Source organism: Amblyomma mixtum, chromosome 3 (assembly GCF_055824585.1).
Source record: "Amblyomma mixtum isolate Tamu chromosome 3, ASM5582458v1, whole genome shotgun sequence".
NCBI classification, from domain to species: domain Eukaryota; kingdom Metazoa; phylum Arthropoda; class Arachnida; order Ixodida; family Ixodidae; genus Amblyomma; species Amblyomma mixtum.
The window spans coordinates 327,367,676-327,627,635 of NC_143014.1; the positions used below are offsets into that span (position 1 = coordinate 327,367,676).

General features: G+C 48.1%; 1 protein-coding gene, 1 long non-coding RNA gene and 1 pseudogene across 10 annotated transcripts; 1 reads left to right on the top strand and 2 right to left on the bottom strand.

The window, feature by feature from the left end:
• Positions 1 to 19,695: 19,695 nt before the first annotated feature.
• Positions 19,696 to 201,937, top strand: Ctl2 (Choline transporter-like 2). Of its 7 annotated transcripts, none has more exons than XM_089584030.1 (23): positions 19,696 to 19,882; positions 113,941 to 113,989; positions 127,517 to 127,590; positions 131,739 to 131,817; positions 133,128 to 133,227; positions 134,684 to 134,797; positions 135,318 to 135,390; positions 136,503 to 136,538; positions 144,296 to 144,416; positions 148,574 to 148,588; positions 155,453 to 155,536; positions 156,447 to 156,559; positions 165,306 to 165,455; positions 166,847 to 166,946; positions 167,818 to 167,910; positions 168,860 to 168,950; positions 175,972 to 176,231; positions 179,520 to 179,648; positions 180,895 to 180,964; positions 182,804 to 182,948; positions 186,862 to 186,950; positions 188,983 to 189,067; positions 196,466 to 201,937. In XM_089584030.1, the coding sequence occupies exons 1-23, from the start codon at positions 19,798 to 19,800 to the stop codon at positions 196,573 to 196,575; spliced, it is 2,265 nt and encodes a 754-aa protein (XP_089440156.1). In that variant the 5' UTR covers positions 19,696 to 19,797; the 3' UTR covers positions 196,576 to 201,937. The 7 variants fall into 7 exon arrangements, with proteins under 7 accessions (XP_089440156.1, XP_089440158.1, XP_089440152.1 ...); XM_089584026.1 differs by lacking the exon at positions 19,696 to 19,882 and adding an exon at positions 65,948 to 66,260; XM_089584031.1 differs by lacking the exon at positions 19,696 to 19,882 and adding an exon at positions 78,330 to 78,573.
• A 31,426-nt stretch (positions 201,938 to 233,363) lies between these two features.
• On the bottom strand, positions 233,364 to 241,009 carry LOC149355875 (uncharacterized). 3 transcript variants are annotated; one of them, XR_016291583.1, is made up of 4 exons: positions 240,045 to 241,009; positions 236,877 to 236,937; positions 234,570 to 234,665; positions 233,364 to 234,338 (listed from the first exon to the last, which is right to left on the bottom strand). It is a non-coding gene; the product is annotated as an uncharacterized LOC149355875 (long non-coding RNA). The 3 variants fall into 3 exon arrangements; XR_016291582.1 differs by having other exon boundaries at positions 233,364 to 234,665; XR_016291581.1 differs by having other exon boundaries at positions 233,364 to 236,937.
• Positions 241,010 to 255,305: 14,296 nt separating this feature from the next.
• Positions 255,306 to 257,303, bottom strand: LOC149355876 (TNF receptor-associated factor 6-like; annotated as a pseudogene).
• Between the last annotated feature and the right edge of the window lie 2,657 nt (positions 257,304 to 259,960).

Here is a 259,960-nt window from a genome sequence, read left to right on the forward strand (position 1 = left end):
ACACGGAGGGGGGGGGGGGGGGGGGGGGGACGACATTGTCAAAATGCGCGGCTGTGGGCTGCCCCTACAAAGCATGCAAGCTTCCGCTGTGTGTGCGCTAGGCGCGGTTGTGATTCGTAGCGCTCAATCTCAGTACTCGGTGAGTGAAATGGGTGAGGGAAATGCGTTTTTGTCTCATCTTTTCATTTTGAATTTTCAATTCGGAATACCTTTTTGTAGAGGATGCTCCGATTTCAGTGATTCTTTCTGCACTGTTCTTTGGAACGCATGATGAATCTATTTAGTGATATTAATCTGTACTGAGAAAAACATCGCGGAGCACCTTTAATACGATGAGTTTACTACAAAACGTCCCTCTGGAGTAAGCGCAAGATGTCCACTAATTTCCATGCGGCGTCTTCTTAGACCGCAGGGAAACCAAGTTCCATGTGAGGCTCATTTCAGGGTAGAAACCGGTTTACCCTGATGTACAGAAATCATCGCGAGTAAAGCAGGTTTCACGCGAAAATGAAAGGCACTACGTATATAGGGTGTTTCACCTATAGGAGGTATTCACATGACGTCATCCGCAAGGGGCGCTAGCGGCCGGCGCGGCATTCGCCATGTTGGTGGTCGCGCGCGCGGCCGCCGTAGCCAGCCGCAGCGTTTGAATAGCTGGTGATGGGTGAAATGTGCGTGTATTTCGCGTCTCGCCGCACGTAATTTCTGTCCGACCCGTGCCGCCGCGTGACTGAGTGAATATTCCGTGAACTGTGCGAAGCAGAAAAGAGCGAGCACGCTCAGAAGGTTCTACTTTGTGAAAAGGTCGACCCCCCCGTAGGAATGCGGAGGCACCGGCATGGTGTGCGACGTATACAAGACTGCTGCCGCGCGTTGAATTCACCGGTATCGAGGCCCACCTTGTGCACGGCTTAAGTTTGCTGGCATGCCAAGGAATTAAAGGATATAAACCTATGAGAGGGTGCAATTACTTGACAAGCGGGTGAGTCCAAGAGTCGTGCTGTGGGTGCCGACGTCCGCGGTGCCGTTTTTGAAGAGGTGAGTAATTCGAAGGGTCTGTTCACTTAGCTGTAGCTTAACTTGTCATCTCTACCTGCTGAAAGTGACGTGTTACAACTGAATCTAGCGGAATGGCTGCACACTGCGTTGCTGCGAAAACGGTCTTGTGCATACGAAGCAGCGCTACGTAGCTACAATCAAAACTGCAAAACATTCTCGTTGTGTCTGCCGTTCGTGCTGCGAGCGCATGGCAACTAGTATTGGCCGTTCTGTTGGGTAAATAAGGCAGCTATGACGCTTTGCCTTTCTGCTGAAAGACCGTACGTCTCAGAAGCGTCAGCAGTTCGCGGACTACAGCTAGGCTCTTGAATTATCAATTTCTGCGGTGGCAGTTCTGGAATTTCGGTAATTAATCGTGCTGTTTATCCACGATGTGCCCTGCATGACTAGCTGACAGTTATCAACTGATATTAAAAGCTGCAAGTCGTGTACGTTCTTGCGTGCAGCGCAGCCAGCCAGTTTTGCTGCCGAGTTGAGGCAGCTCGGTTATATCACGGCGCAGAAGAATTCTGCTGCAAACTTCATGCACAATACGCGCTCCACAAAGATAAGTGGTCGCTGACGTTTTCAACAACGTACAAATATGTTACGGATAACTAACAGTTCAGGCCGGGTACCTCACGGCGCACCGTGACACTGCGCGAGCTGGCCTGAAACGACCGCAAACATGGCGCGCCTGCCGCGACGACGCTCGCGCCGTCTGGTAGCGCGGCCTCAGTGAATACCTCCTATAGGCTTTTTGAGCTAGAAGACCAGTTTTTCCGGCATAGCATTGCCAGTGGTGTAGTACATCAGAATACAGCTGAGACGTGGTAATTAGCAGGCTGGTTAACAATACTGAATAGTTAATTTTTTTAACTATCACTGTTAGTCTCCTCAATTATTGAGAGGCGTGTAGCCCACTGTTAGTAATATTCATATAAGTTTTTAGAAGTTCGAAAACGCGGTTAACCTCGACGCTCTGGCCCAACAAAGTTTGGCTATTTCGAGGAGTTATGTGCTCTGGAGAGAATCCTTCGCCTATAAGCTTCTCGAAGGCGCATATGTATTTTGGCTCGATGTAGCCAAACTTTGTTGGGCCACAGAGTCAGGCCACACCGTGGCCAAGGATAACCACTTTTTCGAAATTCTAGAAATTGACAGGGATATTACTTACGGTGGGCTACACGCCTCTGAATAATTGAGGAGCTTAACAGTAAGGCATGATGCTGGGCAAGTTGAAAGGGCATTCTTTTTAAACACAGCGGTGGCAGACAACGGACAAGAAGACACACAGAACAGCGCATTGTGTGTGTTCTGTGTGTCTTCTTTCTCGTTCGTTGTCTGCCAGCGCTGTGTTTAAAAAGAATGCCGAACAGTAATAGTTAAAAAGTCAGCTATTCAATATTGGTGAGCCAGTTTACTCCTTACTAACGCACATCTTAACTGTACTCTGATGCATTACACCGCTGGCAATGCTATGCCGAAAAAATCACACTTCTGACTCAAAAAGTCTATTTTTAAAAATTGCAGAGAATTTTAGGCGAAACACTCTGTATAGTAGGGATGATGATACTTGCCTCAATACTTAAATGGCACGCGACGCCATCAAAGCCTGGCGCGTCCTTTTGCGCAGTTGCATGACCCAACATCAGACAGCGGGAGGGTATAATCGTCCCGTGATATATGTACTGAGACGTAGTGAAATATTTATTCTTGTTGGACGCTCTTTAAGGCCTGCGGTTGCGCATTTTACCAGACTGTGCGTTTTGCGTCGCCTGTCATATGACCTGCATAAATCAGTCACGAGCGCCAGCAACAGCCGTGTGTCTGATGCTTTCTGAGCTAATATCGTATTGATAACGTCATTCATTATCATGCTGACCTGGAAATGCATTAGTCCAGGCGAAATCCGGGATGTCCGGCGCTTCATCAACGGCCCTGTAACAGAACTTCGGGAGTGCCTTGACGTGAATCCAGAGCGTCTCAAATACGGCGAGCACCCATCGTGGGGCAGAAGCTTTATTTGTGTGCGAAGATAAAAAAATTGGTAAATTGGTAAATTGGTTTTTGAGGAAAGGAAATGGCGCAGTATATGACTCACATATCTTGGAGGGCACCTGAACCGCGCCGTAAGGGAAGGGAGGAAGGTGGGAGTGAAAGAAGAAAGAGAGAAAGAGGTGCCGTGCCGAAATTTTCGAATAGTTGATCGCATATTCTCCTATTCCATTCGATAATTGAATAAAATAAGGCATGTTTAAAACCATTCGGTATGAGCCTAATCCATCGTCATGTTTTCGAATAGTTTTCGAATAACTGGCACGAAGTTCGAGCGAGGCACGGTGTAGTTTTTTTTTAGTAGACTATATAAAACAGGGCCCCCTCCGACGCCGCACAGCATGCTGCTTCGATCAGTCTTTGCCGTATGGATGGATGGAAGATATGAGCGACCCCTTTGAAACGGGTTGGGGAAAGCTGCCACCATGCTGGGCTTTTTTTCTTTATGTTTCTTCAACGGTGGTAGCGGCGTAATATACCGGTCTATAAATTTCGCCATTTCCTTTATATACAATTTTTTTCCTGCACTTCTGTCACCTCTCTGCTTTTGAGTCACCAATCTCGCAATCTTCCAGCAGCCGAAGCACTGCTTCGTTGCTGCGACGGGGTTTTCGTGTGGCAGCGTTCGTTATCATATGCATAGGACCTTCAAGATTGGACGACGTCACAAGGTTCAGCCAGGCTTAGCAAACCCTGCATTCATGCCCGATATCGATGGTCATGGCTCAAACACTCGTTGCTTTCATCAGTGCATATCTGGCCCTAGTTTGTTCACTGTCGTCGTCTGTAGTAAAAAGTAATTTCCCTATGCGTATGACATATACTGGCTTCATGTTCCGCCTGTGCCTATGACTGGTTTGCGCGCGGGTAAATAATGTCTTGAAATGAATCGCATGGCGATCCTGCCCACTTGAGAAAAGCGAGTAGAACACATCTCTCCGCGTTGTAATCTAGTGCAGATCAGGGTCGCGTTTTTTCACTGCATCAGCTCCATGGTAAGCTTAACTGCACGACTGCTTCGCATGATTATACATTCTGTAGGAATGTTCGCACAACTAGCGACCAATCACGCAAATATACGATTCGTAATTGATTACGTATTTTTTAACTATTTGATTCGTGTTCGATTTGGTTTTTTACTACACTATTCGTGTTCGATTCTGTAGTGAAGCTACGTACACTATTCGTATTCGATTCGGTGTCGAAAAAGTGCTATTCACACACCCTTAGTTTGAGCATAATAGTGAGGAATTACTTGAATAACCCAAGGTAAAAAAAAAAAAGGCAACCGCGTCCTCGCTCAATACGTGAAAAACATAGCCGGTGAACTTCTCCGACCAGCGGCTTGGACGTACAGTCCACCTGGAAGTGAACAACGCAGACGAAGGGACATGGACAGGAGACAAGCGCTGACTTTCAACAATGTATGTTTGGAGAAAACACAGACTCCTTAACACTATCTGTCCCAAGGCAAAAAACAACACGTGTCACAGCCACGTCACAAACAAGTGAAGTGACACAAGAAGTTTTTTTTTTTTATTACCAAGAAGGTGAAACAACTTTTAAAAGCTCACATTCTTTCTTCGTTAACAACACGGATGACGCGCTATAGAACCGATCGCGCAGCCGGTTATCTCGCAGGCCAACTGCCCAGCGGATATCAAATAACATGATGCATGCTAATCGTTAGCAAGAAGGCAAACCTGGGAAAAGCAAAGAAAGAAGAACTGTGGCAGTACCGCATGTGCGGAACGTTTCACGTCGCCAAGATTGCTCGAAAACCACGCGCCCATAACAAATTAAACCGTCTCTTCTGACGGGTGAATGATGACCCGCCAGGAAAGAAACGGGAACACGCAATAAAGCGCCGAAAGACCTTCGTGTAATGCGCGGAAGCCGTGGTATATTCCGTGCCACTGACATGTGGAAAAGAATATATAGGTCACACGGGTAGATGCACTAATGAGGGATTGCTGGAACACAAAGCTAACGTTGGCCCCGCCGCGGTGGCGCAGTGGTTACGGCGCTCGGCTGCTGTCCCGAAAGACGCGGGTTCGATCCCGGCCGCGGCGGCTGGAATTTCTTTGGAGGAGAAATTCTAGAGGCCCGTGTACTGTGCGATGTCAGTGCACGTTAGAGAACCCCAGGTGGTCGAAATTTCCGGAGCCCTCCACTACGGCGTCCCTCATAGACTGAGTTGCTTTGGGGCGTTAAACCCCCATAAACAAACAAAGCTAACGTTGTGCAGACTTGCAGAAATCTGGGATCGTACTGTAGGGATTGCCCCTCAAAAACCTTTGTAATTAACCCGATGCAAAGTACCGGGTCAAAACAAGCAGAACAGTTGGTCTGCGATTTCATCGAGGCAACCGAGATGGCTAGGCTACGTGCAAAGTGTGTGGAAACAGAAGTTTATTTTTTTAGAAAGCAGCAAAAATACAAAACAAAACGGTTGAACTCAAAGGTCTGATCATTCAAGCACATGCGCAGTGCCGCTGCAAAGTGTGTCAGCACGCCGCCCGTATTGTTAACGGAGAAACAATGTGATCTGTTAAAAGTTGTTCCCCCTATTGTACAAAACTTCTTGTGTCGCTTCACTTATTTGGAGTGACGTGGCTGTGACACGGGTTGCTTTTTGCTTCGGGGCAGATACTATAAGAAGCATGTGCTTTTTTGTCAGTAAACATTGTCGAAAGTAAGCGCTTATCTCCTGTCTACATCCTTTCGTTCTGCGCTTTCCACTTCCAAACGATGAATTTTCATATTTATTTCCCTGACATTTAGGGGAGAAACAATCGCGACTATTCTTTTCACACCACATCACTTTATTACGTTAAAGACTCCCCGGTTGGGGGTATTACTTAAGGGGTTGGTATAGGTATAAACTAACTTGTATACCAATATATCATTTAAGTTTTACAATTATACAGTTCGAAAATGTGGATGGGCAGGTGGTCGCAGTGACGTCTTGTGGAAGGCCGTTCCAGTCCATGGCTGAGCGAGGAAAGAATGATGCAGCCAACGTTTTGGTATGAGTATACGTGGGCGGGGAACTTGCAAAGGATGACCAGTGCGGAGTTAAATGCGTGCCGGAGGGCTGATGTTGTGCGGAATACGAAGTGAGCTGAAAAAAAAAAACTTATGAAACAAACACATACTGGCGATTTGACGACGACAAGCAAGATTTGTGATATGCTGACGTTGTATGAATAGCATGAGGTAATGAATCTAGCAGCTCGATTCTATAGTGATTCTAGTGAAGTTATCACATAAATTTTTTAGCGGTGGTGGCGCTGCAAGCAGCCGTCTCGAACAGACGCACGCTCGCATCGCTCCGACTTTTTGAAGCTTTTTGGCCCGGACGTTTTTGGGCTAGGCTCCCAAAAATGAATGGGACACCCCCATCGTGTTCCTCGCCACCTGTGGACGACGGTTTCAACGCTTCCGCGTCAACGACTACCCCAGGAAACCATCCGGATGCATCGGATACGCCTACCGCCGAAGCCGCCAACATGGCTTCGCAGCAGCCTCGGCAAGGCGCCGCGGTAACATCGCTTTGCAGCGGCACAGATAAAGCGGCCCAACCTGACGCCGTGCTCGGCGCCGACGAAAGCATGACGGATGACGAAGCCATTCAAGTGGTTGCGACGATACCTGTCTCCAACCCATTCTCTGTTCTTTCCACGGAAAACAAGCCGGGAAGCGCCCCTTCCGAGGTAGGATCTTGCACTTTTCCGTTTTCGAAATTTGCCAAGCAACCTAGGATGGGGTCAGGCACATCGCGGATGGCTCAAGAAAGCACTCGCTTTGAGAACAAACGACACGGCGTAAAACATGCCCACTCGCAGATAGCTATAAATGCTCGCTTCACGGATGCGCATTATCGATCGCTAGGCTGTGCCTCAGCGTCCATAGTCACCCCAATGGGCAGAATCGATCACTTGGCTGATAATGAACATACTGAAGAAGATGAATGGCAGCCTGTTAGGCGAAAGAACAAGGCCACAGCCGCCGATCCAGTCAGTGTTAAATACACTGTGATAATTAAGCTAACCGCACCTGGACAACTAGGGACACTCCCCGCACACTGGCTGCACGAAGCTGTTGCTAATGGGCTTCGAAAAATTCATTTTCACTCTGGCTTTCAATTACGGCCTCTTGAACGAAGCAATCAGTTTGCTGTCGACATATCGCATATGCATGCCAGAGACCATCTGATTGGACTGCAGTCTCTCCTAATTTCTGGAAAGGAGACACCTATCCAAGCTTATGAAACCATACGCCCCGGCCAGATCCGTGGGGTCATTTATCGTGCCAACGGGTTAACAAGCGAACAGCTCATGGCAAACCTCACGTGCTACTCGTGCAGGATAATAAACGCCAGGCCTATGGGCAAGAACGGAGCAGCTCTAATCACGTTTGAGGGCTCCAGACTTCCCCGAAAAATTCATCTGTACAGCATACTCGTTCCGGTGACGCCTTATCACCCGAAGTCTATCGTATGTGAGACCTGTCACGAAATCGGACACAGGGCAATTTCGTGTCCATTAGTCGACCAACGTCGATGCTCGTACTGCGGTCGCCTTGAACATGGAAACCTCGAGGTTTGTCCGACGGAACCACTATGCCGCAATTGCAGAGGTCCCCACGTAGCCACGGACCCACAGTGCCCTGCTCGGCGGCAGGCCACAAAAACCTTGAGGAATGGCATTTTCCGTCGTATCCGAGTATCGCGACGAAAAGAACGCAAACAACAAGCCGAGATTCTACGTCGACGACGGCGCACAAGGGCCCTGTCAGTACACAGCAATCAGCCTCGAATCCAATTGTGCTTGTTAATCAGGACTTCCCTCCACTACAAAGTCAGCCGTTGCCGAAGACACGAGACAGCGAAAATAAAACTAAACGGCAAGGCGCGCACAAGCCCTCCACACAATCAGAGAGCAATAGTCAAAGGAATGCCACCTCATCTCTAACCGCAGTTTTTGAGCATACCGCGGCGGCACCAAAGCAAGCGCGCATTCATCGGGTTTACGCTGAAACACTCCGTGATACGCAACGAGGCGCGCAAACGAATCTTGCAAAAGATAGTTCGCGTACGCTACACTTAGATGAAAACCAGCTCACGCGCATTATCGAACTCGTCACTGCCGAGGTGATCAAGCGTATGCTCCCACTCTTGGGAATGTCACAGGTTTCTCCGAATCAAGAGCCCGAAATTGGGCACACATCATCTTCACTTCCGCGTACCTTTCAGTTTATTAATGGCAGTTTTTAGCGCGAAACCACATGACATTTTTGCTTCGGACTCTCCTATATGGTTCTTGCAATGGAACTGCCGGGGAATCCGTCGCAAACAAGCGGAACTTCAGAGGAGACTGTCCATCACGCCAACGCCTCCTCTAGCTGTCCTGCTTCAGGAGACTGGCATTAATAAGCCCAATCTAATAGGGTACAAACCTTACTGCACCCCTTCCATAGAGCACCGGCGTCCCGGGCCAGGATCGCGATCTGCGCCTCCAATGGCCAATGGGCAGGCATGCGTTCTTGTTCTGTCGCGCACGGCCCACACTGAACTAGATACTTCCGCGTGGTGCACGCAGACGCAGGAGGTAGCGGGAGTACGCCTTAGCTTAGATGGCGACCAACAAGCCTTAGTTTTTTCAATCTATGCGCGATCATTCGGTACTACGACATATCGAGTAGATATGTCTTTCGTAGAACACTTCTTAAGGATATATCCCCAGGATCGCGTTGTAGTTGGGGGTGATTTTAACGCCATGCACAGCAGCTGGGGATATCATCACTCAGATGCTAGGGGAAGGCACCTTTGGCAGCAAATTGTCAGAGCGAATCTGACCATAGCCAACGACCTCGCGCTACCTACTCGCCTTGGCCAGCACAAAGGTCAACAAGACACTTCCCCAGACTTGACACTAGTGTCTCATCCCAGTGAGATCATATGGTCAAGGGCTGATGATGTCATGGGCAGTGATCATTATCCCGTGGTGGTCTCATGGGCTCATCGAGGGCGAAAGTCATTACAGCGGCAACAACGCCGTCGAATAGAGGAGCACGTCTCATGGGACCATTTTCGTAGAATGCTCGGTACGGTGAACGCTCCCACAGGGTTAGACGAGCTCATTACTCAGATCAGCGATGCCAAGAAGAAAGCTACAACGAAGCTTTCAGTCAAGTTTGATGCCCCAAAGCCGGACTCCCACCTTTTGAATCTGTGGAATCGTAGGCTTCGGGCTCTCAAGGCGTATCGCCGATCAGGCCGGACACCCCATCGGAGGCGTGCTCTCACTCGCATCAGTCAAGAAGTTGAGAAGTATACTCTGCAGCTCGCTCTCCAAGACTGGCAGCTGCTGTGCCACTCACTCAATGGAGCAGCTAACTTATCGAAGGCCTGGCACATATTTCGAGCTATCCTTGGACGCAAGAAGCCAATTTCCCCTGCCCAATGCATGGCCTTGAAACTGAATGTCTCCCCGGCGAAGTTAGCTATACAAGCAGGGAAGGTATTTTTTCCCCAACCTGAAAATGCAGATGCCTTGCCTGCGGACCCCGTATCAGGTACATCAAACGATTACGACGTTCCCTTCACATTAGACGAACTGGAGGCAGCTCTGTATGACTCCAATCACAATAGCGCCCCAGGGCTGGATGATATACGCTACTCAACACTTCTGAACCTTCCCAAGTCACATAAAGTTGCCCTCTTGAAAGAGATGAACAAGTACTGGGCCAACGGTGATCTTCCTCTTGCCTGGAAGAAGTCAGTGGTAATACCAATTCCAAAACCTGGCAAGCCAAGTCGAACATTACAAGACCTCAGGCCAATATCGCTGACGTCCAACCTTTGTAAGGTCATGGAACGTATGGCTCTAAGAAGACTTGAATGGTACTTAGACAAGTACAACGTCCTGTCTCCTATGCAAGTAGGTTTTCGTCGAGGGCTCTGTGCCCAAGACATTCTCAAAAGGCTTTATAACGACGTTCTCGCATACCCTAGCAGCGCACAGCTCCGAGTGGTTGTTGGGGTAGACGTCAAAAAGGCGTTTGATTCCGTGCCCCTCTCGACCATACTTCGCAGGCTACAGGAAGTGGGGATAGGCGGCAACCTCTACCGCTTCGTGAAAGCCTTTCTTGCAGAAAGAACTTTCTCAGTAATGGTTGGAAATACTCAGGGTGAATGGCAGCATAACCAAACAGGTGTCCCCCAAGGCGCTGTCATATCACCGGCTCTTTTTGACATTGCTATGTCAGGTCTCCCGCCAATGCTGTCGTCAATACCCGGTCTTAATTTTACCGTGTATGCGGACGATATAACGTTGTGGACTAATTCAGGGTCCCCTGCAGAGCAAGAACTAGCCCTACAAACAGGCCTTAATGCCGTCCATGAATACATTAAGAAGTGTGGAATGGAAACCTCTCCCGAAAAAACCGAGTATGTGGCTGTCTTAAATGGTTCGCGGGTACGAGCCGAGGCCGAACGCAAACTTATCTCTCTTCATTTAGGGCACTCAGTTATCTGCCGGAAACAAACAATCCGTATACTCGGCATGCTTATTGACGAGGATGGAGGAGCCAAAAGCTGGCTTCATAACACGATGCATAGCTGTCATCAGGCTTTACACCTTATGCGCCGCGTCTCTGCGCGTGGATGGGGAATCAAGGAGGTGGGGCTCCGTCAGATTACCCTGGCACTCATAACATCAAAAATCCTGTACGCATATTCGTACATGCGGCTTAACGCAACCCAACGCCTTCAGCTTGAGCGAATCAATCGCAAGGCGATGCGCCTGGTTACTGGCCTGCCGCAGTACTGCCCAGTAGCGAACCTACACGCATGCAGCAAAATCAATGCCCTACAGGATCTGGCAGAGCAGCAATCGCTAGCCCAGCGAGTCCGTCTCTCCACAACGGCGGCTGGCCGACAGATCCTGCGGGCATTAGGCTACAACGTTGACAACTTAGAGCCGCTTTCGTCCGCTGCCCCGCCATGGGAATTGATCGAATTAGTAGATGGTATGCCATTACCAAAGAATATGAGTTCGGCTAATCCTTCAAGGCGCAAAGCTGCCGCCAAACGGCACGAGAAGACATCATACAAGTTAGCCCAGGAAGGAGCCATCCAACTATACACAGACGCCGCTCAGTTTCAACATTGCGCCGCTATAGCTTGCCACGATTCTGTGTCAGATACCTCTGTAGTTCAACGGCTTTCCGAGGAACACACCGTCACCAATCTCGAACTCATTGCCATACGACTTGCCATTACTCGAATAGTAGAAAGACAAGATCCGGCTCCTTGCACCTACCATGTTTACACAGATTCACAAGCAGCGTACAGCGCCTGCCGCGCAGAGGGAGCTGACTATGCCGTTCTCAACACTATTCGAACAGAAGCCCGTCGCCTGCGAGAGGAGGGCTACACTGTCATTATCAAATGGATTCCTGCACACGAAGGAATCACTGGAAACGAAAAGGCACACCAGGCAGCGCGCGCAGCAGCTCTTTCCGCACCTTTGCCTGGATCCACATTCGTTTCCGCTTCTTGGCACCCTGATGACGTTGCGCACCCGTCGTCACCCCATATGGATAGGGCGGAGACATGGCATCGCGCACAACGCTATCGTCGCAGCATACTCCAGCACTTCGCCAACCCTGATCAACTATATCGCCGTCCACATAGCGCACTCCGGAGAGTGGAGGCAGTGCTCCTTCGCCGAGCCCAGACCGGCCAGCTTCTATCACCAGCGAAGTTGCACCTCATAAACCCGCGCTCATACCCAACTCCTCAGTGCCCGAAGTGCCCTGCCAGAGGCACGGCCGAACATCTGTGGAGCTGCCCTACCTTTGACGCAGTACGGGAGAGAGCACTCAAGTCCCTGGGCGGGCTTCGACCTGGAACCCTGCAGGAATAGGTCGATCCGCCATCGCACATCGGGCCATCAGACGCACTCCGGCTCTGGCGAACTTTTCTTTCCTACTTCAAGGAAGATGAAGGGCCAGACCATCACTTCACGGAGCCGACCTCGGGACGACACTACATCAAGGAAGAAGCGGACACCGGTCCCCCACCCGCACTCCGACCTTCACCCCCACCCCCCTCCTCACCCCCACCCTTAACCACTCCCCCACCCCAACCTCCATGAAGCACCTTAGTTCTGCCGCAAGGTATCGGCCTACTAAATGCAGAAATAAAGACGTTTAAAAAAAATTTTTAGCGGTAGGGCTCCAAATGGGGATGCATATTTCTATAGTTTTGTTCGAACCATGGTCTTGAAGGTGCACTGAAGAGGAATCTGAACTCGTCTTTTTGCCGCGGGAACTCGATCTACACATTCCGAGAATTCTTAGAAACTTCGAGTTATTGCCCTGCGCGGCCGATTGCCCTTATTTAAACCGGATTAACGCTCGGCTCCCGCCATTTTTTTTTAATTCTCCGCAGACGGTGGGGGGAGTCGACCAACGCATGGAGTGTCTTTCAGGCAGTCGCGTGGCGGCTTTGCTTTCACTTTTATTTTCTTTTTTAGGTTTCCGTGAATAAGTATCTAATCAGAGACTACATAGCTGCAGATTAGGCCCACGCAAATAAAAATTCGCGCGGACTCTTTGCTTCCGCCCATCACTACGTATCACTCTGCCGATGGCATAGCGGCAAGCCGCCACGGGACTGAAAGGTTTGTTGACTCCTCCTCCTACTGTCTGCGGAGAATTAAAAAAAAAGGCGGGAGTCGGAACGTTTAATCGGATTTAAATTAGGGAAATCGGCAGCACAGGGCAATAATTCAAAGTTTCTAAGAACGCTCGGAACGTGCAGATCGAGTTCCTGCGGCAAAAATACGAATTCAGATTCCTCTTCGGTGCATCTTTAACTGTACGTGAGAAATTTCGCGTCTGGCGGTGCGTGGCCTAAATGACGTTTTAAGAAACCAGGGGTTCTGTTAGCTGATGACAGGATATCAGAGACATCCGCATTCCAGGTTAAATCTTGGCACAGGGTTACGCCTAATTATTTACAAAAATCGGTTAATTCTACTACGACGCTTCAGATTATATACGGGAATTAAAGGGTGTTGCGCTTGCGGTGAAATGACACTCGTTTGCATTTAGTGCTCTGGAGTTCCGTGGTACACCAGTCTAGTCCTGTACACGTGCAGGTTAGGTCGCTTCAAAGAGCTATCTGATCGGATAGGTTAGTAACTGTGCGGTAGACAACGCAGTCATCGGCAAACATGTGGATGTTAGAGGAAGCATACGTGGGTAATTCACTGATATACCAGGTGTTTCAGGGAAGAATGAGTAATTTTCAAAAATATGGCTTTTGCGGCATAGTATTACCAGTGCTGGCGGACACCATAAAACTGTTGAATCGTTTCACGTATTTAAGCTGGTTAACTAATTTTTAATAATTAACTTTTTAACTATTAGAGCTATGCGCCTAGTTGCATTAGAGATTTGTAGCCGGTAGTTAGTAATAGCGATATCAGTTTTTGGAATTTCGAAAACGCGATTACCCTCGGCGCTGTGGCTCGACGAAATTTCGCTACATCGCGCCAAAATGCATGCGCATTCAAAAAGCATGCAGACAAAGCAACCTTTCCAGTGCACGCAACTATAGTCAAAAAAGCCAATTTTTGTCCAGCCACAGTGCCAAGGGTATTCACTTTTTGTAAACTCTAAAAACTGATATGGCTATTACTAACGACCGGCTACAAATCTCTAAGTGCAGCTAGGCGCATAACTCTAATAGTTCAAAAGTTATTTTATTAAATATAAGTTAACCAGAACGATTCACAGGTTTTCTGGTGCCCGCCAGCACTGGCAATACTATGGTGAAAAAGCCATATTTTTTACCTCAAAAAACCTATTTTAGAGAATTCCTTTATGCTTCCCTGAAACACCTGGTATATAAAAAACAGAGGGGGACCAAGCACTGAGGAACGCTTGATGTTACTGGGAGGGATATGGAGGATTGGGTATTCACGTAGACGAACTGGGAGTGGTGTGCAGAACAACTTTTTTGGTAACGCAGTCGAAGCTAGGCAGTACATTAGGGTGCAAATTTATAGTACATGTAATTAATAGTACATTAGGGTGTCAATTTGGCGGGGAAAGTTCTAGTACTAAACATTTCTGAGGCATTTTGTCGAAAGCTTCAACGAAGTCCAGAAATACTGCGTTTGTTTTAACGTTGGAATCAAGATTAATATGCATGTCACGAACATAAATGGTTAATTCAAATTCGCAGGACAAGCCTTTACATAGTCCATTCTGAGAGCGGTGAAAAAAAATGGCTCGAGCTAAGAAAATTCATTATGTAAGAAAAATGACATGCTCCATGAACTTGCATGATACACTATAGTCGAGGAAACGTCTAAAGAAGGAAGAATGAAGAACGGCTAAAACAATTTTTTGCAGGTCGCTCCCAGTTTATCTATGTTAATAACCAAGCCTCTAATTTACTCCCAGTAACAGCAGGCGTTCCTCAAGGTTCAGTGATTGGTCCCCTTCTCTTTCTTATATGTGTCAACGATTTACCCGCGCATGCTGCCTCTAACATCCGCATGTTTGCCGATGACTGCGTTGTCTACCGCACAATTAATAACACGTCCGATCAGCTAGCACTCCAAAACGACCTAACCTGCATAGAAGTCTGGTGCAGCCAGTGGCTCATGGAGCTTAATCCCAGTAAGTGCAAACACCTGTCATTTCACCGCAAACGCAAGCCCCCTTTTATTCCCTTACGTACTCTCTGGCGTCGAAGTAGCATGAACCATTCCTTCACTAACATTCTATCATCAGCTAACAAAGCCCATGGTTTCTTGAAACGTCATTTGCGCCACGCAACGCCAGATGTTAAGCTTCTTGCCTATAAGTCCCTGGTTAGAACAAAACTAGAATATGCATCCCCTACTTGGAGCCCTAACCAAATCTATGTGTTAAAATCACGAGAATCGCTACAGAAACGACCCACTAGATTCATTCATTCGTGGTAATCATATGATATCAGCGTAACATTTTAAAGCAGAGTTGAGCCTAACAAATCTTGCTTGTAGTCGTCGTATCGCCAGTATGTGCTTATTTCACAAGGTTTTTTGTTTTTTCTACAGCTCACATCGTATTCCACCCTACATTTGCCCTCCAGCACGCATTTCACTCCGCACAGGTCATCCCCTGCAAGTTTCCCGTCCGCAGGCTCATACCACGTTTGCTGCGTCATTCTCTCCTCGCTCAGCCAAAGACTTGAACGGCCTTCCACACGACGTCACTGCAAACACCTGTCCATCGTCGTTTTAGAATTTTATAACTGGCATATTTAACGAATAACATCTTTGTACATATAGTTTGATTCTATCTGTACCCACTAGGGATGCAAAACTATCGGGAAATTGACTATCGATAGTATCGATAGTTTTTTTGAAACTATTGATAGCGTAAATAACTATCGATAGTACTATTATCGATAGACTATCGATAATTTTTTTCGACAGTACTATTGATAGTAAAATCGATAGCACTATCGATAATAAAATCGATGGCATTACTATCGATAGTATTGCTATGAATAGTATTGCTATCGATAGTATTGCTATCGATAGTATTGCTATCGATAGTATTACTACCGATAGTATCGCTATCGATAGCAAGACTATCGATATTGAGACTGTCGATAGTAAGACTATCGATAGTAGCACTGTTGATATTATGCATTTGTTGGCCAGCGATATAGCCAAAACATTTGCGATACCTGATTGGTTTCACGGTCTTGTGAGAATTAACGTCCCAAAAAGACTCAAGCTATGAGGGGTGCCGTAGTGGAGGTCTCCGGATAAATTTCGACCAGCTCTGGTTCTTTAACATGCACTGGCATCACACAGTACACGGGCCTGTCGCCTCCATCTAAATAGAGCCGCCGTGGCCCGGGACCGAACCAGCGTATATCTAGTCAGCAACCGAGCACCATAACCCCCCGTGCCAACACGGCGGCATTTCAGATAGCTGACTACCAGCAATACTCAATTCATGCATTTATGAAATATCTTGTGGACGAATGAAAAATTTAACTCAGCAGTAAATGACCCAGAGTATGTTCATCGATACAGTCATACTCAAAAGTAAAGCTTTTCTCAAGTTGCGCGACTTTGAGCTGTCCGATATCCTTTGTTTACTCAGCTGTCGCATCCTCTTTGCAACACGGTAGTCTATAACGCGCGCGGTCATATCTACCTTGTGTTCAGTGCAATGAAATGTAATGCGACGCCTATCAGACATTCGGTCTATGGAGAGGTTGTAAGTGTGGCAGTGGTTTATCGCTGAAACCACGGAAGTATTTCCATTAGAATATTAGATGATTACATCTTGACACACGAGCTAGATAAAAGCTAAATGTGAACACAAAATCACACATTACACGAAGCAGTTCTACATAAATATATCTATTTATGCATCTCATCGTAACGAAGGCATTCGACAGTATGATCGCCGGAACAAGAAGAACGAACGTTAATTGCTGTGCATTTCATTATTTGACGGCTTGTCATGGCACATGCACTGCGCATGTTAGGTGACTTTTCCTTCTATACGCCGACCTGTATGCAGGTTAGCCAATTTTAAAGATAAGATAAGAGACGGGGTTGTGAGAACATACTAGAGTTAAAATAAGATGGCTACCACTTTGAACTGAGACGCAAAAGCGGGACAGTTCAGTTTAAAAGGTAGCTGGGACAGTTTAAAAATATGTCTGGATCCTCCTCCGATGAAAGAACAAACAGCACAACTTGTGGTGGCTAACACGACACCAACGCGCACTGCAGACGTCTTCTTGCTTACGTAACTGCTGCAGAAATATTTTTCCACACGTGCTTCGCAACTTGGACATTCGCGACACTAACACTTTAACCAGTAACTTTACGTAGGGAACGTCTGCAGAGATCGGTGACGCGTAGGCCGCGAAAACCGGCGAATCCTGTCAGTTACTCATACCATCACCTCCATACCACACACTATGGGAAACCAAGTTTAGGATGCAGTGGGTACGCGTGGTTGATTTTATAGAATGGATAGTACTATGTATAGCAAGTAGTATCGGTACTGCTATCAATAGTACTGTCGAAAGTACTATCGATAGTATTCTTGATACTAATATCGAAAGTACTAACTATCGATAGTACTAATTATCGATATCACTATTTATAGCGCGCTATCGATAGTACTATCGATAGTTTTTTTTTACCATCAATACGAGGTCTGTTAGAAAAGTATCCGACCTTTGGCCGAAGAAAAAAAACTGGCATAACTGGAGCGTTGTAAACTTAACCACCTTCAAAGTAGTCCCCTTGGGACTCCACACACTTCTCCCAGCGGTGTTGCCATTGTTGGAAGTATTTCGAAAAGGCCCCTTTCGGAATGGAGTTTAGCTCAGCTGTCGTTGCAGCCATAATGTCCTCTCTTGTCTGAAATCGCGCTCCTTTCAATGGCGTCTTGATTTTGAGAAACAGCCAGGACTCGCAGGGGGCCATATCAGGAGAGTAAGGAGTCTGTTGAACTACAGGAGCCTGGTTTTTCGCCAAAAAAGTCTGAATCAAGTGCGAGGAATGTGCAGGAGCATTGTCGTGATGGGTGCGCCAATTTCCTGTTGACCTCAACTCCGGTCTCTTGCGCCGCACAGCACCGCGTAGGCGACGGAGGACATCCCTGTAGTACTCTTTGGTCATTTTTTTACCCTGTGGGGTGCGTACTCGTGGTGTGCCACACAGAGGGAGTCAAAGAAAGCTGCCAGCATCACTTTGACATTGCTGCGAACTTGGCGGGCCTTCTTTGGTCTTGGTGACGTGGAATGCTTCCACTGTGACTACTGGGATTTGGTTTGCGGGTCGTACCCGTACACCCAAGACTCGTCACCAGCGATTATGGTGTTGATGAAGTCGGGATCACTGTTTGTGGAATCCAGCATATCCTGTGAGACTTGAACACGAAGCTGCTTTTGCTCCACCGGGAGCAGCTTCAGCACGAATTTCGCCGCAACTCTCTCCATGGCCAAATCTTCGGTGATAATGGAAGGTGCAGAAATATTGCTGATGTCCACCTCTTCCGCAATTTCTCGGATAGTCACACGACGGTCCCGCATCACCACAGCGCCCACTTCGGCAGTGACCTGGTCATTTCGGCATGTGGATGGCCGACCGGAGCGTGGCTCTCTCTCCACCGATGTGCGGCCGTCTTTAAACCAATTGTACCACCGCTTAATCTGTGTGCTGCTCATAGCATCGTCACCGAAAGCAGTCTGAATATTCCGAATGGTTTCCACTTGGCTGTCGCCCATTTTCTGGCAAAATTTGATGCAGCAGAGCTGCTCCTATAACTCCGCCATTTTCCTTGCAATAAAAAACCGACGAGAGCACTGCGCACTACCTCACTCAAACGCTGCATCCCAGCGACTGACGCTATCGGCAGGTGGGAAAAAATTCGTGCATGTGCACGAAGGTTAAAGGTCGGCTGATGCAAGCGCGCTTGTTTCATATCCATTAGGTGTTCACAAAAAAAAAAATAACGTCGGATACTTTTCTAACAGACCTCGTAAAGAGACAAGGGATGCAAACATTGCTAGAGGATGTGAAAACGCGTGTATCGGTATGCGCGTAATTGTAATGCTAGCGAATTGCGCGAAAAGAAGCGGCAAATGTGTTTTCATCGCCACCTGTAGCATTTCTTGACAAAAAACTTCTTGCAGCGCAAGTATCACGTTCACATTAAGAAGAGACACGCTCACACTGCAAAGGTTAGGCGTCAATATTCGAACCAATGCGCCCAAAATCACAGCGCAGAGCGTGGCCGCCGCGATCACACCGTCTCCGCGTCGCTGCAGCTGTACCCCTTGTCAGCGCTTCGCACGATGTTGTTCGCATCCCCGCATCCCCGCATGCGAGCGCAGGAACGTTCAATGCGCCAAGTGGGCTGCCGCAGACGGCGTCGATGCGCAGTTAGCTTTGCGAGATCATAACGTAGCGATTCACGCAAATGAATAATAATAAAATTGACAGAAGATTACGATAGTCGGTAATGCGAAATGCGACGCGGAACTTCGACGCGGAATCGACGAACGGGCGTCTAAAAGCTGCGCTCTAAACAAAAAATAAACGCTATTCCGCCTTGCTTCTGCAGGGATCGCTTTTTATTTGAAGCCCTTAACACACGGGAAAGAGCATGCTAATAGATGTTTCACAGATGTTACAGTCTAACTCGGCATATAAGCTTCATGCGAACAAGGAACCGGCAAGGGTTCTGGAACGCCATTTCCATATCACACGGGGTCAGTGACTGCAGTATTGACCTCTTGCTGACACATATGCTGACCAGACGAAATCACGTATAACTCTTGACAACGTGGTTTTCAAATGCTTATGGTGTAGCGAGGACGTGGGGAAGAGCCGAGCGCAAAACTGGCTTACAGACAAGCTGCGCGCGCGTGAAGCAGTGAAGCGGAGCGCGCGCGCCGAAAAGCGAAACCGAAACCGCAGCCTTTCCTGTTGTGTCCTTGAGGTGGCGCCACGTGTTACCAAAATTTCTCGCGCGTCCCGCTCGGCGTCCCCACGCTTGCTGTGCTGTGTCCGTCGGCGCTTTGTTGTGAAAGCTGGTGCGGAATGGTGGTCTGAATTCGTGCGCGCGGCACGCTTTGACTTTTGCGGAATGAGTGCAGGGTATCCGCAAGCAGCGCTCCTGGAGATGTCGAAGGTCGGGGAGACGCCGACACCTCAAGACGTTACCGACTACGGTGAGCAACGGAGACGCCCATCTCTGCTTGCTTCTTCGCGTGCTACACGTGAGAGCGGTGACGCGGCGCGGTGTCTCCAAGGGCGCGTCCTTTGTGTTGCACGCAGCGCACGAATGTGTCGAGCAGGCTGGAACGACGGCTACGTCCTTCGAGACTGCTCGGTTGGCACCCTGACCGCGGCGATGCGTTCCGCCTAGCAATTTCTGAATGAAGGTCGTCCGCTTTGTTTCTGTTCGCAGCCGTCCTGCTCGCGTGTGACACTTGCATCCCTTTTCTCTATATTTTGTTTTAAAATGCAGCGGCGCTCGTCGCTTAGTTTCCGGGCGCTGAGTCACGTGGGTGCGCGACTTGTCGCAGCGCGTTTTTCTAATGACAGCGGGAGCAGCCGTGTGCTTATCTGTGGCTGATTGCGCTGTTTGGAGGCATCGTTGCAGCTCGCCACAGCGGCCAGTGTGCGTCTGACGAGAGTGTTCGTCAGAAGCCGCTGTGGACGGTTTCGTGAGCGCAAGTGGATGGACCACTCCTTATACTGGAACCGTTTTGCGGCGCGATTGCTTCGTGACGTTTTTCGCTCCATTTTAGGGTGTGTAAGGAGGCCGTGATCGAGTTTCACGTGTTGCTCCGACTCTCGCCTTACTCCAGCTATCGTGCACATCCACTGAATTTTCGTAACGGCGCCAGTGGTGCACATTGTTATTGAGCAGTCTTGGCGCAGTGAACTGAGTGGCAAGATTTTGCTTTGATCCCTCGACGTGCTTGCTGTCCACTGTTTTTTTTTTTTTCTGCTGGTCAGCGTTTTTTCGGCGCTATTTTCATCTCGATTCCGCGCTAGGAAGGCCGCGTAAAAATAAATCCGCAATTGTTCTCCGTGTAGCTTTTGTGCGCACGCTCGCTCAGTCAAACTGGGAGGGGGAAAGGTGATTCGAAGCCAGAGACGTCGGAGGAGAATATCGGCAGAGGCAGGAAACTTGCTCGCTGCTCGCAAATGGGCACGGAGCATTAACCGCACTTGGCATTATCGGGAGACCTATTTATTGACAGCATCAAGTAAATTGTCTTTGCGAGATTTATCAAGGTACAGGATTTCATCACAGGCAGGCATTTTCATAAAACAAAAAAATTTACAAGTTGGCCCACTTACCGAGTGGTCCCAATTTGTCACTGTTATATTGTATCTATAGACTGTTGCAATGCTAAATGCGCACCGTAAAATGCTTCTCTAGGTTGTACCACTCACTTATTTGAACTGGAATTTGATTCAGAGATAGCGTACTACAGTCTTGCTTTTTCAATACCCAGTTTGGATGTTGTACTTTCCTGATTTGATCAGAATTCATTACAAATCTGCATCATCTGCAGCATTGGTGACCCACATAACAAGCAGCTTTCGCAAAGTGCGTGTTTAGCATTGCAACAGTCAGTATTTTATTAATGCGGGAGCACTATGATTAATGTGCAAGCCAAAGATTTGGCCCAAGCAGGAGACTTTACAAAATGAAAAGGAAATGGGAACAAACAGATTGATGTGGACAGCAAAAGTCCATCAAGTTTCAAAGGCTCAAGTGCAGGAGTATTGTTCTGGTTCTGCAGCAAAATTAATTTTCAACAAAAACCTCTTCCGCAATAAAATACACATTAGTAAGCAAAGGCCCTACTGGAGAAATAATGTTTCAGTCCTGGAACAAAATTGCTTTGCAAAACACTTGATATGGCGCATGATTTCAGTCCTGTGTGGTTTGGCGAAAAAAAAAAAACTTCTTCAAGCTACTCATTTTCACAGAAATTAGGGCAAGAGAGTGAGTGTGATAGTTGCTCTCTTTAGAGGAGCTTTTCACGTTCCTGAAGGTATAATTTACTTTCATGTTGTACTGTATTATGGGGAAAAATTACCTGTCTTTCTATAGGTTTTGTAAATCCGAATATAATTCAACTGCAACAACTGGGGGGGGGGGGGGGGGGGGCATAGAATCTGTTTCTACTTGACAAAAATTAATCTGGCTGCTTTTATATAAAGTCTCTTTGTATGTGGGTCCAAAACCATAGAGAAAAAAGCTGTGGCCTTCCCTTTATACTTATCACTCAATATGATAGTCTGCTGCCCCGGCCTGGTTCCCTTCAGTATTCACTGGCTGTCAGTTAGGTGTGTTCTTCGTTCTGAAAAAGATGCGATGTCATCTTAATTATGTCGTCAAGTTCATTCTCCATTCTACTGCTCTTTTGACATTGTCTGAGTAATTTTGCTCATTGTGCTGTCCTTAGTCTAGTTTCTTTAGTCTGAATTCCGGCACTATATGTGGGTACTGGAAGTATAGATTGCCTCCAGCGACATCAGTGATCACATGTTTGATGCTAGGAGCTCGGCTAAATCTGCGCATTATTTAATCAGCTTATCACCACCTGCCCTAACTATCAGTGTGGAAGCTATATCTGGTGCGCTGTCAAGGCAACCATGATGTCACATCTTGTAATAAAACAGCGCAAAGACACAGGACGAGAACGGAGAGAAGACACACATGGCGCTGTGTGTGTCTTCTCTCAGTTCTCGACCTGTGTCCTTGCGCTGTTTTATTACAAGATGCTTAACCAACTCGCCCAAACTGCCATTTTACTACATGATGTCACATACCACCTATGTACAGTAGCCTTTGTCAAAAGTTTAGAGACCGTGGTGTTTGCTTCTGAGCTGCATCGTGTGGCTTATAATTTCTGGCCCTGTCTCCTCCAGTGGGTAGGACTTCCACGAATGCTGCAGAAGCTTCACTAGAAGCAAACCTCCTGGGCTCTAAACTTGTGACAAAGGCTGTACGTACATGTTGCAGCAAAAGCTAGGTCTGGGCCAGTTGGTTCATCATTAACGTAAAGTGAGCGCAATAAAGACATGGATGGAGACACAGAGGTAGGTGGGACGGGCGCCAGCTTTCAACTATTTTGGAAGTAGTCACTTATTGCTTATCTTCATTATTCCTTGCATTTAGTGTGCTTGCTCAGCAGCTGATTGTCGGTCGCTCGTAACATGGTGATGTCTTTTGAAATAAAGTTAGTGCCAGTCCCATGTGCTTTGGGTCTTCGTTCATTTCTTTATTCAATATTGTGTTTTGTTAGATTAATATGTATATCTTAGTTATATACCTTTAAAGATATGAGTTGGCTGCTGCTAATGATTCAGCCTTTAATGCTAAGGGCACTTTGTCTTAGGCACCTGTTTGGAGCTGTTATGTGAGGGGGGGAGTGCTTAACCATCAAATAAAACAAATAAAAAATTAAACATTTCCTTGAGATGGGAGGTGGGAGGAGATTTTTTCTGGGAATGCTGATGTGCAGCTGGCAGCTTTGATTTGTTGCAGAAGATTGCCCTACTCGGTTGCACCTTGGATAGAAAAAGACTTGGAAGAAGCAGTATTGTGGGCATGTTGGTACAAAATTTTGCATTTCAACCTTTTGTTATTCTTGTGTTAATTTCACTCACGAGTTGCATCTTTGATGGATTCTTGGCAGAGATAATTACTTGTCAGTACTTCCAGTAGCTCGTTACCTGTTGTGAACTGTTGCTCCCGCATTACACTGTTGAGCGTTGCTTTACTTTTGAAGCGTTTACAGTTCAGGACAGCAACCATTTGCTGTAGTACATCCTCTGAGTTGCTTACAGGACAACAACGGTGAATTGAGGATGCTGAGGTGTTCCCTGTTCACTTCCGTGGCTAATTCTTTCCTATCTAATGCTCTAATAATTTTTGTAGCTGCATGGATAACAGCAGGCAGTTGTCACCCTGCCGGATGCCCATTCCAACTGGTAGTAAGTTCGTCTGTTGTTGCTCTTCTGTGAGCAGTCATCGTAATATTCAGTAAGCTATCAGTTGGGGGGGCGTCATGACTTTAATGTTATGTCACCTCCTTTCTGTGTCAATGACACCCTTAAGGTTGTTGCTTTCTGTCTTTTCACCGCTTGTGTTATGAAGAATAGCTCTCGGCAAGAAATTCTTCTGCTATCAGTTTTAACCTAGAGGGGACCCAAGAGGAACTGGAATAGTTACCTAGTGGGCCAGCCCTTTCTCTTGCATGCTACTGCTACTAGATGCCTTTGTAAGGACCGTTCAGCACCATTCTACCAACTGGCATTGTCAAGTGGCATTGCCACACAGTAAGTTTTGTCTGAAGAAGGTTTCATTTGTTCATTCATTTTTGTGTTACTTGCAGCCAGGAGCAGTGTGCAGCTGTGAAACTGTTTTCTATGAAAAAAAAAAAATGCCTAGGGTAGCCAAAGTAGAGCTCGAAACAGCCTGCAAGGAAATTTGGGGCTATCCTGCCAACCATTACCATTGTACTGATGCAGGCTAGTCAATTCATATCTGCTCCTACAACCCCAAGCATAGATGACACGAAACTGACATTGTATGACACAACAGTAACATTAAAGTCTGAAGTCGGCGTTTGTGTTGCGTGTGTTACTTTTACATTGTCCATGATTGGTGCTGTAGGAAGAGATATCCTTACTCTGCCTCATTATTAAAATTTCGGACAAGTACGCATCACAAGCGCTCTGTCAGTCCTATGTTTCTGGGCTCAGCTTTTTAATAATGTCACCAACAAGCTCAAGATTCTGCAGTTCTACCCTGCCTCCTATTTGGGTGTTGTTGGCGTCCATTGCTTCTACACTGGGCTTTTTTCCACGGCTGAAGCAGAAAAGGTTGATCTGCTGCACATTTCTGCTAACTTTTTTCTGCTTCTTGAAATCTATTCCTCTTTTTATACCGGTTAATCCTGTGGTCACTGCTCCAATGCTAGAAGTATTTAGGGTGGTATGGCGATACCTGTGGAGCAAAGGTTCACACCTCTATATTCTCCCCATTCTCCTTGAAAAGAGGCTAGAGTGTTTGCTCCCTTTGTTGGGACTTGTTCCACATGGTCTCCTGTGTGTGATGACATGAACTCTGATGCGGTGGTGGAGCATTACATTTGTTAAGCCCATGATGTTACTGCTCCATGATGTTCGTAATATCTTTGAACATCTTATTTTGCTTGAGAAGCTACTAAAGGGGAGACAAACTTGGCCAGGGGGCATTGCACGGTCCATGTGCATTGAGGTTTGAGGACAGTGGAGGAAAATAGTGTTTATGCGAATAGAAATAACCAAACAAACGTTATCTGGTTGGTGGCTAAATTTAAGGCAATAGTGAAATTTGTGGGTTTCTAAGTGGACACAGGCCACCACCCACCGCGGGTTCGAGCTTCGCGCGAGCCAAGGGCCCCGATCAGCCGTCACCACACACCACTGGGACACCGATGCGGCGCACTCAACCTCCGCTGGGAGGAGAGCGATTCGCCGCAAAGAAATAGGCCTCCAAGTTCACAAAGGAGACGTTTATTCACGTCGTCCTTCAGCAGTACACACACACTCAATAGTCACCCCGTCCCGGGGGCGCGCGAGGAGCAAGGCTCCGCTGCGCGCACGAAGCGACTCGAGCAATGCGCGCCGCTAGCATGCCGCTGCAGGAGAATGTCCCCGCGGCAGTGCTGTGATATCTCTCTCGTGTCGACCGTTGGGCCGGTTGCGAGAGAGAGTGGGCAATCAACGCAAGGAACGCCTGTCTGAGGTCGCTGGACCCCGCTGGACAGGCTCGAGCCGCTGCAGGTCAGAGGACACGTGCGGGCGAGCTCGAGTAAGCACTGGTCCAAGCGGCAAAGGCCGGCAGGGACAAACAGTAACGTACGCACCTTTCGCTGTCTCGGAGGGATCCCTCTCTCTGGGCCCCGCTCGGACGGTCGCGCGGCGCGCGGCCGCCCAAAGCGGGGTCCCGAATTCCCGCCAAAAGGCGCCAATGGCAAAGGCCCTTGGGGAGCCGGGGCGGAGCTGTGGCTAAATGACAGTGATTAGTCACCCAGCCGCCTCTCCACCGCCTGAGGCGGGAGCAAGGGAAAGAGGAGAAACAACGCAGGAAGCCGGCCCAGCCGCGCAAAGGCAACGGCGGAAAGCCAGGATTCCCACAAATTTCATCTGCATTCTGCAGGATGTCGTGAAATGGCTCGCTCTAAAGGCAAAGAGCAGTGTTCTCCGTCTCCAGTTTAAGTACAAAATATATTACATGTCACGGCTAGGTGGCGTTAGCCGTTGCCCGATTCAAAGGGTTCAGCCAGCACCCTCCGGGAAGATGATCTGCAAAGTTGCTGCGCTATGCTAAGTCATCGCGTGGTTTGACTAGCAGTGTTTGTGGAGCCGCAGTGTGCGTTGGTGTCCCTTTTTGTCCCAGTTCTCGACTCGAGTAATTGGTCAGGGGCAGCAGCAGTTTGATCCGTTGACCTTGGCGGGGCCGCCGTCGCTTCCTCTGTTGCTGGTTATCTACTCTGGCGATCAGCCATGCGCAGCCACTATTAGACAATAGATAGGTTTAGCATAACGGAGGCGTAGTAGCGTAGTCCAATACCTGTTTACCGGGCGCCTCCTGCGCACGCGCAGTGCCAAAGGTGGTGCCACTGCGCATGTGCAACCAGCGGCCGGCAATCCGGACGCTGGTTGGTATAGGGGACCGCAGCTTCGCAGGAGGGCGCTGCGGACGCCAGTGAAATGCGCCCTCTCCGGCCGGCTCCGCATTTTTGTCCGGGCAAACCGGTCACCCCTCCCATTGAGTAGCTGCGCGAGCAGCGCGCTTTCTCCCGAAAAAAAGCGAGTTCTGCACGTACTTTGCACGTGTTGGCTAGCCTGCAAATCTCTTTGTGCAGTCGCGAGCTTTTTTGGCTTTTCCCCCTCTGCTTGAACGCTGACGAGCTTCAGAGGATTAGAAAAATGTACAGGGGCGCTAGAAAGAAATGCGAAGAGCACGGCGCCCACGCGCTGCGTAGTCGGAATTTATCTTTAATGCATTTTTATCTCGGTAGTAACAAAAAGACGCTAGAGGGGTACATTATTGTATCACGGATGTCTCTAGCGTATTTGTGTTGCGAGCCAAATATAAGAGTGACGAAAAAAATTCCAACAGCGAAGCGCCTAGGCACCGCGCTGTTCGCATTTCTTTCTGTCGCAGCAGTACGCTCTGAGATGTAGGTTAAAAGAAATAGTGGAGAGTGATTTTTTTTTCGCTGCGCAAACTTGAAAAAAAAACTGCTAGTGGATCAGACCCACTCCGTGAAGCAGATGGTTGACGAAAAAGCCGGTACCGTAACGGCGAAATGTGTATCGCAAGTAAATGACGAGATCATTTAAGACATGGAATTCGAGGTAAATACCATTTTTTTTTGGCGCAGCCATCTTCGCAAGATACTTAATATCGTTGGGTGGCTGAGCAGTTCGGTGCATGCAGGTTTGTTGGCCAAATAATAAGGATTTTTTTACGTGTTTCGCTGAATAATAATGGAAATAATTTTTATTTTAACTTAAAATAAAGTGGCCTTAAGGAGACATGCGAGGCTGAAGAGAAAAACGAAAACACGCACGAAAAGCTCCTACCAGCTGCTTGCTATATACGGCTAAGAGAAAAAATGCTCTAGTTTGGTCAAACGCTACAACGGAGATAAGCGGTTGGTATATTTATTTTAGTGCCAATTACAGCGCACGCGCATCCCCAAAACAATTAATTTGCAGAGCCATCGCTCATATGCAAACGCTCATTCATATGCAAGCAAACAGTTTGATTATTTTTATGTTCAGAATTTTTTTACATGTAAAGCAGCGTCGAAAATTGAGCCAGGCGTCACAAGTCTGAACATTGAGGCGATCACTGACCTTACCTCACATGCGTCTGCATAACGCCGCTAGCTGTTGTTTTCAGCCTCCAAAATAAAAAAAAATGGCAAAAAAATTAGTTTTGTTAGCGCGAGCTTTACTAAACACTGCATGCTTAGTGAATTAGAGCAAAAACTGCTCAGAATATTACGCGTCCAACATACCAAACGTGTTTAGCAACAGAAAAAATCTTACTTCACCCTGCCCACAGCAGTTATCGAGGCCTGCCGTTTCTCGTTCTCATCCATTTCATACAATTCCGGACAAACACTTTTGAATAGAAAAGAGTGTATGAACGCATTGTTTTTTTTTTCATATACTGGAAGATTTCAGTATAGCAATCTCCCATTGATAGGCTTGCATTTTTTTTCGTATAAGAGCAATGAAAAATTTTTAAGACCATTATCTTCAATATTTCTATTACTGTACGTTACAATTTTTCAATATTAATTTTTTTCCCCCAAGAATTAAGGACATGTCCAGGAAATCTATAGAATTCCACGGGCAGTCCTTGGCCGTTGATGTTCAGAGAACTACTGTGACAGCCGCTGGCACAACAAGTTTCTCCACTCTTAGAACGTCGCGGAATCCCAACCATGACTCACAGCGAGCGACAACACCTCTTTTGTGCGCCCGCGAGCAGGACGGCGCGTGCTCACAATGAAAGAGAGGGTGCCAGCCGCGCGAGCAGCGCGCGCATACCAGTCGACAGGCTGCTGGCTCAACGCGCTCCGCCGGTAGTACACTATACCGCCGGCGACGTGCCCGGACGGAAACGCCAAAATGACCGGCAGGGGAGAAGTGGCGCTGGTGCAGTGGGAGCAAACTTCAGGTGCGCTTCCCTATACGGACGCTGGTACGCGTCTCCGCTACGCTAAATCTGTAATAGAGAGATTTAGCATACCGGAGACGTATACCGTTTTTGCGTACATGCGCACTGACAAGCGCACGGCCGGGTAGGACCACTGCGCGTGCGGAACAGGCGTATCTAAAATCGGTGTAAGTCTCTGCTAGTACGTCTCTGGTGTGGTAAACAGCTGAGACGTTTACCGGGCGCCTCCTGCGCGTGCGCAGACGGTGTCCGGTAAACCGGCATGCGTCTACACTAGTACGTCTCCTCCATGTTGAGTATCCACCCCGCGTATTATTCCCTTCCCGTGAGCAGTAGGAACAGGTCCGCTGCCTAGGAATGGCAGGAGCTCTATTGTCTCATATTTCTAAATTTTCTAGTTTGCCTGTTTCATTTTTTGTTGTCGCTGTACATGTCTAGGCAAGCTCTTGCAAAAAAGTGCATGTACATTAGAAAAAAAGCAAAGAACGTTTCCGACGAGGGGCCCGCACACCGCGCTAACTCTGTTCGAGTCTCATGCGCGCGGTTCCCGGCTCGTTTTTCGGGACCTGATCCAGCGCGCGTCGCTTATCGACGCTAGATTAATAATAAATTTCTCGCTTTCTAGAGCACAGGTCTAAACAAAGGTTTACAGCTACATTGCTTAGAAGGCAACTAAAACCAGTTTTTCGGTGGAAATAATCGTTTTTTCCCCCGTGCTGCCTTCAACCGCGCACGTGTTGCCGTCACGCTCTCGTAGGGCCGCGCCTCTCCGCTAGGGGAGGAACCGGCGTGGGGGGCAACTCCAGCTTGGTTTCCTTAGGCTTGGTGTAGCGCATTGCAAATAGCCTGTACCATTTCAGTAAGTTTTTTTTTTTTTTTACATTTGTTCTATGTCTACTCCTTGTGTGCAAGACGCGGGGAGTGAAGCGCCGTTCACAAGCATCCCACCCCTAAAAAACGGCGGCTAGGACACGCTGGGCCGCACCTCGTCACTTGTGTGAGCAGCAAAGGAAGCTTGCAAACCGGACGCACTCTTGAACGACACGGCGGTGGCACTGAGAAAGTTTAAAACTACACGAGAGAGGTTCAGTGATAGCGAGCAGAGCGACGGGAGTGAACGCATACTGGGGAAGGCTCCTCTTGAAATATCTCGAAAATGTGCGGAATGAGAGAGAAGGCACGGGTGAGAACGCGAAACGCGGGACAAGCTCTGATCGACAGCTAGCGTTTTATTTCGGGCTCGGTAAAGCGTGAATGGGAAGGGGGAAATTCTACAAATATACACCGCGTGCGGGGGACCAGGACCCCCCCCCCCCAAAAAAAAAAAAAACAAACAAAACAAACAAAAACATACCAAGAAACACGTAATCAAAGGGACGCTTCAGGGCAGCGCATGCAAGCCCCGTGAACAGCCTAAATTGAAACAACGCCCGTGTGAACTTCTAAAAGAAACCCCGAGTACTGTCGGCGATGAGAGCGGCAAACAGGTGCGGAGCTGGCAGGGATGGCAAACAGAGCGTCGGATTTGACGGATGGAAGGAAGCTGCGAGGGAGGCGACTTTTGCGCACTTTCTTTTTGTTCAATTTCCCGAATTCGCTCTTGTGTTTCGCATTGTGCAAAGTAAACGTCACTTGTTAGTCGGCGCTTCTGTGTGAAGTGGTTTTTTTTTTTTTTAGAAAGAATACAAAACGGCAGGAGAAGGTGTCGCCGCTCGCGGCAGTCGCTACTGCGGCCGGCGGAAACGAAAGGGACGGGGAGAGGATAGCGAGGCGAAGTAGAGAGGGGAGCGATAGCGAGGAAAAGGAGAGAAGCGCGAAGTACAGGGGTGAGCAAGCTTGTCTGGAGCATTCGAGCGGCCAGCTGCGATGCAAAAAAATCTAAAATTTTGAAGCAGGTAGTGGGTTTTAGAGAATGCTTGCACACTCAAGCAAAGCTGCATGGTAACCATGCGAGTAATAGAATCGCGAGAACCGTGTCCGTAAGAGAGCAGCTGCGCTACTATTTCACTTTTATTTGTTCCATGGCACAGCGCTCTAGACAAGCCTGCTCACGTCTGCAAACGGTTCACGAAATTCAAAAAAAAAAAAAACAAGTTTGCGCCGCTCGCGCAAACTTGATTGCGTTCGTCGTTCTCGTCCTTTGTTTCTCCCGTGCTGTGCACGTCAAGGCACACACTCATTAAACAAGGCGGGCGGTGAGGGGGAAATGGGGAAGGGAAATGGCGTGGCCGAGAACCTCTTGCGGAACAGAAACAGCGGCAGTGCAGAACAGAGGGGAAATATAAGTGAACAAATAAAAACGAGGGGAAAAAAAGGTGTGTTGCATCGAAGCAGGCAGAAGATGGCATTCCGAACAGTCATGGTTGCTGAAAAGCTGATAAAAGAGTTAAAGCATGAATGCGTCAACGAATGAACGCCGAATATGTTGCCCAAAAATTTTGAGTCGCTACAGCTTCTGGCAGTTTCAACTTTTCCCATCCTCTGTGGAGGACTGTGTGACGCGTGAACGGGGTCATTGTTTTCCGGGCCCTATAAACTGTACAAACATAGTAATAGCCTGAACATGCCTGGCTAAAAGGCGAGCAAGGTGTCAGTTTTGTTCAAGCGCAGTGTCTCTTGTAATCGGCTACAACTCAAGAACGAATCGGCAGATGCCCTTCAAAGGACCCCCCCCCCCCCCCCCCCTCCAACCAATGGCGTCGACCGATTCTCATGGCGTACTAAGTTGCATCCGTCTACAGTTTCACATCGAGCAGGGGGGCCGGCGTGTAAACCCGCATCCCGCGAAGTTTTGTCCCGGACTGCACGGCAGAGCGATCTCGGAAACCGTTTCTCTACCCGCCATTAACTTTTGCATCATTATCTGGCTTGCTGAAGCTGTTTTCCGTGAAAGTGTCGTATTTGTTTCGGTGTGCTGTAATCCTCCAGTGAAGCTGGAGCGCCTCATCCAGACTCGGCGCTATGCTGAAAGTGGCAGCCTACTGTGTGTGGTACACGTTCGTTGCGGCGTAGACGTCTAAATAAGCTGCCCCCCGAGCTTGTGTGCGTTTCACCGTGGTCGTTCGATTGCGCCGTTTTTGCCCATATGAGAGAGGTGCCATGCGCGGGGGTCTTCGCTTTGCTTCACAGCTTTCGTAGCTCGTCATTAGAGAGATTACCGGAGGCGTACTAGTGGATACGTATACCGGTTTTACGTATGCCCAGCAGTCTTATACCCGTGCCACACGGCCAGATTTAATGCCATTAAGTGCTTACTGCCTTAAGTTTTAATGGCATTCGTGCGGTGCCACACGCATAAATTTAATGGCATTAGCCTTGCTGCCATTCGCGACCTACTGAGTTCGCCACAACTCATTCGCCCGTGCAATGCGTACTCTCGTTCCCATTCCACACGCAGAAAAGCATGCAGCTTTGTTAGTAACAACTTCCTAACCAGCGGGAAATGGTTAATTCTAAACTTTCAGCGAGATGAGACATCTATACCGCATTTTCGGTGCGGAGAGCGCCATTTTAACCAGCCTTATTGACAGGCACTCTCGACTTGTGTGCCGACATGCGAGTTTATGGCCACTTTTTCGACTTGTAAAGCAGGAACAGCCGTATTTCCTGGGAAATCGTTATTACATTACATTTGAACACCATTCCCGATATATTGTGCTTATTAGCACTGTTTATATTCAGATGAAACTTTTGACTGCCTTGCAAGCGTTATCGTCATCGTCACTTTCGATAATGGCATTAAATGTGGACGTGTAGCACCAACTCCGCAAATAATGGCATTAGCAGACTTGAAGCCTTCAGCATTTACTGCCATTTGCTGTGCGCGTGCGGCACGAGTATTACTCGGCCAGGCGTAATATTCGTAAAACTCCCTTCCGTGAAACCGGTGTTCGTCTCCGCTAGTGCGTCTCCGGTATGCCTGCATGCCCATTTCGCGACCGCGGTTGACGTTAGTAGCGGACTGGGCCGACGGCGCTGGAAAGCCGCGGGTGCCCTTTGACGTACGGCGCGGCCAGAGGACACAATGCCCGCTCTCGCAGCTAGCCGAAGATGGGGCGAAAGAGAGAGAGAGAAAAAATGCCCGACAGCATTGTAAGTTGACGTAGACAAGGCGAGAGCTGACGTCAGCGGATCTGGGAACGCTTGCCGTGCGCTCTCTGCCAGTGGCGCAGCCAGATGTTTTTTTTTTTTTTAGGGGGGGGGGGGGGGGGATGTTATACACCGCCGGTAAAAAAAAAATTAGAGAGCCTACGCCCAAAGAACATCTTAGTCATTTTTATGCTGTAATAAAACCGAAGGGTTAATTCTTTCCTTCACTGTAATATCTACATAATACGAGTGCACACAGGACTCCGAAGACTTGGTTCGTAAAGACCGGTTATTGTCACAAAAAAAAAAAAACATTCGTGCGAAAAACCGCTGCTATTTACTATATTTTCCTCATAGTATAAAACAACACGAAAGCTTCTGCTCTATAGCAAAGTCAGCAACTGCGAACGAATGGCATCTGTCAAAACTTCTACCCCATGCATGTGAACCTGCGCCCGGACGCAGATGCGCTGTAAAAAAAAAATGCACTTTTTATTTTCGCGGTAGTTCGCGATCATTTGAGCACAGTGGAAATGATGACAAAGCAGCCTGACGTGAAAAGGTATGTTTAATTGGGTGAATTGGGCCTACAAATAAGAAGTGCAAATAAGGAGTGCCATACGTCGTGCGATGGCGAAGAAGAGTGACTATTTTCTACAACTTCCGCTTCCTATTAGAACACGAACTATTTTTGTCAACAAACCGACGCCCTTCTTATTTTCATTTCTACATTACATTATATCGATGCAGTGTGAATAGCACAGGCGAAAAAAAAAGGCCGAAAGTAAGGGGGGAAAGGGAAATGCAGCTTTCAGAACATTCGGGGGGGGGGGGGGGGCTGTGACACCGAAACCCCTCCCTGGCTATTCCTCTGCTCTCAGCAACAGCGTACGCCAAAAGTGCTCCTGCCGGGCATGTGCGCGGAGTCGTCCATTCCGGTGCCTTGCCGTGTCTGATGGAAGGGAGGGCAGCGGTAGGGTGCTATCCCCCAGTGAGAGTGCAGACCTCAACCGACCGTCATCATTCAGGCGCATCCCCGGGCAAGGCCTCCCACACCACTAGGGTGAGGGTTTTTTTTTGTTTTGGGAAGCGGGCATTTCCCTGTCAAGGGGCTCATGCAATCAGGCTCGTCTCCGCTGGGTGGAGTGCGCAGTGCCAGTGCACTAGAGTTACTGTATATGCTACCGAAGGTAGCAGAGTTGCGCGTATTCCGCCATCTTGCCTGTCAAGCAACCGAAGTTATGCGGCGAAGCCGCACTCCGTTTCTGCAGGCGACATGCCTAGCGCATCACCGATCGACCGTGGGCGCTTTTCCGAGGTTTGTAAACCACTTTTTCGCTTGACCGCAAACAAAGAGCATCGGAACAGCTGACTGCGTAACCCAGTCAAAATATAGTCAAGAAAAAGCGCTGCTTTGTCTAGCGCGCGCGCCGTGAGTTGCGGCAGCAGCCGATTCCCACAGTCGCCTTCCCCGAACTGTTTACCTGGTAACTTAAGGGCAGAGCCAGTATTATAAATACGCCGTAGAAATGCAGCAATCATTCATCTTTGCGGCAGCATTTAATCGCCGGACCTGCGTTAAAAAACCTGTTCATAGTCCACTTTATTGAATCCAAAGCTCCTGCAAAAAGTTATGAGCCGGAACTAAAGGACAACATCATAACTTCAATAGGCAGGTCGATGAGGTGTTAAAGATTTTCGACGCAAGCGGGCACGGAGTAACTTTCACCTTTGAAAGACAGTATAAAGTCTAGAATACAAGTTTACTCGAAACTGGATGAACGTTAGCATCTGAAGTAAACAATCAGATGCCTAAACATGTTTTCCCTCGCTTAAAAATTGCTTGCCATTAAGGTTTTATGCCAGTGGGGATAAATACGCAACGCAGAGCTCTATTTTAGCGTTTAAACAGCGTACACGAACAAGCGAAGAGCCGCAAGTTCAGCCTGTTTTCGGTAAAAAAAACTCAACGCAACTTTTAGCAAAAAAAAACAAAAAAAAAACGCGAGAGCTGCGCACGTGAGCAGCAGCGAACGTAAACAGCGGTTGGATAGTGGATACGCTTCGAACTTGGACGACTGTCAATCCAGTTCGCTGCAGCGGCGGCTTCGGGAATTCCAAAAAGTGTCCCGAGCGTCGTCTTCTCCGCAGTACACGGTTGCTTGGACACCACGTGATGGCGCTCTACCAATGGAGTCGCGAGCGGCGAGAGAAAACAGACTCGCAACTCTGCTGCCTTTGGTAGCATATGCAGTAACTCTATAGTGCACCACGCTCGCACCGTCCCGCGGATCGAAGCCCGACGCGAGCAGGTCTTCTAGTACTTCACTTATAGTTTTCCAGCACATTCTACGAAAACAATCATTGGGCGGACCCATTCTTCGAAAAACTTCCGTCCAAGATGGTGGCGCTCTCTTTCGAGGTGAAACCACAGCTCCTTGCGAATCTTGTTTTTCACCTCTAGGAGGCTAGGTGTACGGGCAGTGTAAGCCGCGTGGCAGCGCGCAATCCACACCTGGTAATTAATTTCAGCCATCGCCAGGACGAATTGCTTCTGGCCTTCACTTGGCAGTGGGTTCAGGTGTCGCACAGTGCAGTAGGGGATGCCCGGGAGGTGGAAGATGTCCCGTAGTCTTTCAAGCAGCGATACCGGCAGGATACACTCGAAGAAGGTGTGTTCCGGCGTCTTCCGTACTCCACAGAAGGGGCAAGTATCAATTAGTCCAGATAGTGATGACACGAAGGTGCGGCAGCGGATGGGGAGAAGCTGCGGGCATAGCGCCACATGAAAGACGCTCTGAGTGCATCCAGGAAGTGCTCAGTAATGTACTGCCACGTCGGTCTCTCTGCTGTCTTCAGCTCCCTTTGCAGGTGGTCTGGGAGGGGTGGGGTGAGGATGCCGACTAAAATATTCAAATCGGAACCCATCGGGTCGTCTGTCAGTTTGCTTCGGAGTAGCTGCGTGTCTGCAGCGGCCTTGCCATAAAAGGCAAGCGGAGCTCCCGCCCGGGGTGTGGTATGCGACAGCGGCTGCCTTGTGAAAGCCGTCAGCCGTGTGGATAGGAAGAAAGTGGCCAACATCCTTGTCAGGGGCATGTCGCACTCCACCGCGCGAGCGGTCCACCTGACATGTAGCGCTCTGGCCAGGGCAGTCAGGTCTGGGATACCCAGGCCACCCTTCTGTCTGGGCTGACGGACTATGGCACGCTTTACTTTGTCAGGGGCGCCCTGCCACACAAAGCGAAATATGACCTTGTTCATGCGCCTCTGAGTGGCGACGGGCACTTCCAGAATGCTCGCTCTGAAGCTCAGGAGAGTGATGAGTAGAGTACGAGCAATCGTGGCTTGAGCCGTGAGTGGGCAGCGCAGCTTTGTTATGTCAGAGACTTTTCTAGCCACCTTCTCCTCGGCCGCTTCCCAGTTCCTCGTTGAGGGTCCATCGACATCGAAAAAGATTCCCAGAAGCCTCGTCTCTCGAACCGTTGGCACTCCAGGGAAAGCTGGGGCGTTGGCACGGCTGAGGGGCATTGCCGAGCTTTTGCTCCTGTTCAGGCGCGCCCCACTTGCAGCGCAGTAATCGCCCGTGAGCTGCAGCACCGTCGGGGCCGAGTGGACGTCAGGAACTACGATAGTAATGTCACCAGTGTACCCGAAGACAGGCACGGCAGGGGCTCCCACGGGGAGAATGGTTCTCGAGATGCGCGGGTCAGTGATCTGGCGCTGCAGGAGTGGCTCAATTGATATTATATAGAGCAACGGGGATAATAGGCACCCCTGTCGGACACCTCTCATGACCGATAAGCTCTTGGAGGCGCGCCCCTGAACTATCACAGCCGCGCGTGGTGCCGTGCATAGCGCTCGCGTCAGTGATGAAGCCTGCGTCCAGTCTCGCGTTTTGCAGCTGCCTGAATAGGTATGGGTGGCTCAGTCTATCGAAGGCCTCCTGGTCTAGGGAGAGCAGGACTCCTTCGAGGTTGCGTGACTTGAGCCACGTTGTCAAGTCCTTCAGGGCTATTCCATGCAACTCCACTGAACGGCCGGGCACGCAGCATGCCTGATGAGGTCCAACGATGGAGGAGAGCACCGGTGTTAGGCGTAGTGACAGGTATTTGGCGAGGATTTTGTAGTCACTGTTTAGCAGTGTGATGGGACGCCATGCTTTTGAATCCACCGCCCTGCTTGGGTCCTGCAAAGCAGAGTGATCAGGCCTTCGTTCATGGTGGCAGTCAGCCTGCCCTCCTCTAGGAGCGTGTTGAGGAGAGTGGCGAAGTCTTCTCAACATTGGCCAGAAGGTCCTATAGAAGCAGGCGGGAGGCCGTCAGTGCCAGGGCTTCTGTTTGGTCTCATCAGCTGGAGGGCTGCGTACAGTTCTTCTTCAGTTATAAAGGTCCCATCGATGACTCGTTCATCTTGTGGGCTGCGGAGTGGGAAGACCTCCAGGTTGCAAGATGCCGCTGTGTACAGGTGTTGGTAAAAGCTTTGTGTTTTATCGCGTACTTCGTCTGGGGCTGTAGTGACTGCTCCGGAGGAGGGATCTTGTACTGCTGTCAGGGTGGGGCTCTTTGTGGTGAGCCGGCGCCGCGCAAGTGCCTCCAGTAGCAAGCCTCGCACTCCCATATCTCAGCGCGCGCGGTAGCACGTAGCTTGTCCCAGCGCTTGTTTAATAGCCGGTGCAGCTCATTTCGCTGTGCCACCAGCGTTGAAGCGATGCTGGGCCCCTGCGACAGCTGGCTGGAGAGCGCGACTATGGCATCCGAGACAATGCGGATCTCCAGTCGTTCCTCGCGTGCCAGTCTCTCACTGCCGCCTTCATTTGGTCCCATGTGTCCCCGGTCATGTTGGGCGACACGTGTTGCCCAAGGACGGGCAGTGCATCCTGCAGGACTCTTTCCTCCTCGAGGAGGCGCGTGTTAAGCCACCAGCAGCCCTTCGCGCGTGGAGCCAGGTCAGCTGCGCACAGCCTCACCACTGCCAGCCTGTGGTCGCTCAGCGCTGTGGGGAAAACCCACATGGACTGCAGGTCGTCCACGAGCGTGGCAGAGATATATACACGGTCCAGTCTACTTTCGAGACCCCTACCCTACCCTACCTCCAGGTCATGCCCGCACGCCCAGGTTGCAGTGCGCGCCAGCAGTCGGTGAGACCAAGTGCGTCCACAAGGGTGCCTAGCGCCTGTGCTCCCCTGTAGTCGCGAGCGTCGTTCTTGAGCGTAGCGCGCGCAGTTGAAGACCCCCATTAGGATGATCCTGGAGGGGCCAACCATCTTGGTCTCCTCTTTCTCGAAAAATTCGCGTTGCCCATAGCGGCAAGGTGCATAAACGTTTATAAGTCTCACGCCATTGTTCAGGTCGATCGCGATAACGCGGCCCTCGGTGTCTCGGTCGTGGCGTAGCACCGTGAGGCCAACGTCTCGAAGGAAGAGAAGCGCAGCACATGACTAAAAAAAATATTCGACAGGTGCAGTTGCTATGACGATAAACGTACACAATGTTAGTTAGGCTTTAAAGGTCAAAAATTGCCTCACTATCTGAAAAACAAGGGGCATTTGTCCCTAATATTTTGGCGTGTGGGTGAGAGTAGACAAAATGAAAGCTAACAGCACAGTTTAGAGCGAGCCATCGCGTTTAAGAAAGCAGCGGCGAAGTGAAATCGGTCCGAAGCGGGCGAGATGGTCGGCGCCATGTTCTCTACGCAGCACGTAGCGTCCCGCGTTGCGTACGCTACGCTATGCTTTACAGCGGGCGGGCGTCCGCAACGCGCGGCTAGATACGTTGCGTTCTGCGCATGCGCATTCGTTACCCGCGGTGTCGTTGCGTGCGCAAGCTCACTGCGTACGTCCATCTAAACGTATATGCTTGGGCTTGTTGGTTCATAACTGCAAGGTGAAAAACGTAGCGCAAAGAGACGAGGACACAGAAAGACGAACAACACACGGCGCCGTGTGTTGTTCGTCTTTCTGTGTCCTCGTCTCTTTGCGCTACGTTTTTCACCTTGCATCTAAACGTGTTTGTTTCCCTCCGTGCTGGGCTTTGAGTCCTCTTTTCATCAGGATTGGGAGTGTGTGCAAGGGTAGCTACTTTCGAAAGTAAAGCAGGAATAGGTGCTTGTTTAATCCTGCTTCGAACGGCTCTCATTTTACGGTTGATATCGAAATTTGTTTTTACAATTTCTCGGTGTCAACAGTGTGAATTCCTGCACTGTGAGGTTGGCAATGCGCTGGTCTACATTTCTTTTTCTTTTTAAGTTTTTATCGACAGTTTTTATCAGTGCGCCGTCATATTCAAGCTTGAGGTTAGAAGCAGTTTTTTATACTACAGTCGCTAGCCATACAGATCCAATGAACAAACTTCTCGGCCTGTACGTCTCAACGTACAGAGATTCTTATACTTTTTCGACTGTGCATTAATTTTTTTATCGACTGGTCCGTGAGCTGCGTCTATTGTTAAATTCAATTGCCATATTTCCCTTATTTGGTGAGAGCGGCCTCATTGAATTCCGTAGTCTATCGATACAGGCCAGCTTCTGTCTGTCCTCATTTTTCCCCTTAAAGGGCCCATGCCCACCCGCGGCCAGCAGACACTCTCTACCTCACTTTGAGCGAGCCTCCTCTCCTTCCTTCCCTCCTCGAAATTTTTCTCTCCCGCTCCTCGTCGAGTAGGCTCGGCAAGGCAAAATCACCCCTTCGTTCTCCGGTGTAAGCCGGAGGCGTGGTGTCTGTGGAGTGCGTCACAGGGCGACGTCATGGCCCCGCCTTCAATAGAATTCTTTTCTTGGTTTTTGCATTTTCTCCGCACACTGAACGATCGAGAGGCGCGATCGGCTCGACCACCCAGACTTGTTAGCGAGCGCATCCTTTCATACATCTGTTTGCCATTCCCAGTTAACGAGCCACCTTTTCATTTTCTTTTAGGCCTCCCCACCGTTTCACGAGCGGAGGGGCGGAAGTCGGTTGTGTTCGAAACACACGGCGAAGCGCGGACCCGGCAACCGCCCGTTTGCTTTTCTCCATGCGTGTTTGTGTTCTGTGTGTTTGTGTCTTTTCTCCGCTCCAAAGCATATGTCATTCATTGGAGTCAAGGCGTACGCAAGATGCACGAAAGATAAGCGGTGTGTGTGCGGAGCGGTTAAGTGGGCGAGCGAGGGAAAGGCTCTGCTGCACTAGTAATTAAAACCTTGTTTTGGGGGGCTTGCATAGAAGAAAAAAATCTGAGAAGGGAGCGCGTACGCAGAGCGTCTCGTGAGGTGATCACGGCGGGGGGAGGGGGGCGAACCAACTCCCTCAGTTTTACTATTTTTTACTTTTTATGGCAAGGGTTCAATGCTGTCGCCGCACGCTCCCTCCGCAGTTTTTTTTTTTGTTCCTTCATGCGGGTTTGTAGGCGTGAGCCAGAACAGAAGGCGCTGCGGAAAGCCTTGTGCAGACGACGCGACTCCAAGGCTACGCCCAACCTTCTCCCGTCAGTCAGAACGATGCACCAATGGAGTGCCTTTAGCGAAAGTAGCCCCCCTTGACGTCAGCGGGGTGCAGAGTAGTGGGCCGGGCCCGTTTTTGAAGGAAGGAAAGAACGAACGGGCTTTGATTTGAATTTTCGCAGCTTTTCGGGGCGCGCATGGCTCTAGTATTTTGCAGAGGTTATCTTCGATGCCTCATCTATGCAGTGGGCTTGTTTTTCAAAAATGTCCGGACCCTGGGCAGTGGCCCTTTAAGAGGATGAAATCATCATGGGCATGAAGGCTGCAGTATTAAAGGGACACTGAGGAGAGCACTATTAATATTTTTTTTATAGTAAAATCCGATAGTTCGGCATGTCATGGCTTTGTTGCCACTTGGCCGGCAGCGAAAGATGCATTTATTTCTAAGAAATTTGGATTCGAAGTTGAAAAAGTTTTTCCCGCCGCTCTGATTCAAACTTGGGATTCGTCTATGACGACAGAGGACTAAGAGACGTGAAACATGACGTGCACATGACGTAACGCAGACTCCGTGATTTCTGGCTGCCAGCAGTGCGGCCTAGCAGCAGCCGAAAAGAAAGCTACCGCCGGCCGCACGTTGAAGGCATCTATCGAGGAAGTCCACCCGCGTCAGAGCGGTGCAGACGTGCGTCGCATGCGCTCCCGCCAAGCAGCTGTTTTTCGGCGTTCAACTTGGGCCTGCGGGCCGGAAACTACCGCGAACAGATCCGGATTCTCCCTCCGTGCAAGGGGACACTGGATTTCGGGCAGACGGTGGACTATTTCACATTTCATGGGACTTTTCACCTCTCGGACGCGTGAGAGCTAGCTAGGCCTAACGCCCAGACCTAGCGTAGCTACCCGTGCATCGACGGGAGCCGGCCCCTGGGGCGGCCCCGTGACCACCACGATGATCAACGCCGTCGACGGAGATGAACTGGCACCCTCGGAATTTGAGAACGGTGAGTGGGAGACCGTTCTCAGCATGCACGACCGCATGAAGAAAAAAGGCGGGAAGCCTGGAAACGCCAGCGGAAACGCTGGCACGAACGCCGCCGCGAATTTCGGCGGGAACGCTGGCGATCACGGCGCCGGGGTGAAGAAATCGACTGCCACTCAGAAAAAGAGGCAAGACCCGAACATCCGAAAAAGGGCACCAATGCCGAAGCTCCCGGAGAGCGACTATAAAATAATCTTCAGGCCCAGAGGCTGGAACTTGAACGATTACGTGCCACGTCACCTACTGCAGGCCACCTGCGCGGCCGCGCAACTACCATACGGAGATGTCCTGGACGAAGACACTTCAAGAATCAACTCCGTGAACAACACGTACACGATCAGCACACCGAATCGTCAACGCGCGAGCACCTACGCGAGGATAAAGACGATAGTTCTCGGGGAGAAGACCCTCGCCATGGCACCCTACGTCGCGGCTCCCGACGACGCAATTAAGGGCGTGGTATACAACGCCTATGATATCGGAACACCGGAAGAAGTCCGTCAAGGATTCATCAAACGCAACCCGGACATCGAAGTACTCAACGCCAGAAGAATTGGCAAGTCCAGATCTATTCTCATCACCTTTGGAGAGAAAAAGCTTCCCAGACAAGTCTTCTACTGGGGATCAGTGTTCATCGTCTACCCGTACCGAGAGCGGGTAGAGACCTGCTACAACTGCAGGAAGACGGGACACAGGACGGATGTGTGCTATAAGCCATGGGTAAAGCGTTGCCGCAGATGCGGCGAAGACCATCCAGACCCACCGGAGGGAGAACTGCCGACATGCAAGCCCGAATGCATCGTATGCGGGGGGCCACACAACACCGGCAGCCGGAATTGCAAGTATCGGCTGGCAAAGAAAGCACCTTTTAAAGCCAAGAACGACCTGGGGCAACTTGACTCCGGACACCAACCGAGACCGAAGACCAGGGACCACAGCGGCACCCGCCAAGGCCATCGGGGGAGAAGCAGATCGAGCTCCTTCCCACCATTACCGGGGACCGGAGGCGCCAGCTCGGGTCCTGACAGAGAGAGCAGCTCGAGCAGAGGAAGAGGCTCAAGCAAGGACAGAGACGCGGGCAAAAAGGTGAGCTGGCCAGATAAGGCCTCTTCTTGGGAAACCGCTCGAGAGAAGGAACTGGTAGAGCAGCTCGCTAAGAGGGACAGAGAGCTAGACACCTTAAAGAAGGAAATGGCGGAGCTGAGGAAACTCATTCACGCTAACACAAAACAGCCGAAGGTGGTCGAAAAACCTCCTTTGCAACAATCACAAAACGCGAGTCAGGCGCCCCCGCGTGACACATATGAAGGGGGAGACATTCAAAACGCAATGGATACAGACACCAGAGTCCCCTTGAAAAGACCTCTACCCAGAGAGGAAAACACAGACGACAGTACTCCCAAAAAGGCGGCAGAAAGTCCTAACGAGGACGCATCGGCTAAAACCCACATGAACGTTAGGCCGGACATGAACACACTATTGAAGCGGGTTGACGCTCAAGACGCTAGAATTGATGCCCTTACCGCTAGGGTAGACAAAATAGCCGAACGTGCTGACAATCTGACGGCGGAATTCGTCACGTTCAGGGAACGAACCATGGGTTGCTTCCAGCAAATTCTGGAACAACTAGCAAACATAGAAGCCAGGCTTCCCCCTGTTGCCGGCAACACCCTCCCCTCGCTGCAACCGCAGCAGCAGCCTCTATAGGACATCATGGCCCCTAGCCAACAAATTAGAATCTGGCAGTGGAACTGCAGAGGCTTCCAGTCCAAAAGATGGAACCTGCAGGCACACATTCAAAAAAACATAACCACACCCGACGTAATCACGCTGCAGGAGGCAAGCGGCATGGTCAAATTAAATGGCTACGCCGCGTACACCCCGCTAGAAGTGCAAAAAGAGCACAAACCCAAGTCGTTCACGGCCACGCTAGTGCATAGAAATCTAACGGCAACACAACACGCACTCGAAAACACAAGCGAGGACTACGTGATGTTAGAAATAATCCCAAACAGAAAGGGGGACAACAGTCTCTTTATTCTGAATATATACAACTCACCGAAAAACCGGGGCACAGGGCTGGCGGACCTATTACGTAAAGCCATTAGACTATCTTATAAGAAGGGATTAGTAATCACGGGGGACTTCAACGCCCCGCATCCGGCATGGGGATATCGAACGGCCTCCCCTAAGGGAAACAAACTATGGACAGAAATCCAAAACTTAAGGCTCACGCTACTAAACAACCCGCAAGACCCCACGAGGATAGGCAATAGCGTCAGCGTAGACACGTCCCCAGACTTGACGCTAGGCAAAGACCTCGAGGGTGAACGATGGTCAAACACAGGCCACACCTTGGGTAGCGATCACTACATCATAGAGATTGAAACACAAACCAGGCCGATGAAGGGGAAGCTGCGCGAAACGAAGCTGACAGACTGGGACACCCTCCGAAAAGTCCGGGACAGAACCGCTCCGAGGGAGATATCGGATCTAAATCAATGGGTTGAGACACTCAAAAAAGACGTAAACAGTCACACTAGACAGACCCCAACCACCGAACATGACATCACAGACTCGAGGCTAGCCCACATGTGGGAAGCCCACGAGAGCCTCTTGAAGAGGTGGAAAAAACAGAAACACAATAGAAGGCTAAAGAAGAGAATATCGACACTCGAAAAACAGATAGAAGACTACACAAACGAGCTTCAGCGTCAACACTGGGGACAAATTTGCGATGAAATGAATGGAAAGCTAGGGTGCAAGAACACGTGGCATCTTCTTCGCCACTTACTAGACCCAGGACAAACAAAGTCGGCGGCACAAGGGCAGCTTAAACGATTGATTCACAAATACCAGGGAACAGCCGCGGACCTAATAGAGGAACTGAAGAGCAGGTACCTTAACACAGACAAAGGGGGTTCATCTCCAGCTTACCAAGGAGCAGAGAACACACAGCTAGATGAGGACATCTCGATAGCGGAGGTATGGAGAGCAATGAGTCAACTAAGAACCACGTCGGCAGCGGGGGCAGATGGGGTAACCAACAAAATGCTAAGGAACCTAGATCTAGTCTCGGTCACGGCAGTCACAGATTACCTAAATGAGATATGGAAACGAGGTAGTCTACCTTCACAATGGAAACATGCCAAAGTAATCTTTATTCCAAAACCCGGGAAGAAACTTGAAGTGGGCAACCTCAGGCCGATATCGCTAACGTCCTGCCTGGGGAAGCTGATGGAACATGTCATATTAAACAGACTCCAGGAATACGCAGAGGAAAGGGAGGTATTTCCTGAAACGATGCTAGGCTTCAGGAGCAAGTTGTCCACGCAGGACGTCATGCTCCAGCTCAAAGCAGACATCATAGACCCGCCCAACAAAGGGGGCGCCAAAACTATACTGGGCCTAGACCTACATAAAGCCTTCGATAACGTCAAACACGAGGTCATACTAACTAATCTGGCGGAGATTACACCTGGAAAGCGGACCTACGATTACGTAAGGGACTTTCTAACCGGCAGAACCGCAGAAATAAATCTAGGAGATATCCAGTCAGAAACTATTAAGCTGGGAGATAGGGGAACTCCGCAGGGCTCAGTGCTCTCTCCTTTCTTATTCAACCTGGCGTTGAAGAACCTACCGCCGCTATTGAAGACTGTCGAAGGTATAAACCATACGCTATATGCGGATGACATAACAATATGGACGCATACAGGAAACGATGGGGAAATAGAACAAAATCTCCAACACGCGATCGATATTGTCCAGGAATACGCAGAATGGGCAGGACTAAAATGCTCGCCAAGCAAATCCGAACTTCTGGTGATCCGGGGGGCTAGCAAACGCGATACCAACGCAGGAGACATTCACGTACTGGTAAATGAGACTCCGGTAGCCAGAGTTGACAAAATCAGGGTCCTAGGACTTATAATACAGGACAATAGAAAGAACACAGAGACAATAAACAGGCTTAAGTCCACAATTAACATGACAACCAGGCTCATAAGGCGAATAGCTAACAAAAGACGGGGAGTCAAAGAGAAAGATCTCTGCCGAATGGTTCAGGCTTTCGTGATAAGCAGAATAGTTTACGCCGTTCCCTACCTCAAGCTAGGGCTGGCGGAACAGAACAAAATAGATGGGATCATAAGGCAGGCATATAAAGCAGCATTGGGGCTGCCCCACTGCACTCCTACGGAAAGACTTCTTAAACTGGGGATCTACAACACCACCACGGAACTATGCGAGGCACATATATTTGCGCAATTAAGGAGGCTTGCGACCTCACCCCCGGGGAGAAAGATCCTGAGCAACCTAGGATTACATGATAAAATTCCGGAAAGAAACGCGCAGGCAAAATTACAGACCAAAGTTAGAAAATTACTCACTATTAAACCACTTCCAAAAAACATGCACCCTGCTTTTCACGAAGGCAGGAGGAGAGCCAGAGCAAAGGCCCTTGAAGCCAAGCTCGAAGGCTCGGAACACACAACCTATGTAGACGCGGCGGAATACGAAGGAGGCGACTCCTTTGTGGTCGTGGCCGTGAACGACTCGGGTGAAACATTAACGGCCGGTTCGGTCAAAACAAAAAACTCAGGGACAGCGGAGGAGGCGGCTATCGCCATGGCAATGGCCAGCACCAAAGCAGTCACCATAATTAGCGACTCCAAGGTGGCTATCAACAATTTTGCGCGGGGTATGATCTCCCAGGAGGCAGAACGAATATTAAGACATAAAGACTGGGACCAAAGAGAGGTGGAACTAATATGGGTGCCGGCACACTCGGGGAACAGGGGAAACGAGTTGGCTCACAGTATAGCTCGAGGTTATGTCAGCCGAGCAGTGAGCCGGGTCGAGTCCCCAAATTTCACGAGAGATGCATTCATATCATTTCACGAATACACCAATCAGTTTAAACTGGAAAGGAGGATCTATCCGCCACCAGACAAAAAGCTCGACAAAAGCCAGGAGGTAACGTGGCGTCGGCTCCAGACGCGAGCCTTCTTTAGCCCGTCGAGACTAGCACACATGTATCCAACACAATACAACGCTACTTGCAAACAATGCGGCGAGATAGCCGGATATGACCACATTTTATGGAGCTGCAAAAAGGCGCCGCCACCGGCGGACCTACTACCAGTCCCTTCTCTAGAGCGGTGGGAGGCTATACTGGCCAGCTCAGACCCGTTGACGCAAGTCCGGGCCACTGAGTGGGCTCACAAGGTCGCCAAGAGCCATGGGCTCGAAGCCACCTAGTATAATACCCACTAGGGCTCAGTGCTGACAATAAACGTTTTCCAATCCAATGAAGACATCTATCGGCTATTGCGGCCGTCGCTACAGTCGCTTCGATTACGTTTGCACTGGCGTTTTGCCAGCGTTACGATGGATCTCGTTCTCGAAGTCGTCAACGAAGTTCTCGCAAATAGACACCTTTAGCATACCGTGTACCTTGTTACCGCTAGCGGAATACCGGGAGCCCGCCTACCGCCGGAAAACAGGCGCTGATTTGTCCCGATGCTTCAGGAGCGCGCGTAGCAGCCGGGCACGTGGCGCCATCTGGCGACGTCAAGGAGATTTGCGCATGCATTGGCTGCGCCTCAGTGATGCATGGTTTCTCGGTTCCTGGTGTTGCTAGAACCATTCGTTCTAGCAACACTGTTTTGTTCTATGATCTCATCACGCTTGTACTTGCGAGTTTGGCCTGTGGCGGCGATACCTGTATTTTGGTTCTTGCTCTTTTCTACGTTACAAGAGCTTTGTTGTCAGTATGAGTGGCGTTTTTGTAATCGGGAGCTTGTATTCTGTCGATACAAGCCAACTTCAATTTCTCCTCAGTGTCCCTTTAAACGCCAGTTGGAGGCTGACGCGTCTTGTCGACCAGGCAGCAGGACTTGTGCACCCGTCAGAGACGAATCATGCCATAGGCTGAAGGGTGTTGGTGATGAAGTGGTTGTTTATATACAACGTATTTGCATCATCGGATGGTGCTGAAGATTTAAAGGGAAAGTGTAGGAGGGATCTAACTGGTAGAGACACCCACTCTAGGCATAACCGATGGTGGTGGCCCCCGCGGACTCTCGCGCAGTCCGATGACTATGTTTCGGAACCTTGGGTCTCCACTCTCGTACCCGTCAGTCTCTGACCGCGCGTTACGAGGGTGGACCAGACGGGTCTTCACTTCAGCCGTTGGCAGCTGTCGCCCCGTACTGCGGGTCCCTAAAAACGAAAGGCATGGAACGCCTCGTTTTCTGCGGTTCGCCGGAAACGCTGGCGGTGCTGCCTTTGCACTCTTTACCGCATTGCCCCCAGGGGCGGATTTACGGGCGACTCCGCAGTGGACTTTCTTGATGGGGAAAAAAAAGTAATCAAGTTTTTCATTGTTTTCCCGCTGCAAAATTCTCGCTGAGAGGTGGGCGACCGTGCCCATTCCTCGCCTAAATCCGTCCTTGATGGCCCAATATGCGAAACACTGCAATTATACACGTTGTACGTTTGCGCCGTTTGTGTCGAAGTTATTGCGTTAACATCTCGGTACGGGTGCTGCTTTGTATTGGAGCTAGGACCGCCGAGCGGCCCAAGAGCGTTCTGTTGGCCATCTTAACTTAAGAGAACTTGTTGTGGAGTGCTGCCCTCGGCACTCCGCAACGAGTTTCCCGCTTCTCAGGGGGGTGTTGGCATTTCCTTTTCACTCTCGCAGTAGTAGCGATGGTAACTCCACCGGGCGTGTTCCAGTGGAACTTTCGGCATTAACGGGATCAGAAACCGCGACCTGTTGGCGGCCACTCGGCTCGCAGCGGCGGGTCCATCATGTAGGCTTAAAATTAGTGCGACCGATTCTGTGGAGCGAAACCTTCTGTCGAGGTTCTGTTCGATCGCGCTATGCTAAATCTCCCTCGCCGCAGCTCTGTTGGTAGCCCACCGGACGCAAATTCTGAGGTCTTGGGCTCGGGTCCCATCGGCGGCATGTGATTGTTTTTATTCAGCTTTCTAATCAGTTATCTTTAAGTGATAAAAGAAATACGCTACTACTCTCCCATTGTTAAACACCTCAAATTAAAAAAAAAAAAACATCCCCTGTGCGCCTTGGTTTCGGTGACTCTTGGCTTCTGTCATGCACTAAGAGAGGTTTAACATGGCGCGGTCAGCGTTCCGCTACCGCCACCGTGATTCACTTACCTGGGTACGCAGCTGCGCGGTGGCAGATGGGCGCCCGTCGGTGACAGTTACTGCGCGTGTGCAGATAGCTGCTGGCGGAAGAGGATCGCGGCAGCAGAACGGGGATCGCGCTCTGCTAAAACTGTTCCATCAGCGAGTTGCAGGTACAGCCAAAATGTAGTATAATCTTCGTTTCGTCGCTTCGTCGTTTGAAAATTTCTCACGCGTTTCGTAGAGGAGATATTTCTTCAATTTATACGCGAGATCACCAGGAGCATATATGTTAACATGTGTATGGAGTAGCTCTAATTTTCGCTAGGTAACGCATGAGGGGAATTCGACCGCCGAAGTGTGCTCGTATTATTATGCCCGGGGCTGTACGCCAGGAAATGCGACGCGCTACCGTAGCATTAGTGATTTATAGCGTAGTGCCGTTCACTACCGCGACCCGCCTCCGCGAGGCGCCACTGCTCATGCGCAGATTACCCCGAAGGCGCTAGATGGCTCCAGGTGCCTCGTCGGGACCAATCAGCGTGTGCATACTGGCCGTGCGCGGTAGTGGATTGCGCTACGCTATAACTTTCTATTCCTGTAAACGCGGCTTCGCACTTTTGGAAATCATGAAAGGAATTTGTTTTGTGTGTGTTAAAGTGGACAGATATTTGCGCTTAATTGAGAATCTCATAGAACCGAGGCGTGTTCGACTGCGATATAGTAACACACTATAAACGGAAAGTTGATACTCCTCGTGGCATGTTTTGCGTCTTAATCCAGTAATGCCTAGGTGCTGAAACATTCAAACGAAGCACTTCTTCCCTGGCGTCGGAGAAAGGAAAACATGGACGGGTTCGGGCATCAGGTTAACTTCTGAGTGTCTAAAACGTTAAAACTGCGCCCACATAATTAAGTATACATGCAAGAACGAAAATCGGAATCATATGGGATGACGTACTGATGTAGCTGTGCGCGGTTTGAAGCATATCCTGTATCGTTGGTGAGGCTAGCTTTTGAAGTAAGTGATCCTGCAGCATTTCTTGTCCGTCTGTGGCGAACGTCGCTTTGACTTGGATAGCTGTGTTGGGGAATCGTGTTTATGTAACACCTATATATCTGCGGCCTGGTAGGAAAGCTATACGCATTTATGTTGTTTACATCGTATGTAAACAACAGGATAAAAGACGTAGATTCCTTTGAGATACGTGCACCAGAATGCGTTGAGGCCAAGATGTGCGGTGTTCTGCGCGCATTGCGTGCGTAGTTTTTACAGCGAAAGTTGCAATAGCTTTGTACAACCCATTTAATAGAAGCAGTTTAGGGTTACAATGGCAGCCGTGTAGCGCGTTATGTGGACACCACCGCCACGTACCTCAAAGCGCGATGGTGTCCACGGACCCAGTGAGCCAGTTATGCGCTTTTCCTTTTCTGAAAACCAAAGGAGGGTTTATACCGCGAATAAGACAACGCTGGGAACTAGACCACGTGTTTCTTGCAAGCGGGCCCTGGGATCCGTGAAGTGTGCCGGGAACGCGATCGAACCGAACACGGCAAGCTGAGTATGCACGGGCCTGTGAAGCGCAACTGGGTAGTCGACTAGCGTCAAAATGGGCCTGCCACTCTGCAGCCTACTCGGCCGCTAATGCCAGTCAGCTTTCGCTGATCAAAGCGCTGACCAGTAACCTGAGATCTAATCATTTTTTCTTGCACGGCGTTCGAGCTGCCTTGGCGCAAATCTCGGCGGCAACGCGCTGCCCCGTCGTCCCGTTGCGCGCCGGAAGCGGGGCGTGCATGGCAACCGCCGCGCCAGCGTTGGCCGGGCCGTTATTGACGGGCCCTTCGATTGGGGTCTCCTGTTGCGCCCACCCTGTTGCCCAGCGAGTTCTTGGCCGCTCCGCCGCGGCGACTGACCCGCGTTCCTTTGGGGCGCTCGGCGCCGGTGGACTGCTTGAACTGATTTTGGGCCCCTTGGGGGTTTTGACCGCGCGGCGGTGTTAGTTTGGCTCGTAGTTCGCTGCGCCTGCACCGGCTCTGTTGTAGCTTCGCGTGCGTTACTTCGCCATGGGTGGTGTCAACGGTGGTCCGACATCTGGGAAGCTTCCTTGGCCCCACAGCGTCTTCTTGCCGCGCGTCGCTGCCTTCCCGTCTAGACCTGGCTCCTTCCAGCCCGTGGCGTCGACCGGTGCTGCATGATCTCCCTGTGGACGGTGGCCCCCGAACACAGTGAGCGGCATCTCCGGCACTCCGCTCCGCACACGTGCGCACCCCGCTTGGGCACCGTGGCTTTTCGGATGCTTGGTCCGAGCGCTGCGGCCTTCGGGGCTCTCGAGCACAGCGAGAGAGCGCGCTCTGAACGGGACGGCTCGGTCGTCGTTGTGGCTTCCGCGCGGGGTTTGAAACGCAGCCCTGTACCGCGCCCAAAACAAGATGTTTGCTTCAACCTTAACGCGTACTGATTGTTCGAAACCGAGGAAGAACAGTTGCCTACTTCGTCTTTGCTTTGTATTAACGTGAGGAATGGGACCAGTTGAGTGTTGTTGTTGTGAGTGGGTATTTATTGGTAAGAAGAATAAAAATAAATATGGGAGGAAAAGATGTTGCTAGCCGCGGCATCTGCCATCGAAGCCTGAAGCACCTGAGCTTCGGCGAGCGAGAATGAAAGAACAGGGAGAGGGAAAGAAAAGGGGGAGCAATAGTAAAGAAGGGTAGAGGCAGGGCAGCAGTACTATGTACAAATACAGGATATTAAAGTAGAAATGCATGTGGGGTGCTGCGCCGCGCAAGGTTGTCGAGAGTACTGGGTGTGCGGGCGTGCAAATCGCGTGGTGGAGTGGGAACGGCCGATTGCGGCCCACGCGATGACTTTCACGCCGGCACGGATGCGTTGCCCTGGGCCAGTCAGATCATCGCGCGGGGCTACTGTTCGGGCGGGGGCATCGACGCACCCGCAAGACTAGTTGAGGTGTTCACGTCGAAGAGCGCCAAGAGGACGATGACGACGGGCGAGATAAGACGCGCGCGCTGTTCGTCGCTTTTCGTCCAGCGTCGTCGTTTTTTTTTTTCGCGCTGTTTAACATGAATTATTTGTTTTACCTGCACATAGGGTCGTTACCCTGCCATGTCATATCTGAAGGTTTTCGCAGTATGATGCGAATTTCGTGTCATCGCTCGCACTTTCCCGGTAATAAGGGCAACACTCCGATGGGTAGTATATAGTATGCATAAAATGTGGACACTCCCTTACGTGGTCCAGTTTCGCACGTTAAAGTTCGTCATTTGACCGTGAGCGCCCCTGGCAACAGTGACTGAACCGCTCCGAATGTCGCTGTGATCTCTGAGATGACCTTTAGGGGCTATTAATGGGCGTGTGGCCGTGTGGGTGGTCGGCACTGCTAATTTCGGTTTCACGTCTTCGATTTTTTGTAGCCCGTCGTGTCAGCGCTTTGCCTCCGAATGAACTGTCCGCAGTGTTTTGCGTTCTGTGTATTCCTTGGTATAAGTGGTGTTGTGTGTGGATGAGGTTCACAATCTCCGAAAGATTAAAAGGCGCCTAAATGCCCTTTGTTAGATAGTTGAAGCTCTGTATTTCACTGCTGTGTAAACAAAAGTATTAAAAAAAGTTGGAGGCATGGGCTTAATTTAGCACGGCGGAACAGTAGCATGGTCATTATACGGCAGCGCGTTGCCGTTGGTGTACCGTTGCGATGCTTGCCTAGCCGCATTGGCCGTACGGTCATAGTTCGCGTATTTACCGTACGACGGGCCTAAAACGCTTTCTTAAAGGGACCCTGAAAAGCTCTTTGCCAAGGTTAGCAAAAGCCCACGAGAGATCGGTATTTCATCACTTGTCGCCGCACCGCAAAAATTGTTAAGCGAACTCCATCAACACCGAAGATATCGCCGATTAAAAATGATGTTCCTCCTCTCCCCCACATACCACCCTCAACTCATACACGCGGGGCTCGCTCCGAAAAAAAAAAGACGGGCCGATGCTCCGCCCATGCATACGTCAAGCAAAGGCGCTCTGCTTGTTTACTTCCGGTGGTCGTAGACATGTGCGAAAGTGAGTGCGATTCACTGCGGTGCGCTGTTGCGAACGGCGTCGCAACGTCCGATCGCAGCTCGTCGCCTGCGTGCAATTTGCTAGATGTCAACGACGAGCCGCGCGCGGCAGACGCAACGACGGGAAGCGGGAGCCAAAGCGAGCACGGAGAGCGGCAGCGTCGTGATGACGTACAGCGCGCTCCTCAGGGCGCTCGGGGCCGAGCCACGCCGGGCCGGCCTGCCAGCCTTGATACCGGCCGCCGGCGAGTGAAAAAAGCGCTAGTATTGTTTGTTCACGTTTATAGCAAGCCCTGCGATAGATGCATGTCAAAAATGCATCACTTCTGACGGTCGTTGGCCACTACCGAGCTGATCGTAAAAGTGATGAATGCGATACCATAGAGGAGGTCGTGTGCGATACTAGCAAATTTCATCCCATAGCCGCTTTGGCGCTGCTGCGGCGCTTCGCCTGCCGCCTGCTAGCTCCTTTGCTGAAGGCGTCGTGGAAATCGAATATATATTCTATTATGGGACGAGTTCGCAGTAAAGCGATGTGAAGAGTAGGCCTTTTGATATAGCGCAAGCGACTTCCGAAGCGCCGTCAGCGATGCGAAACCATTAGGCCCAGCGACGACTAGGGCAGCCTGGGACCAGCGCGCAGTTCGTCGCCCGGCGTTGCCGCAGTCGGTGTCGTTGCCGAAAGATCCATTTTTGAACAGACATGTTGTCGTTGCTCGAATCTAGGAAGCATCATGTCTGGTAGAATGGCTGTTTTGTATTTCCTTGTGTGAACGTCAAGTACGCCGAGCATGCCGGCCGGCCGACCGGCCTGGATCAGGTCTGCCGGCGTCATAAAAAATGAGCTAAAGAGTGTTCTTGACGTAAATAATAAACCCTAGGCCAAGAAATGTGAAAAATGTGTCATTTTTGAGGATCGCTGACCAATACTGAGCTGCTGGTAAAGGTAACAACTGTGATACGAGCAAATTTCTGGCCACAACCGCCTTGCAGCTGCCGCTGGCCTGACGTTGGGGTCCGGCTCGCCTGGCGCCCGCTCGCTTCGCGGCTGAAGGCGTCGCGGAAAGTGACCATACTATTACTTTATTGTGAGATGATGCTGTTGACTGTAAAGAGATCCTTTTATTATAGCTCAGGCGACTTCCGAAGCGCCGGCCGCTGCGGCTTCGACGCCAAACGAGCTATAGGCCTAGCGACGGCCAGGCAGCAGCAGAGCTCGTCGCTCGGAGAGCCCGCGAGCGGTGCCGTTGCCGAAAGCTCCCAACATAAGCAGGCATGCTTTGTCGCTGCTCGAGTATAGCTGGCAGTCTTTCTGATGACGATCGGTGCGGCGCGCCGTCCAAGTTTTCGCACATCTGTCTCCTGATTGCTGCTCGAACAGCATGGATCCGGAGCTCGAAGCGCGGCTGCGTGCAGCCACCGCTGAGATGGGCTTCGAGCCTTTTGGTACACGCCATTCCGAGACCCACAGGGTGACGACAGCAGCGATATATATAATTCCAGTACACTATAGCAGCGACTCGTCGGCGCAGCTAGGAAACTCGCAAAGGCGGTCGCCAAGATTTGACGAGAACACATGCTTTTGTGAGCAGACGGATTTCCTTCTTTACCGGAAGTACCACATTAATTTCAAGAAATGCGCTGGATCCTTACCTCTGTATACGTATGTTTTAAAAATAATAAGCAATCAATAAAATAGTATTTCAATGAGCATCGGTGCTCAGTTTCAAATGAAATATTGCAAAAATTGCGCGTGACGTCATATGGCAGAGCCAATGAGAAGGGTCGCCCAGTCCATGGCCAAGGCTGCCCAGTTTACGTCATGTGGTAGGGGCGGGTAAAAACGCGCGGTGAGGTGTCGCCCCAATCGGCTGTGAGCGGCAAGTTTGAAAAATTGTTTGTAAATTATTGGTTCTACGCGCAGCTTTCTGAATCAGACTAGAATACTCGCAGAGACCACCTCTACAGAGTTGTTGCAATAAAATATGATTGAAGAAACCATTTCAGGGTCCCTTTAAAGGTCCGAAAGCGTACCAGCACAGTCTCTACAACCACATCGCTATATTGTAGGCACTATAATGCCGCGTAACATCTGGATTTTTTTTTTTTTTGCATTCAGTGGCTGTAGCTGGCGGAGCACCACGTCACGCCCTAAACGCTTAGCTAACCCCTCCAGCGAGCTTAGCCCGGAAAAACGAATATCGTGGGACATCCCTGTGCGAAGACAGTTCTCTCCGCTCATTTTTCTTGTGCCAGCTTTGTTGGTTTGGGCAAAAACAACGCTGAAACAGACATACGGGAGTGCAGGACAAGCAGAGGAACCGGAGAAACAGTTCACGACCATACTGCGCCAGACGTCCTTTCGTGCGCAGTGCTGCGAGTCTGCAAAATGCTGCGTCGTCGCGCCGAGTTGCTATGCGGTGAAGTGGACGTACGGAACCGTCGACAACGTAGCGTATTCTTTACATTACGCGCAAGTTTCACCGTGGCACCAGTTTCGCCGTGGCCGCACCGTGACCTTGAGCCTACCCTCCCGCACCCCCCTCACGACTGCGGCCGCCGTGCGATCGACTCACGAGCCACGGTGGAACTGTTTCCATGCGTACCGTGGCGCTAGATCGGGGGATCGCGTGAGCTTTTGGCAGGGGTTGTCAGAGGTCGGTGCCCGACGGTGCGTTTTTTTTCGAGCACAGCGCCATTAACGCTGTTACTGTGCGCTGTTTGCTATCACCCCCTCCAGCTGAATGCACGTTGTTTCACGTTCCGCGTTTTGTTCTTTGTAATCATTTCATGTGCCTTTGCCTGATGTACCAACGTTGAGGTTTTGGGGCTCTAGTTGCTTGGTTTTGCTCATTCGTATGAGCGTTGTCTTTAGTAGCTCGTGGGCGCTGTCAATTGCCGTTAGATACGGGGGCAGCCGCCCCGTCAAGCTGGCCATTGAAGCATCTTTCTTACGGCTGCTGCTTTCTCTGTACTTAATGAAAAAACAAAAAAAAAAACTATTTGCTGCACACGGGAGTTGAAGTGGCCTGATCAGGGCAGTGTCAAGGGTGCCCTTCTGATCGGGTCCAGCAATAGCCGACTCGGAACTCGAGGTGACTGAAGGTCTTTCCCCATTTTCCGCCGCAGTGGCCTCGTGCCGTTTGTTTATTTGCTTTTTTCCCTTTGTTCATGGGGTTTATAACGTCCCAGAGCGACTCAGGCTATGAGGGACGCCGCAGTGAAGGCCTTCGGAAATTTCGACCACCTGGGGTTCTCTAACGTACACTGACATCGCACAGTACACGGGCCTCTAGAATTTCTCCTCCATCGAAACGCGACCACCGCGGCAGGGATCGAACCCGCGTCCCTCGGGTCAGCAGCCAAGTACCATAACGACTGAGCCAAAGCGGCGGCTTGTTGTTATTATTGATGATGTCAATGAATTTTTATGGCACAAGGGCATCTGGGGCCAAAGAGCGCCATGGCACAAGGTATTTTTCGTTTGCTCAAGGTGGGGTCAAAGACTCGTTCCCCAGGCATTTCACTTTAAATAAGCCGACCACCAGGCAGGGGAAAGCTTACACCCAATGTATGTATCATTGGTGGGTACCCGGCGGCACTGGGGATCGAACCCCGCTCCTCCCGCTTGTGAGGCGGATGGTCAACCACTTGGGCACTGCTGCTGTGAATTATTATTATTATTATGATTATGATTATTATTATTATTATTATTATTATTATTATTATTAGCAGTAGTTGTAGTGTTACTATTATCTACCCCTACACCTGTGCCTAAGATGAGAAAACTGGACGAGTTGGAAGTAATTCAGTTGTAGCAGCGCGGAAAACCAGGACAACCAAGAAAATTACATAACACAGGCGCTGATTGTCTGAAGATTTCTTATTCACAGAAAAGGAAGGTATATAGCTGTCAGATAGAGCGGAAATAGAAGAAAATTAAGCCTTGTGCGCAAACGCAGACATTCCATTTTACAAGGCACAAAAAAAAAACTAATTCAAGGCGTCCCCCCGTACTATCCCCTCAGTGGTAAGTAGGTGCCAAGAAACGATACCTCATTATCTAGCTGGCTGGCAGAAGGTTTCGCGACTCACTGCGATGCCACTGATGAATCGAGCTGTTAAGCGTAGATGTATACCACTTAAATTCGCAGCATACCTTTTAGAGTCTGTCGCTGACCGAGCGCGCAAAGTCTAACTAACTGATCGGCGTTTAATTGACGCCCGACTTCCACCGTGGCGGTTCTTCCGTGTGGCGCGTTCGGAGGCTGTAGCTTCGCAGGCGCGCACACTTCCTGATCCTGGCTCCGTTGTCGTCTTCTGGGCGTCGACGATTCGCGCGTCGGGACCGTCCCGCCGTTGACGCTTTCGCCCCGCTTTGCGGGCGCGCAGCTTCGCACTTTCCCGTAGCAGTCGTCGCTTGCGTTCTTCCGGGTGTTACCTCGGGCGATCCGTCTTTGCAGCGGTAGAGAGCGATTGATGACGGCACGGGCAGTGGAGTCACCAGGGTGCGGTGGCTATCGCTTCACACCCGTTTCTCCCTACCCTTCCAGTGCACTGCTCTCTTGAGGGAAGATACAGGAGCGCATTGTAAGGACACGGGCAAAGTGAGGGCTTACTTCGTCCATATCTGTACTCTGTGCTCCTTTATCATTCCTGAATATACCCGCCGCGGTGGCTCAGTGGTTACGCCGCCCAGCTGCTGGCCCGAAAGACGCGGGTTCGATCCCGGCCACGGCGGCCGAATTTCGATGGAGGCGAAATTCTAGAGGCCCGTGTACTGTGCGATGTCAGTGCACGTTAAACAACCCCAGGTGGTCGAAATTTCCGGAGCCCTTCACTACGGCGTCCCTCATAGACTGTGAGTCCCTTCGGGACGTTAAACCCCAATAAACCAAACCAAACCTTTCCTGAATATGCACCAACAAACTCAGCTTCAAGTACTACTACTACTACTACTATACCGGGTGTTTCAGCGAACACTTTCAAAAATTTTCAGAAATGGGCTTTCTGGGGTACAAATATGGCTTTTGAAGCATGGTATTACCAGTGTTGGCTCACACCAGAAAACCGGTGAATCGTCTTAGGTAGTAAGGTGGTTAATTTTTAATAATTAACTTTTTAACTAGTAGAGTTAGGCGCCTAGCTGTAATTAGAAATTTGTAGCCGGTCGTTAAGAATAGCCATATCAGTTTGTAGAATTTCAAAAACGCAATTTCCCTCGCCGCTGTGGCACGACAAAGTTTGGCTGCATCGTGCGAAAATACATACGCTTTTGAAAGCATGCAGGAAAAGCAACCCCTCCAGTGCACGTAACTACTCGAAAAAGCCGAATTTTGTCTAGCCACAGCGCCAAGGGCAATCGCTTTTGAAATTCTAAAAACTGATATGGCTATTACCAAAGGACTATGCTATTACTAACGACCGGCTACATGTAATTGCAACCAGCCGCCTAACTCTACTATTTAAATAGTTAGTTATTAGAAATTAGTTAACCAGCTCACTAGTTGAGATGATTCACCAGTTTTCTGGTGTCCGCCTGGCCTGGCAATACCCTGCTGCAAAAGCCATAATTTTACCCTAAAAAGCATATTTTGAATATTTTTGAAAGTGTTCGCTGAAATACCCGGTGTATTGCCTGCTGTGCGTTAGTGTGGAGGAGGCTACGTAGCACACAGCTAGTAATTCAGTAAAAGCGTGTTGGTTTTTCAATGACAGGCAGGGGACATATTGTGACTTCGATCGCTTTATCTGAGGGCCTGCTCGCATGACGCCGGCCGAAAGCGGCACTGTTAACCAGGGAAGGCGCATGCCGCGGCACCAGGCTTCCCCACCCTTTTCGGCAATAGGCGGCATCTCGCGAGCGGAGACGTTGAGTCCAGTTCACTGCGCTTTGGGTGCACTGCTCAGTATTCTAGTTCACTTGACTCTGATTGGTTGACCGGGCAGCTGCCATTGCTGGGCGGGATGTCTTACTGATGCGGAAAAAAGGGCGCTGCTGTGCTGTGGGCGGCTATCGGTTGCCTGTGCCGGCTTGGAACTCTCCGAGCCGCACAGAAGAGCCTACGTGCGCAGAAGCGCACAAGTGGTGCTGCACGGCCTTTCGAAAGAAGCGCAAGAATTTCTGTTAAAACAATTTAGGCGTGTGTTGTCTCCTATTCGCAGTGCAGGTGTTCCATCGCGCGCTGATGGGCTGGCGTCGCAATTTCGCTCGGCGTCCGTCCGCTGGCGGGGAAGCTTTTCTCGCTTCTGCGGTGCCCTGGCAGCTGCCGCGGTCAGGAGCCGCAGCTGTGCGACACTGTTGCACAGCTGTGGGCGGGGACGACCCATTGTCTGCCGCATGTCTGTGGGACGCCGCCTCGCGACCTGCAGAGAGAGGTCTCTTGTGTGCCCCGAAACGTGGGGGCAGCCCGGGGGAATCGCGGGCATTGCCTCTGCCCGTTTCACACGCTGCGACTAGAACGAAAATATTCGGCGCAGTCGGTGATGTCGCAGTGCGATTCTCGGTCGGTGCTTCCACGTGCGACGCGTACCTAGCGAATTTGGTCGAAGCGACGCGTAGGGTTGCTTGATCGTTACATAGACAGCTGCAACGCGGAATGTGTTGATGTTGTTGTAATCAGCGGGATTTTAACGCGAGCGAATATTTCGCGCGTTTTGGTTAGAATAAACAGTTTTGCTTCGGCCGCGGCAACTCCTCCCACGTGACCCCACGCCTCCTCGGCGCTCCCCATTGGTCAGTCGCAGAGAGGAGCACGCCGACGCTGCGACTGAATTCCAGCCGGACGGAGCCTTGTGCGGATAGACCGACGCTTTCTCCTGTCGCAGACCGACGATAATCGCTGCGTCGGGAGGCGGAAATCGCAGCATATGAAAAGGGCCGTAACAGAGCGCGTAAAGTCTTTCCCAAATGTGACCAGGCTGCTTCTCATTTGCTTAGTGGAGTCTCTATGGCTTCCCTTAAAGGTGAGGAGGAGGGTTATTCTTACCTTACAGAGGTTTAGAGCTTCGTGAGTGGCGGGAGTGCTGCACTGAGAAGCAAACCACGCAGACTGATTGCTTTTGGCAAATGCGGTACGTGGTAGGAAGCGCGCATTTGAGCTGTTTTCGTATGAATGAAAAGGCACGAGATGGGAATTTCAGTTGCGGCTGTATGTTGAGCGGTGAGCCGTATAGCGCAGCCAGATTTTTCAGCCGTGCTCCGGAGCTGCGATCTCTGCGAATGACTCTGAAGACAGACGAGGCTTCGTCGACTCCCGCGTGTGACCCCGTCTGTGCGCAATCGGTGTGACGTCGATGGGTGTGGCCGGGTGGGCAGAACCGCGGTTTGTTCTGAGGAGGAAGTCGTGGAGAAAGCAGAGGCACGGTAACTGTCTCGCTTTGGGCCGACGGCCTAACCACGCCCTGAGGAGAGATGCCGCGCAGAGAACGTTGTTTCCTTTTTCAATTAGAGCAGCCTCTCCCTGTCAGCAGCTGAGCGTTCTTCCCGACCAAGCCCACCGGCGGCGGTGACGCTGAGCGGAGAAAGAGGTCGTGTTCGCCGTGTCCACTTGGTCGTGCTGATCTCGGCAGTGGTCAGTGCCGTTAGCCTCGTGGGGCGGCTTCGATCCCCGTAAACACCGCGTGAAGCTCGCCAAGTGTCGCACACGTCGCGGACGTCTGCGACACTTGCACACGGCAAATGCGATCATCCGCTGATGCAAGCACTTTCCTTTGTGTGTAGCAAGTGCGGCGAGCGTGCGTAAAAAGCTGCGGCCGGCGTCTAGGGACTCCGAACTCTCGTTCGTCGAAGGATCGCTTTTGCTAGCCTCTCAGCAGTGGGGCTTGGAGGGAGCGAAGTATATCCCTCAGCGTTATTGTATTAACGTTCGTCTCAGGAATGCAGAAGAAAGGCGTGCCGCACGTGTTTTGCTAAAACTACAATTTCGCATTGCCTTAAGGACAGTTATACTCGCGAACCGGTGGAGGCATGCGTTATCAGGAAAAGAAGCAGCGGATATGGCAGCCAACCATATGTAGTGTGCGATTCGTGGACGCTACGTGATCTGTAACGGCGTGGTTACTTTAATGTTGTCCGCTGCTCATGTATTTTTTTTTCATTAGGTTCATTGTACGTATCCTGTGATATTCATAATATTTAGTCTATGCATGTGTCTACTTCCCTCTCTTCGTTCCGCGTCTGTTAGCGAACAGTGTTGTTTCTGCAATTGCAGCTCTACTGCTTCACAAGCTCAACTAGCAGCTCACGCTGACGCAGCGAAGCGTGCAGTCCAAGACGGCGGCCTTTGCCCGCCGGCACTGGCACCGAATACCATGAAAACGAAAGCAAGGGAAGCTCTGCCTTGCCGTCGGCTTCCCGCGCAAATCTAAAACGAGTGGCGCCCTCTAGCGAACGCAAAAGAAAGCTCGGGCGGTCGTCGATTGGCTGCTGTCTTCACCTCGTCCTCCCAGAATGTTCACCCTACCCACGCCTACCACGACCTCGTCAAAATGACGTGGCGGCAAAGCAGACTGGTTCCATAGCGAACTGTTTGTTGGCTTCGGCCCCTGAGCCCGTATTCTAAAAGGATCCACTATTCATTTTCCATTTCAGCCGCCGTGGTGGCTCGGTGGTTACAGCACCCGGCTGCTGATCCCTGCCGCGGCGGTTTAATTTCGATGGCGGCGAAATTCTAGAGACCCATGTACTGTGCGATGTCAGTGCACCTTAAAGAACCCCAGGTGGTCGAAATTTCCGGAGCCCTTCACTGCGGCGTCCCTCATAGACTGAGTCGATTTGGGGCGTTACACCCCATAAAACATTTCGGATGCATTTGGTCCCCTTGCACTGGCCACCGCTGTTTGGCAACGTTGCAGCGGCTTTCAAGCGTCAGTGGGAAAGCGACCGAACCATTTGCTCCTTGGCGACCGGTCGCCAATGAGCCAGTGGTGAGGTCGCTTGCCAAGGTAGCCCAGGTAGACCAGTGCTTGTTTTAAAAATCCACCATGAACTCGCGCCTGTTTGTCAGTGTTTACGGCATCTAGTGTCCGAAGGAAGCGGCGAAGAAGAAATCTTCGTCTGGCTTTGGCTCAGTAGACGGCTGCTTTGAAGGAGATCTAAAATTAATAACATCAATCACGAAGGCGAGGTCTCGTACAGTGGGTGAATGACAAAACTGGACTGTCAATTTTCCGCATTCAGCACTACATGTAACCTAGACCCAGCGATTGTCATGCTGCCCGCGCAGTGACAAGCGAGCTAGAAAAGTTGTCTGTCACTTCAGTTTAAACTGATAAAAGCTGCGCGCTGTTGCATTTTCTCATGCTTTTAAGTTTCGTTAATCTTTTGCTGCTTGATGTTAATACGCATTTCTAATCGTGCTCTCACATATGGAAAATGGGAACATTGAGGTCACCTTTTTCCGCATACTATCCTCTCGGGGCGATTAACCGCGCCTTGGGCACTCAGGCTGCTCTAAGCAGTACATGGATGGAAGGCACGTACTGATTGTAAGGCCACGATGATACAATTCATTTCGTCCGATTGCACTCGATTATTGCCATCTGCCCACTAGCTGTCTTATTCCTGCGACGGCGTAGGACAATCTAAGCCGCAGCGATGGGTCAGTGGTTATAGTGTTCGGCTGTTGACGCGAAAGATGCGGGTTCGATCCCGGCCGCGTCGGTCTCATTTCGATGGAGGCGAAATTCTAGAGGCCCGTGTGCTGTGCGATGTCAGTGCACGCTAAAGAACCCCAGGTGTCCCTCATAGCCTGAGTCGTTTTGGTACGTTAAACCCCAATAAACCAAACCATTACCGTTGATTGATGGGGTATCGGGACATTACGCCACTCTTGCCGCACCATTTCCGATTGCGCTCTCTGCTCGTGTCGTGTCAACGCATATCGATTTCGCTTGGGCAGGATTTTTCTCGTGCGCCGTGGTCAATATTGGCCAGATTACGGGCTGCTTCTGCCACCTTCGTTCTGACGCGCGGTTTGCGGCGCTTCATAGAGTCGTTCCATTGCCACCCAGAGTCTCTCGTAGTCGGTGGGCTTCGCCTCCGGAAGGCGCAGTCGTCCGCAGGAGCTTTATGCAGTTCTATTTTAAGACTGGACGCTACCGAGAAGCCGTACTCTGTGAGGTAGTGACTCAATTCTGGACTGGTTTTTCTGCGAGGTTTCCATCCCGTGCGGGCGTGCCCTGAGGACGTTCATGCCGGAGGCGTTCTCTTCGGTCGAGTGGCGGCATGGGCGCGTTGCCAGCAAGCCTGTCGCAATCGTCTAGGGAGAAAAAGAAAAGCTCTTTACGTTTTTCGGAGGATAATTTGTTACTCCTTCCACCGCTAACAAGCAGCGTCGTTGTTGCTCTTCCGATCCTCCTAATACGTGGCGACCCCGTACGACGCGGTTCATCCAGCTGCTCGAAGCCGTTCTGAGAAATTACCCATTTTCAGGGATTTTTAGGAACAGAAATTCTTACTAGATTGACGCAGTTATCAAGGTTCTTCAGGGGAAAAGGTACTGAAATAGAAAATTTCGGTTCGGATTGAGGGAATACTCCGTTGCGGCATGGAGCTTGAAGCTGTTGGAAACATGGCACGGCAGGCTGCTGGTCGACACTTCAGAAGTGGTCCCACCAGACGGGAGGCAACGCCCATGCACCGCTTGCCTGTTCTCGCTTCGTCGTCCTCTGCGTCAGGTGATGTCTTGGCAAACCTTGTTCCAACTTGTTCTTGAAGTTTTCGAAGGACAGCTTGCTTCTTTCTGTGCGTTGCGCTCCTTGGGGATCGGCCTGTGGACGGAGCTCCCGCGTTCTGTCGGATGCAAGTCCCTAGGCTGCAGGTCCATTTCGGTCAGCGCTTATCGTGTGGTAGGCAGCTGCAGCGGGCGGCACCGAGCGAGTTCAAGAGACGCGGCCAAAGCAGACGAAACTCGAAAGCGCGCGAACAACATCATTCCTACGAGTTTTCGCTTCAAACGAAAATCTGACGAGAAGGCGACCCGCTGGTCGCGCTTACAAGTGTGAACAATGGGGTTGTCGAGCTGTTGCCTGGTCGCATGTCCTTTCGACTCGCAAGTGAGTGGATCACCCTGTGCATGGCATGCAACAGCCGACAACTACGATCACCGATTGCCTCGCCTTATTTCGCAGAGCTTATAGTACTTCGCATATTTCGAGCATATAATTATGCAGTGGACATACCTCTAGTTACATGTCACACAGTACGACGTTATTACTAACTCGAGAAATGCATTTTACCGTCAAATGGGCCTCCTCGTCGTCGATCGTCTGCTCCACACAGTATGCGCGACTAATCAGCTTCTCCCCTTTAATGAAGTATGGATTCCCGAACTGCGCGTCAGCCTGAACGATCTTCCTGGAGCCGCAATGCACCCGATTCATCGTGACAGCGCGGGCGCGTGCAAGGAAGCGTGGGGAAAGCAGCGCCAGCAGCGCGATCAACGTCCCAGTTTTTACTTTTCTTCCATAGATGGCGCTGCACATCAGGCGCAGCTAGAGTCACTGGAAAATTTGAGTACAGCAAAGGTGCTAGTTCTGTGGGCAACAACAGCCCGCAGGCGCGCCATTTTCCTTCCAGGCCGCCGGACCGGCGCCGTCGGAATAGCAAGTGGCCGCCGCCGCCGGCTTGGAACTAGTTTTTCGTTCAGCTAAATTGGAAGATTTCGCAATTTTTGTTCAGAACAGTACCAGCTGTTATCGTGTGGTGAGCGGAAAGTGAGAAAAGTGTGTTGGTGAAGCAGCGAAAATTGCAAGGCGTCTACACTCGCACATCCTCGTTTCGATCGCCTCGTCTTCTACCTGGAATGGTTTTTACAGGTGACTGGCTGTGAAAAGCAAAAAAGGCCCTGTGGCCTGCCGGTAAACAGTAAGGGCGAGGGTGAGGTGCCTTCCGTGGAGTCTTTGGTTTTCGAAGTGCAAAGATGCTTGGAACAACTGCACTCGATTTCAGTTTCTTTTTAACATCGGCCTTGGGCTTCTCAAAATCACTCGCCACGAAATGTTTCTGCTTTCATGAACAAAAATAAGTATAAAGCATTAATGCAAAAGGCATCGCTAATACTTGGTGTCCATAATTTTTAAAGAAAGTGATGTTTGCAAAGGATGCATAGTCGCGAACACAAAACAAATCTAGTTGGCCAGTTATTCTAGTCAAAAACGGCGTCGCCCACTCTTTAACAAGTCAGCTAGGAACTGCTGGAACAGTTAACCCGTTCCGCCGAGGCCTGCCCTGCTGCAGGCATGGGCAGTGGCGATGGGGCGTCTTGAGCCACGCTCGAGGACCTCTTTGCTACATCTCGGTTATGCGGATGCCCCGATTTAAGGTCCAGCGCCATACAAAAAAAAAATGTAAATGTCGCTCCTGCGCCTGGCGGCGTTGTCCCATGAACGTTCCCTCTGTTGCAAAAGTTTACAGCCCACCGCGCCGTTTATATCAATGATGCGGTGGGCTGTAAACTTTTGCAACAGACGGTACGAGATAAGGCCCATGATCGCACATTTCTCGCTGCTTTGACGCAGATTTGTCATTTGTCAAGAAAGAACGTTACGTCGGCTGTTCAGTATACCTCGAAGGCAGGGGGTCCGACTTTATTGCTGAGCGGAACGGCTTATTTACCTGGGCTTTCGGAAACCCGAGCTATTGTGCCGACGCATATATTTTTTTTTTTGCAGGACACTTCGCAAGTAACTCTTAGGCGACTGCATTTTAGGTGGGAACTGCGAGTAGCGGGTTCTGCAGGCCGTCATTCTAAGACAGTCTAAGACAGGCGATCTCGAGTTGCCCGCAGCGCAGCAGACGTCACCCGTTTAGAGCCTTTGATTAAGACGCCACCGCGGTGGCTCAGTGGCTATGGTGCTCGGCTGCTGACCCAAAAGACGCGGGTTCGATCCCGGCCGCGGCGGCTAGAATTTCTTTGGAGGAGAAATTCTAGAGGCCCGTGTACTGTGCGATGTCAGTGCACGTTAAAGAACCCCAGGTGGTCGAAATTTCCGGAGCCCTCCACTACGGCGTCTCTCATAGCCTTAGTCGCTTTGGGACGTTAAACCCCACAAAACCAAACCAAACCTTTGATTAAGGACTTCAAGGTGCCATCCGTCGCCAAGGAATCGACGCCCTGCTGTGGCTGTTGCCACTGCGAAGTGGCGGTCGCCCTTCTGCTGGCCTGTTTCTCCTTCATTCCTCATCAGCTTTCGTGGCGTCCTCTGGGCCGTCCGAGTTGCGTGGGGGCGATGGCTGTTGGACGGTAGAAGCAGTTTGACATTTACAGCCAGAAGTTGAAAAAAAAAAAATCTCAAGGATATTTCGTAACCTCTGTGACGAGACATCAGCTCAGCTTTGCAGCAGTGGCTTGGACCAGGTCGACGTTTTATACAGGACTCTCGACTCTCCACACTAGCTTTCTATCTGCTCATTTACATCTGTTGGGTTTTAGTCAATAGCGGGTAGTTACTGCTGAACAGGCCGCATACGCCTAGCTGTGCTGGGCTGCTAGGTCGCGGCGTATTCTCTACCCGGCCGCGGTGCTCGAAACTGGTTCTAGCGGGAGCCACGGGGATGTGGTTGTTTCCTGTCCGCCGCCGCAGCTGAGCTCCGGATCTGTCGGTCTTGGCGCTGCGCGCCTTCCGACCGGAAGTCGACAGACGAGGCTGCGACTCGGTGCCAGACGCAGGAGAGGATACCAGCCCAACGGCGGTGCCACGATGATGGGCTTCGCTCGGAGTCCTTTCGGGACAGTGTGGCCACCAGTTCGCGTCGCACGGTTGCGCGCGAAGGCGTGGCGGCGAAGCCTCGCCGCTCCTTCCGTGTTCCGGTATCGCGCGCGCCGTGCGTCCCGATGCGCGGACTACCTTGGCCGAGTGTCGGCGCTACGTGAGCAGCACCCTGCGCCCTCTCCCCGATTCAAGGCGAGCCGCTCTCTTCGCTGGAGACCGCGCCCAGCAGGAAGCACGTGTTCGCGCGCGATGGTCGTCAACGGTTCGGCGGTGAACGGGCTCTACGCGCCCCTTGCCCAGGCCGAGGAGTTCCAGCTCGAGCCCGTGGAAGCCCCGGCCCCCCCCGGGAAGTACGGTGGGTGCCCTCTCTTGGCCGCGGCTCGCGCGGGGGCGGCACCGCCGATAAGCGCTTATCGGTTGTGGCTCCCTGTGTGCGTGTCGCGCGTGCGTTTCTCATGGGCACCGAGAGCGAAGCCCCGAAAGACGATCTGTGGGGCGGGCTTCTGTGGCGGCCGAGTGCTTCCCGTGTTTGGGACCGCGCCGGCACCGCCAAATGCCCCTCTCTCGCTCGCCCTGGCTTTGATGTGCCCTCTTGAACTGTTCTGCGGGAAGTCGGTGCCCAGGGACCGATGTGTTCACTCTACGTCGCCGCGTTTGCTCGAGCTGTTTGTCAACCCGAATGCATAACTACGAGTGAGCGGTATTTTTATGCGTTCCACCCCGGCGGGTTGGCATTGAGTGGCCAAGAGTTACGGAACACGAAGGTCACCAGCCCTTCCGCGAGTCGGAATTTTTGTTTTTTATCGGCCCTCATCGGCTTTTCAGACCTCATGCTCGTCCCAAACTAATAGTCAGGGGATCATGTACCATTTATTGGAGTGACAACTCTGCTGCAGACCTTCATGAGTATATGTTACAAAATTTTAATTGTGTAGCATTAAGATGGCCTTGAAGGCGAGAACTGTCCAGCGACGTCGGCGCCTGTGTGAAGCCTCCACCTATGTGATATTTAGGGGGATTTCTCTCCACCTGTTGCCCCCCCCCCCCCCTCCTCTTCACTTGTATGGGAGAGGGGAGAGCGAGAGAGAGGCGCCGGACGAAGCATGATTCGGCAAAAATGAAAATGAGTGACAGCAGCAGGCCTGTGTGCAAACTATGCAGCCCCCGAAGAACTATCTGTGCAAAAGTGAAGCTTGCTTGAGTTACTCCTCACATTGTCCGGGAACAGCAGCCTGGGTTTCGCTATCCCGAGCGGTGGCTGTGTTTCAAACAGCTACGTGCCAGTGCACTGGCGCATTGCTTAACTGCTGTGCCACTGTGCCGGTAGTGGCGTCAGGACTCGCCGCCGTCTAACATTGTGACACATTCTGCGTAGTTGCACAGTCGGAATTGGAATGGCATCGTAACTGGAATAGATAGGAGAGTGAACGAAGCGTGCTGTCACATTTCCTTCTCATTAGTCCATTTGATTACCCATAATTTTTATTTTTTTTTTCACAGGCTGCTGTGTGCGTAAAGCTGGCTGTGGTAGTGTCTCTTCTGGAACTTATCCCAACAAGGTTTATGGCTTAACTTGGGTATTTTGAAAGCAGTTTACAAATCTTGCTTTTGAGTAAATGCTTGTAGTGAAACCAAAAATCCGTAACGAATGGCTTGCACCTCTCCTGGTTGTCCATAGTAAGAAAAATATGCTCTGTCAGAACTCAGAAGTTCATGGAATGAATTCGGACAGATGGAATTGAGGGCTGCATATTTTTCAAAACTTACCTTGATAATCTGAACAGGATATTGAAGAGCTGGCAACGAATCCATTAGTGCATTTGCTTCGACTCTTATAGCCAAACATGAAAGAAGAAACATAAGAAAGGCATCGTAAAAACAGATTTTAGAAGGTCATACATGCAAGACTACGAATCGGACACACACACTTAACCCACTGAACACACATTTACTCATGAGAGCAGAGCCACCTGAATGCGAGCACTTCAGTGGCTTGCTTTTAATCATTCACATCATTTTAACCTGCCTGTTAAGTGATGAATCTGTAGTATCATTTGACAAAGTTGTGGAAATTTTAGATACCGCTAGAACTATAAAGTTTTTGCAGTCTTTTTTTTCTCATGTGATTACATCTAAAGGGCACCCTGTCACAGACAAGGAGGCGCCGTAGCCATGCACGGTGGGAGGCAACTCTTTGCCTTCTTGCTCTTGGCAGTGCCCTGCGTTCATCCTCCACTTCAATGTATTCTAAGTTATATTGAATCTCTTGATTTTATCCAGCCATTTACACTGGATTTTTAGTCTTCATAATTGCATCATTTTCACTGTTAAACTAGATTTAGATTAACATTGCTTCGGCGCTCGGATAAACTCCCAACTGACCAAAGCCTTTCAAGACACGCGTTACTGCACCTGGCAGACAGTGTCGTCGGCATTCCATAAATCCCGTATTATTTTTTCGCCTTTTGGGTGGTTGCGTTCTTTCCTTAGAAAGTTTGTGGGGTGGGGAGTGTTCCAAGGAGCATGGAGGCACTCATCGCGCTTCGCTCCTGCAAGAAACGGGGTTTCTCGACTCCGGGGCGGAGTGCACAGCGCCTCATCGTTCGCTGCTACCGAGTTGTGCGGCCACACTTGTTCGTTGCACCTGAGATGTAATGCCATTGCCCTGATACATATTTAGACGGTGACACCGCCCTCGTTTGCAATAAGCGAGCGTTCGTTATATAACTGCGGCCGTTATCTGGACTGTATTTGTCCACAACCTAAAGCAGCGCTTTATATGGTGCAGTCTAAATATGTGCTGGGATGGCCATATCACCTGCATGTCTTCTGATTACCGTAAAATAGCTCTGATGTTCAGCTTGATTGCGTAATGTTTATCTATCACCTTGTATCCGTGTTGCCTCGGTTGCTGCAGTTAATATGGTGGCACCAGTGCGAGAAAGTAATCTTGACGCTATAGTGACGCCGACAGTGGTTCTGAGGAATTGGGCACCCCGCCGGTAACGGAAGCAGAAGGCCTTGCGAGCATTGCAGAGGGGAAACATGTGAGGATCAAGTGACCGCAGAGCTGTTGAAGGACGATGGGGAGATTGTGCAAAAAAACTTGCTACCGTATACGCAACACTTGGTGAACCTCGAGCGCACCAAAATATTGGAAGAACGCTGACATAATCTTAATCCACAAGGAAGGGGTTGGAAAGCTACAAGCCAGTTAGCTTGCCGTCTGTTGCTTACAAGGTTTGATTTGCTAAGCTAATCGCTAACAGAATTAGACCAGTCTTAGTCTTCAGTCAGCCAATGCACCAGGCTGGCTACCGGGGAAGGCTGCGTTACGATGTATCGTATCGCAGCGTCAATCAGGTGCTAGTGAAATGCGCAGAATACTACTAACCGGTACGCATAGCCTTCGTAGGTTATGATAGAGCGTTTGTCTCAGGCGAAGCTTGAGACATTGAGATTAAGGCATTGCCTAACCGGTCGAAAAATACGACAGAGCCGGTTCCAAAATACGACAGAAAAATTTGTATTTTTGTCGTTACAAATTTTTCTCTAGTGTCGGAAAAAATCTGTAGCGATTGTGTAGCCACGATATTCCTCCACAAAGCCGCCGCGGTGGCTCTGTGGCTATGGTGCTCGATCGGCTGCTGGCCCGAAAGACGCGGGTTCGACCCCGGCTGCGGTGGTCGCATTTCTGTCGAAAATGCTGGAGGCCCGTGTGTACCGCGCGATGTCAGTGCACGTTAAAGAACTCCTGGTGGTCGAAAATATCCCGGAGCCCTCGAATAGGGCGTCCCTCATATCCTTAGTCCATCATATCCTTAGTCCATCATATCATTAGTCCATCATATCCTTAGTCCATCATATCCTTAGTCCCTCATACCCTGAGTCCCTCATACCCTGAGTCCCTTTGGGGTGTTAAATCCCATACAACCGTAAAACCTAAATTCCTCCACCGGGAAAGGGGTGACACTGAAATCAGGAAGGGTGTCAGGCTGGGAGTCGCGATCTCATTATCAATGCTCATAGTGAGGTATTCACATAATTGTATTGGGGATACAAATTTAATGGAGAGTACTTTAGTAATCTCGGACTTGTGGGTGACATCGTCGTGCAGCGCAACTCAGGGGACGAGCTAAAGAGCATGATTGGGGACCTAAACAGGCAAAGCGAAACGGTGGTTGTAAAAATTTATGCGAAGAAATCTAAAGCAATGACTCAGTAGTCTCTGAAAGGGCACAACAGTTTACGATACGCAGCGAACCACTTAGAAGTGGTAAGGGAATGCATCGATGCGTTGGGCGAGTGGTAATCGCAGAGTCCGGTCCACTGGAGTGAAATAACTGGCGGAACAAGAATGAAGTCGAGTTGGTATGGCAGGCCCTCTCAGATCATGAAATGGCAGCTTACCCGTATCCCTCAAGAAGTGTACAACAGCTGTGTCTTGCCGGTACCCCCCTTGGGGCATATATCTCGGCACCGTGAGAGGTGGCTCAACCGCACTCTCTCATTTCTACTCACACTGACAGCCGCTCGCTCACACTCTCGCTCATGACCACGTGCACTTCGGCAGAAAGTTGGAGGCAAACGGAACGGGTTGAACTTAAATATAGGGACAACGCAGCGAGGTGTGATGAACGTGACGTTGAAGGCCAAATGCAACGAACTTTTATGTAGGCTAGAATGCTTCATAATATGATGGGTGTGTCATAAAACTGTGACAGAGTTCCAAGCTTCCTTGGTAACAGGTACACTTCTTGCAAGCGTTTAAAAACCTCGCAGCCGACGCGTGCACGTGGCGCTGTGTCGCGCAGTTCGGCACCTTAGCGGATACGGTGTAGATAGCCGAAAGCCATCCTCTCAGGCCAGGCTCATTGGCAGCGGATGGATGACGGGCGGCGTGAAGGGGAAGGCAGGATGGCAGTCCTGTGGTTAGTACTGTGGTAGTGAAGTTTAAAATATCCCTCAAGAGAAAAGTATACAACAGCTGTATCTTACCGGTACTCACCTCTGGGGCAGAGACGTGGAGGCGGGTTCAGCTTAAGAACAACGCAGCGAGCTATGGAAAGGAAACCGATAGGTGTAACGTTAAGAGATCGGAAGAGGGCGGAGTGGGCGAGGGAACAAACGCGGGTTAATGACATCCTAGTTGAAATCAAGAGGAAGAAATGGGCTTGGGCAGGGCATGCAATGCGAAGGCAAGATATCCGCTGGTCCTTAAGGGTAACAGAGTGGATCCCAAGAGAAGGCAAGCGTAGCAGGGGGCGGCAGAAAATTAGGTGGGCGGATGAGACTAAGAAGTTTGCGGGGATACAGTGGCCGCAACTGGCAAAGGACAGGGTTAATTGGAGAGACATGGGAGAGGCCTTTGCCCTGCAGTGGGCGTAATCAAGCTGATGATGATGAGTAAAGTTTTTCGAAATTTCAAGCGCGATTAACATACCGAAATGCTGTCAGGGTCACGAACGCACATGCCCCACGCGTTTCCGAAGGACGGCAAACTAGGAGCGATGTGTGGTTTGGCAAGGACGAATCGAAATTCCGCATCGTCTCTAGCGATTCCAGCCGAAAAACAAGAGTTTTCGCAAAAGCTGGGCTAGCCAGAAGCACGAAAGCAGACGCCGAGCAACTAAAAAGTGGCCCCTCTTTGCGGGCGTTTGTCCGCAGTGCTGTAAATTCATTCGATGGGCGTTCTCGTCGTTCACAGTCCACTCTTCTTGTAATGCGTTCCCGTTCGCCGCGGTTTATACGAGCAGCTGGCGATCCGCCGACAAGCCCCAACTACGGGGCCGAGTGGTTCGGAGTGTTCCCGTCTGTACATCATTTCAGGCACTTGGTAATGCCCCCCCCCCCCCCCCCCCCCCCCCCCCTTTCTAGTTTCGGTTTTATAAAGATCGTTTTTTGGTTTGGTTTGGTTTATGGGGTTTAACCTCCCAAAGCGACTTCGGTTACGAAGGACGCCGTAGTGAAGGCCTCCGGAAATTTCGACCACCTGGGGTTCCTTAACGTGCACGGACATCGCACAGCACACGAGTCTCAAGTATTTCGCCTCCGTCAAAATGAGAGCGCCGCAGCCGCGGTCGAACCCGCGTCTTTCGGGTCAGCAGCCGAGCGCCGTAAGTACTGAGCCACCGCGGCGACTAAACGGACCTTTTTTTTTTGCGAGCGATTGCTCACGAACTCATTTTTATCGCAGTTACAATCTCTTGTGTTTGGGGCTCTCTCTTCATATGTACTATAATAAAAAAAAATATTTAAAAAACCCTTTCCGGCGGCATTTATAATTTCCATTTGAAACAGTTTTCCGTGTGGATAGTGTACTCGGGCCTCAGGAAGGCCAAATTTGTTAGTTTTCCTTCGGAAAAGTGGAGAATTGACGAACTGAGGAAGCGGGAGCCGCGTGCGCGCACCTGCCACTGCGCATGCGCAGTTGGTGCCTCGCAGAACCGGATCTCGCCAACGACGTTCACATGCATGTTTTCAGCCAGCTTTCTTCGTAGCAGACGAATTTTCGCGCACTTCCCAGTGGGTGCCACATGTTGTGAAAAGAGCGAATTTAATTTCTTCGGTTTTCATGCTGCTTAGGTCACCTGAGGCATGAAAAAAAAAAAGTGCAACATAATCGCCGCTTCTTCAGTCGTTTTCATTCCAGCTCTTGAGGCAGGCTGGCAACTTCAGCTTTGTGGCGAATTAAAAGGACGAAGCAGCGATTATGTGGAAGTTTTTTCGTGCCTCCCGTGACTTGTACTCACCTTTTACGTCGCAGCCATCGCTCCACTGTTGAAACCTAAACTGAAACAGCGTGAGAAGAAATTCAACTATAAATTATTTACTTAGCGGTCGTAGGCGAACAGCGCGAGGTGATCCGTCTACAGTAATGTGTTGCGCATCGCTGCAACGAAGACATGCAATGAAAATCTGGCGTCTGTGTACCCCCTTTAGAGAACTACCAGACGGGCTGGATGGTTCGTATTTCTAGGAAGTATTACATGCATTCGCAAGACACCCAAATGACAAGAGTCACCCGGGACGAGAGCGATTGTCCCGTGGCCTTCGCATTTGTGCCTGTCTTGCGAACGCACCCCTTCAAGCGACGGGCGAAGAGCAGAGTGGGTCAGGGAACAAGTGCGAGTATAATGGTGGCTGATATGCAGTAATGGACATGGGAAGTGCATGTAATGCGAAGGGAAGATAACTGGTGGTCGCTTAGGGTAACAGAGTGGGTTCCAAGAAGGGACAAGCAGAAGAGCGGGCCACAGAGAGTCTGCGGCGAGGTGAGCTTTTGGAGTTTGCAGTGTAGCGCAGGGCAGGCTTCATTGGTAGGGTGCCTTGATGTCCGCGTGCGGCGCTGGCCATCCAGGAACCCTATTCACGGGATGTTAGTGGGGGGTGCCTTTGTCGGGCAGTGGACGTATAGTTATGTTGATGATGAATGACCTTTTTGTTTCTTAGGCCAACGTTTACTGTTAATTTTGCTTAATTACGTCCTTGTGAATAACGGCAACGATGAGAAGACTAGCGAGACCACTTGTCTTTTTTTGGTGTATGTTAAAGGAAATGCTACTAGTCTGTCTGAGAAAAAACTGGAGGCCCGCATTCGTCTGGCGTCATGCCGCCGGGCTTTACGAAAATTGCTGATTGGTGGGCTGCAGTGGCAAGGTCGCGTGCAATATGTAATTGTGTCTGCTGCGTGTTTTCCCCTTATTTGCCTTTTCTCGCGCATTTGGTTAAAACTCCTTATTTTTAACACATTAGACACCATATGGGTTAAACAGCTTTCTTTATGAATGCTTACTGTGAAGGCGTTATTCGCTTCTCTGCTCAGCAGAACGAGCGCGGCATGGCAGTCATTTTGACGCTACAGACCGTAGTTTATTAGTCAGTGGGTGTTCCACCTAAGGCTGTCGGCAGTTTTCAAAAAATAGAGTTTTGAGTTCGAAGAGGTTTTTTTTTTTTCGCCGTTGCGTTGTCAGCAGTGTAGTGCATCAGAATACAGCTTAGACGTGCTACTATCAGGCTGGTTAACCGATACTGAATAGTTTGAAAGTAAACCCTGCTTTCATGCCTGATGTCAAAGGTCAGAGCTCAAAGATGGCTGTCTCCCCTCTCATCTCCTTAGATGTGGCACTAGTCTAGTCGCTGTCGACGTCAGTAGCAAAAGGTCATTTTCCTAGTAGTATAACATGACGCTTGTAGAGTTGATGTACAGACTGTGTGCACCCTATAGTGCAGATCACTGTTGCGTCTTCGGCAGCCGCAAGTTGTAGCGCCGTACCGGAGCGTCGCTGTTAGCGCTTCGTTGTTTCGTGGTATTTGTGTTGTACGAATATTCGCAGAAATAGCGAATATTTGTGAAGACATTCGATTCATATTCGATTCGGTTCTATCTGTGTTCGTTTCCGATTCGGCATCGAAACTACAGTATCCATATTAGGTTGAGTTTTGAAGAACGTACTATTCGCACTACCCGCTACTCACTACCATTTTAAAGGACAGGTCAAACGAATAATACCTCTGTCAAGCACGCAAGTTAAGAGCACTTACCGGCAGTGCGCTTCGGCATACCCAGTGACACTTTAGGCTATGCGGTGCTAACCTGGAAAGCAAAGTGCGCTTGGCGATAGCAACAAAACGTGCTAGCGCATCGCGCCCCTGAAAGTAGAGCTGCTCCTTACGGCACTCGCGCTATCACTTTTCGCGCGTGGAGGCTGGTCGGTTGTGCGGCCTTGGAAGCCAGATGACAACGCTAGCCACTTGGACGACGCTACAAAACTTCGTAACAAGGGAAACATGGAGGGTTTGGTCGGGGGTAGCCTTCGGTCTCGCGTACCCATTTCCCACCTGACACCGCTGTCGTGCGGGGAAGCCGGCATTTGTTTCGCTGTTTGTCTTGCCGTGAAACCAACCTGGGTGCGGCAAGGTTAGCGGCGGCTCTGGCCTGGCCTGCTACGCTCGCTTCGCTGCCGAAGGCGCTGCGGAAACGAGCTGCACCGTAATTTTAATGTGATATTACCCTGTTGATAGCGTCTTCGTAGCAGGATTAGTCATTTCGTGGAAGCGCCGTCGTCAGCGGTTTCTCTGTGCCATGGCCAGCGGAGGCGAGCGGACATCCAGGCACCCTAGAAGCGGGCTATGCCTGGCGACACCTGGGAGCTACGCACTTCCAGTACGCCGGCGGGCGGCATTCCGCGAACGAAGAGTGCCTCTAGCCTGGCGCACCGGCATTATGGCTTCTAAGTAACACGCAAGTTTATTTGTTGTCTTGATGCTTTATGGGTCGCATTATAGATATATGGCATTTGGTACACATAAACCAATAAACAAAAGTGTCGTTTTTTACCCATGAGGCTAGTTACGATGCACCTCCGTGCGTGGACGTCACCGTTCTCGGATTCAATAATGGCTTTTCGGCGCATTCCTCGGGCGGCTTCCGGCGGCTTGCTCGAGAATCTTCGCTCCGCTCCGCGATTTCCAGCGAGTGCAAGGAAGTGACGCACGAGCCGTGGTCACGAGCAGCGGCTGCGGCGACTTCCGGGAAATCAAGCGTGTCCGTACGCGCGCTTCCCTCGAAACGCCGCGGGAAGTGGCACACGGCCCATTCGCTGCGGCGCTGTCTCCGTCCGACTGCGCTTCCGCTCTTCTCTCACTCATGCTCAGGGAGTGCACCAGGGAAGGGGACTCCTGTGGCCGGAGCAAGAGCTGTATACGTGCTATAGTTTCGGGACTATGCTCAGTGCGTTTCGCGAAGCTTCGTGAAGCGCAATCATTTGCATCGATCGCGGCCTTTTCGGGGCTTGCGTGGATGGCGTCGACACTAATGTTTAACTACGAAGTTTCTGTGGAAGCTGCATAGCTTTTGTTTGCAGCTGTATGGCTGCGCTTGGGTGGATGCCAGTGAGTAATTACTCCCTTATTACAAGGTGAAAGGTGAAACAGGTCCCTAATTTTGAGACATTAAAACATAGTGTGGCCACAAAGCGGGTACAATACCCTCTGGACTTAAACCCGGGATGAAGGTCGGAAAACAAGCCGTGTTCAGTGCACTAGAAATGTAGTCGTAGGAGCTGGGCGATGCCCCTAGGCACTTGTGACCTTTTTTTTTTGTCATCGGCTTCAGCTTGAGGCTGCGTGCTTAAGATGTGCGTTCGGACATATTCGTGCTGGCTCAAATCGTTCTGTTGCATCTGCTGAGAACAGCAGCCCGAACACATCGCTTTAACTCGTCATCCGTTTGGCTTTGTACTGCACGATGCCATCTTTACTCGGGCGAAACGCCAGACCCACACAGGTGGCGGCAGCAAATCTTGGCCGCATAATCGGGGCATGCAGAAAATAGCAGCCATAATACTGCGAGCATTTCGAGCTAGCGCAAAAAGAGTAAGCCGGCTGCTAGCTGAAAAAAAAAAAAAAATGCTTGTCGGCGGACAATGACTGTTTTTGGGGGCTGGTTTCTAGAGGCCTTCATCCGACCGTCCCAACTGAAATCCATTTATCTGACATCATCCTGGGGCTCACTGTCACTGCTAGCATGAAAAAAAGAGTGCAAAAAAATAGCGAAACCGCGGCCGTTTGCTCTCAAGAAGGCCCGCCCGGCTATCAGGGAAGCTTGCCATGCTCGCTAAACAGCGCGCTATTCAGACCCGCACCACAGTTCAGCGGTTCGTAGCAAAGTTACCGTTTACTTCAATACTGAAAAAAGCGGCGTTTGAACCCGACAGGGCTGCATCGAGTCGAGTTGTCCGGTGGAAAACCGGTTGCGGAATTCATGTAAACGCCGCCGAGTCGGGGAGTCGACTGGACTCGACCCCTCCACTTCGCCGCAAGGGGTGGGTGGACTCGCAGTCCCCTGCGTAAATCCTCTTTCAAGCTTCGGGAAAGCATTTTGCACGGGAGAACTCAAGTGGCACCCGGTTTACTACAACGTTTATTGATATCTGTAAACGTTGGTTTACTACTCCTGTGGTCGCGCCCCGCAGTACGCGCGACACGGGAGTTTTTACGACAGCAGACTGTCGTCCAGTTGGGCTTATACACGGTCGGAGTGGAGAAGCCCGTGAGTCCGGCCGTGGCTGACCTTGCACAGCGCGATCCCCTGACTGACACGCCGCTCTCGGGCTCATGTAAACAAGGCTTATTTGATGACGCGACAAGCGCATTGGTAGCTGGCGGAGCCAACACGTTTACAGAGATTCCACCCCTCTCTCCCTCGAGCAACTCGAGAAGGACCCCGCGAAAAGCGGCGGTCCGGGCACGGCGCCCGGAGCTTCGGTTTCCTTGTGCATTTATCCTTGCTGTCCTGTCCCTGTCCGTGTATTTCCGCCGGCCGAAGCTCGGTGCTGGCAACAGCTTTTTTCCTTCCTCTTTGTATGTCTGTAATTATGAACCACCACTACTTCATTGTGGGAGGGGAGAAGAGAGAAGCAATCCTTGTTTACTGGCCAGACACGGCACGAGCCAAAGGCCTGCATTCTCCCTTTTTCTGCCCAGCCTTAGCTGCGGCTGACTGCAAGAGGGGGGTTCTATCAATCACCGATTGTAAATTGACCTCTCCTTGGCGCATTTCCGAAATACATTGGACGTCTTCGGATATTATAGTCCTCCGAGATCATTGTTTTATAGTTTTTTTTTTGATCCACGAAATACGCTACATGCCGACATTTGCACTGAAGTACTGTGTGCCCTGGCCACAGGCGCTCGACGCTCGGGTAATAGTGTATTATAAGCTGCGTGTAATTCTGTGTTCGTGTATATTACGTTTGTACTTTTCCGTAATAGTTTAAACAGGTCAGAGCACTCTTACACCGTGCCTCGGAGGTAAGGGCCGGCCTCCGGAAACATTACTTTTGAAGCGCTGTTTCTGTCCTCGTATTTTATGCAACCTGCGTTGATACGAGGGCCATCTGCGTCAGTACCTGCGCCTGAGGGTGCGATAATAACCCGGGGATATTCATCTCGGTGCGGCGCTCTTTCGTATTGTTCTTGCCTGCATCGCGATTACACTAGCGTAACATCTCCGGTAAAGCATTCGGACGTTTCAAGCCCGGAATAAGGCGTCGCCCAAGACACTGGACGCGACGTCCCGCGCTTCGATCTCAGCTGGTTGGGACAAAAGAGGCGGCACGTCTTCCGCTCTCGCGAGTGTTTGGGCCGTCGTCACGCTTAACGGGACGCGAGACGCATCCGCGCGTGCCTCGGTTCCGAAGTCGCGCGGAGAGCTGACGAGCGGGGTGACAGCGCCCGTCACGCGTTCCAGCGGGGCGAGAAGTGGTTGTTGGTAAACCTCTCTCGTGCTCTCTTCCCTCGTGGGGCTCCCCCCGGAGGGTGACGCAGCGGCGCCGCGTCGTTTTGGCCGCCCCGCAGCATTCTTTCCCTCGCAGAGAGGAGAGTGACCCCCCCCCCCCCCATACCTGAGCGGTGTCGCCGGCGGAGAAGCGCTTTCGCTCCCGCCCCGGTCGTGGCGCGCGAATCGTCGACGCGTGCCTGGCGCACCTGCGGCGGCGGCGCGCGTCTCCCGGGCGATAGGCCTGCTCCTTATCGCGGGGCCCCCCGAGCTGTGCGAGCCGATTCGAGCCCGAGCGGCCGCCACTGCCGCTGAGATCGCGCTCCGACCATGGCCAAGAAGGCGTCCCGGGACCAGGAGCTGAGGAGCGTCGCCAGCCCCGCCACCAGTGAGTGCCACCGCTTGCGAGCCGCTGTGGGTCGGGGTGCCGGCGTAGAGCACCTTGTGCTGTGAGCATTTCGTGCAGGGCGCATATATGGTGACCTGTTGCTCATCTGAGTTCGCGCAGAGCGGGGCCTGACCGCGAGGGAAGCTTCTGTCGGCACACGCGCGCAGTCTGGGAGCACATTCAATGGCACCGCGAGGTAGAAAAAGGACACTGAGAATACCTTTCCTGTACTTCTTACTCCTCGAGGCGCAGGTTCGCTTAGTAGCTGCTAGAAGACCGCCAAGTTCGCCAAAAGAAGTGCTTAACAGGACTGGTCCAATGGTGCCCTGAAGTTTGAATAACAGCGCAAAATGCGCGATGCGTAAAAAGGAAACAATTGACGACATCGCAAGCAGCGAAATGCTACGAGGAAAGTAGCGACCCGTGCCAAGACTGGTCGTCTGCTACATCGCTTGAAGTACAGGTGTTCTGCGTTTTTCCTTCTCCATTTTAGTTTTGTCGTTGTCGACGAGCTCACGTGTCGCTGCGGGGAAATAAACATTTGGCTGGTAGCGTCGTCGTCTGTATGCAACTAGACGCCCCGTCTTTTCCGGTTTTATTCGAGGTTCCCCTTTGCGTGCTGGCCGTCTCTAATGTGAACGCTGTCCCCTGCGACGGAGCAGGCATACGAGGATTTTGGCGACACGACGACACACCGAAAATCACCGGCGATATTATGCTGTAGAGTCTCTGCACATTTGTTCGCAGTTATTTACAGGGACGGTACGGCGAAACGCAATACGAACTCACTGGTAGTTAGCTCGAATGATCAGTGAGGTCTTCGCACAGGCCAGCGTCGCTACGAAATGAATGAGCCAGATTCCGCGCCATCTCTGTTCGGCTTGCAGCGACCCATCTGACGAGCCCGCACTCCGGAGTTGCCCGTGACCGCGGCCGCTGTCGCCCAGGCCCGGCCGGCAGCGGCCCTGCTCGCGCGCAGGTGCCGAGAGTCACGCGTCTGACGACAATGTGGGCGTCGCGCTGGCGGCCGCTCAAGACGCGCGGACGGCCCTCGGCGGCGCTACTAACCTCTACTAACCCACCGCGAGGATTCCTGGTTCATTTACAATGTGTCTTAACGTGAGCAGCTTGCACATCTGCTGCTGCGAACAAAAGGGTGGATGATCAATACCTAAGCAAGCACGCGAAGCATGGTAGAGCGTCTCTCATAGCCTGAGTTGCTGTGGGACGTTAAACCCCACAAACCAACCAACCAAGAGTGGTAGAGAGTCGATCAGTGTTGTTTGGGTGCTATTGAGGGTGCACTTGATTCCATCCGGGTGTTGCATGAAGTGTTTTCGTTATTCTTGAGGAGCTTCCGGCACCGCCACTCGTGTGTGTCAGCGCCCTGGCATCCGTTCGCTCTTCGCCTTTATTGCACTGACGACTTGCGGGCACGGTCGCCCGAGTTTCCGATAACTCCGCAAGCTGTCCCGTAGAATCCCCGCCGTGCGGTCTTCGCGGCCTGGAGTCTCTTGAGCATGCGCCTTCCATTTCCAATATGTCCCGATGTCTAACAGTGGTGGTTACTTGGCGGTTGGCTGCAGTCTTCATCAATCTCACTATACATCCACTGATATAAGTAAAGCAATGCAAATGAAGGTGCCCAAGGGCGAAACGAAGAAGGGACTTTCCCTTCTTCGTTTCGCCTTCGGGCACCTTCATTCGCGCTGCTTTTATACTCATATCAGAACGGGCCAACTGGCCCCGCAAAGAGTTCTACTTGTGTACATGAACTGGGGGACAAAGGCTCTCCGCTCAGCCCTGTCCTGCGCTCACCTTATCCCCTCAGACTTCTGGATCTTATCCGCCCACTCGACTCCTTTGTCTGTCGGCTCCAGCCACGTTTACGTTCTCAAGGAATCCACTCCGTTTATATACTTAAAGGGCAACTCCGGAGAATTTTCGAACATTTTGAGTTCATTGTCGCATTATTTTAGGGTAACTCCTAGCCTTAGTACAGATAAACGGCTTTTTAAAATAATGAGAACCTCTTCTGTGCGCGTTGATTGGCTAAGCTGGCAACTGTAACTGACACCTGCGATCAGTATTCGTCTGAAAAGACCAAAACCAGAGTGGAAGTTTGGGCCAGTTGGTGAGGCATGATTTAAAGGCGGGCTTAGCGCTGTAGAAACCTGTGTCATGACCTTGTTTCTCTCGCGCTAAGCCCCCTTCTAAGTCAGATCAAAAGCAAGCTCGAATCGTTTTTTTTTTCTTCAATCGAACGCGCAGCGAATACCGACAGCCGTGCAGATAGCGACGTCAGGCACGCAAGGTTGCCTGTAGAAATGGCCCCGAGTGAGACCGCGAGGCTGGAAATCTTCAAATTCATTTGCGCCGAGTCAAAAACGCCGCCCTGGCTGCCAAATTTGGCACAAAGGATTAGGAGACTTTGGAAAACCTACCGTGGTGATGGCGCCCGGCTCGCACCCCGTTCTTCTTCTTGGTCTCAACTAGGATGCTCTAAACGCGAATGCGCCTATTGGGAGTAAGCTGCCGCCAGCGCGCTTCCTTTTTCCAAAGGGAGTGAGCTAAAGAACAGCTTCCTTCTTTTATACACATTTCTGTTTAACTCGCTCTACAGTGACACCATTATCGTCCGGGCCAGTTCCGGTCGTAGCGCGCCGCGTAAGCAAGGGGCGCTTCGCTGCGACGTTTGGAAGATAAGTGCCACGAAAGTAGTACTGGCGCCATTCCATCAGCGGCTGGGTGGTCCTCACCGAGCGCCGTGCTCTAGTTCTAGCGGGCCTTTCACCAGTGTCATTGCCCCTTTTAACGGCGTCCGTCCGTAAAAGGGATGACACAAAATTCTTGAGGCAAAGTTAGTTAACAAGCGTTAGTGGGCCTTACCAGGCGACTGCGCGAGCTTTCAGCTGAGTCGGCGAACGTTGCAGTTTGTGTGGTGTGCTCAAGCGGTCATGCAATTGCGTCAGTTCTGGGACTCGTATCTTTGTCCTCATTTATATAAGTGTTATTGTTCTCGATCTTGTCTGCAAAGTTTGGCTGACGATTGTGTGGTTTATCATGTCATTCAAAGTTCTTGCGATGCATTTAACCTCGGTGCTCTAAATGGCACTAGTGGCACCAACGATGGTGCTCTGAATGGCAGATGACCTTCAAGTTTAAAAGCGTACCGGTATGTCTGCCTGATGTTCATTAATTAGCGTTCGTATGTAAAAAAAAAAATATCGTAATAGAAGTATCTTGTCGTTTCGTTTTCATCCAGCCGTACGTGGACGAGGCAGGTCGAGCAAAATATATCTTTGAGAGCTGAATGCTCAAGTTTTGCTTTAATTTGAATGCCTAATGTAAACTAATCAACTTCCTAAAGCCTATTTTCAGTAGTGCGCCATTTAATGTGAAAGCATTAATTTCACTCATCACAGACCTGTTCTAATATGCGCCTGTGTAGTATGGGACCGCTACACAGGTGCATGGGTATGGGTCTGGGCATTGCAACTTCTAGAGGACACGAACAGATAAGACATGTGCACGGAATCATTTTGTTTCTCTCTGTCTGTCCGTGTCTTCCAGCACTTGAAAGCTGGCGAAACCTTTTCTCGTATCCCATATCTGAGCGCAGACAGCACTCCAGGTTAGGAGTGCAAAAAGTTGGGCATGTTGATATAGATTCGTAATGAATACTAAAGCGCGAAAAAGACGAGCGCTCGGAGTAAATGCTCTTTCGCAGTTATTTTCTCTAGGTGAACATTAACAAAGACCTTTGTTCCTGCGTGATCTTTTACGCAGACGGTTGGATCGCCAGAGGATTTGAGCGCATTAAAGTGATACAAATATGTTCAAATCAAATCCTTATTCAAAGAACACGGTACACTTCCCTATGGGGTTGGCCAGACATGCCTGACAAGTGTCTGCCTGACAATCCCATCTTTCTGTTTGGAATAGCACTCGGTATATCAACGTCCAGTAAAAAGAGAAAGCAAAACCTATGTACTGGAGTTAATACACAACAAAGAGAAACACTCCTTATTTTCCTCGCGACCACTGGTCGGAACATATTTGCCGCTGGGGAGCCGCCGCGGTGGCTCATTGGTTATGGTGCTCGGCTGTTGACCTGAAACACCTGGGTTCGATCCCGACCGCGGCGGTCGAATTTCGATGGAGGCGAAATTCTAGAGTCCCGTGGTCTGTGCGACGTCAGTGCACGTTAAAGAACCCCAGGTGGTCGAAATTTCCGGAGCCCTCCACTATACGGCGCCATTCATAGCCTGACGTTAAACCCCCATAAAACCAAACCTTATTACCCGCTGGCATTGCTGAATGTTCCACTGAGGATAGCTTCCGTGCCTTCGGCGAGCAATTGACCTGTTCACTGTGTTTTGTTTTTCGTCCTGTCATTCCCCCCTGCAATAACTGCCTGCGGGCTCAGGCAAATTAAGCATGAAAGGTTGCTTATCCCCTCGGCTTGAAAGTGAACCTGCTGTAGGCTGCACTTCTGTGACGCGTTGTGCTGTTCGGGGCTTCCTTTGTCACTCCTGGTCTCTCACACCTCATGGTTGCTGTCTTTTGGGCAATGTTTCGCTGTGGAGGATTTAGCGATGGTGCTCGAGAAGTTATCTGGCTAAGCATTCTGCTATCTGACAGCAGCGCGCTAATGCGGTATTTTGGGCCGATAAAAAAGGTTTATTGGTGTTTAACGTCCCAAAGCAACTCAGGATATATGAGGGACGCCGTAGTGAAGGGCTTCGGAATTTTCGACCACCTGGGGTTCCTTAACGCGCACTGTCGTCGCACAGCACACGGGCCTCTAAATTTCGCCTCCGTCGAAATTCGACCACCGCGGCCGGGATCGAACCCGCGTCTTTCGGGTCAGCAGCCAGGCGCCATAACCGCTGTGCCACCGCGGCGGCTGGGCCGCTAAAAATGGCGAGTGCGTTTGTCTGGCCTCACAGTGCACTGCTGCCAGATTGTGAGGGGCCCTGCAATTCCAGGCAGGCTGCGGACGGGGACGCATAAGCTTATCTGCTCCTGCGCACGATGAAGTAGGTACAGTAGGCAACAGCGTCAAAGGGAACACGCAAGCCCATGGGGGTCGATCGGGCGCCTCTGGCTGTTACGAACACTGGAGGCGCGCCCCGTCGTGCTGCGAGGTGTATGCCGCAGAAAGCGGCTTGGCTACTGTGCTCGTTGAATCGCTGGGCCGGCGCGTACGGTGACTTTTAAAATTGGAAGGACTGGCGCTGTCGCAAGCGTGACGGGGTATGCCTCTAATTCTGAGGATGTCCACAGCAGCGTGATTGGCCCGCATTGGCGTGGAACACCATTCCGTTGCGTTTCCATGCATGCTGCCACGCCGGCCGGTGTAGACAGCCTTCGGCGTGTCCTGCACACTGTGTAAGAGAGATACATCGATTTCATGGCGCACCGCCTTATCGCGAGTCAGCCTATATTTGCGCTCTGATGGCGCCCCATCGTGTGATTCTTTCTCGGTTCCTCTCTTTGTCTGGGAATAACGGGGAAGGCGCGTTGCAGCTGGTAACGTCATCTGTGTACGTTCGGGCGCGTGATTCGCGGCGTGAGAAAATGTGCGCGTATCTTGGCATATCCTGCGCATATCTCCGCATTGTCGTTGGCTGATCGGGGCATTTGTGTTTGCTCCGCGTCGTTCGCACCCAAGGTCTGCTAATGGACTTCCAGAATAGGGTGACCCTTTCGGTTAGGGGCATGGAGAAACAGCAAGGCCGCCAGTGCGCAGACGCAGGAAGGGACTTTATTGACATGCCCCTGCGCACTGGTACCCGCCCCGCTATTCCTTACAGGACAACGAAGTCTCCTCCTCGTGCTACCATCGTTGTCACCAGAATAGGTGGTATCCGGACTGCGGACACATACCACAGTTTACGCAGTGTTCGTTGACCGTAGCGCCACCTGGCGGTGGGAGAGAGAACCGCCAGTAACAAGACACTGCGGGTGACTGGGCAGTAACGCAAGCGTGTTTCTCGCTTGGTCAGCGGCGTCAGTGCTCATCCTTCTAGCTTCCTAAAGACGTGTAAACGAAATGCAAAATCAGACGAATGCGTCGGTGCTTTAGTGTATGTACCGAGCTGTCGACAATCAGAAATTTGTTCACTCTTGGCAAAGAGGTACTCAGGAAAAGAAGGAATGGATGGTGAAACTGGGTTGATGTGCTTTTCGTCGTCAGTGAAAGTTTACCGCCGGGGACTTTTCTCGAGTACCGCGGCTAATCGGAGCGCAGCTACGTGGCTTGGTCGGGCAAAATGCGGATCATTTTGCTACGAGTAGTGTGCCTTGCAAAAGCGTTAGCCCCGTAATAAATGTGGTTCAGTAGTGCGGCTTCGTGGGCTTCTGGGCTCAGTCTTGGAAAACACTGTAGCGCAGCAGAAGAGGAAAACACAAAGAGCAAAAACGAACACCACGGGCGCTAAGTTCCGACAACTTTTGTTCTTCGCGAGCAGCATGTTTATATGCCAGAAAAAAGACATGTAATCATCATACATGTAAACAGTGTCGATTACATAGAAATGCAAGTTATTTATCGCAGAGGAAAAGGGAAGGCCCACACGTGCGACCTGAACTATTTATCTTTTCAGCTTCGGTGATCTCACGCGTTATCCTTTCTCTGCTTTTCCCTATAACACATTTTTTTTTTTTTTTTCAAAAAGTAGTAGCAATGCTCTTACTCACACGAGAGAACGTCATCAACTAATGTTCCTCCTCGTCCGTTTCTGACGCTGCGAGCATGTTCCATGAGGCGCTCGTTTAAGCATCTTCCCGTCTGGCCGATATACTGGTTCCCGCATGACAAGGGAAACTGGTAGATGACACTTTCCTCACACATGACGTACGCATTCTTATGCTTAGTTGTGCATCCACGCGCTTTGCTGTTGTCAGTTTTTCAGAATTTGCGTAAGGTAGCAAGCTTCTTTGGGGCAGAGGACACGCCGGTTGTATTCGCCCGTTGTACAATTTTCTTTACATTCTGGGAAATGTTGCGTACACCAAAGGCTTCCGTTCACCAGGGAAGTCGTGTGGATGACACTGTTTTTCCGGTTGCTGGTTTTCCCGATGACATTGTTTTTAGCGCCCGTGGTGTTCGTTTCTCCTCTGTGGTTTCGTCCTCTGCTGTGCTGCAGTGTTTTTTTTTTTTCAGTGTTTTTCAAACCGTTTAAAAAATCCGGCTGTACCATTGAAATCTGGGGTTCCTTTCGAGCACTGTTACTTTGAGGCCCGGTGGTTTATAAGCCAATGAGTGTGTTTGCTGTACTACAGCAGTCTGGACAGGATCGCATAATATGATCTCGTATGGTGTAATATTTACCTTGCCTTCGGTGACCCTGTATTGTCGGGGGGTGAGGAATTAAGCTAGTAACCTTCTCATTTAGCTGTTACATGCTACCTTCATCACTTTCAGGCTGTATAAAACCGTATAATCAGAATATAACTCGGCTCACCCTCGCGCGTCCAAACGCGTTTTTATGCGAGCAGAAAGTTGGGCTAGTTGGTTAATATGCATACTGAAATAATTTTGCGCACAAACACGAGGACTAAGCCGAGGAGTGGCTATTGTGGAGAAGCGTGCCGACACGAGCATGAAGAGTCCCGGCCGCGTGAACTGCACACACCCGACAGCAGCACCCACCGCGGTGGCTCAGTGGCTGTGGCGTTCGGCTGCTGATCCCAGGATCGCGGGTTCGATCCCGGCTGCGGCGGCCGTATTTTGATAGAGGCGGAATGCAACAACGCTTGTGTGCTGTCCAAAGTCGGTGCACATTAAAGAACCCCAGCTGGTCTAAATTATTCCGGAGCCCTCCACTGACGGCGTCCCTCGTAGTCATAGCCCATATCCCTCTAAAAGTCCATAATTTGCCAACCCGACTGCACGCGGGGCGTTTGAATTTCCTGGACCGGGCTATAAATAGCTGCGCTGTCAGAGCACCGGCGGCAGAGGGTCGAGTGGCGTTGAAGCCTCGGAAGAGAATGAGGAGGAAGTAACGGTGAAGCGCAAGAGAGCAATGCCTGGGGGAGTAACTCGCATTGGGACAGATGGTGCCGTACTGGTGTCCTTCGTTCGCGGATGTTGTTAGTTCCGGCATGGTGCGCCGTGCTTGCAATCGGTGGCCAAAGGCAGCGGGCCGCACCTGTTGACGATGCCCTCTGCTGCGCTGTCCGTTCGCATTACCGAGCATGTTATCCTGTCACCTTTTGTATGCATTGTGAAAAATTATGGAGGGCATTTGAAGACTACTTGCATGATTTGAAAGCGAAATAACTTTCTTTGTTTCATTTTATTTTTTTTTCTTCCTTTCTAATGCCACGCCTACTATACTGGGTTCACCTTTCCTCGCCTAGAAGCGACGCGATTTCGTTGCTTGTGGGTTTCGTGGTCGCCTCGGAATCTGAAAGTCGTGGGTTAAATTCCGACCACCTTCCGAGGAAATTTTATTTTTCTTTGATACCACGGTGACGTCGTCAGCATTTTTTTCGGACCACCTTTGCGGCCAACGACGAAAACGTCGGGTTTCGTTGCTGCACTTCGTGACGCTGTGCTCGCTGGTGTGGCGGAGGCAGTGCTAGCTGCACTGTTTAAGGGGGCTTTGTTTTGGAGTGGCACCGTTGCGGGGTCTTCGAGGAAGCGAAACTTTCGCCGTAGGAATGAAGAAATGGGATATGAGAGCAACTCGCCATTAACCGGGGCTCAGCTGCCGCAGTGACCGCTTCGCTTCGATGCCTCAAAACTGGAAGCTAGCGTTATGAATTTGCCGTTTTCGTCAGCGTAGAGCTGCAGGACTTGGTTCTTCTCTGGCGTCGAACCGCAGATCGTCCGTGTGACGCGAGGATGCCAACACGCGGATATCTGTTGAAATCCACTGCTATTCGAGGCTCCTTGTCTTCGGAGAGACGCGGCTTATCGGCCCGCGGCTCTTATCTGCGCGAATGCTTTAGTCAGTGTGCCAGTGCACTCCCCTTTCTTTGAAATGGCCTCCCAGCGACGATAACGGAGTTCTTTATAAGGTCACAGCTCGTGGTCTTGTTCCTTGTCGCTGTTTTCGCGTTTCTGTTTGACTGCAGTTCCTCCATGCCAAGGTCTGTGTCAGCTGGTATGACGTGTGCTATAGGCGCGCCATGGCGTGCATCCCCCTCGACCGGGAAAAAGGACGGTCGCGGCAGTTTTCCTTACAAGGCACCACTCTTGATTTACTACGATCCGAGCCAGAGTCTGTTCCGCCGCTTTGGCTCATTGGCCGTGGCGGTCGGCTGCTGCTCCCAAGGTCGCAGGGTCGAATCCATGCCACGACGGTTTCATTCTTATGTAGGCGAAATGCAAATACGCCCGTGTAAGAACCGCAGGTCGAAATTAATCCGGAGTCATCCTCCGCGGTGCCCCTCGTGGTCAGAGGTGCAGTTTCGGCTCGTACAAATTCACTGTTGCAAGAAAAAAAAAAAAAAAAACTTTCGCCGCCTCGTTTCAGTAAGGGGGCTCAACTGCCGCGCATTGTTTCGCGTTCGCGTTGGGGCGTGACCCGCGCGGATGTCTGCGTGCATCCCGGACGGGGAACGGGTGTCTGCTGCGCGGCTGTCGTCCTGGCGATTCGCATTGCAGGCGTCTTGCGGGCTCACGTTGACACGCCGGCATCCATTGTCCTCGGTGCGATAGGGGAAGCTCTGTGCGCCCCGTTATCGCGCTCCGCATTGACATTTGTTCTTATCATCCGGGCTGCGGGCTGGCCATTTCGCGCACAGGTCTTGAGCACGTCAAAGCAGCTGTGAATAACAGCCGCGGTTTTCCTTAGCCGTGTAGCCTTTTTATTTTATTCTTTAGCGAGACGCGTGTTCCCGCAGGCTCGTCCGTAGGCTGCAGACGTATATCATGCGTTGGGACCGCAATTAATTTCGGTTCACATGCCCATTTTTCCCCCTCTTGCGCATGTGCACAGAACGTAGAAAACAGACCTAGAAGTGAAGTCATATTTCGTGTGGTGCTGTTAGGCCTTTCCAAGGTGTCGTGCCGCTGAGCGGTGCTGGCGTGCGCGCAGCGGCTGCAGCCTTCCGATGCGGGCCTGTCCACGCGGAGTACGCAAGGACGGCCAGGTGTCAGGCAAGGGAGGAGGACCCCGGGGCGAGCGACCTGGGAGGAACTGTTGCTGTGACCAAAGCTACCGCGTGTAGCTGTAAATTGATTCTGCAGGGACCGAGGAGTATAGGTATGCGTCAGTGGTAAAGGCGGGCACAAAATGAAAGCAAAAGGGACCAAGTCACTCTACCGAGAAGTCAACAAAATTCGGGGCCAAAACGGTCGGGCAAGCAACGTAGTCAAGTGGGGCAAGTGCTGTGGATGAGGGTAAGGCGTTTTCAGAGCAGCCGGGTTTTTAGGGCAGGAAAAGTAGCGCTGGTGTATCGTTGGAAGACTGTTTCGAGACTCTCACTTCTGGCGCTCCGAGGCTCGGAACCGGCCATGTTTTGGTGGAGGGATTTGGGGGCACGTCTAACCCCAGAGGGACGTCATTAATTCGGAGCTCTCCGCTAAGGCGTCCCCTCGCAGTGTTGCTTAAAAATCCGTCAGTAGCGGAGGCTGCAATTTTTGTGGGTAAAAGGCGTTCGGCAGCTGGTTTCCAGCTTCTATGACATTACCACACCCCAAGTTTCATTGCAATCGCGCATCGTACGACCGTTCCGCGCGTCTCGGGCTTCCCTCGGCGGTGCCCGTTCGCGTTGCGCTTTGTCTTCTCAGCTTGGAATGTGCGGGGCCTCGAAGCCGGGCTTATCGATCCCCCCTCCTTTTCCAAAGCCCACTTCGGGGCCTTTGTTGGGGGCCGCTTTCTGGCAGGACGCCCGTCTTCCGAGGAAGGCGTGTACGGGTTGCCGTTGGCGCCCGGCGGTCGCGCCGAGGCTCGGGTCGATTGGCGCGCGCCTAGTCGTCCCAGCGGACTTCCTGGCCCCGTCTCTTTTGTGCCTCGTTTCGTGCCCGGAATGCGCCAGATAGTCCGGCAGCGAGTTCGCTCGGCTTGTGCTGAGGGATCCGCCATCGCTGTTTGATGCTTCTAGGCACTGTACCCGCTCTGACTTGCCTCGTCAGTGAGCGAGCTGCGTCAGCGGTTCATTTCCTGCCCGCCTGGCCGTTTTCAGGTTCAGTCCAACGTGAATTTGTCTAACCAGGCGAAAACTGGAACACTTTGAGCCGTTCTCTACACAACGCGGCTAACTCTCCAGAGTGGACGGGTCGTATGGAAGCAAACGCGTACACAGTGATCTCAAGTGTGGTAAATATACGGCATGGTTCTAGCTTGGTAATAGAAAGAAAGGTGACACGAAATGCGCTAGAAATTACTGGTTAGCCGCTGTCTAGTTTAGAATCGGCGCAACATTGCGCTTGGGTCAACCTAGAAAATGTTTTCTGAATCAAGCGGTATACTGCGCAGTCGGTTACGTTCGTGTTATTCAAATTCTGGCGAAGTCCGCTTGAACATGAGGTGTGTATGGAAAGTATGTGGGTTCTGCACCAGGCACATTCTCGATTGCAAAACTTTCATGCGTAGCATGTAAATGGTCCTCTGGGTGCATACCTTTCTTCTCCGTCACTCCCAGTGCACTGCGTCCGCTGCGTGTCTGGAACGGACACTACCTTCACTCACATGTGGACGTCACCTTTGGTATGCTCCATCTCAATACTTAATCGCAGCATTGTGGAAACTGCAGACCTCCGTAGTCAATCAGGACAGAGTGCCTCGGGTATAGAGATGAAACAGCGGTGTCTTGACCCTCGAGGAAGCATTCACATGTCAGCGTTGCGTGCCTTCCTGAGACGGAAAGAAGCGAGGTGGATCACTGACGTATGCCAGCTGCCCTATGAAACGAGTCCGGTGTGATTCTGCAGTCTGCGATTCTGCGGTTGCGTTTCTTTTTTAGAAAGGTGATATGAGTACCAAAGCGGTAATCAAATTACACTAACAATGACTTTGTGAAAGTTGTGAACCATGCAGATGAAATGAAATATGCGGTGAATAATGACACGTAAGGTGCGGTATAGTAAAACAAAAATACAATAGAGCAAATTAAATGATATAAAGTTGAAGCGCACAACCAGACGAGGACGGTGAAAGAGACGAGCGACAAACGAGCGCAAACTTTCAACAGTTTATTATGAACTGCGAACCAACATATATAGGCTAATCGTGGTCGGTCATGCCATATGCTTGACCGGCCACGATTAGCCTTTATATGTTGGTTCGCAGTTCATAATAAACTGTTGAAAGTTTGCGCTCGTTTTTCGCTCGTCTCTTTCACCGTCCTCGTCTGGTTGTGCGCTTCAACTTTATATCGTGTCTCACCAACGAGCCCAAACAACCACTTTGTTGAGCAAATTAAACAACCACGAAAAAAAAAAAGGAAATGCGCAAGCGAACGGTAGCTGAGCTCGTCGGTGCGCAGCAAAAAAAAAAAAAAAATCTCTCATCCAAAACAGCCTCGTTGAGCCCCTTCCCTTGGTGGCGGCGTTTTTTTTTTGTTGTTGTTAACGTCCACATTCTCTGCGCGAACCAAACCGCCCATTTTGAAGTCGTCCGCGTCACCAGTCGTGCTCCTTTTGAAGATGCGCGGAGACTGTTCCCGTCTCTGCCCTGGTCCGCGTCTCGTGCAAAACGCTCTCCGGCAGCAGCGGCGGCGAGGCCTGCGTCGTGTCTCACGCGCGGCCTGTTTCCCAGCGCGCGCAGCTGCGTCTCGTGCAGCGGTCTCTCGCCCCGGGGGCCCAGGCGCCCGGTGTCGCGCTTGTTCCGCCAGAGGCACGGGGGTGTCGCGCAGCGTCACCGCCATTGTCAGTGGGGGACCGTGCGAAACAGATTTGTCAGCGCGAGAATAACCCAGTGTGTAAGCGGGCGTTGCCAGATTACACATGGCGGGGGCTGAGCGGGGAAACGCGAGCGAATAACGTACCGATGTTTCGGGTTCTAGTGGAGCACCAGCTGGAATTCGAGTGCTAAGAGCTATTACAACCACGCACAAACCGGTGCTGAACGGAACTGCGTCGCATTAAACCTCCTCAGTCCCGAGACAGCGGCAAAAGAAGAGCACGCACGAGGGCTGCGTCGCAGCTAGTTTTTTTTTTTTTTTAATCGAAAAACAAAAAGAAAGACACGGTCTTGGTACGCTTCTAATGGCCGCCTGTTTTCTGTGGACTAAACCAGGAAATTATTTGCGGTTAGAAGTGACCGCTGGTCGTTGACGGACACGAAGAGAGCAGAGTGGGTCAGGAAACATGGGACATCTTGTTGAGACCAAGTAGAAGAAATGGGCATGGGCAGCGCATGTAATGCGGTGAGCAGACAATCGCTTGTTGCTGAGAGTAACTGAGTGTGGATTCCAACGGAGGTCAAGCGTATACCAGAGCGGGGCGGAGTCAGAATGGGAAACCGAGGTCATGAAGTTTGTGAAGACGGGGTGATGGCGCGGCACAGGTTTGATTGAAGGTCAGTGGCAGATGCTGTGGACGTTGTGTGAGTGATGGTTACGAGGCCAGAAAAGAAAAAAATGATGGGAGGGGACATGGGCGAGGCGCAATGATGACGCGTCGTTTAGTACGCCTGTTCTCGAAGTAGGAGGTTTTGTTTTCGCTTAGCGCAATCACTTCCACGCCAAGAAACGCTTTTAAAAACTTCTCTGATTTCGCGCTTTAGCGCGATTCCTCTCTCTGGCCGGCATCAGTCTAAAAAAGTTGCGAACGCGCCCACACTGCCCTAAAATATGAACGGATCGAGCAGATGAACATGTTCATGAAGCCTCAGAGTTTTTAATCGTTTTCCACTTTGGCCAGCGTCAAGGGCGTCCGCAGAATTTTTTGCAGGGGGGGGCCCCGTTGGTGCCCCGGGGGGGGGGGGGGGGGGGTATGTTCGTAGCAGAAAGGCGCTATTTGCGGAGTAAATTTATTTATTTATATATAAATAAAAATTAAACAAAATGCACACATGAAAGAAAAATTACAAACAGCAAATTAAAGCGCGGCTAGGAGAGGTACATTGGAGTTTATCAACGAAGAAACAACTAAAATTAATAAAAATGCAAAAAGATGCTATATCACTTCGTGGAGAAGAGTGCTCAGTCTTGCTGCATACGGGTTCTCGACTCACCCGGATTGATGACCAGCACACAGCACAATATGTTCACAAACACGCAACTACAGTCACTCAGTCAGTCTTCCTTGAACAGCAACTGTAGGCGCCTCGGATTTTTCTGGGCGAATTGCGTAATTACACGTGTGATAAATTCACTTCTGTGCTTCATTACACGCTCTCGGTGCACACTCATCATACACATTGATTGGAAAAACTGTTGAACGCGTACGTTGAAAACAAAAGATGACTATATATACAACGAAAACTTATTTACAAGATAAATGCACGCTCGCAGCTTCATACACCTCGCTCCATCTTGCTTGCGCATCCGCACAGTCGAGCAACCGCACACACACTGCTCTCCGCTCGTCGTTTTCTCGTCCGCTGTCTTGGTTGTTCTCAGCTTCGCTGACAACCGGCCACTAAAAACACCCAAGCACAAACACAGAGGCGCGCACACGTGCAAGGGCTTACTTGCCGCAGTATCCCCGAATGCGCACTTTGGGGGTGAAAGGAACGCCGCGCAACTTCCGAGGGGAAGGGACACTCGCCACTCCAGTCGGAAAATTTGTTTTTGTGTTTTTATGGGGTTCAGAGCCCCAAAACGACTCAGGCTATGAGGGATGGAGTAGTACAGAGTTCCGGGTAATGTCGACCACCTGGGTCTCTTTACCATGCACTGACACGCACAGTACATGGGCGCTGTTGTGATTTGAGGCCCAGCCAGAGGTGACAGGCGAGCCAGGCAGGCGCCATCGGGCTGCGTTGACCAAAGGCGCTGGTTTTCGCAGAAGACGCAAAGAACGCTGGTGTGGGGGCGCCTCGGGAGACTGCGTCGCCGTGAACAAAAGCAGCTAATCCCCTTTGCCGGAGATTCTGAAAGCGGCGCTTCTACCGAACTGCGCTACCCGTGGATCGGAGGAGACAGCGAGCGGCGGCGGCGCCAACTCATCGCCCGCTTGCCCCTGAGCAGCCCGACAAAGCGGGGGTGGACACGGCTGATTTTACCTTCCCTCCTTAAGAATTCATCGGTGACCGGCGTAACGATAGGCGAAAACAAGATGCCCCGTGCACTGTCTGCCTCCGTGTCGCTATCTCTCTAGAGATCAAAGAAACAGACACCCATCTCAAGGCGGCTCGAAACACATGCTCGCCGGTGCCGCTGTATGTCTGGAACAGGTCGCCCTTCAGTAGAGCTAACGATGGCGTGGTTTGAAAACGGCGGAACGACGCACGCCCGGACGCGGCATTTCGCAGATGTGACCATGCGGGGCTGCTTTTACCCTTTTGACTGAGCGCACCACCGCCCCTGGCGTGCGGCCATCACTCACGGTTCGAGTGAGTGATTTTCCAGGGGGGTGCAGCCGCCCCCCCTTGCCCCCCCCTCCGGACGCCCATGGCCAGCGTACCTCTTTCCACTTTTCGGAGGAATCTCGCAGACGACGAAACCCTGCAAACCCCGTAATTTGACGCGTAGTTCACGCCTCATCGGTTTTTTGCACAGACCGCAGAATGCTCGCATTCTTCACTGAGGAGCAGGCCTTGCGAAGTTTCTGCGGTGTGGAGGAAACTGCATTCAGCCAGTATCGTGCTCCCATATCCTTCGGGCAACAAAACGGGAAAGCCGTGCGCGTATGCAGCGACTGCGAGGTCGCTGCCCTTGTTTTGTTCGTTGTCCCGTGACTACAGCGTGACGAACGGGACAGTGAAGAAGGAAGCACGCAGGGGCACGTACAACACAGCGCTGACTCACAACTGAAATTTTTGTTGGCTGACCAGCCGGAACTGGGGGCCAGAAATGAAAAGTAATGCACACAAGTCACGCAGCGGAAACAAAGTACCCAAACAATGTCATAGTAAAGCAAACACGTGTGGACATTCGTATTTGAGGTAACATTTTTCTTTTTCTGACAGTGGTATAGAGGGTGCGCCAATACATTCTTCCTGGAACCCTTTTATGTGTGCTTCTGTAATTTCCCTTTCCAGTGAGCCGCGGTTCGTTTACCTATGACTATGCACCAGTTGTACAATGGCTCGCTGGCATTGATGTCATCTTCATCACTTTTAAAGTTTCTGCAGTGTTTCGCTACGTGACCTGTAGCACGCGTGACACGATAATCGTGCTCTGTTATCATTCGTTGATAGTTTGGCCGTTGTTTGACTTCCCACATGATAGCGGCGAAGAGAAGATTTCTCACTCACGGCAGGGGACAGATTGTTTTGCATGCCTTTTCAGCTTACTTGCTCCGGTACTTATTCCGTCTAGTGAGCCAATAAAGATTTCAGTTGTGAGTCAGCGCTGTGTTGTGCCCCGTTCGTCGCACTGTAGTCATGGAGCAGCGTCACCGACTCGCCCAACAACTTACGTTTTGTCGCCCCTGTCGAAAGCAGGTGTGAAGCCTGCCTTGGACGAAGGCGGGGAACGCCAATCGAGGCGCACTCCCTACGCACGCGGTAGCCCCTCGGCGGCAAAGGTGCTCTTGGCAGTACTCGGTCCGTCGCTCACGTTCATGGTAAAGGTGATTTTGCTTGCGGTATCGCAACGAGAACGGATTTCTGGAGGCTGCCGAATTCAGTTGCCCCATCTGCTTCTGCGCGAATTCCAAGGGCCCGTCCTGGGCGTACGCGCCCAGCGTTGTTGGCGTACGCCGGAACCGCTCTGCGCATGCGCATGCACTGCAGGAGACGCCAGCGAACCTCGGCGAGGCGCCGATGTCTGTCCGTGCTAGATATCGGCGCCGGCGCACTGGCGCTGGCGCACGCGTCGGAAGCGGGGTCCGGGTTTACAACAATCGGAGGACCGCGGGGCTCTCGGGGACTCTTCATGGCTTGAAGCTCTTTCACGTCCCCCCCCTTTTTTCTTCGCGGTTTAATTTGCCCTCTCAGCGCCCCCCAACCCCTGTTCTTCACGGCTTGAAATTCTTTCCCTCGGCTCGAGAAGGGGAGCAAGCCAGCACCAGGAACATGGAGATGCACTCCCACTTTCGACGTCCGTTCCGGCGTACGCCGAGAGCGCCGACGCTGGGCGCGCACGCCGAGGAAGGGCCCTTGGAGTTGGCCCAGTCTGTCTCTTTGGCTGCCTTTTCGGCTTCGGTGTGCCGCTGCGCAAAAGCTGCTCTTGTCCATCTGTGGAACGCTCGTGTGCTGCGGCATCAAACCCGCATAGCGTTCCGTACAGTCTTTGTCAAAAGTAACCAGGCTGCATGGTTTGCTTCTAGCTCGTACAGTGGAGCCCTTACAGCTTCCCTGAAGCTGAAATGATCGTTAAAGGTAAGGATTGGGGGTCTTCTTACCTTCCAACAGCTTTCGATCTTTAGCAAAGCCGCAAAAGAGAGAGAGAGAGATAAAGAGAGGGGGAAAGGCAGGGATGTTAACCAGAAAGGTTTCCGGTTGGCTACCCTGCACTGGGGAAGGGAATGAGGGGATTAAAAAAGGAAGAGAGACGGAACGAGAGACCAAGTCACAATCTGTCAATCAAGGCAGTCTCTCGGAAAGACAAAACAGTGCCTTGTGAGCCTTGATGGTAGTCGGCTGTTGTGGTCACGGGCCGAGGATCTTGGCCTCTGTGAAAGGGCGGGGATAATCGTAAAATGTTGGGCAGATTCGGTTCACAGATCACCAGAATGGGAAGCGGTTGTGTCTGATATCCGGGACTGGAGCCCGCGGGCATTCCACTGAAAAATAAAAGCTTGCTTGACTTTCTTCGGAAAAGATAGTTCCGGGGTAGCCATGGTGTCTTCTATTGTAGAGCTGCAAGAACTGGCTGTAGCGCGTCCAGTACCTGCAATGCGTTGTGTGCTACTGGCGTGCGTAAGCTGGACAGCAGATCACGCATGACATAGGAAAGCCACAAGGGCTCCACTATCCAAGCTAGAAGCAAACCATGCAGCCTGGTTACTTTTGACAAAGACGGTACATTCCTGGCTGTCGGATCATCTAGCCGTACCTAGCGACAGAACTGGAAGTTGACGGACAAAGGTTATGACTTATACCCCTTTCGTTGGCGTCAGTGCGGCAGCCGGCGCAGCCTGTGCTTTCATGCGGTCTGTAGCAGCGCCCGGGATTCCTCGGTGCGCGTTACTGAGGGGCTTTAGATGCTCGCATCGATGCAGCAGCGCTGCCCTGAAACTAGCGTCATCTGTTATCAGCGTTGTCAGCATTCTAGCGAGTGCCCGGTCATAGCCTCCTTTATACTTGGGAGTGCCTGCTCAAATGCTGGGAGAGCGCCGTAGGTAGGCAACGTTGGTTTGCCGATTTTCTCCGCGGGGTGGCGCCACCAGCCCTGGGTAGTAGCGTAGAGGCAGTACAAGGGGATATGGGCTGGGCATCGTTCGAGGCACGGGAAGCTAAGAGTAAAATACTATATGAAGAACGCCTGAGGAAATTGGACGATAACAGATGGGCAGCTAAGGTATTTAAATATTTATACAGAAAGAACGTTGACTCACAGTGGCGGAAAAGAACTAGAAAACTAACCAGTAAGTATGCCGGTCATGAGGACGGAGAAAGAAAGAACATTAAACGACAGGTTAAAAACGCGGAAGTTAAAAATTGGATGAATTCAATGGAAAAGAAACATAGTGTAGAACTATATCGATTCTGGAAAAGGCAGATCAGGAAAGAATTTTTCTATGATAACTCAAGAGGCAGTGCCCTACTTTTTGAAGCTAGATCAGGGTGTCTTAGAACGCGCAGCTACAAAAAGAAATTTAACGAAGAAGATGACACATGTGCAGTGTGTGGTAGATCTGTGGAAACAATTGAACACCTCATAATCAAATGTGATGGTATCCATCCGGATGTCGATGCAGGCACAGTCACTCTTTCTGAGGCCCTAGGGTTTAAAGATAACAATGGTCATGTAAATAAATCTGCAGTGGAAGTCAGCAAAAAGCGATTGGAGGATTGGTGGCTGAAAAGCAGAGATGTGGCATAAGGTTAGAATAGTAGGAAACCGTAGGCAAAGTTGATGGAGAATCTTAATGAGAATTGCCAACACAGTAAACAAAAAAAATAATAAATAAAGAAAAGCTGAGCATGGTGGCAATTGCCACCACCCCGTTTCAAAGGGGGCGCTCCTATCCATCCAACCATCCATCCAGTAGGTCTGGCACGTTTGACGGACGCAAGCAGTGCGTTTGGGGTTTTGGCTTGTTTTGGGTGTGGTGTGCAGGTGTTATGTCCTGAACATGGCCTACTGTTGTGTGCCGAAGTGCAAATCGGACTCGAAACGAAAAGTTTCAGGCATTTAATTTCATGAAATCCCCAGTGATCCACGAAATTACGAGGAAGGTGGCTGAAAGTCATCGCAAGGAAGGACTGGGAACCAAATACGACGTCGCGGTATACGGTAGTTTGTAGCAGGCACTTCATCGCTACGGACTACAAAGAGGGGTGCAAGACCCGCAAGCTCAAGAGAGGTGCTGTATGCAGCCGACTGCAAAGAAACCGCGTAGTGACTGTGCGGTAAGATAACTGGAAGCTACATATAATCACAGTGCGCCTGCCGCCGCTGCCGCCCAGCCCTTATTTGCTGCTAATCTGTTGACCTCAGCCAGCCTTCCACACAGGGCCGGAGTCAACTTTCTGGACAGAGAAATACACAGCGAAATTGTGCGTGTTGACATTGAGAACGAGGCCGAGCCCATGACAACAAGACAGTGTCCAGGTTGATGTGCACAGTGCTGTGTCAGCGGTGGAGCGCCAAAAGTGGCGACGTAGAGAACGGAACCCAAAATCCAAGATTGAGCGGCTGAAGCTGACTGTTGACAGATATAAAGAGGAGCTTCGACAGCTAAAAGAGGACTGCTGCTTTTTCCAGCGTCGTAGAAGCAGCAAATGGAAAGCACTTGCGTGCTAGCATACTTCTGGACCAAGTAATGAACTTTTCAAAAACCCGGCCGGCCGATGTGGTCTGAGATTACAGTTCGTCATTCGATTGTGCTGAGGAACCTGTCAACGCGAGCTTACGAGCACATCCGAAAGGAGGACATCCTGAAACTTCCGAGCCGAGCAACTTTGCAGAAATTTTTGGGTGGCAACATCAGGTGAAGTGGGCTTTGCACCATTAGTCCAACAACGACTTCAAACTGAAGTGGAAAACCTTAAGAGTGAGCAGGCCAAAACAAGTTCTTTGGTCATTGATGAAATGATAATTAAACAACAGCTGCAATACAACAAACAGAGAGACCCTTTTGTTGGAGAAGTACACTGTGGAAAGCATGTGTCGATGACAAGCACCTCTGAACCATTACTGGCTAATTCCCTCTTGTGTTTTGTGCTTTCTGGCCTCTCTTATCTGGCCTTTCTGGCTATGACGGCATACTGTTGCTCCGCTATAAAAATATACAAGTTTAGGCTGACTCATATTGACAAGCACCTCTGAACCATTACTGGCCAATTCCCTCTTGTGTTTTGTGCTTTCTGGCCTCTCTGGTCTGGCCTTTCTGGCTATGATGGCATACTGCTGCTTTGCTATAAAAATATACAAGTTTAGGCTGACTCATATCAGGCAAATTATATTCAGAGCCAAGCGCAGCTTGAATATGGAAATGATGTGGCACTTCACGACGGAATTTTCTTTTAGTACAAAATGCGCTGTAATTATTAGAGAGTTTTAGCTGAGCGTTTTTACGGCCAGCGGAGCGGAGCGGACGAGCGCGGACGCCACTGCGCATGCGCAGTGCGCTGGGGCGGCGAGCGCGTTTACAGCGCCCCGCTGGGAGGCCTTCCTCAGCGGAGCGCGCGAGCGTGCGTAAGCGCGCGCGGGCGTGTATGGGTATTCAAGATGGCGGCCGCCAGCACGACCGCTGGCAACGCTGTTTCGTCGGTTACGACCGCGGCGATCTTCTATCTCGGACCATTTAAGTCTCGACAGGAGTAGCGGATCTTGCAATATGCTTTTCGGCATCTTGGAAACGGATATAAGCAGAGCAGAAGCAACTAAAAAAGCGCGCGAAAGAACAACTGACCTGGCGGTTAGCACTTGGCTTCATTTTCGTAGCGTCGCAGTCGCAAACATTTTTTCTAACACAAATATTCCTCTACTGCATCCAGAACACCCCTATTTTAAACTAATATAGAGAAAACAAAAGAAAATTACATTTATTCCGCAGTTATAGCATAATAAAAACAAGCGCGACGCGTATTCATATTACGCTAGCTCCAATTCTGACCACGAGATGGCGCAACAGAGCGCGCCGATCTTTTCCGCTCGGCCGGGTTCCGGACCCGCCGAGCTAAAAGTCTTTTCTCGCTCGACGCTCCGCTGGTGTATCCGCTGGGCCGCTCAGCGCCGCTGGCCGTAAAAACGCTCAGCTAAAACTCTCTATTGTTTCGGCAGAATACATGCTATATGCGCTGCTGCCTGTACGTCGGCTGCTCCACCCAGGGCTGCTAGCGCCGCCTATCGCCAGGTACTCGAACTAGCCTCGACGCCGCCGAACAGTGGTGTACCGCGGAATTGAGCAGGCACTCCCAAGTATAAAGGCCGCTATGGCCCGGTGTATGCTACCATCAGCCAGAAAGTTGCGTGCAGCTGTGGAGACGACCTAGTGGTCTGGGATGTCACGTCAAGTTCTCCCTGGTTCTTGCCTGCTCAGCAGGGTTTTCTGAACATGCCTAAGCCCTTCTGCATCGCCCAGCCTTGTAGGTCACTTACGAGCGTAATGGGTGACTCAAATGGACCACATATCGGAGCTGAATTTTTCATTACGCACAACCCGATCGCGACTTCATGCTGTGCGGCGTTGGACTCTGCCCCCGTTTTTAGAACAGTCGTCCGTGCCTTATTTGAACTTCGTGCCAGTTATTCGAAAAGTATTCGAGAACTTGAGGACATATTCGATTTAATTTCGAATTATTTTGAACGTGCACTGTGTGATTCGTTCGAAGAATCGAATGAGAATATTCGATTCGCTTTTCGAATGTTCGCACTCCCCTAGTTCTGACGGAAGTTTGGCCCTTAGTTTCGGCGGCACTTTCGGCACGATTTCGGGAGAATCGACTGAAATCGCCGAGTATGCGACTGGGCCAGCGGCGAAGTACCCGGCCTGTTGGACGCGCCAGTGAGGATTCGTTGAAGCTGTATGCATGAAGCGGCTTTTCCCCGTCAAAGGGTATCCTTCCAGCCAATGGCGTCGGCCGATTCTCATGGCCCTGCTAACGTGACAATGCAGGGAGGGGGATGGACCGTGGAGGGAGGGGAAGGACTACCCCCTTTCATCGGCCACTCCCTGCTAGCTGGTTCGTGAGAATCGGCCGACGCCACTAGCTGGAAGGGAGTCCTTTGGGGGAAATCCGCTACGTTCTTGAGTTGTATCCAACTATACTACCACATCTCTCAGCGACCGACGGTACGAGCACCGCAGCTCGCCTGTGGCGCCAGCGGCTGTCCAGTTATGTACTGCACTGGTGCCCCGTGTTGGTCGTCAACAAAAGCAAAACCAAGAACAAACATTTTAGCTTCATATTCTGCGCCGTCTTGCAGTTCGTGCTGACTGTGCCTTCATGACGCTGTGCTCTATCAGGCGCAGCAGACCGTGTTCCGTCGGCCAGGCAGGAACAGCGGCGCTTGTCGCCAGCCGTGGGGGCAGGACTTGCGAGCGATCAGGTTGCGCAACTTGCGACCTCCTCTCCAACTTGCGCTGCGCGTCAGATTCGCCCCGTTTCGTTTGAACGTGTCCGTTCTTCGTTCGGATTGACGCCGCGAACCTGCCGCCTCGCGTGGTGCGCAGTCGGACGATGTGGGTGGGCAACGCGCCGCCCATGTCTGCAGTAGCTACATGCGGAGAGCCTGTAGCACGCTCCCGTGCGATGATTGTACTGCAATTCACCCGCGCATCTGCACCGTTGGGACGCATGTAGGCATTTGCCAGCACTGGCTTTCCCACTGTTTAGGCTTGGCTCAAGAAGTACTCTGGTTTGGGGCTAGTTGGTTCATAGCTGTAGTTGATGTCAGGATGGCGCGAGAGGAACAAAGACGAGAGAGGCGCAAGAACACAACAGGACAGACCTGTCCTGTTCTGTTCTTGCGCCTCTCTCGTCCTTGTTCCTTTCGCGCCATCCTGACATCAACTACAGGCTTGGCTCGACTGATGTGGTGGCATGGAGCTCGGCAACTATAGGAAAGTTCACTGGCTTACATTGGTCTACAGACATCGCGGCCGTAACGTTCGAACGCTAAAGGCCATGTTCGAAGGACTTTCGTTGAAGAAATAACCCTCCACGATGGATCTCCGTTAGGATTCGGTCAGATGGCCATGGAACGATAGGAGCGGGTGTTGTGGTAACTGTAAAGGTAAATGTATGTATTTGCGCTTGTACAGTGCAATAACTTTTTACGGAGAAGGGCTGACGAAAGCGCCACACGCACGCACGCACACAAACACACACGCGCACACGCACGCACGCACACACGCGCACGCACACACGCGCGCACACACGCGCGCACACACGCGCTACAAAGACGAGTCTCGCGCTTTGCCGATTGCTTTTTGCAGGCTTGTTGCTAAATAGATCCCGTAAATTAACCAGTCGCGTCGCGTTGCAGTCGCTCAACGAGGGGCCGAAAGAGTGATGTCAGCTTTGCAGAGCTGCCAGCGCGAGGAGCGCCAAATCCGCGCCGTCCGTCATTGGAAAGCTGTCCGTCACGCGGATGTAAACAGCTGCGCCCGGACAAACGCGTGACAGGGGGCCCGCCGCCAGGTGCGGCCGTGAGTGAGTGTGGCCCACCTGTTTTCCGGGCACTCGATTTGCTGTTGCGTCACGCGGCGAGAATTGGGTGCCGGAAAGCAGGCGGCGAGGTTTGTCTCCGCAGTGTCGCGGTTTGGCCCCCGAGGGAGCCTGGGGGGGCACCTTGCGCTGCTGCCGCTGCCCCTCGGCGCACTTGTAGTAAACAGCCGGCCGGGAGAGGAGGGTCGGGCGAGGGTCTGGCGCAGCGAGGCGAAGCTGTCCGGCTCCTTGGCGCGCCAGACGCTCGCCATGGGTCGTGCCTCGGGCCTGGACGCCAGCACACCGCTCACCGGAGGTCAGTACTCGGCTTCCTTTGCCCCTCGCGCGTGGACGGCGGTTTTCGTAGGGAGGGACTCCTTGCGGGCTTCATCCGCGGCTACGCACAGTCCCCAAACGCCCATCGCCCGTTTTGGTTGCCGCGGCTCGTTTGCCACTGCGTGTCGGCGCGACGGAGGAATCACAGCGCCAACATCTATGGCGCCGTGGACTGGCCTCTGTCCGTCTGCGAACCCCGTCTTGAGCCGTGGCTGCGCGACTTCCCGATGGCCGGAAGGCTCGCCTATGACGGCAGGAATTCCCACCGAGGAGAGAGCTGGGGCCTCGTAGAAGCAACGTTCACTTACGAGTCGAAGGCGCGTTTTCCTATTTCTGGCTGGCTCGCATATTCTGATTACTGACATTGAGCTACTTGAGCAAAGCCGAACGTTGGGCAAGTTGGATAACGTTCATGATGTAAAAATAGCGCAAAAGGAACACGAGGGACGGAAAGGATACGACACAGGCAAGCGCTAACTCGCAACTGGGGTTTTATTGCTGACACGCGCAATATAAGGTAGGCACTTTAAAAACATAACCGTCATATCGCGTGTCAGCAATAACATATCGCGTGTCAGCAATAAACCTCAGTTGCGACTTAGCGCTTGTCTGCGTCGTTTCCTATCCGCCCCTTGTGTTCCTTGTGCGCTATTTTTACATCATGAGCTACCTGAACTGTGGTCAATCCTTGTGGCGCTCGCGTGCATGTGATCGCCCGTAGAAAGCGCTAGCAGGCGTGTGCCATAGCACGCCAGGTATACCGCTCGCGTTGCTGGCGGCGCGCTGCAACTGAGCTCGGTTCCGGGAGCGCTGTGTTCGTTCCCCGGGCCAGGGATGGCTTTTATGCACATTTCAGAACCGACGGGTACCCTGTAGCACTGGGCATTCAACTGGGTCCTTCTTTGTTTTTCCATTGCGTACCCACAAAATGGCAGGCGCCCTCGGCGGAGATATCCACGGTGGCATGGCGCGGTCGCTGCTCCCACTCAGCCTTGGTCAAGCTCGCACAGACAGTAAGGGACAGCGATCGTACGGGAACAACTTTGCGGAAGTGTTTGTTTTGCTTTGTATGTGACGACACGTTCCGCGCAGGCTCACCCGGCTGTGCCCTTGCATAACTTTCGGCACTTCACAGTCTGTAGATAGTGTATGGCGTGTCGTGTTGGTAAGGGTGCGATTGTAACCCAGTGCGTGGTCGGAACGCCGGCAGCCACTTTGTTCTCGACAAAAAAGAGATTCAGCATGATGAACTGTGAATGAGGCGCCCGTGACTTGGGAGCGCTTCGCGTTTCGGTGCGACCGACGCGGCCCAGTCACGCCGACGCACGCCGCTTCGGCGGATATGCCCTGGCAGGTGGCGTCGTGAAAGCTTCTTCTCCGCTCACTGCTGGGGCTGTTTGTTACGGTGCGTCAATCGCCGTGGAAACTTCCAGCCGAGGTTTCCCCGGGGAGTGTCTTACGAACATGCTCGTTTTTTATGAAGTGGTTGCTTGCGCGTTGAGAAAAGTTCTGTGCGTTCGTTTTTCGTAACACGACATTTAAAGGCGGTGACTGACGTCGAGATAGCGCAGTCACAGCGGACTATGTATAGAGCAGTGCGGGTTAACTACTGTCTATAAGAACTGGCACTCATCAGGTACAGTTAACCGGCTACTGTACTCTGCGTCGCAAATGTCACTCCTCCAAAACTGCTTGTGGAGTGAGGCTTTTTTTTTTTTTTTTGGTGGCAAAGAGTAGAACTGGCAGTGCACTCTCTCTACAGCCAAAAGGTAGTTGGAGGACGTTTTATTTTCCTCGCTCGTATGAGGCAGCGGAACTGCATGACCACCTGTGCCCCTCGTCTCACACAAATGAAGTCCGTCGCTGATTCCGCTGAGCGTAAGTAAAGATATCTCCTTTTGAGAGGCCGTAAAAGAGTTATATACCTGACCAAACGCTCTCAGCAAGTACCAATCAGCGAATGCATGCACTTACGTACATGAGTATGCGAAAACACTGTCTTGTGACTGTCGCAATTTCCGGAAAACAGTTATAGCTCTCTCGCCAAGTGAAAATATTTTACGCCCTTCGGGGATGCCATTCGCATTTTCGTACATCTGTTTCGAAACAGCGACCTTTCGAGTGAAAACGGTTCGCAGAAACGCTTCGGTTCAAGGAAAACACTTCCGCCAAATCCCCTTAAACCGCGAAGCATCAGTTTAAATACTTGATATTTCTGTGCTACTACGGTGTGAATGCTTGACGTGGGTGGAAGTGAAGCTGTACATGATTTTTAATGCAAATATTTATGCATCCGAGCGAAGAGTTTCCGGAGTTTCTGAAATCTGCAGCTGTTACTTCGACTGGTTCATCGTTTACCGAGCTGTTGCCAACTCTGATGCGGCAGCGATTTGCGAAATGCTGGCCAGTTGAACCGTTGAATTTCGCAAAACGCGCGCAAGAAGCCGTTGCGAGGCTCAAAGTGAAACATATGCCACGTGTTTCAGGGAAGCCCACCCCCCACAAATTCATATAAAGTAGAGTTTTCGAGGGGAATAGAAGCTTTCTGCGACACATTGAGGAAAACAGCGCAGGAACAGGGACAAGAGAAAAGAAGACGACGGGGCAGGCGCTGTCCCTCTTGTCTCTTGTCCCTGTACCTGCGCTGTTTTCCTCAAGGTGTACCAACTCGCTCAACTCGCCGTTTTACTGAAGTTCTACCACACAGTAACACCAGTGTTGGCGGACGCCAAAATGCAGGTGAATGACGTCAACTTGTAAAAGGATTAACTAAATTCTAATATTAAACTTTTTAACCATTGCCAGTGGGTGCCTGATTGCAGTTAGATATTTGTATCCCGTCGTTATTAATAGTCATATCAGTTTTTGCAATTTGCAAGACGCCATTACCCTCTCCGCTGCGGCTCAAACAGATTTGGGCTCTTTCTCGGGCCGTTCGAAAACCGCGCGCCTGCGGGGAGCGCGAAGCGACGTCCATCAAATCGCGTCACTCCGTGACGCAGGCACCACGTGACAGTCTCTGCCCCGCCTGCGCTGGAGCAGCGAAGTAATAAGGGGTAGGAAACTTCCAAGTTGTGTTGACATCTGTATATTGTCCAGCCAGTACAGATGCCAGCGCCAATCGCTCCCTTAGCGGCAGGAGCGTTGTGCCGTCGTCATAACAGCGGTATCCGGCAGAAAAAAAAAAAAAATTCGTCCCCCTAGCGTGATTCGAACCGCCGCCGCCGTTGTTTTTTTCCCCAGGATGGTGTTCTCCCTGTCCTGCTACGTGCGTGCGCAGGAGCCGTTCAGTTGTAGGCATCAGTTCTCTTGCGTTCAAGGTTTGCGCTGATGTAGTTGAAACCGAAACTAACCGGAGTTTCCTACCCCTGGCGAAGTGGCGAGCAGCGGGGAGCACCGAAGCAGTGTGTCGCGGTACGAAGTGTCGCGAGCTTTGCGCTTCTCGCAGGCTCGCGGTTTTCGAACGTGGCGAGAAGTGTCCCAAATTTGTTGAGCCACAGCGGCGAGGACAATCGCGTTTTATAGCGTCCTCGATCACCTCGCACCGGGTGCGCCCCGAAACCAGCGCGGTTCCCTGCGCACCGCGGCTGTGGCGCCCCGGCGAGGGTCAACATCGAGGACAAATGACGCACCCCGCGGGGGCTCGTGCATGCAGCGCCGCCTTTAGGGTGCCTTTCTTCTGGCGCGTGCATTTGATTGTAAACCACAACACCGGTCACACGTACGCTCCTGCTCACCCGAATATGCTTTCGGAACTGCAGATAAATCACACATTTCACATGTCAAAGGCCATGCACACTGCAGCTATATACGCCAAGCAGTGCAATGTAAACAGACGCTCATTTCGGTATCGGCGAGGCGCCTGACGACCCGATCAACGAATTTTCGGTCGTTCATCGCCGTGTTTAGGCTGTATCAGGTAGATTATCATGTCATCTTCGCTATCAGACGAACTTGACAGCAGTTCATCAATGGCGGCAACCATCCGTATGTATCTATTCCATCGCGCGAGACTGCGCAGACACGAGCAGAATAGTATGGGTAAAGTGAGCTAGAGGATCACTTTAGTATGGGCCACAGAGTACGGGCAAAGCAGCTTCTCCGCAGTGCGCGTCCCGCAATGCCTGCCGGGATTGCACCTTTGCGAACCGCCGATTTTCCTTGTGCGAGTCGGGGCAACGAAAAAGTGACCCGGCAGGGTGCGCTTCCGATGATCGAGGATGGAAGGTGCGCACCGGTGCGGGCGATCGAGGATGCTATCAGAAATTCTAAAAAAAAAAACAATCTATTACTAACTGCGGGCTACAAATGCATAATTGCGAGCAGGCGCCTTTTGTAATAGTTAAAAAGTTTACTATTGGAATTTACTTAATTGCTGTACTATGTAGTTTACATGATTCGCCCGTTTTTTGACGTCCGCCGACACTAGTAATACTGTGCCGCAAAAAGCTTCTCTTTACTTCAAAAACCATATTTTTAAAAACATTAGTAGCGGCCTTCCCTGAAACGCCTGACATATACCTGTGTTGAAAAGCAGTGACTGAGGTCCCAGCGGTGTGTTGTATTATGAGACATTTGTGATGTGCTCGGCACTGCCGCTTTTCTAGTGTTCGGTTGCTCGAGCAGGTGTGCCGTACTGTGCATAGTATTGATTTGACGCTGTTTCTCTAATGGTTTGCACATTGTTCATGTACGTTGAACATTTCGTCACTGTAAAAATACCATGTAGACGAAAAAAAAAAAGCTTTAGTCGGCGCCCGGTTTACGACGGAAAACTCAGTGGTTCGATTCCCCGCCCGGCTGGAGCTTTCCTTTCTTTTTTTCCCCTATAAGTTTTTTTTAATAGGAGTATATCAACTCCTGCAGGGGGCGTGCGCTGCACTCTGGCTTAGCAGGTGTGCAGCGGCTCTGGGAAAAGGGAGTGAAATATGGGACATCCTTCATCGAAAGGAGTTTCCAGCGCTGCTTTGCTTTTATTTAGGGTGCACATTGTCGAATACGGCATACACACAGTGTAGAAACGAAGCCCGCCAGTGTTATTTAATAACATTTTTGAGGAATGAGAGATTTTGCGGCGTAGTAATATAGAGCTTTAGCATAGCAGGGTGCACGACTGCCACTGCGCGGGCGCATCTGGGCCCTCGCGTAAGCGTATAGCAGTGGCGGACCATGGATCGCGCTGTGCGAAAATTCTAGAATACCCAGAGATGCCCGTCGTCAGGAAACTGGTATCGTGGCCACTATATTGTGCTGTTAAAACGAATGCTTGGGCGAGCTAGCATGACATTTTCCTGAATAACAGCGCGAACTTGGACGAGGACTAAAGGAAGACGCACAGACGGGCGCTGACTTGCAACTGAAATTTTTATTGCTTGGACCATGGAAATAAATAGGTGGCCACCGAACAAAAAAAAAAAAAAGAAACAACACACACATTCAATCATGATACTCAAGGAGCCAATCGCTATGTCAAGGGGCTGCTGACGCAAGTTTCGGCTGACGAGGGTGATTTGTTCGGCTTCAATGATTTCACGCGTTGGCTGATTTTTGTGCGGTTTTCTTGAAGTCCGGCTGGTAATTTTCGCTCTCACAATCTCTGCAATGAATGCCTAGATGCCCTTTCACGTTGTTATGCACGTTGTTGTAGTGTTCTTTGAGGTTTTCGTTTAGGCGTCTGCCCGCCTGGCCAACATATTGCTTGCCCCATGATAGTGGGATGTCTATAGACAACACCTCCTTGTCAAGCCACGAAACGTTTCTCGTGATTGGTGGTACATTCTTGCGCGACATATTGTGAGGTAACTTTTGTGCATATCTTACCTAACTTTTCGGGAGCCGAGATGACAACCCTAACTTCTGCGCGCTTACCAATCTTTTTCAGCCTGGGTGTGAAACGATGAATGTAGGGGACCACGGCGGTCTTTTTTTTCTTGTTAACGGAATTAGCCGGCTTTTCTTTTTCGTTCAAACTTCGAAGAATAGATTCCGAAATAGATATAAGCAGATGTTTGGGATAGCCAGCCCTCAAGAGACGATGCGTTTGGTGGTTGAGACTGTCTTGTAATGAGTGTATGCAAATATTTACTTAGTGTATTGGTGAAGCACGACATAGCTACGGAACGTTCCCACGCTTTGTTCCCACGCGGTTCGTACGACCAGCAAGTATGGTTCTTAAAACTGAATTCCAGGTCCAGAAATCTGATGGCCTGATTTTGAGGCAGTTCACTTGTTAATTCAAGAGGAAAACAGCTCTGAACAAAAATAGGTTGGATTTGTGTGGAGACTGCATTGAAATCGCGGAAATCAGTGTCTAACATGACAAGTAAATCGTCAACGTATGCAAGTCAGCACCCGTGTCTTCCTTCAGGCCTCATCCAAGTTCGCGCTGTTCTTCAGGAAAAGAACTAGTGAGCTGGTGGCTTAATTCTAGTAGTTAACTTTTAACTATTTTCCTAAGGCGCCTAGTTGCAATTAAAGATCTGTAGCTGGCTGTTAGTAGTAGCCATATCAGTTATCAGAATATCGATAACGCTAGTATCCTCGGCGCGTCCAAGCGGAACCTCGCGGCTCTCGAGCGCGCGCAACCACCGACGTAGGCGTCCGCCGATCTAGCAGTTCTGCTAGGTCTGCCAAAGATCCGCCTATCCAGCAGGTCTGATGTGTGTCGCCTATAGCTGAAACAACGCCGAGCTGCCGACCACGCAGTTTCAGAGCGTCGGATGGCGCTAGCTCCGCATACCTTTCCGGTTTCGCGGCGAACTCGGCGCGAACTCGTAAGAAAGTTCACTTTTCGTTTTTTTTTTTATTGTGCTTGCCGATCGGCCGTGGCAGTGTGTTTGCTCGCCCTGGAATCCCCTAAACGCTTGCTTATCAGGGCGCGCCAGAGTAGGAGGTGTGAACAACGTGGCTAGGTGAAATTCGCCAATTGTACGCCTCTTTTTCGCTGCTTGGAAGATCGGCCAAAGATACTTTGGGCTAGTTGGTTCATTGATTAAGAAGATGCAAAGCGGCGCAAGGAACAAGGACGCAGGGGGCAAGGCGCCCCTGAGCGGGGCCAAGCTAAATTTCTTGTGCGGCGGAGGTCCCACATGCGCACAGGGCATTCGTGTTAGTAGCGAGTGGAGCCTCTAAAAGTCACCGCCAAAAGGCGAAGGTCATCGGTGAAAGGTCGTCGGCACCCTAAGCGGCCTTGATCTATTTTATACTTGGCATTCGCTGGAGCCTTATACCAGAGGGAGCCGCAGAGAACATGGCTGTCATGACCTTGTTGGCCTTATAACCGTCGCATCGAAAATTTTAGGGGCGTGCTGGTTGATCAAATAGCGCGTTGCATACATCTGATATTAAATATTAATTTGCTGCGTCTACCAGAGTACGTACAGTTTTATTTATGCGTTACCCTTAGAAGGGTCTCTGCAAGGGGAAATGGAGACCGCAATCACGCGTGGCGCGTGGCATAGCGGACCTTAGTATGCCACCTCGAATACAACGAACTTTAGTGTGTTAACCTTGGATATAACGAACTTTAGTGCGTTGACCTCGGATACCTCGTACCGTAACCTTGACAGGAGGCTTTCTAGCGGTAGGTGTCCCAGAGGGCACTGAGCCTGCCGATGACGAAGTGGGCCCATTGTTGTGCCCATTGTTCTTGATGGCGACTGAGCTTCAGTAAACTGCCCCGAAGCCGTAGTAACCTGAGTCTGCGTTAACGCGTCGCGTTAATGCAAAGCGTCGTAGCGCTGTGTGGCGCCGCAAGGCAGTCTGCGTCGCGCTTTCAAGAAGCGTCGAAAGCTGCAGCGATCCGTGTGTGAGCCTTTACGTGGCGCTCCTTCGCTATTCTGGCTAAGATTGCAATCCCCCTTTCGCGTGGAGTGATTTTTTTTTTTCCCCGCCGCAATTCAACATTCCCAGAGTCATCGCTTGGTGACAAAGTCCCTCCCGGGGCATTCACCTCTGCGGTTGCGTGGCGGAAGTGTGATTTCCTTTCGCCGAAACTCCGCGATCACTGCAGCCGCGATGCATTTCCCGATGACGTCAGAGGGGAAATGTGTTTGAAGGGCGCTGCGCTCAGCGCTTGTCGCGAGCCGTCCCGTGGAACTTCGCTCGGCACGCATTATTTCTAGTGGACAAACGTGCACACCTCGGAGCATGTGCCTGTACTGGAAGCGCAGGTTGGCGACAGGTGGGAACTGCTCCTGTGCAAGCGCGTGAACGGCGTTGGCGGCCTTGCACTTTGCCCTGTTACGTGTGCGACGAGAATCGCTTCCTCGTTGAACTTTATTTTTTTTTCTTCTCGGCTTCAAAGACTGCCGCTGTGTTCACTCCCTTTCCGCCCAGCTGTGATCGGTGGTTATCGCTCGGCTTTGCACACTCTGCCGCGATGCGATTTCAGCTGTCGTGCTGCTGCCAGCTTCTGCGGAGGTGACGACAAGCACCGAGCTCGGGGCTGCCTTTAATCGGCCCGATTCGTTGTTCTGTCAGGAAACGGAATCGCAGAGCTGGAAGCAAGCGGAGAGCGTGACACGATAGAGTGGACGAATCTTAAATGATAAATTGAAGTTGACCTTATCGACGTGCTGCCGCGTTGTAAGGACAAAATACCCTACTTTCATTGAAAATCGAGCTTTTTTTGAGCTAGAAATGGTCAAAACATTCTCGTATCGCCACCGCGGTCCTGTTTGGCAAGCTAACGGTGGTGGCGTCGCGGCAGTTTTTTTTTTCTAGCGGATCCCTGAGGCTTATATATAAGATTCAGTGCCGTTCACTTTAATGCGGTGATCACGGAATCCTTTATTTCCGATGTAGACGTCACGAGTTTGTACAGCGGAGCGAGAATAACGAGTTCCATTTTTAAATCAAAGCTAACGTGCATTTTTTTTTCTCGGTCCAACAAACATCAGCTGAGCGAAAAAGAGGCGTGGAACCTATTTTTTTATTGAGAACAACAATTGGGCGGAGTTGCCTTCAGCATCCGTTAAAGAAACGACGAGTCGCCCCAACCAAGTCCAGGGTCGCCTCTTCGTGGTGGGCATTGCGGATGATGCGACAAGGCTTGCCGGATGGAGGGGAGAAGGCTCGGAAGTTGTGACGTTACGCGACCACTGTACAACTACAACGCTGCAGAATGCACAGAAGTTACGGATGCTGCTAAAGACGACGTTAGTGGGCAAGAGCTAATTCGTGCTATATCGCAGTTGGGACTGAGCAGTGTGACGCGAACGATGTGCACCAGTCGTTCCCCATTGGGCTCTCCTTTTCCATAGGACACCAGATTTTCGATGGTTGGTCCTTTTTTTTTTCAACTTTGTGCGAGACATTAGTAAACATGGATCGCGGCGTGCAATTCGTTTAAACGCCCAGTAAATTATTTAAAACTGCATTTTTTCAAAATCTGCGATTAATAGCTGTTTTCTCGTTTGCTGTCATTACGGTGCTTGGTGCAGGTGTCAGGTTGTATGAGTTGTAGCGAATTAAAACGGCATATCAGCGATTATATCAGTTTTGTATTCGGCACGCTACGTTACTCATACTTGTGACGTAACAGCCACCGTTCGGCCGCTGAAACCGGAACATTACTGAAGGAGTGGCCGAATTCCACGTCGCGACCCGTGTGGCCCCCGATTCGACAGAAGACATGCAACGAAACTGCGGCCTCCCTCCCTCTCGCATTCTACCTGGAGGCCTCTTCGCGGCTGGCCCTTCGCCCCTCCGGACATGTAGCGGCCGACTCCCGTCTTGTTTTCATGCCGGCTGCGGTCAGCCGCTGCTGCCATGTTCGCATCTCGTGCTCGAAGGGTGGAAATTTGCTTTGTATATAGACTCTCGAAAAGCGTTTATATTCGAACGGCTATGAACTTTGCGCGCGGCCATATTTGAGCACACTAGGCAAATGCCAGATCGAGCATAGCGCGGACCACTTCCCGCTTGTTTCTTTGCGGGCATAGGTTTTCTCTGAGCAGTCTCGTTCATTTATCCGTGGCCACTGCTGTTACCAAACGCCTATGGGTACACGACTAGTAGACTTCTTGTGGGGAATCTGATCTGGTTTCTTCATGTGCGCTGGATTTTTCTGAGGATGCGTCGACGCTCGGGGGAAAAAAAAGTGTAGCCTGCAACCTATTTTTTTTTTCCGGACTTTAAACACGCCGAGTCTGTCAGCGTCTCTGGCGTTCGGCTGTTCAGCCCAAGGTCACGGGATCGAATCCTGTCCGCGGAAGCCGCATTTCGTTGGAGGCCAACTGCAGACGGCCCGCGTGCCATGCGACGTCAGCGAACTTTAAAGAACTCCGGGTGGTCGAAATTAATCCAGAGCCTACGGCTTTTGTAATAGTTGAATGGTTTCTAAAGGAAACTTTATTTGGGCCATTTGGGCTGACCTGCGCCCGCAAATAACTGAATGACTCGGAGGCGGCGAAAGCAACGAGCGTGCTCGGCGGTCGTCGAACAGAATGCCCGCCGCTGTCGGCCATGCTCTTCTTAAAGCTGATAGCGAACTTTCGAGATAAAAGTTGGGAAGTTACTATAACATTCTGGCGCAACGTAGAATCGGCTCCGCCTGGATGCGATCAATCGAGATAATTCTAGGCGCGTCTTGCGTCACAAATGAAGCGATAAGGCCTCGTGCCGGCAGCTTTGAAGGATGAACAAACAAACCGTACAAAGATTCGCGGCAGTATTTTCGCACATTGCCAACCCACACGATAGTATTCTATGGTAAAGGAGTAGTGAATGAATGGAAGAAACGCTTGTTCAACGTTATTCGCGCTTTTCGGGAAGCGTTTCATTCGCTTTGCCTGCTGTTTGGGGGGCGCGTGAAGTCCTGACTTGTCCACAATGCGATTACCCGTCTTGAATAACTAGAAATGTTGTGGAAGTTAACGCTGTAAGACCAATGCATTTTAAGTGAGGGCAAAAAAAAAATCACGTACATGACAGTACTGAGCTTTTTTATTGCCCTCATTTAATTGCTCGGGTTTTGGTCCGTTAGCTTCCGCAGTGAACCAACTAGCCTCGTCCTAAATCCAGAGTGTGAAGTGTGGCCAAGGCTGGTGTGCTTGTCGCGCTTTTTTGGGGGTGGTTTTTATAGTCGGTTGCCAGACGCGGTTCCAAGGGCGCCGTCGCTGGCCGAAGCATATGTCGGAGGCCTGAAACCGGATGGTGTTTGGTGGCGATACTCATGGAGCTCTCTTCTCCGCAGGGGAGCCGCGCAGGTTCGACCCCGAGTTCAAGGGGCCCCTCAAGAACCGGTGAGCACCTTTTTCCTTCTCGGGGCCCGTTGTCGTCTCGGGGCCCGGCGTTATACAGGGTGTCCAGGCTAACTTTAGCCACGGGTTAAAAGAAAATATTCGAGGTAGGCCTGGGCAACCACTTACTTACACCTACCAACCGGCGTGCGCAAGATAGGCAGTTTTGTTTTGCAATTAATTAATTAGCAATTAAGAATTTTTCTAAATAAATATTGACCTTAGACGACAGATGTGAATAGCAAAGTTTGGAGAGCACCTTCAGACTACCCCATTCCGTTTATTCGCGGTAAAGAAAACCTCAAGTGTATCTTTTTTCCGAGCTCCAAGGAGAGCCCGCGAAATACAAAAAAAAAAAAAAAAATCACGTGACTAGCGCATGCGTGCGCCACGATTGTGCTGCTCTCGATCCTGGCTTGAGTGAACTAAATCAGCTGTTTTTAGGCCTCCAATTACTGCTCTACCACTTGCGTATATGTTAATGTGCTTTACACACATTGGTGCGTGGCTGTCATCGATTACCTTCTCAGCGGCGGAGAGGAGAAATTGGAACTTGTTTCGTGCTCGCTCGCGCTGTCGCTCCTCAACACCGGGCTTCGGTGCTGGTTGCTTCGGGCTTGGCTCGCTAATTTTGGAGCGAGGCTAACGCATACAATAGACGAGCCACAGAAGAGGGGGCGACCACAAGAGCTACTAACAACTGCTTTGCTTTGTCGGAAGAGTGCACATACTGGTAGCAACGTAGCGCAAAAGACAAGCATATAGCTGAGCACGATTGCGTCTGTGATAGCTCTTTCCAGAGTGAGCGTTACTGGTGATTTTTAAGTGCTTGTCTTTGCGCTTGCGTGGCTACCAGTATACTGGGTGTTTAAAAGTAAAATCTGCACTGAACAATTTTAAAGGCCGTGAAAGATACGTCGCCCAACCTGTGCATGTGGATTATACGGCAGGACGGACTTTTACGTGACAGCGTCCAAATAAAAGACGAAGTATTAAGTAAAATAAACTAAACTAATCAACGTAATATTTGGTTTTAGGGCCAAATATATTGAGAAATTGCAAACCGTCAACATTTTCTACGTCTAAAACGCGCGCTACATTAGTATTCCCCGCATTTAAAATTTGAGCCACACCATTTGATCAATGTGCAGCGTGGAAAGCTGACCCAACAAGTTTTCAAAAGCTTTATTGTTTCTTTTTTTTGCTCACGTTCGAAACCTCATGCCACAATGCCGATTCTGCCATTTTCAAAACTGAGCTGGCTTTGATTTCTCTTTAATTTCGCTGTATAATTTTGCGCCATAAAATCAAAATTGAATTAAAAAAATGATTTGTGATTTTTGTTACCTGATCGTCTTTTAATCCATCGCGACCCACGGACGTCATGCTACTGACCGCCCAGACCTCCGTGGGTTGCGTTTTCGTGTTGACTATTAACTTTCAACAATGACAACTGAAGAACTAAGTGCAGCTCAAAGAAATTTCGCATGCTTAACGACATATGAACGGTCAGTAATATGCTAAACATGCTTGCGTTTTATCAATTAGATCGAAAGCTAGCCTCTAATACGCGCCATTTTTGTAGTTTTTTGTTATTTTTTAGAGTGCCGGTCCTGCAGTATTGTGCATTCTTATCTTGAAAACTTGTAAACATTTTCCTGCTTCATCCGCTGGCTTGTTTACGATGAAACGTCGCACAGAGGTTGCGTGTTGCGGTAGCTTTTGTCTCGCGGTAAGTTTGACGACGGTACTTACCTAGTTCAGCCGCGCATAATGCAAACCTATAATCGTTTGCGCCGAGATCGAGGACCCGAAAGCCGCCAACGGCGGGTTTCCGCGAAGGGCACCGGTGGCGCCATCAAAGGACCCGCACACCTAGCAACGCTCGCCTTGGCGCCTTTCGCGTAGTGGCGCTTTCCTCTGCAGTCAAGAGATGGCGTCAGCGCTGCCCCTTGGCGGCAACCCGACGCTGGTGGCTCTTGGTACCTCGTTCTCGGTGCAAATTATTACGGGTTTTCATCTTGCTCGGCTGAACGACGTGAGTACCGCTGTTAAACTTGCTACGAGAAGCTCTGTGCGCAGTTTCACCGCAAACCAGCCAGCGGTTCAGGCGAGGAAATTTTTGAAAAGTCTTCACGATAAAGATCCACTATGTTGTACGTAACTGTCCACTGGTGCTAAAAACCACTTTGCATTTATTGTCCCGCCGCGGTGCCTCAGCGGTTACGGCGCTCGGCTGCTGACCCGAAAGACGCGGGTTCGATCCTGGCTGCGGCGGCTGAATTTCGATGAAGGCGAAATTCTAGAGGCCCGTGTACTGTGCGATGTCCGTGCACGTTAAATTAGAACCCCAGGTGGTCGAAATTTCCCGAGCCCTTCACTACGGCGTCCCTCATAGCCTGAGTCGCTTTGGCACGCTAAACCACAATAAACCATAAACCAAACTCTGCATTTACTGAGCTCAACGTATAATCTTACGGCTGCCGAAGCAGCCGATGGCGTCGTGAGTAAAGTATGCGTCCCTCGCAAGAGATGGCTCCAGAGATAGAAGCGCTCGCTGTTAAAGCCCCTTAATAAACTAAAAGTAGCGACATCTCCTCCCTCCTCCTTCTATGCCGGCGCTCCTTCTCTCGGCTTCTCCCGGGCGCCGACGGTGGCGGCACCTGGGCCGGGTGAAGCTAGCAGACGCTCCTAACCGTCGCCTTTTGGCGCCCGGCAGACCGCGCGCCCGAATGAACTTTGTGTTGCGTTTTCTGCCTTGGCTTCGGTGAAAATGACATATGAAATGAGAGATTGAAAAATCAGTTACTGTAATAACTGCCCAGACCAACGTTGCATTGATTTATAGAAACGTTTTGTTCTTCGATCGCTTTGTCTGCGGAGCACACGTTGGAAGTGGCGCACGCGAGCGAGTTCGCGGCACTAGAGTGACTACCATCGCTCGAATAGTGGCTTTCTCGTCGCTCGCGCTTTGGCGCGCAGCGGACCGCGCGCCCGCATGATTTTTATTGCATTTTCTGCCTCCGATTCGGCCGCATTGAGATTGTGGCGTGGGAGATGCAAGGCACGAAAAAAAAAATATAGAGCGTGACCTTTCATAACTGAAAAAAGAATACACAAGTGTTAACACGTCACCACTCCGCATTAAAGGGATACTGAGGCGGTTTTCGAATCAGCTAACCTTCTAGGATTTTGAAGTAGTGTCATTGCTGATCACGTCTGTGAAATTATTTTTTCGATTTTGGCTAAAACAGTGGCGCAATCACCAATTCAAAAAGCGATGTTTAAATTTCCCGCGCCCCGCGCGAGCGCAGGAGAGGGGAACAGCGGAGAGGGAAACCTCGTCCATGTCGGCCAGCGTGACGCCATGTTGAGGAGCCGGGGATGCTTCGGCGCACCCGAGCGCGCTTTCAGCGCGCGTTGTGTCTCGTGCTGCATGCGTTGTTCCTCGTATACTGCGTGCGTTGCGACGTACAAAGCGTGTCAGCCGACCTTGAGAATCAGATTCAACAGGTACTACTCTGCGTTCGTGTCCACGAACAACTACGGCCGCGACTGTGTCGTCTTCCACTGTTTTCCGCAAGACCACAAGCTCGCAGCGCAACCGCTCGCTGCTGTGACGAAGAATTCAAGCCGACTAAAGCAAGCTTACTCTGCTCGAAACACTTTCGTAAAAGCGGCTGCAGGCAGAGCTTGTCCTAGTGTGATCTCTGGAGATTTCTGTCGAAAAGGCGCGGCTGAACCATGACACAGTTCCATCGATTTCCTCGCGCATAAGAGGCGTGTCACCATTCCGAAGAAGCGCCTCTTTTAAAAGTAGAAACATGCTCACTTAGCCCCTGAAGAAACCTTATAGAGGCTTAAGCATGTGTCGCTCTTCTCAGCTTAGGTGCGGCCAGACTACCTGAGACGTGCTCAGCAAGGCTCGGTTAGTGATTTTATACTCGGTTCGACGTGTCCAAGCAAGCAAGCAAGCAAGCAGAGCAAAGCACAATAAAGCAAAGCAAGCAAGCATCGAAGCTCTTCATATGCGGCATCTCGTTTAATCCTAGCTAAGCAATTAAAATGAAAGCGTTCGACGTTGATTTCGGATGCAAATTTATGAGAGAAATGAATGCCAACCAAGTTTTTGCAAAAAAACACCGCAACCTTACTCGGTTTCTTCATCAAGTTGTGGCAGCGGGCGAGTTGCAGCTAGCTTGGCTTTTAAACACACATATAGTTGGCAACTACTTCACTGAACCTAAACTGCAAATCTAGGAAGGGCGAACGTTTCCGAGGCAGCGATTAATATTCTCTGGCATCTGCTGAACGCGCCAGGAGTGAAGCGTATTTGTGCGTGTATTTGGCTTGGTTTCCAGCGCACCATGATTGCGTCACTATCCTGTGGTCACATGCCTCGCAGTGCTTGGCCACTGCGCTTCGCTAATTTTGACACCAACTTTGTGCTCCTTCATCGTTCACTTGAAATACTTTCTTGCCCCAACCTGCAACGCCGGGTACTGAGAACAAGATTTACACAGTGCTTTGGGCCTTTTCTTTAGGATGACGCTCTTCCGGGCGAGCCAGGAGGCGTCCGGTGGTGGTAATTGACTTGAGTATTGTTCGCACCCCTTCCTTTCCGAGAATACGAGCCGATGTTGTGCTGGCACCTTTTACGCATGGTCTGTATCGAGTCTTTGACGCTGGCGTATGCTTGTGCTAGGCATATAATTTTTTGCTTGTGTCTTTTTTGGTTTCAGGCGATACGTGGAATGAGCAAACTGTAGTATCCTTTTCTTCGGTGGTCAGTAAAAAAAAATAGTCGCCGTATTCGCTTTTACAACGACACGGAAAGCTGCGATCTGCCCTCAACGCAGCGCCGGATTCGCATCGGCAGCTTCTCCAGTCCTCAAAGTGACGTCACGACCTCTCTTGACCATCATCACGGGCGGCGGCGCGCCGCGCTGCGTGCGCCGCGGCACAGGCCGCATATTTCGGCTAAAAAAGGCAATTCGCGCTTGTTTTTGCCTTATTTGGATGCGATATTCCAGTATACAGCATGAAAAACTATAGGATGCCGCTGCCAGCCCGATTTTCAGAAAAAGTGCTTCAGTCTCCCTTTAAAGGCCATGAGGAGCTTTTCCAATGTCGAACTTGGAAATGGTCTGGATCATTGCGCGCGCCCCTGCGTTAGGGATTCGTTTGAAACCACCTATCCACTTTACATAGCTCCACGCAGCGTGATTTTCGCAAGAATTCGCGGCAGCAACGACGGCCTAAACCCAAAATGTCTGAAACTATGTTTTACAGAGGTCCTTGCTTGCATTCTCAAATATTATCCACGCAGGTATCGAGTATTCAAGCGACAGGTGCGTTAATGTGCCTAGGCACAGAAAACGCCCGATTTTGGTGTAGAACCCTGCCTGAAAAATACGTTCAGCAATGCGTGCAACATGAAAGCTAGACCTTAATCGCAAGCAGCATGAGCAGCAGGAGCTTCAACAGCAAGTACCACACCTTTGGTGTCGAGTTCGTGAGCGAAGGAGTGCAACTGTAACAAAACAAATACGTCTAGCGATGCGTTCAACATGAAAGCTAGAGCTGCACCGCGAGCAGCATGAGCAGCGTAGGCTCGAACAGCGAGTACCGCCCCTTTAGTATCGAGTTCGTGAGCCCAGGAGTCCAGCTGCAGCAACACAAATACGGCAAGCAATGCGCGCAACATCAAGCCTAGACCTGTATAGCGAGCAACGTAAACGGCGGGGCTCAAACCACATGCGAACCAGCCCGACTGCAACCAAGCCGACACGCCACGCAATGCGAGCAACATTAAACCTGCACTTCAGCACGGCTTTCGTACTCGCTAGCGAACGAGTCTGTTTAAAATCATGGCAAATGGCATTTAGTGCGAAGAAAGACTGCAGCCGCTGGCGCTTCACACCAAATCATCCGAAAAAAAAAACACGACTGACAACTGAAAAACAACCACAGAAAACGAAGCGCGACTCCCAGCCCCGGCAGTGGCGCCGGCGTCTGCTGCGGAGCCAAAAAGCGCGCGCAAACACGTGACTACGGCGCCTCGGCCAATGGGAGGCTCGATTCTCCGGCGGCGCTCCAGGAGAGGAGGAGTGTCGGAAAGTTCAACGCTTTTCGCTACTTTTGTTTCATTGAGGGGCTTTAGCTCGCTGTAAGGTCGCTCGCTGTTAGCGCGCTGGTCGTTCGTCCGATGCCAGGCTCATCGGCGGCAGAACGTTGCGTTCTGCCCAAGTCGAAACCCAGAGCCGCCTCCGTTCAGTACTGCGTGTTCCGCAGCAGCTGCGCTCGCATTACCGAGAAATGTAATCGGCGGCAAATTTTTTGTAGCGTAAGCTACACTACGCGGGTTGGAAGGAGCTTCGCATGCCCTCTGCGCCGACCATACTGCGCATGCGCGGCAGTCGCGTGACGTCACTAGAGGCGCATCTGGGCCCTCGCCGCCGCCGGCGCGCGCGCTCCTCACCGACGCTCCGCCGGTCGGCGCGTTCCAGAGGCGTGACGTCACAGTCTCGGCAGACACGCCGGAGCCGCGTGCGCCGGCCGCTGTGTTTGACTGCCGCGCGCAACTGCGCATGCGCGAGGAGGGCGCACCTTGCGTATATAATACGCGGGACATGTGGTTGATGCAGTGCGCTCTACATGGGAGGTTAAAGAGAGTCAAGCCGCTGCCTGTCGGCGGAGAAGATTGGAAAACCTCAATTCCTCAGACTCCGATGTCGCTTGGCAGCTACGTATATCCTGGCATAGCAGAGCTAAGCCACTGCCAATTTTTTTCTTCACTCCACTCGGGCTAAATAATAATTGGTTTTAACAGTGCATATGGTTCAAAAATAACTACATTTGTCTGTCTAATGAGTTATATAACTTGTTTTTCTATTATAGCGGGTGAGCCCTTCAGCAATCACGCAAACGTTGCGAAAAATGGCCAATGGCTGCGCAAGCATTGGACTCCAGCCTTAGTCTGCTTAATCCCCGACCGAGGGGTAGTAATGCAAAACTATCGGGAAATTGACTATTGATAGTATCAATAGTCTTTTTTTGAACGTAGAAAACCAGCGAAAAGGACGCAATCACAAGGAGGAGAAGTACACAGGGCAACGCTGGCGTTGTCCTTCCAGCGTTGTCCTGTGTACTTCTCCTCCTTGTGATTGCGTCCTTTTCGCTGGTTTTCTACGTACCATGCACCAACTGGCCCAACAAGCTACGCTTCTTCAATTCTTTTTTTGAAACTATCAATAATGAAAAAATTATCCGTAGACTATCAATAGTATATAGTACCGCTATCAATAGTAAGGCTATCAGTAGAACACTGTTGATAGTATGTATTTGTTGGCCAGCGATGTAGCCAAAACATTTGCGATACCTGATTGGTTTCACAGTCTTATGGGGCTTAATGTCCCAAAGAGATTCAAGCTATGAGGGATGCTGTAGTGGAGGTCTCTGTATAAATTTCTGCCTGCTGTGGTTCTTTAATGTACACTGGCATTGCATAGTACACGGGCCTTTTGCCTTTAAAGCGCCTCCATCAATATAGAGACGACGTGGCCCGGTACCGAACCCGCGTCTTTCTAGTCAGCAGCCGAGTACCATAACTCTCGTGCCACCACGGTGGCATTTGCAATAACTGGCTACTAGCAATACTCAATTCAAGCATTTATGGGATATCTTGTGGACGAATGAAATATTTAATTCTGCATTAAAGGATCCGGAGTACGTTCATCGATACGTTCATAATCAAAAGTAAAGCTTTTCTCAAGTTGCGCGACTCTTAGCCGTCCGATCTTCTTTGTTTACTGACCTGTCGCATTCTCGACTTAGTAGTCTAGGACGTGCGCGATCATATCTATCTTGTTTTCAATGCATGGAAATATAAGGTGATGCTTAGCAAACATTACGTCGATGGATAGGTTGTAGCGTGGAAGTGGTTTATCGCTCAAACCTCGGAAGTATTTTCAGTAGAATATTAGATGAGAAGGAGGAAGCCAATATTTTAAATCTATTATAATGTAACCTCTATACACTTAATATAACATCATCTAACCTTGTGTTTGGCGCATGATAACCATAGTTGCTTATGCGCCATAAAACCCCATATAACTAACTAATTAGATGAGAAGGACATCTTGATACGTGCCCTAGATAAAAGCTAAATATAAGCACAAAATCACAGAAAATCACATCGTAACGAAGGCGTTCGACAGCATGATGGCCAGAACAAGAAGAACGAATGTTAATTCCTGTGCATCTCATTATTTGTAGGCTCGTGATAGCATGGCATATGCACTGCGCATTTCAAGTGCTTTTTTCTTCTGTACGCCGACCTGTATACAAGTTAACCAATTTGAAAGATAATTGGCGGGGTTGTGAGAGCATACTAGAGTTAAAATGACTACCACTTTAAACTGAGACGCAAAAGCGGGACAGTTCAGTTTAAAAGGTAGCTGGGACAGTTCGCAAAAATTTCTGGAACTGCATCCGATGAAAGAGCAAAGAGCACAACAACTTGTGCTGGCTAACACGACACTATCGCGCACTGCAGACGTCGTCTTGCTGACGTAACCGCTGCAGAAATGCTTTTTGCACACATGCTTCGCAACTAGAACATTCACGACACAAACACTTTTTCCAGTAACTTTACATAGGGAACGTCTGCAGAGCTCGGTGATGTGTAGGTTGCGAAAACAGGGGAGTCCTGTCAGTTACTCATACTAGCAACTCCATACCACACACTTGGGAAACCAAGTTTAGGAAGCAATGGGTATGCGTGGTTGATTTTATAGAATGGATAGTACTATAAAATGTATTTTGTGTTACAACTTGTATTTAACATTTTTCAATTTTGCTAAACCTGTTCTTTTTTGCATATATTATGTATTCGCCCCTCCTGCTTGGGCCTACTGTAGGCCTGCAGTATGTTCTAAATAAATAAATAAATAAACTATATATAGCAAGTGGTATCGATATGGCTATCAATAGTACTATCAATAGTTTTTTTTTTTTACCATCGATAGGTTGATAGTGGTTCCAAATTTTTACCGCTCTTTTGGAGAGCCAGTAGCGATTCCAGAATTCGGAGGTTGCAAAAGGAAAGAGCACCAATCTCCGGTTAGGCTGGCTTCTCCGCACAGCACCTACAGGACGCAGCGGCGTCAGACTACGGTGGCTAGCTGGGCTGGCTTTCCTGCATGACAGTAGTGTGTCGTGCGGAATGAGTGCGCCAGACCGAAAGCTACTGGGGTGGCACTGCTTCTTTCGCCGTATGTGGCGATCCACTTCAGACGCAGTGGCACCGCAGCACACTGCAAAGCTTCGCAGCTGCCTCCGTGGCGCTGTCAGCCGGTTCAATACAGAGTCGCTGGAAAATGAAAACTTCTCCAGTGACACACTAGTTCGAGATGCATGAACCATTGCGGAAACGCTTGCCGTTGCAAACGATTGCAAATGCTTGGCGAAGCCTGCGGCCTGTCATCTGAGCCGGCAACCTCTATATAATGAAATGGTTTATAGCGAAATTATGGATGTAATGAAGGAATGGATATTCCCCTTGGAAGCTCCCATAGAAGACTGTGTATTCGATATCTCATTTTTACGACGGGATATAACGAATCCGAAATGAATTTCGCTGGCCATTTCATGTTGAGTATGGATTATCCATTTGTAACGGAGCGCCACAGTTCCTCATTACCGCTCATAACCTTAGTCTTTCGGGCACCACACAAAACATGTAAAACTTTCTGCTTCAAGTGGGGCCCACACGGTGCGTTTCTCCGGCCTGTTCGTTGGCTTTGGCGTGCCAAAATTTTGGCACCCGCGCTGCCGTATTTGCCGGAACACGCGGCCCGCTGCGCTTCGGTAGAGTTGCCAAGGTCAGAGGGGTTCCCCCCCATTCACCACTTTTACACTGCACATGATCTGCTGCGAGCCCACTGTGCTTCTAACGTGCCGTGCGCAGTTTACTCTTCATTGCAGTGGTCGCATCGCCTGACCGTTTGGCAGTGCGTTTGGTGTTCTTGACTGTATCATCGTCTCGCTGGCTTCTCAAGGCCGAGATGAGTGACAGCGACAAAAAATGACTAAGACAACTTCCGTTGGCCAAAAGGCGCCCAGGGTCAAATCAGTAATAGCCCTCGGCCTTGCACAACCATTCTCCAGTATGACTTTGCTGTCATGCGGTGAAGCCGTGTAGTTTCATCAGCGTGCTCGTGAGTCTTGCCGGGAAGCCAACCAGAACGGGTATTTGCGACAGAATTGTCTTTGCGCCTGCATTGATCAATGCCTGCTTCAATGCAAAAAACAAAGCAAAACAAGAACTGGGACAAACATTCGGAACAGTCTCTCCATGTCCTCTACATTGTTCCTCCGAGGCTCGTCATCTAGGCGCCGAAGCCTGTGCAGGCCGCGAAAGAAACGGGTGTGCGTTGACGAGGCCGACATGTTCCGTTGGTGCACCCACATTCTGCCGCATTGGAAGCTCTCGGTGTGTGTGGGCGCCCTTAGAGAATTAATGTGGGCAAAAAAAAAGTAGTCTTCCAAATTTTTACCTCCATCTTCTGAGCGCTGAAGCTGATATGGGCTGCGGTAGGAGCGGAGGATGCGCGGCAGTGATTCCATCGCGAGCAAGCATTTTGAATGGCTTTGGATGGAGCAAGCTGTTTGGACACACAAGTTTAGTAAAGTGGCCACAGCGACGCCAGCAAACTCTGGATATACGCTAGGTATGTTCATCTCGGTCCGCATGACGCCCCGGTAGGTAAACCCGTTGGCACGAGACAGGCGCACCTTACCTCGACTATGGCTATAACGAAGAAATAGCGGGGTCCCTTTGTCTCCGTTATAACAATGTTCAACTGTAATTTGTTTTGCATCTAACTGTGTTTGGTATAAAATCGTCTGCATTTGTCCAAGAGTTTGGAATAGTTTGGTGTCTCTTATAATTCATTATTATCCGTCTTCGATATGTCGAGGTTTGACTGCAACAAGGTTTGACAAAGCAAAGCAAAGCATAACTAGTTTAGTTATTTCACTATTTGATCTGCGTATGTTTAGGTGTTAATGTACTATCTGCACATGCCTTGTCCCAACACTCATTTAAAATAGTTACCATCTTCCTATAGTCGGGTGCAGCTTAAAACGAAAAGGCAGGCATGCGCCCCTCAGAGGAGGCCCTCTAGCCATTGGCGTCGACCAATTTTCATATGACGCTGTGGGTAATTCGATTCAGCCGCGGCACTGCCACACCCTGCGATGTCACGCTAGCAGGCTGGATGGGGTTATCCACGATGTCAGGAGAAACGGTCGATGCCGTCATAACTGGAGGGCCTCCTTTGAGGGGCATTGGCCGCTTAGTTCTTCATCAGCATCCCACAGTAGTGCAGTCCAGCTGCTAGATGTCGAACCCAGATATTTCGAATTATTGGCTGTATCGGACACGCGGATTACCCCCTTCAAAACTGCGTAAATTTATAGGGAAGTCTCGCACTATATCAAACTGCCGGCGGTCGTTCGATATGATCGAACTCCGTGCCGCGTTCCTGCAAGTCGCGCTTCCCCTGACGCTCTTTGATCACTTTCCACGCGGAGACGGGTAGGCTGCGTGGCGATTGGATACCTGCTGGCAGCGTTAGCGCTGTGAAAACGTGTGATAGGGAGAACTTAGGGCGTGCTTGATGGTGTCCTTCGATCTCATTTTTCACGCCACATCGCTGTCGTGTGGTGAAGCCAACCTAACTAAAGACTGGCTGCAACCCCCGTTCGCATGCTTTGCTCTAAAAGGTGTCGCGTAAACAAGCTGCAATGTAATTTTAATGAGTGATTACTTTATTTGTAGCATACTAGCAACACTGCTGGACATCTTCTGATAGGCTCTGGCTGTACTCAGTTTCATACATAGCAGGCAATGCCCCAGTGGCTGCGGAAGTAATGCGCTTGTGAAGCCGTATTATTCCACTGTGTATCATTCGTGCTTCTCGAAGCCTTGGCGAGTGTTTGGACGAAAACCAAGAGTACTGAAAAACAAAGGGTAGCACTCAAAATTACAATCGAATTAAGGCACTCAGTAACTGGACTGAAAATTATAGCCTGATCAGGCTATAATTTTCACTGTGTGTGAACTACTTTATTGGTGTGGATGGAGTAAGAGCGATTCGCCTTACCAGCCGCATATCCGACCACCAAAGTCATTCTTAATGCTCGATATCTCGATGAGTTGGAGGACGAAAATGTGGGAAAGTGGTAAAATGGAAGTCCAGAATATCGTTATTCACAGCACTTGAGATCTGTTGCAACAAAATATGCTTGCATTCACTTTAGTTTTAGGGCAAACTACTTTTTTGGGTGTGAACTTGACCAGCATGAACAGGCGCGCTAGCTTTGGCAGCGTTGCTTGCTATGTATGAAATGGAATATAGTTCCTAAGAGCGGTGCTCTGCCAGCATGCCAGTGGGCGGCATGTTGCTGCAAGGAGCAAGTCACTAGCATGTTTGCGATGCATTTTAGCTTGTAGGTTGGAGATAAGGTTGTATTTTGCAATTTTTTTTATGTATTGAATGATCAGTATATTGAACTGTTTCGTGATCCGCTTCGAGTTCAATATGTCCGGGTTCGAGTACAACTTTACCCCGATGTCATATTGTTGGGCAGCAATGTCTTCCTTAAAAGTATTTATTTCCTCTCTGCATGCTCAGTAAAATTTAGCATATCTAGGCAGGTATTGCTCTTGTTTGGGGGTATCCATAGTGATGGTATTGTAACATAACAACGAAAACTTTGTGTAATTGACTGTTTTCATAATTTAGGTGATGGTAAAGAAAAGCGTGGATGGAAAAAACAACGAAATGCCGACAAAGAAAATATGACATGAGCACTACCTCAGTGCACTTGAGTGGTCCTTTTCATCTCTGCACCTTCTTTCCAGCTGTTTTCTTACCTTGCAAGTGTATCAACTTTCTCTGCCTTTCACCTCTCTGCTGCAGTTGCTGCTACATAACTCGGATAGCAGATACTCACAAGAAACCATCAGAGCATGGCCAGATGGCTGCGCTTAGATGGTTGCTCATGAGTAATGAGTTCTTCCAAATACAATGAACTAACAGAGGCCCTGCTGTGAGTTGATCAATTTGGCTGTGGCCTGCCATCTCATCATCATCATCTGCTGAGGAAAAAAATGGCCTAGTTGCCTTGGGTGGTATAGTGACTTGTCTAACAAGCAGTGGTGCTTGGTTGGACTTGCCATCAGGCTGAGTTATGTTTTCTTTTTCATCTGCAGAGATTTTGAGAACTCTGTGTAGCCTTCCTGTATAGCTGTATGAATGTGCTCTGGTTGCAGTCAGTGAGTAATAAAGCCCTTGATTGAAACCTACCAAGTGCTGAAGAATTTTTGCTGAGGCACACTTCTCTTCCCTTTTTGCTTTAAACCAATTGAAGCTTTCAAATCTTAAGGATGAGTCCATAGATTGCGAGGGAAGCTCAGTGCAAATATAAATGGAACGGGTTGTGTGAATTGTCCCTTTGCAGGAGCTGTACAGACATTCTGTGCCTGTTCCTGTTCGTCTTCTTTCTTGCCGGATGGGGCATCGTGGCCTTCTTTGGTATGCCTGTCCTTCATTCTAATGACAATGTCAGTGTTCATGCATATCTCTTTGTGCATGTGTTTAACTCAGGAAGGCTTGCGAACTGTGAATATTTACAAGCTTTCAGAATCTTGTTGAGAGTTGGCATTGTGCCTCTTTTGTTGAGTATGCATATGTTCAACCTCTTTGTCTAAAAGGTTTTTTTTTCCCGTCAGTGCAATCTGTGTTTATTTCTGTGCTAAAAGTTTGTCACCTTCTTTCATGCCGCTAGGCTTCTACATAAGCACTGTATGTATGTGGGAGGTCAGAGCCATAAACATGCGGCGAGTTAAACCGAGGATGAGCGCTCTTGGGATGCTACCTGCAAATGCACTGCACGACAGGATGACCAAGTTCGTGCCAACACATTTCTCGCACCATAAAGCACTCACTTGTAACCCTCCCAAAACTGAAGCAATCATCACCCACTGGCGCGTGGCAGCAGCATTAGATGGAAATGCAAAAACTGCAAAAACACAGTGTGGGCTAGCTAGCACTGATCATCTGTATTACTAGAGGTGTAATCACCGTATTGAAGAAACGTAGCTTGTTGGTCCAGTTGGTGCATGGTAAGTGAAAAACCAGTGGAAAGAACGCGTTCACAAGCAGGAGAAGTCCTGTGTTGTCCTGTGTACTTCTCCTGCTTGTGAACGCATCCTTTCCGTTCGTTTTCCACTTACGGTGTAAGCACTGCTTAAAGGTGCACTGAAGAAGAATCTAAACTCGTCTTTTTGCCACGAGAACTCGATCTGCACGTTCCCAGCATTCTTAGAAGCTTCGAATTATTGCCCTGTGCGGCCGATTTTCCTAATTTAAGGATTAACGTCCGGCTCCCGCCTTCTTTTTTTTTTATTTCCCCCGCAGACGGTGGGAGGTGTCGACCAACGCATGTAGTGCCTTTCAGGCAGTCGCGTGGCGGCTTTGCTTTAGCTTTTATTTTGTTTTTTACGTTTCTGTGAATAAATAGATATAGTCAGAGACCACATAGCTGCAAATTAGGCCCATGGAAATCAAAATACGCGTGGACTGTTTGCTTTCGCCGATCACTACGTATCACTCCGCCGATGCCTGAGCGGCAAGGTGCCACGGGACTGGTTGAAAGGCTGGTCAACTCCTCCCACCGTCTGCGGGGAATTAAAAAAAAAGCGGGAGCCGGGACGTTTAATCGAAATTAAGTTAAGGAAATCGGCCGCACAGGGCAAATTAAAAGTTTCTAAGAACGCTCGGAACGTGTAGATCGAGTTCCGGCGATAAAAATACGAGTTCAGGTTCCTCTTCAGTGCACCTTTGATGTTTACATCCCCAAATATGAAGTAACTGGTCTTTCAGTTTTTTTTCCCCATACATCATTCACCAAGTTGTAACTGTGGTATATTGCTGGTTTCAAAGGCTGAACCAGTCCCCAGGTCTTATGCTTGCTTCATGGGTGCATCAGCTGCTCTGAAACTTTCTGATTTTCCTTCTCACATTTAGCAGGTTCGCAAAATACTGTGTGACTGAAGTGCAGTGATTAAAAGCAAAACTGAAGTTTTTTGGTGAAAAGACAAAGTTGAGGACTGGAGAAAGAGAAAGTGGGTATATGATGTAGCTGCAAATAAAGCATGAAGTGGATGTAGTCATTCTCTTGTCCTTTCCTTTTTGTGTGGTGTGAGTGCATGCACAGGTAACTCATCCAGTTCTCAGTTCTACTGAACCTTAGTTCATTGGCTTGGGTTGCAGACTTAAATTGTTTGCCATTTGAGAGCCTGGGTAAAATGTGGTGCAGCTCTTGCTGCTAGGGGGTCACTTTTGCATCTCAGGCGCCAGCTGGATTTTGTCCAGGCGCCCGTGCTCTTTTGAGCTGCGCCTTACCACAAAACAGTCTGCGTTGAAAGATTGTAGGATCTGTGCATTTGACAATGATTTCGCCTGCTTCCAAGTTGTTACATGGTACCACTTAGACACTGGTATACGTAATGCTATCCCAAGTAGACAGAAATATTGGGCACAACTAATACCCCTGTCACACTAGCAAATTTAATGTCATTCGAATCGAATGACATTAGCACCTAATATCGTTAAACGACTGCTGCACGGGAACATGTAATGTCATTAGGTTCGAATGACATTCGCCATCGAATGAGTTAGGGGAACTCATTCGCATTCGATCTCGAACCGAATGCGTACTCTGGACACCAGATAAGCAGCAGGAACAAGCGGCGCGAAAAATATAGTGTGCACACTGCCAAACTTAGAAAGTGCATTTACTTAGTTCTGCTAAAAAAAGTTAATGTTTGTGTGAATCTGTTCACACTAGAGGCTGTCGTGGATAGCTGTTTCTGTCGGTCTCAGCAGCCTACCGCAGCGGCCGAGCGTGAAGCAGCGTCTTTCCCGCGACCGTCGGTCATTTTGGGATGCGTGATTCTTGTTGGTTGGCGTGCCATGTTCGTTAAGCTCGAAGGTACTTCAAGACGTAACTGAGCAGTTCACCTTTAAGAAGTCATTTCCAAGCTCCGCGCGTGTCCGCGCCGCCATGTCAGCCATTTTGTTTGTTTACATTTATCGGATTTGTGGTTGACTTTATGCTTGGCTTGGCTTTTGATGGCTAAAGTGGTGCAGAATGGCCGCAAATAATATTTTAAGCTTATAATACGGCACACAAATGTTCTCATCCTATTTTGAAACACTGCACAACAATTTAAAACATATTTTATGCGCGCTGATGTCGTTCAGTTGGACTATTTCTTTTTCACTGATCGTCGATGCCATCATTTTCGAATTACATTTTTTTCCGTGTAGCACCGAAAGAGACCGAATGACATTCGATGCATCGAATGCCATTAGGTTCGAATGACATTAAATTTGCTAGTGTGACAGGGGTATAAGGCTCCTCATTCATGACTAGTCTTGGCAAGGTTGACACAGGGCAAGCTGCTGAGTTTTAATTTTTGCATCAACACAGGGTCAACGTGAAGGGCACCAACAAGGTGTGGTTATCATGGGTGATTGTTTTCTTAAAGGTGGTGCATCTTCCCATCTGTGCTCCTCAGTGTGTGTGTGTGTGAGAGAGAGAGAGAGAGAGAGAGGTAGAGCATTTGGAAATGGTTGCCTTTAACTCTTTCCCTACCGCGCCTATTGAGCATCGTTAGCCCGCTAACGATCATTTCATGCCCCGATTTCAGAATCTTCTGCATTGCTAATGACCGCGCTGCAGATGTAGTTTGTAGGCCAGGAACCAAAGTTTTCTTTCCGATGTAGTTTTCTTTTGTCCCGCGAGGGGGCACTTTCTAACGCGCTGCGAAGAAATGAAGACGCGGACCTGCGCTCATTGCCCACCATGTTGCCTGCAGATGACGCCTTCGCCGCTCGACTTCGGAGCCTTCCGCGTTGCTTACAGGCACGATGTGCATCTGGCTTGTAGCCGGCAAACAGAAGTTTTGTTTGCGTTATAGTTTTTTTTCCCCATCAAAACGGCATTTTTTGACCGCACTCCAAAGATGCGGTACCATCAAAGTCGCTTGGCAGCCTCCACATGCGTGGCACGCGCTCTAAGACATAGCAAATCTCAGGACTCCGCTTCGTCTGCGAGTGATTTAATCGACGTCCTGCGCAACAACGAGCCTGAAAATGTTGCAAGGTGCTGAAGATGATTCAGTTTTGACATCAGTGATGATGGAAACCACCCTGAAACACAGGCGGCTGCACTCCGATGCACAACTATAGAGTTTCCAGTTATTGTTTTGTAGCAACAATACTATTCAAGATAGAAATGATTTTTTTTTGTAGAGAGTGGCCAATAGAGTAACAAACATTTTGTATATTTCAGAAAATTTTTAACATTTTTTTCTTTTTAATACAAGCATGTTTTCGCAAGTTTTGTTGAATTTTTTCTAAAATCTCATTTTTAGCAAATAAAATTTTTTGTTGCAACATGGAATTTGTTGTTTAAACGTATATTAATAGAAAGCACCTTTATTCAGCTCTGTTTTTGAGTATTGCAATCAATATTGAATGCAATAGTTTTTACAGAAAAAAAAATGTACTGAAACCTTCAGAAAATGGTCATTTTCCCCATGGTAGGGAAAGAGTTAACCTTTCATGCCAACTGGAGGTCAAATGGGACAAACTGGGCTTTTTTTTTTTCACAGCTTACAGAAATGGCAATCCTGAACGTCTCATCTACCCCACTGACAGCCAGGGAAACATCTGCGGTCAACCACCATATGAGTGAGTCATCCGAACCATGGAATAATTGGGATCATCACTTGCTTGCACCAGCGTCATATTTATATTTTAGATGAAGTGTTTTTGAAAAGTTATGCTATACAAGTTCCTTTTATCCTAATGTATTTGTAAGTGCATAAATAGCTGAATGTTAAAGGTGATCTGATGAAGCATGGCTTGGAGAAAATGAATGCTTATTGAGGTTTCGAAAACAAAAATTAAAAGACAGAACAAGGAATTTTTTGTTTGTTTTGGATTGTGGGGTTTTTTTTTGCAGGGTTTGTTACTAAAAAGATTCATTGTATTAGTGTTCTGTTTGTATAATTTTAATAATGCAGTAATCTTCGTTCTTTGCCGCGTTGCCATTCTTTTGATCCTTTTGCTTACTTATATGTCATGCAAAGTGTCTTATTTGTGATTTTGATTGATTCTTTTGCTTACTTATTTCATCCAGTGTGTCTTATTTGTGCTTTTGTTGTTTGTTTTATATTTGTGGTTTTCTTTTTATTCTGTTCAATTGCCTGTGCCCCCCCCCCCCCCCTATGCAATACCCTCTCGAGGGCCTTTAGGGGTATTCTGTATAAATAAATAAATAAATAAATAAAATAATGTCTCAAAGTGACTTAGGCTATGAGAGACACCATAGTGAAGGGCTCCGGAAATTTCGACCACCAGGGGTTCTTTAACGTGCATTGACATCGCACAGTACACAGGCCTTTAGAATTTCGCTTCCATCGAAATTCAGCCGCCACGGCCGGGATCGAACCCGCGTCTTTCGTGTCAGCAGCCGAGTGCTGTAACCACTGAGCCACCACGGCGGCTGAAGTGGAAAATTAATAGTGGATCCTTTTACAATAAGGGAATATAGATATTTAGGGAAATTGCTTCTGACAGTTCAGTAAAAAGCCACAAATTTTTGTGACAAATCGGTGAGGGTCGGGCACAAACTGTGGCTCATTTGGCATGGAATGACCCTAATATAGCAACTAGCTCAACACTTCACACTGGTTAGTTTTGTGCAACTTGGGGAATTTCGAAACAACACTCAAAGGAAAATGAAACTAGAAGAGAGAAAAGAGAAACTGAATAAAAAAAAACGAAGATAAAATTAAAAATAAAAATAGACAAGAGAAAGAAAAATGTGTTGTGCGAAAACTTTTGCAGAGGAAAACTAAGTGAGGCACTATGAATTCAAAAAGTCACTGATGATAAACTGATGCATCTCATATAACTTATATTTATGATCTATGCGTGGATTGTGAATGCATGTTTGCCTGTCTAGCCCCTTATCCGATCTATTTTTTATTTTCCAGGGACAAGCAGTTCCTGTTCTTTTTTGACATCACCCAGTGTCTCAAGAGGGCATTCAAGCCTGGGGACTTGCTACCTTCCCTCATCTGTAACACACCACAGGTTGGCACTGCTTTTGCATGGCTTTATTTTTGTTTTGTGGTTCGGAGGGTGCGGAATCCACAGTGGCAAGAGACACAGCTTGGAAAGCAGTAGAGGCTTTGGATGCGAGTCCTAGATGCAAATTATTCTTGAGTATGATATGGAATACGTGGACTCCACATGATGCTGTTAGCTTAATGGTTATGGTGTTGTTAGATCATGACTTTTTTTAACCCAGTGGTGGCAGCTATGTTTTGTTGGAAGTGAAAGGCAATAATGTGTTCTGAGGTTTCAGTGCATGTTACCAAGAACCTTAGGTGCTTTTCTTTCTTTCTTTCTTTCTTTCTTTCTTTCTTTCTTTCTTTCTTTCCTTCTTTCCTTCTTTCTTTCCTTCTTTCTTTCCTTCCTTCTTTCTTTCTTTCTTTCTTTCTTCAGTAGTGAACAGCAGTAAACACATTTAATTTTTATTTGCTTTAAGTTCAATTCTCTCTTGCATTCTGCTGTTTGAGTAGTGTGCATCCTTGGAGGCATTGCAAATGTCCATCTGGCTTTGTGGTGGCAGTATCATTTGTCTGAAGAAATATATTGAAAAGTGCCGCTTTTTTTTAAATGACTGCCTAAATCTGTGCACAGTTGCAAAAGCAGTGATGTGTATGTTCAAGGTACAGTATACGCTATTTACTAGTCTTTGCCTTGCCTTGTTATTATGGAGCTGTGGAATATATGTGTGCATGCATGCATGTGTGTGTGTGTGTGTGTGCGCGTGCGCTTGTGTGCGTGTGTGTGTAGTTGCATCAATCAGAGAAAATCTAAATAAAATTCCCTTGGCCTAACCGCCCGCTTGTTAGGGCTCAAAATTTGCACAAAGGTGGCATTTGGCAGTCAGTTTTGTTTTATATTACGTTTGGGTGGAGTACTTGCCTGATTTGGTCAAAATTAATCGGAATTCTTCATCTGTAGTGACGGCGAACCAAAACTGCGAGCTTTCACATTAATGATACTGGTAGCGCCATCATGCGCCCTCCAGACAAACGAGCAGTCTACCATGCAGGGAGGCTGCGGAAAAAAATGGCAGTGGTTTAGCTCTGGTTAAACCTGCAGGATTGCGAAAGCGACGAGGAGAGAGAGAGGGGGGCGATGGAGAGCGCGCGGCAGCGGCGGCGGCCCCGGCACGCTAGCTATGCGCCGCTACTGCGCCTGCGCAACTGGCGAGCGCGGCGGCAGCACCTCTGAGTCACCCACGCAGCTACATCGGTGGCGCGCCATGTGGCGTCACTGCTCCTTGCGCATGCGCAGTATAGCCTTTCGTCAGCTCCACGAAATGGCTTCAGCCAGCTTCAGTGTCATAGAAATTCTCGAGACGTTGCTTATGTAGAGGCAGTTATGAGTATGTGGTTGGATTACGTCACTCAGAGCGGAGGATTTGTCCACCAGTGTGGATCATATGTGGCTCATGGTGCCGATATTTCCTTTTCAGGTGTGTGTATCGCAGTGTCCTAATGACACTTTCATGGTCAGCAATTCCGAAGACAATGACTTCATTCGTTCCAAGCTCATCTGTCAGTATGGTGTGGACCCACTTGACAGAGTGGTATGTATTCTTAAAATCCTATTTTGGACTTGCTGACTGGACCGCTGCGCTGGTGCTTTGACCACATTGCGGCTACAATAGTTGGGTGTGTGGAAAAAGTGCATCCTTGTGCACCATGTTAGGAAATGTCTCTTGGGACACTCCATTTTGGCTGTTAACTGCAGTATAACCTGCCAAGTGGCATCCACAGCTGAGCAGCTTGGGTAGCATCATACGCTAGGAAAACACAAAGGCATAAAGACGTGAAGAAACTGCTCTTGTGATGTTGGCTGTTGATACTTTTTTTTTGTGCCATTTTTTTTTTGTGCCTGCCCTCTTGCACAGTTCTGTACTTTGCAATTTTTTTGGGGGAGGGGAGGAGGACCTGTGTGGTGGTGTGTGCACAGTCCTGATTGATGGGTATTGGCTGTGCAGTGCATGTAAAGCAATGCTGAGTTGCTGTAGCTTGCCTCCAAGCATTGGGCTGGTTGCTTGCACTTCCATTGTTTGTTTTGTCAGAGCATGCTCTCTTCCCTCGCAGACATACAAGACTCTCAGTGACCTGACTGGGAAGGACGAGAAATGCGCCAGTTACTACCTGAAGAGCAGCAGTGGTGAGTGCTGCACCAAAAGGTGCGCTTTGCTGTCTACGTAGTAAGGATAGTATAATTCATTTGCATTATATCAGGTGGGTACTTTGCTTCACCCGAAAAGCCCTGAAGGTTGGGGACACCTGTGCATGAGTGTTCTGGATGCCTGTGGTCATCAGTGGCAGGTAAATGTCTCGGACATATAATAGTGCTCCTTTGTGTGCAGAAGTCTACTGAAATCAAGTGGTTCAATTACCGTAGCATTTTAGGGATATGTGACGATGGTTATTGCAAATTCATGGAGATGTGAACTTAGTCCAATTCCTGGGTAAAGCACCCGATGCACTGCTTCATCCACTGTGTGCAAGGAACACTGGTGTGTGTGGCAGGTATTTTCTGCTCTAGCTCGTGTAGGGTTGTCACAAGTGTATCAAGCGTATCTCTTTCACACGCTGTCCTCAGTCAACACCTATATGTTGAAGACTGCTGAGCTGATGGCACGGCAGATGGTAGCTGCAGTGGTGTGATTCTCACGAAGGAAAACTAATCTCGTCACACATGTACGCAACGCCTTTGCCACATCTTTCAGCTGCTCTCATAGAACTCGTTGCTACATGCTCCTATTGTCTGAGTCAAAAGAAGTCATGATAACATAAATGGTACCACTGGGCTATAACATGCATATCCATCACAGTACTGACTGGGAAGAAGGCTGCATAATTGGTACTGAGTGCAGTGTGATCCATAGGCTTGAGTTGAATCTATTTTACCTCCTGACAATTGCACATGTTTTTAACCACAGAGATAGCAACCGCTTTCTTATATGTGTATGCACGTATTGTGCATCCACTGGTTCTAAATTATCAGCAAATGCAATTGACCTGATCAAGTGCTGATTAGACAGGTTTAGAAAAAAATGACGGAAATGGTGAGCAATTGGGAGCCATATCTGTGTGCCCAACCTTCATGGTTCTTCAGAGGCATCAGTCAAACAGCGGCCGGTGCAAGCTCTGGACTGTGTTTTCATTGGTTCTTTCTTTCTTTCTCTAAGGCTGTTGTCTTCACTGTGCTCTTCCTTTGCGCCCTCTCTTTTGCTGTCTCACTTTTCTGTTCCGCGGGTGCGATGAACTCTTCAGGTGCCTCGTCTCCATCCTCTTCTATCCGAAAGACCTGTGAGTAAGTGCCACTGGTGGCGGACATCTCCCGCCTCCCTTTCCACTGGCAGCTGCACTAGGCTAACAGAAAGCTCAGAGCTGTATAGAGTGGCAGTTGTGGCTGGTAATCTTTATTGGTGCATTTGCTCTGTGACGAGATGCTGACTTTGTGAACTGTCCGTCAGCTTCAGTAATGAAAACTTTCAAAATGCATCTCTCGTGCAAGCAGGAATCTTTCTGAAAAGTGAATGACTTCCTGAAACAGTGGCCCGTGGCGAGGTATTTGGATGCATTACTGTGCCCCTCTGCCTCGTATAGTGCTCTTGTTCACTCATGACTTAGAGCACTGTAGGCTTTCGGTTCTTAATGCCACCTGGCAAATGCTGTCACTACTCTGAGCTTGGAAAGCTGCAGCCAAGTCCTTTGCATTACGATTTTTCTGGTAAGCTGGCCGCCTTCTAAGTAAGCAGCCTGAGGAAACTGCAGATCTTGTTTCTCTCTGCGCTTCAGTAGATGCATTGCCAAGCTGAGGGTGAAATGCTAGTTTTCCTCACAGTTCGATTTTATGAGTTGGGTGCAGTGTTTTGTTATCTCTTTTCACTGTACACGTCATTCAGCTGCAGCAGAAGTGAGGTCACATACGGTACTGCATTGCTGTGTGGGCTGTCTTGTAACATAAGCCAAAAAATTCGGCAAAGTTGAAAGGTGAAAGATTGCAGCGGAAAGACAATAAATTGAGCCAACTTGTAATCGGCCCAGGTAATGACTGCTCCTTAGTACAGATGCAAGTGACTAATAATTGGTAACAAAAGTTGCCAAAAGCCATAGCTTTGGTTTTGGTTTCAGATAAATTGATTTTTTAACTGTTTTATTCACTGGCAGGTGTGTTTTTGCATACTGGTTTTGAGACAGCTAAATCTTTGGGCCTTTGCAGTAGAGGGCTCAATGCTTCACTGCAATCCAGTTAAGAGCTGAGTGGTGTGTGTGTGTGCTGATTTACATGCATGCAATACGTCGGCCACAACTTAATTTCATCTGTTATATTCTCAGCCACGAGTAAACATCTGCAGTTTTTCTTTTAGCTTAAGCTGCTTACTGGTTGGAACTGTGACTCTTACAGCTCTGAGACACAAGTTAGCTGTAGTCACCTATAGCTCAGCACTAGTAGCATAACGTGTGGTGCACTGTATAATTCCCTTTGTAGAGTCACCAAGAGCACCTTGGCCGTGTTAGCATGTTCACTGACCCAAGTCCATCATGCAAGTTGTCAGAATGCATTTTTACCCTCTGGATCATAGCACCATCATAAATGAAACCATCGGAAATAAGTAGAAGGTACCGTAAAAACCCATGTATAATAAGAGTTTTTTTTGCAAATTTTAGCATGTTAATTTCCACCTCGTATTATATGCGGATCCAAACATTTTTCGGTCAAAATCCACGTGAGACCAGCAGGTTTTGCGAGGTCCACTCGTCGCACTGCTCTGCGCTCCACTTGGCTCTCCCGGGAGTGGCACTGAGAGGCCGTTCCACTCGCGCGCTCCCGTCTGTACGTCTCGCGCATGCGCAGAAGTGCTCCCACTTGCTCGCTGAGCGGAGCGGGTGCATAAACTTGCTCTGCGAGCGCCATCGCCTTCATGCTTTCAGCGAGAGGATACGCTATCTAGCGGTGGCGTAGGTCAGTAGTTTCGATTTCGCCACCACTTCACTATGCTGGCCTGATATAGTGACGCCAAGGACGATCGCACCTCGGATGATATCTGGATCATGAAAGCAGCACTCGGATGCTTTTGAAGAGAAAATAATTGTAGCTGTTGAAAGCATCGGCACCGTGTCAAGCGCTGCTACATTGTCTGTATGAGGTAGGGAGAGTCTGCAGTTACTGCCGCCTGACACGGGCCTCTCCAATCACGCTGTGCATTTTGATCGCGGACGCTTGGTCCAGCATTTCTGAGGAGCTGACCGGTTGTTATTTCAAGAAATGTGGGATATCTAGCGCGCTCGACAGTACCGGTACTCCAGGCGATGACGATCACCAAAGCTCGAATGGACACTTCCGAAGCATGCGCGCCAGCGTGTATGCCGGAACCATTCTGCGCATACTCGCGGCACGGGACGCGAGTGGGCGCGAGCACGTCGCATTCAAAACCTGCCGCTCGCGCTGCGCGCATCGCATCCGTACCTGCCGCTCGCGCTGCGAGCGTCGCATCCGTACCTGGCGCTCGCGATGCGAGCATCGCATCCGTACCTGCCGCTCGCGCTGCGCGCATCGCATCCGTACCTGCCGCTCGCGCTGCGCGCATCGCATCCGTGCCTGCCGCTCGCGCTGCGCGCATCGCATCCGTGCCTGCCGCTCGCACTGCGCGCATCGCATCCGTACCTGCCGCTCGCGCTGCGCGCATCGCATCCGTACCTGCCACTCACGCTGCGCGCATCGCATCCGTATCTCCGCTCGGGCTGCGCGCATCGCATCCGTACCTGCCGCTCGCGCTGCGCGCATCGCATCCGTGCCTGCCGCTCGCACTGCGCGCATCGCATCCGTACCTGCCGCTCGCACTGCGCGCATCGCATCCGTACCTGCCGCTCGCGCTGCGCGCATCGCATCCGTACCTGCCACTCACGCTGCGCGCATCGCATCCGTATCTCCGCTCGGGCTGCGCGCGTCGCATCCGTACCTGCCGCTCACGCTGCGCGCATCGCATCGTACCTGCCGCTCGCGCTGCGCGTGTCGCATCCGTACCTGCCGCTCGCGCTGCGCGTGTCGCATCCGTACCTGCCGCTCGCGCTGCGAGCGTCGCATCCGTACCTGCCGCTCGCGCTGCGCGCATCGCATCCGTACCTGCCGCTCGCGTGCGAGCGTCGCATCCGTACCTGCCGCTCGCGCTGCGCGCGTCGCATCCGTACCTGCCGCTCGCGCTGCGCGCGTCGCATCCGTTCCTGCCGCTCGCGTGCGAACGTCGCATCCGTACCTGCCGCTCGCGCTGCGCGCATCGCATCCGTACCTGCCACTCACGCTGCGCGCATCGCATCCGTATCTCCGCTCGGGCTGCGCGCGTCGCATCCGTACCTGCCGCTCACGCTGCGCGCATCGCATCGTACCTGCCGCTCGCGCTGCGCGTGTCGCATCCGTACCTGCCGCTCGCGCTGCGCGTGTCGCATCCGTACCTGCCGCTCGCGCTGCGAGCGTCGCATCCGTACCTGCCGCTCGCGTGCGAGCGTCGCATCCGTACCTGCCGCTCGCACTGCGAGCGTCGCATCCGTACCTGCCGCTCGCACTGCGAGCGTCGCATCCGTACCTGCCGCTCGCGCTGCGCGCGTCGCATCCGTACCTGCCGCTCGCGCTGCGCGCGTCGCATCCGTACCTGCCGCTCGCGCTGCGCGCGTCGCATCCGTACCTGCCGCTCGCGCTGCGCGCGTCGCATCCGTACCTGCCGCTCGCGCTGCGCGCGTCGCATCCGTACCTGCCGCTCGCGCTGCGCGCGTCGCATCCGTACCTGCTGCGCGCGTCGCATCCGTACCTGCTGCGCGCGTCGCATCCGTACCTGCCGCTCGGGCTGCGCGCGTCGCATCCGTACCTGCCGCTCGCGCTGCGCGCGTCGCATCCGTACCTGCCGCTCGCGCTGCGAGCGTCGCATCCGTACCTGCCGCTCGCGCTGCGAGCGTCGCATCGGTACCTGCCGCTCGCGCTGCGCGCGTCGCATCCGTACCTGCCGCTCGCGCTGCGAGCGTCGCATCCGTACCTGCCGCTCGGGCTGCGCGCGTCGCATCCATACCTGCCGCTCGGGCTGCGCGCGTCGCATCCGTACCTGCCGCTCGGGCTGCGCGCGTCGCATCCGTACCTGCCGCTCGGGCTGCGCGCGTCGCATCCGTACCTGCCGCTCGGGCTGCGCGCGTCGCATCCGTACCTGCCGCTCGCGCTGCGCACATCGCATCCGGCGCGCCGGCGTACATAAGTAATCGAAGGGCGTTTGGCTTCCGCAACTTCCAGTACGCCTTCTAGTTGACGCCCTTCATTACTCGCAGTATATGCGGATGAAAACTTTTTTTCCCGTTTTTGCTATCCCCAAATTACACCTTGTATTATATGTGGGTTTTTACGGTATTTTAGCCGCTTCGATTAACCTTTAGAAACCACTCGAGTGCAAAAATATGGCCATAATATTGCAATGGATAATTTGCGTCTAATTCTGTACTTCATTTGCCATTCAGCTTGTTTTTGTCACAGCATTTTTCTTGCCCAATTTTTCTTTGCCTACTCTACCATAGGGAGGAGCTGTGACCACATTGGAAAGTTTTTCTTTATTGTGCCAGCTGTGTTTTATTCCTGCCTGAGCAGTGCCTTGCCTCTGACCTGCACCTTCTCCCATCTTTTGTTCAGCTTGGTGTGCCGCTGCCTTTCGCATGCAACGTCGTGCCTGTTCTTTGTGTCATCTGCCATCTGTGCAGCTGCTGACCTGCCTGCTTTGAAGCATGTTCTGCCCTGCCTTCTGGAGTAGTGAGAATACCCTTGAGTTTGTTCGCTGTGCATATGGCTGTAAAGTTCAGTGAAGTAGTGTAACACACTACTGCACACTACTTCATGTCTTTCATGTGCTGTGTTGTGTAATTTATTGTGTAATTTAACATGATTATTGCAAAGTTTAAAAAGAAGGTACAACCCGTAAAAGCAGGGCCAGAAATAAGGCTCACACAGCACACATTCTGTTGCGTGTGTGAGGCTATTTTTTTGGCCATGTTTGTGGTGCTTTTACATGACTGTGTAAGGAGCCCATTCTGTTGAAAACCCAGCGTCAGCCGTTGTCCTCCGTCATTCAGAAAAAAATTGCAGAATTTGGAACTAAATCATCAAATGGCTGAGGCTTAACTTGGTTAAGCCTGGAGAATGCGAAGCATCATCGTGTCGCGTAATTTGGAGGCGCACAACCACAGCGACGGCGCGAGGTTGGCCCCCATTTCTCCACTGTCGTGACGTCATCGTGTCACGTGGTGTGACGTCATGTATCACGTGATTTGGAGGCGCATAACCACGGTGAAGGGCTGAAGTGGTAGCTAAAGTAATATGCTTCGCATAAAAGAAAATAACCGACATGAGGATTCGAACCCAGGCCCTCCGTCTATCAGGCAGGCATGCAGCGCATAGGCCACGAAGGGGCACCTAGTTATCAAGTTGTGGTGTGTATGACTTAGTAACGTGTGTTTGGGATATGTACTGACGTTATAGTAGTTCAAAAAAACAGAACCAAATATAAACATGCTAATTAGGCATCAGAAATTGCACGGAATGAAAAGGCGGTGTTATGGTGCTTCATTGTAATGAAACAGAAGGTGTATATGTGTATATAATGGCGTAGTATGTCATGCAGTGTAACCTAGATAATGATTGGTAATCGGTAATGGGATCGGTGATTGTAATCGATGACCATGATCAGTAATCTGATTGTGGATTAGTAATTGGGGAGAACTGATAAAGAAAAGGAATGTAAAGAGAAAAAAAAGGAAGGCGCTGTCGCGGCTACTCTTAAGGCAAAGCTTAAGCGTTCTCCAAATTTTTTCTGTGGTTTTTTTAAGGGACACTGAGGACAACGTTATCGAATATTTTTGGTAGTAAAATCCGATAGTTCGGCATTTTTGTGGCTTTGTTGCCCCTTGTTCGGCAGCACAAGGTGCATGTATTGCCAAGAGATTTCGATTCACAGTCGGAAAACTTTTTTCCGCCACAACAATTCAAACTCTCTGATGACGAATTAGGACAAGAGTGACGTAAAGTGGCAGAAACGGAAACGAGGACTCCATGATTGCTGGCAGCGAGTGCTGGGCTCCTGCCGAAATGATAACTACAGCCGGCCGGACGTTGAAGGCCTCTATCAGCCGTCGTTGCTTCGTTTACGTTTGTACAAAGTTACGATGGATCCCATTTTCGATTCCGATGACAAAGTTCTCGCAAAGAACTGCGGCCTGCATTCAGTGCCTCAACCCCATACAGCATGCAATGCTTTTGGGGGCTGAAGTGGCGGGTCTGGCAAAAACGTCCTAGTGCCGCGGAGTCGGCAGAATCGCTGTCACCTCCGAGCCACCATCACTAGTGATGTGTAGTGACTGGTACATGCGGGCATATTTAAATTCTGGAATAATAGTCCTCAGAGGGCTGGTTATGCAGCCCAGCATCTTGGTACGTTGCATGCCGTTGCCCAAAATTCGTCCAAGGAGCACTTCGGCACTTGGAGGTCCTCTGCTGCTCCGCCCTCGTAGGTAGAGGCGCATAACGAAACCATGGCTCTGAAGCACCCCATACTCAGCTGGAAGCCTGTTGCGCCGCCATTTGCAGGTCTTCTTTGACTTCCGGCATTCAGGCTGTCTTTTTTCCATCTTTCTCGTGCAATAAAAGCACACTAATGGTTTGAAAACAAAACTTCTATACTTCAGTATCGATCAGACAATTAACCTTCATGCACCTTTGTCAGCCTGGAAGATCTATGGAGTCTTTTCTCCTATTTCATCATCACGCTTGTACTTGCGAGATTGGCCTGTGGTGTTGATACCTGTGTTTTAGTTCTTGCTTTTTTCACCTTACAAGAGCTTTGCTTTCAGAAAGAGTGGTGAGTTTGTGTTTAGGAACTGGTATTCTATTGATACAAGCCAACTTCAGTTTCTCCTCAGTGTCCCTTTAAGTTTTGCAATGAACCAACCATCCCTCGCTGATGTTTTAATTCAAATGTGATTTGTTTTCCACCTGCAACAAAGTACCATAGACAGTGGATTCCACCTCACTTTACGGTGCTGACTGACTCGCTTGCAAGTTGAGCACTGCCTCCAGTTCATTCTGTCAGTGCTTAGGTTGAAGTGCTGGGTTCTAAATTTAATACCCTATGAGATTTTTAACAGCCCTGTCTTCCAAGTTGTTCACTACTGCACCAGCACCAAGCGTTCACCATTTCAGTAATGAGTACATACGTAAGGACCTTGTCAGGAAGCATTTTGCATTGCCTGTGCTGGCTAGCGGTGGTGCTTTTCCAGTGTGGTAAAATTGGAAAGTTTTCACTGGAGACATTCTGTCTGGTTCATGGAGGCGACATGGAGAATGAGGTTTCATTTTAACTTTGTGCAAATATCGCTTGAGGCAGTTTCTGAACCTTCGACCATTTGTTAGTTAATATGACATATTGATTTTGTAGCATGGGCTGTTTTTCTTCTTTTAAAAAAAGTTTTCCAAAATCCTACAAAGTTTGATGAAGTTTTTTAGCTATTCAGCAGGAGCAATTCATACAGCTTGCTAAATGGAGCCTTCGTGTACATATAAACAAAAAAAAAAACAGTAGTTTAGTTTGTTTTGTCACGTTTTTCAGGAAATGCCTAATCACTTGTGGGCAGGTATTTCAGTGCACATAAGGAACCCCACATTAGCCTCCCACTCTGGCTTGCTTCATAGCTTTCAGTGTTGCTTTGTCTTGCAAAGTTTACTGAATTTCGAAGCAAAGCATTTGTGGGCTGATTGACTATAGTCACTCAATGAAGGCTCTATCCAGTTGGCTGTAAGAGGTGAAGTGTGGGTATGTACACAGCCTGTACCAGGCAGCTGGCACGTGGTGCTGCTTTGGAGGAGGTTGTACGGGCATTGTTGGGTGGTGAGATGCAAGACTTGCCCAGATGCTATGCGAGAAGACGAGTGCCGAGATGGTCGGGGCGAGCATGTGAAACTGGTCGAGGGCTTCTGTCAGTCACGCATTCACTGGTCTCAAGAAATGGTGAGAAAAGGTGCTGTTTTAATGGGATTTCAGTGGCCAGGAGATGCCTTCCAGGAAGATTGGAGCTCGATGATTCAGGAAAGGTCAAGGACATGATCAACAAGGATCAAGTCGTCCAAAGCATCTCTGTGTCGGGGCTTGCCAGCAAAACCAAGTAAGCTGCCTGCTTTGCTGCTCGCTGGCAGGCATAGCTAGCATTGCAGTCATGGGTTTGTGTGTGCATCAGAGAAGGAAATGGTTGGAGTTATGTCGTGCTCTTCGCACAGGTTTCAGAAGCCTTCATGAAGCGAAATAACAGTACTTGAATTAAAGTGGATTGCATGGAAAGTTGGTATGTATTCATGGTCAGAAAGTGCCAGATAGACGTAAGATAATGGGGGGCTGAGATGACACAATTGCTTCTTTGCAACTGAAGTTTTAGTCAGGTTGTCACTAAAATATACAACGCGCTCAACAAAAAAGAGAAACACTTGGGCCACGCCTTATCCAAAAAATAGTTTTCTCTCTTAACACGAATAGGCTGCTTACGCTTTTTACCTGCTTTATCACCGGAGCAAATTTCAGTGATTACTTGCGCCAACTTGTCACAATGTTTAAACAGTACTGTCGTCTTTTCACAAGTGGTATGTGCGTGCCGCTATTTGAAGGCTGTGCCTTCAAAATTGGGCTCTGAAGGCCACCCCACTACATTGTGCTGGCTCCCTTCCTTGCATGGTGATAACCAGGAGCAGAACATTGGATGGAAAGCTGTCTGATGTCATGTCAAAGCACATGGTTTTATCTAAGTTGTGCAAAACTTGACCGATTGTACGTTGAAGGGATCATGAAAGAAATTGAAGGTGAACGTGAAGATGCAGAAGTGAACTGAAATGGATAGTTGTGCATTGTGCAGTGAAGGGATAGGTCAGGGAAGTTGCCCAGGAAGGACCGCTGTTGGGCGTTCAAGTGATGGAGAGAAGAAAATTTATTTCATGTAGAATGCAACCATATACTTGCTAGTACACACGTGGTCATGTTAGGCATACATAGATGGTACAGCAGCTGTCATCGCTTCTTCTCATTGGGGAGGGAGTTGTGTACATTCTAGATACAGTGTGTATATGTTGGTGCATGTATCTCTGGACTCAAGAGTGTTCACTCTTTATGTTCCTTGGTGGCCAGAAAACCATAAAGAACTGGACAAGAATACGAAAAAAATTTTTCACTGTCTGATGATCCTGCTATTCTGGACAGACTGTGGCATATACGTATAAGCTATCTGATAACAGTACAGTTAATGCATGGAATGCACTTAAAATGACCTGTCCCTAGCCATTGTGTACAAGGAAATCCGATGCATGGATTGCTAGGGAAATCATTCACTTACATTGCAAAATTGCGCATGCTAAATGCCGTGGTCACCCAGCTATCAGCTTTCATGTACTAAGAACTTGGCTGGCTTCTAAGCTGTCTGGAGCAGAAACACAATATTTTTCTCAGTCTCTTCTCAACATTTTTGAGACAGAACCCTGAGAAGTTCCGGCACTCCATGTGGGGTAAGGTCGATGAACTATAAACTAAATATCTATTATTGGCTCATTTCTTAAAATAATGGTGATATTGCAAGTCACTTTAACCTCTTCACTCATTTTGTATTTGTCTCCACAGGCCACAGAATAGTTTCGCGAATCTCTACTTTCAAGTGACTTCATAACCTACGAAGGCATGCTAACTATGCCTCTAGATCATAAAAACAGGGACAGCTATAACATCCTCGATGAGTTGGTGTCAATGTTGTTGAAGCCATTAGCTCACATTTTAACCAGTCCTCTCAAGCTATCACTGAAGAATTGCATTGTCGACGATCGCTGGTGCACAGCTGATGTATTATTAGTTTATGTGAAAAGTTATTGTCTTAATGACTCCATCCCATCTCGCTGACTTTCGGTACCTCCAAATATACGAAACGTGTCATATTGAAATTTATTTCGTCGCTTCTGGAAAAAACAAAAATAAAGTCCTACCTTCCTTCTAACATGACTTTAGGAAAGGTTTGTCTGCAGCCACCCAGATGTTCATTACTATTCATGACTTCGTTCGCATTGTTAATTGATAACGTCACACAGGCTGACATCATATTTTGTTAGATTTCAGCAAGGCATTCGTTGGTGTCACTCGCAGTGGGCTCATCTTAATCTACAGGATGATGTTCCTGCAATAGCGCATGTCAGATTTCTAACACACAGCACTTTGTTGAAGTAAATAAATCTCGTTATGGCATCTTACCAGTTTCTTCTGCGGTCTCTCAGGGCATCGTGCTTGGACCTGTCTAGTTTCTTATTTATATCAACGATTTGGTTGCTCCCAAAATTGTGTCTAAAATTAATGTTAGACTTGTTGCAGGTGACTGCATTCTTTTCCGAACGAATCTGCAGCACCAAAGGCCAAGAATGCTGTTCTAGAGGGGTGAAAGGTTTGGGTGTATGGTGATAAATAATGACACTTTTTTCAGGTTACGAATAAAAAGATGCCATACTGTATCTTCCGGTATGAGTCTGCTTTAAAAAAAAAAAATTCCACTTTTTGCTGTGCCCTGTAACTGAGTTTGAAAATGAAATTGATATATATGAAACAGGAAAAAATGGGGTCATTTTTTAAAATGTTATCCAATGGGCAGAATCACACGCCACTGTATCCATCCCAGCCATGCTTTCAGAAGGTTTAAAGGCACCAGTTCCTTTGGCGTCACTTCCGTTTGGCTTCACGCGTTGTTCTTGCTCAGCTTGATGACGCCTACGAGTTGAAAGAGCTACAACACAAAACTCAAGTTGTGTGCAGTTGATGTTGCGCTGAAGAAGAGAAACCGGGCAGCAGGGCAACAGTTCGACGTGAGTGAGAAGTGATCCGGGACTGGTGCAGAGCCATGAGAGCGCTCCGGCCGACGAGGCCGGCAAAAAATGGCAGACCGTGGGAAAACCGAAAGTTAGCCAGAGCTCGAGGAAAGTCTGCACATGATGGCTGCTGCAAGCATGTATCTACGTTGCAGATTTGTCAAAGGGTAGCAGGGGGCGGCAGAAAGTTAGATGGGCGGATGAGATTAAGGAGTTTGCAGGGACACGGTGGCTGTAGCTGTCAAAGGGCAGTGTTAAATGGAGAGACATGGGAGAGGCCTTTGCCCTGCAGTGGGCGTAGTCAGGCTGATGATGATTATAGGTGCATCGGTCGATGCGACTTATGCACGATTTTTTTTTTTTTTTGAAAAAACTGCCGTTAGCAGGGAGGTGTGACTTATAGACTGAAAAATATGCTAATTTTACATACAGAACCATCATTACCATCACTATTACGAAGACAATATTTGCTCATCTGCAGCTGTAAGTCTTGCTCTTCGAAGACATAAATTAAAGTACACTTTATTTGAGCCCAAAGGGTTTGTATTCTGCTATTTAGTTCAGCTGAAACTAGTGTATGCGCATGTGGCATGGGGTTCCTTCTTAAGAAGGGATATTCAGAAACTCCATGGAAATGGCCTTGAGAAAACTGTCTGCTTTATCTGTGATGCTTATCGCAGTTCTAACTTTCACGTGTTCTTATGACTGCTAACAGGATATCGACACAAAATATCCACATCAAATAAAAAAAGAGAGCACTCACGACACAAAATTCTTTATTTCCTGTACTCTAACCTCATCAATTTTAGTTCCACTCCCTGGTTAAATTGCCAGTCATGTTGACACTCGTTGTACATAACCGTTTCCTCCTGTGCTCCATACTTTACGCACGCCAGTGCGTTTACAAACTCATTTTTTCCCACCAATTTTTTCCCACCATGTCACCAACCGTCAAGCTGCTGGCAGACACCTTTTTGGCTTGTGATGCTGCTAGTGCTTTAGAAAAAAGTGCATTGTTTTATGTGCCAAGCTGATGTTCCATGCATATTGCTGTTTCTTTTCGTCGCTCTTCCTCGTAGAGAGTTGAAGTTGTAGTTCAATAAGATAGAAAGTTGGGCTAGTTGGAAGCCGTTCGTGATGGAAATACGTGGGCACAAACTAAACGGGGACAAAAGAAGAAGAAGACGCAGGACACGCGCCGTTCTTATTCTTTTTTTTAATGTTCTCCATGCTTGGTATGTATGGCTGCAGAATGCATGAATGAATGAATAACCGATAAAAGTGAATGTACAATTTTCGGCATTTTTTTTAAAACCAGAATTCAACCGTTTTCTTACAGAAATTGAAAATTTCAAAAGTTTTAGTCTGCAGATTTCATGTTTAGGTGTGAAAAGGAGTGCACTTGCGTCACCTGTGTTTACACATTTTTTTGATTTTTCAGGAACTCTATTGAACTGTAAGTTCATTATTTAAGTAATGGGGATGCACAAACCTGCACAGAGTTGGCAGCTAACTTTGGCACTTCAGAGTTGGCACTTAATTTGTTGATATTCATTTAAATGTTCTTGCTTGTTCGATGAAATGATGGGCATTTGTGGAGGAGGTATCGCTATCTTCTAAGAGCATGAAAACTTGGATGCGTAATTTTCTAGGTTCAAGCTGTTCAGGATCTCTTGACTGAGCAGAACTTAGTGGCAGACTGCATGCAGCTTATTAATTACAAAAATTTCTGTCTGTCACCACCACTTTTCTGTTAACAAGGCACCACCAGCAATGCCACATTTTTTTTTTTTTTGGTCAAGACTTGGTGGACACCTGGGATTGGCGTGCAGCGTCCATCCCATTGCTCACTTTTGTCGATGTGCTGGTGGAGCCGTGTATGGTCTTGATTCCTGCGGTGTGGCAAAGATTTTCGAATGGGATGCACTGTTGTGGATGCGCTATGCATTGCCAGCGTGTGAGACAGGAAACCTCACGGTACCTCAAATGAATCAGACTGTTGTGCATGTTCGTTGAGCATGGCTGGCGTTAAGGTGTTATCTTTGCAACACATGGTCGTACTTAAACTGCTCAAAGTTTCTCACTGACTTGAGAATGGAGTGTGGTCAGATCACTTGCACATCTTTGTTAGCATCTGTGCATGTGTAAGCCTGTACATGCTACCATTTCATGATATTGCGTACACTGTTGGGTGGCCAAGTGATGGCCTTGAGGAACGATGTGCGCTCCTGTAGTGTGGCATTTAATTTATCTCTCTAGTCTTAAGGCCTGGAGTCATTATGGAGAGGAGTGGTGAAAACATGATCACTGGCAGCTTTCCTGAAATTGATGGCATCCGATATGGCAGTTAGAGAGGGAGGCAGGCAGTTTCAGTTGGATGAGTTTGCAGAGGTGTTCGTTCAGCGTGTTGGCTCTGCAGCTTTGAAGGGGTGGGTGATGTGGAGTGACACATACGGTGGGGAAAGGCTCAAGTAGTCCTTGAGAGTCTAGTTAAAGTATTAAATCTGATGAAGTAGACACAAATTCTACCTGCAGCACGTCTCGACATCAGCTAAGGCAAGACTTAGTGTCTGGGTTCTCGGTAGTGTGACAAGAATCCAGATAAAACCCTGTTATAAAAGGCACAGCTATAATGACAGTTGAGTTAGTTGGCTGCCATTTGCCTTCCATCAATCAGGGAGCTCATTTGTTACAAACATTGGGTCTAGAAGACACTTAAAAAAATGAGAAGCTGTGTGAATTTGGTTCAACCAAGATATTGCCACTAGCATGGTATTTATTAAAGGTGCAACTAATACAGAATGGGCTAGCTAGCCAGTAAACATTGGTGGACTCCTGAAATGGCACTGCTATGTAAAGGACGTCAAATTTATTGGCGTCTTTTCACATGGAGAATGGTGACAAAATGCGGTCAAACCTAACTCAGTCAATATACCTAATATAGTTTCATGATAAGTTAGCATCATAACTAATTATTTGTTGTACCTGGACTTGCTTTTAAAATACTGTATTTACTCTCATAATGAACCCACTTTTTTCTGAAAAGCCGACATCAGTTTGGGGGAGGGTTCATTATGCGGGGAAAGTTTAGACATATTTTTGTGAGTCCATATTTCATATCATATGTCCGCCTTCCCACCCACTTGCCATCCACCTGTTCGCCTGCCTGTCTGTCCATCTCAACAAAAGCGCGCAGTCGACAAGTTGCGTTCTCGCATCACCTACATTCGTGTCACTGGTGTTCAGCATTGTTCGCTTCAAGAGGTGTTCGCTGTATCACTGCGTGATCCGACAATTCTGTGGTAGTTGACAGTGCTGGCCAGTCGCAGCAAGGTGGAGTGAATGTGCTGAACACCGGCCCTAAAGGTCGGGTTATGTATGCGATGTTGAAAAAAAGGTGAAGAATTTTCAACAAGAAAAGGGGGGGGGGTTGATTTTTTGAGTGGGTTCATTACACGAGTAAATACAGTATATGAAGCATTATTACACTGAAGCTGGTATATAGTTAGAACTCAGCACCTCTTTATTTGAGAAAGGAAAAAAAAAAGGTAAAAACTACTTCTAACTTCTGCTTTGAGAGGACTTGAGTAATGATGACCTGAGACATGAAGTTGCAATTCCGTTCTTGTTGAGCTGTGAATGGGAGGAATCGCAAGGCATCAGTGCTTTCTTGGACTGTGGCGTGTAAGCTGGACATTGGACTGGATATTTTAGCTGGGCCACAGTCCAAGAAAGTGCTGTCGTGCATGGTTATTTGCGTTCAGAGTCCTTTAAGAATGAAGGGAATTGCAACTTTGTGTTTTAGGCTAGCTCAGGTAATGTCCTTGCATAGTCAGTCAGTAGTTTTGACCTCCAGGTTGAAAGATTGAAGGAGGTGGGTTTTCCTGCTGGGCAGCTGCTGGGGCTCAGAGGTGCAAAAAAGAAAGAAGGCAGTTACTTCAGCTGCATTTTTGGAGAAATCAAAAGGAATATTTCGAGGTAATACCTTATATACACAAGGGCTCCATCAATTTGGAGAAGGTTGCCATGAAATTCGCGATTGACGTATTTTCTGCACCTCTCAAGCTCTTGAGTCTTTACACTGTTGCTGATCAAGAAAGGGTTGAACCCGTATGTGGAACAAAACACATGAAGTAACCTCATCACTTCACGTAAGTGATGGGGGTGCATTTGTCAGAGCACAGCTAGGCATGGTGATTCCCCATTCTGAATCATACCCATGTTACAGGGCGTGGAAGGGGTAGTGTCCAGTGATTAGTTGGAAGCAGGTGAAATACAGAATTGCAGTATTGGCATGTGCATTAGTGTACCATCCGTTTACCGTCTGGAAAAAATAGGCAATTCTTTTAAATACTGCATTTTCTTCATAATTAATGCACATTTTTTTCCCTGAAAAAATCTCTTAAAAATTGGGAGCTGTGTTTATTAAGCGAGTTAAAATGTTCAAGAAAATTTTGAAGCAATAAAAATGGGACTAGAAATTAAGCTCATGGAATAAACATTTCATCCAGTACGACTCATGTTCTCAGAAAACAAAATGCACTCTTTAGCTTACTTCCCATGCTCCAGAGTATAGTCAACAACTTTTATCTTAAACTCACACGAATAACTCATGTAGTAGCCTATAATTTTGTCCAAGGAGAGCACAACTGGAGCTCACTTGAGCAGAACTCTCAGCGTTCAGCTCAAAGCTCAACTGCAGCAAGTTGCTACAATCGTCAGTATAGCAGATCGAACAGAGAAACCCCTTTTGACCAGGCACGATTTCTGTTGGTTCTCAGATTTCTTGCAGAACATTATTTGCTGTTTCTGCCGTAGGGTGAGATTTAGTAATCTTGACATTCGATAGATAGCGCTTTATATTATTGTATTATTGTGTAAAAAAAAATTGAAAGTAAAAAAAAGGAGGGAAAAATGTATGAAATAACTAAAACCACCACATCTATTTACTAGGCAAAGTGGCACTCACCACTGCCCTGATTCAGACGGGGCGCCAATAAGATCGGTCCATCAATCTGTCTAGTTGTTTCGTCATTTGAAAAAGGGTGCTTGCTAGCATTCACTACTGTTGTTAGCAGACTGCATGCCTAAAGAAAGGTGTGCGTCTAATAGACATGAGGGAAAAAAACTTGTGCTCTTTGACAGCCAGAGTAGGGCGTGCATTCATTATGCAAGCGCTTTCATTACGTGACTAAATACAGTATGTATACGATCATCTGGCAGTCCTTTGTACCTTGTTGCACTTTCACAATCTTTAATCTTCAGCATGTTCTTTGGCTTTTATTTTACTTGTTGTCATGACTGTTTCTCTGATGATTTCATGTTTATGCATGCATGTTTATTGCTCATGGGAAGGGCAAGTCCTGATTTTATTAAGCTGTATAAATGTATTCATAATTGTAGTCATTCGTATAAATGCATTCAGTCAGCACTGTATTCATAATTAAGAATACCACAAGCATGCCATCTCTTGTGGTACAGCCTTTGTCAAAAGTTTGGAGCCCAGGGGGTTTTCTTTTGAGCCACACTCTGTCGTTCTTAATGGATCTCTAGCGCTCCAAATTGCCTGAACATGAGAAGATTTCTGGTGCTGCCTCCTGCAATAGGTAGGACTTCCGTGAATGCTCCTGGAGTCCCAATATAAAGCTTAGAAGTGAACCCCCTGGGCTCTAAACTTTTGACAAAGACTGTACATGATGTACCTTGCTTTCATAAACTATAACAAGTTATGTTTTCTTCGGTAATCTGAATTTGTGGCATTTCCACATCTGTGCGAGATCTTCTGGGCTTATGTGTGCACTATAATTATGAAATCATGCTTTCAGCACCATAGCTGCCATCCGGAAGGAACAGCAGGGTTGTTGAAGTGTGCTTGACTAGCCTGGTTTAGTGGTCGATGCAAGGACACTAATGCAATGTCAGGTCTCTGCCTGTGCACTTGGGGCTCACAGCTAATATGTACTGCTCAAATTTACCCAAAGTGAAGCCACATCTTGGGTGCCTGGAGTCAGGAGAGGTGTATCATTGTTTTGCTGCAAACTAACGAGAGCTCAGTTAAGTGTTGGTTAATGAATTTAGGGAAGCTGCGAGTTTTTGCGTAGTGTCCTCAACCGGTTGCATTGCCCAACTGCATTTTAGACAGGCTGTTCTATGCAGGTAACAATGAAGTAGGGCCCAACTTTTCTTAGCATTGCTCAAGTGCAGCAGTTGGGAAAAGCTGGATCTTATGTGTAAACAAACAGCCCTGTTCATAGTGCATACTTTGAAGTGACCATTTTATGTTGAGACATGCTGTAACTGGGTTGAGTATGTATCTTAAGTGGAAGGAATGGGAAATGAGTTGCGAACCTCGGCGTCTGGGCCAGTGAAAATGTTGACAGCCTTTGTGTTTTGGTGACAGTGCATTTGGAAGAATGCGAGGTTCTCATACAAATTTTCACGCTGTTCCCACTTTCAGGAAGTACGTAGTTCGACACGCAAGTATGAAACTTGTGGAACTGGGGTTCTTGCGCTAGCTGGCATGCTGCAAAAAAAAAAAAAAAGCTTTGCTTCTCAGCATTGCGCTGTGCTGCTTGGCTTTTACTTGTTCCTGCTTCTTCTGGTTCTCAGTGGCAATCATTGAAAATGAAGCAATATGACTGGAACCGTGAGGAGTACTCGTTAAAATGCACTGAGGCTCTGGCTAGCTGGCTGTGCACTGCTTTTGCACAGTGCAATGTTATTTTTAGTTCATGCAGCTCTCCCATTACAGTAGCTGGCTGTCAGCTGTAACTCTGAGGTAGGGCCTTTGAGAAATGGATGCCCTTGGGCTCTTGTTGCTGCACCATTGTGCATCTTTGAAGTGTCTGAGCTCTTTGCATGAGGACTGTGGCCTTCAATACTCCTTTCGACTCCTTTCCTGCGTGCTTCAGCTTGGGTGTTTGCCTGTATTGCCTCTGTGACGAGCTTTAGAAAGAAGCTAACGGCCTTTGAGGTCATGGGAGGCATGGGGAGCATTATTTGTAATTACGTTCTCTGTTTGTGTGTGGATGAGAGGCAATTTTAACAGGACGTCCGAAGTCCGCCAATATGGTTGCGTGCGGTGAGGCTGAACACACTCAAGGTTAGGCTACACTTAACATTAAAACCCTCGAAAGTTGAGGGAGAGGCAACCGCTACTGAAGCTCAGTTCGCAGAGCACCGCACACATGGGAGGTCTCAGAGCCCGCCGGCTGCGCGTGATTGTCTTTTGATTTGCTTTCTTCTAAATTATCTAGTGTCTAAAAAGAATTTCTCGATTAATTTTTCCTCATCTGCAAAAAAGGAAAAAAAAAGTGATGAAACTCATTTCCTTACACTTCCCTTGGCCTCAAAGACTGCTGGTTTCTTTCTAAACGTATCATAACGAGCCCCTCAGCTGCCCTATTTTTGTCTGTTTATACTGTGGTGAGTGTCAAAGAAGTGTCATAAGAATTGTGGTATCAGCGAAATTCCCTTCTCGTGATACCAGCTCCGGCCATTGCAATGTCTGTACTGGAGTGGTACCTAGAACAAATAATTTTGGAGGAGGTCATCTGGTCAGGTGGTGGCCAGGGTGAAGCTTCTTTGCACAAGGCTCTGTTCACCGCGAAAACCAAACAGTACCTGTTCAGGCATACATTCGCTCTGCTTTTTGTTTTTCACTGGATAATGGGCTCCTGCAAAGAAGGTAAAGTGTCCTGTCAGTGGGCTTAGGGGTCACGTACCATGCCGTCTGGCAGCTTGCACATGTTCCGCACTTGTGCAATCTCCAGTTTGTACATTATTGTGAACAAACCAAAATAACTATATTTAGCTTTGTTAGCGTAGCTTTAGAAACTGGCTTGGCGTAGCTAGCTAGCTGACCAACTAGCTAACTGGAACAGTTCTCAGTTTGGTGCTCTGAATAGTGCTGCATCTTGTATGAAGTCTCAGAATGAGAGTGGGGTCTAGATTTGTGCTCTTCTTTATTCATTATGTTCTGCATGAGGCAAGGTTTTGGTCATTGCATGCTTTTTTCATCTACCATTTTCAAATGGATCTCTTCCAACGTACTACCTTTATTTCTCAAGCGTCTAGACTGTGTCTTCTACAAATGTGGTTTGCTCTGTTGCTCAAAGTGCACCACAAAAGTTTGGTGGCTCATAGCAGCTTTCGTGCAAACCTGTCTGGTAAGCCCTTTTATTACATGGAACTGCGTTCTTTCATTTGCTTTCTTACTTTGTGGCGACTGTGCACTTCCATAGAAATTGGCATCTGATTGTTTTATGTTGTCGTCGCCTGTGCACTGCAATAGCTCACTTCTGCCGCATTTCTCACGCAGGATCCTTGCAGGCCTTTCCAGTGCCAAGGATGCTGGTGAACTTGCCTTCCAAGACTTCAAGACTGCATGGCCTCACATGCTTATGTGAGTAACACAGGGATGTCATTTGCCACGCTTTTTGCTGTTGTTCTGAGGTGCACGCTAGATTTAGAGCCATTTTTGCTACGTTTGATCGAGCTGGAGGAAACTACTGATGTAGTTTTCTTTTCCAGAATGGTGTGGCTGACTTGTTTGCCTTAACCATCGAGGCCTCGTGGCCTTTGCCCAGACTACGACTTTGTGGCTGAGGTTCCCTGGCTCCATCTTAAAATTTTTTTTACCAGTAACCGTTGACCATCTTTAGGCTTTTTGATACTTCTGTTGTGCCTACCACCGTCATGGTACATTGTAAATAATACTCAAATGCATAACTTTTTGGCCGTTCACCTTTAGAAGGTTCAGCCCACAGCACATGTTGTGGACCTGATTTGACCAGTAACCATGAGTTCGCTGCTTTTTGGCCCAGATTCCCTTGTGCCAGAAAAAATTACTTATCATAAGTGATACAGTTTTGGCAAGAAAATTTGAGTTCAGTTTAAGTGTCCTCATATGTGAAAAGTATGCAAGTATCAAACTAATCAAAGTAAAAGGTAATGCTCTGCTAGGAAGAAAGGATGTTTCTGTATTGCTTCATAAAATTCATTTTCTGACGTTAAGGAACTGCCTGTGAGGAGTTATTGGTCATTTGCTGCCTAGCATCCTTTCCAGTTCTCAGTTTTCGTCCGATTGGATTTGACTCCATGCACTGGGGTTCTTCTCTGCTGAAGGGAATATGACTGAATCCAGCATTTCAGTGTGAAAACAAAAGGGCAAACAGCTTGCAGCTGTATTGCAGGTAATGCCAGTGGGAGGCGTGCACGAATACCATGGCATGATGGGTGGAAAAGTGCTTGCTTTTCTCGTTGGCTGTGGTGGCCTTGCTCATGGTGTGGGATGCTCTGCCTGTTGCCCCCAGAGGCCTGCTGTGTGCCATGCTGATAGCATTCCTGTGGATTGCCCTCATGCGCTGGCTGGCAGCCATCATGGTCTGGCTGAGCATCCTCTGCCTGGTGGTGCTCTTCTCTTTCGGTGAGTGCCACACCAGCACAGGTGGTTTGTGGGGTTCGTTCAGGGGGTAGCACGAAGGAAAGTAAGGGTCGGTCACAAGAGCATATGGTGCAGTGAACACTGGCGGTGTAAAAGGGCTTGTAAAGGCAACAAAAACCACTGGTTGTGAGATGCAGTGTGTTTTGCATAGAATATGCCTGCAAGTTGTTAATACGCATTCTACTCTGAGTGCACTATGCCATGATGAAGTTTGTTTTTCTGCCAAAAGCACAAGTGATACTTGCTGCACTGCCTTAGTGGTTGTGACACTCCTAAGTTTTACACGTTATCAAGTTCAAATCTGGCCACGGTGGCCATTTCAACAGTCGCAAAATGGTAAAATGTCTGCATACCAAGGTGTTGGTTGTGCGTTAAAAGAGGCCAGGTGGCATTCTTTAATTAATCCGGAGCCGTTCACTACAGCATGGCCGTGTGAAAAATGCCTTGCCAAAAGCAGAAGTGATACTTGAGCAAACTACCATATTTACTCGCCTAATCTGCGCCCTCATGCAATTTGCGCATTCCTAACTTATTACCCGGAGTTTTTTTTTTTTTTTTTTTTTTCAACTTTGACTCGCACATTTTGCACCCCCTGCTTCACCAGACCACCAGTGTGCACGCGGGTGCTCACAAGGCAGGCTTGGGAACATTGGCGTTGCCATGTGCGGCTACAAAAGTTGTGAGTGGCGAGGGTACAAACTGCGTGCCATTTACCCTGGACAAACAGTTGCGAAAGCAAACTTCCAGTAACCACCGGCACACGCTGGAATCCAAAACAACCGAATTGTTTGCCGCTTGGTTTGCCAAAAGTCGGCCAGGCTGCTTGCAAGGGTGCAGGTTTATCGCCTTTTTAAGGCAAAAGCCTTTAAAGGTGCACTGAAGAGGATTCTGAACTTGTCTTTTTGCCGCGGGAACTCGATCTACACGTTCCTAGCATTCTTAGAAACTGCGACTTATTGCCCTGTGTGGCCGATTTCCCTAATTAAATCGAATTAGCGTCCGGCTCCCGCCTTTATTTTTTTAATTCTGCCTCGTACGGTGGGCGGAGTCGACCAACGCGTGAAGTGCCTTTCAGCCAGCTCCGTGGAGGCTTTGCTTTCGCTTTATTTTCTTTTTTAGGTTTCCGTGAATAAATAGTTTCATTCGCAGATAATATAGCCGCAAAATAAGCCCGCAGAAATAAAAATCGGCGCGGACTATTTCCTACTACGGACTACTACGTATTACTCCGCCGATGGCAGAGCGGCAAGCCGCCACGGGACTGGGCGAAAGGCACTCCACACGTTGGTCGACTCCGCCCATCATACGAGGCAGAATTAAAAAAAAAAGGCGGGAGCCGGACGTTAATTCGATTTAATTAGGAAAATCGGCCACACAGGGCAATAAATCGTGGTTTCTAAGAAAGCTCGGAACGTATAGATCGAGTTCCCACGGCAAAAAGACAAGTTCAGATTCCTCTTCAGTGCACCTTTAATGGCTCCTTCTCCTGTCTGTCCATCTGGCGTTTCATCTAGCGCCTGGGGTGGCTCATCGACGAGCGCAGCTGCCAATCTTCGTCGACAGATGGAGCTGTCGGCGCGGCGGCGTCGAGCGCTGCTCCGCCGTCAGCCGGTGTGCGGCAGCTAGTGGAGGAAAATGGCTCCCAAGCGGTGCAGCCGTAACAAACATAGGCAGTCATTGGCAGTCGAAGTAGCGCGACAGAGGCTTTTGCCTAGCGCACTTTAGGCTGCCAAAGTGCCCCCATAGTTTTTTTCCATTTGCCTCTGACTGCTGGCTTTGTGATTGTATTGTTGCACGTTTATTGCGTTGAGTTGCACACGCGCCATAATGCCATCCCACTGGGAACTACATAACATGGGGTGGGTTGGTAGGGGGTACGAGGGGGTACCCAAAGGAATCTGAACTAATTTTTTTGGTCGGCAAAGCTTCTGTGGTACCGCGTTTTGCCACTAGGAGCGCATAGGACGAACATTCCAGAGTCAGTAAGCCAAGTGCCGTCGCTGAAGGAGGTCAGACTAGTTTAGGCAGAGTTTTAGAGTGACGGCTGTTTTGTGTGAATGTCGTTTTTGCAATGGCTGATTTTCGTGAACAGCGTGCGCCGGTGAAATTCAGATTTTTGCTCGGAAAAAGTGGAACGGAAACTCTTGAAATATTAAGAAAGACGTACAAGGACGATGCTATGGGGACAACTCAAGTGTTCCTGAATCAAATCCTGAATCAAAGCAACAATCATGCCAATGGAAAACTTCAAATTCACCTCGCCTCAAGAAAGCTCGTCAGGTGAAACCAAACCTCAAAACAATGCTGATTTGTTTTTTCGACGTGAGAGGAGTCGTCCATTCAGAATTTGTTCCGCAGAGTGAGACAGTTAACCAGGCTTTCTACTTTTCTGTTTTGAAAAGATTGGGCAACAGTGTGCGGTGGAAGCGGCCTGATTTGTGGCAGTCGGGCGACTGGTTTTTCCATCATGGCAATGCCCCTGCTCACACAGCCCTGTCTCTACGACAATTTTGGACCAAAAATGGCATGACCCCTGTTCCTCAACCCTCAGACTCACTATCCGACCTTGCGCCGTGCTACTTTCTTTGTTTCCTAGAATGAAAAGACAGGTGAATGGAAAGCGTTTCGCTGATGTTGCTGAGGTGAAGAAAACAACGACGGAAGCACTGTCAAGCATCACAAAAGATGAATTTAAACAATGTTTTGAAAAATGGAATGAAAGATTCGACAAGCGTATCATTGCAAGTGGAGAATACTTTGAAGGAGATTGAAGGTCTGTGCTTAAAATGTGAACAAATAAGTTCAAACAAAAATAAGTTCAGTTTCTTTTGGGTACCCCCTCGTACCTCGTATGCGTTTCATATTTTGAGTCAATGTTTTTCTGGCAGCGAAGGTGTGAGTTAGGAGTTGACATACAGGTAGCAACATGCAGTATATATTGCGCGTTACGGCCTTTGTAGAGTTTTTTAGGACGTGCTTGTGTAACCTCCACGTAGCTTGTGCGCCCCTTTGTTTGAAGCTTCAAGTTTTAAAAGAAATGTACAAATTAGGCGAGTGAATATGGTAATTTGGCTGCCCTTTAGGGAGAAGTTGAGGTATTTTCTTGCATAATAAATTCATCTGCTATTTTGGCTTTTGAAACATCATCCAGTTACAAATACACTCTCTGTCCTGTTACAAATACACTCCCATTTTTGCTGTCCGAGCATCTGTGGACAGTGCACAGCCAGGAGCCACCTCAGCGTTGACAGGGTAGGTGCGTGTGCACTCCTGTCAGTGCGGAGTGAGCACGGGACTCATGAACATCGAAATCATCTGATCTCTGAGACGATGCATGAGAAATGCAGCTTCTCTGACTTGTCGGAGACGTTGCTGGACACATGGTATGACCATGTGACGTGTCATCTCACACAGGCTGTGCCCGGGACCACTATCACATGGAGATTGTGCCACCATGCTGCAGTGCCTCAGTGCAGCCTAACATGTCTATGTACCGTCTTTGTCAAAAGTAACCAGGCTGCATGGTTTGCTTCTAGCTTGTATGGTGGAGCCCTTGTGACCTTCCTAAATATCGAAAGTTGTTGGAAGGTAAGAAGACCCCCAGTCCTTACCTTTAACGACCATTTCAGCTTCAGGGAAGCTGTAAGGGCTCCACTGTACGAGCTAGAAGCTAACCATGCAGCCTGGTTACTTTTGACAAAGACTGTACTTGGTGTTCGCACTGGAAAGCACAACACAAATGTTATCAGAATGCTCGCCTGTTGCTCAGGAGCAAGTTTAGGGTGTGCCCAGGCCAGGCGTACTTCCTGCTCTGGTGCACTGCTTGCCAGCACGCTGGACAACAGCGGACTGGTAGCGTGCTGTTTGCTGAGCGTTGCCAAGTCTAGCCCGCTTTTGCATTGAAGGTGCAGCGGCACATGCTTTGAAACTAGCCCCCACTTATAAGAGGTCTAACCCTGTTACCGGTTTATCATCAGTGTTAAAATCACCTGTTAAAATGAGGAAATAAATGCAGTGAACAAGCAGGTTAGTGAGAGCTGCCACACACTTGACAGCAGCGTGTTGCATGTGTGGGTGCTGCATACCTGCCAACTCTCTTGAATTGTCCGGGAGTCTCCCGAATTTTGATTACATCTCCCGATTGTACGGACGCGACCTCAAATCTCCCGAAAAGTGGCCGCCACAGCCCAGCATTTTTTTCTGATTATTCTTTTTTTTTTTTTGCACACTATAGCTATAATCCTATAACGTTAGTCCTATAATATAACCATGTCAGAAAGCAGCGCAGGAGCATTCAGTCACCAGCATGCACATTGAATCGGGGTAGCGGCAGCCGGAACCACCACGAACGCGAGCAACCGACGGGCGCTGCCATATTGGATTTTCCGGATTGGATCGTCTCAGACTGGCTCGCAGATTTAGCAATCCAGTCGTTATATGATCATAGATGCGCTGGGCGCGCTAGGCTTCAGTTGGCTTTCTCAGGCCGTCGAGTGAAGTGCAGAACGCCGAACTACTCTGTGTTTCCCCGAGTTGGAACGATCGATGGTGCTTTCGAAAGCCAAGAAGTACTTGCAAGTATTTTGGAAATCGTACACGACTGAGTTTCTGTGCTTTGTCGGTTCGCGAAAAGGTGACAAGTATGGATTCTGTACCACATGCACCTGTGATGCGAGCGTTTCGCACGGCGGCAAGAACGGCATCAAGGTACACATCGCTTCACAGAAACATAAGAACTATGTTCGTGCTGCAGAAGTGCAGGGCACCATCGGCAGTTTCTTTCAAAACAACGGCGAAGACAGTGTGATCCGTGCAGAGTGCCTTTTCACGGGATTTCTTGTGGAACACAACCTGCCGCTAAGCGTGAGTGATCACGCGGGACCACTATTTCGGAAAATGTTCCCGAAATGTGACGACGCAAAGTGCTACGGATGTGGACGTACCAAAGCAACTGCCATCATCGGGGAAATGGCTGTGGACGCCGAAAGGTTAATGTTGGAGTCTCTGAAACACCGTGCTTTCGCAATCGCTGTGGATGGAAGCAACGATAGCGTGTACCAAATGTATCCCATCGTGGCAACTTACTACGCTGAGGAATCGCAGCGTGTCAAAAGCTGATTGTGAGTGAATCTTTAGCGTGGTTAAGAAGACAAGAGCCGAATTCCGGTCTTCGCTTTCCAACAAAAGTGTCAGTGACCTCCTCAAGGCGAAGAGTCACCAAACCGGACGTTGTTTTGAGCAGACGTATTCTGACAAGTTCTTGAAGCTTGCGAAGTCGGCGACTCCCTGCAGCCCTGCAACAACAGAGATAAGTTCAAAATAAATTATAGTGGGCCGCAACTCTCACCGTTTTCCGATGTTGTCAGCCTCCCCACCCCCGCCGCGGCGGTCTCCCGGATTTTCATGTTGCTAGGTTGGCAGGTATGGTGCTGTTGCTTGCCATTAGCCGAACCATCTTTGCAGCAAGTCATGAACTGTATTTCACAGTAATGCTGTCATATGGCCGTTGCGAAAGGCACGGATACTCATGTAGACATGAAAAGAGGGCTGGGGGAAGAATTTAGTCCAGCTGTTTATAGGGCCAAGCTTATGCCCAAAAAGAGAGAACAACTTGTAGGTAGTGATAGCAGCAGTCTCACCCAGTGGTTATCGGAATTGTGTACAGCCCAACGCTGTTGATCGCACTCTGTTTGGAAATGACTGTGAACTTCCTGAAAATAGTGTGTTTACAATGCTGTGAACAATCCTGAACATTGTAGATGCTGATGCACGTGATCGTGGTCTTCCTAGAGTGACCTGGTCCTGTCTAGCAGGCATGTGGTAACTGGCCTTGTGTGTCGGAAGTGGTAGGGCCATGTGCTGTTGGCAGTTAATGAAGCACACTGGAAAAAAAAAAACTTAAAAAAGCTTTGCGGCGATATGCATGTCTTCACCCTAATTCTGATTCAAATTTTTTATACTGATGAGTCATACCTGTTTCAGATATTTTATAGCAGCGATGAGTTGTATCAAATGCAATTTCTCTTCGACCAGCCTTCTTTTCATGTTCCCAGTTTTGACCATTTCATATTTTTGCCGTTACAAGCTCCTTAATTCAAACCCTGGTAGTACTTCGAAAATCCGGATGATTCGAACTGCCAGCGCAGTCCTGGCCAGCGCTCATGTAAGTCTATGCCATTGCACGTTTGCTAACTTGGATGCTATGGGCCTAGCACCGGTTAATTCAAACAGGCTCCAGAAAGGAGGCCATGTCCAGGTATAACCGGCGCAGCAAGCAACCGTCCCAATAGCTGTACTGAAACCTGAAAGCAGTCGCCAACTCAATGAATGCCTGCCGAGCGGGAGGACGCGGAAAATGGTCTGGACAATCGAACAGTCCGAAAAATCAGTGGACTTCAAAAAATTAGCTTTTCTGCAAGAAGCCGGCATTCAAAATTGTGAAATTTAGTTTATTTGGGCAGCGACACTCGTAGAGACCGAGGTGTAACCGATGGGAAGATGCGAGCAGAAGTGAGTGCCTCCAAGTGCACCTCACTCTTGCATTGTGGGTTGTGTAGTCAAAGCTGTGGCAGACGTTGCGGTTGTGCAACTGTCCCACTGTCCCGTTTTCAGCGCGATCGCATGCTCTTTGTAGGCCATCTCGATGGCAACGGAAAAAAAACGTACTGTTATCTCAAATGGTAACGACGAAGAACAAATAGCCAAGCGTATCCGAGCCAGTTCATCCAGTTCACTCCGTCAGTGCCTGCTAACTCCATTTAAATCTAAGATGGCGCCTGCCCCGCCGCGGTGGCTCAGTGGTTATGGTACTCGGCTGCTGACCCGAAAGACGCGGGTTCGATTCCGGCCGCGGCGGCTGAATTTCTTGAATTTCGAAATGCTAGAGGCGCATGCACTGTGCGATGCTGATCAGTGCACGTTAAAGAACCCCAGCTGGTCGAAATTTCCAGAGCCCTTCACTACGGCGTCTCTCATAGCCTCAGTCGCTTTGGGACGTTAAACCCCAATAAACCAAACCAAACTAAGATGGTGCCTTTCATGACAGTGGAGAACTTGTTGGTTGTGACAGCAATGTCCACACGTGTCTATATTGAGCCAAAATAATGAACTTTCGGATGAAAAATGATCTCAGTATTGTCATCTATTTAGACCAGAAAATCAAACTTTTGAACTCCACAAAGTCCGAAATATCAGTCGTGAAGATGTACAGCCTTTGTCAAAAGCAACAAGGCTGCATGGTCTGCTGCTCATTTGTGTAGTAGAGCCCTCACGGCTTCCCTAAAGATCAAAAAGTTATTTGAAAGTGAGAACAGGGGTTCTTCTTACCATACCAGATATTTAGACCTTGAGGGCTGGCATAATAGCTTTAATATACGGCTGAGAAGCAAAACGTGCAGCCTGGTTACTTTTGACAAAGACTGTACATGTTCCTATGAGGTGCGTGATGGTTTCTTAGCGAAGTCAGAAGTATCATGCTAGTCCGAATTACTGGAGTCCAAAAAATTGGTCGACTATTGTACCATGCTGCAGAGTTGCTTGCACAGCTGTGATGTGCAGGCAGAGTCAGGCGGGACGATAAACGGAAGACCCTGTTTCCAAGAACAGACGCACTGCATTTTCAGTTTCGCTTTTCTGAGCTTTGTGCATCAGCCGTCCAACCAAGTCTAGTTGTGCGCCATTTTGGGTGCAGATTGGCGTGTCTCGCCAGACTTTTCTATCCCTAATTTTTTTTTTTCTCCCCACTTTGGTGCCAGTGAGCGTTTCTGTCAGCGTGGTTCTTACGTTCTTTCAGTGCGCCGAAACTGCATGGTCGCCACAAGCCGTTCACAGTTTGTGCGGTGAAGCCTCCTCACACGCAGCGCTGTTGCTCGTGACGTGTGCGAAGCAGTAGCGGTAGAGCTCCACCACTAAGAGTAGTCTTTGTCACGCTATTCTCATCTCAGAAGCAAGCAACCGTTGGCCGGTCTTTCGGGAAATAAATTTACCGTGGTGCAAGAGGTTCTTGTTAGTTTTTTCGGGGCCATTCGATAATTCTAACTTCCGGATAGCCCGAACATTTTTCCTGGTTCCTTGAAGTACGAATTAACAAGGTTTTATTGTATATTAATGTGTGTACTGAATGCATCCGTGACAGATTTCCAGGGAAAAAAATGTGTTCATTTTGCAAGAAAGTGTGGTGCTTTCCAGTTTCTGCAGTTTCTTGTAACTGCTGGTTGTGTGCACCCAACAGTGAGTACAGCCACACTGGGGAGACCATACCTAGGTGCAGTGGCTGGGCATACATGCGTGGACCTTTCATATCTCACTTGCATGGGTGGCTGCCGTGGCTCCTTTAGGTCTGGGCTACTAATGGCGGCATGTATCATTGTCAAGGTAGTGAAAAGCAGGCAAAATGAGGCAGAGTCGCGGAATTGCACTAGTGAGTAAGGAAATGTATAAAGAGGCTAGTAAAAAGAGACTCACCAGTTGGCATAGTGGCCAGCTGGGCAGCGAAGGGACTTTTATGTGTTGTAGAAAATTTTACGGAAACAGCGTGCACCACAGCAATGTTTGTGGCAGCATTACCTCAGCATTATGGTTTCAGATGGGGAAAGCCGTGATGGTTGGCAGTGCTTCTGCATGAAATTTGGGTGTGAATGAAGGGACCTCCTTTTCTGGAGTGTTCTCATTAGCCTGGTACGCGTTCATCGCTGGCATCCGGAGCTCACCCTGTGGTTCACCCCAACAGGATCCTACTACAGCTTCAGCAAGTATGTGGAGCTGCGCAACAGCTCGGACACCGGCAGCGAGAACCTCATCAAGCAGTTTGACGTGACCGTCTCCTTCACCCAGAACCTGCGCGCTTACTCGGCCAACAAAAACACCTGGCTGGTCCTGGGTGAGTTCTTGCGCTCTCCTGCAGTGCCGCAGCACTTGTGTCAGGTTCAGAACAAGTTCAACAGTGAAGGAGAGTACGTGCACCTGTGCCAGTCCCCATATTGTGGGGCCATGAACGGGTGCACTGATTATACTGTGTGGTCTTGTATGTGCAACGTGGTTATTCGTTCCAGTGCATGGTGGATTTTGGTCCCTTTTGAGGCCACTCCTGCAGGCAGTTATGAACGCATTGTTTAAAGGAGACTGCACTAACCAAACAAGCTGACACCCACTGAACCCTGAGGAAGTGTTTGTGGATTGTGAAGCTCAGATTGCAGACCAGAAATGTTAAACTAGCCTAATATATTTGGGATAATCCTTCAAGGCGGAGTAGGTTTGAACTGAGAGGGTAATTTTCTCACTAGCATTCACCTTAGCGCAGCCAGACAGCTGCAGAGGAAAGCTGCACAGCTTTTTGAGAATGTGCAGTGTACCTTTCCTCTGTAGCTGGCTGGCTGGGCTCGGGTGGATGTTAATGACTAATTACTCCCTTAACAGGAATGAAGTGCTGTGACTGAGCTCAAATATTCTGATGTTTACATCTGTGAGGTCTTTTTTATTTATTTGTTCATTGAAAAATACTTGAGAGTCGCTTGACCCCAAGGAGGAGTGGACACAAAGAAATAAAGTACACCAGATTGAAAGGAACTCTGGAATGTGGGAAGAGTTCCTGGGGAAGGTCACATGACATGATTTTTGTGCATTTTCATTTTTATGTGATTGCACCAATAGGTTAGTGTGGAAATCATGTGTAAAGTTTAAAGACCAGCTTTACAATTTACAACTTTGTATGGCAGAGAATTTCATGGGAACGTTGGAAATGAGAGACCATAAATGACTGAGGCTACTGTAGGTATGAAAGGCTCCCCGAAGCACCTTTGTCTTGATCATTGGAAATGCCATATCAGTTGGGGGTGCCTTATTAACAGTGCTGTGCTGGATAAATCTTTCAAATTCTGCAACAAGTGTGGAGATTTAAAAGGTGCAGCATTAGTAGCTTTTGTGTAGTTTCTTCAATTCGAATTCTCTTTTTGTTTTTCCCTTGACTTGCACCTGGAGGAGTGTTGCTTCGTCTACTAGTGCCACTTTCTCAGAGTTGGCCATTTCCTGTGACAGACTGAGAGCATGCTCGCCACTTGGAGGCGCAGTGTTTTGTGAACAGGCAGTGTCTGCTGTTTTTGTGTTTTCTTCATTTGCATGTACAGATCAGTGGATGGGCGTTTGCCTCATGAGGCCAGGTTTTGGATTAGGCATGTGCAGTTCTCAACGAGTAGTGGCGTCCCCCTTGAAGCCCACCCGAGCGCTGGTGTTGAGCAGAGGCCCCCCTCCCCCCTTCTCTCGTGTTTGGTGCAGGCATTGTGTCGGCTGTGATCCTGATCGTGCTGCTGCTTCTGCTCATCTTCCTCCGCAAGCGCATTGTCATTGCCATTGCCCTCATCAAGGAAGCGAGCAGGTAGGTGTGCCAGCCTTTCTTTAGCGTGCTACCCTCTTGTGTGGGTCTTGTGGCTGGCTGTCATCTCACACTTCCTGGGAGTCTGTCACCCTGCAGCACAGCTGCCCCCACACCCCCCAGACGTGTTACGTTTGCAGGTTATCGAGCTTTTACTGTCGTCCCACGTGAAAGGTGCAAATTTCTTGTTGAAGCACAAAAATATTCAACAAGTCTGAATTTTGGAGTTAAAAAATTGTTTCCTAACTGTGTGCGTGTGTGCATGCACCTCATGGGGGGATTTACAGCAGTCTGTCTTGGAGGAGACAGTTGGGGAGGCAGTCCTGTTTGTGCAGTGCATTTCTTGGACTTTCTTTGGCAAAGAAATGGGGTTTTTTGTGGTTTTTTCTCGCTTGGGGAGGGAGGGAGGTTGCCTTCCCACCCAAGTTCCTATATATCTTTCTGGATTTTTTTTTCCAAACTGAACAGACGTTTGATACTCAAAGCCATTTTTTTCTTCATTATCATATTTGATTCGTATTTAAATAATTTTAATATTTGCGCACCCTATGTTTTATTGTTAGTATATTTGTTCTTTATGTTAGGTAGGTGGTTATACTCCAATGTCATTATGCCCTTCGTGCGTCTGCTCTTCATTTGTTATAGATTTTATCGTAATTTTTTTTTTTGCAAGTTTGTGTGTGTCTGTGCATACTGCGTGCACCCCAGTCCTGAATGTGCCCTGATTTTCAGGTATATTTTCCATTTTCACTACGCAAAAAGTTTGTGGTGCTTGCCATTCTTGTGTTGCTAAGCACCAGTTGATTTGGGTTGTTTTTTCTCTATGCTAAAGTGAGTTTTTTTTTTTTCTTCCATTGTTTTTGCTGGATTGCAGAGCGGTGGCCCTGATGCCCTCAGCGCTGTTTTTCCCAATCCTGCCATATCTGCTGCACCTGCTGCTGTTTGCCTTCTGGGGGTCGGTCGCCGTGTATCCTCTTGGGATGTGTGCAGTGAACTTGTGGGGTTGGCTGGAAGAAAGGAATGGCTAGGGAAGAGTAGTGGGGCAGTGACCAATGGGGTCAGTGGGGTCACAAGTGGCACAAGCCAGCGTCATTGCTAGTGGCTAACTTTAGCCGCAGGTCAGTAGCCAGAGATTGCTTTCGGGCAAGGCTTAGCCTTATATATATTGTGGATGTTTCAGCACATCTCATCTGTGCACATTAGCAGAACTGACGGGAACAGATCTGGAATTTTACCTCTGTTTAGGACAGCATCATGCAGGTATTGCTCACTTGCATTGTTGCAACATTGAGCGTGTGGGGGCATCTCAGCAGGGTAATTCTAGCTTGGTGTAGAACTTAGCTTTGTTTTCCTTTACTTTTTTATTCTAAAGTACATGTGTACCTTCTATACCTGAGGTTATACCTGAGCTTCGTACCTCAGAAAAGAAAAATGAAACACACCGGACATGCTCATGTAAGGGCCGCGCACTTTTTTTCCCGAGATTTGTTGGTGTGCAGCCCTTGCACAGAACTGACATTTTCCTCCACCTTTTGAGAAACTCCTTATGGCAGTTTCTGCACATTTGCCATATCCCCGAGACGCTGTTGTGACAGACGGCCCAACGGAACTAGTAGCTTTCCCACATGGCAACACACAAAGATTGTTTTAGTGAACCCGCTGAGCAGCCACATTTCATTACAATGGTAGGGCACTTGCAGGTTCGCAGATGGGATCACTTGTGGACCTCTTGTATGGTTGCAGTGTATGGGGTAACAGTTCTTCTTGTGGGTCATCTGTGAGGTAGCTCTTTTGATCATTTTCCAGAGTTATGTTTTAGTTCAAAGGTACTCGTTTATTATGCAGCACACGTGGAAAAATTCTTGTGTGTATGTTTAGTGCACCTTTCAGTAGATTCCTTAAGTGGGCACCCCTAGGTACCTGGCGTCAAGTGGCACAGCTGACTTCAAGTACATGAACATGACTGGCGACAACAACAGCATGACTGGGGAGAGCTGCACCATTGAGGTGGGTATTCGGCACTATGTGCAGCAGCGCATGTCCGGTGCTTCATGTGGCCCCTCGTAGGAGGAGTCACACTGCCTGCACTGTGGAGCATGCATTGTCACATCGTGTAGTGTTGTTTCATTGCATTGCTTCATTCGGAATTCAAGCTGCTGTAGTGCCACAAGGGCATGTCATTAAGAGCAGGTCTGTTGCCGCTGGAAGAGCTGGTCCAGCATTCCCTGAACACATTTCGCAAGTGCGGACTTCAGGATGGCGGCCTCCATGCCATCCAACTGCGAACCGAAGTTCTGGTTGGTCAAACTCCAAACTCCCGAGGAACATGCGCAGAGTGTCAGCTGCTGCGATGGCCGCTGCGGAGGTCACTGGCTTAGGGGCAGAACCAACGTCGTTGCAATCGCTGTCTGAGGTTCCCATCCACGACGCTCCCGGCAACTTCGTTAGTCATCAAGTCCTCGGTAGCAACAAGGTCGCCGTCAGCGAAAGCGAAGTCCATGTGGCTCAGATCCAAAGGCACAAGGTCCAACTCGCTAGCGGACTCCCGGAGCTGCTCCAAGGAGGCGGCACCATCAGCTGTTGCAGCTATGTCAACTGCGGCAGCTTCCGCTTCGGCAGGCACCGCACCCATGCTGCTACTTCGGGAGAAGCCAGCTTTCTCGGAGCAGTGAACGATGGTCAGATGCTTCACGTCCATCCAGGCTCCGCTTGCGAACAAATCGCCTTCACCAAAGGGACTTTCATGTTGGCCACGTTGTTGGCAGTGCGAGCATCGATGAGGAGGTGCTCAATCACTCGGTGACGGTAGTGGACCTTGAAGTTGGCAATAAACCCCTGATCCATGGGCTCACACCTTGGGGGAAGGAATAAAACCTCAACAGCGCTCAAGTGTGCGTTGATGTGATGAGCACTGCAGTTGTGAAGCAACATCAGCACCTTGCGCTTCCTTCGAACCATCTCTTTGTCGAAGTTGGCGAGCCACTTGCCAAAAACGTCTTGTGCCATCCATGCCTTCGTATTGCTTACGTGCGTCACTGGCATAGACAGCATCTTGGCGAAGCTGCATGGTTTCTTAGATCTGCCAACAACCAACAAGTCTCTCTTGTCCGAATCATCCATGTTTGTGCATGTCAGCACAGTGATCAGGTTTTTGCGGTCCTTTCCGCCCACACATTTGTCCGTCTTTGCTGCGAGAGTCTTCATTGGCAGCAGTTGGAAAAACAGACCGGTTTCATCTCCGTTATAGGTATCCTTGTTGGAATACACAAGAATCTGATTGAGGTACTTGGCCATCCACCGCTGGAGCGAACCCTCGTCAACAGACGTAGCCTCCCCTATAATGTTTTACACGTGATGGCATGCCTCTCCTTGAACCGCTGGAGCCAGCCATTTCCTGGCTGGAAGCCTTCGTGACCGAGAGTGAATCCCAAGTCCTTGGCCTTCGCCAGCATGATCAGTCCACTGAGTACTTGTTTGTAAGTTTCTAAAGAAAGCCAATGTTTTAAATCTATTATAATGTAACCTCTGTACACTTGACATAACATCATCTAACCTTGTGTTTGGCGCATGATAGCCCTAGTTGCTTATGCGCCATAAAACCCCATATAACTATAACTAAACTAGTCCACTGAGTGGAATGTTCTTCGATTGCATATCCAGGAACCACCTGTAAACCGCGGCTCCTACGTCACCGTACATGGCGCACCGGACCTCTTTCGGTCCCTGCTGCCAATGTTGTCGAGAATGGCGTCGATTTATTAATGAAGCCACAACTACGAAATCTTCAGGGAACATGCGTTTTTGCGTGCTAATTCCAAATATGTGTTTTAATTTTATGTACAGCAAGTCCTTGTGCACTTATGCGATATGTTAGGTAACTTTTGCCAAGAGTTTGAAAGAAATTCTACTGCAGGGAATTGTTAGATTGCATGCCATTGGTTCCTCTTGACATCAAGCTATGCAATACGGGTAAAATTATCATCCTGCCTGTTATAGAAAGTGAGTTATAGGATTTTGAAATCATCAGTTCCTTCCCGCTTGTGAAGTGGCAAATTCAAAACCCTTTAACTCAACTTCTGTGATAGGTAGGATCATAATTTTGCCCTTATGGCATATTTTGATGTCAAGACAGTCCAGTGGCATGTGTCCTAGCAAGTTTCCTGCAGCAAAATTTATTGAAAGCTCTCAGCAAAAAGTTACATAACATATTATATAAGTGCACAAGAACTTGTTCTACATAAAATTAAATTACTTATTTGGAATCAGCAGACAAAAACAGATGTTTCTTGAAATTCCATTATTGTGACTTCATTAACAAACATTGTTTTTCAAGACCAGCTTCCCCCTTGAAGATGCAAGAACGTTTCGACTGATAGATTATTTTTGAGTTTGCACGAAATCTCTGTTATATCCGCTGACGCGCGCTTTTATTGACTTTTTGTAGCGAGAGCTACACAACGCCAGCCACTTCGTGAGGTCAGCATGGCTGCGCGCTCAGCCGTGGCACTACAGGCAAGGCGTCGCGCTGCACGGTCGATGGCGTTTCTTCATAAAATTGAAAATTGGTTTTTGAGGAAAGGGAATGCGCAGTAACTATCTCGCATATCTCTATGGACACCCGAACTGCATATAGGAAGGGATAAATAAACAGTGGGATCAAAGAAATGGTTTATGGTTTGTGAGGGTTTAACGTCCCAAAGCGACTCATGCTATGAGGGATGCCGTTGAGAAGGGCTCCGAAAAATTAAACCACCTGGGTTTCTTTAATGTACACTCACATTGCACAGTACATGGGCCCCTAGAATTTAGCCTCCATCGAAATTCTAGCCGCCCACCTCGTCAGTTGTGTGCATGCACAGAGTGTCTTCGGGTATATATATCACAGCGATATGGAGCCTATGGTAGAAATGGAGAGCTCGGAGGAAGCTAGGGCTCGTCGTAGGAACGAAGGCGGCGAGCCGAGGAGACCGAGGAAGAGCGCGCTAAGCGTCTCGATAAGAAACGTAAGGACGACGCGGCTAGACGGGCCCGCTTAGCCGATGACAGCGCATCCACGACAACAGGTGACTATGAATCAAGTTCTGTGTCTCTGGAAGAAGCTAGACTCCCATTACTCTACCAGGTTTAACCAGAGCTGAACCACAGCCAATTTTTAAAACGGGGTCAAAATTGCATTGAAAATGCAAAAGTGGGAATGGGAAATTGAAATCCCTTTGTTATAGCCGCTATTTTGCTGTAAGTGGCCTCACTATAACCGGGCTAGACTGTATTAGATTGTATTTGAGCCAGTCATGCCTTCATGACTGTACCACCTCATGTCACTGATACCAGACTCTGCGATGTGGCCGCAGGTCATGCCCTGCACTGCTATATGCATGCTGTGAGATGTGAGAACAGAGTTATCTCCGTGGGTAACGATGGTTGCTAAGACTGAGAGAGGGGACACACAGGAAGAAGCAGGCGCCTCTAGGTGCACCTCAACACCCATGTCTCTCCCATCGACCCCACACCACAGGTGGCTGCATAGCTGTGGCGGGCTCTGCTGTTGTTGTGTTTTCAATGCGATTGCACACCCTGGTTCGTGTGCTCTTCCTTATGGCCGAGTCACACTGCGGAAACAGTCCGCCAACCCGTCCGACAAAACAGTGTTTTCGTCCGGTTGGCGGTCCTGTCACACCACGTCAACACGAACAGAGGGTAAACATGTCGCTGTCTCCCGCCAGCCTGTGTTGGCCACATGTGCGCCGCTTGTTCACAAACTCTGTCACACCGGAAAAACCACCTCAATCGCGTTCCCCGGCGCTTCGCTGCCTTTGCTCGCGCGCTCTCCTCCGTGCGTGTGCACAACCGCGGAAACTGGAGACACCTTGCGCTGTCGTAGCTACTGGCGGTTTTGCAGAATATCGGACGAACTATGATCGTGCGCGGCGGCTGAGGTGCAGCCTTGCTCGATTCTGACTCGGACGACCAGCCGCCACCGCAGAGAAACCGCGCTGGATGATCGATTGGCTGAGAAGGGCGCCTGAGAAAGGCGTTTTCGAAAACTTCATGCGAAAGAATTAAACACGGACTACATGCGTCTACTTTCTGTGCCCTGTGTCTACGTCTACACATTTTGTGTTTTGCGCTGCTGTTCCACAATGCATTATCAACCCGGCCGGTCACTACAAATCACGCCACAATCTCGGCAGATTCATCGAGTTTGTTCCACGCTCTGAGAGTACTAAAAAAAAGATATAATTGTACGCATCATTCTTGCAATCGAATGGGAACCCAGTAAAGTTATTCTGATGACTATCTCAAAGAAAAAAAATGCAGCACTGCTTTCTTCTTCATCTGAAGTTCAAAAATAGCAGGACAGGTAACTGGTAACTCGCGCTCACCTGTGAAATACAGTCCCAACTAGCGATCTCTTGAAACACAGATTCCTTCAGATCACACCGTTGATATTTTGGGTCTGTTATATCCCATGGAAAACGCCTCTCTTCAATCATCGCGATCAGGTCACTTTCCTGGCGGCACGAGTACGACGGCAGCATGTTCACGCGAGCAACTGGCACGCTCGTATGCCGGCTCCTGCTCGGGTGGTTCTAGCGCACAAACCCGTCAAGAAACTTCTGGAACCCGCAGCCGAGGCAGTCCCTGGAACAGGACATTCCTTTTGGCTCCCTACAGAACCGCGTTCGTCAGAAGTGTACGCTTGCTCACAAGAATGCGACGGGGATCGAACGTGCTTCTCCACGGCGGCCGCACCTGCCAGCCGACGGTGGCCAGGGCAGCCTTCCCGTCTGTATGCACCCGCCTGCAAGACGCCGTACCGCAGCAGACAGCATTACCACGAAAGGAAGAAGCGCTCTTTTTTGCACTTTGCAAACGAAGTTTCCAAGCACGAAAGGCACAAAAGCGGTGAATCACTGCAAAGGGCTTGGTTTGTTCGTGCGGTGTCGCCAGGAAATTCGCCCGGCCGGCGAACAGCGCCAACCGTGTCCACAAACGCTGTTTGTTTGTTGTTACGGTTCCCGGAAACTGTCATACCGAGGGAACACTCCAGCAACCTGTCTCGTTTCCCTGCCGTTCGTGCAGTGTGACAAGAAGTTGTGGGACAAGTTGGTTGGGCGACTTGTTGACGGCTCGCTTGCGAACATGTTTGGTTCATGTCGTTGTTGTGTTTCCGCAGTGTGACTCGGGCTTTATAGGCCACCTTGATGGCAGCAGAGAGCGTGGCATTCACTTGAGTGCCAACAGTGAGGAACTAATAGCCACGCCTATCCAAGTCGGTTTGTCCGATTAACTCCATGTAAACCCAAGGTTCCACTTTTCACGGTGGCGAAGAGCAGTTTATTTGTGACAGCGATGTCCGCTTGCGTCTATGTCAGCATAGGCATGCGAACAGGGCTGGAAAGAGGGGCTGCCCCCCCCCCCCCCCCCCAAATAAACATGGGGAAGGGGGGGGGGGGGGGGGGGGGGCAAATTTTGTACCATACTGTTCCCCGCTACCTGGAAGACGTGAACAGGCGCTACCATGAACTTTAGGCCCCTTATAGAGAGACCTGTGCACGCACGTATGTCAGATCGAAAAAAAAAACGAAACTTTCAGTCAAAATAAATTATCCCCTTTGTATCGCTAGCATTTATTTTAGCCCAAAAAATTTAACCTTTGGACTACGCAGAGTCTGAAATATCAGTTGCGAGTATGTACACAACCGCAGAGGTGCGTGACGGTCACTCAGTGAAGTCCAAATTATCATAATCTGAAAAATCTTTCAGCTATTATTTTGTTGTAATGAAATTTTCTCTGTAGCGGCGTTCATTGTAGCTGGGTTGGGCTGTATGTGTTTCATTCATTTAAGTTGTTGATCCCATGCGCCTGGCTTCCTCTGTGGTTATGGGGCTCAGAAATGTCACCTGTGCGCTATTCAGCTGCAAAGCCCTCGAAAATATTGTCCTCATGGCCCGTTGGCTTGTCTAGTGTGCTGGGGCAGGATTCGGCTTGTTAAAGGGGGCAACACTATTGTCCTAGTGGCAGTATGCTGGATTGTCCAGCAAAATGTGCCAAAGGTTTTAAAAGTGGACTGAAACAGTGTCGTGTGCAGTTGTCTGGAGGAAGCACAAGCACTTTGAGTACCCCTGTCAAGCGGGCAAGTTAAGTGCTCTTATGGAAAGTGTTGCTCACTGTAAGTGCACTTTGTGAAATCTAAACGTCGCAAGTGGAGTGTCACTCGCAGAAGAGTCACACTATGGGTGGAGTGCATTCACAGAACACACTTTGAGGACCAAGTGCATAACTTCAACAGCAGTGACTTGGAAGGCACAATATGTATGGTGCATTAATTCACTTGCTATAACACTTTTTAAAAAAATATTTCTTCATTATAGCTACAAGCGAAGCAATGCAACAAAGCAACGCTATCAGGTGCAACTACGCTGCATGCCACCATCTTGTTTGTTGTCAAAATTCTGGATAGTCCTGGCTGGTCTTGGCTTTTCTTTTATTTCTATTTGTTTTTCATTGTTAGAAACTGTTTAAGCTCGTTTAATTTGCACTATCTTGTCAGACAGTCAGTTTTTAAAGTTTTTTTTTCATCGACCTCTTCAAAATGTCCGCTCACTTCGGGTCGCCATTTTTTTTTACTACGAGTGCACTAGCCTTCCCATTTAGCACCGCGTACCCTAAAGTGTCACTCGGGATGCCGAAGCGCACTCCCCTAAGTGCACTTATGTGCGCTTGACAGGGGTATAATTCATGCTAGCATTATGCTTCAGTTTTTAAGGCGCTAAATGTGAGCACCAGTTGCATCTGGAGAATCTTTCTGGGAAAGTGTTTTCTAGCTCTGAACCAAGGCCACGAAATTCGAAAATTGAACAGCCCAGGGCTGGCAGTGCTGGCATGGCTGTGATGCTGGGGCACAGCCGCCAACACCATCAGTGCGCATGAGCCTTGTGATCTCCAAGGACTTGCACCCTGCCTTCAGTGCATGAGAGAAGAAAGTATTCAGCGCAAGACACCGGTGCTGTATGTGATGTGCAGGAGGCCAACCGGACAGCTCTGGACAGCGCGAAGGAATATGCCCGTGGGCTCAAGTGCCAGTTCACGCAGTACGTGGCCAACCAGCACCTGTCGCGGCTGCAGATCTACAACTTCATCGGCCTCATCTGGGGCATGTTCTTCATCGTGGGGCTGGGCCAGGTGGCGCTGGCCGCGGCCTTTGCCTCCTACTACTGGGCCTTCCGCAAGCCCCAGGACGTGCCCTTCTTTGCTGTCCTCAATGGACTCTGGATCACCGTTCGGTGAGGACCTTCTTCACCCATTATTGGCTTGCTTGGTAGTGGCACCATCATCATTAGTAATTACGCAGTATAAGAGAGCCTAAGCAAAGAATTAATGCAAACAGGTAAGTTGGTGATGTAGATTAGAACAGCAGGCCCAGCACTGACCCCAGAGGTACCCTTGGAGTCCATTGACACTGAAGGTATGTCATGGTTATTAGCAGAGGCGCATCGCAAATGATAAGAAAGAAAGCATTGGATCGAGTGTAATATGCGAGTGTGTCCATGCAGTTAGTCTGATCAAGGGCCTGAAAAAAACTGGCAGTGGTGCACAACTGTCTTTCACAGGAAATAAACTTCCTGAAACCATGCTGGCAGTTAGGAAACAAGTACTGTATAAATTCGTGCAAGGGACTGACTTTTTTTTTTAGTTCTGGTGTGAATTTTGAAGGTGCAGCTCATACGCAAATAAAAAACTTTAAACTGTGTTTTTTTTTCTTTTTTTTTCAATTATCTAGACCAAAACCAGATGTGGTCTACACGTGGGTGTGGCCCTTGCACGAGATTATACGGTACTGGGCTCTTTGAAGGTTGGGGTATGCAACATGTTCCAACAGCCTAAAGGGCACACTGATCACAGATACTGCTCTTCAATTAAAATGACTGTGGGACCTGGCTTGTGTATAACAAGCACCTTCCTAACCCTCCATTCATTTGTCAAGGTTCACTTGACCTACAAAAATTCAGAGAATGTTTACTACATTTGGACCAGTGCAAAAGCACGGATTCATGCTACGTAGTAGATGATGATGAGTGAGCAGTGCCGTAGGATGAAGCACTCGCGCAAGGCCAGCTGCGAACATACAAGGGTACAGACAACAGATGATTTTGCTCGGGGCGGGTACCTATCAGATTAGTGCTTACGCACTAATAAAGCTGAAAATGACACCAACATCAGGCGAGGTTGTTCATGTCGTTTTTTGTGCTATTTCTCACTGTTCAGGTATGTCACAGCAACTCGCCCCCTAGTCTATCATGTTAATGTTTGGCAAGGAGGCAGACTGTGAAGACTGTGTAAAAAGCTCGCAAGGATAATATAAATCTAGAATAGTGCCCTTAAAAATTTGTTATGAACACATGCGCAAGTTGAAATGTAAATTTTCTATTAGGTGACTGGCTTATTACGACTGCAAACAACCATCTTATGCAATCCTAAAGAGTCAGTGGGCTCAGGCACTCTGGCCTTGGCCAGAGTCAGTCTGGATACCAGAACAGCATTAGTGGGACAGTCTCAAATTAAACTTAGGCCTGCTTAACATATGCCAGCAGATTTTGTGCATTAATTTCATCAGTGTCTGTCTTTTCAGTCCAGAAAGTAGAATATATGTCTGTTAAAAAGAAATGGCTGGCGGCGTAGCGTTGCTAAGCACGAAATATTGGGTGAAAGCACAGTTTTTTGCAGGTGGACACCACTGCCATGTACCTCAAAGCATGGTTGAGGTGTCCACAAGACCCAGGGAGCCAGTTGTGCACCTTTCGTTTCCTCAAAATCAATGGAGTCTAAACCTTTTGCTGGTTTTGACAGAAGGAAAGACTCTTAACTAACTGCTTCAATTTTTAGGTGGACGCCAGCACCTACTCACTGTGCGGTTGAGGTGTTCACTGATGCAGTGAGCCAGTTACTCTTGCTACTCAAAGGCTTCACACACATACGCAGACACACACCACCGAGTCCTGGGGAGCGCAGCTAGAAGTGCTTTTGTACTAAAAAAAGAAAACATTGAGGCCTTTTCAACGGTTGCCATTCCGAATGGATCACTGGTAGGTAATCCGAAGCGACTGTAGTGTTTTTTAAGTTTCATACTGCCTACATGGTGCACCAATGTGGAGTAACTTGAGGCATCTCTGGGGCAGCTGAGTAAGTGGGTGTAGGTGGTGAGTTACTTATGGTCCACTGTACACTCTGCAAACGTAGCAGGTGGCAGGCCTCATCATCTGCTATGGATGCAGCGCTTTGTCCTCTCTCAGGGTTGTTTTGGTTTTGATATGATGAACCAACTAGCCTCACATCCAGCCCTGCTACCGGTGAGTTCATAATGAGTGTTGGTTTCAAATTATGAACATGGCAAAAAAAATGCACTTGACAAGCTGAACTGCTATGGGGCCTCCACCGTAAAAAGATGTACAGAAAAAGGCAAAACCTCTGCAAAGGACAAGTCAAAAGCATTGGTGGAAATGAGTGCTGGACAATAACTGGCATTTTTTAAACCGGTAAATCGAAATTGGGCGTCTGGAAAGCACTGTAGGAGTGTACTTTTTGTACATGTCATCGCTTTACTAGAACGTGGCAAAATGAACACCCCAAGATGTTAGCATAGTTTGGACTTGATGACCTGCCTATCTATGTTACACAGACAGTTTCAGCTGCCATTCGCCTGAACGGGGAGTCCAGCTTCCAAACTTCCTCTGAACAGCAGTCGGCTATGCTTACATGGCACTTTCTAGGAAACTTGGTTCAATCTTTGAATCTAGGCTTGTGCAAATACTAGTGTTTTTTTTTTTTTGGTTCAAAGTGAACTTCCTTTCCTGCTTTCAAGAAAGAACTGCCACCATTTCATTCAGACTGTAGCCACATCTTCTCCGGTCTACATGTGGGCACCGCTATATTGCCTTACTACAGCTGCACTTCCACTTCGGAGAGTGCAAGCCAGCCAAGATCTGGGGCTGCACTGGGTGGGCACTTTGCAAAACTAAAGGCTGGTTCGCGTGCAAGCGACTGAGCAATTGAGTGGCACGTTCCAGCGAAAATTTCCAACTCGTTGGAATCTGGCTGCTCACTGCCACAACGACTCAAAACGGGTTTTTCCGCCTCTGCGACAGGATTCGCTAGCATTTTCGCTTGCATGTGTTAAGGTGAAAGTGCAGCAGGCGCACGCTGCACTGGCAAAATGAATACAAAAGTTTTGCACTCCTTGAACTGGTGCAGCAAGCGCAGCCAAATTGAACGGGACTTTAATTTCATCTCCTCTTTCTATGTTAGCATGTGGTTGGACTCATGTTGCAGGGCTCGAGTGTATCTGGACTAATGAAGGATCGGTAAAGAATGGGGAGCTTCCTTGGGACATGCTAAAAGTAATGGTGGCGCGAGTGGGCCATCTGGGCTGTGTGCATGTGGCTTGACATTTTCTGGCGCTCAGGAAGGCCGCATTTTAATTTCTCTGCTGGTGAGTGCATCCTCAGGTTGGGGACTGTTTAGCATGCTACGCTTTGAGGACAGCGCAAGGTGGCATTTTCTTTTTGCCTGTGCAGGTACCACTTGGGCTCGGTTGCATTTGGCTCGCTCATCCTGACCATAGTGCGCGTGATCCGCATTGTCCTCGAGTACATTGATGAGAAGCTCAAGAAATACGACAATGAGTTCACCAAGTGTCTCTTGAGGTGAGTTGCAGGGAAGCACATGTGTGTCTGTTCAGAGTTGCCTTCACTCTTGCAGGGCTGACTGTTTCACCAGAAGGTCTCAGTGCTTGTGTCATGCCCTCTCTGCTAGTGCTATTCTTGCACAGAGAGGGTTTGTTGCCAGTCAGCCAAGGCCATTTTTTTTTTTTCTGTGATCTTGTTCTTCACGTGGGCAGCATTGTCAACTGCCCTTTTGTGTTAGAGTTGGAGCCCAGTACAGTGCAGGCTGCCAAAGCAACAATTCCACTGCAGTGGAGTGCAGTGTACTCTTGTTAATTTGAACTTCATTTCATTTAAACTGGTGCTGTGGTTCTGCAAGATCAAGTGCATTAAAAAGGCTTTTGTCAATTCGAGCTCCACATAAATGTAGCAGGTGCCTTTTGAACAGATTCCTTAGTGCAGTTGGCCATCGATAGTGAGCGGTGAAAGAGCTCTAAAGTCAACACTTGAAAGACAACACTGCTGCAGGATTTGTTCAGTATTGCGTTACTTTTTGTGCAGTGCTTGCAGCTTTATGTACAGTATTGTGCATCTTTATCGTGAGACTTTTAAAATTTTCTCGGCTTAACTGCTGGCTCTTTTACACTGAAACTGTGTACAGAACTTCAGTGTTGCGGTAGCTTTTGTCTTGTAGTAAGTTTCTCAACAGTGCTAACCTGGTTCAGCCGCGCATGATGCAAACCCTTAATCATCTGCCTTGAAATCGACAAACAGAAATCCACCAACTCCAGGTTTTTGCTGAAGGGCGTTAGTGGCGCCATCTGTTATTTGCATAGGAAAGCGCCACGATGCGAAGGGTGCCGAGGGCAGCATTACAAGCTGCACAGGTCTTTTGATGGCACCACTGCTGTCTTTCACGGCAGTCCGACGCTGGTGGTTTTCAATTTGTCGATCTTGGCGTAGACGATTACAGAGTTGCATCATTCGTGGCTGAATCAAGTAAGTATCGTTGTAAAACTTGCCACGAGACAAAAGTTACCACAATACGCAAGCTCCGTGCTCAGTTTTGTGCTCAATATCATGAGACAGCTGGTTGATGAATTTTGGGCTAGCCTGAGCTCAAGCTTCGTGCGACAGCAGTGGGCGGCTTGCTAGGAGGGCTGCTGATGGTCGTGCGCTACATCAGAGTGTATGTGTGCCTCTGACAGGTAACCTGCCAGGTGTCATTGTTTCCCCTGTCAGCCCAGCCTTGGGGTGCCAGGGTGCTCTAACCCTGTCTTGTTTCCAGGTGCTGCAAGTGCTGCTTCTGGTGCCTCGAGAAATTCCTCAAGTTCTTGAACAAGAATGCCTACATCATGGTATGGCTGCCCCTCTGTCAGCACTTTGAAGGTTACAAAATGTGGTGTTGTGTGTGGGAAGAGCTTCTGGCTGCTATCATTTCCAAAGAGCACAGGCTGACTGTGTGCCAGCAAGGAGTAATGTCTCTTGCAGGTTCATTTCATAGTAAATGTCTTTTTCTACTTTCAAAGGCCTCTGATAAAAAGGATCCTTATTGTGCCAGTAACATATGGCAGCCTTGAATACCTTGACTTTTCTTTTAGTTGATGCTGCAGAAACCTTGGGTGGTAGTAAAAAATTATATTTGTGAAATTGATCCAATAAAAAGATGAAAGTGCAGCGTACTAAATGCAGTAGACTCCCTTTGAGATAACCTTGAAGAGACCAGAAAATTTGTTCGTTGGAAGTGTCCCTAAAAAGAAGATATGTGAGCATACTAGATGTGTCCACATATGTGTTACATGAAAACAATGACGGGAAAGCCTCAGGGGTGCTTGCTAACATTTCAGCAAGAGGACTTCTCTTCATATAATGATATAGTCTTTCAGAGAATATATTATTGAACTGAAGACTTGAGAGCATGAACAAGCTCATGTTATCTTACTTGAAAATGGCATTGGTCTAGTTTTTTTTTTTTTTTCACTGTACTCCGCAGTACCTGTTATTTGTGTGTGTGTTTTTTCTGAGTTTTGCTATCCATAGGTGCCCAGTTCGATACATGGAGTGTTGTGCTGAAGAGAAGTTCAGTATAAGCAATAATTTGATACATCTGGATTGGATATATCTGAGATTAACTGTACCACCACTAAACGAACATTCCTTTATACTTTCATTGGTTACAGTGACCCTTGGCTTCATTCACTTGTGACGGAACAGCGCAAAACAGCACAGCACTTGTCTCTTGTCCCAGTGTTTTGCGCTGTTCCGTCACAAATGAGTAACCAACATGCCCAAGCTGCTGTCCTGGCTTCATTCATGTGAATCAAGATGTGGAATTGGTACTGGTGCACAATTATATATGACTGAAATGCCCTGTGGGCATACTTTGGTGTGGAATAATTAGGGCCACCTTTTGCAAACACAGTGTCTGCTGCATACCCTTTCTGCCTCTACAGGCTGTGCTGTGTGCTTCTAGTGTGAAAGAAATTTGTTGTTGTAGTGCTCTTTCCATTTCTTTTGTGCTTTTGCAGCTTACATTTCAGTTTTCTTTTTGCTGTACGTGCCTTAAAGGGCAACTGAAGTGGTTTTAGAATTCGATGAGTTTAAAAGGGCTAAGTGTGGTAAACATGCAGGTAACGCCTGCGAAATCATTTTGTGCTTCCGTTTGAAATGGTGGCGTAATCGCCTAATAAAGTGGCATCGGTGCTCCAGCTTCTCTGTGGTGCATGTAATTACTTCATGTATGACGGCGTTGCGTTTCCAGCAAAGAAACAGTTGTGTCGTGGAAGACAACCAATGCCATTGAAGGTGAAGCTCACAAAGCATTGTTTGGTGGCATCGGATGACACACAGCAGCATGCAAGCGAAGGCAGCGAACATCCGTAATTTCGGTGATAATGACATCACCACGAGTTTCCCCACATTCTTCAATGCAGTGAGGAGAAGCCTGAACATTGTCGCGATTTTAATCTACGATTATTTCATCATTTTAAATGTGAGGGCAGAAATACTTTGCATGGTTTACTTGGAAGTTTCATAGATTCAAATTCTTGAATAACCTCGAATTCTGAAAAAAACCATTGCAGCTTCCCTTTAATAACATGCATTCATTATTTCTTGTGGTGCGTCTTGTGACAATTGCACAGATTTCGCGGCCATGCAGGCACTCATGGTGACACATTTTTCCTGCTGCAATGCAGATAGCCATTTATGGCAAGAACTTCTGCACTTCAGCGAAGGAAGCCTTCAAGCTGCTCATGCGCAACGTTGTGCGTGTGGTCGTGCTGGACAAGGTCACCGATCTCTTGTTGCTCGTTGGGAAGCTCGTCATCGTTGGAATAGTTGGTAAGCCTTGATTCCGCTCATGTGTGTTTCATGGATTTTGTTGTCCACATTTTCATTTCACAGGGGGGGTTTTCTCTGGGCTGTACACTGTCTGTTACCATTACCTGCTGTCTCTTGGTGATGCGAAGTGCAGTGCAGTCCACTTATAACGATACTGTTGAGAAAACCGGAAAATCATATCATTATATCTGGACCGACAAAAAAGAAAAAGGAAAAAAAAAGAACGCACCCACATATTCCACCATTCATGTTGCCACTGCTACGGCACTCGTCCAGGGCGCCAAGTTTGCTGTGCCAAGTTCGCTGAGTGGGCCACCCATGCCGGAGCTCCCGTCAAAATATAAACACTCCGGGATGTTATCGTGCACAGGAGCTTGGCGTGCTGGCTGGGTCTGAGCTGTGGACAGCGTGGAACAGAGGAACAAGCTACGAAAAGCTAGTGCTTTAGAGACAAAAAAACAAAAACAAAACAAGAGTAATTCTCAGTGACAAAAGTGTGGGGATGGGGTCCGAAATCTGTCTTTCATGAACAGGCAGAAAGTTTTTTTTTTGTGAGAGCGGCCAAGCAAGTTCTTCATTCCTCCCTCCAGTAATTGCGACGATGATAGCTGCATGGTTCCCAGGGTTGTACACAAAGCCCCCTCGCGGATTCACCGTGCCAGTCCGTTTGCAGAGTTTCCGCGTCATTCGCTTCAAAATATTTTTTTTTATCAAACTTTCAGTCATTTTATTGGTAAACACCTTTTGGGCTGCCAGAATCTATTTGATGTAGCCATTATTTCGCCAATAATTTCACTTAATAATAATAATAATAATGTTTATTTGCCATCATACATTTAGATGGGAGGTCGTCGGGAGAAAAGCTGCTCGCAGGCAGCTTGACCAGCCCGCAGCCCCTGCTTTTATGTATTGTTATTGTTATATATGGCTTATTTTTATAGTATAGGGGCAATGGGACAGTTCATAAATCTGTAAAGAATTTGATCGTTATAAGCAATATATCATTATGTCTGGTATCGTTATAAGTGGACTACACTGTTATGTGTGTCTTTGCATGTAAGGACACTGTTCCGAAGTGGAGCAGTGGACGTGCCGTCAGAGTAATTCAGCCTCAGTTGTAAGGGCAAGTCATTGGCTAAGTTGGAAAACTGGCGGCATTTCATCTGCCCAGCTTTCAGAGGGCACCCCAATAAACTCCAGTCCTACATTGTGGCAAGAAGCAGGACCTCATTCTGCACTCCAGGATAAACTTTGTTTATGGACTGAGGTAGCAGAAGGGATATGAAGCATTGCTGTCACTTCTCTTCCATTTACACCTTAGGGTGTGGTGTGTGGTTCCCGAAACATTGCATTTGGCTCTCAGTGTTGCACAAATAGTGGTACTATTTAAGCACATTGCCCATCAGATTGATTATAAGCCGTGCCGTATTTGCACTTAAGTGTGCATGTTGTTTGCTGTGATTAATATGTAGGGGTGTGCGAATGTTCGAAATTTCGAATACGGTTGGAATATCTTTGATATTTGGTTCGTATTCGCATTCAAGAATTTGATATTTGAGAATTTCGAAATACAGTAGAACCCCACTGTTACCTCTTTCACAAGACCACGGAAAAAAAAAAAAACATACCAACGGGGAAACTTTTGAAAAGAAAATGGTAGGGTTTTAACATGGTTAAGCTGAGTAGGATGTGCAAAAGCACTTGAGGTAACACCGCCTCAAAGTAATATGTAGGGGTGTGCGAATGTTCGAAATTTCGAATACGGTTGGAATATCTTTGATATTTGGTTCGTATTCGCATTCAAGAATTTGATATTTGAGAATTTCGAAATACAGTAGAACCCCACTGTTACCTCTTTCACAAGACCACGGAAAAAAAAAAAAACATACCAACGGGGAAACTTTTGAAAAGAAAATGGTAGGGTTTTAACATGGTTAAGCTGAGTAGGATGTGCAAAAGCACTTGAGGTAACACCGCCTCAAAGTAACACCGCGTGCAAGATCTTATTGTCAGCCACTATCGGCAGCCGCGCGTGGGGAGAGGGGGGGGGGGGGGGGGGGGAGGGTCTGTGCGTTGATGGAGAAGCTGCACAAGGCCTCCCACCTCTTCGCCACTGGCACTCCGTCAAAGGTCAAAGGTCAAAGGTTAAGGCTACATATCTCGGGTTTTTCAGCTTTTCTAATCAAGTAGTGCTTTCGAGCTAAAAAAATGTACATTGTTGTCTGTGGTTCCTTTTTTTTACTTCTACTAAGGGCAGCATGCTTCTCTGTATTGAGGATTTGTAGCTCTCGTGATTGCTTGCATGCACAGAGAATCCTAAACACCCTGCCACAGCTCTCCATCTGCCTGAGCAGCTGTTGATGGATGAGAGGCAGCAGCAAAGAGGGTGGGCACACGGAGCAGGTTGAGTTTGGGTATGCGTGCGCGCCTTTGTGCTGTTTTCGCAGCAGCTGCTCTAATTCTGCACAGTCCTCGTCTACTGCAATCAAGAAATTGCGTTCTTAAGCTGCAGGCGACAAGGAAAATGCGGATGATAGAAACATTCATTGGAGCCAACCTTTGCATCTATATCGTGCAGCACTGTCCGCGTGGAGTTTGCCCCGGTGTAGGTTCGTTTTCATGTCTTACGTCTCATTCGCATTCACAGCGCATCGGCGACGGAACTGCACCGACAACCACAACAAAATTCATGCCACCCTCAGGTGTGCTTGGTGTCGTTGTGGGTGTAACATACCGGAAGCTGCCGAACACAGTGGTGGCCAGGCGCCGATGGAATCGAGTTCCACTGCAGCCAGTATGCCGTTGCCATTGTATGCGTGCTGAACGTAGGCTGTCAAAATTCCAGCACGGGGTAAACCACTGTCGCGAAGTGGCATTCATGACGTAGAATATGGGAACGCTGCCATAGTTGCGCCGCAACAGCAGAGTTTGCATTGCATGTGTTTCTATGGGAGCTTGGTCGGTACTGGCTTAGGAAAACAGCCGGGAAAATGCAGCACCTGGAAATCTTCAGGGGGGTTCTGCTGTAAGGTTTTAATTGCTGCATGAAAAACAAGGAATATATATTGGTTGCCTTCATGATCAAGAGTTTACTGGACATTTGTTTCCTTTGGGTTGCTTGTTTGAAAGACAAATTTTCTGCCACTGATGAGGTGAATCGTTGAATGTTTCAGTGTCCTTACATGGATGATATTTGTTTCTTTTATTTGGCATGCTCTCGTCCCGTACCTAGTTACAGTAGAATCACGATGATACGAATCTGTCGGGGTCGTGAAAAATGGTCGTATCGTCCAAAACAAACCAAATTGGTGTGCAGAATTTATGCATGCCTGTTTTTGGCTGGCAGGGTTTACTTGCAGCTGTACACCACCGCTGACTTCCAGTGTGTACCATGTGACTGGCAATCGCAGCGTCGGCAGTGTACAGACCGCAGGCTGCCGCTCACTACTCGCAGCATCGGCGCTGTGCTGGTTGCGTGCCGCTGCTCACTGCTCATGGCACATACCGCGCAACTGGCGATTGCAACATCAGCGATGTACAGGCAGCAAGTACTTGGCGCTCGACTGTGTGGTTGCAGCTTACACGTTCAGATCATCCGCAGTAAGGTTGGGGGGGGGGGGGGGGGTCGGGTTGTTTATAACCGAATTTCTGCCCATTGCAAACAATGCATTCTGGTCAGGGCAGTTTCCGAATTCGTATTGGCTGGGATTGCATCATGGAACTTCTGCTGTAGCTGATTCTGCAGGTACGAATAGTTAGCCTATGAAAAAGGCTGAGACAAAAAATTTTTTGGCAGGACGCCATATGTGGAGGGTGAAAGTGTGTATTGTAAATATTGTGCTCGCAGTATGGATGTGGCATGTGATTTCACATGCTAGGGATGTGATGTGTGTGCTTGTCCCCCTTTTTGCAGCTGTGCCGACCTTCTTTGTGTTTGCACGCAAGGTGGACGCCCTGAACAACCATTTGCCTGAGCTCAACTACTACATGCTGCCTGTTCTGGTGAGCACCGTGTCAGAGCTGTCTTTCAGGAAAGGCCTAGCGAGGCTCAAATGCTGCACGCAGGAGATTGCCACTGCTTCCCGATTGGAACGCTTTGCCAACATGGGCTTTCAGGCGTGGCAGTGCTGACGGGTTGGTCAGTACCCTCAGGCAGTGTGGCATACATATACAGCGTTCATTGGTTACGAGAAAGCATATGACTCAGTGGAAACCTTAGCAGCCATGCAGTCATTGAGGAATTAGGGTGTAGAAGATCCTTATGTGAAAATACTGGAAAATATCTACAGCATCTGCCCAGCTACCATAGTCCTCCATAAAGTCGGCAATAAAATTCCAAAAAAAGAAAGGGCGAAAGGTAGGGAGAAACGATCTCGCCAATGCTATTCACCGCCTGTTTACAGGAGGTATTCCGAGGCCTGAATTGCGAACTATTGGGGATAAGAGTTAATGGAGAATACCTTAGTAATCTGCGATTCGCTGATGACATTGCCTTGCTGAGTCACTGAGGAGATGAATTGCAATTGCAGAACGGTGGGTCTAAAAATTAACTTGTAGAAAACCAAAGTAATGTTCAACACTCTAGCAAGGGAACAGCAGTTCGGAATTGGTAGCGAGGTGCTGGAAGTGGTAAGGTAATACGTCTACTTAGGCCAGGTAGTGACTGCTGATCCAGATTGTGAGAGGGAAGTAGCTAGAAGAATAAGAATGGGTGGAGTGCATATGGCAGGTTCTCTCAGATCATGAATGGTAGGTTACCAATATCCCACAAGAGAAAAGTATACAACAGCTGTATCTTACCGGTACTCACCTATGGGGCTGAAACGTGGAGGCTAACAAAGAAGGTTCAGCTTAAGTTAAGGACAACGCTGCGAGCTATGGAAAGAAAAAATGATAGGTGTAACGTTAAGAGACTGGAAGCGGGCGGAGTGGGTGAGGGAACAAACACGGATTAATGACATCCTAGCCGAAATCAAGAGGAAGAAATGGGCTTGGGCAGGGCATGTAATGCGAAGGCAAGACAACCGCTGGTCCTTAAGAGTAACGGAGTGGATTCCAAGAGAAGGCAAATGTAGCAGGGGGCGGCAGAAAGTTCGACGGGTGGATGAGATTAAGAAGTTTGCGGGGATACGGTGGCCGCAAGTGGCGAAGGACAGGGTTAATTGAAGAGACATGGGAGAGGCCTTTGCCCTGCAGTGGTCATAGTCAGGGTGATGATGATGAAGATGATGATATAGAAACGTCTCCATCGTCACAGCACAGCCGATACCTGCTACTGCAGCTAGCAGCCCGAATATGGCGGTTTAAGGACTGTCAGTTGCAAAGAAACTGATGCAGACACACACAGGAGTTGCTGCAGAAGCTGCGACGAATGTTAATCAAATGCTATCGCTAATGAAGCTACCATGGGTTCTGAAAACTACTGCAGTGAGTGAATTGACGACACGTTCAATTGAAAGGGTAGAAACTGTTGAAAGCAAAGTGATGAAAATTATGCATCTAGCAGTTGAATCAAAAAGAAAGCTATGCAGCTTGAGGGTTAAGTTTAGGCCTATCCTTTCAAGAGGCACTAATTGCTTTATTGGCCTTTCTTGCTAGCTGTAGGACACTGCGTGAAACTTACCCATCGGCTGTAACTGTTTCCATTTACTCCTGCTGTATATTGCTTGTGGAGCCTGAAAAATGCGCCTGAAGGGTTTTAGTGCCACCCTAAATTACATGCCATGAGAAGAACGGGTCTGCATTGCTGTGCTTGTTTTTTCAGTTTTCTCGGGACCACACAAAAGGGCCACAGAGACTGCGGATTTGAAATATGGGGTGACCTATGAGTTGCCTCAGCAGGCCAATTCCTTTAATCCTTGTGCTTCATGTTAGCATCTCTCTGTGCACTTGCAGTAATGTTGTCACTTTTGTGTGGTGTTCCACAGTTGAATCTTCTCGGCTGTGGTCCCAAGCATTTGCCTAAAATTGGGGATGGGGTGTTCACATTATTGAGTAGCGTTGGGATGATGTGACCATCTTCTCTCTCATGCAGACGATCTCTCTGGGTGCCTACATCATAGCATCCAGCTTCTTCAGCGTCTACAGCATGGCCGTGGACACACTGTTCCTCTGCTTCTGTGAGTAGAGCCCCGGGTTCCATTGCTGTTGTCCTGACAGTGCAGCCATGGCTGCTCGTTGTAAGCCCTCCTTGGGGTCTGTATTCCTGAAGCATTGCTGAAGGCAGAGGACTGCAGGGTTCACACGGCCCCTTGAAAATACCCGCGATTTTGGCAAAATTGTTTCTTTGAAAGCCCCTTAAAAGTAACAGCTGCGATGCATGAAGTGGTGTGATGAACTTGGTTGTTTGTGGCTGTATGATGGTTGAAACACACATGCTGCAAAAACCCGCATATAATACAAGGTGTAATTGGGGATAGCAAATGAAAAAAAAAAAAAAAAGTTTTAATCCATGTACGATGCGTGTGAGGAAAGCTTGCCAACAGCATTTACTTTTCCCTGCATTTCGTGTTTGACTCGGTGACTCGACAGGCACTCATGAGGCGTATGCAGTGCGCATTCGCTCATCCCGCGTCACCAGGCGTCGAAAAGGGGCATGGATCTCCATGTGCCTGGTGCTGGCTCACTCCCCTTCTCGCGCCAACACCTTTAATCAGAGAATTTTGTGCTGTGGAGAAAAGAGCAGCTCACACTCGCTGCGTTAGCCGCGCGGTGTCCTCCGTTTGTTGTAAACCTGTGTGCCTGTTCCCTGGCATGTACTGCAGATATGGGTACCATGTGCATATGCAGACCGGCTCTGGCATACGGTCATGTGCGCCCATTAAGTGTCCTTAGAGTTGGGGCTTTAGTGATCGTCATTGTAGGGTGTACCGTTTTCCGAGAGTCCCTTGTCAGATATCTTTCCATTGAAACTCTTCTGTGATGCTTTTCAGTGTCCTGCATTTCTTGAGAGTGCAGCCGACAGGCTCCTTGGAAATGCTGGCCCTGCGGGGTGTGGCTGGAGAGTCCCGTTTAAGCTGTCAGGCGGCAGTAGCGGCAGGCTCTCTCCGCCTCATCCACTCCATGTAGCAGTGCTTGATGCAGTGCCGATGGTTTTGGCAACTACGGTTACTTTCCATTCAGAAGCAGCTGAGTACTGGTTTCGCGGTCCCAACATCGTGCAAGTTGCAATTTCCTCGTTTCTGGTAGTGTGGAGTTAGTGTGTAAAATGGTATCATAATCGAAACCTTCAAATTAGTCAACCAACACCACCGATAGATGGCACTCTTTGCTAGAAGCCTGATGGTGGTAGCGCTGAAAAATAACAAGACTAGAACTGCAAATTTAGGCTGAGCATTATCTGGAATCACATATAATACGAGGTGGAAATTTGTCAAGCTAAAATCTGAGAAAAAAAAACTTACTATATCCAGGTTTTTACAGTAGTTTTCTAATTGTGCCTGTTTGCTGCTCCTAGTATGTCATTTCTGCGGGAATCAACGTGAGCTAATTCTGGTGTCTTTCGCATGCTGTTATAATAGCAGGCCCCCTCCTCCTCAAGGAAGGGAACAACAGTTTACGATAGGCAGCGAAACATCGGAAATTGCGAGGGAATATAAATCAAGCAGGATACATTAAGTTGAGAAATCAGCATTTTTTTTGTTTCATACAGTTTTCATGTAAAGACATGGAAGGACGATGCAGAATGGAAACCTTAAAGGTGCACTGAAGAGGAATCTGAACTCATATTTTTACTGCTGGAACTCGATCTACACGTTCCGAGCATTCTTAGAAGCTTCGAATTATTGCCCTGTGCGGCCGATTTCCCTAATTTAAATTGGATTAAGGTTGGACTCCCACTTTTTTTTTGAATTCCCCGCAGACGTTAGGAGGAGTCAGCCAACCTTTCAGCCAGTCCCATGGCGGCTTGCCACTCTGCCATCGGCGGAGTGATACGTAGTGATCGGCAAAAGCAAAGAGTCCATACGTATGTTTATTTCCATGGGCCTAATTTGCAGCTATGTAGTCTCTGACTAGACCTATTTATTCGCGGAAACCTAAAAGAAACAAAATAAAAGCGAAAGCAGTCCCCACGCAACTGCCTGAAAGGCACTCCATGCGTTTTGCGACTCCTCCCGCCATATGCGGGGAATTGAAAAAAAAAGCTGGGAGCTGGACGTTAATTCGATTTAATTAGGGAAATCGGTCAGACAGGGCAATAAATCGAAGTTTCTAAGAATGCTAGGAATGTGTAGATCGAGTTCCCGTGGGTGAAAAGACGAGTTCAGATTCCTCTTCAGTGCACCTTTAAACGCAAGTGAATTCATCTTGAAAATGCTCACGGTAAACCTCCGTTACTCGAGAAGTCATAAACATGGAGAAAAATTTCGTGACCGGCTCGCACAATGCTGCAACTTGTGGGGCTGTGGAGAGTTTGGGAGTCGTAGGCACCACTTGTGGACTGGGGAGTGCACATGAGACTGCTTGCACTTGCGCCACCATCACCTCTGGGCCAGCTGTGGAAGCACCTGCCTCTTCCAGCGTGTCCCCTCTCTGTCTGCCTGGCTGTCATTGCCCTAGGAAACAGACTCTTCACCTCGCGTCGCTAGCACTCTCCTCCATCCGTGCTCCCGGCGTGTGACAGCTATATTCGCTGGAATCACGCAAGCAACCAAGTAGTGGAAGTGGACACATATTGCTTGTCCCGTGGCTTCTTTGCTATTTCCTGTTGTTTTTAGCTGCTTTAGAGCATCAGTCGTAGTGCCATGTGATGTGATGTTAAAGAAGTGAAAGCTATGGAGACTGCCACATAGAGGTGCAGCCTGTTGTGTCAGCTGAGGTTGCTCGTTGTGATTGTAGGCGTTCCTGTCATGGAAGTTCATGTTCAGTCGTCATGACACTTTTGGTGTGCTTCGGTCAGGTTTCGTGTAACAGTGCCGGAGCTAAGGATAGGCGGCATAGTGAGATTATGTCGAGGTCAGCTGCCACAACACCTTCGTTACATGAGGTTCACCAATATACATGCTTCAATGGGAGTGGCGTTGGGGAACTGAAACTTCATAAAATCATGGATTTCGCTTCATGGAGGTTTGTTACATTCATAGTTTAACTGCACTGGTTGGGCAGGTAGTGACTACAGGCTCTGACGAGAAGAGTGAAATACGTAGGAAAAATAAGAATGGGTTGAGTGCATTTGGCAGGTACTCTCAGATCATAAATAGCAGTTTACCAGCATCCCTCAAGAAGAAATTATATAACACTGCAGCAGTGGCCTGGTGGTGTAAGCATCCACCCTGTATATGGGGGATGCAGGATTTGATCCCCAGTGCTACTGGGTACCCACCAATGACACAGTGGGTACAAGCTTTCCCCTGGCCTGGTACTTGGCTTCTCTGGAGGGATGAAATTCTTGGGAATTTTGTCTTCGGAGTTTGACCCCACCTTGATTAGATGAAAAATGGCTTGTGTCATGGCGTTGTTTGGCCCTTGCGCCATAAAAATCCACCATCATCAAGAAGGTATAAAGCAGCTACATTTTACCAGTGCTCGTTCTGTGGGGTGGAAACTTGGAAGTTAATGAAAAGGGTTGAACAAGGAGTGAGGACGATGCAGCAAGCTGTGGAGAGGAAAATGATAGGTGTAATATTAAGAGTGGAAGAGAGCGAAGTGAGTACGGGAAGGAGTGTGAGCTAAAGGTATCCTAGCTGAAATCAAAAATGACCTGACACGTCCTTACTGGCAGGGTGATGTCAGCCGTCAAACATTCGATGGCAAGGTGCTAGGCACTGCTGGCGAAATGCATCAAGATGCTTCGCGAAGCAGTCGCAAGAGGAGCAGCCTGAGCTGCACTGCAAGCAGGACCGCTCCTTCCACACTGCTTCGTGACACCTGAAGACAGAGTGCCGTCTTAGCAGCCGTGCTGCGGTGGTTCTCGATGGCCGTCAGCACTTTATTTTGTTCAAGGCTTAGCATTGCCTCATGCTGGCAGTCATTTCCATGAGGGAAGAGAGAGTTCAGTCATGTGACAGGTACAGGATGCTGCCATTTGGAAATATCGTGATGTTTCACCGCGAGTTTGTATGAACTAGAAATGTGCAATTTCTTAGTGTTTAGGAGGTTCAAATAATTTGACAGCATACACACTGTCGTGGGTGTCAAAGCTTAACAGCTTCAAAATTATAAGGGCATCTGTGGCTGTTTTCATGGTGCAGTGGTCTAGCCTCTCACAGGTGGCGGTATCCATGTAAAGGGTTTCACCGCAGAATGGCAAACAGATTGTGCTGAGCCCGCAGTTTTGGCACACGGGAAGAACCAAATGGACGGAAGTGAGCAGAACACACATCGACGTCAAAGTGGCAAAATGCTTTCAAAAGAAAACGCAAAGATCAGCAATGTGCCAGTCAGCGTCTGAAACAGCGTGCAGCTGAGCTGGGCTGACTGTTTTGTGGCCTGTAGACAAGTGTCATGTTTGTAAACAAAGATGGCGCTGCAGTCGGCAGCAACACGGGGTGTAGGCAAAAGTGCAGCGTGCCTACACTGCGTCGAGCGATGCTTCCTTTGAAACCAACTTGCATGCGTAAATAGTTCAAAGCTTGCATGTTGCTTGTGGTTAAAAACATTTGTATTGATACCCGGAGAGTAGTTCAGCAGTTCAGAAGGAAGCTCTGCATGGGCTTCCTTCTCCTCTCCTAGTTGGCAGCAACAGTGCAGCTACGGTGGGCGACTGCGTTGACTTAGTAAATGAAACAGGAAAACACCAAGTATAGAGGGAAAGTAATCGCCTACAGATTGAACTGCTAGGCCAATGTAGCATACCTGATAGCTAACTGCAAGAAGCAGGATGTAGGATGTGAAGCAGCTTTTTCACATGACTAACATTGTGATGTGCTTCCTGTTTTTGCCGAGCTACTTCACTCCAGAGAACATAGAATATTACCACTGAAGTCATGCAGTTACCGTAAAAACTGGAATGTAGGTCGAACTTTTTTTCAAAAAAACCATGGCAAAAAGTCGACCCCCGTCTTATATACTGGTCATTGGCGGAAAAAGTACGGAAGTCTTGCAACAATGGGTGGCTGACGTCAACAGCCTCCATTGCCATCAGCAGCAGCACGGTATGGCGACGTTGTGGCAGCGCTAATTTGCGTTTCCGTTGTCACAAAGTTATTTTAGTTTGTGGCTGGGTGTTGTCGGTGTGGAAATCTCTCCCAGCAGAGATGGTGCACAAGTCTTTTAAAAAATGCAGCATAAGCAATGCGCTAGACAGCACAGAGGATGATGCTCGATTGGATGCGGGCAGTGAGAAGCAATTGTCATCTTGCTCGAGTTCAGATGACTCTGTTGACTCGAGTAATGCTTGCGCACTTTGTGCCCTTCTCTGTACTGTACACCCGGCCAATTCTTTAACAGTATCGCGCGACCATTGCCTTACGTGTTTGTCAGCACCTTATCACGGAGCGGCGAAAGAAGTGAGAGTAAGTGCATATGTACACATGTGCGCATCTCGCTTGTTTCGCCGCTCAACGCTGTTAATAAAGCGCTGACAAGCATGCGTGCCGATGGTTGCGCGATAGTGTTAAAGAATTGGCTGGGTGTAAATACGAGCAGCACCTAATGAAAATAAGTACTGTCACCATTGTACAACCAGCTGAGTCGCATTTGTTTCAAGGTAAGGGTGTCTTTCGGTACTTTTGCTGTTGAAAAAGATTTTTTTTCATTTTTAGAATTGGTTACTTGGGGGGGTCGACCTATATTCCGGCTTTTACGGTACTTTGACTAGGGCATGCAAATGCAATCTCTCTTCTTTGGAACTTTGTCGAGTGTGCAGTGAACTTTAATGCTTTATTCTGTTTGATGAAATAGACATTTGTGGCAGGAGTCGATGTCTCGCTTCACCGGTAACTCCGCAAGGATGCTTTGTTGTTCTCTTGGCTTTAGGAGAGCTGCACAAGTGCTTATATAGATGTTTTCCTCGAGCTTCCAAGGAGATTTACGTCTGCTGTGCAGAGCTGAATATCTTACGTCACTCTGCGTATTTTAAAATTTGCATTCAAGTGTGCTCCTTATTCTACTTGATCAGAGTGGCTTTTAATGTCGTATTTGCTGTTTTTGCCAGGTTCTGATTGACCTGCAATGTGGTAAAATTCAGGTAATCTGGGAAATACCACCGGGTGACTTTGCAGAGATCCTAGCGACGTTTAATTGTTTTCTAGGACCGGTGTTGAAAAGACACACTTGTTTAAGCTCTCGAAAATGAAAATAGAGAAACTGCACGTCGTACATACTACTACCAGAGTCCAGTACTGCTTCAAATGTAGCACTTGGTGGTTCACTATGAACACATGATTTTTGCACTTGTTCGCCGCGCAAGTGAAGAGCAGCTTGCAGTTTAAGATATGCAAACTATCAGATTTCGGTGCAGCGATGCAATACTAACTGCACTGCTGATCCGTCGCCGAACTTGTCCCACTCTACGGCCGCTTCCCATCACTTACGTCCCTATCTGACTGTGATAAACTTATGAAAACTTGTGCCGCTGCCTTTCTTCAGCCTTGCGACTAAGCCAGCCGCACCGCAGCTCGTCGGGATATCGCGAATTACGTTCAAAACACGCAAACATGGCATACCCAAGGTGCACTGTACTACCTACCTTTTGCCTACACAACGAAAGTCACTGCTAACGGCAGCAGCACCACATCTCCGTGACGTCATGGACTGATGCTTCTCTATAGCCGCTATCACCATGGGCTGGTAGCGAAGCTGAGAAAATGAAATTAGTGATGACAAGGGCCCTCCAATTGTCATCATGCTTGCCGTTGTGCACACGTCAAGGCCTGAACCGGCAACAATGTCCCATGCAACTCAGGCTTCAGGAGGGGTATTCTAAAGATAGCTTGTCATCTCAGTTTCTATTACCACTGAGCTCATTTTTTTCTTGTACAAAATCATTGTTCGTTCACAAGTGGAGTATGCATCATTGGAACTCTGCTGATCGCATGTGTATCAACCATAGCAAATCATCTGAAATAAAGTGGCGAGTGGCAGGTTTCATCTTTTCCAACTACCATTCCATACTCAGTGCACCAAGCATGAAATTCAACTTGGCCTTGACCATCCTGCCTGAAAATTGCACGGCTTTGTCTCTTTCATGTATCATGATGACAAGCTGTGTAGCGAGCTGCTTGCTACACTTAATGGCACTCAGACTGCACATATAATGTTGCCATAATTTCATGTTACACTAATGTCTTTTCTGATTCATTTGTCCCAGCAAGTAAATGACATGATTACCAACATTTTTGCTGCTTCATAACACAATGTGCAATGTAAATAGACCAACATGCCATAATATCATAATGTGTATACCAAACTATGCTTTTTTACTTTTGCATTTTTGGTGCAAAATTTTTTATTGCTGTTAGTTAACTGCAAATATGATGAACCTAATGTTATGTAACCCACTCCCCTCTGCAGTGCTGTACACCTCAAGGGTGTGAACAAGCAGACTGATTGCTTTGTTGTGCGTGTTTTGCCTGCAGTGGAAGACTGTGAAAGGCATGATGGATCTGAAGAGAAGCCGTACTACATGTCCAAGGAGCTCATGAAAATCCTTGGCAAGCAGAACAAGCTGCAGGATACCAGCAAGTGATCACTTTGCATATTGCCGAGAAGCAACTCAAGGGACCCAAGCCTGCTCTGGTGCATTGAGGGTCCACAGAGGAGGGGGAGCCCGTACCTCATCGCGCACCTCATCTCAATGTGGCTGAAGGCATTATTCATTTGCCGCACTCGCATCCGGCAATGGCCCCACCCAAAGTGGCTTTTCTGTATCAGGAATAAGCAAGGGAGACATCTTGGCTAGTTGGCATTGCACCGTGGACAGGGCAGCAGTGAGTGGGAAAAGGGCACACACGTGCAGCACTCACTTTCAGCTGAATGTGTACAGATAAGGAGTGCACATATGCACACGCTGGCAAAAAGCGCAGTACGATCAGAGACGAAAGCAGCAGTATAATAGAGCACAGAATATCAGCACAACCTGATCACAGCTGTGTATATGTGCTCCTTTTTTTTTTCTTTTGGCTCGTTCATGGCATGCTACTGCAGGTTTCCAAGAGCACCAATACCTCAGTGATTCATTAGTTTGCAGAGATTGTGCATTGGCAGCTGTTATTATGGGACAAGCAGTGTATTGTCACGGCCGCTCAATGGAGAGCGCACTGGGTGCGGCCCGTCGCGTCGCCCGAAAGAGCCGTATTGTGCCTAGTTCTCATCGCCACCGCTGCGGTGCCACCGCTCCGGGACGAGTCCGGGCGGAGAGCTGTGCGCAGCGGCCGAGGCAGTGCTTTCGTTTAGGCGTCCGCGCGGTAGGCGCTTTATAATTTTAGCATTTATGAGCTGCGTTTCACACATTATGGTCATGCCACGTGCAAGTTTGCTACTGATAGCATGATAGCGGCATGTCACCATCACTGCGCTTTTCCAAATCGCACGTGCATTTACACCGAGAATCGAGGCAGGAGTGCGCTTCGCCGAGTCGTCATCCATTCAGTTACGGGCGTTTCAGCCACTGTAATAACTTATTACAACAAGGTTTCGGGCCACTTATTCAATGTTCACTCTCTGTAGACTTACTTTTGTGGTCGTAACGTTCAGCATTATAGTTCAGCCTGTTGCTCCGTTTTCGCTGAAAATAGTTTCAAGTGGGTACCACCAAGTACGAGGGCCATCCCAAAATTAAGGTTTGCAGTTCTTTTATAAATCGAAAGATATGTTTACTTTAAGCAAATTACAAATCACTTAAAAGGGACACCATTCTTCTACTGGGGCAGTTTTTGTATGCCCATGTCATACCAGCTCGCCGCTATGCCGTTGAGGAAGCGTTTGACCGCATCTTTCACTTCGTCATCATCAGTGAAGCGCCTTGCAGCGTGGTGTTCTTTTAGCTTTGGAAACAAGTGGTAGTCACTTGGTACCAAGTCCGGACTGTAGGGTGAGTGGCTGATGACGTCCCATACAAACTGTTCTAGAAGAGCGATGGTTTGACAGGCAACGTGGGAGCGAGCGTTGGTCCTCTTCTGCGATTTTGAATGAGCCAAGAAGTCGACCAACAATACCCATTTTCGATCCCAAAACGCAGTTGCCTTTGCCGGCAGCCTGTGTTCGCTTGAATTTTCGCGCCTTGGGCGAAGATGAGTGCCGCCACTCACGTGATTCTTGCTTGGTCTCAGGCGTGAAGTGTAATGTCTAGGTTTCATCACCCGTAACAAAAGAATCCAAAAAAGGTCTCCTTTTCATCTCCAGAACGCGGAAGAAATTCGCGGGAGGAGTCAACGCGTTGCCGTTGATGGTCGTCTGTGAGCATTCGCGCAACCCGCCTTGCGCACACCACCCGATATTTAAACTTTGCTGTCGAACTCCTATGAATAGTGCTTCTAGAAACGCCAGGAACCAAAATGCAGAGTTCGTCGAGTGTGATCCTCCGATCTTGCCGCATCATTTCTTCGACCTTGGCGACTGTCTCATCAGAAATTGTCGGTCTTCCGCTTCTTCGTCGTGAATTCCAGTGCTACCAGCTGCGAACTCCCTACACCACTTGCGGAAGTTTTTAACATCCAATGCAAGACTCTCCGTACACTTCCGTCAACTGACGATAATTTTCGATTGGTTGAACGCCATTTGCGTGAACTTCGCTCCTGGCGGTAGCGACAAATGGGAGCTCCATTTCTAATGGTTGCCGGGCCAAGACTGACAGTCCCTTTCGCGCTGAGTCATGGCTTCTTTGGAAGACGGGGAACAATGAACATAGCAGAGCAGCCACGCATATAGTTTCCCTGCGGTCGCAGCCCTTTGGAGACCTTACTTTTCAGATTGCCCTCGTAAATGTACTGCTGACACAAACAGTTGCAAAAGAAACAACACAAGACAGCCAGTTAAACCAGACTCCAGCAGGCTCGGCCAATGTTTAGCGTTTTATTTTGAAGCCACGTGATGTACCGAAGGAATTCAAGCCTATTTTACAAGCGAAAAACTTTCCTCGAAAGCGGTTTATGTGCAAGTATGATTTTTTCCACCGTAAGATTGATGTTTTCTGCCCAACTGCATGGTCAGCAGTGGTCGCATTAGTTTAGTTAGAAAGGCTTTGCAGATGTCCTCGATATGACTGCGGTCTTCTCTCTCGCAAATCAACTCCGGACATTGCTCAAAATAGGGATGAAGGGCTGAAACCACCATGTTGCATAGCTTGCTGCTTCTGCGGGAACTCATGGTAACCGATTTTCGGATCTTTTCTTTCATTTGTGGTGCACAGCGGCACGCAGCAGTTGCGTGGCATGGTGTCGCATGCGCTTAGGACGCTGTCGACACAGGCACCGATGATAAGCACGCAGAACTAGCAGAACCACGCGGTCATGCAGAGCAGTTACAGCGAAAACACACGCCAACACAGCCAGCGCACTCCTTCCGCGTCGTCTGGCCGTCTGTGCCAGCGGCGACTTGTCACGGAGAGGTGGCGCCCCCGCGGAGAATAACGGCGGAAACTTGAACTTCTCCCAATACGCGCTTCCCCAGCCATTGAGGCGCGACGCGGCGGGCCGCACCAAGTGCGCCTCTATTGAGCGGCCGTGGTATTGTGCAGAGGTGTTGCTGTTGGGAGCCTGATGACAGCGTGCATAGGGGTGGAGGCACACCTGCCATTTCTGCTGCTGTTGTGAAGCTCAGCTTGATTGCCTTCGTTGAGAGCAGGACAAGTGTAGACTAGGTCAGTGGCAAGATCACCCAGTCATTGTGGCTACGTGACACTCATGGAAATGACCGAACTACTTACCAGTGGCTGTTGTCAGTTGGTGGATGTGGGACTACACCCATTTGCCTTTTCTACCCTGTTATGCTGTACTGTGCCATGCTATAAGGGCCACGAGCTATCCATTGGCATTTAGCTGTAAGTTACTACTGCAGCTGTGTGTGTGCATTTCCCTTTCATGCTTGCTGGGCTGTGGTTGCCCACATTGCAATGGCCAACTGGCAAAAAATCACTCTAGATGCGAGTATGTTGTCAATTTATTAGAGAACAGGCTGGTGTTGCTTAGCAGTGTCCAGGTGCATGGACCTTGGTAACGTGGTGGCATATCCGTGAAAAGAAGTTGTGTGTAAACAAAATGTTCATTGCATTTGCCAAGGTGTTTCTGTTCTTACAAGACGCATTGGCCACATGACGTCCATAGCTTTACCTTAACCTGTGTGTGATGTTGTCTAGGTTTTGTTGGTTATAGCATGGAGAGCTATTGACAGGGATTGAAGCAAAAGGGCATAAGGCTGTCACTCCTCTCCTTGGCCTTGTAAAAGCCAGGTGCACTTTTTTATTCCACTTGCAGTACAATTCTTGTGTCTAGCTATGCAGCGGAGGAGTTCATTTCAACCCTGTGTCCTTGGCCTCGAGTGCATTCGTGAATATACTTGGGGCAGCACCCATCATGGGGGTCATTGCACACATGGCGGATGGTTCCGGTAAGTTTCTTGTCCTTGGCAACTGCCTGGGCAGGTTCTCATTGTGTGGTCAGCCCAGCACAGCTGATAACACTGGAACCCAGACACTGTCAATGCAAAGAGCGAGCCTGCGACTGAGGCGAGGCCTCTGACTGGTGGAGAGTGGTGCCACATCATGTGTGAGGCCCCTGTAGGGCAGCAGGGTTTTGATGTGCGTTGCTGCTGCTTGGCTGCTGGTAGCATGGTGCATGATAGAGTAGGCTTTTTTTTTATTTCACTTTCCTCGGCTGTTCAAAAGCTTTGACAGCCTGAGGCTGACTCCCTCAGTGACTTTGTATGGCAGTTCACCTCAGCAGGCAGCTTGCAGTGAAAGCACAGTGTTGGTTGGTTACAAAAAAGTGGAGTTCAGATGCCAGTTGCACTGCATTTACGAGCTTTCACAAATGAGAGTACTTATCGATGCCTGAGAATGGGCTGCATATAGCATGCAAATAGGCCATTGTTAAGTAATGCCAGAATGTTGATATGTACAATTCCTGAGGCAGGTTGAAAACAAAATGAATCTGCAAATTTTCATCTGTATCTTTGCTTGACAGGGTGTTCCTTTTTTTTTCTTTTCACCTTTTTTGTCTGTGAAGCAGACAATGGAATTAAATCGAATTTTTTTTTGTTTATTGCTCACTGCAGGAAGTTAGCACAAAAAGAGCCTGCACACTTCAAAAGGCTTTACTGCGTTCCCAGTCCAGTATCTCATGCCACCAAGGCCAAACCAAGGCCTCTTTGCACTGACTTCACTGTCCTGGTTGTATGCAGTCTTAAATGATCATTGTAGCTTCACTTTTGCTGCGGACTATTCGGGTCTGTTTTGTTTCTGCCTGATGCCAGCTAATCAGCTGTTTTGTTTTAACTACACTCATCTATTTAAACTGGGTGTTTAGTAACATTTTATTGGCACTATGTGTCAGTGGATGACAGTGCACAACTCGTTTTTCTGAACTGTGGGGGCGTGTTTTGTGGCATGCAGTGATTGGGATATCTGTGCATGGTGTTTCACTAATTTTGTGACTGTGCATAGTTTTGCCAGTGTTGCACTGAAAACTTGACCCTGCAAAAAAAAAAGCAAAAGTTATTCTGTGGTTGCTTTATGTTGCTTTTCCCGCATTCAGTGTGTTACCTTGCTAAAATTGAGGTGGGAGGTTGTTGTCTCAGTTTATTTTATATTGTTTTCATGGTGATTTTCATTAGCAAGAACATTGCTCTTGACTGTTCTTGTGTTCGTGTTACAAGAGTTTAATCTGTGTGCCCGTGTTTGTGTCTGTGATTTTCACGAGGATGCATTCGGCAGATGGCCTGCTGTCTGGAACCGCACAGAGGAGTTTTTTTATACATGGCATTACAATGTTGCTCAGTTCAGTGCTGACTCCTCAGTTTTATCTACACTGCCTTGTGCTTGTCTGTGTCAATGTCAGCCTGAACGTATGCCAAAGCTGTGCACTTCTTGCTCTATTAAAGATAAAAAAAATGTTTACTTTGATTCTTGTCATAAGCGCAGAGTAAGAAAATGAGGTGAGAAGAAAAAAAGTTTAATGAATGCATTGCTGGATTAGTTGTACGTTGACTTGTTACAAGAAACTGTACTGTACTGTCGAAGAGTGCTGTAGGCTTGTATCACTGTAGCAGTTTGGAATTTTTTAACTAATTACAGTGGAAAGTAGTCTGTTCCACTTGCTAATGGTCTTGAGGAAAGAGGATGCCTTTAGCATTACATTTCTGCAGTTTGGTCCAGCTTAAGGGGAGATGAGGGTCTTGAAAACTTTTTTTTATTTGTTAACATATTTTTTTGAAACTTAGCACCTGGGTGTATCATTGAATGCTGATTTCGAATATGCATTTAGATTTCAAATATCTCAGCTGGAAGGAAATATATGGCAAATAAAATATCCTAATTAGGTCATTTCTTACGGGCATTTTTAGTAATTTATCAGTTAAATAAACATTTTTAAAGAATAAGCAGACATTTGCAAAGGCCCAAAGCACAGCCTAAAGCTAACAGAATGTCTACAAACTAATTTTGTTGATCATAAATAAACAACAAAGTTGGAAAGAAAAAATGACGTGGCGGTAATTAGCCCACACTTCGCCTAATTGCTCATATATCATGTTTAAAGGAAAAAAGAAAGCTTTAGCATGTGCTTTGGGCCTTTGCGAATGTCTACCTATTCTTAAAAAATCATTCTTTAACTGATAAATTACTATAAAGGCCAGTAGAAATTGCCTAATTTGAATGTTATTTTGCGATAAATTTTCTTCCAGGTGAGATATTTGAAATCTAAATATATATTTGAAATCAGCATTCTATGATACACCTGCGTGCTAAGTTTCAACAAGTTATGTCGAAAAATAAACAAGTTTTCAAGACCCTCATCCCCCCTTAAGTTTTTACGCTAGTCTTGATGGCCTTGTAATGTTAACTGAGGTCTAGTGGTAAAAACTTTTTCCGTATATTTTTATTGGTGGTGTTATAAAGAAGCTTCAACCTGATTATTTTACACCGGGTATTTCAGTCATGCTGTGCTGGTATTGCATATACAATGCAGAATTAGAAGACAGCCAAAATGATCATGCACGCAGCTGGAAACTTCTTTTTCTGCACCCAGGAACACCCAAGGCCAGTACTAAATCCTGCTAGATTAAGAGATTTTAGTGTCCCAAGATTGCAAATATTTTAGCAAGCTTGGATCAGCAAAAAAAAAGGCATTGCTAAGCTAGCTGTTTACCGCATAAATTTCCGGCAAGAACCGTTTTACTGCAGTCTATGCTGTCCTGCGTTTTTGCTTACACTGTGCAGAGCTAGCAGCTACAGTAAATACAGGCACACTATGCTGCACTAATGCTTAGTACGTACAGTGAAGACTGGTGATATTTTGAAACTTTTCTTTGTTGCTTTTGAGCACAGCAGTGGCTCCTCTGTGGCAACTACAACTTTCACACTGTTGAGCATGGCGGCAGGTGGCAGCTTCTTCGTCGGCCATAGCGGAGCCGAACAGCTGCCGCGCGCCGCAACCACCTTCTCTTGTTAGCTTTAACTTCGGCCCCGCAAACGTTTCAGCGTAGCACCAGGTCTGGCTCCCATCAACTGCTTCTCCCGAGTTATATCATTGGTCGCGATGGCTTGTGCGTCGCTCCCGGTGTGTCGTCGGATTACACAAGCTCAGCTCAAGGTGGGGGCTCCGTAAAATTCGCCGACGGTTACCACGCCTGTGTATAAGCCAGAAATCGTGGTGGCGAAAGGGCCAACGAAATCACACTTCCGGTAGCAGCCGGCATACCACGTGAGTCGAACGTCACTGGCCCTGCCTCGTCCACAGACTTCGCAGGCCAAAAAAAAAACGAGCGCCTTTTCCCTCTGATTCTGGCGGTATACTCTGTATGTGTCGTGGTATTTGTTTTTCTTTGTTTTACTAGTGGGACGCTTTTATGTCAGTAAATCGGCGTAATGCCATTGCCCCCTGCCCTCCCCGGCCCTTTTCCTATAGTGCTGGTGCAGCAGTGGTAAGGAGGAGGACTGCGGTTTCGAGAGTTTTTCCAGTTCATCCGCTGAGTCATTTGCTCTCTCGGTCTGCCGTGTGCATGTGAGCTAAAGTCACTGGAACTCGATGACTTTAATGCCAGCTGCTGCTGAACTATGACGTGGCTAGTCGCATGACCTTTTCGTCCACGATACGGTTCGTCGTGTGGATCCAGTTTTACAGGGACGTGTATTGCCAAACCATATCCTGTAAGCGCACTGGAGAGGACACGCCCAGGTTTGCCAGGATGCAATCACATGACACACGTCACTTCTGCCAGCTGTAGCTCTGCCTAGCATTTGGGAAGTGACTTCGGAGAAATTGCGCAAGACTCTATTCACGTATGTTGTTTGGCTTCTGGTCACATGATTACTGTCGGCGTAGGCTGACGACAAGTATACGTAGGGCGGCATCTTTCTGGGCGCTGGGGCGTGCACCAGCAGTGAATAGACTGTCAAGGCCATGGTGCTCACTTCATGACGTCACAAGGTGGAGGCGGGTGCACGTCACCGCCATGCGCGCAAGAAGAGACAGCGCGCCCGAATTGACGAACTAAAGATTGTTGCAGGGCTTGGGTGCGGGTGCCAATGCTGCTGCCGCGGTAGCCTTATCAGTTGCCTCTTCTCGTCAAACCTGTCAACCTGTGCCTCTGCCTGCCATGGCCGCCTCCAGATAATAGCGCGCGTCGTGCAATCAGTTGTTGCACACACCTGCCTCCACCTTGTGACGTCACAGAGCGAGCATGCACTATGACCTTGTATGTCTCGTCGGTGTTGCACGCACTGTTCTCGCTCCAGGGGAGGGGCTTTTTACAGTATCTTTCGAAAGAAAGGAACCTCCTCTGCGTTTGCGCGTGCTATGGACGGAGATGCGGCCCAACTTTAGTTTTTTTTTTTGCAAGGCGCTCTCCTCCACAAGCCTGCAGCGCACCCAAAAGCGTAGGTGGAGACAGAATCGCGTGTTTCAAGCGAACAGACATAGGCTGCGTTCGCGGCTTTCCAACTCACCATATAGACCAGCTGCTCAACGACAGTTTACTAAACGTTGGAAAATCACCTTCGTGGCTTAAAGAAATGTGGTCACACCTGGACTCTTCACTTCTCACCATCTGTTTTAAGGCGGAAGCCTTTAATGCCTCATCGTTGTAAGCAGGGGTTGTCGACAGAAATGTCACGCTTTTCAATTGGTCGAAACGGTCATCACGTCACAGTGCTCGAATTTCAAACGGGGTCAATTGTACTTTGGCTAGTAACCATGCAACCAATTAAAGGGATCGTATAGTGATGCTCCAAGTAAGTGGGACTGAGTTTAGTTAATTGCTTACTTAACCAATTAGCGTAATTAACCTTTCTAGTTAGACCAGATAAATAAATAAAACCCAGTACGAAATTGGCCGAGCTCGGGAATCGAACTCCGGTCTCCGGAGTGCGAGACGAGCACGCTACCACTCCGCTATGCCAGCTCAATGGTTTGGAATGAACAAAGGTGCGTCTAGTGAATACGGTGTCTTCGTTCATTCCCATCTTCCTTCCCGTTACGACGAGGTTTAGGTGTCCACCAAGATATGAGAGACAGATACATTTCCTTTCCTCAAAAACCAATTTACCGACGAGCAAGGCATAGGGCCGAACGGGCGATGGCGTTCAATGGACTCTCTGGCAGCGTTGCAAGACGCTGTCGCGTTCCGCTCTTAGAGGCGAAGCTTAACACCTTAACCACACATCAATGACAGAAGCAGCAACACCACGCTTAAGGCTTTCGCCACACCGCACTTTAGGTTAACAAAGCGCCCCCTGATTTTTGATCAGGGGGCACTTTGCCTCTGCTGCACGCACTCTTCACCCGTGCCACCGTCTTCTGGTAGCGAGAAGGAGCCGGTCATTTTCTTAGTGAAGTAAGGGTTTTGTTGGCGGCGAGAAATACTGTGCTGTCTTCAGTCAGCACTTGCATCACGGGAGGATTCAGTGCAATAACGAGAACTGGGCATCCAGTGCTTAAAATTCGTAGCAGGCGGAGTACATTCCTACCAAAAATACATAGATGGACAGTATCAGGTTGCATGGATGGGACAGCCAAGTATAGTTTTGGACAGAAAAATGCATTATGGAGCAGCTGAGGAGCAGAAATATATCTGGAGTAGTAAAAATAGTGTTTTGGTACAACTTGAGCACAAATATGTTACATGCACAGCTAGATTAACGTGCAATCGCATGTGTCTCGAATTATCAGTGAAGTGGAGTTTTTAATGCATATGCACTATGTTTGTCAGCGCTTATCGAATGGTTTTCACGACAGAATTCGCATATATGAAAATCTGTACAGCGAAAATACGAAAAACATGCCATCAGCCAGCAATCGGTGCAGTTTGCTAGTCCTGCTGTGTACCATGCATGCCACAAGCCAATTTCTATGTTCGTTCGCCACACAGCGTATGCACCTCGCCGCCGCTCTTTATTGGAGCACACGGCGTCAACAGCGCACCACACTGCTGACAAAACATAGCAAGACTCATCGGAAAACACAGAGGGGTCCCTTGGGCTAAAATGCGTCCGGGACCATCTTTTACACGTTCCTCATGACGCCTGTAGGCACAGCGCCAGCTATAGAATGCTGCATGTATAACGCTCTGATCCGCTGATCACTTTCGCTGCACTGCATATTGAGAAATGGGCCCAAATGATGTTGCAAACTGAAGGCGCGAAAACGAATCTACGCAGCCATATGCACCACGCGGGTCGGCTGCACGGGACGCAGTTGTACAGACTGGGTCCTAGGATTTTCTTCCTGGTATCAGATTTTTGCAATTGTTGGGCGCACTTCTGTGCCGTCGTGTAGATAAAGCCCATCCAAGGTCACCGGCCGAAGCGGCCAGGAGAGAAAGAGGAGAGAACGAATTGAGGGGTGGCGATGGGAGAAAGAAAGGAAGTTGGGGGCGGAAGTGAAGGGACACTGTTGCTGACAGAGATTGAAAGAAGGGATTAAAAAAAATTTGTCAAACACTTTAAAGGTGCACTAAAGAGGATTCTGAGCTCGTCTTTTTACCGCGGGAACTTGATGTGCACGCACCGAGCATTCTAAGAAACTTCGAATTATAGTCCTGTGCGGCCGATTTTCCCATTAAATTGAATTAAACGTCCCGGCTCCTGCCTTTTCTTTTGAACTCACCTTTGAAAAGAGGAGGAGTCAGCCAGCGCATGGAGTGCCTTTCAGCCGGCCGCATGGTGGCTTGCCACCATGCCATCAGCGGAGTGATACGTGGTGATTAGCGAAAGCAGAGTCCACATGTATTTTTATTTCCGCGGGCCTACTTTGTAGCTATGTTGTCTGCAACTGAAACTGTTTATTCACGGAAACCTTAAAAACAAAATAAAAGCGAAGCCGCCACGCAACTGCCTGAAAGCAACTCCACTTCTTGGCTTACTCCTCCTCTTTTCAAAGGTGAGTTAAAAAAAAAAATGGCGGGAGCCGGGGTGTTTAATACGATTTGATAGGGAAATCGGCCGCAGACAATAATTCTACGTTTCTAAGAATGCTCGGAACGTGTAGAAAGAGTTCCCGTGGTAAACAGACGATTTCAGATTCCTCTTTAGTGCTCCTTTAACTCTTTAACTGCCAGGTTTTTTTACTCGCAGCTGCACACACCCTGCCAAGTTTTTTTTCATGTTAGTTTCCTGAAAATTTTTTGCTAGTAACGCACTGAAATGCTCTGCAGGACATGTAGATATTTTTATTCAGGATAATCCTATAGATATCAGTTGTACTGAATCAAATCTTCCAGCAGAAATCTGGCCCGTCGGATTTCCTCTTTTTACGCGGATTTTTCGATGGCAGGGGGTCTTCATCGCTGTTAGCACTATAAGGCACTAAGGTGGGCTGCTTCCTCATTGTCACTACCATTGGACTCCGAATTCATAAGCAGTTCTTGAATTTTTTCATCCATCAAAGCGCGGATGCATGTGGTGCACTGCCTCGCCATGGCTGCTGCGCTTAGACCAAAATGAAGACTCGGATGTGCAAACATTTGCGCCATCTTTTGTGTAAAATTTACTCTACAAGTTTTATGAATTTGTGGGGCCTCTCCATAGATGGCACGACATGTTTGCATCATTTGGTTTACACGAGTATTATGTGGAGTGGCGGGGAGCGAGTTAAAAAAGCCAAAACGAGTTTACTCGGGCGAGGCAGGGGGGTGTGCATATGTGGTCGCCCAAGTTATCTCGGGAGTGGCAGTGAAAGGGTTAAGGGGCACTACTCTCTTTGGGTGCAGTGCTTGCGCGTAATGTTTGCACATGCATTAAAGTCTTTGGTAACATCCGCCGGCTCACGCCTATTATTTGAATGGGCCGTGGCCTAGTTTATTCATTTTCTTTCGGTTTCCGTCCATTTGAAGCGCCGTTTGGAAACTCCGAAATGGCTGGCCTCGAGTTCAAATGAACAGACAATTTCGAGATTTCTGAATTTTTGGATGGGACAAATATTTAAAGGAGTAGACACACCAAATTATACTTGTTTTCTTACTTTGAAACAATGCCAGCACATTAGCACATTTACCGACAAGCGGTAAATAATTAACAATTGAATATTTTTCTCATGCTGTTGCGGTTTTGGTTGCAACAGCCAAATGATGGTTGTGACATAAGATGTGGTCACATGAAGCATACAGAAAACTCATGGACAAAGGAAAGAATTTAGAAGAGGCAGTTACGTCACATTTTTGAAGCCGTTCATGAGGGCCCCCCTCGCTAGTTGGCCACCCTCTCAGCGCACTTGTGCATGCACAGCAGGCAGTAGACATTTCTAGCATACTGGAGACCTATACCGGTTTACCGGATGCCTCCTCCGCATGCGCAGTGGCTACACCTGGCCGCACGCATGTCACTGTGCATGCACAGAAGGCGTCCGCTAAATCGGTAACGTCTTCACTAGTACATCCTTGGTATGCTAAAAACTTCTAATGCAGCAGATGACGCCGCTGCACCCGTTACTTTGCTGCACAGTTGGCCAAAGATTCTCAGTACCGTATTTACCCAATTCCAACGCGCACCTTTTTTCGGGGAAAATACGTCTCAAAATTGCATGCGCGTTGGATTCGAGTACAAACCAAAACTTCCCCATAGCTGCCCATAGTCATCGCCATTATACGATGTGGGAGCTCATTCGTGGAAATCACATTCACGTTAGAAGCGGGGCTTGTAGTTTTTTTTTTCGTCAACGAAATCGGGCGCGCGTTAGGATCGCAGGCTTGGAAATTTTTTTTTTTTTTTGCCGTAAATTGGGTGCGCGTTGGAATCGGGGGCGCGTTGGAATTGGGTATATACGGTAGTCCTTGTGAAAAATGTGACTTCCTCCATGCGTTAACCACAGTATGGTTATATTGTGCTGTATGATACTGGGACGTGTACCCTGCTCCGCCGGAGAGCAGGTCATGAGAGATGATCGCTACGAGCGGCATGAGGTGACGCTGCATGTAAGTGGAGTGTAGTCATTAGATAAGCTCTTATCCAGTGAATCTAGTGGAGTATAGGGTGCCTTGATGTCCGCTCGCCTCTGCTTTTAATAAAAGGTGGGGACACCCTTCGTAGCACATTGCACTGCCGTTTAAACGTCTGTTTCCCCCTTGCAGCGGCATGTTGAGTCCCACATGCTGGTTGCGTACTGCACGCTACGCATGTGGCATGGTTTTGTATACGGTTGCGTGGTGATTGAAATAATACGATTGAACTAGAAAGAGGCAGTACAGAGGGCAAAACACATGTCTAGAACGACCCAGCTGTGTGTTCCGCAGCTCCCAAAGCCGCTGCGTTGAGGAAGGCAAAAAATGACGAAATACTATGAGTTTAACTACCCATGCTTACATCCAGCCCATTTTTAAGCAAATGTCAACGCTAGATATCGCGTGTTCATGACACCAAGAACGTGTCTAGACAAGCGTTTTGCCCTCTGTACATAGTTGTTTTCCTCGCAGCAATAATATTTTGCCACTTTTGAGTGTGTATTATGCATGGTGCAGTCACTTGGACTACACGGCAATCGAAAAGTTATGATGGACTGCTATGCTCCGCAGTCACAAACTGCACTGAAAAAGGACCGCAGTTATTTGGTCTTCCTTCGTAGCTGTAATTTAGAATGTTCCGTAGAATTGGACTGCGTTTGTTGTTCGAAAGTAAGGATGGTTCATAAGGCCCCAAGTTTCTCGGGTGTGCCAGCAGCGTGGAGCATGACCTGCCAAATATAACTACTTTTGCGTAGTTAACGCCTGCTTTTCCAACATTTTCTGGGATCCCTCTCTCTTATTACTGAACCGTATGTAGAAAATTGCATGCGGTAATTTCTCTTCCAAACAGTCCGCCACCACACTGCTCTGAGGTGGGCAGATGAGGACATTTCTGAAACCAAATGGTAATATTTTCTCAACTGCTTCCCTTAGTGGCTTGTTCCACAACAAAATCACGCAGACGGTCAAGTTTCCTGTCGACGGTGTCTACTACACGTAGATTGTTGACACGATGCGACGACGGCTTGCTGATTTGTAATTGCTAAGTCGCCTTGTTCGAGGTCATACCGTATTTACTCGCGTAATAGGCGCACTCGCATAATAGGCACACCCCTAGTTAGGGCGCGAAAAATCAGATTTTTTTATTTCCGCGCATAATAGGCGCACCCCGAACTTGGCACTGTGATCAATACTGTATTTACACGATTGCAAGCCGACGCCTCGCCACCCCCCGCTTCCCAATCTTTATTTTAACAAAGTTTTTGCTGAACTGACTACTAGTCCCTACTAGTGCTGCTGCCGTCGCAGCTGCTGCGGACCCACAGCACTTACAACGACATCGCGTAGAACAGCCGCACACAGTTTTCAGGGATGCTCACTTTAAACGTCTGTTTGGAAAGCTTCATCTCCAGCCGGAAACGTTCCCGACTTAGGCCCGCGAAAACCTCGGCGCTTGGAGTCGCATACGAAAATTTAGGGACGCCGCAGTCGCAACTGCCGCACTTCTCGGCCACGTCGTATTTTCCGACCTGCCGCACGCTTGCCGCGTTCGAGAGCAAACTCCCAGCCGTATAGCTGTTAAGGTGCTTGCCCGTCGAGCTAAAACAGCAACGCTCCGAGGCAAAGCCATAAACCACGATAACTATCGCGCTACCGCAAATCCCGGCACTTGACAGCAAAAAAAAAAAACAAAAAAAAAACGAGCTGGAGATGCTGATGGCGATATAGATAGCGAAAGCTCGCGGCGGAGGAAAACGATGATGATGATGAGCTTGGCCTTGGGCGGCATCTGGAAGCTCCTGTGCGCGTGTGTGGCCTCCGCGATCAAGCGCCCGTTGCGCGCAGCCGGAGCCGATCGCGGAGGCCTCGGCGCGTGCATTCCGAAAGTTTCGGTGCGGCCCTTACACGCACCTTTTTTTTTTTAACATTTTCTTCGCGAAAACGGGGTGCGGCCCGTACACGAGTGCGTTTACGCGGTGTGTTCAATTTTGCGAGTCGAAAAATTTCCGGAAATTTTACCCCGCGTAATAGGCGCTCCCCGAACTTTGAGCCGGATTTTCTGGAAAAAAAGTGCGCCTATTATGCGAGTAAATACGGTATTTAACTAAAACAATTTCTCCTTTTCAAAGAATGAAGAAAGAAATCATTACAAGGATCTGATTCAGAAAAAAACCTCACAAAATCGGACTCTGGTGATCACTATGATTCAATCTCATCATCCATCAGTGCACGTGGAAGAACCCCAGGTGGTCAAAATTTCTGGAGCCTGAGTTGCTTTGGGATGTTACATCCCAATAAACCAAACCAAACTACTAGGCTAAACTAAAAAAAAGGGGAGTTGGAGCAATGCAGGCCGCCTTCCTCACTTCCCCTGAACCGTCTGCTCCAGTTTCCAAGAGACGCTGGCTTGTCGCCTCACTCTATAGTAGCTGGGCAAGGCAATCTATTTCTCATGAAGGTATGTGCCTCGGTTTGGCAGAAAACTACGTTTGTCTTAAAGCGCGCAGGAAGGCACGGGCGAGTGAACACAACAGACAAACTCTCATCCCCGCTGCTGCCATCAAGGGAGGCAGAAAAAAGTATGTTCTAGGACATACCTGCCCAGAAATACGCGTGACGAATTTTACTGATATGGCAGCGTGACGCCAACAAAACGAGCCTTTTTTCCCGAGTAGTGAAAAGAACAGGCACCTTAGGTTAGCATCACGCAGCCACTACTTCTTTGCTTACTGATGCGCAGAAGATATACGTACAGCACCAAATTATTTGTAGTAGCAGGATATTCGGTGCCACGATATTCATAAATCCCCCCTCAACTTCTTACCACCAGATAAGAAGTAGAGGGGGGATTTAGAATGTCTTCGTGGCATAAAAATAAAATAGTAAACTGAACAAACAAAATGCAGCGACGAAAGCTTCACGTAGACGCTTACCAGCGAGAGCGCCTAAATAATATGGCTGCCTTAATGGGAAACATCTTTGTTGTCAGGTGGACAAAATATGCGACTTCTAACAGTGTAGTGCTGAAGGTACTATATGTACCTAGGCGGCTGTAATCAAGAGAAAAAAGGGTGCGACACATAACGATGTGTCTCTATTCGGGATTCGCCCATTGGGCAATGCCCCTTTGCTTGAAGTGAGCTAGCGTCTTGTGTGTGATGCAGCAGTAAGGAATTGAGACATGAAGGACTGTTGTGTTCCCGAGTGTTCTGCCCATACTAGAAATGGGCAGCAGCTATTTCACTTTTCTCGGGACAGCGTGCACAGAAAAAAGTGGAAATCGCACATCAATCGAGAAGGCTTCAAAAGCAGGATTGGATTGGATTTTTGGAATGGACGGGGCAGACCAGTGTTGTTTGGGCACGGTGCATAATAAGGGCGCGGTCGGGGGAGGGGGCGCTTTCCCGGAACGGCGCGGAAATGCGGAATTGACAGTGAAGTTAGGGGGGGCCCTTGCATGGGTGGGGGCGCTTGTTCGGCACACAGCGCGGACAGGAAATAGTGGAAATCGCACATCAAGCGAGAAGGCTGGAAACCAGCAGACAGCTCCGAAGTATGCGAGGTAAGGCATGCGAAATTCTTGCATTCCAGAACAGTTCTGCTGGGAGCGGAGGTATAATGAACAACTTTGCATCCTGATAATACTGAAATTTTAGCAGCCATCAAAGACTACTTCTCACTTGATTTCATGACGAACGACAAGCTGTCAGAGTGGCAGTCTTTGGCAAATATGCAAATGCAGCTCGAAATGAGTAATCGTTTGCTTGATGAAAAAATAATGAAATGTAGATTATGCAGGTCAACAGTACTGGAGTATGCCATGCCCATAGTGTGAACATAACAGACCACAAGGCGTAGAGTTCCTCGGCAGATTAGCTGCAAAAGATGATATACTTTAGCATCAATAACTCAGATCCACTATTTAAACAATCTCTGGTACCACCATGTCCTGGCACGACACCAAATTTGCACAATTCCATGCGGTAGCAATACCGTAAAATTCCGAACAAGCGCCCCACCCATGCAAGGGCCCCCCCTAACTTCACTGTCAATTTCACATTTCCGCGCCGTTCCGGGAAAGCGCCCCCCCGACCGCGCCCTTATTACGCACCGCGCCCATGCAACACTGGTCTGCCCCGTCCATTCCAAAAATCCAATCCAATCCTGCTTTTCGAGCCATTCGCATGCTCGTTCGCATGCGCCATTTGTGGTCTTGTTTTGGCGTTGTGGAGTTCACGATGCATTTGTACACAGTGGCGAAGAAAGTTGAGGTCGTACAATGACATGGGCGAAACGGAAGAAACGTGCACCAAGCGTCTCGATATTTCAAGCTCGACCGCAAACAGATACGGGAATGGGGCAATAATTTTAAGAAGTTGCTTCAGCGTAACTACGGGAGAGCAAAACTTCAAAGACGGCTGAGTAACGGCAGCCCAGTTTTCGGTGAATGCGTGGACGATGCGCTCTTCGAGTTCTTCAAGTGGGATACAACGGCTGGACGTGCCGTTAATAACCTGCTTCTCTTAAAAAGGCTGTCAGAATAGCCAAAAACATACAGTTGGGAAACTGCGTAGCCGTGGCGCCAGATGACCGGAGTGGGCTTGAAGCGGAATGCAGTGAAATTTTTTTTTCGACTAACTCTAAGGAATCTTTTGATAGTTTTGAGAGTGATTGACATAACAGTCGTAAATCTTTCGCTCAATAAAGTTCATGTTCCTAGAGAAGCTAAAAATTTAAATCCATGTGCATTGCACTTTTTTTCTGGCAGAAAATGTCGCCGCCATCTTGAATTTCGGCGCCGTTCCGTGATAGCGCCCCCCCTACTTTGCCAGTGATTTCGACTTGCTGGAGGGGGGGGGGCGCTTGCTCGGAATTTTACAGTAGCTTTTTTTTTCTTCAAAATGGCCCGTCGCCGCATTGTACTAAATGCAGCCGAACAGGAGAGCGGGAGCCAACATGGCGCCGTTGAGAACGGTGTCTTCACCATGAAAGCAATCCTGGCCATCGAGGCATCATAGTGGAGTGTAGTGTTCCCATCAGTTCCTTTGGGTGTCGTGCGTATCTGCCTGCGCAACATCGTTATATTAGGTGACAATTTAAAAGCCTGCGTAGTTGGCACAGCTCAAGTCGACAATATCTTGAGCTAACACAAGAAACAGGAAACGAGAATTTTTGAACCTTGCAGTGGCATCACTAGGGTGGTGCAGCCCGCAGCGGGTGCAGAGCTGAAGGGGGTGCAGCTGCACCAAGAAGGGGGGGGGTGGGGTGTAGTAACCGAGACTGTGACGCTGGGCTTGCCGAAGAGCCTTACTTCACTCGAAATGAGCTGTTTCAATTTTGCAAATCACAGCCTTCACTAGCTGACTGCGATTGCACTTTGAGTCGAAATGGCTGTGAAGTGGCTATAGAATGAAATGGAATGAAGTGGCTATGAGACACTTCAAAGCAATAGGCATTGACCTCGAAGAGGCAATGCATTGGTCCGCATTCGACATCGTCACATTCATCACTTAGAGGGATTTTATTGCCTCGTAGAACCTATTCAGCAGACCCCAAATATTCCTGAAAAAAAAAAATTGGCAGTGGTTTAGCTCTGGTTAAACCAGGTAAATTGTGTAAGCAATGGTGTGCGCATTCTTCTGGCGATTGTTCGGCGCATCGCCTTCGCCTGGTAGCATTGCGGCGTTCCTGAGCAGTCAGGTGTTGAGATTCATCGATGACCACTGACGTGGACCACTCTGCGAAGTAGAACATTGTCGCTGAGCTGCATCCTTAGCGCGATGCTTTGCAAGATGTTCTTCGCGCTGTTCTGGCCTCTCTTGTGCATGTTGTCGCTTTCTCACTTCTTTCTGTCGTCACTTCTCCTTAGAGGACTGCATAGCAAAGCATTCACGCCAAGGCAAGCGCGCATTTATAGATAACAGCACGGGAGCATGGGTGCCGCCATATTTGGTCACGTGACCATTTCGCCAAGCTGCCAGGGAGTCCACAGAATGCCATCGCCGTTCGGCTGTACGCCTTGCTCGTCGGTAAATTGGTTTTTGAGGAAAGGAAATGTATCTGTCTCGCATATCTCGGTGGACACCTGTACCTTGCTGTAACGGGAAGGGAGGAAGATGGGAGTGAACCGTATTCACTAGACGCGCCTTTGTTCATTCCAAACTATCAAGCTGGCATGGCAGAGTGGTTAACATGCTCGTCTCTCACTCTGGAGACCCTGGTTCGATTCCCCAACTCGATCAATTTCCTACTCAGTGTTATTTTTTATTTATGTGGTCTGGCTAGAAATGAGGCTAATTGCTTAACCGATATCATTCGAATGCCTTCGATGCACTGCGTGCCAGTGCTGCTAACGCCGGCTTCGAAGCCCAGAAGTGGCTGACCTCCTAGTGGCGCCATCTGTCGTAGACGGAGCAAACTGCTTCGCGTCACTGCCGCGCTGCGCTGCCATCTGGCGGAGTGCAGCTGAAGCAACGCTGTTCAAGGTCAACCGTGGCCACCGCCGGGGCCTACGCGACGGCTCGAAACCTGGCGCAGTATTGCTTACGCAATAAAAATGTTTTCTGAGGGAATGAAAGGCACATTAACTGTCTCGCTTATGGGTGAACATCTCAACCGTGCCGTGAGGGAAGGGGGAAGGCGGGATTGAAAGAAGGAAGAGAGAAAGAGGCACCCTAGTGGAGAGCTGTGGAATTTCGACCACCTGGGGATCGTTACCATGCCCTGACATCGCAGAGTACACGGGCTCATTTTGCGTGCTTTGCTTCCATCGAATCGGGGCCGCCACAGCCAGATTCACACCCAGGTACTCCGGCTTAGAGCGCCCTGAGGATATCTCTCTGTGTGGCACCATGAGAAATGAGGAGGTGGTTACGTTTAGAAACCTATGAAAAACTGCCTGGCATCTATAAATGAAAACTGTAGGTTCTCAGGCCTTGCTGTATTATCTGTTGAAAGCGAACTGGCCAAAGGCATCGATGTCAAAGACATGATCAGCAGCTTTGCTGCCATCACAGTACGAAAAGGAAAATTTTGATTTCCTGTTTTTTTTTTCTTGCTCTATACACACACCAACTTAATGATTGCATTCACCAAATACGTTCCCAGTTTACTACACAATTCGTCACCAGAGTGACGGGACGGGTGTTCAGTAAGCTACCTAAATAAGAAATGAAATTTTTTGCAGCAAATTGAATATTCTAAATACCACTGTAATTCCTCTTCTTGACGTCAAGACTTAATTCAACTAATGTTGCTTCCACCCACAACAGAGACTCCTTGCCACTGCAGGAAGCCTGTTATGGCTTCTCCGACTGCGTTACCATCAGGAAGCCATTGCCCACATAGAATTCCTCCACGCTACGAAAGAGAAAGTAATCCCCAGGACCCAGGTCTAAACTGCGGCATGAATTTGGTTAAGCTCTATGAAGCCGCTTTCCCAGATAGCAATTGCGATTTCCGAAACTTGTGAGTTTGCACAATGTCGTGAAGCAGCACACTGTTGACAATTTACCATGGCATTTTGCTTCGATTCCTCACACAGTGCCTTCATTATTGAAGAATATGAGTCTCCAGTCATCGCCTTTTGTGGTTTGAATTTTACTAACAAAACGCCTCCCGTATCATGAAAAGCTGGCGCCATAATCTTTCTAGCTGACATCTGCACATGAAATTTCTTTGGAAATGTTCCCTTTTCGCTTCCATTGCATCGACTCGTGTTTGGTCCCCGGATCGTGATGGTGGACCAACGGTTCATCACCCATAAAAATTCTAGAGTAGAAATCTGGATTTTTGATTATGTCTAAATTCTTTTGGCTATATTTCTGGTGACATGCTTTCTGCTCAGACGTCAACATTAGTGGCACCTGCCGGGAACTGACCTTTAACACCATCAAAGCATCATAAATAGCACTGGAAACCGTGCCTACTGAAACACCTAATTCATGAGCCATATGGCCGGCATATTATGGCGAGCATTATCACTTGATTCCCCATCATTTTTAAACTCCTTGACCCAAACCTTTACTTCGTGGTTGGAAGGTGTATTACGACAATCTACAGCAGTCATCTTTTCATGGATGTTTGTTTCGTTTTTTTCCTTTGTTGAGAATTTAACCCCGAAACAAAGTTTGTAATCACTTGCCTTCTTTCTTACCTGCACTTTACTTCACCTGCCATGCTGTCATTTTCAGTGCTTTAATCAGACTGCACTGCTGCTATGTGTTCATTTCCGGACTTGTTTCAGTCTGCACAGACAAGCTCAACTATCTATCACTGACGGAACGTGCTTGGATAGAAAACTTGCCGAACATTCGTTGCATGCACATCAAGTGGCATTCTGAAAGCGTTTTGTTTTACCTTATTATTATATAGTGTCGCCACTGGTACCTTGTGCACTCCCCGAACCCCTAATCAGGTTTTTTGCGCCGTAATACTAAGCGGTTTCTTTAAGGAATTAAGCAGCTATTGCCCAAAACATATATTAGGTCCATACTTGGTTACGCTTGGACTATGTGGGATGCCGAAGAGAACCAGTGTGAAATCTAGCGATTCAATATGTTCTCAGAAATTACACGCAACAATAACACTTGTGAAGGAAAGCGTTAGCTGGATTTTATTAGCGAAACGCAGGAAGGTGCTGAGACTGAAATTTCTTCATGTTTTTTTAATTTTTCGAACAGGTATACGGCGTGATACTTACTATCTCCATATCATGTTTCTTTATGACGAGACGATGTCAACAAAATTAGAGAAATAAGGTGTAAAACTAAGATTAATGTCATTTTTTTCCTCGAGAGTTTCGGATTAAAATCGGTTACTTCGAGATGTGGCCACAGCTACTGGAAATAACTTTTTCTAATTCCTGCTGTAGTGTTTGCATGGTGTGAACATAATTATGCGAAAATATGTATTTTTTTTTTCAGAATTCAATGCATGTTTTCCTGTAACTGCCAGGCCCTGTGACTTGTGTTTCTGGTAGACTTATTGCCCTCGATTCTTATGATTTTTTTGTTAGACTGTTTTCTGCATTATCACAGATTTTTTGTTCACATGACAAGTCACTTGTATTTTTTCTTTGTCCCCTTTCATATCACCCCCCTCCCCATACCACCATGCCAACACCAATAAGCCGCTGCGGTGGCTGAGTGGTTATGGCGCTCGGCTGCTGACCCGAGAGACACAGGTTCGATACCGGCCACAGTGGTTGATTTTCAGTGGAGGCGAGGTGCTAGAGGCCTGTGTACTGTGTGACGTCAGTACACGGTAAAGAACTCCAGGTGGTTGAAATTATCCGCAGCCCTCTACTACGGCATCCGTCATAGCCTTAGTCGCTTTAGAACGTTAATCCCGTAAATCCAAAACCAAACAGACATCAATAAACTAGATTGAATGCAAACCTTGCATCCGCTTTTCTTTTTGACTTCCCGGGCCACACTGCCTGCACCATACATGCAGCTAGACGCATTGAGCTGTGCCAAGTGTTTTACTTATCGCGATTTTTACACCAAGAAGCATTCAGCGCATCATCAACATCGTAACTTTACTTCATTAATCATGATCAGATGTATCAGGCTAGAACTTGGTGGAAGTTGTGCAAGGTGTCAGGCGGCATCGCTGGAACATATGAACGCAGGGCCTTGAACAATATGCGCAGAAGGTCGGACATACCTTCATTTTTGAGCTCCTTATCTTGCGCCATGCACTGACTCACGTCGACAGAAGATGCGGACTGGGACCCACTCTTGGCCACCACTGTAGCTCATTTTCTTGTCGCTTGTGAGGCATGGGAGAGCCCTCTCTGCCGTCGAGCCTGGCTGTGTTCTGGTTGCTCAGGAACATGGACATTTTTTGCTGAAGTTGCTCGAACAACCGACTGGCACGCAGGGGACCTGAACGTTTAGCTGAAATCACGTTTCTCAGGGACACTGCTTGTTGACGCGACGCGAACATCTGACTCCGACGCACGGTACTCGTCACTTCCGGGCACGGGCTTCCCAGTCAGCTGGGTTCCTACAGTTTGTGCTAGTGATGCAAAACTATCGAAAAATTGACCATTGATAGTATCGATAGTTTTTTGAAACTATCGATAGTTTTTTGAAACTATCTAGAGTGCTACTATCGATAGACTATCGATAGTATTATCGATAGTCTACTATCGATAGTATTCCTTCTTTGAATACGGCCTGGTCTCTACGCTTTACTGAAGTCGTACCCTGCACAACGGCCGAAAGGGTTGTAATTGAGGATTTTTTACGGAAGCTAGGGTCTTGTCCGGCTTAGCCTGTTATTCAAAATCTGCCCTTCAAAGGTTAGAGCGCAGGTTCTCTGCTGATGCCTTGTCTCTTTGCTCTCTACGCATGGTGCATAATCTGCACAGCAGAGGCTTCTCTATACGATCCCAATGGGTGCCCCCACATACAGGTGTTATAGGCATCGAGGTGGCCGACCGTCTCACCCATAAAGCGCTGTCAGGAAATCCATCAAGAAAAGTCCCTCAACATGCCAAAAGACTCTTCACAGAAATGGTGCTCAGTCATTTCAGTACCTTCTGGAGTTCACCCAACAAGCCATGTGGGACCAAGGGACTAAAAAGATCCCAGGCCTCATTACTACATCGCATTCGCACGATCTCTGCTCGTACCCCTGTGTGGATGTATTAGGCGGGTCTGGCATCGCCTTTGCTGTGTTTCACATGTGGTGTTTGCGGTGATATAGAACACTATCTTAGCCACCGCGGTGGCTCAGTGGCTATGGTGCTCGGCTGCTGACCCAAAAGACACGGGTTCGATCCCGGCCGCGGCGGCTAGAATTTCTTTGGAGGAGAAATTCTCAAGACGGCCCGTGTACTGTGCGATGTCAGTGCACGTTAAAGAACCCCAGGTGGTCGAAATTTACGGAGCCCTTCACTACGGCGTCTCTCATAGCCTTAGTCGCTTTGGGTCGTTAAACCCCACAAAACCAAACCAGAACACTATCTTATCTATGTGCTGCCCAGTGTACAACGTGGAAAGGTGTGTGTTGTTCGCTTCCCTCAGTAATACGAGAGGTCCTCACAGTTCCCATCAGGACATTGTCTACCCACGCGAAAAACGGCCATGTAGAAAGGAGGGTCCACGCCTTCTTTTAAAGTTCCTCCAGGGCTCGGATTTGGACTCCAGATGGTGACAGCAGGTGTTAACTATTGCCTGTTATGGGTGATTGTGTTTAGACCAATGTAGATCAGTCAGGTCTCAGGTATGTGCCTGATTTATGGACCTTATTTAGCAATTGAGGGTCTCTAAGTTGGAGCAATTGCTGACAGAATCCGCGGTGCTAACCGAACCTGTAGCTCGCAACAACCTCTTAGAACTTGGTGGAAGGTAGCTGGATTGGAAGCTTTCATTCTCAAGTATTTAACAGAAAACGTCAGGGTTCTATAGTTCCCCTTCTTTGAGCCTATGCGAGGCTGTTACATTCTGTCCGAGCGTTTGTCGCCATTAAGAACTGTGGCAGGGTAGGATGATCATTATCACCAATAAACTGCCTAATCATGGCAAAAGAAACTGTAAGCCTCATTTTTTTTTAATGTAGCGTGACCACGCTTTACGTTAATCGGCTTCCAGCGGAGTGCAACACAAGGATCTCCCTTCCTTGCACGAGCTGCAAATGATGCATTGCAAAGCACACCCCATCTCGCTTGGCCCGTCGTGTCTCTGAAGTTCTATTCAGCAAACATTGCACCATGACACAACCATAAAACAAAGCGATTGGGCAGAAACTAGTGCAGGAAAAATGAGGCACAGAAGCACACGCCGTGCAGCGAGCGATGCGGCAGGATGGATGAAAGATGCGAGCGTCCCCTTTGAAAAGGGATGGTGGCAGTTGCCACCATGGTCAGCTTTTTTTTTTTCACTATAACTGTTTTCTTTCTATTTCTTTAACAGTGTTAGAAATCGATATAAACATAGATAAAATAAAATATAGGTACAAATAGTAGAGTGTCTCAATGTGTTTCTTGCGGCAACTTTCCTCCACTCCTCTAGTGTTCCTCCTGTATACTAGGTGTTTCAGGGAATCGTATCAGTAATTTTCAAAAATAGGATTTTTGTGATAAAAATATGGCTTTTGCGGCATAGTACTGCCATGCTTGGTGGACAGCAGAAAACCGATGATTGATTTTTGACTAGTAAGCTGGTTAACTAAATTCCAATAACTAACTAATAAATAACTAACTTTTTAGCTATTAAAGTTAGGTGCCTGGTTGTAATTAGAGATCTTCAGCTGGTCGTTAGTAACTGCCATTTCAGTTTTTAGGATTTCGAAAATGCGATTACCCTCGGCGTTGTGGCCCAACAAATTTTGGCTACATGATGCCAAAATAGAAGAACAGAAAGCTGGGTGAATTGGTTGTTATTCATACTAAACAGCCAAAATACATGCGCATTTGGAGAGCATGCAGGCAAAGCAACCCCTCCAGTGCACTAACTAGTCGAAACAGCCACAGCGCCGAGGGCAATCGCATTTTCGAAATTCTAAAAACTGGCATGGTTATTACTAATGACTGGCTACAAATCTTTAATTGAAATCAGCTGCCTAACTGTAATAGTTATAAAGTTAATTATTGGAAATTAGTTGACCAGCTTACTGGTTAAGAATAATCACTGAATTTCTGGTGTCTGCCAACCGTGGCAATACTATGCCACCAAAGCCATATTTTTACCTCAAATATCCTATATTTAAAAATTACTTAATAGGAACTCTACACTTATCTACGGTCTTCATCATTCCCCTCTGTACCTTTGTTTCGGTGGCTGTTAGCTGCCTTCATATGTATTTCTAACGAGCCCCACTTTCGCTTTTTATGTAGAACTGCCTCATGCAATGTGTGATTTTGTGCTTATATTTAGCTTTTATCTAGCTCGTGTGTCAAGATGTTCTCATCTAGTATTCTATTGGAAATACTTCCGCAGTTTGTGCGATAAACCACTGCCACGCTTACAACCTCTCCATAGACCGAATGTTTAACAGGCGTCGCATTACATTTACATTCACTGAACACAAGGTAGATATGATCGCGCGCATTATAGACTACCGTGTTGCAAAGAGGATGCGACAGCTGAGTAAACAAAGAATATCGGACAGCTCAAAGTCACGCAACTTGAGAAAAGCTTTACTTTTGAGTATGGATGTATCGATGAACATACTCCGTGTCATTTACTGTGGAGTTAAATTTTTCATTCGTCCACAAGATATTTCATAAATGCATGACTTGAGTATTGCTGGTAGTCAGCTATCGCAAATGCTGCCGTGTTGGCACGGGGGTTATGGTGCTCGGTTGCTGACTAGATATACGCAGGTTCGGTCCCGGGCCACGGCGGCTCTATTTAGATGGAGGCGACAGGCCCGTGTACTGTGTGATGCCAGTGCATGTTAAAGAACCAGAGCTGGTCGAAATTTATCCAGAGAACTCCACTACGGCACCCCTCATAGGTTGAGTCTTTTTGGGACGCTAAACCTCACAATACCATGAAACCAATCAGGTATTGCAAATGTTTTGGCTATATCACTGGCCTACAAATGCATAATATCAAGTGTTAGTATCGATTGTGTTGCTATCGGTACTATCGGTAGTAATTCTATCGATAGCAATACTATCGATAGTATTGCTATATATAGTATATATAGTATTGCTATATAGTATTGCTATCGATAGAATTACTACCGATAGTAATGCTATTGATTTTACTATTGATTTTGCTATTGATAAAACTATTGATGAAACTATCGATGAAACTATCGATGAAACTATCAATGAAACTATCGATAGTCTATTGATAGTCTATTTCCTGATAGTTTTGCATCACTACCGCCGGCTCCGCATGTGAATGAGCGGCGGAGATGCCTGAGCAAAGGGAAGAATGTCTTGCCAAGCGAAGACGCCAAGGTACCTCTTGCTACGTATATCCTGACATAGCTGAGCTAAGCTACTGCCATTTTTTTTATCACTAGAGGCCTTTAGCTTGGCGTGTACCACTACCAAGTTAAAAAGGCACAGAAAGAATTAAGCGGACGACCGGATGTAGTTGCATCCTTCTATCACTCGATCCCATGGCGGGTAGCACAAGTGATTGCCTAGGAAGGAAATTCCACAAGTCGCTAGTTTTCCTTGTGCCTTGAGTACGCAAGGAGAAAAGTGAGCTCGGCGTGAAGTCGGTCTTAAGTAAGCAAGCTGATCAAAACTGCTCGGGCCGACCTTGCTGAAATACCCTGGGGCCAAGGCTGTGAATGCACATTGGCCCAAAGGTCGACATGTCAGCATTGGGCCGAGATGCTGCCAACTGCCGTCCAAGCTCAAATTTATGCCGGCATGCAACCACCCAGATGTCCGTCAAAGGTCGAACAACTGTGTCAGCCCAACTACTCCCCAATGGCTGGTACACAGTCGCCCTAGGTACGCCTGATGTAGTTTAATAACGTTTACCCGACTACAAGCTAATCGTTTTACTGCAGCCCGCCCAAATGGGTGGGCTCCTGATGCAGTAGTATTATGGTCATTTATGAAAGTTTTCACATTACCTTGCCTTTCTTCAATTGCTATTGTAATCAAGCAAATTACAGGTGGCTTTAAGGATAACCCCGCAGGGGCGTCTGATTCATGCAGACATTGGTGAGTTGCGACACCACGGGTTCCTGAGCATCCGCAGGGACATCCCCTCAAGGGGATGATGGTGAGCAGTGCGCCACCACGGATCTGAGCACCCGCACTTAGCCGTGCATGGCATCGCCATGTCCGAGGAAAAGGGGATCTTAGTGGTTGAGCCAATGCCGAGCGTTTGGACCTTTAAGGCCTCTCGGCGGAGGCAACAGACCACTTTGGCCCCAGCTTCCTGTAGTCGGCACCTCCGGCCTGACCCGACCGGGAGAAATCGGTAGTCGCCTTTTCCTGTCCTCTCTTTCCTATCTCTTTCTTACAACTCTCCTGTTTCCTCCTCTCTTCTCGGTGTTTTCACTTTTCATAGGTGGGTTAACCTTGTGTGGTGTAACTACCGTGAGTTGCCCATATTTGGTTATAGCAGTGGTGTACAGCTGGCGTGGGCAGGGCTTGGTTTTCAAGTTCCTGTCCCGTCCCCTGGTTGGGCTCCATGGTGGGTGGCTGGCACCATGGCCGAAGAACATAATTTTTTATGCCTTCTCTTACATCAAGTAATGATCGCATCCCGAAAAGAGTATGGACCGAAGACCTTACAGCCCAGTGCTTCCAAAAAACGAGACAAACATTTCCAATGTACCACGTCATCCACAGTGAAACTGAAAAAACTGCCAGAAAATTGTCCCCATTCGTGGTTTCCAAATGTCTGACCGATGCCTTGGGCACGGGCTGCAAGTTGTCAAAAATACGTAGCGGTGACCTGCTTCTGGAAATTAAAGACAGCAACCAGCACTCCAAACTGTCCAGCATAGTTTCAATAGGGAACATTCCTGTCACAACAACTGCACACCGATCCTTGAACACCGTTCGTGGTGTGATATCAGAGTTTGACTTTCTCGACCTGACCGAAGACGAAATGCTTGAGGGTCTCAAAGACCAAAATGTCACAAATGTACTTCGTATCAAAATCGGAAAAGAAAAAGAAATACCAATCAAACATCTCGTCCTCACTTTCAAACTCCAGCACACTCCCTGAATACATCGAAGTAGGTTACCTGAAGATCAAAGTCCGACACTATATCCCAAACCCCAGATGTTTCAACTGCCAGTGATATGGCCATGGGTCGCTGAGTTGCCGTGGTCGACAAACCTGCACAAAATGCATCTCACACGAGCATGTTTCTGAGAACTGTGAAGCCGCAGTGCTGTGCTGCACAAACTGTGAAGGAGGTCACCCCGCCTACTCAAGATCCTGCCCAAAATGGAAAACTGAAAAAGAAATAATCGCACTCAAAACAAAAGAAAACATTTCATTCAAAGAAGCTCGTAATTGACTGTCACATAATATCAACACATTCTCTTTCACTGCAGGAACAAATTTTGCTGATGTGGCGCGCAGGAGCGGCACACCACACTGGTCTCCGGCCAATGCCCAGGCAAAGCCTGAGGCAGGGCCTTCCCCGTCCCCGGCAGGCGCAGCCAAGGCTGCCCTGCCACCTCTCAAAAAGGGCCTGCCGGCCCCTCAGTCGGCTGCCTGCAAGACTTCAACCAGTCGGGAGAGGCCTATAAACCGCACACCCGTGGGATCTCCGCGGGCCTCCAGAGCCTCTAGCGAGGTGATGGACACAACGGAGAGCTCGCCTCTGCTGCAGCGGCGGCGCAGCTCGCTTGCAAGAAAAAGAAAAGATAAGAGCCCACTAATGGCACCCCCAAAAACAGTATCGTAACTTATTAGCTACACTTCCAAAAATTGTCCAACATGGCTTTCCTTATGCACTGGAACTGCCGTGGAGTATTCCCCTGTGGCTTTATGCCTACAGGAGACAAACTTAGGTCGCAAACAGCAGAATATCCTAAAGAAGTATAAAGTATTTTGGTGCGACCGAGAGCAGGCTAACAGGCTCTCAGCAGGTGTTGCTGTTATTGTGCAGAGTGGAGTTGCAACGTGTGAAATCAAGATTAAAACCAAATATGAAGCTGTTGCAGTCACCATCCTCCATTTTAAAACAATTACCGTATGCTCAGTATATCTACAGCCACATCTGTCAGTAACACTGCACGACTTAAAAACACTTTTAGAACAGCTACCAGAGCCGTATCTGGTAGTCGGCGATTTTAATGCTCACTCCGGTTTTTGGGGAAGTACACAAAGAGATACTAGAGGTCGTATTTTAGAAGATTTTATTCTGTCAAATAATGTCTGCCTGCTCAATACAGGCAAAAACACATACTGTTCTCTAAGCTCGGGGAAAATGAGATGTATAGATTTGTCTTTTAGTTCACTGCCTATTTTTATGGATTTTAAATGGGACGTACTTGACAACCCCTACGGAAGCGATCATCTGCCTGTAGTAATCAGCTTGTCGTCATCACCATCAATCATACCTAGCAAACCGCGTCATTGGAAACTTCACATAGCTGACTGGGAGCTGTTTCGGGAAAAGGCCTCTCTAGAAAAAATATTTGCAGGTCACCTTAATATAGATAAACTAAATGAATTGATTACATCCTGCATCATTTCTGCGGCACGCCTGGCTATCCCTCTGTCCTCTGGGGTGGTTCGACAAAATCACAAGATGTGGTATGGCAAAGAATGTAGAGAAGCAAAAAAGGTGCAAAATAAAGCCTGGGGAATTTTTAGAAGATACCCCACACACGAGAACCTTATAAACTTTAAAAAGGCGAGAGCTAATGCACGGCATATCCGTCACAATGCCGAGAAAGCTTCCTGGAAAAATTACACATCAGCAATAAACAGTTCAATCACATCCAAAAAAAATGTGGGAGCAAGTTCGTAAATTAAATGGCAACTTCTCCCTTTTCACAATTCCTTTTCTTACATCCTGATGCACAAACAAGTACAGAGGAACAGGCAGACATCCTGGGTGAACATTTCTCAAGTGTTTCCAGTTCCGCGCACTACACAGAATCATTTTTAAGATACAAAAACACAGCTGAGAAAAATAGACTTCCAACAACTGGTTGCACAACCGAACCTTTCAATAGATTAATCACAGTCCAAGAAATAAACAGAGTTTTATCTGCCGGCAAACAGACCGCCCCAGGCCCCGATTAAATAGGCTATGAAATGCTAGCACATCTTTTGCAGCCTTCTACAGAAGCACTTTTGAAATTTTTTAACAAAATTTGGACACTAGGAAAAATTCCGGAAGCTTGGAAAAAAGCTATTATAGTTCCATTCCTGAAACCTGGTAAGCAGCCAACATCCCCTGGCAGTTATCGACCAATAGCTCTTACCAGCTGCCTCGCCAAGGCTTTTGAAAGCATACTAAATATCTGGCTAACCTTCGTACTAGAATCTCGGGAACTCCTTGACATTCATCAGTGTGGGTTTAAAAACCATGCTTGACAACAGACCATTTAGTTCGCCTAGAAAATACTGTCCAAGAGGCTTTCATACATGAACAACACTGCCTTGCTGTCTTCTTCGACCTCGAAAAAGCATATGACATGACTTGGAGGTTTGGGATACTCCACGATTTAGTAGAGCTTGGTATCCGAGGAAGGATGTTGAACTGCATAAAAGACTTCCTATCTAACCATTCTTTTCACGTACGCCTGGGTTCAACCATCTCAAGGAAGTTTGTTCAGGAGAATGGAGTACCACAGGGGTGTGTTTTAAGCACTACACTCTTTGCCGTGAAAATGAATTCATTGGCCAAAATAATCCCAAAATCGATAATGTACTCAGTTTATGTTGACGATCTCCAGATCGCTTCCACATCAACCAACATATCAACATGCGAGAGACAAGTACAATTGACAATAAACTTGTTACATGGGCAGACAAAAACGGATTCCAGTTCTCTCCTCAGAAAACTGTGGCCGTCATGTTTTCTCTCAAACGAGGCCTGCAGAATAATCCCACCCTCCACCTAAGGGAAACCGAGTTACCAGTAAAAGGCCAACACAAATTTCTAGGTATAATTTTTGATAAAAAGCTCACATTCCTTCCACACATAAACAACCTGAAAAAGAAAGCTTCCCGATCCTTAAATGTCCTAAAGGTGCTTTCACGGAAACGGTGGGGGTCCGATAGGACATGCCTTTTGCACATTTACCGTGCTCTAGTACGATCCTGTCTACATTACGGGTGGCATCGTGTATGGGTCAGCGAGACCATCATACCTAAAACGACTAGACCTGGTGCATAACCTCGGTTTACATCTTTCAACTCGCGCTTACAGAACATCCCCCATAAACAGTCGAAATAAATGAACCCTCCCTTTTTGTTTATTTATTTATTTACATTTCTGCAGCGCCATGAAGGCATAATTGCAGGGGGGAATACATACAAGCATTCAATCGTACAGCATGTGCCAACTTTTTGTACAGGATAGGAAAGAACGGATGGCAGAGGATGATAGAAGAGCCATGCTGACATCCGCATATGTACTAAAAACCGGTTCACTGCCAAAGCATCTCTGCTGCCCCATAGTTACAAAATGCCAATCCAGACAACTGTTTAACAACAAACCCCAAGCAATCAGACCACTGCTCCTTCGTTTTGAAGAAAAATGCGAAGAATTAGGTATGCTGAACACACTGTCCAATATTGCCCCGAGACTCCACCCACTGCCACCTTGGTACAGCTTTCCCTCAGTATGTGATCTTACATTGACACACATCCACAAAAAGCAAACTCCACAAGAATATATACTGCTGGAATTTTTGGCTGTGGAGGAAAAGTACAAGGATGACATGGATTTTTACACAGATGGCTCTAAAACTGCACACTACGTTGGGAGTGCAGTAATACAGGGGAAAGAAGAAATAGTTAGGCTACCTGAGTGTGCATCAGTTTTCACAGCAGAAAGTTGCGCCATTGCTGTCGCAGTTAAAGAAATAATTGCGAAAAATATACAAAATAGTGTCGTCTACACAGACTTCCTCAACGTAATTACAGCACTAAACTCCAGAAATGCAGTTCAGGCCATAATAGGAGACCTAATACATAACATCAGTAAAGCAGGCACACAGACTTATAATAAAGTTTTGCTGGGTCCCTAGTCACGTGGGAATCAGGGTGAACGAGAGCGCCGACGCATGTGCCGCACGTGCTGGTAATGTACAAATAAAACAAGTAGATATACCTTATAAAGACTGCATGAAACTTGTAAAAAATAAACTGAGAGGAAAATGGCATGCCTCATGGGACAATGAAGATAACAACAAGCTACATTTAGTAAAGCCTGTCCTTGGTGAATGGAAGACCTGCGGGCACCAGGAACGTTTTATCGAAGTAATTTTATGCCGTCTGCGCATTGGACACACACACATTACACACAGCTTCCTGCTTGCAAAACAAGAAAAACCAGTGTGCGAAAAATGTGGAGATGAACTTACAATTAATCACATTTTATTCTCATGTGTGAAACTTGAAAAAAATAAGAAAAAGTGCTTTACTCAATTTTACAATGAACGAATTCCTTTTCACCCTGCACTGGTCTTAAGCGACAATGCAATTGTGGACATATCGTGTGTTTTAGCTTTTTAAGAAAAGCAGGTTTTCTCGACAGACTATGAATTCTGACCCAGAGCTTCGCTTCACTTTTTATACACCTCAGCCGTCTTCTCATTCCCGAGAAAAATGCTGAGGTTTTTACTTGATTGGTTGGGAGCCTCGGGATCCTTGCCTATCCAAGGAATGCCACTGAGGTTACTCGACCTTCTTTAAAGGTTTTTAACATTTACAAAATTTCTATTCCAGCATTACAGTGTTGTAGCAACTGATATTTTTGGCTCTTTACACCACCGATTTTTCTCACTTTTTAGTAAAATTGTACAGAAATCAATTTTCCTACACCTTGAGCTTGGCGCATGATAGCCTTGGATGCTTATGCACCACTAAACCCAACACAACACAGCTTTAAGGATAAAGAAATATGTGGATCCATCGCCTCTAGATCTGACAAAACAGAGCATAGCTTTGAAAATGTAGAATGTTTATTGGCATGTACAGTATAATGCACAAACCTATGTGCATCATTCAAGCCTTTGTAACGCAGCAGTGCACTGCATGCTTTTATTGAACTACATTTGCAACTGTGCACACATACGGAACTGGTTGCTGATGCCTTGATAAATATATGCTGATGCATCCTAAAAGGAACCAGAGGTAAGGATGGTAATTCTTCTGAATAAAAGAATAATTACTTCACAGAGTGTAGTTAGGAATTACATCAGGAAAGAAACAATCTAGCAAGAAAAAAATGTCTTCCACGTGCTGATGAGAACTGATACCTGACACATGAAATTAGCTATGCACTTCACAAGTTTAAAGCTCTTCGCTATTAAAGAACAGCATGTGCCATTCGCCCATTACTGGTAACAGCAAACATTCTACAAGGAAATAGTTTTTGTACACCAGGATCAGGAAGCTCACAAAGCATAGTAAAATGCGTTCATTAGACAAAAAAAAAACTATCCAAGTACTACTCACAGCACTGGCTACATTAACTTCCATGGCATCTTTTAAGGTGACAGGGTAGGTCCTATTCTTGCCATGCATTTTAGGCTATGTTCGTGACCCTTTTTCTCATGATCTGCTGGGGTTAGAACATTAACATTGATGGCATTGTAATCAGCAATGTTAGGTAGTGTTACTGAACTAGGATAATTTCTTTTTAAAGGTTAGTTTTTTTATCTTTTTTTACTGGACCCACCAAATTTTAGAGCCATAATCTGCAGTAAATAGCCTGTAAATAAAAATCGTCTGCAATAATATTTATAATCCTATTTCAGTAGACTATCTGTAATGTTTGCTCAATGTCTGGAAAATTTTATCTCCCTTGCACCTGTAGTTTAAAAAAAGGGTCAAATGCAGCAAAATTTGGTGTTTTGAGATAATTGGCTTTGAAGTGGAAGAAAGAGCTTTATTGCAATATAGGACTATAGAAACAAATTCTCATGCATTTTTTCAATAGCCACCAGCCTGGTAGTCCCCTCCATCATCAACACTTCTTTTCTGTGCTAGCTGCCTTGTTTTCCGGGCCTCCTTAGTGACCAGTCGTGTAGCCCTCTCTGCAATGTACAGTCGCCGCCGGTCAGCTTCGCGCAACCATTGGACTGTAAACCGTCCTGGAGAAACTCCGAATGACCTCAGAATCTTTGCTCGAGCAATGCTGCCATCATTGAAAGTTAGCACAGCATCCATTGTCGCTATTTTCAGCGTCTTGAGACCAAGAAAGACATTTTTCGGAGCACGCTCCCATACAACGCTTGTTGTTGGGCTAGTTGGTAGGACATGCTTCTGAACGAACCAGCGCACAAAACACAACGACAAGAAAAAGGCGGAACACGACGGACAGGAGCGCTGAACTTACAACTGCATCTGTACTTCCGAAATAAAGTTGTAAGTTCAGCGCTCCTGTCTGTCGTGTTCCGCCTTTTTCTTGTCCATTGTGTTTTGTGCGCTGGTTCCTTCAGAACTCCCATACAATGTTGTTGAACGCCTCATTCGCATTCTGTGTTTTTCCATGGAGACATTTCCGGAGAAGCTCAGGCTTTGAGAGCTGCTGAAACACCGGCTTCACTGCTTCAAGGACCGCTGCGTGCGAAAGCGTTCCGCCGAGTGCGAAAGCTTCGATGCAGACGCGCACGTGGTGGCCGCGGCGCCCACTCCTGGGTTGTGTTGCGGAGAATTGGCGTCATTGGAGATCGACTTATGCCGGTTTCCGTAGAAGATACCTTTTTCAAAGCACTTCTTTGGCTTTGTCATTGCATTACCGCTAAATAACCAGCACAAAGGTATAAACAAACTCGTATGTCCGCGAAAACACGCCGAAACACGAGCAAAATGCCGCGCATTGCGAGTAATCCAGCTGCATCTTAGGATTCGTTTGGCTAAGTGAAGTATGCTAGCTAGGTTTTCACTGTTGCCAGATGAGTGACTGCCATTCTGCTAAACGTGACAAAAAATAGGCGCTGAAAATTTTTTTTTTTTTAGCTTAGGAAAGGCACAGATCCCGAGCATGTGTCAAAGGGGGCGTGGCTGGATGCTACCTAGGTTTCGAAAAATGTTGATTTTGAGGTAAATATTTCGCGTGCGTGCAAATGAAAGACTGGGCTATGTTAAGGAAAGAATAGAGATTTTAAATTACACAAAAAAAAATCGATTTTTTTCAGAAATTTTGCCTACCCTGTTCTCTTAAATGAGCATAATCAAGAACATCAGCATACAGTTACCATGTATTTGCATCTAACTGACATTTCTACAAATTCAGCAGTCTATGAGAACATCAGCATAGATGTTACCATGTATTAGCATCTAAGTGACATTTCTACAAATTCAGGAGTCTATTGCTTGCAGGAACAACTGGCATGATAAAGTACTCATTGACTATTTGCTTAAAAAAAGCCGAGAGTAAAAAAAGCTCAAGATAACTCACATTTTGCAGTTTTGTCATTTTCAAATGTGCAGCTGCAGCACTGAGGGTAGATATTTATATCACGGACATGCGAAATGTCTGAGAAACTGGGTGCATTTGTTTGGTGCCCATTTCTTAAAGGTGCAGTGAAGAGGAATCTGAACTCGTCTTCTTGCCGCGGGAACTCGATCTACACGTTCCGAGCAATCTTAGAAACTTCGATTTATTGCCCTGTGTGGCCGATTTCCCTAATTAAATCGAATTATCGTCCAGCTCCTGCCTTTTTTTTTAATTCTCCCCGTACGGTGGGTGGAGTTGACCAACGCGTGGAGTGCCTTTCACCCAGTCCCGTGGCAGCTTGCCGCTCTGCCATCGGCGGACTAATACGTAGTAATCCGTAGAAGCAAATAGTCTGCGCGTAATTTTATTTCTGCGGGCTTATTTTGCGGCTATGTTATCTGCGAATGAAACTATTTATTCACGGAAATCTAAGAAACAAAATAAAGCGAAAGCAAAGCCTCCACGGAGCTGGCTGAAAGGCACTCCACGCGTTGGTAGACTCCGCCCACCGTATGGGGAGAATTAAAAAAATGAAGGAAATTTTAATTTCCCTTTTATTTAATAAGATTTAATTAGGGAAATCAGCCACACAGGGCAATAAGTCAAGGTTGCTAAGAATGCTCGGAACGTGTAGGTTGAGTTCCCGCGGCAAAAAGACGAGTTAAGATTCCTCTTCAGTGCACCTTTAACCTCTTCTACCAAATTCAGAGCAGCAGGTGTTAAAGGGGTAAAGACACCAAAATTTTTAGTAGTGTATGTTTGGTTTCGGATGATGCCCAAGACATCAATAAACATGAATCTCCACGTGAAATTCGCTTACGCCTTGTGCTTTATTGGTAATTGAATTTATTCCTCCAAGCAGTCACGATTTCAGCAGTAAATACGATTGCAACGTCAAAAATAACCAAACTACAAAAGAGTAGCTTAGCTCTTTGTTCACTTGCTGCCATTCTGGATACTGGAGCAGTTTAGCCTAACCGTTTGAATGAATTAAAATGACAAAGCAATGGTTAGAGTGCAGTTTTTGTATGTCTCATGTGATCTTATACCTGCTTGTGACGTCATCTGGCAACTGAAACAAGAGAAAAAATAATCATTTACAAACTAATCATTTAGCGCTGGCAAATTCCACGTGGTGACCCATCTTTACTAATGTCATGCACATCCTTCCAAAGCAAAACACTGAAAAGTTTGCTATCTCCACTTCTGTAAAAAGCATGATTTAAAACCAACTGGGCAAACTGCTTTGGCTGCCACTATGCATTGCAACACATCGCGAATGCTTTTTAGAATGCATGATATCAGCTGCACTGACCTTCACACAAGTACTGCTTCTTTGGTTTTGCAAAACATCTGAAAAAATGCACAGAAAGGTCAGCAGACACCAAAAGTACCATATAAAAAAAACAGGAATTTGTCTACTCTACAAACGCGAGTGTATAAGCATCTTTAGCCTTTCGCCGCTGTTCCTGCCTTTGCTGCGGTCTGGACCTGCCAAAAACCATATTTTGATCACTCCATTGATGTCCTACAGGGGAATAGAATGGATACTTGGGCTAGTTGATATGTGTTTATTTTGCATAGAAAACAGCGCGAACAGACAGAAGCACAGAAACACACAGATGAACGCTTACTTGCAGCTACATTTTTATTCAGAAAAAAACATTTATAGCTAACAATCACATTACATTACAGCTCCCGTGCACTTGCCTAGAGTACAGTATAGGAACCACATCATATAAAGTTGCTATGAGGTTGCTTGGTTGCAATTTCCCTTGACACAACCTGTAAAATTTAAAAAAAAGAAAGAAGACTTGGTTTCAGTTCCTCTGACATATACTTGTCGAGTTAAAGCAGGTTGAAAAGCAGTGCTAGGCATTGTTGATCACAGGAAACAAAACTTGAGGCCATCCACTTTTCCACCCATAGCCAAGTGACAGGATATTCATCAGTCTTCTCATCTAGAAAAAACACCCTTCGGTACGAAAAAATTTATCCTTAACGAAGCACACTTACCTGAAAGGTATAAAAAAAATATCGGGAGGGAAGTGCAGTAATGGTTGGTCAGTGCTTAGGCCAACACTGCACTTGATGGCAGCCTAGACTTGAGATCTGCGTGTAGACATTACAATAAACCCCCGCAACTAGTATGATAAGTACACCTTGTCTGTATTCGGCCCTGTACTCAATCCTGTTGTCCCAGCTCCCTATCTACTGCAACGTGTGTGCAGGCCATGGTTATCGAAACAGCATTCAGCCTCACTATGCCATATCCCAATGTTTCTGTGCCAGTGATAAATTTTTATATACCTAATGCATGCCTTCCGACGAGTAGCTGTGATCTGATTACATGTAAACCAACAAAAATTAATAGAGCAGCACTTCTGTTGCTGTTCTCTCACTTAAGATAATTGTCAAACTGAATACCCAGTTTCAAGGCTACTAATTAGCTTCCTAATAACTGCCGTTTAAAAAGGAAGAACCTCAACTATAGCAACCTTTCCTTTCGCCTTTTATTACAGTTTTGCTACTCAGAAGGCACAGGTCACAACACTTTAGGGTATTTCAGCTCCTATAAATGACATTAAGGTGGCCTCTGCTCCTGCCCTCATGATGGCAAATTCTGTTTTTGAAATGATTGCACTCAACAGAAGCATCACTGATTGCTGCTGCTTCCTTTCACAATCCACACAAATTTCTCGTAAGGCAAAATGTCTTGCACTGCAGCTGTAGCAAAAATCTCAATCTATTTTATTTTAGGACAGTCCGCACGCAATCCTGGATGTCTGTCCCCCCAAATCATGAGAAGTACTGAACCTAAGTAAAGAAAGCACAGCGCATACAAATGGCTAGATCCGAGCAATCAATTTTTATCCATCCTACGCGGCTTATCAGCTTTTCGAGGTTGCTGTCTTTCGACAGGTACTCATTAACCAGCAGCAGCTCCGTAGCTATTGCTCCTGGCAATGCAGGCCAGTCATCAGGCAGATAGTAGTGCTGGCTTTGTATTGCTGACATAAACATCCCTGCAGTTTTCAATTCGTGTAATATACACATCTGATTATCAAAATGCTTATTTTCGAAAGCTGAAAGATGTAAACAGGTGTTCACAAGTAATTCCTTAGGCCGCTCACACTTCTTAATTGTTTGATGAAGAATGCAGAAGAACAGATAAAAAATTGTTCCTACTGTTCACATCCAGTTTTCAGTGCCTATATCAAAATTTGGTGCAGTTCTTAGTTATTACAATTATTTAGGTAGCTCTGTTCACATAGCAGTATGAGTTATCCGAATAAAATAGAGAAACACTCAGAACATACTACCACTTGAGTTTAGAGCAGGTAAAGTTGTGTATCCTGAATAAATTCCATTGAATGCATACTTCCTGGAAAGCACACGTCATAAATCTTAATCACACATACGTGCAGGGTAGAGGTACGGATGTGTACGGCACAAGTCAATCATATATTAAGAATATAATGCTTGTTGTTCTAAGCTATAAAAATTTAGTGCATTTGAATTTCTGAGCAAAGAATCACTGAGTGAGGCAGTGAATTTGCTGTTTGAATGATGTTGAAAAATGGAAAAGGGAGGGTAAGAGAATATTTTGCACTAGGACTTGTAGTATTATACTTCACAAAAAGATAATTGCTGCAATATGTATAAATAGTTTGTGCTGTGTGTGATGCAGCACTCTCCGCTGCACCTAATCTAGATGCAATGCAAGTTCAACTGATGAATTATACTGCAAGTAAGAGACTATACACCAGGAGCAACAAGTGGTAGTAATTAGTTCAGTACATGCCTGCTCCATACACTGTCATAAGTCCTTGATGGCAGATTGCTAAAATTATTTGGTCTTGTGCCAAGGTCTAATACTCTAGACAAACACCTGACTTTGCAAGCACAGTAGAGAAAAGCTAAAGACACTGCTGTACTTCATTCACTGTTTGCAAGGGAAATAAATAACTTTCAGCGACTAGTGCTATACTCCAGTGCTACGCTGCTAAATTTGCAGCAATACTATCAATTACATTAATATAACTAGGGCTTTGTCCATATGTAGGGTGAAACACGAGTCCATGGCCACATTGCTGTTCACAGCAGCCCAAAGAAGGGAAGTGACAGACAACATGATGCACCACCTCCAGGTCCCTTTGCCCCAGTGCCATTTTGATGCTTGACCCTGTAGGGCACGCTGGCACTCCGAAGAGCATGGACACGGGCTCACGTGTTCACCCTTAGGTTTAGACGCCCCTGTTCATGTCCCTTACACGGTTTCAAACTTGTTTCTATAAATATATATGCATATATCAAACTTACTGTATGAAAAACTGCTATCCTTGAAGTGTTGTCAGATGGTGGCTGGCATGAAGGTGATCACCTAAGTAAAAATTAAAAAAGAATTATGACTGTTCCAATTTACATTAGGACTTCAATATTTCAGGCTACTGAAATTATGGAACTAGCGGCACTCGCAATAACTGGTTAGATGCAAAGCACAACGTTTCAAAATTGCAGATACAAAAGTTCCCTTCCTGTACCAAACTGGCCATCCTAGGGAATTGGCTCAGGGTGAAATGCAATGTACCATCCTTGCCAAAGGTGTGCAAGCCACTATTTGCTGTTGATATGCACAGGAGGCCACTTATGGCACACCTGCAGTACTAAATGTCTGGATGGGGATCAGATTTTTCACCCTCGTATTTTCAGAGCTTTGGAACTTCAGGGGGCCATACCATGCATGGCTTAACAGTGAACCCTGTGGGCTGGTGCTCGTATGATCCCAGTTGTTCTGTGTAACCATCTCTCATTTTTGCAATACAACTGTTATAAAGACGAATTAGTAGCCTTGGTGTAGTCAGTCAAGAGAGCTACTTCTGGTAAATGCATGCTTATTTGCAAACAAGATTACTAAAGGCAGTTTTTAACCTTTCTGAGCCGAAGATTGAAGTAGTACAGCAGCTGCAAGAAAGGAAAAAGCATGCTGTCGAGTGCAATTAAAATCTACAATTAGCAAAAACAATCAGCTTTGCTAGTTGTCAAAGTTATACACATCAAAATGCTCCATGTTTTCTTTAGAGTGAAGAAAAGCACTAACCAAAAGACTCAATATGACACAAAATGCTATTCACTTCTTGGAGGGATACGGGAACATTGCTGGGGTGCAAAGGTTGCTTTACAGCCCAGTCCCATCTAATATGGAAGCTATGCAGGCACACTGAGCATGCAATTAGGCCATCTTCCTCACCTAGAGGAAGGAAAGAATCAGAGAGATATGAAAAGGGCGAGAGGTTAACGAGGAAAAGGTGCTGGTTTCCCACCCTGCACTGTGGTTAAGGGACAAGGCCTATTACGCAAGCACGAAGACCTCGAAAAATTAAACAGTGCCTGGCACGCGTTCAGGTTCAACAATTTCTGCAGCCACTGTCTGAGGACCTTCAACTGCATCAGTGGGTGGGGATCAAGAAGCATGAAATAACTATGTTTACTTGCTACACAACAGCACTAGCGCCGTTTCTGCCCTCCGCCTTTGTATTAAGTGATTCGGTTTCAGCCTTAGTGGAGAGCACCGTTTGAGTTCAATGGGAGTTTTCCATCTATGCTAAGGTTTCGCATTCGCTTTCAAGTCCGTGCCGCCGCGGTGGCTCAGTGGTTATGATGCTCGGCTGCTGACCCGAAAGACGCGGGTTCGATCCCGGCCGCGGCGGCTGGAATTTCTTTGGAGGAGAAATTCTAGAGGCCCCTGTACTGTGCGATGTCAGTGCACATTAAAGAACCCCAGGTGGTCGAAATTTCCGGAGCCCTCCACTACGGCGTCCCTCATAGCCTTAGTCGCTTTGGGACGTTAAACCCCATAAACCAACCAACCAAGACTGTGAGACATAAGTAAGCAGATCATGGGGTTGCCATCAATGAAACTGTGACAAGTTCAGGCAATTTTCAAATTATTAGAAGTGACATACAAACTACAGTTAAATGCATTTGTAAGTTTTTCACACTTCAAGATATATGCTGGCTGTGCTTGTGGGGGTAACAACACACAAGCCACTGGTACCAGTTAGCTCAGCCAACAAATGACTCGGGAGAAAGTTTAAACAGTCGTGTTCAAGTGTAGCTCAGCTGCGCTAGCATGTCTATTTTACAGCAAATTCCCAAGTGAACGACACAGGCTCCCCTATTCCTAACATGTGCTGCATTTCTAACCACTACAAAAGAATACTTGGCAAGTAGATGTGCCGTTTTCAAACCTGCTGAAGCAGTCAAAGCTGTGTTCATTGACTGATCTGCGTTTTAGCCAAGTACATCTACACAGTAGTAGCCATACAATAAAGTTGTCTACCTTCATCCTACAGTTGGGACAGATCACTCTCTGTGAAACTGATAGATAAAATTTGTTTTAGCCATGAACGTTGGGGTAAGACAAAGTAAGCGAAAGCAGCAATGCTGAAGTTGTTCCAAAAAGCCACGAAACACGCACAATCTCTTTGCGTTCAAGCCGTGGCATCTAAGCAAAACACAAATAGCCCAGTATCTCTGTTTTCTTACATCAGTCCTCATTGCCCGTCAAGTGCACACGCAACTTTTATCGAGATCGTGTGATGGTTTCTCAAGAATGCGTCTGGCATGCGCAGGACGCCTGGGGTGGTATGTTATATGTATAAAATGCTATGTCCGGAGATAAAATGAGGTTCTTGTTATGGCAAGCATGCTCTCGACTGCCTTCAATACAAACTACACCTGATGTTATAATGCATATAGGGAAAAAGTGGAGAAAATATTGCCTATAAAATGAGCTAAGATTCGTAGCTAGTGTCGACCAAAGAGAGGAAACAAGTGCAAACTGTGGGGCTTTTTAAAGCCATTGCAGATGCACATTTTTTCTGGCCAAAAGGTCAAATCCGCGCCTACTGCCACATCAAGCATCCTAAAGAGAAGAATGGCGCGGTGTCAGGTGGCCAAGACAGCAGGAGAGCACACACGCATAAGCGCCAACTTGTGTGCTCTCCTGCTGTCTTCATTGCTTGGTGCTGCGCCATTATGCCCTTTAGCATGTCTGACCAACTTGACCTATCCTATAAGCTTCTTAACCACATCAAGTCTGCATCGCTGTCTGCAATGTAAAGGTCACGACAAAGTGCTCCATGGTGAGCTACAAGCGATAAGGGGCTCGAAGCTTAAGTGTTATTATTGCGAGTCGTTTGAAAAAAACCACGAGGTTGTCGAACGTCTATGATGGCATATATGTTCGTTCGGCACATTAGTTCTAATTATTGAAAAACAAGTGACGCCCCTTTGCGTCATGCACATAAATAAAATACCATCGACTCTCTTGTTCATGTGAAAATCGATCGGCAAGTGAAACGTTGTTTCAGAGTAAAAGAAAAATTTATTCTTCTGCTAAGCAGTGACGCCGAAATCGTAATTGTAACCACACCACTACAATAGCTTCGTAAAAAGCACTCCATTGGCTTCAGATGCATCACCTACCTATCGACTACAGTCGGTGTGATGTTGTTGATGTCTTTTATGATGATTTTTGGTAAGTCGTTTACATCGAGCCGAGCAGCGATGACTGCAAGTAGGCCCGTAGAGGCTTCTCACTGACAGGCCTGAGCCACGCTGCCTCACTTTGGTCCAGCACAACGTCCCGGGGCTGTACTTGTGCATGTCTGCAAAATAAGTGTCCTGCAGTGCACTGCACCCTCCGAAAATGTATAGCTCTTCATTGTACATGAAGGCTGCTTGCCCTTGCCAGCCCACAGGGGGAGTGCCTTGTAGTACATGTGGGTGCACCCAGCTCGAGGTGGTCGTTTCCATGTAGTACACTGAGTGTGTGCGAAGGTGTAACACCAAGCCAGTCCTGCGTGTGAAACAACTGCCACAGTGGTTATACCGGTATGGACGTTCACCAGAGTGTGTGCAAAGGTGTACCACGAGGCCAGTCCTGTGTGTAAAACAACTGTCACAGTGGTTGTACCGGTATGGACATTTGCAAGAGTGTGTGCGAAGGTGCAATACCAAGACAGTCCTGTGTGTGAAACAACGGTCACAGTGGTTGCACCAGTATGGATGTTCGCCAGAGTGTGTGCAAAGGTGTACCACGAGGCCAGTCCTGTGTGTAAAACAACTGTCACAGTGGTTGTACCGGTATGGACATTTGCAAGAGTGTGTGTGAAGGTGCAACACCAGGTTGGTCTTTTGTGTGAAACTGCTGTCACAGTGGTCGCACCTGTCTACGTTTTAGCCAAGTACATCTACACAGGAGTAGCCATACAATAACATTTCCTACCTTTGTCCTGCAGTTGGGTCAGACCACTCTCTGTGAAACTGAGCAGCTACAGCAATGGCAGACAGGGAAAAGGGCCACCTCAGTATTCCCTCCCAAGACTGCAGCTATCTTCTGAGTGTTGTGACTCTACCTCCACCCCCCCCCCCTCCCCTCTTTGTGTGTTCCCGCCACATCCGTCTCCACATACGCCTTTCCCAGAGGCAGTGCGGGGTTCTGCTAAAGTGGTGGTTCTCCAAGCACGTGCTCCCATGCGACCTCCTGAAAAGCAAGGTGGAACCGGACACGAAGGACGGATACGACTCCTTGATTCCACGTACCTCCACTGTGGCATAACTGCCACCATGTGTTTTTCCCGACTTAAAGGGGCCCAGAAACACAATCTTAGTTAACTGTTTTGCCTGTTGATTGCATACAGTGAGTTATAATGGTGCTATTAGTGTCGGTAATACCGCGTACATTCCGTTTTTTAATATTTTAATGTCCTCCCAAAAACAACTTCACGGCTCTAATGGCGTCGCCACACAGTGGCGGGTTTTTAGCAGCGCATATGACATCACCTGGCGCGAGCTTGATGACCGGACAAACAGTAAATATACTGCAAATTGTGTGAATAAATAGAGACACATTTTGTCACCTGTCTGCGTTTTATATTAGATCAACAAAATCAACTTGCTTGTCTTAGATAAAAGCCCTGCAAAGCAAGTAAAATAAAAATACACCACCAGGGGCGCTCTGGCATGGAAACAACGCTGCCAGTCTCAGCAAGAACGAGTTACAGAGAGCAGGCAACCATGGAGTACAAACTTCCGCGACGTGCTCTGGCAGGCTGTTTTGATTGGTTGCACCAGGTGCCGTCATTGGGAGAGCGAAATAGGAGTGGGAAGCCCCGCCGAAATCGAGTTGAGGGCAGCGTTTTGTTTGCTTGTATTTTGAAATTTCTTCACTGAATAACTCCCGTTCCTGTGCATTGATTCCTGTAATTCTTTTTAAGTCAGCATCTGTGTGACATAAAGAACCCACCTGAAGTATAGCCGGTATTCCCCCAGGCAGTGTTTCGCAGCCCCTTTAAGGAGTTCAGCAGTATTGACCCTGCGACCATGTGTGTACATCCGCCAGGGTTACATGACTCAACGCCTGCCATTCAACTGCGCCTCACTCTTTTGTCAACTGCGCGGGTGACGCCGCTGCAAGTGTTCGCCTTTGGGCGTCTCCTTGAAACAAGATATGGGATCCCCCTGGCCGGAAAGGACGCTTCCGGGAGACTTTATCCAAGTGACTCAGCCGAGGAAGACGATGGAGCGGGGAACGCCATTAAGGAGTACCAGATTTCGACAAGGTGACAAAGCCAGCCAATGAGCGATGTTAGCTCCACTCAAAGGCGGCGCTCAGGGCGAAGTCCCTGCGATTGGTCGAAAAAGGCGGGAAGGCCATGGGAGGGACTATTTAAAGCGCTCGACACGTTCATCGAGCAGCGATTCCCTCAGCGATTCCCTGAGACTCTTCTCAGATTTTACCCTGTTTGTCATTGCTTGTAACTAATGTTGTAAATATATAAATATTGTTTTCCTTTGCTTCTTCTACTCCCTGTCTCCGGCCCACGTTCCTTCCTCCGTCGGCACAGCGGCGGTGCTCCTGGACCTGATGCCTGGTGGAACATGCTACTAGCTCGGCAAAACATATCATGAGTTAGCACTAATGGGTCAAGCTAGAAAGTGATAAGACAATTGCCACTTAGCATATGTAGGCTAACATGCCAGCATAACTACTATTTCATGGTCAGCTACGAAACTGCAGTTCACCGGACGAGTGCACATTAATGCATCCAAAGCAGCTGAACAAGGCATAAAGATACGTCTTTCTGCTCCTTCAAAAAAATCAGCTCTTGCACTAGCTGTCATTGCATCATCCGCAGTTTTTCCTAATGATGACCCACCAGCCCAACTAACTGCCTGTCTAAATATGTATCACAAATCATAATGCAGAATCGACCATTGCACAGCACCTGTAATAGCATTTATTATTTTATTATAATATACAGGGTGTTTAACCAAAGATTTTTGCACAATTTTTAAGAATAGGCTTTTTGAGTTAGAAGAGCTCTTTTTCGGCAAAGTATTGTCAGCGGTGTAGTACATCAGAATACAGGTAAGATGTGCTAACTTGCTGAGTGGTTAACTAGTATTGAATAGTCAACTTTGTAACTATTATCGTTAGACTCCTTAATTTTGAGGGAGAGGCGTGTAGCCCACAGTAATTAATATCCAGATCAGTTTTTAGTATTTCGATATTGCGGTTACCCTTGGCACTGTGGCCCAACAAACTTTGGCTACATCACACCAAAATACATGCGCTTTCGAGATGCTTGCAAGCAAAGCAACCTCTCCAGTGCTTGTAACTCGTAGAAATAGCCAAAATTTGTGGGGCTATAGTGCCGTGGGTAACCGTATTTTCAAAATACTAAAACCTCGCACAGATATTAGTTGCAATGGGCTACACATGTCTGAATGATTACAGGTCCTAACAGCCATAGTTAAAAAGTTAACTAATCATTACTAGTTAACCAGCATGCTAGCTAGCATGTCTTAGCTGTATTCTGATGTAGTTCACCGCCGACAATACTATGCTGAAGAAAGCGCTCTTCTTACTGAAAAAGCACATTTTTTAATATTATATGTAAAGTCTTAGGTGAAACACCCTGTATACCTATAGGACCCATACTCTGGCATTATAAAGTGGTTACAGTTCCGGAAACTGTCCAACCTGGACCAAATGACAGCAATAGCATTCAGAGACATGTAGTTAGGTCAGTTCGTACATGACTGCACTTTATACAACCATCAGAAAGAGCACAGCACAAAGTGGAACACAAGACAATGCTGGGCTTTTTGCTTAATGTATTTTCAAAATGGTCACATAAATATGACCTTCAGCAACAGTTCTGCACATGCACAAATTTCATATGAGCTGCATAATCATAAACAGAAGACATCCACCAGTTTGTTAAAACAGCTGCTTATCTATTGGTGCTACATTTTAGGAGTTTAGACTTTTTTCAGAAAGCTCGCTGATGTATCCACTCATGCATACATCTGCTTTCATGTTATGACATCCAATGTCCCCGTGTGTTCTATTCTTAGGTGCTACATTCCTTCCACTAGATTAATCGTATGTGATTACTAGCATCAAGTCACAGGGCAGCTAAAAACATCCTATAATGCATGCAAAAATCGGCTACCATGATGTGCACAAAATGCAAAAAGTCATCAATGTCTTTGAAAACAGTCACAGTAGAAAGCGGAAAGACTTTTTCTCAGAGAATATCACGCAATTAACATCAGATCTTTGCCACCATTCTTCAAGAAATTCAAATTAAAACCACCTAGCGGATATCTATCACCACTTAGTAGTGAAAGCACCTAGAACAGAAAAAGAATAGCTTAAATATAAAGACTGCAACCATAAGTTCAGTTATTACCCCGTCAAAAGTGAAAATTCAGACTGTGGTTTCACTGCGTACCCCTTTAACAAGCAAAGTCATCAATCCCATTATGGTTAACTTTAAAAATGATAAATCTATGTTCGCCGCCGCGGTGGCTCAGCGGCTATGGTGCTCGGCTGCTGACCCAAAAGACGCGGGTTCGATCCCGGCCGCGGCGGCTAGAATTTCTTTGGAGGAGAAATTCTAGAGGCCTGTGTACTGTGCGATGTCAGTGCATGTTAAAGAACCCCAGGTGGTCGAAATCCCCGGAGCCCTCCACTACGGCGTCTCTCATAGCCTTAGTCGCTTTGGGACGTTAAACCCCATAAACAAAAAAAAAACAAACAAAACAAATCCATGTTCTGAAATGCATGATGCACAGCCTTGGAATTGCCCTTTTAAAATACCTTGCATTCTGCGCATGGCATGGGACTCGGCAGGAGTTGCTTCTGTGACGCCCTCATAGTTCGCCTTGGCTGACATGGTCTCTGAAATTTTCAAAGGTAGGAAACAACAAAGGTGACGTATACAAAACATTAGGCATGCTAAAAGAGAATGAGGTAAAGAATCCTTATGAGTGCATGCCACATGTGCAGCCTGCCTTAGAGTGCATCTTAAACGGCATAATTCAAGGGGAGTTACAATACCAATTACAACTGCATCCAATTTCTGTTCTTGACACAAATTACTTTTCTGCGGTCAGCAGTATCTTGTTCAGCAGAAAAATATGCAAAAATAAAACATCTCTACCCGCAAGGGCACCTTGAGTCTCAATGTGATGGTGCTTGGCGCCACCACGGGCCCTTAGCTCCCATACCGATGCTGTCATCCACACCATAGTGAAAGTCAGGATCATGGTCAAACCCCGGCTGTTGGGCTCCCTGTCTGTCTACCAGCTGGCAGGCTCTGGGACCTTCCTGTGCATAAGATGGTGAAACACAGTTGACCTACTAGTTGACACAGTTGACCTACATATCACATGGATAAACGTACACCAAATAAACCTAATCGATACTTGGAAAGGTCCCGCACTGAAGTACCTCTCGATAAGACTTGCACTGACTTTGAACACTTTCTACACTTCCTTATTGTAGACTCCCTGAATGACACCTGTCTAGTAGCCTCAATGTCTGTCTTCCTGATTGCAAAGACTCTCTAAAAATTCACCGGGAAAAACTACAAAGCCAAAAATCTCTCTGGTGACCTAAGAGTTGAAGCTTCAAAGAAAGAGCACCCTGAGGCCCTCCTAAAACAGCAGGAGTTTGCCGACCTACACGTGACCAAAACGTCACACCGTAGCCTAAACATCATCCAAGGTGTGATATCTGAGCGGGACCTCATCCGCAAAACCGAGTCTGACCTCTTCGAAGGCTTCCTGGCCAAGGTGTCGTTGCCCTTCGCTGCATCACAATAAGGTAGAACGGTGAAGAGCGACAGCCAAAATTGTCCTCATATTTAACCTGACACGACTTCCAGAATCGATGAACATAGAATTCATTTATTGTAAAGTTAGACCGCATGTCCCAAACCCATGCAGATGTTTGAAGTGCCAAAAGTATGAGTACAGCTCAAATAGCTGTTGTGGGAAGCTCATTTGTGCAAAGCACGGTGCACATGAGCACCCCACCGAAAACTGCACTGCTACCCATACAGAATGTCCCAACTGTCACTGGCCACATGCTGCCCATTCAAGAATGAGAAGCAAATCAGTCAACTTAAGGTAACTGACAACATCACTTTTGCTGTAACCCGAAAGAAGCTTTCGCTTCTCTCCTTAAGATCCTATGCTCACGCAGCACACTGGGGGGCCGGGCGGTGTCTAGTTTTGGCAGGTACGCAGTACAGTTTTGCTGATGCGCACCTATCTTGGTCCCCCACCAAGCAGCCATTAGCTGCACCAATCTTCAACATCCCAGAGGTCAACTTCTTTCAGACCTCTGGGACAATAAAGACTACCGACGGGACTGTCCCGGTTGGTCAAATGTTTAGGGGAAACCGCCAAGGTGGAGTAGATTTATAATAAGGGAGTAATTACTCATTCACATCCACCCAAGCCAGTGGCGGTCCCAGAGACTGGTTTTAGGGGTGGGGGGGGGGGGGGGGGGACGGACTTTCTTATACCAAAAAATAAAAAGTAGAAAATAACAAAAATAAGTAAATAAATAAAGAAATAACAAAAAATAGAAACGATTATTCTATTCACATTTTATTTGTACAATTTTTGTGTGCTTTGTTGTTGAAAAATAAATGGCAAATGATATAGATATACCACAAGTCATGCTTTGAATGTTAAGTCACGTGAGCAATATTCATTTTGATACCGGGGGAATAGAGGTCGATGGCTGAGATATCCCGCCACGGCGAGTCCAGGAAGGTCAAAGCACCTGCCCGGACATTTCATGAGCTATGCTAGCGGCCTTTATTACTCAGTTCTGGGAAGGGCTTTGTTCCGCCCTTGGTACCCTCCGACCAGGCGGCTGGTCAGGGCTCCTTGTCAAGCCAAAAAGGGATGATCCCCTCGCTGACGTCGCCGTGTCCCATGATGGGGTAACGCCATGAATGGGTGGCTCCTTGCCACCCCGACGAGGTTGCTGGCCACCCCAACCACAGCTGAATGGCACCGCCGCAGCTGTGGTCGCCGCGCCAGAGCCAAGGCAAAACAACGGTGGGGGCACGGCAGGACCATGATACCTCGACAATTACTACGAATTGTATAAATACCAACCTGTAGAATGTAGAATTGTGTGAAATAAGACAGCCACTAACACAGTTAATGTACAAAGCAGGGGACTACTTGACTCATCACAGACAAAAAAGCTTTCCATTTCTACGTCAAAATCAAATCTTGCCCTATGAGAGCCCGAAAACGGACGTTTGGGAAGGTTTGCAAAGGCTTTTGGGGGAAGGGGGTGACCCCCCTCCACCCCCCCCCCTTTTGGACCACCACTGACCCGAGCGCAGCCATACGGCTACAAAGGAAAGCAATGCAGCTTTCTCAGAAACTTCGTAGTTAAAGAAAAATTCATCCTGGTCCAGGGTTCGAATTCGGGACAACCGCTTCACCAGAGCAGTCGTTCTACCAATTGAGCTAACCGGGACGGCAAACTTATAGTAGGGCGAGAGCAAATTGATCAATAACTTAAAGTGGGAACTGTGTTGGTCAAATGTTCAGGGGTAACCCCGTCCCTCTGTCTGTCCCTCGTGACAGATCCCCTATCACCTCTGGGTCCTCTCTGGAGGCAATGGATGCGTGCGACTTCAAACTCCTTAGCATTAGAGACATTGAGAGAGTTACCCAAAGAGAGGCAGAGTCTTCTGGACTGCCTCAAGCCGGAAAAACACATTCCAGTCAAGCCACCTCCCAAAGGTGGTGATGTCTAAATAACCCGCTTTTCTCTTCCCCACAAACAACCTTGACTGCAGAGAGCATCATTCAGTAGAACTGCCGAGGGCTAGTTAAGAACCTGGGTGACATATACAAAACACTTGCACATTCCCAACCGAACATACTTTGCCTAGAGGAAACACAATTATACCCAACGTGTACAAGCTTTCTAAAAAAATATGTAGTATACTGGAAGGAGAGGCAAGGCACTGCCCACTCCTAGGGTGGCGTTGCTTTTGTCGCTCAGAATTCAGTTGCCTCTAAATGTCTTCCACTGGCTACCAATGTAGAGGTGGTGGCAATACGAGCTCTAACTTTTGGTAGAATAATAACCGTATGGTCCCTTTATATTCCGCCAGATCATCGCCTGTCCGTTGGCCAACTTGAAAAACTTATTCACCAGCTTCCAAAGCTGTTCCTGTTGATTGGAAATTTTAATGCACACCACCCATCAGGGGGAGGTACTAGAACCGACTCTCGAGGTGCACTAATTGAAAAATTTTTATTGTTGTGTGGCTCATGCATATTCAGTAGAAAAGAACCAACATATTTTAATACCACACACAACTCATACACAGCGACAGACCTTGCTATTGGCTCTCCATTGCTCTTCGCAGCTACTGACTGCACTGTTATTGATAACCTCTATGGAAGTGACCACTTTCCCATTTTTTTAAAATGCCCAGAAAATATAGATCCGATGGAGGTGAAATTCTAGAGGCCCATGTACTGTGCGATGTCATTGCACGTTAAAGAACCCTAGGTGGTCGAAATTTCCGGAGCCCTTCACTACGATGTTCCTCTAACCTGAGTCACTTTGGGACATTAAACCCCCATAAACCAAACCATTCCGAAGGTAAATAACCCTACGAAGTTTAAAGAACAGATTGCTAACTGACAGTTGTTCCGGGAACTCTCAGAATTTCCCTGTTCATCAATTACAGACCTAGGTATAGACGAATCTCAATGCTTGATCACATTGAATATTAGACGCTGCACAGAAATCTATCCCACAGACATCAGGTAAAATACAAAACAAACGAAAACCATGGTGAAATGCAGAGTGCAAGGTCAGAACCAAACTAACGCATGGTCACCGTTACGCTACGGTTAACAACTTAAACTTTAAGTGAGCTGAAGCAAATGGCAGGCGTGCTCGAAGTATATCCAAACGGGAAAGCTGGCAGTCATTTCTCTCCTCTGTAAATTCTTACATAGACACTTATAAAGTATACAGTAGACTAAAATACTTAAAGGGCATACTCCGCATCCAAATCCCATTGTTAACACTGCTGGCGATGCATTGGACCACCAAGCAGATGCACTAGGAAAACACTTCGAATAGACTTTTAGCTCAGCGTATTAACAGATTTCTGGAGAGACAAGCTAGCTGAGGCGCGGAACCCTATTGTAAAAAAAAGGCCACCTATAGGAGGATACAATAGCTCATTTACTTTACAAGAGCTGAAGGTTGTCTTAGGCCCATGTGGCGACTCAACAGCAGCTGACCCTGACAGGATCACATATAAAATGCTCAAGCATCTGCATGAAGAGACCCTTGAAACTATCCTGCGCCTGTTTAATAAGATGTAGGTGGCATGAGGTATGCCTTAACGAGGTTTTACTGCACGTGTGAGTACTAAGGTTGCTGAATTTGATGCGTCTCAATGTGAAATCTGAACCAATTCATATACATCCTGCAATGAGGGCCATGAGCCAAGTATAAAATTGAAGTTCTGATCTGCTATGCAATGCATTTAGAACAGGTGCTTCCCTTGATGGTCTCACAGATAGAACTGACAACAATGGCAACACAGACAATGAAGTTTGCCTTCGAACTGTAGCTCTCCACCATTGGTGGCATGTTTGCCGCTGCTTTAGTATCGTTTTCCACAGTGGCCCACTCACAACTCACCTCAATTCTGACCACGGTGCCAATCCTGCAAACACTTTTTACACAGTACCCTATGGATGGATCTCATGGCCATGCCACTGCTCTAATTACATCACACCACTTTCTCTCAGTCCCATGGCGACATTCCTAGCAAAGGTGGGGGAAGGAGGAAGTTGGAGCACCACGAAAGCCAACTGTACAACAAGGACGTAGTGCGGTAGCCTCGCTGAAAGCTCTTGCCCAGAGCTCAAACAGCTCAGGTATTTCTGCTTGAGCTTACAACTTTGACATACCCGAGTTGAGAGCTCACCAACCGCACACATCACAACATATTTTTATTACACATGCCAAATATACCACATCTTTTTAAGATATGGCGAGGTGATGTTAAGCCATACATGCTTTAACCAACCCGAAATTCTTACCACTCAGTCCAGTAGAGGAACTCGGTTCTCTCCGGCAATACCTCCAGCCCATTACTAATCACACCTATGGCAAATTATCATTTTGACCTCTCAGATTCTCTCACCAAAAGGCAAGAGGGGAATTGGTTAACTGTGTGGTTCTTGAGACCAACAGCCATTAAGCAATAGCTACAAGTTCTGGGCAAACACTCCCAAAGGGGCCACGGAAAATTTTCCGTCAAAGCTGCAAATTGTACAGCTTGAAGGGGCACTATTTTTTATTTATTGATTTATTTGTACCTGAAAGGCCCACAAGGAGGGGGGCATAACATAAGGGGGGGCTGACATATCTATTAAAAGCTCCTGTCACAGAATTTTTCAGAAGAAGCAAACTGAAGAGCTAAATTCTCCATCTACATTCCTAAGGCTTTTTTTCCTCTCATAATTTCTACTGCACTGGAAGCCCTACGTTGGTGCTTGAACCTGAATGCCACACACCCATATACGTGCAGCACACATTTTTCATCAGCATCACAGCACCACGTAAGATTATGTCAATGCCTCATTTGGGTGCAAGAGGTGCAAGCACACAGAACGGTAGGAACAAAGCACAAACACTAATGCTGTGTGAGTCATTCCTGTGCTCTATCTTTTGGGCTGCTTGTTTCAATATGAACCTCCCTCTGCCTTGCCTCAAAAGGTGAAACTACAACAAATATCTACTTTTAACTTGTGACAACAAAATGACATAGAAGGAACAACACAAACAATGCCTCGTCCTTGTCTTTTCATGTATTCTTCAATTATGGGAACTACTCCCTCCTTCAGCTATGGCCTCTCGCCACTGCTTGTCTCTAGGGGAACAAACGTTCCTGGTTCACAGCAGAAGGTGCAATTGCAAAATTATAATTTGCTAGATCCATGACAGCCTGGTTGCTTTGTTCACTTGGGGTCTGCAGGAGAAAGCTGAAAGTGAACGCTTCCATGCTTTCATTTTGTTTTTTCTTTCTATGTGGTGGCTAGGGTGAAAAACCACCCGATGCAAAGCAAATAGGCACATAATCATCACCACAATGACCTGTCGCACAGTGCCTTGTGAGCTTTATGCACCTCACAAGCTTCCAAACAGTCAAAGGACATCAAGCATCTTGTCCAGAATGTTCACCTTACAGCCTCTTTGCAGTATCAGCTATAAAAACGCCTTAAGCTTAGAGGCCTTAAAAGGAAGCTTACCTTTCCAGTTTCCTCATGTGCTTCAAGCTAGTTGGGTACCTGGGTCCAAGCACCTTCCCCATGCTTAGAGGAGGTGGCACAGCACTTGTTTTAAAATTCACAGAAGGTGGAGAGCTCACCTTGTGGCGCAAGCCTTTGCTGCTTCCGCATTTTATTGTCCCATTTTTTAGCCTCTGCACCAGCAAGCGAACGCTGGGCTCGAAGCAGGAATCGGCAAGGTCCGTGCATAAGAGAAAACTGCCTGTCGGATTTTCAAGTGCTGTTTTGTGAAATAAAAGTAAATTCAAAAGAAGAACATGTTTACGTGCTGCAGACACCAAAGCATAGTGCACCTGCTTTAGAAAGCAGCTCCGTTAGAAAGCGCAGCAGACACTGCCCTTTTAACTGAAGAAAAAATGCCTTCTAGTGGTTACCAACATTAAACTATAATTTTAAACACCTTATAAGCAGACTATTAATCTTTATTTTAATTTTTATTCCTGACTTCAAAAGAAAAGGCAGGCGTAAAATAAAAAAGGGCAATGGTGGCATCACCATTACCCAAAATTACCCAAAGCTGATAGTGAAAGAACAAATATGTTTGTTTTTTCTTGGTTTATGGGGTTTAACGTCCCAAAGCGACTCGGGCTATGAGGGGCGCCGTAGTGAAGTTCTCTGGAAATTTTGACCACCTGGGGTTCTTTAACGTGCACTGACAACAAATATGACCGGCGTTCTTTGTGGCTGTGTGCTTGTGCACCCAATTTGCAGGTTTTTTTTTCCATTGTCAAGCATTGTTTACAGAAGGCGTGGCTCTTCAGGTCGACGAATGGGTATCTCGCGATCTCTAGGTGACATCTATATATATATATATATATATATATATATATATATATATATATATATATATATATATTAGTAGCATGTGTTTGGTTTTACATTTTTTAATTACTATAATATCAGTACAGAACCCAATACAAACATGCTAATGAGGCATCAAAAATCGCACGGAATGAAAAGGTGGTTTTATGGTGCTCCATTGTAATGAAACAAGTGTGCGTGCAGGCGTGTCTGCGTATGAGGTGGCATATTGTGTCGTGCAGCGTAACCTAGAAAATGATTGGTAATTGATAACAGCGATTTCTGATTGGTAATGAGTAATGTGATAGGTAATAGTGATAGTAATTGATGAATGACCATGGTTAGTAATGTGATTGTGAATTGGTAATTAGTGAGAAATGATAAAGAAAAGGAATACAAAGAGAAAAAAGGGAGGAGAAGGCACATTCGCATGTACTCTTAAGGCAAAGCTTAAGCATCCTGCTGATTTTTTCTGTGGTTTTTAAACGAACACCGAGGACAACGGCATCAAATTTTTTTGTTAGTAAAATCCGATAGTTCGGCATTTTGTGGCTTTGTTGCCCCTTGCCCGGCAGCAAAAAGTGCATTTATTGCTGAAAGATTTGGATTCACAGTTCGAAAACTTTTTCCCACCACAACGATTCAAACTTGAGACTCTCTGATAACAATATAGGACAAAAATGACGTAAAGTGGTGGAAACGGAAATGAGGACTCCGTGAGTGCTGGCAGCGAACGCTGCACTCCTGCTGAAATGAAAACTACTGCTGGCCGGACGTTCAAGGCCTCTATCAGCCATCATCGCTTCTTTTCCATTTGCACTGTTACGACGGATCCCTCCCTATTCCGGCAATGAAGTTCTCGCAATCAACTGCAGCCTGCATTCAGTGAGCTCAGCCCTACACAACGTGCAATGCTTTTAAGGGCTAAGGTGGCAGGTCTGGCAAAAATGTCCTAAAGCTAAGGTGTCAGCAGTGTCACTTTAACTGCCGAGCCACCGTCACCACTCATGTGTAGCGACCGGTACGCGCGGGCATATTTAAATTCTGGAATAATAATCCGTGTAGGGCTGTTGCACGAACTTCGTCCGAGGAGCACTTAGAGAGGCACTTGGAGGTCCCCTGCTGCTCCGCCCTCGTAGGTAGAGGCGCATAACGAAACCATTTGGGCATGCAGAACGAATGGCTCTGAAGCACCCCAAAACATACCGAAACTCAGCTGGCCACTTGTTGTGCCACCAATTGCAGGTCTTCTTTGGCTTCCGGCATTCAGGCTGTCTTTTTTCCATCTTTCTCGTGCAATAAAAGTGCTCTAGTGGTTACAACACAAAACTTCTATACTTCATTATCAATCAAACACTTAACCTTCATGCACCTTTGTCAGTCTCAGAGATCCTGTGGCCTCTTTTCTCCTATTTTGTCATCACGCTTGTACCTGCGATGTTAGCCTGTTGTGGCAATACCTGTATTTTAGTTCTTGCTCTTTTCACCTTACAAGAGTTTTGTTTTCAGAAAGAGTGGAGTTTTTGTGTTTAGGAACTGTATTCTATCAATACAAGCCAACTTCAGTTTCTCCTCAGTGTCCCTTTACGTTTTGCAATGAACCAACCATCCCTCGCTGATGTTTTAATTCAAATGTGATTTGTTTTCCACTTGCCGCAAGGTACCATAGACAGTGGATTCTACTTCACTTTACTGGGCTGACTCACTTGCAAGTTGAGCGCTGCCTCCAGTTCATTCTGTCAGTGCTTAGGTTGAAGTGCTGGGTTCTAAATTTAATACCCTATGAGATTTTTAACAGCCCTGTCTTCCAAACTGTTCACTACTGCACCAGCACTAAGCGTTCGCTATTTCCGTAATGAGTACATACGTAAGGACCTTGTCAGGAAGCATTTTGCATTGCCTGTGCTGGCTAGCGGTGGTGCTTTTCCAGTGTGGTAAAATTGGAAAGTTTTCACTGGAGACATTCTGTCTGGTTCATGGAGGCGACATGAAGAATGAGGTTTCATTTAAACTTTGTGCAAATATTGCTTGAGGCAGTTACTGAACCTTTGACCATTTGTTAGTTAATATGACATATTGATTTTGTAGCATGGGCTGTTTTTCTTCTTTTAAAAAGAGTTTTCCAAATTCCTACAAAGTTTGATGAAGTTTTTTAGCTATTCAGCAGGAGCAATTCATACAGCTTGCTAAATGGAGCCTTCGTATACATATAAACAAAAAAAACAACAGTAATTTAGTTTGTTTTGTCACGTTTTTCAGGAAATGCCTAATCACTTGTGGGCAGGTATTTCAGTGCACATAAGGAACCCCACATTAGCCTCCCACTCTGGCTCGCCTCATAGCTTTCAGTGTTGCTTTGTCTTGCAAAGTTCACAGAATGTCAAAGGAAAGCACTTGTGGGCTGATTGGCTATATAGTCACTCAATGAAGGCTCTATCCAGTTGGCTGTAAGAGGTGAAATATGGGTATGTACAGAGTCTGTACCAGGCAACTGGCACGGGTGCTGCTTTGGAGGAGGTTGTACGGGCATTGTTGGGTGGTGAGACGCAAGATTTGCCCAGATGCTCTGCGAGAAGATGAGTGGCAGAATGGTCGGGGCGAGCATGTGAAACTGGTCGCTGGCCTTTGTGTACTCGCACATTCACTGGTCTCAAGAAATGGTGAGAAAAGATGCTGTTTTTATGTGATTTCAGTGGCCAGGAGATGCCACTCCTACACTTCTAACCTTATGTCACATCTCTGCTTTTCAGCCACCAATCCTCGAATCGCTTTTTCCTAACTTCCACTGAAGATTTATTTACATGACCATATTGTTATCTTTAAACCCTAGGGCCTCCGGAAGAGTGACTGTGCCTGCATCGACATGTGGATGGATACCATCACATTTGAGTATGAGGTGTTCAATTGTTTCCACAGATCTACCACACACTGCACATGTGTCATCTTCGTTAAATTTCTTTTTGTAGCTGCGCGTTCTAAGACACCCTGACCTAGCTTCAAAAAGTAGGGCACTGCCTCTTGAGTTATCATAGAAAAAGCCTTTCCTCACCTGCCTTTTCCAGTACCCATATAGTTCTACACTATATTTCTTTTCCATTGAATTAATCCAATTTTTAACTTCCTAGTTTTTTTTTAGAGTTATTGTTTACTCAAAACGTAAATTGTACTTGTCATCGGTGTCCTTTGTAGGTGTTTTAGCGATGAGGTGCTTTTCTTTGTCGTGATTTTGCTTTACTTGTTCCAGATTAGATAACACTGATCCGGTCACAATAGTGATCGAGCGAAGAACAACTCACGAGCCGCATTCAAATGAAGTCCGAAGCTGCTCCTTTAATTTTTCTGAAGGACGTTAAGTTACATTGATTTGTCGCAGCCGATCTTGACTTTTCTTCACATCACAATCCGAGAGGGCTCGCCGGGGAACCGCAGCCCGATCTCAGATGGGCGACCACGTTCCTGTGAAGAACCCTGGCGGAGCACCGGGGACAGGAAATGGCGTGATACCCACAGTCGCGCCCGAAGTGGAGGGGGAGGTCAGCGGCCGCCACCACAGCGTTGCAGCCATTCACACGGTTCCAACACCGCACCTCTCTTTGCAGAAACTCTCCGGCAGGGAATTCCTTCCAGTTGGGGTTGTCATCAGCGCACCTGAGGCCATCGCGAGGACAGAAGTGGCCTCCATCCCGCGCGCACTGTCCGTAGCACGACTGGCATAGTATGTGTGCGCATGGAAGCGACGTGCTAATTCTCTTTACCAGCCCGCAGGCGCTACATATCATTTCTGCCGGAATAGGTCGCACGAAGTGCAGTGGTTTTCCGGTCGAGTTGGGCTGCGAACCCGACCAATATGTAAGCGACGCTTTCAGAACGCATCACGTTAGTCGGTTGGGGCTTCGGCCGCGAGGAGTATCTGTTCTCGCTTCGGCGAGCGCGGCTTCGGCCGCTTCTTTTTGAGCAGCGTCCGCTCCGGCGGACGCAGTTGTTGCTGCGACGCGCGTCTTTTCTTTCCTTTTTCTCTTTCCTGTGATCTTTTAACTCTCCTCTATCTGCACGTGGCAGCGGTGGTGGCTTGGCTCGAGCCAGTAGCAGGCCCGTGCAATTTCCTCTTCATCCTTCTCTCAGTCACAACAACAACAACAACGCATCACGTTGGGCGTCTTCTCAACGCTGAGCTAGCCGAGCTCTCAAACGAACTTGTTCATGGATGGACGAATGGATGGATGGGTAGGTATGAGCGCCCTCTTTGAAACGGGGTGGTGGCAATTGCCACCATGCTCAGCTTTTCTTTCTTTATTTTTGTTCAAGTCAATTCCCATTAAGATTCGCCATCTTCCTTACAAAGAGCTGACAGCAGCGCCACAGAGGCCACAACCGGCGGTGGCATGAACCGAAAGCGCGTTTTCTCTAAGCGGCGGAATGCGCTCTCGCGCCACCTCCCATTTCTAGCCACCATAGTCATGACCGCGGACGATGCGAATGGAAAATCCAAGGCGCTTTTTCGCTTTGCGATTCTGGCGGGGAACCAACGCGAATTCGGACTAAAACACTGCATTGTCTGGCCACCCTGCTACTTTTTGTGCAATTTTTTGCGACAGCTGCATGGGACTAAACATCACTGTTTACAAGCAAAACGTGTGCATGCGTGCGCACGTTTCTTCCTCTATCACAACCAGGCTTCTCTTCCACGTCAGAGGAGGCCTGAGTTCCTCGCAGGCGGGCATACAGTGCCTCGGGCGAGGTGATGGATGCAAACTCCAGCAGACCCGCTTATGTAGGGGCGGTACAGTTACCTGGAGCGTGAGAAGAAGGATAAAGCCTGGATAATGGGCCTAGATGCTAAATAACTTTTTCATGGAAATCCCAAAAAACACAGATATGCCTTTTCTAGTTCAGTGGAACTGTAGAGTTCTTTTGGAAAACTACACAGACATAACTGACATATTAGGATCAATGCTACCTGCAGCTTTGTGTCTGCAGGAAACATATCTAGGTCCACAACATAAGAAGATCCTGAAAAAATACAAAACGATCTGTCAAGACAGAGAGCAAGCTGAGAAGCTTTCAGGAGGCATCCCAATTCCCAGACAACACCAAACGTCCGCAGGACGTCCCAAAAATGTACGCACGTCCCACATCCCTAACGGGACGTCCCAGGGACTTCCTTATGAAGTTCGCACTGGGATTATCCCGGAAACAGTCGCGGCTCGAACGTTTTACGGACATGACGTCCGCATAAAAGCCGCGGTGGGATCATCCCGAAAGCAGTCGCAGATCGGATGTTGTAAGGAAGTGTTTATAATCAGAGGGTCTGAATCGTGCAGGTGGCCATGCAATTCTCATGAGTGCTCGAGTGGCACGCTCCACTGTCCTTTTCCGACGTCTTTGGCTAGCGGGCTTGATACAGCTGTTTGGAACAAGTAAACAATAATCCATGCGATGTATAAGCGCAAGATGTCACAAAGTAATACAAAACCCAGTACTTATTGTTTCAAAGAGCCAAAAAAATCGTTAAAAGCAGGACGAAAATAAGCAATTCCAAAAGGGCCATTAGCTGAATACAGAAACCCTACACTTTAAAACTTCGAAATTAGGGAATGGCGACCTAATTACTCTAACTGAACCTGGCTCAAATAGTCTAATTCCCGTTTTGTTATAGCTGTCAAGGGTGTGCTTACACAATCTTCTCCTCCAAGCTCACAACATAACCACCTTGACGCCAACTGTATTCCCGCCTTCCGACCATAACAGCCACTGACGACGACAGTGACACCACAGCAAAAACAACTGGCCACCTGTTCGTGCTCTTAGAGCAGTGATCATAAAAATTAATAACACACATCCTTTTTTGCAGTTATTTTTTGTTTTATTTAGGATCACAGTTTTATTTTTGTCTAAGGTGCATGTTTCATAAAAAAGGCTCTTTGCTCATTATCTCAATGGCACCACCATCGTCATCGCACTACTGAAACAATGCGAGTTATATTTGCTTAGCTTGTTGGTTTGAGGCGTGTATTAGCCAGTTTTCCGTTTTTTGGACCAAAATTTCAAATAATTATTGACGTTCCTACTGCATGTTGGTTGCGTAACGAGTGTATCTTTTTTTACATTTCAGCAAGGTTCCAGCGGCGGGAAACACGGATGGCACATGCGGCAAGTGAAAGTAAGTGGCAGTCGGTAGTCCTTGCCTGGTGTGTGAGCCGTGTAGCGTGATTTCTGGCTTTTGAAGTAATTTTAGCGGCGGTATTAAAGTTAAGTGACTGATGCTGGCTCAACATGAGCAGAAGCTTACTGCGGACCAGTATATTAATCTGGTGACAGCATAATGACTACGGTGCCGAGGAGTACTGCTTACAGGCGTGCACGCCGAGAGGCACGTCGTGATATTGAGCTAATAGCGTCGGCTGCTGGCGATGGTGTTGCATACGAACCTTCTTAATCTGATCCGTGTGCTGCTGCAAAGCCGCAAGAGCAACTAGATCCTAGCTCGTCGCATGTTCCGTGCCTTCAACATTCGACTGAATATGCGCCTAAAGTTCCTGTTTTAATTTTGATTTGGTTTACTGGTTTGTTCGGGTGGAACGTCCCAAAGCAACTCAGGCTCTCAGGGACGCCGTAGTGAAGGGCTCCGGAAATTTCGACCACCTGGGGTTCTTTAACGGGCACTGACATCGCACAGTAAACGGGCCTCTAGAATTTCACCTCCAACGAAATTCGGCCGCCGCGGCGTGGATCGAACCCGCATCTTTCGGGACAGCAGCCGAGCGCAGTAACCACTGAGCCGGGGCGGGGCTGTTTTTATTTTGCATTCTGTTTATAACTGTTGCATGCGCACAGATTTTCTTTTATTAGTTTGTAACCTAGATATATATAGTATTGAAGAGAACTATTGCAATTTCATTTGAACTATGTATGTTGTTTGGGCCTTTTGCATCCAAAAAATGAGGTCATGCATGTTTTTACATATGAATTTTTTTGCTGGCGAGGGTCAAATCTGCCCCTGTGTCATACGGAGGGCTCATAATGGAGGGCATATGCATGTTTAATTGTACCACCTAGGGATACCTCACAACAGCGTGCCAGCTGCCTTCAATATGATAAAAACTGACTATAGCAATAGAGTTCCCCGCTGTTAACTTGAGAAATCCTGATTTTATTTTCTCGGTCTGTTTTCGAACCTAATTCTGTTTTGATCTAGAGAAATCACATGACTGTGCAAGATGGAGACACTGCAAGAGAAAAGACATCTTGCATTCGGCGAAGTAATCTAACATCTGAACTGGCTTCTAGCTACAGCTGGTATGGCGCCAAGGGAAGAACAGGCTCTCTGAGCTGAATATATGTAAAATCATGTGCAGTAAGTATTATTTGGAGGAAGCTATTTCAAATCTTCAAGGAACACAGATATAAAATTTTAAACTCAAATAAGTGATCCGATCTGTGTCCTGGGCACAAAGGATTTTACTATTCTAAATTCTCTGATTTCACTGATTCCACATGCTAAAAATCATTGACAGAGGAGCTGTTAGCCAGTGCTGACATCGATCATCTATATATGGACTGGTTGGCAGAGTCACTAGCAAAACATGGGGTAAGTCGTAACTATGCAGTCACATGATGCCATAATGGACTCCTGCACTGGCATTGACCTGACAGAGACCAAAAGTACTCATATTGAACAGTTTATTAAGCAGTTTAACTGTGCATACTGTGTGCACGTTAAAGAACCCCAGGTGGTCGAAATTTCCGGAGCCCTCCACTACGGCGTCTCTCATAGCCTTAGTCGGTTTGGGGCGTTAAACCCCATAAACCAACCAACCTGTTCACACTGTGGACTAGATATTTAAGCTCATTTCCATGATTAATAGGCTTTTATGTCTCAT

Excerpts from the sequence above, each read along its gene's own strand:
- Ctl2 (XM_089584026.1), top strand. The coding sequence starts at position 66,155 with ATGGTCGTCAACGGTTCGGCGGTGAACGGGCTCTACGCGCCCCTTGCC. Across the intron at positions 135,391-136,502 it reads CTACCTGAAGAGCAGCAGTG|GTGCCTCGTCTCCATCCTCT; the intron begins GTGAGTGCTGCA and ends TGAACTCTTCAG. Across the intron at positions 176,232-179,519 it reads GGACTCTGGATCACCGTTCG|GTACCACTTGGGCTCGGTTG; the intron begins GTGAGGACCTTC and ends TTGCCTGTGCAG.